At 44.8% G+C, this 274718-nt stretch overlaps 10 protein-coding genes, 1 non-coding gene and 1 pseudogene across 22 annotated transcripts; 5 read left to right on the top strand and 7 right to left on the bottom strand.

Annotated features, from left to right (window-relative positions):
* Positions 1-432: 432 nt before the first annotated feature.
* NSD1 (nuclear receptor binding SET domain protein 1) lies at positions 433-149633 on the top strand. Of its 10 annotated transcripts, XM_037499090.2 has the most exons (24): positions 2754-2771; positions 3608-3721; positions 4459-4548; positions 50988-51123; positions 76254-76426; positions 79454-82028; positions 98159-98283; positions 101289-101559; positions 103921-104030; positions 107639-107714; positions 109986-110104; positions 110967-111110; positions 113696-113819; positions 119527-119727; positions 121005-121184; positions 126673-126829; positions 129682-129887; positions 133228-133340; positions 135404-135673; positions 138266-138382; positions 139490-139631; positions 143577-143683; positions 145421-145625; positions 147719-149633. In XM_037499090.2, exons 2-24 carry the CDS (start codon positions 3692-3694, stop codon positions 149341-149343), a joined length of 7296 nt encoding a protein of 2431 aa, XP_037354987.1. In that variant the 5' UTR covers positions 2754-2771; positions 3608-3691; the 3' UTR covers positions 149344-149633. The 10 variants fall into 10 exon arrangements, with proteins under 10 accessions (XP_037354984.1, XP_037354979.1, XP_037354978.1 ...); XM_037499087.2 differs by lacking the exon at positions 2754-2771 and adding an exon at positions 433-454 and having other exon boundaries at positions 3608-4548; XM_037499082.2 differs by lacking the exon at positions 2754-2771 and adding an exon at positions 1120-1169 and having other exon boundaries at positions 3608-4548.
* On the bottom strand, positions 70249-71107 carry LOC119235619 (60S ribosomal protein L6-like; annotated as a pseudogene).
* Positions 82591-82753, top strand: LOC119237322 (U1 spliceosomal RNA). Its single transcript, XR_005123264.1, has one exon. It is a non-coding gene; the product is annotated as a U1 spliceosomal RNA (small nuclear RNA).
* LOC119235620 (cytochrome c-like) lies at positions 128089-128479 on the bottom strand. The gene has a single exon (XM_037499091.2). The coding sequence runs from the start codon at positions 128355-128357 to the stop codon at positions 128091-128093; it is 267 nt and encodes an 88-aa protein (XP_037354988.1). The 5' UTR covers positions 128358-128479; the 3' UTR covers positions 128089-128090.
* Positions 149634-152519: 2886 nt separating the features above from the next.
* RAB24 (RAB24, member RAS oncogene family) lies at positions 152520-157456 on the bottom strand. Of its 2 annotated transcripts, none has more exons than XM_037499093.2 (8): positions 157005-157456; positions 156851-156919; positions 156554-156632; positions 156389-156456; positions 156211-156310; positions 155964-156014; positions 155765-155827; positions 152520-152716 (listed from the first exon to the last, which is right to left on the bottom strand). In XM_037499093.2, exons 1-8 carry the CDS (start codon positions 157119-157121, stop codon positions 152685-152687), a joined length of 579 nt encoding a protein of 192 aa, XP_037354990.1. In that variant the 5' UTR covers positions 157122-157456; the 3' UTR covers positions 152520-152684. The 2 variants fall into 2 exon arrangements, with proteins under 2 accessions (XP_037354990.1, XP_037354989.1); XM_037499092.2 differs by lacking the exon at positions 152520-152716 and adding an exon at positions 155287-155646 and having other exon boundaries at positions 157005-157453.
* A 98-nt stretch (positions 157457-157554) lies between these two features.
* Positions 157555-159985, top strand: PRELID1 (PRELI domain containing 1). Its single transcript, XM_037499522.1, has 5 exons — positions 157555-157820; positions 158328-158553; positions 159244-159357; positions 159452-159530; positions 159735-159985. The coding sequence occupies exons 1-5, from the start codon at positions 157729-157731 to the stop codon at positions 159884-159886; spliced, it is 663 nt and encodes a 220-aa protein (XP_037355419.1). The 5' UTR covers positions 157555-157728; the 3' UTR covers positions 159887-159985.
* A 410-nt stretch (positions 159986-160395) lies between these two features.
* Positions 160396-164587, bottom strand: MXD3 (MAX dimerization protein 3). Its single transcript, XM_037499523.2, has 6 exons — positions 164454-164587; positions 164082-164187; positions 163477-163506; positions 163233-163347; positions 161099-161282; positions 160396-161028 (listed from the first exon to the last, which is right to left on the bottom strand). Exons 1-6 carry the CDS (start codon positions 164521-164523, stop codon positions 160913-160915), a joined length of 621 nt encoding a protein of 206 aa, XP_037355420.1. The 5' UTR covers positions 164524-164587; the 3' UTR covers positions 160396-160912.
* A 40375-nt stretch (positions 164588-204962) lies between these two features.
* LMAN2 (lectin, mannose binding 2) lies at positions 204963-222015 on the bottom strand. The gene is made up of 8 exons (XM_037499068.2): positions 221589-222015; positions 221293-221411; positions 210706-210823; positions 210017-210096; positions 209685-209846; positions 209487-209601; positions 206731-206850; positions 204963-205245 (listed from the first exon to the last, which is right to left on the bottom strand). The coding sequence occupies exons 1-8, from the start codon at positions 221779-221781 to the stop codon at positions 205085-205087; spliced, it is 1068 nt and encodes a 355-aa protein (XP_037354965.1). The 5' UTR covers positions 221782-222015; the 3' UTR covers positions 204963-205084.
* RGS14 (regulator of G protein signaling 14) lies at positions 221220-241188 on the top strand. The gene is made up of 16 exons (XM_037500268.2): positions 221220-221458; positions 225994-226229; positions 232849-232870; positions 233071-233249; positions 233590-233682; positions 233780-233923; positions 234284-234427; positions 234588-234699; positions 234999-235105; positions 235526-235729; positions 237822-237898; positions 238138-238264; positions 238347-238428; positions 238543-238589; positions 238669-238783; positions 239034-241188. The coding sequence occupies exons 2-16, from the start codon at positions 226185-226187 to the stop codon at positions 239234-239236; spliced, it is 1701 nt and encodes a 566-aa protein (XP_037356165.1). The 5' UTR covers positions 221220-221458; positions 225994-226184; the 3' UTR covers positions 239237-241188.
* Positions 241189-248084: 6896 nt separating this feature from the next.
* On the top strand, positions 248085-260936 carry SLC34A1 (solute carrier family 34 member 1). 2 transcript variants are annotated; one of them, XM_037500128.2, is made up of 13 exons: positions 248085-248138; positions 249304-249431; positions 249547-249696; positions 249781-249909; positions 249981-250124; positions 251329-251440; positions 251545-251740; positions 251821-251916; positions 257091-257160; positions 257426-257593; positions 258675-258791; positions 258892-259016; positions 259933-260936. In XM_037500128.2, the coding sequence occupies exons 2-13, from the start codon at positions 249323-249325 to the stop codon at positions 260434-260436; spliced, it is 1920 nt and encodes a 639-aa protein (XP_037356025.1). In that variant the 5' UTR covers positions 248085-248138; positions 249304-249322; the 3' UTR covers positions 260437-260936. The 2 variants fall into 2 exon arrangements, with proteins under 2 accessions (XP_037356025.1, XP_037356023.1); XM_037500126.2 differs by having other exon boundaries at positions 249322-249431.
* A 1164-nt stretch (positions 260937-262100) lies between these two features.
* On the bottom strand, positions 262101-262694 carry PFN3 (profilin 3). The gene has a single exon (XM_037499881.2). It carries the CDS (start codon positions 262593-262595, stop codon positions 262182-262184), a length of 414 nt encoding a protein of 137 aa, XP_037355778.1. The 5' UTR covers positions 262596-262694; the 3' UTR covers positions 262101-262181.
* Positions 262695-263557: 863 nt separating this feature from the next.
* Positions 263558-270800, bottom strand: F12 (coagulation factor XII). Its single transcript, XM_037499280.2, has 14 exons — positions 270678-270800; positions 270256-270313; positions 267408-267507; positions 267185-267255; positions 266806-266916; positions 266546-266677; positions 266235-266339; positions 265921-266086; positions 265575-265833; positions 265264-265481; positions 264911-265047; positions 264668-264817; positions 263961-264109; positions 263558-263874 (listed from the first exon to the last, which is right to left on the bottom strand). Exons 1-14 carry the CDS (start codon positions 270732-270734, stop codon positions 263707-263709), a joined length of 1881 nt encoding a protein of 626 aa, XP_037355177.1. The 5' UTR covers positions 270735-270800; the 3' UTR covers positions 263558-263706.
* Between the last annotated feature and the right edge of the window lie 3918 nt (positions 270801-274718).

Genomic DNA, 274718 nt, shown 5'->3' on the forward strand with positions numbered 1-274718 from the left:
CACTTACAGTGTGCTAAGGACCTGTTTACTCGTGTGCCTCCATGGCTGGACTGTGGGCCTTGGAGAGCAGCGGGCCGAGGGCATCTCAAACTCCAAGTCTACTGAGGCCGGTCTCTGAGGGGAGGTTGGGGAAGGTTGAAGGATGGAGCTTAGGCAGCCCAGCGCTGGCAGGGCACCGCCCAAAGTGGCCTTTCTCCCAGGTGGGCTCACGGTTAACAGATATAAGGGCCGCAGGTAAACACTCCACTGGGCCAATAATTATGCACATTTACTAAGCCCTGGGAGGAATGGTAGTCACGTGGCTCTCGAGGGCGGTGCCCTCAGCTTTGAGATGGAGTTAACTGGAATCACAGAAGGCTTTCTGGAGGAGGCGGACTTTTTATGGCGGTTGATGGTGGCTTTCTCTGAATAGTGAGGATGCGCTTAGCCCCCTAGGGATCAGCTAGCTCCCGAGGTGAGCTTTTTGCCCGGGAGCAAGCCCTGGAGGTGACGGGGTCGCTGGGGTTGGGGGAAGAACCTGGGGGCCGGAATCGTGAACTTAGGCTGGGCTCTGGTTCCTGGATCTGCTCCTGTGCTGTCTTTGATGATTGCATGCGCCGCGGCCACGGCAGGCCGGTGGTGCGGGGCCCCGGGAGCAGGCCTCGAGGTCCCAGGCGCCGGAGAGCAGGCACCCTGGCTGGGGGTTAGGCCCGCAGGCTCTGCCGGGCTAGCCAGGCGAACCCCCCGCCCGGCGCAGTTCCGCCGGGGTCGCGAGGCCGGGTCCGCAGGGGCAAGGCGTGCGCTCCCCGGGGAGCCCAGCTGCGGAGCAGGCGGCCCGCGCCGAGCGACTGTGGCACGAGAGGGCCATCTGCCTGGGTGCCGAGAACTGCAGCGTCCCCGGTGCGAGGCGCGGCCCCTCTGGGCCCCCAGCCCGCGTCCCCTGCCCAGCGCGCCCCGCACAGACAGACGCCCGCCCGCGCCCGCTGCCGGGGTCCCCGTGCCAGGCCCAGACCAGACTGGGCGCGGGAGGCGGTGCAGGGATTAGTGGACCCCTCCCCCCGCGCTCCCCTCGCTCCGCCCGAAGCTGCGAGGACCCCTGGGCCCCGGGCTAGTGAGGCAGCTTCGTCCCGGCGGTGCCCGGGCTGGGACCTCGGCCTCACTGGGCGGGGGCCGCACGGCGGCCGGCCGAGGTGCGGGCGCGCTGTCAGGCAGTTGCCGGGCTCGGGTGCCAGGGGTGGGCTCAGCGCGGGGGTCGCCGAGCCTCATCCCCCAGCCGAGGCCACGGCCGGATCGGCAGTGCCGGAACGGGTAACCCGACCCGATCCGGCCCAGCTCCGGGGAGCTGCTCACCCCGCACTGTCGGGCAGGGGGAGGGAAAGGCATGGGGGAGAGGGGGAAGGGCAGGGGTAGTGGGTGAGGGGCTGTGGGGACAGCCGGGCCGAGTCCCGGCCTGTCTGCGCAGCTCTAGGGCGGCTGCCTGCCGCACCCGGGACGAGCCAGCCCCCTGCCTCGCGGGCGTCGGGCCTGCGGCAGGAGGGAGCCCTGAGGCTGCACAGACTTGACTCGGGGAGGCCGACCCGAGCTGCTGCCTCCATTTTGTTTCCTGTTCAGCTTGGTCTGTGGTGATGGTGTGGGTTTGGGGTGCGGCCGGGCAGGGGGTTCACCTGTGGCCGCGCCGGCTTGGGGCCTGAGGCCTCGAAGACCCCAGCCCAAACCCCCAGGTGAGCCCCGCGGGCAGGAGGGGGGCGGCCTTGGCCTCGGGCCGAGCCGAGCGGGCTGAGGGCAGGTGCCCAGTGGATGGGGAGCCCGGGCTGTAACCTAAGATGGAGGCCGGGACTGACGCGGGCCCGAGCGGGGCTGGCGGGGCGGTCCGACCGGCCTCGGCCGGGCCAGGTGCCTCCGGGGTTGGGGCCGGAGACGGGTAGGGTACTTGAGCCTTGGGCAGCCCGGGGTCTGTGCAGCTCCCCGAGGGAGGTGAGGGGATCGGAGTGCCACCCACGACGCCCGCAGGCCCTGACACTCCTGGGAGGCGCGCGAGGCCTCTGGGGAGTCCGCCTTAGGCCCCGCCCGGGCTGCCGGGCCGGCCCGTAGGCCCGGGCCGCGAACGGGCGCGCAGGGGGAGGGGAGGGGGCGGTAGCGGCGGCTTTGCTGATTGGGCGGCGCGTTCGCGAGCCCGACTTCACCCGCCTTGAACCCCGAAGAGTGAGGCGAGGGAGCGCGCGCGGTGGGGGCAGGGGCGCGCGCGCACTCCGGGCCCTGCCACACGCGGGCCAGCGCGAGGCGCTCGGTCGCACGCGCAGCCGCGGGGGCGCGCGCGGTGGGGGTGTGAGGAGGTGGTGGCGGCGGCGGAATAGGCCGGGGCAGGTCGCGCTCGCTGCCTTCTCCCCTGAAGAGACGCGGGGGGAGGGGGGTGCGGCGAGCGGCTCCGCTCTCTCCCCACTGCTCCGCTCGCGCCCCAGTGTCATGAGGGTCACCCCCTCCCCCAGCCGGCCCGGGAGGGGGCGCGGGGCACGGTAACTAGTGCGCTGGGGTGGGCGGCGGGCCGGCGCGAGGAGGAGGGGAGGAGGCGGCCGGGCGGGGAAGATGGTGGTGGCAGTGAGGTGAGGGGCTCGGGGGAGGGTCTGGCGCGACGCGGGGTCGGTGGCCGGCGGCGAGGCTGCCGTGGGACCCCTCCCCCTCCATCACTACCAGCCGGGCTCTGGCCTAGCCGGCCGGGCCGCGGCGAACTTCCTCCCGGCGCGGCCCGGGCCCGCCGGCCTCCCGCGCGCACCTCGGCCTCCGCCTCCCCTCAGGTAGCGGGTTTGGGTAAGCGGGGCCGGCTGCCCTCCTGCAGCCAACTTTGCTTGCTGCTGGATATTGACGGGCGCGATCGGGTTGGTCAGGAGGTGCTGCCGCGGCTGCGGGAAGGAGCGCGGCCCGGGCAGGCGGCGGCAGCAGCCATGTTTGTCAAGCTGTAGCAGCTGCTGCTGCTGCCCTGACTCGGCTTCACCGCCTGCCTCCGTTTCTCCCCTGGCCGCGTCCGGGTTCTCGGCTGCTGCAGTCGTGAGCCAAGCAGGTCTGCAGGCAGGAAGGCGAGCTTCAGGGTGCACCCGCTTCGGCCCACTCGCCTGAGGCCTGGGCACGGCCGCTGCAAAGGCTCCAGCGCCGACTGGCCCTGGGTGCAGCGCTATTGTGACCGCTGCGCCTGAGCGAGCCTGGAAAGGGGGGGGGGCGGATAACCTTTTTGTGCGGCGTCGGGGAGCCCCCTCGAACCCCATAGCTCAATCCTTTAGGGAGATCCGGCCGATGGACCCCCCAGCGGGGAAGAGGGCGGAAGATTACTGTTTGAGATTTGGGAATTTACTGCCAAAGGGATTTTAAATTTAGTTCAGCCCAACTGTCCACCAGTCTGCAGTGCAGGAGAAAGGGACGGGCTATTTCCATGTGGCAAGATCAGCCCCGGGAAGATGGAGTTTGCGGAGGCTCACCGAGGCCATTTTTCCATCGTTGGCTCGGGAACTTTTTCCGCCCATGAAAGTGCTGTAGAAAGGCATCCAGGCCACTAGGCCTTGAGAAGTGGCTGCCATTTTGAAGATAAGCGTCAAATGGCCTATTAACTTGGATTAATTGAAGTATTTTTGGATTCCAGGTTGATGCTGGCCCAGGATGGATCAGACCTGTGAACTACCTAGAAGAAATTGTGTGCTGCCCTTTTCCAATCCAGTGAATTTAGATGCCCCTGAAGACAAGGACAGCCCTTTCGGTAATGGTCAATCCAATTTTTCTGAGCCACTTAATGGGTGTACTATGCAGTTATCGACTGCCAGTGGAACATCCCAAAATGCTTATGGACAAGATTCTCCATCTTGTTACATTCCACTGCGGAGACTACAGGATTTGGCCTCCATGATCAATGTAGAGTATTTAAATGGGTCTGCTGATGGATCAGATTCCTTTCAAGACCCTGAAAAGAGTGATTCAAGAGCTCAGTCGCCAGTTTGCACTTCCTTGAGTCCTGGTGGTCCAACAGCACTTGCTATGAAACTTGAACCCTCTTGTAATAACTCCCCTGAACTCCAGGTAAAAGTAACAAAGACTGTCAAAAATGGCTTTCTGCACTTTGAGAATTTTACTTGTGTGGACGATGCAGATGTAGATTCTGAAATGGACCCAGAACAGCCAGTCACAGAGGATGGGAGTATAGAGGAGATCTTTGAGGAAACTCAGACCAATGCCAGCTGCAATTATGAGCCTAAATCAGAAAATGGTGTAGAAGTGGCCATGGGAAATGAACAAGACAGCACACCAGAGAGTAGACCCGGTGCAGTCAAATCGCCATTCTTGCCATTAGCTTCTCAAACTGAAACACAGAAAAATAAGCAAAGAAATGAAGTGGACGGCAGCAATGAAAAAACAGCCCTTCTCCCAGCCCCCTTTTCACTAGGAGATACAAACGTTACCATAGAAGAGCAATTAAACTCAATAAATTTATCTTTTCAGGATGATCCAGACTCCAGTACCAGTACATTAGGAAACATGCTAGAATTACCTGGAACTTCATCATCATCTACTTCACAGGAATTGCCATTTGTAAGCTGTTTTTGGTACACCTTAAATGTATACATAAATGTATATATACAGACAACTTAAAGGGAAACTTGTAGTTTAGTTTTGGTTGCTTATCAGTTCACAACTGAAAGCCTATTACTAATGATAAGGTTTTGGGTGAAATTTTACTTTGATTTTAAAATTTATCTCTATTGTATGAGTTTGATTCTGTTCAGACGTTCTGAAATAACTCCTTTGAGGACTGGCTCAGAGTTAAACTTTGAAGAGTTTTTGGTTGAGTTCAGATTTAATTTTTCTCAAGATGGAGTTATACATTTGTTTCATTTTTCTTTTTTCAAAATTTTTTTGAGAAGAGGGGCCTTTGACTGGCTAGTACCATGATACAGTAAACCAGTTAATTACCTGGAGTTCTGTTTTGCATGAGGCATGACTTGTTTTCTTAGTTGACGGAGTGACTCTTGAGGCAGATTGAAATGCACTTTGGGTACAAATTGAAAGTTGCTAAGATGAGAAGGCTTTTTGGACATTAGTCAAAATTTAAATAAATTAATTTTTCTGAACTACCTGTTGTGAAAGTGCAGCATCCTATGCTTTTGATAGCAGCCAACATCAAAGTATGCGCCGGAACCTTTTGTAGTTTTTAATTTTGAAGTATATGTATGTGGTGTGTGTATATATAAATGGAGATAATCTAATTTGAGTTGTTTTCAGTAGTGATGTGTATTCTTGTTAAAGGAAGGCAAATGATCAAGTTCTTTTTTATTTGATCTCGGGACTGCCTGTAGGTAGGTAAGTGATCAGTTGACTTCTCTTAGTTCAGTTGTGAGACCTTTACAATTTCTAGCTACTTAGTTGTTAAACGGTTTGTTTCAGCTTAAATATTTGCTTCTGATAAGTTTCTGCTCAGACATATTGTCATGGTCACCTGTATTGTCACCCCCTCCACCAGCAGGTGCTTCTGAAATACTATGTAAAGTTTTAACCAGAAATAATTTTATAGTGTGTAGTGATTGTTTTGAGTGCGTTCATTTTACTAAATAGCCCTGCTCTTTAAAGTTACAGAGGGAGAATGTGGGTGTGTCGCTTTTGTTTCTGTTGATTCATATCTTAAATATGCTTTAGTATCCCTTGTTTGTTAGCTTAGCAATTGCAGTTTGAAAAATTTGTTTTGCTTATTATCTTTAGTCTGTATTGTCCTAGGTATTTTTTTTTTTTTTTGGTGGTGATTTGTCTATGCTGACAACCTATTGGCAGCATAGACAAAATTCTTTCTCCTGTGCTTGCATTGAAATTTATTTTACATATGTATAGTTTTTCCTTTATATTTACATAAAAACTAGGTCTGACAGTGGAAACAGATGTTTCTGTACGAGCATACAAATGGAAATATAAATTTGTCTGATTCAAGAGATGTCAGTGGAATATTGGCTCTATTAGAAACAATTGAAAATATTGGAGCCTATAGAAACCACGTATTATGCATTGAAAATGAGGTAGAAAATCTAAATTGCCTGAAGACTATGGGATTGAAGAAGCAAGTATTTAATTTATTCTTTCAGGCCTTTGATTGAAGGTTATGGTTGGTTTGTTGGTTTGATTTTCATTATTGATATTTTTTAACTGAGGATTTAAAGAAGTGAAGTCTGTCTCAAAATGCAAATTTAACTATACAGTGTAACTTGGGAAAGGTAAAAGTAATTCTAGTTAACACATCATTGATTGTCCTTACTATTCTCAATTGATTCATTGGTGTAGCAGATATTGAACATACTATATGTTATGCTTAGGGCTGGAAATTTTAGAAAATCCCTAGCAAATGCTATTTGTCGTTTATTTTGTCTGTAATATTGTGATAGAATAAGATTCTCTAGGTAAGAATAAGCAGCCTCTTCAGTTTACCCTCATCTACTCTTTGTAATTTTTTTTTATAACTGTAGTGATTTGTCATCATAGTTAATCCTGATATCTGGTGCTTTATATTTAATTGGGTTGATACCATCTGATTCCTACAAGTGTACTTATGCATCGTATAGTGCTTTGTTCATTGCATGTTTTTGGTAAAATATTGAAGGTTGGTTTCCAGAGCTTCTAATTTAAGCAGGCAATCACTTAGTTTATTAACTACTTTGGTTTATATTCTTCCCTTGGGTTTTCATGCCTTATAGTAAAAAGAGATGTCATAGAAAACATAGATTAGCCTTTAAGCCACTGAGACTGAAAGCTTTGGAGATGAGACTGAAACCCTTCAGATCAAAATTATCTGAAGTACTCTTTTTTTTATTAAGATTTATTCATTTATGCATACAAGAACTGGGGTACAGGCCAGAGGTGCTTGTTTTATTTATTTATGCATACAAGAACTGGGGTGTAGGCCAGAGGTGCGGGGGTCAGAGGATTCACCAGAGTGGGGAACACAACAGGCAGATTGATGGAAATACACTGCTGAGTGAAGCAGCGGGCGAGAGTCAGGAGTTGTCTGCTGTGCTATGTGGTTATCTCCCTGGCTGGGGATCGAACTCATGCTACAGTGGCTGCTGATAGCTTCATAGGTTGCATCTTAACCCCTTGCGCCACAAGGGAGGCCCACTCTTGGTTTTCTTTAGTGACTTCTGAAGGTCTCTGACACTTGCCTGGACCTAAAGTAAAGTAACTCCTGGGGTTCGTATGAGGCTGATTTTACAGCAGTTGTTTTCTTTTGTTCAAGCAAGTAGATTTTTTTTGAGAACTCATACTTGGGCAGTATTCATGAATTTGGGTATCCTCAAAGTTCTTAGGAGGGTACCAGCTCTGGGATGGTCTGAAATACATAATATAATAGTGATTCTCTTTATGTGAAGAAGACCACTGACAATCCAGTTAAAGTGGAGACTGAAATTTTCTAGTTGTAAAAGAGAGAAAAAGGTTATTTAGGGTTTTCTACTGAAAAGCAAATTTAAGTTATGAAAGTAAGTTCTTTAAATCTTTATCAAAATTTTGAATATGATGGCAACTAATTGTTAGACTGCGTCAAATAACTGTTACGGTAAGACAAGAACCAAATATAGTCTTTAATATTTGGTCCAGCAAAATTGTACAATGGAGATGACATACCTTATTATTTTTTTAAAGATTTATTTATTTATGCATACAAGATCTAGGGTCCAGGCCAGAGGTGCGGGGGGCGGGGGGGTTTAGATTATTCACCAGAGACAGAGTGGGGAACAGAGCAGATGAAATGACTGAAAGACACTACTGAGGGGAGCAGCGGGCGAGACAGGAGAGGTCTGCTGTGCCATGTGGGTAGCTCCCTGACCAGCCGAAGATCGAACTGGTGCTGCAGAGGCTGTGGATAGGTTCATAGTGCTGTGTTTAACTCCTTGCCCCACCAGGGAGGCCCTACATATCTTATTTTGCTTTACTTTTTCATGATCATAAGGAGGATGAATTTTTGTAAAAATATTTAACCACGTAATCAGTTTTAGTAATGTTCTCTTTGTTAAAATAACCACTGTAGAAAATTTCAGGCACACGCATACCAAAGAATAGAAATCTCCATGTGCTTCTCTTAGCTTCCAGAATTATTGATATTTTGCCAGTATTGTTTTATCTTTTATTATGTCATTTTCTTAACATTTTTTTTAAAGATTTATTTATTTACTTATACAAGCACTGGGTACAGTCAGAAGCGCAGTAGGGTGAGAAAATTCACCAGAGCCAGAGCAGGGAGCAGAACAGGCAGAATGACGAAATACACTGCTGAGGGGAGCAGCGGATGTGGCAGGAGAGGTCTGCGCGCCATGTGGGACCCTCACTGGCGGCCAGGGATCGAACCAGCGCTGCAGAGGCTGCGGGCAGCTTCGCAGCCCAGGCTCAACCGCTGTGCCACCAGGGGCGGCCCTCTCTTAACATTTCTTAATCCTTGATATACAGATCGCATCACTCTTTGAAGCTCCTATCACTTGTTTAATAATTTGACAATTGTGTAATGGTTGACCTAGATCATCCTTTCCTTGCCTGTAATTGAAGTGTTTCTTCTTTATCATTTATGTTGACTTTAAGAAACATAGCATCTTTTTGCTGATTTTTTTTGCAGTTTTATCTTGTATGATTTGCACTGTAATACTTAATAGGTGGAGATAGACCTGTATTGTATATGGGATGGTTGTTGGAATAGAGGTTTTTTACCCCATTTAAAAAATGGATATTTTACAAAAAGTAAATTTAAAAATGGATATTTTGCTGTTGAATTATTTGCAACACTCTCACCCTGTTACACACCCTGTACTAAGTTCTGTGCTATAGAAGTCATTAGAGTTGAATGGAGAGATGAATGAAACAAGACTTAAGGGAAAAAGTGGGACATGAATTAGCTTCATCTGGGTTGGGTTTGACTAGAGTTAGAAGGGTAATTTGAATAAGAGTTAAATGAACATGGTATATTCATAAGGTATATGTGGTGGATAGATTAGGCAAGGGGGTAGGGTAAGATACTAGGGCCTAGAAACCAAGCTAAAGCATTTTTTAAAAAAATTTATTTTATTTATTTATGCATACAAAAACTGGGATGTTGGCCAGAGATGCTGGGTGGGGAGGTGGTGGTGAGAGGATTCACCAGAGACAGACTGGGGAGCAAAACAGGGAGATCTAAAATATACTGCTGAGGGGAGCAGTGGATGAGACAGGACAGGTCTGTTGCACCAAGTGGGTTAGTTCCATGGTCAGTGATTGAACTGATGCTGCAGTGGTTGGCAATAGCTTGATAGTGCTGAGACTTAACCCCTTGCACCACTGGGAAGGCCCTAAGGCACTGCTTTTGATGTGATAGGAACTAGGGGACAGAGAGGGATTTTGGCTGACATATGATATTAAAATCTGTATTTGGAAAACTTTGGGGGAGAGTAGGAGGCAGGGTTAGGATGTAGGACTCTGCTGTGAAGGTTATTAAAATTTAGACTTGAGCAGAATCAATCAGTAATAGTAGAAAGATAAGGGGTAAATCGAAAAGATTTTTTCAAAGGGGGTAAATTAGCCCTCTTTGGGGTTGCTATATTGGAGGCAAAATTTGAGCCTTGGTTTTGAGCAGTGAAGGACATAAATGAGGGAAGTCTAAGACTTGTGTTGGTGCCTGAGATGACTGATTCCTCAGGGGTTCTCTCCTTTCCTTTTCCTCTGAGATATTTCTGTTTCCATCTTTCCTTTCTGAAAAGAAGATCTATTCTGTTTTCACACCTCTCAGGTTCTACTTTTGGACTCCTCTCTCGCACCTCTGGAGAACAGTGTTTTATTCATTACTCTTTTCCTTTGGGATTTTTATTCTTTACCTCGCCACTGAATCACTTTTTCTGCCTAAAAACAATGATGTTTTTCTTTTTAAAGGGATCTTCCTCTCTCTTGTACCCTCTCTAATTATCTTTCCCATTTACTGATAAATTTCTTGAAAGAATTACCTGCTTTGTTTACTCCTCATTGAAGCTCTGGGGGCTGACTTTTATATATATCTTCCACTTTGCTGAAGTTGTTCTTTCATAATTCACAATGACACTTCATACTTACACTGTTAGATTTGCAGCATTTTGACCACTACTACTTTGAAAGATTTATTTGTTTATGCATACAAGAACCTGAGGTACAGGCCAGAGGTGCCGAGGTTGGGGGTGGTGGTGTGGGAGGATTCATCAGAGACACAGCGGGGAGCAGAATGGGCAGACTAACTGAACAGGTATGCTGGTGAGGGGAGCAATGGGGGAGACAGGAAGGGTCACTGTGCCATGTGGGTAGGTCGCTGCGCCATGTGGGTAGCTCCCTGGCCGGCTGGGGATCAAACTTGTGCTGCAGCACAGCTTCACAGTGCTGGGCTTAACCCCTTGGGCCACCAGGGAGGCCCCTAATCCTTTTGTTCTTGATTGCTCTTTTCTTCCTTTTTTTCTTCTTTCTTTAGTTCTTACCCATTTTGTTTGATTCATTTCACTGCTGTTCTGCTATGTGAACACTTCCTTTTTTCAAGATTTATTTTTATTTACTTATGCGTACAAGAACTGGTGTATAGGACAGAGGGCAGCCGGGAGAAGGTGAGAGGATTCACCAGAGACAGAGTGGGGAGCTGAACAAGCAGATCCTTTGAAATACACTGCTGAGGGGAGCAGTGGGAGAGTCAGGAGAGGTCTGGTGTGCCATGTGGGTAGCTTCCTGGCCAGGGATAGAACTCATGCTTCAGAGACTGTAGATAGCTTCATAGTGCTGAGACTTAATGATGAATTCTTTATTATTGGTCTTTATATAGTTTTTTCCTCTTCAGTCTAATACAAATTTACCTCCAAAAGCTTTACCATCAGTGTCTCACTCCTTTCTCCATTTGTTTAACAAATAAAGGCTAAATTCAGTGTTATCTTTCATAGGATCCTGTACTTACCTTCCCCCAACTTATACCAAATCTAGGGCACCCTGGGATCAGCCTGGGTTCAAGTGTTAGTTGTGTCTTGCTTCATTTCTTCCCCTGGCTCATGCCTTTATTCTGGTCTGATTCATCTTTGCATGGTAACACAGTGTAGCATGGTGTCTCATTTGTAATAGCAATATTTATTGATTGAAAGAATGAATAATGTGCTAATATAGAGATACAAGTTGGGAAGGGAGTAAACTTTAGGTAGGAGGTGATAAGTGAACTGTCAGCTGTCATCTTCACAGTATTAGGTTTAAAAACAGCTTCTTTTAAAGCTTGATCTCTTCATACTTTCATTTTCTATGGCCTTTGAATTTGAACTCCCTAATATCTCAGACATTCGTTTTTCTCTTATTCTCTCTGTCAATCTTCTACTTAAGGAGATTAACCATAATGGTTTTATGTTGTACAGATCCGAGTGTGTACTGTGCTACTAGTTTAATTGGAGAGATCCCTTTGATTTCTCTGAGGCCGTTTCTCGTCTCTAAATTGGAGCTGGTAACTTCCTTGTCCAGTTGTTTAATAGGTTGCAAGGAGGTAATTTATATGAAACAAGCCAGCACTAATTCTGAAGCTAAGTAAATCTGAAGTAGGTGCTCAGTACATGATGCCTTTTATATACTGGGCCAAATGCACATTTTTTTTTTTAAAGATTTATTTATGCATACAAGAAATGGGGTACAGGACAGAGGTGCTGGGGCTGAGAGGATTCAAAAGAGACAGAGTGGGGAGCAGAACAGGTTGATTGCCTGAAATACACTGCTGAGGGGAGCAGCAGGCGAGACAGGAGAGGTCTGCTGAACCATGTGGGTCCGTTCCCTGGCTGGGGATGGAACTTGTGCGGCAGTGGTTGTGGATTGCTTCATTGTGCTGAGATTTAACACCTTGCGCCACCTGGGAGGCCCCAAATGCACATTTGGAAGGTAATTCTTGTGACTTTTGAGAAACATCGCTGTTATTTTTGCTTTTTTCTCTGTTCTTCCAAACATTCTTCTTCCTTAATTAGTAAGTAAAGGTCATTAACTACTGTTGGCAGATTTGGTTTTTTTTTGGTTAACTAATAGGAGAATTTGATCCAGTTATGTTTGGTGATTAGAACCTAATTTGTACAGTAGTATTAGTCTTTCCAAACCCCAGCTGTTAAGTGGTGTAACTTTTTTTTGTTGCTTTTTGCTGGTATCCTTCCTCATGGATATTAATGTGGCCCCCCCCCCCCACCTCCCGCAGTTTTCAAGGGAGCCCATTAAAAGGAGACCCTGCCCCTTTTCTGGTGTGTTGGGATGATTTTCATTGAACAGCATTTCTGAAACTTTTTTTTTATAAGATTAATTTTATTTATACAAGAACCAGGGTACAGGACAGATGCGCCGAAGGTGAGAGGATTCACCAGAGACAGAGCAAGGGAATAGAACAGGCTGAATGATGAAATACACTGCTGAGGGGAGCAGCAGTCGAGACAGGGGAGGTCTGCTCCCCATGTGGGTTGCTCCGAGGCTGGTGGGGATCGAACTAGCACTGCAGAGGCTGCGGACAGCTTCACAGTGCTGCGCTCAACAGCCTGTGCCGCCAGGGAGGCCCTCTGAAACTTTTTTAATCTCAAGTGTAGCCTTTTTTTTTTTTTTTTTAAAGATTTATTTAATTTTGCATTAAGAGCTGGGGTGTAGGCCAGAGATGCTGGGGGTGAGAGGATTCACAGAGACAGAGTGGGAAACAGAACAGGCAGACTAACTGAAATACACTGCTGAGGGGAGCCAGTGGACAAGTCAGGAGAGGTCTGCGCCATGGGGGTTGCTCCCTGGCCAGCGTGGGGATCGAACTTGTGTTGCAGAGGCTGCGGATTGCTTCATAGTGTGGTGCTTAACCCTTGGGCCACCAGGGAGGCCCTCAAATGTAGCCTTTTGAAGAAACAGCTGTGAATCATTTTAGTTACACAAGTAATACATATTTGAGGTAAAAAAAAAAAAAAGTCAAACTCCAAAGTGGAATATAAAAGTCAGTATGCCTATCATCATTCATATATGCCTTCATTTTCCTTCTTTTTGATTAGAAATTGCTTTTTTTTTTTTAATTTTATAGAGGCATGTTTATTTATTTGTTTTTTTTTGTTTATACAAGCACTGGGTACAGTCAGAAGTGTGGGAGGGTGAGAGAATTCACCAGAGCCAGATCGGGGAGCAGAGCAGGCAGAAGGACCGAAGTACACTGCTGAGGGGAGCAGCGGGCGGCAAGAGAGGTCTGCGCGCCGTGTGGGACCCTCCTCCGGTGGCTGGGGAGTAGCCGGGGATTGAACCAGCGCCGCGGAGCCCTCGGGCAGGTTCGCAACCCAGTGCTCAACTGCTGCGCCACCGGGGAGGCCCTGATTAGAAATTTCTTTGTTTGTATAAGTATATACTTTTTTTTAATCTTTTGGTAACAGAGGTGGCCTGGTATAAATGAATATCATTTAATACCTTGGTTGATGACTTTTATTAGTCATGTCCTTGTGTGAAAGAATATGTTTTATTATTGAAAATTTTGGTAAACATACATTTACGAACAGTTGTTAGAAATAATAAGAGAACCCTTGTATATTTTCTCTAGTTTAGCAATGATAATATTTTATAAGAATATCTAAGATTACAATCAGAATATTGACAATATAATTACTAATTTTACTGTTTCACCATTTTGGTTTCTTGCTTTTTATTTTATTTTAAAGATTTATTTATTTATGCATACAAGGGGTATAGACCAAAGATGTGGGGTGAGAGGAATCACCAGAGACAGAGTGGGGAGCAGAACAGGCAGATTGACTGAAACACACTGCTGAGGGGAGCAGCTGGTGAGACAGAAGAGGTCTGCTGTGCCATGTGGGTGGGCTCCCTGGCTGGGGATCAAACTCATGCTGCAGTGGCTACTGATAGCTTCATAGTACTGAGACTTAACCCCTTGTACCACCAGGGAGGCCCTCTTATTTTGCTTTTAAAGAAAACTGCTTTATTAAATATATTTCAGATTACCGCCTTTTACTTGTATTCATTTGTATGTATGTATTATATTCTTTACATTTTTATTACCAAGGTAGGTTTCTTACATTTACCACTCCACTCAAGATACTGAACTGTTGTTTTTTTTTTTTTTTTAAAGATTTATTTGTTTATGCATGCAAGAACTGGGGTACAGGCCAGAGATGGGGGTGGGGTGAGAGGATTCACCAGAGACAGAGTGGAGAGCAGAACAGGCAGATCTACTGTAATACACTGCTGAGGGGAGCAGCGGGCGAGATAGGAGAGGTCTGTTGAGCCATGTAGGTTGCTCCCTGGCTGTTGAGGGATGGACTAGTGCTCTAGAGGCTGCGGATTACTTCATAGTTGTGGTGCTTAACCCTTGCGCCACAATGAGGCCTGATACTGAACTGTTTTAACAGCGCAAAATGTCTCCTGTAGCTCTTTTACTCCACAACCATCTCCTTTCTTTTCTATCCCACTTCCTAAACCTTTGCCAACTACTTATCTGTCCTTTGATTCTAAAATTTTGTCATTTTTTTAAAAAAAAGATTTATTTATTTATGCATACAAGAACTAGGATACAGGCCAGAGGTGTGGGAGGTGAGAGGATTCACCAGAGACAGAGTGGGGAACAGAACAGGCAGATAGACTGAAGTACACTGCTGAGGGGAGCAGCGGGTGAGTCAGGAGTAGTGTGCTGTGCCATGTGGGTAGCTCCCTGGCTGGCCGGGGATCAAACTGCCCTGCTGAGGCTGCAGACAGCTTCATAGCCCTGTGCTTAACCCCTTGCACCACCAGAGAGGCCCTAAAATTTTGTCATTTAAAAAATGTTATATTGGAATTGGGTTTTTCACTTCCTAGAGATTCATCCAAGTTACTGACTATATCAGCATGTTACTCCTTTTATGACTGAGTAGTGTTCCATAGCATGGAAGGCAAACACCATACTTGTTAAATTATCCACTGGTTGAAGGATATCTGGACTTATTCTAGCTTTTAGCTATTAGAAGCAAAGTAGATGTTTTTGTGTACACAATTTTGCGTGAATGTAAGCTTTTTTGGGGGACAAATGCCCATAGATACAGTTGCTATATCCGAAAGGTGGTAATGGCATGTTTTCTAGGGCAACTGTCATTTATTTCTTAGCAGCAGCATGTGAGTGATCCAGTTTCTCTGCATCCTCACCAGCATTTGTGTTGTCGCTGTTTTTATTTTAGCCATTTTGATATTTATGTAATATCTTACTATGGTTTTAATTTGCATATTCCAGATAGCTAATGATGTTGAACATTTTTTTTGTGTGTGTGCTTATTTGCCATCTTTATATCCTCTTTGGTGAAATATTTGTGCCTTTTGCCCATTTTCTAATTGGATTGAGTTTTTTTTTTTTCCATTTTTTTACTGTTGAGTTTTGAGAGTTCTTAACATATTTTAGATGATATACATTCTTGATAATGGCTATAAACAATCCATAATCTTAAAATATTGTTTCCACTTTTAGATAATTAGAGAACCAATAAAATCATATACACTTGTGGTTCCCCTTAAAAAAATTGGAACAGATTTTAGTGTGTGTTGCTGTTAAGTAAAATTACTTTATTAAGGTTACTAAAGTTCTTTTCATATCTTCAATGACCCTATATAAAATACCACAATACTCAGTTAAAGATCACTAGAAGGATAAAATCCATTTTGGTGGATGAACAATTATATTTACACATTAAATTAAATTAAAAATAATTAGTGGTTATATGATACCCCCTTATATGCCAGGAAGAGTCTGAAGGTAGTCTCTCTTTGTAAATTATAAGGGTATATTCCCCTTGTCATCTCTAATTTCTCTTGATGCTGTAATTGGAGCTGTTGAGGATCCCTGGTGAAAGTAACAATGTGCAAGTTATATCTGTGCCTAGTAAAAATAACAGCCATTAATGCCATGCTAATTGTCATTGGAATTTTATATCCAAAGGCATTTCTTTAAACATTGCAGTTGGTTCAGTTGACAGTACGTTGAATCTATTTTTATAATTAGTGTATCCAGGAGCAGTACTTCCACTATGCCATTAAATATAAAGAATTATGGAGCAGTTGTTGAGAGTTAACAACATCCTAATTTAACGTGCTTTACTTTAACATATTAGAGCTTTGGGAAAGAAATTTATAGTTTAGTTAATTAAACCACTGAAATTAGTTCTTTGGTGGAGTAGATACTGGAGTTATAAGTAGAGTCTTGATAGGCATCAATTTCATAGTAATGTTTGTGGAGTTTATTTCCTAGGGAAAAAATTGCTGATAGTTGTATTATCAGGACAATGGGTTAAAAATTCTGATGTAGGGCTCCTGGTGGCGCAAGGGGTTAAGCGCCACACTATGAAGCAATCCGCAGCCTCTGCAGCACAAGTTTGATCCCGGCCAGCCAGGGAGAAACCCACCTGGCAAGGCAGACCTCTCCTGTCTTGCCTGCTGCTCCCCTCAGCAGTGTATTGCAGCCAGTCTGCCTATTCTGCTCCCCGCTCTGTCTCTGGTGAATCCTCTCACCCCCTACATTTCTGGCCTGTACACTAGCTCTTGTATGCATAAATAAATAAATCGTTAACCAAAAATTTTTGATATACATACTTTGGTATGATTTTTCAAAAGGATACACCATTTTACACAGTTCTAAATATTGTATGAGTTTAGCATTTGCACCTCAACTTTTATAGGCAGAGATGTTTTAAGTTCTTTATTAAGAGGGTGCATATGGGCCTCCCTGGTGGCGCAGCGGTAGAGCGCTGGGTTGCGAAGCTGCCCGCAGGCTCTGCGGCGCCGGTTCAATCCCCGGCTGCTCCCCGGCCACCGGAGGAGGGTCCCACATGGCGCGCAGACCTCTCCTGCCGCCCGCTGCTCCCCTCAGCAGTGTACTTGGGTCCTTCTGCCTGCTCTGCTCCCTGCTCTGGTGAATTCTCTCACCCTCCCGCATTTCTGACTGTACCCAGTGCTTGTATAAATAAATAAATAAATCTTTAAAAAAAAAAAAAAAAAAAAGAGGGTGCATAATGCTACTACAAGATTGATTTAATTAATATAGATTTATTGGAAATTATTTGCTTACTGTTTACATTTTTCCTGTGACCTTGGTGTTTATATCCATTGCTGACTTATCCATTTGGACTTTTTTTTAAAGATTCATTCATTTATGTATACAAGAACTGGGATATAGGCCAGAGGTATGGGGGGAGAGGGTGAGAGGATTCAGTAGAGACAGATTTGGCAAGCCGAACAGGTGGATTGACTGAAACACACTGCTGAGGGGAGCAGCGGGTGAGACTGGAGAGGTCTGCTGCGCTTTGTGGCTAGCTCCCTGGCTAGGGATTGAATTCATGCTACATCGGCTGCCAATAAATAGCTTCATAGTGCTGAGAGTTAACCTCTTGCGCCACCAGGGAGGCCCTAGATTTCAGTGTTTTATAGCTATTATTCTTTTTCTCACTGACTAGAAGTTTCTTTCTGTTTTTCATTTTGTTTAATTTTATGTAGTTTTACCATTGTAGCTTTATTTTTCATATAGCCAGATCTATGTTTTGGAGTGATTTCTTTTACGGGTTTTTTAGTATCCTTTTTGAAAACATTTATTAGACAGCTCTTACCCCAAGATTGCCTGCCTGTATCTATGCAGGTATTCTTTTTACAAACCTTTTCCTTGCAAAAGCAGCAGCAGCTCTCTGACTGCCTTTCTCCTTTTCCGAATAAACCTATTCTTTTTAAAATGTGAAAAAACCCAGAAAACATACATCCTTGGAGCTGTAGAGGAAATGTTTCCCCATTGTATTAGCTATCTGTTCTGTCTAACAAATTACCCTTAAATTTAGCAGTCTAGAACAAAAAACTTACTCACATAGGGTTAGGAATTGGGGAGTAGCCTAGCTGGCTAGTTCTGGCTCATTGTCTCATGAGATTGCAAGCAAGATGTCTGCCAGGACTGCAGTCGTCCAAATGCTGTAGGATCTCTGTCCAAGACTGCTCATGCATATGGCTGCTGGCTGTTTGTAGGAGGTCTCCGTTCATTATCACTTGACCATTTACATAGGGTTGCTTAGAGTATGTAACTGGCTTCCCCTAAAGTGAGTTATCCAAGAGAGAAGGGGACACCAGGCAGGAAGAGAGAGTGGGATATATCATGTGGGAGGGAAATAATACCAGTGCATGAATACCATGAGGCAGAGATGATTGGGGGAGATCTCGAAGGCTGGTTACCACAGCTATTCAACAAGAATTGAATAGTTTTTTTTAAAGATTTATTTATTTATACTTTCAAGAACTTTAGGTTGTAGGCCAGAGGTGCGGGGGGAGACGGGGAAAGGATTCCCAGAGACATAGAGTGGGGAGCAGAACAGGTGGATTGACTGAAATACACTAATGAGGGGGAGCAGTAGGCCAGACAGGGGAGGTCTGCTGTGCCATGTGGGTCAGCTTCTTGCCTGGGGATCTGCTGCTGATAGCTTCATAGTGCTGAGTCTTAACAACCCCTTGCACCACCAGAATTGAAGTTGTAATTAAAGAAGAAAACTTAAGTAGAAATAAGCAGAGATTAACCACTAACCACTTTTTTTTTTTTAAGATTTATTTATGCATACAAGAAATGGGGTGTAAGCCAGAGGTGTGGGGGGCAGGGCATGAGAGGATTCACCTGAGACAGAGTGGGGAGCAGAACCGGCAGATCTACTGAAGTACACTGCTGAGGGGAGTAGCTGGCAAGTCAGGGGAGGTTTGCTGCGCCAAGTGGGTTAGCTCCCTGGCCAGGGATCAAACTTATGCTGCAGTGGCTGGCTACAGCTTGATAGTGCCACCAGGGAGGCCCTAATCACTTCTTTTAAGCTGACCTTGTTTTGTCAAATTGAATGTTTCAATAGGTATGCAATTAAAAATACAATTAAAAAAGAGTTAAAAAAAAGGGGCATTAGTGAGACACCCTTGTACCTTGGCTGCTCAGTTACTCTTTTTTTTTCTTTTTTTTCCCTTTTTTTTCTTTTAAAAGATTTATTTACTTATGCATACTAGAGCTGGTGTACAGGGCAGAGATGCGGGGGGCGGGGGAGGGGGTGAGAGGATTCACCGGAGACAGACTGGGGAACAGAACAGGCAGATTGACTGAGGGACACTGCTGAGGGGAGCAGCGGGCGAGTCAGGAGAGGTCTGCTGTGCTATGTGTGTTGCTCCCTGGCCAAGCTGGGGATCGAACTCATGCTTCAGTGGCAGCAGACAACTTCATAGGTTGCATCTTAACTCCTTGAGTCACCAGGGAGGCCCTGTTCAGTTATTCTTAATGAAAAAGAAGATTGTGTACACTTTCCATTTTATAGCATAGTTTTTTCATCTTTCACTTCTATATTTTAAGATTAATTTATATAAAGCTGGGCTATAGGCCAGAGGTGCAGGGTGTGCCGGTGAGAGGATTCATCAGAGACAGAGTGGGGAGCAGAAAAGGTGGATTGACTGAAATACACTGCTTGAGGGAAAAAGCAGGTGAGACAGGAGAGGTCTGCGGTGACATGTGGGTAGCTCCCTGACCAGGGAACCAAACTCCTGCTGCAGTGGCTGTGGATAGCTTGATAGTGCTGAGGCTTAAAATCACTTGCTCCACCAGGGGAGACCCTCTTTTTTTTTTTCCCCCCAAATACCTGCATAGTATTCTGTAATATGAATGTTACAATTTCTTTTTTTTTTTTTTTTAAAGATTTTATTTATTTATACAAGAACTGGGGTACAGGCCAGAGGTGTGGGAGGGTGAGAGAATTCACCAGAGACAGAGCAGGGAGCAGAATAAACAAACCGATGGAAAACAATGCTGAGGGGAGCAGCAGGCAAGATGAGAGGTCTGCCACGCCATGTGGGTATCTCCCTGGCTGGCCGGAAATCAAACTGGCCGCAGAGGCTGCAGACAGCTTCACAGAGCTGCTCTCAGCTGGGTGGCGGGGGAGGCCCTGAATGTTACAATTTCAATTCAAGTATTCTTTGGCTGAAAGTTAGCAACCATACACATAGCAGTTTTGTTCCAGGAAGGCTGCTCTCTTTGACTATGGCAATTTTGGGAGGGGTTCACATTGAGCAGAGAGGAAGGAAGGGGACACCTGCTATGCCAGCCAGATAACCTAATCAACCCATGTTATCCATGGGTTGACACATGTCTCAGCCAGATTGACTTCACATCTGATATGGTAATTTTGAATGTATGCAAATACATTTGTAGGATAAATCTTGAGAACTGGAATTGTTGGTCAAAGTTATATTTAATTTTGAATTAAATTCAAAATCTTGCCAAATTCCCCACTAAAGGAGTATGTAGTATATATATTTACATCCCCAACCAGTAAGTGTGCCTATTTTAATGATTTTTAAGTTTTAATTATGGTAAATTACGTATAGCATAAATTAACTAATTTAACAATTTTCAAGTGTGTTCAGAAGTGTTAAACTATACTGCCTATACTCAGATTTTTGTGCAGCCAGTCTCTAGAATTCCTTCTGTCTTGCAAAACTGTATATACCCATTAAACAATTTACCACTTCCTGCTGGCAATTACCATTCTAGTTTTTGCTTCTGAATTTGACTACTCTAGATATCTTACCTAAGTGGAATCATATAATACTTACCTTTTTGTGACTGATTTATTCCGGTCCGGTTAGTGTAATGTCCTGAAAGTTTATCCATGTTGTAGCATGTGCCAAACTTTTTTTTCTTTTTAAAGATAATCTGTTGCATGTATATATCACATTTTGGTTATTGTGAATAATGCTAATATGAACAAAGATAACTCTTTGCGATCCAATAGGGATTCTCAATGAAGAAACTATAGCTGGGGGGCACAGAAAGAAAATTTATTTGCTATCTAAATTACCTAGAATTTGGATAATCTGTACTATTTTCTGTTTTTTGTTTTCTGAGTATTTTTTAAAGTATGGACTTAAAAAAATCAAGCTAGCTTTTTACATTTCTATCATGTGCTTAAAAATTAAAATTCATTTTTAAGATTTATTTATTCATTCATTCATTCATTCATTCATTCATTCATTTATTTATACAAGAACTGGGGTACAGGCCAGATGTGCGGGAGGGTGAGAGGATTCACCAGAGACAGAGCGGGAACACAACAGGTAGACTGACAAAATACACTGCTGAGGGGAGCAGTGGGTGTGACAGGAGAGGTCTGCTGTGCCATGTGGGACCCTCGCCCGCCAGTCGGGATTGAACCGGTGCTGCAGAGGCTACGGACATCTTCATAGCACAGCGCTCAACTGCCTGCACCACCAGGGGAGGCCCAAGAATTAAAATTTAAAATGAGGCACTTCTCCTGCCCTTTTGTGCCAATGCAGGTGTTTGGGGTGATCTGGGGTGTAGGCCAGAGGTGTGGGGGGTGCGAGGATTCACCATAGACAGAGTGGGAAACAGACAGGCAGAATGACTGAAGTACACTGCTGAGGGAACCAGCGGGCAAGACAGGAGAGGTCTGCTGTGCCATGTGGGTAGCTCCCTGGCCAGGGTTTGAACTTGTGATGCAGTTGCTTCGGAGAGCTTCATAGGTTGCGCCTTAAACCCTTGCACCACCAGGAAGGCCCAGTGCAGGTGTTTCTTTTCACAAATCTTTTCCCTTTGGAAAACAGCAGCAGCGGCTCTTCTGACCACTTGTGTCTGTGCAAGCATCATCTTTTTTTATATAATAAATGTGTGCTTTTGGATATATATTCAAAAATTTTTAAAAATATTTTGATTTTTATTTATATAATTACAAATTTTAAAAGCATAGTAATTGCATTTAAAGGGTCAAGATATGTCACATATTATAAAGGGTACAACTCAGTGACTTTTGTAGGCTACCAGGGAGACATCTGTACTTTTTTTTTTCTAATCCTAATGTTTTATTTCTGTTTTCTTGCCTAATTATTCTGGTTGGAACCAGATGATGTGGAATAGAAATGGTGAGAGTGGACATCCTTCTCCTGTTACTGATTTTACTAATTCTAGGGTTTAAACACATTCATTTCACCTTTAAGAATGATTTTGTCTGAGGGCCTCCCTGGAGGCGCAAGAGGTTAAGTTGCAACCTATGAAGCTGTCCGCAGCCTTTGCAGCACAAGTTCGATCCCTGGCCAGGGAGCTACCCACATGGCACAGCAGACCTCTCCTGTCTCATCTGCTGCTCCCCTCAGCAGTGTATTTCAGTGGATCTGTCTGCTCTGCTCCCCACTCTGTCTCTGGTGAATCCTGTCACCCCCCACACCTCTGGCCTACACCCCAGTTCTTGTATGCATAAATAAATAAAAATACATCTTAAAAAAAAACCTTTTCCACCTTTATTTTTTTATTGCAGTGTAATTGACATGCAAAAAAGCTGTGTGTTTAATTTATGTATCTTGATGAACTTGAGGATGAGCATACACCTTTGAAACTGTCCCATGTAATGTCATTCATTTAATCATAGCATCTAAAAGTTTCCTCCTCCCCACCCCCCCTTTTTTTAATTGTAAGCATTTGCTTGTTTGTTCTAAACTTTGGTAGTTTCTCCAGTTGATAATTGCTTCTGGTAGTTTTCTCCATTTATTCCCTATTTTTTTAAAAAAAGATTTATTTATTTATACAAGAAATGGGGTACAGGTCAGAGGCACGGGAGGGTGAGAGAATTCATCAGAGACAGAGTGGGGAGCAGAACAGGTGGACAGACCAAAGACACTGCTGAGGGGAACAGCGGGTGAGACAGGAGAGGTCCGCTGCTCCATGTGGTCTTTCCCTGGCCGGCTGGGAATTGAACCCACGCCACAGAGGCTGCAGACAGCTTTACAGCGCAGTGTTCAACCTGCTGCGCCACTGGGAAGGCCCCATTTACTCGCTGTTTTTGTGGAAACTGCCCTTGGAGTTTCCCCATTCCCTTATTTCCTCTCATGTTATTCTGGATACTTGACTTGGTAACATGTCCTCACAATATTTTCAGTTTATTTTTTGTTAATTGTTTTTAGATCTGTCTGTTTTTATCAGGTAAAATAAAGGATGGGAGAATAAGTACTGAATAAGTAACCAAGTGAAGAAGTTAAACTTAGATAACAGTTGATGTTCTACATGAGGTTTGGACTTAACATGGATGTTTTTGTCATGTGATCTGTAGGGCTGACTGCTTGGTAGAGTTTCACCACCATCTATGTTTGTAACAGGCTCTGAGCTAAGAACAGTCTGCATTTGGACCTCCCCTGGTGGCATAGCGGTTGAGCACTGGGCTGCAAAGCTGCCCACAGCCTCTGCAGCGCCGGTTCGATCCCCGGCTGCCAGCAAGGGTCCCACATGGCACGCAGACCTCTCCTGCTGCGTCCGCTGCTCCCCTCAGCAGTATATTTCGTCAGTCTGCCTGTTCTGTTCCCTGCTCTGGCTCTGGTGAATTCTCTCACCCTCCCGCGTTTCTGACTGTACCCAGGGCTTGTATGTATGTATAAACAAACAAACATTTCCTAAGCAGTGAAGAACATTAAAAAAAAAAAGAAGTCTGCATATTTTCCAACATTTTTTTTTAATTTGAATTTTATTTTTATATTCCTCATACAATTACAACCCCCTTATTTTGACCCCAACCCTCCTTTCCCCGCCTCCCACACCCTAGAGTGTCTCTGGTTCATAGTTGTTTGTTGATTTTGATATTTTCTTTTTTATAGTTATTCTTTTTCCTGGTCCCTTATTTAAGTTTTCTAGATTCCTGCTATGAGTGAGACCATCTGGTATTTTTCTTTTTCTTTCTGGCTTATTTCGCTGAGCATGATCCCTTCCAGCTCCATCCATGTTGCTGCAAGTTGCATGTGTTTATCTTTTTTGAATGCTGAGTAATATTCCATGGTGTATATGTACCACATCTTCTTGATCCAGTCATCTATTTGTGGGCATTTGGGTTGTTTCCAAAGCTTAGCTATTGTAAATAGTGCTGCTATAAACATAGGGGTGCAGGTGCTCTTTGGAATTGATGTTTCTGTGTCCTTTGGGTAAATACCTAGGAGTGGAATTGCTGGATCCTGTGGAAGCTCTATGTTTAGTAGGTCCAGAAATCTCCACACAGCTCTCCATAGTGGTTGGACCAGTTTGCACTCCCACCAACAGTGCAGGAGAGTTCCTTTTTCTCCACAACCTCACCAAAATTTGGTGTTGCTAGTTTTTTTAACATGTGCCATTCTCACTGGTGTAAATGGTATCTCATGGTAGTTTTGATTTGCATTTTCCTGATTACAAGTGATGTTGAACATTTTTTCATATGCCTGTTGGCCATTTGCATTTCCTCTTCAGAGAAGTTTCGTTTTAGCTCTTCTGCCCATTTTTTGACTGGATTATTTTCTTTGTTTCTGTTGAGTCTCATCAGCTCTTTGTAGATTTTTGTGATCAGTCCTTTATCATTAGTGTTGTATGCAAAAATGTTCTCCCAGTCAGTGGGATTTCTTTTTTTGTTTTTGTCTCTTTTGCTGTTCAGAAGCTCTTTAATTTGATATAATCCCAGCTGTTTATCTTTGCCTTCACTATCACTGCTTTGGGTGATGTGTCTGTAAAGATGTCTTTGAGGTGCATGTCATGTAATGTTTCGCCTATATTTCCTTCTATGTATTTTATGGTTTCAGGTCTTATGTCTAGTTCTTTAATCCATTTTGAGTTGGTTTTTGTGCATGGTGTTAGGTAGTGGTCAAGCTTCATTCTTTTGCATGTAGCAACCCAGTTTTCCCAGCACCATTTATTGAACAAACTTTCTTTGCTCCAGTGCATATTCTTTGCTCCTTTGTCAAAGATTAGTTGACCATAAATCTGTGGGTTTATTTCTGGATTTTCGATTTGATTCCATTGGTCTGTGTGTCTGTTCTTGTTCCAATACCATGCAGTTTTGATGATTATGGCTTTGTAGTATAGTTTGAAGTCTAGGAGTGTGATGCCTTCATTCCCTTCTTTTTTTTTCAGGAGAGCTTTGGCTATTCGGGGTTTTTGGTGATTCCATATGAATTTCATCAATAGTTCTATTTCTTTGAAGAATGACATTGAAATTTTTATTGGAATAGCATTGAATCTGTCCATTGCTTTTGGCAGGATGGCCATTTTAATAATGTTTATTCTTCCAATCCATGAGCTGGGGATGTCTTTCCATTTCTTTGTGTTCTTCTATTTCTTTTGACAGTGTTTTATAATTTTCTTTGTATAGGTTTTTTACCTTTTTCTTTAGATTTATTCCAAAGTATTTGATTTTTTTTGTTTCGACAATATAAGGGATGGGTTTTTTGATTTCTTCTTCTTCAGATTTATTGTTTGTGTATAGGAAGGCTACTGACTTTTGTGTGTTGATTTTGTATCCTTCCACTTTACTGAACTGATTGATGAGTTGAATTAGTTTTTCTGTGGAGTTTTTGGGGTTCTCTATGTATATTATCATATCATCTGCAAATAGTGATAGTTTGACTTCTTCTTTTCCTATTTGGATTCCTTGTATGTCTTTCTCTTGTCTTACTGCTCTGCCTAGGACTTCCAGTATTATATTGAAAAGCAGTGGTGAGAGTGGGCATCCTTGTCTTGTTCCAGATCTTAATGGAAATGCTTTCAGCTTTTCACCATTGAGAATGATACTGGCTGTTGGCTTGTCATATATGGCCTTTATGATGTTGAGGTATGTTCCTTGTATCCCAAGAATTTCAAGGGCTTTTATCATGAATGGGTGTTGTACTTTGTTGAAAGCTTTCTTGGCATCTATTGATATTATCATATGGTTTTTATATTTCTTTTTGTTGATGTGTTGGATAACATTGATTGATTTAAGAAGTCTGCATTTTTGAATGGATGAGATGAAATCAAACGGAAGATGTTTTGTAATGTGTTAAAATGATATGTAATTCAAATTTTAGTAACAGTATGTAAAGTTATAGGGATTATGGCTTTTTTTTTTCTTAAAGATTTATTTATTTATGCATACCAGAGCAGGCCAGAGGTGTGGAGGGGGAGTGTGAGAGAGAATTCACTAGAGACAGAGTGGGGAGCAGAGCAGGTAGGTCCACTGAAATCCCCTGCTGAGGGGAGCAGACGGCAAGACGGGATGGGTCTTCTGTGTCATGTGGGTTAGCTCCCTGAAGATTGCTTGATTGCACTGAGACTTTAACCCCGCACTACCAAGGAGACCCCTGGAATATGGCTCTTTCACTTGTTGCTTGTGGCTATTTTTGTGTGCTATGATGGGAGGGCTTGAGTATTAGAGGGAAAAAGTATGCCTTTTAAGCCTAATAACTTAACAGAAACAGTTTATCAGTCTCTTGTGTATCTTATCCCAAGAGTTATGAGATGGTCTTGTAAGCACAAATACTTGTTTGTGCAGGTTTATGCAACAATATTGTTTTGTTCATAAGCACATCTAATGTTTTAAGTTTCAATGAATGGAAACAGTAATTTGGTAGGTAAATTATCTACAAGTATAACTTCTCTGGTTAATGGAAAGGATGTTTATAGATAGACTGGTATGCCTTCTTTTTTAGGATTTATTTATGCATACAAGAGCTGGCGTACAGACCAGAGGTGTGGAGGGTGAGAGGATTCACCAGAGACAGAGTGGGGAGCAGAACAGGCAGTTTGACTGAAATACACTGCTGAGGGGAGCAGCGGATGAGTCAGGAGAGGTCTGCTGCCTCCATGTGGGTATCTCCCTGGCCAGGGATCGAACTCGTGCTTCAGTGTCTGTAGATAGCTTCATAGGTTGTGTCTTAACCCCTAGTGCCACCAGGGAGGCCCTGTAGGTCTAAATCTTGAAGTGTGAGAAGCTAAAAGCCAGAAGGTGATAGGAAGCATGTCTTAGTAGAAAAGCAGCATCAAAAGCCTGGAGATTAACAGCATGAAATTTATGTGTAACTGCACAGTATGAATTGTGTGATTCAGGTGGTGGTAAGCCTAAATTTGGGTGCATAAGTAGGGTTTAGGTCAGGAAGAGTTTCATTTCTGAGCATAAGAACTTAGTTTATGCTTTTTAGCTTCCAAATGAAATCTCATACAGAATACCAGTAGAAGACAGAAAAAAGATGAAGCTGCTTTGATTTGGGGGCAGAGAATAGATGGGTTTTTCCCTTACTTTCCTGGGCAGACCCTTAGGGACTCTCCAGAACACTATCTCTGAGGAACACAATTGGATCTACCTCTGGGATGGAGTGTTAGCAGAAGGATTTTGAGAAATCCAGAGGGAGAGATTACCTAATCGAATGCAATGTAAAATACATTGTTAGAGAGGAAATAACTTTGTGACCTGTGGAGTAGATCAAGGTAGAACGAAGCCAATTCTTTGTTTGAGCTGCTGTGAAAGTATTTGTTCTTCAGAATAGTCTGTTAAAAGATAATTAACATTCATTTTGAAACATAATTCTTTTAGAGATACATACTGAAATACTGTGAATGAAATAATATGATACCTGAGGTTTTGCTTCAAAATAATCCAGGTGTGGGGGCTGTGGGATTGAAGTAGTAGGAAGGAAGTAGGTGGAATTATAAATGAACTAAGTGGGCAATGATTTAATATTTGTTACAGCTGAGAAATGGTGGCATAGAAATTTATTTTACTATTTTGCTGTTGTCTTTATTTGACATTTTCCATAAAAATGTAAATAAAAAAGGAAAGTTCTGTGAATGCTTTTTTTTCAAAGTGGAAAATTGGTTCTATGTATTGATAATTATGATCAGAGATTGAATATGTATTTTTAAATGTGTTTAAGAGCTAATGTCAAAGTATATGTGAAATGCCCCATCATTTTTGTAGTGCTTTTCTTGGAAGGAAACTTATTTAGTTATACAAATATCTAGGTATAGTACCTAATTATGCTTTTAAAAGTAAGTCATTGGGCCTCCTTGGTGGCGCATGGGTTAAGACGCAATCTATGAAGCTGTCAGCAGCCTCTACAGCACCAGTTCAGTCCCCCTCCAGGGAGCAATCCACATGGCGCAGCAGACCTCTCCTGACTCTCCCACTGCTCCCCTCAGCAGTGTACTCTGGTCAATCTGCCTGTTCTGTTCCCCACTCTGTCTCTTGTAAATCCTCTCACCCCCCACACCTCTGGCCTGTACCCCAGCTCTTGTATGCATAAATAAATAAATCTTTAAAAAAAAGTAAGTCTTTATTTGTGACTTATTGTTTATGAGTAATTATGAGAGAAGGAAAGTATAAAGTAATTACGATTTTTTTTAAAGATTTATTTATGCGTACAAGAGCTGGGGTACAGGGCAAAGATTCGGAGGGTGAGAGGATTCACTAGAGACAGAGTGGGGAACAGAACAGGCAGATTGACTGAAGTACACTGCTGAGGGGAGTAGCGGGCCAGTCAGGAGAGGTCTGCTGCGCCATGTGGGTTTCTCCCTGGCTAGCCGGGGATCGAACTCGTGCTGCAGAGGCTGTGGATTGCTTCATAGTGAGGTGCTTAACCCCTTGCGCCACTGGGAGGCCCCAGTTATGATTTTTTTATGTCTTTAGATCATTGACAAATTAATTTCTGTTGTCATCTACAGGCTGTATTAGTAAGCAAGAGTAAACAAGTTAAGTTTGGTTTGCTTTTTTTTTTTTTAAGATTTATTTATGCATACAAGAACTGGGGTACAGGCCAGATGTGTGGGATGGTTTGAGGATTCACCAGAGACAGTGGGGCACAGACAGGCAGAATGACTGAAATACACTGCTGAGGGGAGCAGCAGGAGAGTCAGGAGAAGTCTGCTGTGCCATGTGGTTTGCTTCCTGCTGGGGGATCAGACTCATGCTGCAGTGGCTCTGGATAGCTTCATAGATTGCGTCTTAACCCCTTGCACCACCAGGGAGGGTCCTACTTTGGAATCGGTTTTAACTCACTAGGAAGCTTTGTTCTGATACTGACTTAATGGGACTGGAATTTTGACTAAAACACTACAACATGTATATTTAGGTACTTCTGAGTACTTAACCAGGAGCTAATATCAACTAATATCTTTTTAAAAAAATACTTATTTAGGGCCTCCCTGGTGGCGCAGCAGTTGAGCCCTGGGTTGCGAAGCTGCCCGCAGCCTCTGCAGTGCCGGTTCGATCCCCGGCTGCTCCCCGGCCACCGGGTGAGGGTCCCACATGGCGCGCAGACCTCTCCTGCTGCTCGCTGCGCCCCTCAGCAGTGTACTTCGATCCTCTGCCTGCTCTGCTCCCCGCTCTGGCTCTGGTGAATTCTCTCACCCTCCCGTGCTTCTGACTGTAACCAGAGCTTATATAAATAAATAAATAAATAAATAAATAAATAAATCTTAAAAAAATTTATTTATACAAGAACTGGGGTACAGGCCAGATGTGCGGGAGGGTGAGAGGATTCACCAGAGACAGAGCGGGGAACAGAGTAGGCAGACTGACCGAAATACAGTGCTGAGGGAAGCAGCAGGCTGGACAGGAGAGGTCTGGCATGCCATGTGGATATCTCCCTGGCCGGCCGGGAATCGAACCTGCACTGCAGAGGCTGCGGACAGCTTCACAGTGCAGCAGTCAACCACCTGCACCACCAGGGAGGCCTCAACTAATATCTTATAGATGAACCCAAAAGAAATTAACTGCATAAGATATCTCACCTCTGGTTTTAGGGAGTGAACACTGTTGTTAGCCTTTAGAAGACCTTGACAGTCTTAACTGTTTATTTGAGGCTTAGGTCCATAACTGAATAGCCCACTCGAATTAAAGCTGGTCTGTTATTTATTGTGTAGTTGAAAACAGTTTCAAACCTTGAGCTAGACCTAGTTTTTTGAGGGAGAAAAGATTACTTAATCATTTCTGTAGTATCAGGGTCTGGCCTAACTTGATGGCCAGTAAATATTTGTTGAGTGAATAAATGAATGAATGAAAATAATATCTTGCAGGTTTGTTATAGTTTAGTTTGATAAAAGTTCTTCTTCAGAGAACAACAGTACAAAAAAACAAAACTCCTTGTGAGTCATCTCCTTTTTATTCCTCTTGCTGTGACAAGAACTGATTTGAAGCAGCCCTGGAGTGAATTCAGAGGCCTGGCAGAGTTGAATCACAGAAAGTAGAGTCTCAATAAACAAAGTTATCTTTGACATAAGATTATCAGTTATTTGAGTCATGAGCTCTGGGTGAATTTCAAAAGTAATACATACTTTTTAAGGAACTCTCCTATTGCTGGTGGGAATGCAAACTGGTTCAACCACTATGGAAAGCCGTGTGTGGGTGTTCCTCAAATTACTGAAAATGGAGATACCCTGATCCAGCAATTACACTCCTAGGAATCTGCCCAAAGGACACAAAAACTTTAATTCAAAAGGATACCTGCACCCCTATGTTTATTGTAGCACTATTTACAGTAGGTAAGATATGGAAACAACCTAAATGCCCAAAAATAGCTGACATGGATCAAGAAGATGTGGTATATATGCACAATGGAATACTGTTCAGCAATCAAAAAAGATAAATTATTTTGGATGTAGCAACATGGATGTAGCTAGAAGGAATTATGCTCAGTGAAATAAGCCAAAAGGGGGGAAAAAAAAATAACAGATGGTTTCACGTACAGGAGGAATATAGGGGAACCAAGTAAGGGACCAGGAAAAAAAATAAAAATAATAATAAAAAAAAATTAACAGGCTGCTATAAATCAGAGACATTCTGCCTGGGAGGGGAAGGTAGAAGAGTCAAAATAGGGGAGAGAAAAGCACAAGGGGCTCTGGTGACGACAGTTCAAGGGTGGATTGGTGGGAATTTTGCGGTGAATACACTTGAAGGAGAAAGCATACAAGCATATATTGTACATAAATGAACAGTGGTGTAAAGTATAAAATATGTATATATAATTATAATTTTTAGGCATTTATGGAGTGTGTATTTTGTACTAGAATCATGCCACACTTGCTGTATGTATATGTTTATTTGTGATTATATTATCTCCACTTTACAAATTAAGTACTTGAGGTTCAGAGTAGTTAAGTAACTTGTTTGAATTTATAGTCAACAAATGTTAAAGTTAGGACCTATTCATGTCTAGCTTTGTAGACCAGCAACAACCTGTGCCCAAATTCTTGCTTCTTGGGTCTCTCTGTCATATGAGGGGGTGGGAAATGTAGGACTGTATGGAAGGATGTATGACTGTAATTAAGTATGTATGGAAGACTGTATGGAAGGATGGCTTTACGATAAAGGCACTTAGAATAGAGAGCCAAATGTTCTAGTCTTGTTGTCTTAAGGAAATTACTTAGGTGTGTAAGAGAGTATCATTTTCTTTTTTTAAAGGTGCATGTAAAATTTAGGATGATTAAAAAGTGCTTTTTTTAATAAAACAAAGCCATCTTTGTTTTAAATACCAACTCTAGACTCAAGTTTAGTATAACCCATTGGTGACTTCTTTTTTAACAACATTGATAAATTTTAAGTATGGTGTGTCTGTTTTGAAGAGATCTGGGCCATCTATTGTTAAATTATAGTGTAACGGTGTTGTGAGGAACATTTGCCATCTGCCTTGAGCAGAATTTCCTCATTGAATGAGAGTAAAATTCACTGTGTTAAGGTTAAGTGTAATTACAGGTACTGAAGGCTGAAACAGACTGATGTTTTTGTTTTCTTGTATTGTGACCTAGTGGAGAAAGAACACAGGTGTTAGAACAGAGACTAGACATGTCTGTTTGGCATTTGGCCTACTCAGTACTCATTTCTGAGCCTCAGATTCTGTACCTGTAACAAGGAGGTAGTAATTAATTATAATTTATCCTCACTATGAAATTTAAAAATATATGAATATATATTCTTACCAGTTTCCAGTACTTGGGTATCTAATAAATGCTTCCTTGTGTGAGTTAAACAATTGTATAGACAGTTACTGTATAGATTGTATAGACAGTTACTGCCTGCTTGTCAGAATCGTGCATCTTTTGAGATTGTCCTTTCTTACTCCTCTCACTCTTGCTTCATCCCCGATTTATTGAATCAGACTCTCCAGGCTCAGTGTTGGTGTTAGTAGGGGTTATGTTATTTCATAAAACTGAGATGATTATGGGCCTTCCTGATGGCACAAGGGGTTAAGTCTCAGCACTGTGACACTATCCGCAGCCACTGCAGCAAGAGTTCAATCCCTGACCAGGGTGTTAGCCCACATGGTACAGTAGACTTCTCCTGACTCACTTGCTGCTCCCCTCAGCAGTGTGTTTCAGTAGATCCGCTTGTTCTGCTCCCTGCTCTGTCTCTGGTGAATCCTCTCACCGTATCCCCCCCCCCACACCTCTGGCCTGTACCCCAGCTCTTGTATGCATAAGTAAATAAATCTTTAAAAAAAAAAAACCTCAGAGGGCCTCCCCGGTGGCGCAGCGGTTGAGCGCTGGGTTGCGAAGCTGCCCGCAGCCTCTGCAGCGCCAGTTCGATCCCCGGCTGCTCCCCGGCCACCGGAGGAGGGTCCCACATGGCGCGCAGACCTCTCCTGCCGCCCGCTGCTCCCCTCAGCAGTGTACTTCGGTCCTTCTGCCTGCTCTGCTCCCTGCTCTGGCTCTGGTGAATTCTCTCACCTTCCCGTGCTTCTGACTGTACCCAGTGCATGTATAAACAAAACAAGCAAATAAATAAATAAAAATATGCCTCTATTAAAAAAAAAAAAAAAAACCTCAGATAATTCTCATTTGGAACTAGGGTTGAGGATCATTAATCTGACTTCCTCTAGCTCTTGGGGAAAAGAAAATCCCTGAAAGTCACAGACTAAAGAAGTTAAAGGAAAAATAAGCCCTAAGTCATACCCCACAATTGCTTTTTTTCCCCTTAAAGATTTATTTATTTAAAAAGATTTATTTACTTATACAAGAACCGGGGTACAGGCCAGATGTGTGGGAGGGTGACAGGATTCACCAGAGACAGAGCAGGGAACAGACCAGACAGATTGACTGAAATACACTGCTGAGGGGAGCAGTGGGCCAGTCAGGAGAGGTCTGCTGTGCCATGTGGGTAGCTCCCTGGCTGGGGATTAAATTCATGCTGCAGTGGCTGGGGATAGCTTCATAGGTTGCATCTTAACCCCTTGCACCACCAGGGAGGCCCCAAGAATTGCATCTTGATGTAACGATGGATGAGCGTTGCTGGGTGCATAGTATGTTCTCAAATAGTGAAAGAAAAATTTGTGGGCAGAAAGACTACAGAGAATAAAATTAATTAATTTTTTTTTAAAGATTTATTTATGCATACAAGAACTGGGGTACAGGCCAGATGTGTGAGGGGTGAGAGGATTCACCAGAGACAGAGTGGGGAACAGAACAGGCAGATTGACTGAAATACATTGCTGATGGGAGCAGCAGGCAAGTTAGGAGAGGTCTCGCCATGTGGGTAGCTCCGTGGCTGGGGATCAAACTCGTGTTGCAGTGGCTGAAAACAGCTTCATAGGTTGCATCTTAACCCCTTGTGCCACCAGGGAGGCCCTAAATATTAATTTTTAAAAAAGATTTTATATATTCATACAAGAGCTGGGGTTGCAGGCCAGAGGTGTGGCGGAGTGAGAAGATTCACCAGAGACAGTGGGGAGCAGAACAGGCAGATCTACTGAACTACATTGCTGAAGGGAGCTGTGGGTGAGATAGGAGAGGTCTGCTGCACCATGTGGGTCACTTCCCTGGCTGGGGATCGAACTCATGCTGCAGTGGCTGTGGATAGCTTGCACCACCAGGGAGGCCCCAGAATAAAATTAATTTATGTCAAGAATGGGCTGGCATTAGATTTTCTGCTGTTGGGAAAGTGCCTATAATCAATGTTAGGAAAGTCCCCAGATTAAGCGCCCAAGAAAAGCCTTGAACTAAATGTTTTTTAATTTTTTTATGCATACAAGAACTGGGTGTAGGCCAGAGGTGCAGTGGGTTGGTGAGAGGATTCACCAGAGACCGTGTGGGGAGCAGAACAGGCAGATCCACTGAAACACACAGCTAAGCGGAGCAGCAGACAAGACAGGAGAGGTCTGCTGTGCCATGTGGGCTAGCTCCCCTTGGCCAGGGATTGAACTCTTGTTGCAGTGGCTGGGGATAGCTTGATAGAGCTGATACTTTAACCCCCATGCCAGCAGGGAGGTCCTGAATTAAATGTTTGAATCATTCATTTCCAGTATAACATATAGGCACAATTACATACAAGTTTCTTTTGTTGCTTCAGGCGAGAATATAGGTCTTCCCTTTTAATCTTCTGAGTATAGAGAGGGCTGCATATTTTCAGGTCTGTTTTCTGCACTATCACCAAACCCATGCTATGTGGTTCTGAAGTTTTATAAGGCATAAGCCAAAGACCTGTGCTAGGAAAAATGCCTGGGCTTGCCTATTTCTGTTCTAATTCTTTAACAGGTTGCCCTCTTTGAGCTGCTTCATGCTCCAGGCTGGGCTGGGCCTTGGCTGATAGTCTGGCACCATACCACATGGTACTTAATCTGTCAGTTTCCACGACTAACCTAGCAACTGCTTTGCTTTCCAGCTTTCATTGGACTATTTCCCTGATTTTCCTCTGTCCTTAGTCATTTTGTTTGATCTATTGTCCAGATATTCTCTTTGATCTATTGTTGTTGGGATCTAGCCAATAAGCAGGGATCTTTTCTTCTTACTCAGAAACAATTAGCTTTTACACAGTAATCTTTAATCTCTACTATAGATTGCTACAGGCTGAAATTGTAATGCTGCCAGAGATCTTCTGTCTAATAGTTCAGGTCCACTTTTCTTCTTAGTAAAAGTTAATATACTGAGCTCTGTCTACGAGGTAGAGAATTGGTGGGAGAAGACTAAAAGTACTCTAGCCCACTACTGTGTTTTGTGGTTGGTATGTTGTAGTTAGAAGATTCTGGCCTCTAATCCTTCCTTTTTGCTAAAGAACTATATACCTGGCAAGGTCACTCTGAGGCAGTTTGTAAATATGGGATGAAATCTGTGTTGCCTACTTCACCTGGTTGTTTGGAGATTCTGATGATATACTAGACATTAAAAGAGCTTTGACAACTAGAAATACACACATGCATTTACTAGATGCAACTCTGAGATGGGAGGTAAAGTATATGTTTATAGTAGTATGGTACCTCCATTCTGGAGGTGAACATTTACTTTGCAATTTTGACTTACGGCTGGGAAAGGAAATCACAGTTCTTGTAAAGTAAAAGATTTGTAATACCAGCTAAAAATAGCTACTTTTATTATGGATGCTCTATGAGGTTAGGAATAATATTAGAATGGATCTAGTGTTTGTTACAGTTTATACAATTTCTTACAAAATAGGAGGCAGTGTTTACCCATTTTTACCCATAAAGAGAGGTAAAGTAACTTTCCAAAATTTCATAGATGGTTGAGGGCAGAGCAGAAGTTAAACTTGGGCATTTCTAGTGTAACACAGAGTTTCTCTATTATGCTGGCATAGGAAGTGTGTCCCAGACTGTAATTTCTCATTTAACTACAGGCAAATGTTTGTAAGGGATTATGACTTTAAAGGCTTAGATGGTTTACAAATGGACAGAATAGCAGGATTATTAATCTTTTTATCCTGCTTATCTCCTATTCTTTGACAAGTCATTTGGTCTTCTGCCTTTCACTTTGTGTGTCTGAGAATAGTTTATCCCTTAGAGAGGAAATTCATTTATAATAAGTTATCGTGTAAATCTTGTTATTAGATTTAAGATGGCCTAAAAGAAAAGCAAATGATTGGTAAGCATATTTTGGGTTTGATTATATTGTTTTGACTTTGTGTATCTATATAGTCTTATGTAGGTTCCTTAATAATATTGATCTAAGATACTTTCTCAGTAGCAGAGGCAGCAACTGCATCTCTAAATTGATTACTGTGCAAAGATAGCAAATCAGTACTGACCAAAAGGGCAAGATGCTGTGGAGTCGGTTATATGAGGAGGAAAAGTTTTGTTGAATATGGGTCTTGAAGGAAGTAGGGAACAAATTTGGACATGGCATGATGCAGGCGTAGGGCACCCTGATGCAGGATGAATGCAGTATAAGGAACCTATGTAGTGCAAATTTATGACGGTTAGATCTAAGGCATAGAAAAGAGATATAGGGAATATGGTGGAGTGGGCAGATTGAACTAGTTTATTAAAGCCTTTTTAATACTGTTTGGAAAATGGGATATATTTGATTTTACTATTAGGAAGGCATCAAAGGTTTTTAAGAAAGAATAACAGTATTGGAATTGTCCTTAATTTAGGATAGGTTGAGAGACTTTATAGTGGGGGGTATATGTTTAGGGGACAGGACTGTTTGTTTATTTCAGGGTGAAAGTAAGTGAATTATTCTTAGAGAATCTTTACTGTTACATGTAGATGTTTGATGGTTAGTCCTGCATTAATCACAAGGTCTCGTTTTATAAAGTGTATGCTTAAAGGACCTCTCTGATGGTGCAAAGGGTTAAGTCTCAACTATCTAGCTAACACCAGCCACTGCAGCATGAGTTCTATCCCCAGGCAGGGAGCTACCCCACATGGTGCAGCAGACCTCTCCTATCCTGCCCACTGTTCTCCTCTGCAGTATATTTCAGTAGATCTGCCTGTTCTGCTCCCCACTCTGTCTCTGGTGAATCCTCTCACAACCCCCACCCCCACTGCTGGCTTACACCCCAGTTCTTGTATGCATAAATAAATAAAAATCTTTTTTTTAAATATTTATTTATTTAAATAAAAATAAATCTTTTTTAAAAGATTTATTTATTTTTGATACAAGAGCTGGGGTGTAGGCCAGAGATGGGGGTGGTGAGAGGATCCACCAGAGACAGAGTGGGGAGCAGAACAGGTGGATTGACTGAAATATATTGCTGAGGGGAGCAGCGGGCAAGACAGAAGAGGTCTGCCTTGCCATGTGGGTTGCTCCTTGGCCGGCCGGGGATAGAACTTGTGCTGCAGAGGCTGAGGATCACCTCATAGTTTGGTGCTTAACCCATTGCACCACCAGGGAACCCCCCAAAATAAATCTTAAAAAAAATAAAGTGTATGTTTAAGGAAGCATTTGAGTTGTTTCTATTAAACATTATTTTATTTTATTTATTTTTTTTAATAGAGGCATGTTTTTTATTTATTTGTTTTTTGTTTGTTTGTTTATACATGCACTGGGTACAGTCAGAAGCACGGGAGGGTGAGAGAATTCACCAGAGCCAGAGCGGGGAGCAGAGCAGGCAGAAGGATTGAAGTACACTGCTGAGGGGAGCAGCGGGCGGCAGGAGAGGTCTGCGCGCCACGTGGGACCCTCCTCCGGTGGCCGGGGAGCAGCTGGGGATCGAACCGGCGCCGCAGAGGCCGCGGGCAGCTTTGCAACCCAGCGCTCAACCGCTGCGCCACCGGGGAGGCCTAAACATTATTTTAGGTCAGTTATTTGGAATTGGAAATATTTTTCTGTTAACATAGTGCTCAATGGAGTTTAAGTGTTTATATTGTCAAATTAATTTTTTTAAAGATTTATTTATGCAGGGCCTCCCTGGTGGCACAAGGGTTGAGCATAGCACTGTGAAGCAATCCGCAGCCTCTGCAGCACAACGTCTATCCCCAGCCTCGATCCCTAGCCAGCTAGGGAGCAGCCCACATGGGGCAGCAGACCTCTTCTGTCTCGCCTGTTCTTCCCCTCAGCAGTGTATTTTAGTCAGTCTGCCTGTTCTGTTCCCCACTGCGTGTCTGGGGAATCCTCTCACCCTCCGCACTTTTGGCCTGTACCCCAACTCTTGTATGCATAAATAAATCTTTAAAAAAAAGAATTTAAAACAAAAAAAGATTTATTTATGCATGCAAGAACTGTGGTGTAAGCCAGAGGTGTGGGGTGAGGGGTGAGTATTCACTAGTGAGTGGGGAGCAGAACAGGCAGATACCCTGAAATACACTGTTGAGAAGAGCAGCAGGTGAGATAGAGAGGTCTGCTGTGCCATGTGGGTCAGCTTCCTGACTGGCTGGATATCGAACTCGTGCTGCAGTGGCTGGCGATAGCTTGATAGCACTGTGTCTCCTGGGTCACCACGGAGGCCCCATAATTTTTTTTAAAAATTTATTTATTTATGCATACAAGAACTGGGGTACAGGCCAGAGGTGTGGGGGGTGAGAGGATTCACCAGAGACAGAGTGGGGAACAGAACAGACAGGTTGACTGAAATGCACTGCTGAGGGGAGGAGCGGATGATACAGGAGGGGTCTGCTGTGCCATGTGGGTTAGCTCCCTGATTGGAGATAGAACTCATGCTGTGGTGGCTGCTGATAGCTTCATAGTGCTACGACTTAACTCCTTGTGCCACCAGGGAGGGGACACTCCATAATTCTTTCTTTTTTCTTTTTTTTTTTAAAGATTTATTTTTTTATTCATACAAGCACTGGGTACAGTCAGAAGCACAGGAGGGTGAGAGAATTCACCAGAGCCAGAGCAGGGAGAAGAGCAGGCAGAAGGACCGAAGTACACTGCTGAGGGGAGCAGCGGGTGGCAGGGGAGGTCTGCGCGCCATGTGGGACCCTCCTCCGGTGGCCGGGGAGCAGCCGGGGATTGAACCAGCGCTGCAGAGGCTGCAGGCAGCCTTGCAACCTAGCACTCAACCACTGCGCCACCAGGGGAGGCCCATCCATAATTCTTAAGCTAATTGAAATAATGTAAAATACAGTCAATAATAATATCACCTTTTTTGAGTTGGTACTGTGTGCCATGCACTTTATAACAACCTTATGAAAGTGACTTAGCCTGTTTTCACCATAATACTGTATTTTTTTTAAAAAAAATAATGATTTATACTAGTAAGGATAGGAAATAAACCCTTGAATATTGCTATTTAGGGTAGACTCATGCTCTAATAGAAGAGGAAGAATAGGCTTCTAATTTCAAGCTTTTGAAATAATATAAACTGACATAGTGCTTACACATTACCAGTTACTGGCACTTTATACATTAATGGATTTACATATTAGTTTATTCAGTACTTGTGGTAGCTCTCTGAAGTAAGATGATGATGCAAATAAGGTACCTAGACAAGACACTTTCACATTCTTCAAGACATTATATAGGATGACAGTGCTGAATTCCTTTGCTATACTTTTCTTACCATTTTTAGGAAATTCTGTGCTGCGGCATCTCTCTGTTTCATTTTGTCCTGCAAAGAAAATATGTGTTAAATTTACTTAGAAAATATTACTCAAGATACTCTAAAAGTCACCAAATTAGAGTTCTTAAAATGGCTAAAATTGTGACTTATGTGAATTTTATCTCAATAAAAAACTAATGCATGTTCATTGTACAAAAGTTAGAAAATATAGATAAATCAGAAAATCACTTGACAACCTCAGATCCAGTTATAATAATCATTCTGATCTTTATCTTTCCAGAATTTTCCCTATCTATATTTTTATTTTAAAATATATATTTTTATAAAACTTGAGGTTATTGTACATAAGCCCTTTTGCAACTTTTTTTCTACTTAGTATACGTGAAGTTTCTGAGTAACATTCCAAAATATAGATGTTCTATTTTATTTAGCCAAATCCCCGCCCCAATATCTATATTATTTCTCTCTCTTTTTTTTTTTTAATTTCAAAAGTGATGAGACTAAGGCACATGTAAAGTATTGCTTTTCTAAGCTATACCATCTTCTTAGATTGCTTCTCAGAGTTTGGTCAATATCTTTCTTGTCTCAAGAAAAGGCTGCTGCAAATCAGAAATATGTTGACAGCTGTAGAACAGTGGCTTCAGTGGTTTTGCTTGTGTGAATGGACTTTAAAAAAAAGTTAATTCTTCATTAGGGAATATTTTGATTTTGAAAATATTTGGGAAATGTGAATTTAAACATTTTGGAAAAGTCTTTTGTGAAGTGTAGTTACCCTATGTACAGAAAATCCTGGTTTATCTTCTGGAAATTAGTTAGGTGCAGTGTAAAAAGTATTTCTAACTGAAATTATGTTTGAATCCCAGCATTGCTGGCATTTTGTGAACCTAGGCAAGTTGTTTCCTGCCTCAGTTTTCTCATCCATAACATGGAGAAAAATGCTCTCCTCACTTATTCTGAGAACTTACTGTGAGATCATGAGTTAATAAAGTGTTTATATTTAGCACAGTGCCTCGCTGTCATTGTGCCTAATATAGCTGGCTAGATAGCTACATTGAGTACATTTATTTTGCTTAGCAGTTGCTCAGTGTGTGATATAGTGGAGATGCACTTTTCAAAAAAAAAGATTAATTTTTTATATATGCATACAAGAACTGGGGTATAGGCCAGAGGTGCAGCGGGGTGAAAGGATTTACCAGAGCAGAGTGGGGAGCAGAACAGGCAGATCTACTGAAATACACTGCTGAGGGGAGCAGCGGGGAGACAGGAGAGGTCTGTTGCACCATGTGTGTCAGCTCCCTGGCTGGGGATTGAACTCATGTTGCAGTGGCTGGTGATAGCTTGATAATGCTGAGACTTTAACCCTTGTGCCACCAGGGAGGTTCCTGGTGATGTACTTTAAAAAAAAATTTTTTTTAAGTTTATGGTGGTGCAGCGGTTGAGCGCTGGGCTGCGAAGTTCTGCAGCGCCAGTTGGATCCCCGGCCGCTGGGCGAGGGTCCCACATGGTGCGCAGACCTCTCCTGCTGCCCGCTGCTACCCTCAGCAGTGTACTTCGTCACTCTGCCTGCTCTGCTCTCCCCTCTGGCTCTGGTGAATTCTCTCACCCTCCCAACCCACGCTTCTGACTGTACCCAGTGCTTGTATAAATAAATAAATAAATCTTAAAAAAAAAAAAAAAGACATAACCTATGAAGCTATCTGCAGCCACTGCAACATGAGTTTGATCCCCGGCCAGGGAGCTGACACACATGGTGCAGCAGACCTCTCTTGACTCACCTACCGCTTCCCTCAGCAGTGTATTTCAGTTCTTTTGCCTATTCTGTTCCCCACTCTATCTCTGGTGAATCCTCTCACTCCTCCACGCCTCTGGCCTGTACCCCAGTTCTTGGATGCGTAAATAAATAAATCTTAAAAATTTTTTTAAAGGTTTATTTTATTTATACAAGAGCTGGGGTACAGGCCAGAAGTGCGGGAGTCCAGAGGATTCATCAGAGACAGAACTGGGAGCAGAACAGGCAGATGGACTGAAAGCACTGCTGAGGGGAGCAGCGCATGAGGCAGGAGAGGTCTGCTGCGCCATGTGGGTATCTCCCTGGCCTGCTGGGATGGAACTCGGGCTGCAGAGGCTGTGGACAGCTTCACAGCGCTGCTCTCAACCCCCTGGGAGGCCCCCGGTGATGTAATTTTAACTCAGCTTTAATTTTGACTTGGATGAATTGTGATACTGAGATGGAGGGTTTGTTTTGTTATTTTTTTGTCAGTCTTTGAAGAGGGATGGGGACCCTAGAGTGCTTTTGAGTTCTCAACACATGATTAATGAATGCTTAGATTGAAAATAGCTGTGGGTGTGTCTAAAATACAGTAATAAAACACTAGGAGTGGGTTTCCATTTCATTTTTGCTCAGAAAGATTGAAGGTAGAGCTGAGAAAGGCTTCAGAGAGAAAAGGCTCATCTATGACCCTTCCTCTAATCTGGAGTCACTCCAGTAGTTTTGCAGAAAACCCAATTTGTTAGGTATCCAGTGTCTGACTATACTAATAATATATATCCACATGATAAATAAAGATTGGGGAAAGAGACACATTGTACTGGAATGTTTGTTTTGAAAAGCCAAAATCTGGATCATACTGGGGACTAGTAGGTAGCGTGAATGTTGCTAAGAGAACTTAGTTTCAAAATTTAATAGTTGAATTAAATTCTGAAGTGCCATCACTGTCTCAAATTTGGTGGTATTGACTATTTCCAGACCAGGGAGTTTTGGGGCTAGACACTGTTTGGTGGACATCTTTGAAGTAAAGACCTTTAGTGTAGATGGGCTTTAATACCATTTATCTTTTTAATACGAATGAGTGTTTTGTGGATTGAAGGATCCTTAAGTTTTAACAGATACTGAAGTGAATAGAATATGGTACCTAATTTTGCTGCTTAGGAAATGGCTCACTGTACTTTACTTTGGTTCAATTAAAAATTGTTTTCTTAATTAAAAAATGTATTTCATTCTAGATAGAGGAGATACAGAGTATATTACACCTTGTCCTTATGAAGTCTGGAGACCTCTAGGATAAAACATAAAGTGGGGATTCAATATAAGGATGAGCTGAGAATGAATAGGCATAGGATAATTATGGAGAGGCACTTGGTCCACTGAAGGAACAAGGAATGCTTCTTGAAGGGACCTGGGAGAAAGAAGAGTTCCAGGCAGAGAGGAGAATTAAAGATTAAGTTTTTATTTACTTGTGCGTACAAAAACTGAGTATATGGGCCTCCCCTGGTGACGCAGTGGTTGAGTGCTGGATTGTGAAGCTGCCCGCAGCCTCTGCAGCGCCGGTTCAATCCCCGGCCACAGGTGAGGGTCCCAAATGGCACGCAGACCTCTCCTGTCGCGCGCCCCCGCTGCTCCCCTCAGCAGTGTATTTTGTCATTCTGCCTGTTCTATTCCCTGCTCTGGCTCTGGTGAATTCTCTCACCCTCCTGTGTTCTGACTGTACCCAGTGCTTGTATAAATAAATAAATAAATCTAAAAAAAAAAAAAAAAACCAAAACAAGACTGAGATATAGGCTAGAGGTTGGGGGGTGGTAAGAGGATTCACCAGAGACAGAGTTGGTAGCAGAACAGGCAGATCTGCTGAAACACACTGCTGAGGGGAGCAGAGGTCTGCCGGGCCATGTGGGTCACCTCCCTGGCTGGGGATCGAACTTAAGCTGCAGTGGCTGTGGATAGCTTCATAAAGCTGATGCTTAACCCCTTGTGCCGCCAGGGAGGCTCTGTAGCCTTCTCTATTTTAATATATGGCAACTCCATCTTTCATCATTGTGGCATAAGATCATGACAACATAGTTGGAAATTTAGTTTCCTCTTTCAGAAAATGAATCTCATAATTACTGTTACAACAATTATTATACTGTGATACCAATCTGTTTTCAGGCTTATTATTTGCCTGTTCTGAATATTTCATATGAATGGAACCATATAGCATATGATACTTTGTGACTGAAATCTTTCACATAGCATAATTTTTAATAGTCATCCTTGTAACTTGCAAAGTACCATATTTCTACCAGTTTTTGTGTGGAATTGTTTTGATTTCTCTTGGGTAAAATTTGTCTTTGGAGTGGATTTTCTGGATCATATGGTAACTCTGTGTTCACTCCTTTGAGTAATTGCCAAACTGTTCCAAAGTGGCTATATTACTTTCCCAACAGAAGTATTGAGAATTCTAATTTTCCACAACCTCTTCAGTGTTTATTTTGTCTTTCTGAGTGTATCCATCCTACTGAATGTGAAGTGTTATTTTCATTTCCATGATTGCTAATGTTGCTGAGCATCCTTTCATGTGTGTATTAGTCATTTGTTTATCTTTGAAATAACTTATTTAAATCTTTTTACCATTTAAAAAATTGAGATACTTTCTTTTTTACTGTTGTAGCAGTTCCTTATTAGATACAGATCTGAATATAAGTTTCGTATTAGATATATGGTAAATATTTTCTCCCATTTTATGGATTATCTTATTGTTAGTTTTCCTCATGGTATTCTTTGCAGTGCAGAATTTTGATGGAGTCACATTTGTCCTTTTATTTTGTTGCTTGTTCTTTTATTATTTTTATCTAAGGAACTTGTTCCACTTCAAGATCACAAAAATTTATGCTTTTGTTTTCTTATAAAGGTTGCATAGTTTTAGCTCTTACATTTAGATTTTTGATCCATTTTGAGTTAATTTTTGTATATGGTGTTATGTAAGGGTCTGACTTCATTCTTTTTCATGTTGATAACCAGTTTTTCCTTTTACCACTTGTTAAAAAGATACTTAGGGAAAATAGATCTCTTCCATTTTGAATGGATTTGGTACCCTTGTCAAAATTATTAGACTGTTTATCTTGGGATTTTTTTCTGGGCCCCTGATTCTGTCCTATTGATCACTATAACTGGTTTTGTGCCAGTACCATGCTGTTTTGTAGTAAGTTTTGAAATAAAGTGAGTCCTCTAGCTTTTTTCTTCTTTTTATAATATGCTTTGGCTATTTGAAGTTCCTTAGGCTATTTGGGGTCCCCTTAGGTTCCATGTGAATTTTATTTTCTAGTTCTCCAGAAAATAATAGATTGTGACATGATAGGATTATATTAAATCTGTAGATCTCTTTGGGCAGCAGTGACATCTTAACAATATTAAGTCTTCCAGGCCATAAACATAGATTTGTTTCCATGTATGTTTTCTTTTTCTTTTCTTTTTTTTTTTTTTTTAAGATATATTTATTTATTCAAGCACTGGATACAGTCAGAAGCGTGGGAGGGTGAGAGAATTCACCAGAGCCAGAGCAGGGAACAGAACAGGCAGACTGATGAAATACACTGCTGTGGGGAGCAGCGGGTGGCAGGAGAGGTCGAGCACCATGTGGGACCCTCGCCTTCGGCTGGGGATCGAACCGGCGCTGCAGGCTGCGGGCAGCCTCTCAGCCCAGCGCTCAACTGCTGCGCCACCAGGGGAGGCCCTCCATGTATGTTTTCTTTCAACAATGTTTTGTAGTATGAGTCTTTCATCTCCTTGGTTAAGTATTTTAATTCTTTTTGATGCTATTGTCAGTAGAATTGTTTTCATTTTCTTTTTTGATTTATTCTTTTTGATGCTTTCGTAAATAGGTTTTCATCCTCTTTTTAATGATTGTTAATATATAGAAATGCAACTGATTCTTATGTGTTGCAATTGTAGCGTCCCATGTTGCTGAATCAATTAATTAAAACATTTTTTGTTGAATATTTAGGGTTTTTTACATGTAAGATCTGCAAATAGAGATAATTTTACATATTGCTTCCCAGTTTGGTTGCCTTTTATTTATTTTTTTCTTGTCTAGCAGTCTTGACAAGAAAATCCAGTTGTTTGTTGAATAGAGGTAACAAAAGGAAGCATCCTAGCTGTGTTCATCATCCTAGTGGGAAACCTTTTTGTCTTTTACCATTAAGTATGCTTGTGCTCTCTCTCGCATGCTCACGTTCTATTTCTCTCTCTCTCTCTCTCTCTCTCTCTCTCTCTCTCTCTCTTTCTCTCTGTGTGTGTGTGTGTGTGTGTGAGAGAGAGAGAGAGAGAGAGAGAGAGAGAGAGACATTTGTTATGTTGAGGCAGTTTTCTTCTATTCCTAGTTTATTAAGTTCTCATGAATGAGTTGCATGTTGTCAGACTATTTTTTCTGCATAAATGTTGATGTCTTTTTGCCTTTATTTTGTTAATATGGTTTATTATACACTTACTGATTTTTTTTTAAGATTTATATATGCATACAAGAACTGGGGAACAGTCCAGAGGTATGGGGGTTGAGAGGACTCAGCAGAGACAGAGCCGGAAACAGAATAGGCAGATTGACTGAAATACACCTCTGAGGGGAGCAATGGGCAAGTCAGGAGAGGTCTGCCGCGCCATGTGGGCAGCTCCCTGGCTGGGGAACAAACTCGTGCTGCAGCAGCTGCAGATAGCTTCATAGGCTGCGTCTTAACCCCTTGCACCACCATGGAGGCCCCTATACTTACTGTTTTTCATATGTGTTACATTTATTACATTTTTCATATATTGAATAGTTTTTAAAAAGATTTTTTGTTAAAGATTTATTTATTTATGCATACAAGAGCTGAGGTACAGGCCAGAGGCGTGGGGGGTGAGAGGATTTACCAGAGACAGAGTGGGGAACAGAACAGGCAGACTCACTGACTGAAATACACTGCTGAGGGGAGCAGCGGATAAGACAAGAGAGGTCTGCTGCACCATGTGAGTTTCTTCCTGGCTGGTTGGGTATGGAACTCGTGTTGCAGAAGATGTGGATTGCTTCATAGTGTGGTGCTTATCCCCTTGCGCCACAAGGGAGGCCCCATATTGCAAAATATTTGTTAAACAGCTTATAAAACTGGCAAGGTTATCTGTTTTAATTTTATTCACTCAAAATTCTCTGATATTAAAGGATCAACAATGTGCTAGTGAACTCTCACCTTAGATGTGTGTTGTTTATAATGAATTGGAACTACCTATTTTTGCCCTAAGAATAATGGAGTCTGGCCTCCCTGGTGGCGCACGTGGTTGAGCGTCGCACTGTCAAGCTGTCCGCAGTCTGTGCAGCACGGGGTTCGATCCCAGCCGGCTGGCGAGAATCCCACATGGCACGGCAGACCTTTCCTGTTGCGCCCGCTGCTCCCCTCAGCAGTGTATTTCAGTCGGTCTGCCTGTTCTGTTTCCCGCTCTGTCTCTGGTGATTCCTCTTACCCTCCCACGCATCTAGCCTATACCCCAGTTCTTGTATAAATAAATAAATCTTAAAAAAAAAAATGGAGTTAGCTTTGCTTTGATTCAGAAGAAAAGCTGAAATAGCTCAGTACAATATAGTATTTTTTTAAAAAAAATTATTTATTTATGCATACAAGAACTGGGGTACAGGCCAGAGTGTGTGGGTGGTGAGAGGATTCACCAGAGACAGAATGGGGAACAGAACAGGCGGACTGACTGAAGTACACTGCTGAGGGGAGCAGCAGGGGTGTCAGGAAAGGTCTGCTGCGCCATGTGGGTTGCTCCCTGGCTGACTGTGGCTCGAACTTGTGCTGCAGTGGCTGCAGATAGCTTCATACGTTGTGTCTTAACCCCTTGCCTCACCAGGGAGGCCCATTATAGTTCTTTTAAAAAAATTTGAATTTATTGGACCTCCCTTTTAGCATAGGGGTTAAGTCTCAGTACCTTCACTGCTGCAGTCTGAGTTTGATCCCTGGCCAGGGAGCTAACCCACATATATGGCACAGCAGACCTCTCCTGTCTCGCTCACTGCTCCCCACTCTGTCTCTGGTGAATCTGCCTCCCCCCACCTCTGGCCTACATCCCAGTTCTTCTACACACACGCACGCAAAAAAAAAAAAAAAAAAAAAAAAAATTACAGATTTGTTATTTTAAATCATTATTTTAAAAAAAGATTTATGAATACTAGAGCTGGGGTACAGGCTATAGGTGTTGGGGATGAGAGGATCACCAGAGACAGAGTGGGGAACAGAACAGACAGATTGACCAAAGTACGCTGCTGGAGGGGAGCAGCGGGCGAGTCAGGAGAGGGCTGCTGCTCCATGTGGGTAGCTCCCTGCCCTGCTGGGGATTGAACTCATGCTGCAGAGGCTGTAGATAGCTTCATAGGTTGTGTCTTAACCCCTTGTGCCACCAGAGAGGCCCTTAAATTATTGTTATTAAAAATTTTTTTTCTATCTGGAATTGCTAGAAGCAGCAGAATGTTAACAGATGTTCAGAATATGATTTTCTACTAAGTTTATGTGTTTATACTCTGCCTGAATTAATAACCGCACCCTAACAAATGAGTTTCACCTGTTGAAAGTGATAGATTTTAGGTATCATAAATCAAGCATCTAAAGGGATATGTTTTACCTTGTGAATTGCCATTGTTGTTGTCTGTGAGTTTAATTTTTATAGGAAATATTTTGTAGACCCTTTTTATTATTTATTTTTTTGACATAACATTGGTTTATATATAGCTGCTTGTTTTAGAAACACAGGTTCTTCCCCCTCACTGTACCTACCACACTGTACCTACCACACTGTACCTACCACTTTATGGGAATGGAATCTTAGTATTGTAATAAGTTCTGTGGAAATTGTCATACAAAATGCTATTTCCCTCCTTTTTCCTCAAGCTCTTAAACTAAAGTTCTACATCTGGGTCTCCCTGGTGGTGCAAGAACCTCTGAAGCAAGCCACTGCAGTACGAGTTTGATTCCCCGGCCAGCCAGGGAGCAACCCACATGGTGCAGCAGACCTCTCCTGACTCTCTCGCTGCTTCCCTCAGCAGTGTACTTCAGTCAATTTGCCTTTTTTGTTCCCAACTCTGTTTCTGATGAATCCTCTCACTCCCCATACCTCTGGCCTGTACCCCAGCTCGTGTATGCATAAATAAATAATTAATTAATTTAAAAAGTTCTATATCATTGTATATATTTTTAAAAATTATTAAGATATTTTTGTACTAGTACAGAACAGTAATTCTAGTACACTTAAGATTTGTTAACAGGATAGATTGGAATTAAGTATATTTACCATAAAAATTTTTAAGAAATAAAGGAAAACAGCTGTACTGTTATTTAGCTGATTTTGAATAGTTAGCTTAACTATAGGTTTGGGATAACTCTGACAGGTTATCAGTTTAGCAATGATTGACAAATAAATGATCATAGTCAAATTTGTGGAAATCTAATGATTGTATTTTCTGTATAGGTAAACATTTCAGTTTTCAGTATAGGTATACAAAGGATTTGTTTTCCGATCCTATCTTGGTATTTTTTTAAAATGTGAAAGCCGGGCTTCCCTGGTGGCACAGCAGTTGAGCACTGGGCAGCAAAGCTGCCTGCGGCCTCTGCAGCACTGATTCGATCCCCTGCTGGCCGGGGAGGGTCCCACATAGCGCGCAGACCTCTCCTGCCGTGCCCGCTGCTCCCCTCAGCAGTGTATTTCGTTAGTCTGTCTGTTCTGCTCCCCTCTCTGGCTCTGGTGAATTCTCTCACCCTCCTGCGCTTCTGACTGTACCCAGTGCTTGTATAAATCAATCAATCAGTCAATAAATCAATAAATCTTTTTAAAAAAGTGAAAGCCAACTGGTTATGATTTTTTTTTTTTTTGGGTGATAACTTACAATTTGATAGCAAGCAAACATGTCTCTTTGGAACTTTTTCTTTTTTAAGTAGTATGCAATTTCTGTTTTATTTCTCATTATCTTTAATATGTGAAAAACTAATCATAGTTTTTTCAATAAGGACAGTCTTTGAGATTTAACTTAATTTCTGTTTGAAAGCTGAGTCTTAAATTTGAATATAACTCACAAATCACCGAATTGAGCCCAACTTTTTTTTTTTAAATAAAGTGTTTCTCTTTTTTAAATTTTATTTATTTATTTTAGATTTATTTATTTATACAAGCACTGGGTACAGTCAGAAGTGCGGGTCGGTGAGAGAATTCAGAGCGGGGAGCAGAGCAGGCAGAAGGACCGAAGTACACTGCTGAGGGGAGCAGCGGGCGGCAGGAGAGGTCTGCGCACCATGTGGGACCCTCCTCTGGTGGCCGGGGAGCAGCTGGGGATCGAACTGGTGCTGCAGAGGCTGCGGGCAGCTTCGCATCCCAGCGCTCAACCGCTGCGCCACCGGGGAGGCCCGAGCCCAACTTTTTATATCCTTGAGCTGAGGGGTTATTTATTCATTTGAATGATTTCATTCATTCAGCATAATCTTTATTGAACTCTTAAAACTGTGCCAGGTGGATACTTTTTTTAAGGCTGATATTAAGGAATGAAGATTGTCTGAGGGTGGGGCTTACCAGGTGTTTTTTTCAAACACCTGGTCTCACCAGAGACAGAGTAGGGAACAGAACAGGTGGGATGACTGAAGTACATTGCCTAGCAGAGCAGTGGGCGAGACAGGAAATGTCTGCTGCGCCATGTGGGGTCACCTCCCCGTCTGGGGATCACTTTATAGGCTGCGTCTTAACCCCTTGCACCACCAGGGAGGCCCCTTACCAAGTCTTTTTCAAGACATGGCACTCAAAGAAAATCATAATGTTTGCATATTCCTTAGGAGTAATAAATAGATGTTTTTTCTAGCAACTTGGCAACTTCTTTATATAGTGTACCAGGTGTGAAGCTCAGTCTTTAACACAAAGCTGTCTACCTCTCAAGTTGGGAGATATGTAAAGACATGGATTTAGAGCTGAGATGCAGATATTTAGATTGCAGAATATTGTTTATTACTTTTGGAGTAAAGACACAGCCAGGACAAGTTCAAGTAACTCAGTTAGTAATACATTCTACACGAAGATCTTCCTTGAGGTTATGCAGTGCTCTTTTCTGGATGCAGCCTGTCTTGCATGTCCTGGGAAGAATTTAGATCTGTTGCAATGTTATTACCTGTAGTTTTTAGGATTTTTTTTTTAACAACCATTATTGTTAATTCATAAGAATATCTGTTTGTTTGAGAGGATTATAGAATATTATCTGCAGAGCACCCACACCATGTTTTATTGAGATATTACAGGCTTATATCACTATATTGGAGCCCCAGTCTCTCCTCTCTTTTGAAGTACAAAGCTACTTTTAATATGTAGGGTTGTGCCCCACAGGAATAAAAAACGCTGGGAAGGGGTAACCCTCACCACCACATTCTTTCAGAAGCTGCCAAGGGGGCAGAGAAACTGCTTGAGCGGGCGCACAAAAGGGATCCACTGCAGATTCAGGGCATAGGGAATGTCATTGGTGCTGGGACCTGTAAGCACTACAAGAGAACACTTGAGCAAGATGGGACTGGTTCTAGGTACACAGGGGAAGGGCAAGAGGGTTGGACACAATGTTACTTGGATTCCTCCCTCTTGGATTGCCTTTTTCTGCTTTTACTGCATGACTGAGTCCCTCTGCTTGCAGGTAAGCAGAAAGGTAATACTAGCAGGCTAATGCAGAAAGACTGTCATCTGAGCACCATTCCTTTAATGGGGTCGCTCTGCTTTTTTTTCATCATCTTCTGGTGAGCTTGTGCTGTGGTCATGGCCATGGCAGTGGCTCCAACCTGCCTCCTTTGTTTCTCCCTATTTCAGGCTGATGTTGCAGATCTCCCAGGACCAAACATCTTGACAGTTAGAAGTTGTTTTTACAATTTTCTCTCTTTATGCCTCTGATGTTGTGTTGTGATCGAAGGGCAAGGCAAAAATATAATTTCCTTGCAATGATTCTGTGTATTATTTCAGTTTTTATCTCTTTAGAAATTAAAATAACTTACTTCTCTACACCCTGAATATAGATTGCTTATAAAAAACAAATATAAATATAATTGAGAACTACTACTCAGTAAAGGACTATGTTATGAACAAATAAGACAAAGTTAATCAGTTGTATTTATTTTGTAATTGTTAAACTCTTTAGTGTTTTTAACCCAAAATTCTTTAGGCATTGCTTTTTCAGAAGGCATTAGGTAGATGATACATCGTTTTATAAAAGTTTGATTCTTACTGATGCTCCATGTTTTATCTGTCTAAAGTGTCAACCCAAGAAAAAGTCTACTCCACTGAAGTATGAAGTTGGAGATCTCATCTGGGCAAAATTCAAGAGACGCCCGTGGTGGCCCTGCAGGATTTGTTCTGACCCGTTGATTAACACACACTCAAAAATGAAAGGTAATACTTGCATTTGATTATACATGATAAAATACTGTATGAAATTATAACTTATAGTTGCCTTTAGTAATAATAGTTTTACCTTTCAACATTTGTGAATGAGTTGTTAATTCTGTTGTTTACTTTTTTTTTTTTGCTTTGTTTTAAAGTTTTGCTTATATTTTGCTCTATGATCTAAGTACTCTCAGTTACTCTTTCTGTAGATGCCAGGAAAATATTAGTCTTATTACCTGAAGTTTGCATTGTCCAGAATCACTTTTAGTATATTAATATTTTCCTACTTCAGTCTACAGGTTTGTATTGCTTTTATTAGCTTTAAAGTTGAAACAGTAATAAGGATAATAAGGACTATTAATAAGTTACTTTTAAGATTTTAAAAATCTTGATGTAGAGTTTTCCTTTAATTATTGTAGCTTGTTTCTAATTTTATTTGAATCTCAGGTATCTTTTTATTTTATTTATTTTTTTTAAAGATCTATCTGTCTGTCTATCTATCTATCTATCTATCTATCTATCTATCTATCTATCTATCTATCTATCTATCTATTTATACATACAAGCACTGGGTACAATCAGAAGTGCGGGAGGGTGAGAGAATTTACCAGAGCCAGAGTCGGGAACAGAGCAGGCAGACTGATGAAATAAACTGCTGAGGGGCGCTTCGGGCGTGGCAGGAGAGGTCTGTGCGTCATGTGGGACCCTCACCTGTGGCTGGGGATCAAACCGGCGCTGCAGAGGCTGTGGGCAGCTTTGCAGCCCAGCGCTCAGCGCCACCAGGGGAGGCCCTCTTTTTTTTTTTTTTTTTTTAAGATTTCTTTCTTTATGCATACAAGTACTGGGGTACAGGCCAGAGATGCGGGGGTTGGGGGTGAGAGGATTCACCAGAGACAGAGTTGGGAGCAGAACAGGCAGATCTACTGAAATACACTGTTGAGAGGAGCACTGTGTGAGACAGGAGAGGTCTGCTCCACCATGTGGGTCAGCTCCCTGGCCGAGGATCGATCTTGTGCTGTAGTGGCTGCCAATAGCTTCATAGTGCTGAGACTTAGCCCCTTGTGCCACCAGGGAGGCCTGATATATATATTTTAGTTTTTGAGTAGGTGATATGTTCATAAAATTTAAAAAGTCAACTCATTCCTTTGCTCTGTCCCATTCTGTTTTCCGCCTTTTAACAATTAACCACCTGTTATTAATGTTCCTTCTAGAATTTATGTAAATTCAAATATGTTCTCATGTTCCTCCTCCTTATAATATAAAAATACCGTATGTATGTTTTATGACTTACTTTTTCACTTGTAGGGGGTGCTTTTCCATATTAGTGCATTAAAAGCCTCACCTTTTTTTTTTTTTAAGCCATGTAGCTTCTCACTCTTCTAATATGCTCTACTTTATATAACCATTCTCCTGTTGATGGATGTTCACGTTGTTTCTAATCATGTATTTTAAAGACTGTACATACATACATACCTGTGCTTTTGTGCACACAAACATTGTTGTAAAGAATAAATGTGTAGGGCCTCCCTAGTGGCGCAGCGGTTGAGCGCTGGGTTGTGAGGTTGCCCGCAGCCTCTGCAGCGCCGGTTTGATCCCCGGCTGCTCCCCGGCTGCTCCCCGGCCACCGGAGGAGGGTCCCACATGGTGCGCAGACCTCTCCTGCCGCCCGCTGCTCCCCTCAGCAGTGTATTTCATCAGTCTGCCTGTTCTGTTCCCCGCTCTGGCTCTGGTGAATTCTCTCACCCTCCCGCGCTTCTGACTGTACCCAGTGCTTGTATAAATAAATAAAACAAATAAATAAAAATTAAAAAAAAAAGAATAAATATGTATTTCCCAGTGAGACTGGCGCATATTAAAAAAAACTAGCAACAGCAAATGTTGGCAAGGATGTGGAGAAAAAGGAACTCTCCTGCACTGTTGGTGGGAGTGCATACTGGTCCAACCACTATGGAAAGCTTTGTGGAGATTCTTCAACCTGCTAAAGATGGAGCTTCCATATGATCCAGCAATTCCACTCCTAGGTATTTACCCAAAGGACACAGAATCATTAATTCAAAAGGGCACCTGCACCCCTATGTTTATAGCAGCATTATTTACAATAGCTGAGCTATGGAAACAACCCAAATGACCAAAAATAGATGACTGGATCAAGAAGATGTGGTACATATATACACATTGGAATATTACTCAGCAATCAAAAATATTAAACTCATGCAATTTGCAGCAACATGGATGGAGCTGGAAGGGATCATGCTCAGCGAAATAAGCCAGAAAGAAAAAGAAAAATACCAGATGGCCTCATTCATAGCAGGAATTTAGAAAACCTAAATAAGGGGGGCAGGAAAAAACCTAATTGTAATAAAATAAAAATCAAACTCAACAAGCAACTATAAACCAGAGACACACTATGGAGGGCGGGATGGGGTGGAGAGGGAGTAGGATCAAAACAAGGGAGGTGGGAATTGTATGGGGACTATAACCAAGATGAAAATGCATATTTGTGCAAAAATGAAAAACGATGTAAAAAAATGTATTAAAAAAAAAACCTGCATATTACCTCTTGAGCCAGTGGCAACTTTTGAATCTATATTTAAATTCAATGCATAACAATAAAAATGAAAAAAAAAAGAATAACTATTTCATATATACATTTCTATTTATCTGTAGGATGATTTATCTAAAGTAAGATTGCTGGCTTTAATTTTGCAGTTTGAATATTGAGGTCCCAAAGACTTGGTAGCTTTCTGCTTTAAAAAAATGTTATCTGTAGGGGCCTCCCTCATGATGCAAGGAGTTATGTCATAGTACTATGAAGCTGTCGGCAGCCACCACAGCACGAGTTCGACCCCAGCCAAGGAACTGACCCACATGGTGCAGCAGACCTCTCCTGTCTTGCCCACTGCTCCCCTCAGCAGTGTTTTTCAGTCAACCTGCCTGTTCTGTTCCCCACTCAGTCTCTTGTGAATCCTCACAACCTGTACCTCTGGCCTACACCCCAGTTCTTGTATACATAAATAAAAATAAATCTTAAAAAAAAAGGAAATAAATAGGGCCTCCCCTTGTGGCGCAGTGGTTGAGCGCTGGGCTGTGAAGCTGTCTGCAGCCTCTGCAGTGCCGGTTCGATCCCCAGCCACCAGCGAGGGTCCCACATGGCATGCAGACCTCTCCTCCAGTGCCTGCTGCTCCCCTCAGCAGTGTACTTAGTCTGCCTGTTCTGCTCCCCACTCTGGCTCTGGTGAATTCTCTCACCCTCCCGTGGTTCTGACTGTACGCAGTGCTTGTGTAAATGAATAAATAAATCTTAAAAAAAGAAAAAAAGTAGAAGAAAAGAAAAATGGAAATAAATAAAGTTATCTAGCTCTTTGGTAGCTTATTTGGACATTTAAATTCTACCAGTAAAAAATTCTCATAGAGCCTCCCTGGTGGCTCAAGGGGTTAAGATGCAACCTGTGGGGCCTCCCCCGTGGCGCAGCAGTTCAGCGCTGGGCTGTGAAGCTGCCCGCAGCCTGTGCAACACTGGTTTGATCCCCGGCCACTGGTGAGGGTCCCACATGGCACGCAGACCTCTCCTGCCTCGCCCGCTGCTCCCCTTAGTAGTGTACTTCATCAGTCTGCCTGTTCTGCTTCTGGCTCTGGTGGATTCTCTCATCCTCCTGCGCTTCTGATTGTACCCAGTGCTTGTATAAATAAATAAATAAATAAATCTTTAAAAAAAAAAAAAAAGATGCAACCTGTGAAGCTATCTGCAGCTACTGCAGCACAAGTTTGATCCCTGGCGAGGGAGCTACCCACATGGTGTAGCGGACCTCTCCTGACTCCCCCGCTGCTCCCCTCAGCAGTGTATTTCACTCAGTCTGCCTGTTCTGTTCCCCACTCTGTCTCTGGTGAATCCTTTTGCCCCCCTCACCTCTGGCCTGTACCCCAGTTCTTGTCTATATAAATAAATCTTTTAAAAAAAATTCTCGTAATCAGCCCCTTCTCTCCTTGTATCCCTATGGCACTGCTGTTTTCTTACTAATTGTGTTCTTTTGCACTCTAGTTGGGTGCTTCACATTTATTTGCCAAGTCCTGAGTACATTGCATAAATGCTGTAGTTGGTGTTTCGATTCAGTAATGAGCAAAACTTTAGCTTAGTTTGGTCTCTTGTATAATTAGTATCCAGTGAAAGAGACAAAGATACCAACAAATAATCACTAAATAGATGATTTCTTAAATGAGAAGTGTATGTCTATGGGAAAATACTGATATTAGTGATATAGTAGGAATACCCTGAACTTTGTATGCAGAGTTGGTTCAGGGCCATTTTTTAAAAAAAGATTTATTTATTTATGCATACAAGAACTTGGGTACAGGCCAGAGGTGTGGAGGGCAGTGAGAGGATTCACCAGAGACAGAGTGGGTAGCAGAACAGGCAGAGCCACTGAAACACTGCTGAGGGGAGCAGCAGGCAAGACAGGAGAGGTCTGATGCGCCATGTGGGTCAACTCCCTGGCCAGGCCAGGGATTGAACTCATGCTGCAGTGGCTGGCAATAACTTGATAGAGCTGTGTCTTTAACCCTTGCACCACCAGGGAGGCCCAGGCCCCTTATGTTTGATATGAGATTTGAGTGAATTCAGTTAGATCAACTGGGAAGAAGTAGATGATCGTTCAAGGTATGGGAAATCATTTATGCTCCATCCTTGAGAGGAAATGAAGCCCATAGACTGATGGAAGGTAGTACAATGTGAGGCTGGGAATTAGTTAGGGGGTCAAGTCATAAAGCATCTTGTAGTTTTAATTTAAACTTTTATATTGTCATAAGAACAGGGATAGCATGAAAGGATTATAAATAGGTGATGTGATCTTGACCTTTGTTCTTTGAAGTACTCTTTGACGAGTGTGGAAAATGGATTGTAGGGGAGCACAAATAAATTGGAAATAGTTAAAAGGGTCATTGCAGTGATTATGGTAAAAAGAGATTATGTAATTACTTAGATAAAATTTTTATGGGTTGTTAAAAGATGGGTAATGGGGAATGAGTGAGAATTAAATCCTAAGGTTTCTCTCTCCCAAGTTTCTGTATCTTAGATAACTTCCAAGTTGTTAACTTTAGTGCATAAATAACGCTGCTGTTTACAGAGAGCATTAGAACATCTGTAACTGTGACATCTGCTTTTTGGTATTAAAGCCATGGACATAGCATGGGATAAAATGTACAGTGAGAAAAAGGTATACTTACAGGAAGCCAATATTTGAGGTCTGTGTAGAAGAAACTGGACTTATAAAAGAGAATGGAAAAATCTGTAGGAATTAGAGATGGAAAAAGAAAACCAGAAGATTATGATATTGGTTACTTGAATCTTTTGAGAAAGAAGGTTCCATTTTGGGTGAACATTGCCTAAACATCAAATGAAATGTCCATTAATATAGAAGGTGTACATCACTGGTGATGGTTTTTGGTGGTATGATTATGGCTGAAGTTGAATTAGACTGCTTTTAGCAAATGGAGTCAGGCAGAGAAGAGGGATTGCCACAGCTGGAGAGGTGTATTGGGTCCATAAGGATTTTTTTAAATGGGAATGATCATGCAGATAATGTTGATAAGAGTTCTGAAGATACAGAGAAGCAAGACAGGCATGATAAGGAATCAAAGATAGAATCTTAACAGGATTTCTGAGATGGAAAGAGGTTAGATGAGGTTTATATCACAATGAGAAATTACCCTTGATGGGAGGTGGAGCAGCACTGTTCTAGTGTTGACTTTAGGAGTGGGTGAGTGTGTTGTGGTGGTAGGTTTGGTGTGTTATATTTGTGGATTCCTATCTTGCCTGTTGATCTGAGTCAGTGTGATTACATGAGAGAAAGTACCATTACTACTAGAAAGATACCTTTTCTTTTTTTTTTTTAATTAATAAATTTTATTTTTATATTCCCCATACAATTGCAATCCCCCCATTCTGACCCCAATCCCTCCCCTCCCGCCCCCCACCCCCCAAAAAGTGTCTCTGGTTCATAGTTTTTGTTGATTTTGATTTTCACTTTCTTATAGTTATTCATTTTCCTGGTCCCTTATTTAAGTATTCTAGATTCCTGCTATGAGTGAGACCATCCGGTATTTTTCTTTTTCTTTTTGGCTTATTTCACTGAGCATGATCCCTTCCAGCGCCATCCATGTTGCTGCAAATTGCATGTGTTTATCTTTTTTGAATGCTGAGTAATATTCCATGGTATATATGTACCACATCTTCTTGATCCAGTCATCTATTTTTGGGCATTTGGGCTGTTTCCAAAGCTTAGCTATTGTAAACAGTGCTGCTATAAACATAGGGGTGCAGGTGTTCTTTGGAATTGATGTTTCTGTGTTCTTTGGGTAAATACCTAGGAGTGGAATTGCTGGATCCTGTGGAAGCTCTATGTTTAGTAGGTCAAGAAATCTCCACACAGCTCTCCATAGTGCTTGGACCAGTTTGCACTCCCACCAACAGTGCAGGAGAGTTCCTTTTTCTCCACACCCTCGCCAACATTTGTTGTTGCTAGTTTTTTTAATATGTGCCATTCTCACTGGTGTAAGATGGTATCTCATGGTAGTTTTGATTTGCATTTCCCTGATAACAAGTGATGTTGAACATTTTTTCATATGCCTGTTGGCCATTTGCATTTCCTCTTCAGGGAAGTTTCTTTTTAGCTCTTCTGCCCATTTTTTGACAGGATTATTTTCTTTGTTGTTGTTGAGTCTCATCAGCTCTTTGCAGATTTTTGTGATCAGTCCTTTATCATTAGTGTTGTGTACAAAAATGTTCTCCCAGTTGGTGGGGTTTCTCTTTGTTTTTGTTATTGTCTCTTTTGCTGTGCAGAAGCTCTTTAATTTGATGTAGTCCCAGCTGTTGATCTTTGCCTTCACTATCACTGCTTTGGGTGAAGTGTCTGTAAAGATGTCTTTGATATGCAAATCACGTAGTGTTTCGCCTATATTTCCTTCTATGTATTTTATGGTTTCAGGTCTTATGTCTAGTTCTTTAATCCATTTTGAGTTGATTTTTGTATATGGTGTGAGGTAGTGGTCAAGCTTCATTCTTTTGCATGTAGCGACCCAGTTTTCCCAGCACCATAGATACCTTTTCTTTTTCAGGCGATCAAACAGTATAACTTAATTTCAAGAGAACTTCCTGGAGAGGGTAAATTTGTGTAGCTCCCTACTGGAGAGATGATAAAACAAGTTAAATAGATCTCTTTAATGTCAGCTAGTTATTTCATCTTACTTTTCTCGTTTTCTTTGTATTTTTCCCTTTATCTTTTTTTTTCTTTCTTTTCCCTGTGCTTCATAACAAATGTTAGTCAGCCAGTTTCTGGAAAACTTAATTAATGCTCTTAGAAGATAACCCTCCTTTTTTCTTATGTTCCTTTCTCTGTTCATCTTCATAGCACATATCTGATAGAATAACCAGTCTTACCATTGAGAATAACCAGTCTTACCATTGACACTACTCGGTAGTAGGAAATTTTGCATATAACTATTGTCAAAATAATTATTATTATTATTCTTTAATTTAAATTTTTTTGATGTCACATTTTTGTTCTTCCATATGTGGACATATTCCACTCATTTTCCATCAAGCTACCTGTGTCAGTACTCCACCTTTCTCCCTTTCCTCCCTTCACTACCTCCCCGCCTCCACCCTCCATTGTCCACTTCGGTAACCATTACATTCTTTCACTATTTTGCTTGTGTATGTTTTTTGTTACTTATATTTCACAAACCATCTCATACCTGTCTTTCACTTTAAAAAAAAAAGATTTATTTATTTATGCATACAAGAACTGGGGTACAGGCCAGAGGTGCTGGGGGTGAGGGGATTCAACAGAGACAGAGTATGGAACAGAACAGGCAGACTGACTGAAATACACAGCTGAGGGGAGCAGTGGACAAGACAGGAGAGGTCTGCTGTACCATATGGGTAGCTTCTGGCCAGCCAGGGATCGAATTCCTGCTGCAGAGGCTGTGGATAGCTTCATAGTGCTGTGCTTAACCCTTTGTGCCACCAGGGAGGCCCTTTCACTTTTTGACTTATTTCAGTTAACATAATCACCTTGCGGTCTATCCATTTTGTACCAAATGCTACTATTTTGTCATTTTTACTAAGAAATTTCCATACCATTTTCCGCAGGGGCTGTACCAGCTTGCATTCCCACCAAGAGTGGATGAGAATTACTTTTTCAACACAACCTTACCAACATTTGTTGGTTCTTTTTTATATATGGGCCATTCTCACAGGGCTTAAATGGTATCTCATTGTGGTTTTGATTTGCCATTTTCCTTATAGTAAGTGATGTTGAAAAAATTTTCTTATTTCTGAAGGCCATCTGAATGTCTTCTTTAGTAAAGTGTCTGTTTAGGTCCTTTGCCCATTTTGGGGGAGGGGGGGATTGTGTGGTTTTTTTTGTTGTTGGATTGTGTAAGAACCTTATCAGTTTTGGAGTTTAACCCCTTGTCAGATATGCAAATACTTTTTCTAATTCTGTAGGTGGCCTTGTTTTTTGTGGTTTCTTTTGAGGTTCAAAAGCTTTTTAGTTTTAGTCCCACTTGTTTATTTTTGCTTTTGTTTCCTTTGCTGTTGGTGTTTTGTCCCCAAATACAACTTTGTGGTAGATGTTCTGTAGTGTGTCCCCTATATTTTCTTTTTTTTCCCCCAAAGATTGATTTATTTATGCATACAAGAGCTGGGGTACAGGCCAGAGATGCAGGGGGGTTAGAGGATTCACCAGAGACAGAGTGGGGAACAGAATAGGCAGACTGACTGAAATACACTGCTGAAGGGAGCAGTGGGCGAGACAGGAGAGGTCTGCTGTGCCATGTGGGTTGCTCTCTGTCAGGCCGGGATCAAAGTCGTGCTGCAGAGGCTGCGGATTGCTTCATAGTGCTGTGCTTAACCCCTTGCGCTACCAGGGAGGCCCTCCCCTATATTTTCTTTAGGTTCTTACATCCAGATCTTTAGTTCATTTTGCATTAATTTTTGTGTATGGAATTAAGTATGGATCTTGTTTCGTGCCCTTTTTTTTAGATTTTTTAAATTTATGTATGCATGCAAGGGCTGGGGTGTAGACCAAAGGTGTGTGGGGGAGTAAGAGGGTTCACCAGAGACAGATTGGGAAGCAGAACAGGTGAATCTACTGAAATACACTGCTGAGAGGAGCAGTGGGTGAGTCAGGAAAGGTCTGCTGTGCCATGTGGCTTGCTCCCTGGCAACTTCAAAGTGCTGAGACTTAACCCCTTGTGCCACCAGGGAGGCCTCTTGTTTTATTTTTTTGTATGTGTCTATCCATGTTCCCAACACCATTTACTTATTTATTTTTTTTAAAGATTTGTTTATTCATCTATACAAGAACCGAGGTACAGGCCAGATACGTCGGAGGGTGAGAGGATTCACCAGAGACAGAGCGGGGAACAGAACAGGCAGACTGATGAAATACACTGCTGAAGGGAGCAGTGGGCGCGACAGAAAAAGTCTGCCACGCCACGTGGGGCCCTCGCTGGCCAGGCGGCTGGAATCAAACTGGCGCTGCAGAAGCTGCGGATAGCTTCACAGCGCTGCTCTCAACCACCTGTGCCACCAGGGGAGGCCCAACACCATTTATTGAAGAGTCTGTTCTCCATAGGCTGTAGCTCCTTTGTCAAAGATTAAATGTCCATATTTGTGTGGGTTTATCTCTGGGTCTTCTCTTCTGTTCCATTGATGTGAGTCTGTTTCTTTCCTGTACCGTACTGTTTTGATTACTATTACTGTGTAATACAGTTAAAGTTGGGACATATGAGACCCCCATTTTCCTTTTTCATTCTCTCAGGATTACTTCATGTATTTGGGGCCTTCTGTGGTTCCATATAATCTTTTTATGGTGAAAAAATTGTATTTAGAATTAGCCAGCTGGACTCAGTTTGGATGATGCCGATTTTATTGGCAGCATCCAAAGCATCTTAGTCAGGAGCCAGTTGAACATAAGTCTTGTGTCCATCAGGTCTGATCAGGGTGTTGATCTTTGCCACATCGATGTCATAGAGCTTTTTTGTAGTCTGTTTTATCTGGCACTTGTTGGCCTTGACATCTACAATGAATACAGTTGTGTTGATGTCTTTTATTTTCTTCATGGCTGACTATGTCATCAGAGGGAACTTGATGATGACAGTGGTCAAGCTTGTTTCTCCTGGGAGTGCTTTTAGGATATTCGGGTTGCCTTTGGAGTCACAGTGTCTCAGACCCCTGAGAGGTGGGTGAAGTGTGGATCTTCTTTTTCTTTGATTGTGGGTGCCTGTCAGTACTGCTTTCTTGGCCTTCAAAACTTATGCTTTTGCTTCAGCTTTACTTTTGTGTCATCTTCGTGGAAAAGGGTCAATTTTATAATTGTTTTATTCCTTTGCTAAAAGTCATTGGTATTTTTATATGTACTGAGTTAAATCTGTAAGTTGCTTTGGTAATATGGCCATTTTAATATGGCCATTTTCATTCTTTTAGTCCATGACTACCTTGTATCTTTCCATTTCTTTATATCTTACTTCCTTTAACAGAGTGAGTTTTACAGTTTTCAACATATAGATCCTTCAACTCCTTTGTTAAGTTTACTCCTAGGTATTTCATTCTTACTATGATTGTGAATCGGGTTCTAGTCCTTATTTCCCTTTGTTCTGATATAGTGTTTGCATTTAGAAATACCACTGATTTTTGTGTATTAATTTTGTATTCTGCCACTTTACTGTATTTCTAGAAACTTTTTGGGAGTGTCTTTTGGATTATGTAAGTATTAACATGTCATCTGTGAATAGAGACAGTTCCACTTCTTCCCAGTTTGAATTCCTTTTTTTAAAAAAAAAGATTTATTTATTTATGCATACAAGAGCTGGGGTACAGGCCAGAGGTGTGAGGGGTGAGAGGATTCACCAGAGACAGAGTGGGGAACAGAACAGGCAGTCTGACTGAAGTACACTGCTGAGGGGAGCAGCGGGCGAGGCAGGAGAGGTCTGCTACGCCGTGTGGGTTTCTCCCTGCCTGGCCAGGGATCGAACTCGTGTTGCAGAGGCTGTGTATTGCTTCATAGTGCGGTGCTTAACCCCTTGTACCACAAGGGAGGCCCTGAATTCCTTTTATGTCTTTTTCTTGCCTAATTGGTTTGGCTAGGGCTTCAAATACCATGTTGAGTAGGTGTGGTATTTTTGTCTTGTTCCTAATGTAAGTGGGAATGCTTTCAGCATTTTAACATTGAGTATGATCTTGGTATGAGGGTTTGCCATATGAAGGCTTTTATAGTGTTTAGGTAAGTTCCATTTGTTCCCATTTTATTGAGTCTTTTGATCATAAATGGATATTGAATCTTGTTGAATGCTTTTTTGGCATCTATTGCAATGATCAAGAGATTTTTTTTTAAAGATTTATTTATTTATGCATACAAGACCTGAGATGTAGGTAAGAGAGGATTCACAAGAGACAGAGTGGGGAGCAGAACGGGTGGATCCATTGAAATATGCTGCTGAGGGGAGCAGCGGTTGAGACAGGAGAGGTCTGCTGCACCATGTGGGTTATCTCCCTGGCTGGGGACTGAACTTAATGTTGCAGTGGCTGGCGATTGCTTGGTAGTGTTGTGTTTTTAACCACTGCATCACTGGGGAGGCCTGATCAAGTGGTTTTTATCTTCCTTTTTTGTTGATGTGGTGAATGACTTCGGTTTGTATATGTTGAATCAGCCTTGCATCCCTGGTATGAAGCCTACTTGATCATGGTGGACGATTCTCTTGACATGTTGCTGTATTTGGTTTGCTAGGATTTTGTTGAAGATTTTTCTGTATCTGTGTCCATCAGACATACTCATTTATAATTTTTTGTATTGTCTTTGTTTGGTTTTGGGATCATCGTAATGTTGACTGTATAGGATGTATTGATGGTGTTTTCCTCTGCTTTGATTTATTTTGAAGAGTTTGAGTAGAATAGGTATTAGATTTTTCAAGGTTTGGTGGAATTCATTGGAGAGCTGTCTGGTTCTAGATTTTAATTTTTAGGGAGTCTTTATTACCCTTTCAATTTTAGCACTTGTGATTGGACTGTTGAAGCTGTTTCATCTTGATTCAATCTATCTGGAGAGGTTACCCGTTTCTTCTGGGTTGTCCAGTTTGAATGGAAACTTTTGTAATAGGGACTATGATCTTGTGTATTTCTGCAATGTATTTTGTAAAATTACCCCTTTCTCTCTCTCTTTCTTTTTTTTTGAGTCTAGCTTATTGATTATATTTATTTTTTGAAAGAGCCAATTCTTGGTTTCACTAATCTTTTGGACTGTCTTTGTTTTCCATTTCATTTATTTCTGCTTTAATTATTATATATCTGTCAAAGTAATTCTGCTCACCACTTTGAAATATGACTTCTATTCGTGTCTTACTCTTTTATAGCAGTGTGATTTCCCCTTCCAACTTTTCATTTTGAATGTTTCAAACTTAAAAGACAGAAGAGAGGTACAATGAACACCAATATATACTTTATTTAGATTCAACAATTATTACTTTGTGCCAATTATTAGTTGATATTTGTGTAAAAATTAATTTATCATTGTTCATATTGTGAGCATTAATTTTTATTATTTAGCAAAGTTTCTATAAACAGATTTTTATAGTACATATTTATTAATTTTTACTTTCATATACAATGAGTATTAATGTAAAATTCCTTGTTAGGAAAATAGTCTGCTGTTGTTATACCTCTCCCTCTAATAACCTTTAGCTAAATGTTGATATCTTGTATCTCAGAATTCTATCCTGGATTGTTTTTAACTTCTCACTGCAGAAGTTGTAGATTAGTGATTTTTCAGCTGTGTCAGGTCCCCTCTCCTACACTGTGGCATCCTCCTGTCTTCCTTATTAAATTGTAAATTTTAGTTAGGCACTCAGTGTGTACATTGTTTTTTAGTTGTCTGCACATTTTAGCCATATAGTGTCCTATGCTTTTTTTTTTTTTAAATGCATTTGCATGTGGGAGCAGGGGACGGGTTGGTTTTTAGTATTTTTTTCTATTCATTGCTGTCTCAAATCTGCTAGTTTTTATATTTACTGCATAGTCTGGTACGTAATTTGTTGTTTTCATCATCTTGTGGAAATCTCACCTAGAGTCTAATGTATTCCTTGAGTTTTTTATATATATATATATATATATCACACTGCTATATATATATATATATATATATATATATATATATAAATATATTCCTTAAGTCTGTAGTAGTTACCTTCTATGCCAAGTGACCAGATAGCTGTCATCTTGGCAATTCCCTTCAACTCTCTTTCATTGAATTCCATTGTTTGGTTTGAATGTATAGTATGTATGTATGTATAGTAAATTCTTCAGTAGTTTCCTGAAAAAGAAACTACAAGAGGTAATTTTTAAATATCTTGCATTATCTAAACATATTCTTTTCTTACACTTGCTTGATAATTTAGTATAAAGCACTAGACAGGAGTCTTTTTTTTTTTTTTGCCCCACTTTTAAAGGTATTGCTCCATTGTCTCTAACTTTGAATTACTATTAAATATGGGTTATTTATTTTTTTTAAAGATTTATTTATGCATGTAAGAACTGGGATACAGGCCAGAGGTGTGGGGGTTGAGAGGATTCACCAGAGACATAGTGGGGAACAGAACAGGTAGACTGAGGGAAATACATTGCTGAGGGGAGCAGCGGACAAGGCAGGAGATGTCTGCTGCGCCATGTGGGTAGCTCCCTGGCCGTAGATTGAACTCGTGCTACGGTAGCTGCTGATAGTCATAGGTTGCGTCTTAACCCCTTGCGCCACCAGTGAGGCCCAAATATGGGTTATTTTGATCTCTGGTCCTTTGTATGTGACTTTTGTCCCTCTCTGTCTGACATATTGTAGACACTTTGTTTCTATAATTCACAAGATCATCTCTTGACTGAGAGTCTGTTTTCATCCATTGTACTAAGGACTTTTGGGCCCTTTTGATCTACAAATTTTAGTTTCTTTTATTCTAGACATTTTGTTGAATTATTCCATTGACTATTTCCTTTATTTTGTTTCTACTTTCCATACCACTTACTCAAATGTTGTGTTTTCTTCATTAGGTATAGTTTTCAACACTGCATACTTTTATATATACAGTTTTTCATCTCAGCAACAGAATAAATATTACATCATGCCTACCACCAAATGTCCAGTCACCATACACTACTAACAAGTTAGCCTCCTCTACTTATTCCACCCTCAGGATCCTTTCCCTCTGTTAACTGCTATTCTGTTGTCAGAGCCTAAGGGCTGTTGTCATTTTGTTTATTCTTTTGAATTTGTAGTTAAGTCCTTTTCCCCTTTATATTCTACAAATGAGTGAAATTATGCAGTATTTATCTTTCTCCTTCTGACTGTTATCATTTGACATAATATTGCAAATGGTAACACTTCTTTTACTTTTAATGACTGGGTAGTGTTTCATTGTGTATATATATCACATATTTGTCCATTTATCTGACTTTGGTTCTTGGATTGTTTCCATATATTGACGATTGTAAATAGTGTTGTATTGAACGTATGGGTGCATATATCAACTTTGTATTTAAAATGCTTTTTGAGTTTTACATTATGCCATTATGTTTTTGGTTTTCAAGAATTCCTTTTTGTTTCCTGCATCTCATTTAATGAGTATAATACCCATTTTATTTCTAAAGATACTAGTAGTAGTTGGGCCTCCCCGGTGGCGCAGCGGTTGAGCGCTGGGTTGCGAAGCTGCCCGCGGCTGCAGTGCCGGTTCGATCCCCGGCTGCTCCCCGGCCACCGGAGGAGGGTCCCACATGGCGCGCAGACCTCTCCTGCTGCCCGCTGCTCCCCTCAGCAGTGTACTTCGGTCCTTCTGCCTGCTCTGCTCCCTGCTCTGGCTCTGGTGAATTCTCTCACCCTCCTGCGTTTCTGACTGTACCCAGTGCTTGTATAAATAAATAAATAAATAAATCTTTAGGGGGGAAAAAAAAAAAAAGGGCCTCCCCGGTGGCGCAGCGGTTGAGCGCTGGGTTGCGAAGCTGCCCGCGGCCTCTGCAGCACCGGTTCGATCCCTGGGTGAGGGTTCCACATGGCATGCAGACCTCTCCTGCTGCCCACTCTCCCCTGAGCAATGTACTTCATCACTCTGCCTGTTCTGCTCTCCGCTCTGGCTCTGGTGAATTCTCTCACCCTCCCGCACCTCTGACTGTACCCAGTGCTTGTATAAATAAATAAATCTAAAAAAAAGAAAAAAAAAAAAAAAAGGAAAATACCGGAAAAAAAAAAAAAAAGGTACTAGCGGTAGTGTTTGTTAAAATTTCTTCTTTCATATATAGTCTGTTTCAGGTTCCTTTATTTATTTATTTGTTTATTTATTTATTTATTTATTTAGGTTGTTTATACTTTGTTCTCTAGTTTTTATGTTTAAGGCTTTCCTCAGATCTGTGTTCAAGAGTGAGGGCTGGGCCTCCCTGGTGGCACAAGGGGTTAAGACACAACCTATGAAGCTATCCGCAGCCTCTGCAGCATGAATTCGATCTCTGGCCAGGGAGCAACCCACATGGTGCGCAGCAGACCTCTCCTGACTACCCCGCTGCTCCCCTCAGCTGTGTTTTTCCGTCGATCTGCCTGTTCCATTCCCCACTCTGTCTCTGGTGAATCCTCTCACCCACCACATCTCTGGCCTGTACCCCAGTTCTTGTATGCATAAATAAATACATCTTTAAAAAAAAAAGAGTGAGGACCAAAGAGCATATGGGCACTTAATGAATGTGGAGCTTTATCAACCTTTAATTTCCTTGTAGGGTTACCTCCTGCTGCCTTTTCTCAGTACTGTTTCCATTTTTCCCTTAGCTTGTGAGACTCATGGGAAGTCTTTTAGTCTTCTACCTAGAGAATAAATCTGACTTCCTATCTCCCTGAAACGCTGTGGGCATTACTGCCCTATCTTTTTAGTATTCCATTCACTCAGTCTCTATTTTTGGTAGCGTTATACTTCTGTACTTTGCCTGGTGTTGCTGAGTCTATAGAGACTTTCTCTTTTACTCCATTTTTTTAAAATAGAGATTTATTTATTTATGCAAACAAGAGCTGGGGTACAGGCCAGAGGTGTTGGGGGGCGGGGAGAAGATTCACCAGAGACAGAGCAGAGAACAGAACAGGCAGATCGATGGAAGTACACTGCTAAGGGGAGCAGTGGGTGAGCCAGGAGAGGTCTGGTGCGCCATGTGGGCTGCTCCCTGGCCAGGGATAGAACTTGTGCTGCAGAGGCTGTGGATAGCTTCATAGGTTGCATCTTAACCCCTTGTGCCACCAGGGAGGCCCCGGAAATGGGTCTTTCCAGGCGATTTAGGTGGCTCAGAGGCTTCCTGTCTCTTGACCGAAATTTTCTTTTATACCTGCTACGAGATCGTTCTCTCCTCCTATCTCTGTCTCTGTTTCTAGACCGTCTGTCATCTCCACGTTTACTTCTTTTGTCTTAGGGTGAGCAACTTCTAGATCGACTTCCAGAATGCTTTCGTGATGCTGATCGCTTCCGGTAGTGTTGAGACTCCCGGCCCATGCTGTGGCCGCGGGAAGGAGAGCACTTAGTTATGACACGCAGGAAAACTGGACAAAGGAGGCCATTGTGCCGCCTTTGGTCTCTGGGCGAGGAGTGGAGAAATAAGAGGTGGCGGCCGCGCCAGTGGCGGCGGCCATCCGAGAGTGGCCAGCGAAAACAGTCTTTCACTCCATCTTGTAGGAAATCTTCTAGTCTTATACTGGGTGAGGGGAGAGAATGATCTGGTGGTTTGCGATGGAGGAGGAAATTTAGATATCCCAGGTTATTTGAGAGCTTTCAACCAGTCCTCAGTATTTATCCTCCAGACACCTGAGGTGTGAGGTATTGCCAATTCCTGGGTGCTTTGTGGATGCAGTGGTATAGGTAAAGTTCTTGTTTCTTGGATTTGGTCATTGGTGACTGAGGATTTGTCATCTTGGATCTGTTAAGTTAGTCACTGTAATACTTACCTTTGTGCTACATAGCTGTGTAATTATACTCAGCTGTCCTGTCTTGTTTTTCCTGTCCTTATTGGGCTTATATCTTAAAAAAATATCTTTACTATAGCTTTAGTGGAGATTAAGAGTTGAAATGAAATTATAAGTGTTCAGTACTTCATCTTGACCTGGAAATACTCTTCATTTTGTTTTTTTATTAAAGATTTATTTATTTATGCTCCCTGGCCGGCCGGGGATCGAACTTGTGCTGCAGAGGCTGCAGATTGCTTCATAGGTTGCCTCTTACCCCTTGCACCACCAGGGAGGCCCCCTCTTAACTTCATTTTGAATAAACTTTAAGCCAATCTTATTTTTAGACTATTCTGTATTTCTATTTCTAGGGTACCGTTCACAAAGCAATCTGGTAGAAATCAGATTACTTCTTAACGTTTTCTCAAGACTGGCTTATTCAACTCTGTGGCTTAATTCTTTTCTTTTCTTTTTTTTTTTAAAGATTTATATATTTATGCATACAAGAACTGGGGAATAAGCCGGAAGTGCAGGGGGCTGTGAGAGAATTCACCAGAGACAGACTGCTAAGTGGAGCAGTGGGCGAGACAGGAGAGATCTGCTGCACCATGTGGGTAGCTCCCTGGCCGGCCAGGGATCGAACTCATGCTGCGGAGGCTATGGATAGCTTCACATTGCTGTGCTTCATCCCTTGTGCCACCAGGGAGGCCCTCTATGGCTTAATTCTTACCACCATCTGATGTTCAACTCTGTCACATTTTTATTGTTTGTTTCCTCCTGAACTTTTTTTTTTTTAAGATTTATTTATTTATTTATTTATACAAGCACTGGGTACAGTCAGAAGCGCGGGAGGGTGAGAGAATTCACCAGAGCCAGAGTGGGGAGCAGAAAAGGCAGAAGGACAGAAGTACACTGCTGAGGGGAGCAGCGGGCGGCAGGGGAGGTCTGCATGCCATGTGGGACCCTCGCCGGTGGCCAGGGACCGAACCGGCACTGCAGAGGCTGCGGGCAGCTTCGTAGCCCAGCACTCAACCGTTGCGCCACCAGGGGAGGCCCTCCTCCTGAACTTTGTTCTTTGTATTTAATCCTTTTAAAAACCATTTTTAATTTTCCTGTTTCAGTTTTATGACTTTATTTGATAATCAGTGGTTAGTACTCATCCACATTGTAAATTTTGAAAGCTGTGACAGGTATATAGGTAACCATTGTATACAGCTTGTTTGTTGAATATTCATCCTCAATATGGTTTCTGCATAGTCACACATGGATATGTTATGGGACATTCCTTTTTCCTTTGGCCCAGACAGCTTTGTTGAGTCTGGTGTCAGTGCGCACATCTGCAGTGCCCATTTCTTTTATTACAAATTTCCAAATCTCTCTTAGTGCTTATGGGGGCATGCTTCTTTAAGTCAACTCTGTAGATGCTTTTGTGAATGTTGATAGTGTGTTGTCTGGTAACTGCCTGGTTGATGGCAGAATGAATGACCCTTCTTCTTGTCACCTTTTATGGGAGCTGTCTAAATCCAGGCAACAAGGAAACTGATTCAGAAGTGAGTGGCACAAGTACAAGCCAAGTATTCCCTGAAAAGAGTGTTGTCCTACTAGAGCAAAGAATTAGTATGGCTCTTTAGAGTACTAAAGAGAACTAATATTTGAAAAAAGCTATTGTCCTAAAACCCCTGTCCATGACCGTATCTTCCTGTGGCAGCTTTAAACTTTTCTTCATAATTATTGCAGGAATACCATCTTAACACTTCCAGATGTGCCACTCATTTTTTAATACACTGATGTCCCCATTATCTCTTTTATTAAAAACTAACCTTGCTCTAAACAGACTGTGGATATTAGTTATTAATAGATATTAGATATTAGATATAATATTAGATATCAATACTGTGGATATTAGTTTTAGGTTTTAGTTTTAAGGTATCTGGTGTAGGAAAACACTCTTACTTGTAGTAACTATCTTGTTCTTGATATTTATGTTTTCTTAGTACAGTAATCAATATTTTCAACTAGTCTCCTTTGCCGAATTAGGGTCCATCTTGCTATAAAATGTCAGTAATTTGCCATTATTCTTATTAACTCCCCCCCCCACCATTATTTAATTAGATTCTTTGTAAGAAATTTAGAACACCAATTTGTGAGTGTAGATTCCATTTGTGAGAGCAGACACACAATGGAGGTAACCCCAAAGCTGAAGGACAGCTTTGATTATGCAGAAATTGTGAGCTCACAGCTTTCTGATCAAACTTGTGCTGTTATGTATCTTATATTTCTTCTCTGTGTGGAAGATCTCATCAGCTTCCTGATGTCAGGCCTAACTCAGCTTCTTCTGAAAGTAAGCATCAGTGGGATGTATTGGTATTTTCACACCATTGATACCAATTTAGGTGGAGGTAGTGTTCACAGATTACTGGTGCCCTATGCAGAGGAACTTGATTGAGGGGCCAGAGTGCCAGAGTTCCAGGTACAAGTAGCAGGCCGCTGCTTAGTTGCTTCAGGAAAATCACCCTCTTCCCTCTGATGCCCAGTGAGGATGACCAAAATGGTCCCAGGAATGATGCTAGCTGAAAGTTTCCTCACATGCTGACAGGACTTTTTTGCTGTGGCTCAATAGCTTTCCAAGCACATCTTCAGTAGGTTAGTATCTATAGGCATTTTGTGAAGTTTAACCATTCAGGTACTGCCATTCTGGTCACCACCAATTGGTTTTGTGACAATCGCAAGAACCTTCTTTTTCTTTTCAATTCTGGATTTAGCTGCTGAATAAGTCCTCTTTTCCTGTGATCTTTCTGGAATACATAGCAGACCAGGAATATCTGCCAACTTCTCTGACTAACTGAGGGTTTCGGCTGCAGTGGGGCTTCTACTTCTTAGATGTTTTGGCTTTGACCTTGGTCTTAACCTTGCCACCAGCATCAGCTTTCTTGGCTTCAGGTAAGAAACTCATTAATAGCCAGCTTCTCAGCTTTTTTACCTGCCATCTTGTAAGATGGGAAAGAATTAATTCTGAGTTTTAACTGTCATCAGCGAATTAAATTCATACCCCTGCTGTTATTTCCTCAGGCTTCAAATATGTACATCCAACCTCATACTTGAAGCCTTCACCAGGATGTCAAATAGGTACTGAACTCTGCTTGTTTAAGACGGACCAGATTACTTCCCTCCTTAAACCAGTACTTCTTGCCTTAGTGATCAGCTCACTGCTATTTATTTAGTCAATGAAAATATCTAGAAATACCATCAAAGTCTTTTTGTTGAACGGCTTTTGTGAGATATAATTCATACAATATACAGTGCAGCCCTTTATAATATACAATTAAGTGGTTTTGGCATAGTCTCAAGGTTGTATAATCATTCCCATAGTCCATTTAGTAGTTTCATCATCTCCCAAAGAAAACCCCATTCCCTTTAGCTGCTACCCTCTTCCCGAGGCAACCAATAATCTACTTTCTGTTTCTATATGTTTGCTTATTCTGGACATTTCATGTAAATGGAATTTTATGTGATCCTTTGTGGTTATTTCTTTCACTTAGGTTTCAAGATTTATCCATGTATCAGTATTTCATCCTTTTTTATTTTTAAAGATTTATTTATATATGCATACATGAACTGGGTTACAGGCCAGAGGTGGGTGGGTGGGGGGGTTGAGAGGATTCACCAGAGACAGAATGGGGAACAGAACAGGCAGACCTACTGAAATACACTGCTGAGGGGAGCAGCGGGCAAGTCAGGAATGGTCTGCTGTGCCATGTGGCAGCTGCGCCAATGGTCTGTAGCTCCCTGGCTGGGGATCAAACTTGAGCTGCATTGGCTGCGGATAGCTTCATAGGTTGATTCTTAACCCCTTGCGCCACCAGGCAGGCCCAGTATTTCATTCTTTTTTATGGTAAATAGTGATAGTCTGTTGTATATATGTACCACATTTTGTTTGTCCATCCTTCAGTGGACATTCGAGTTATTTCCATCTTTTGGCTATCATGAATTATATTGCTATGACATTGTTCTCACCTTTTATTATATCTCAAGGTCTTTTGCTTTCTATTGTTAAAAATACCTTTCAATTTTTTTTTTTAAATTTTTCACTTGCTATTGCCTTAGTTTAGGTTTGAGTCATCTCATGCCTACACTATTTTGGTAATCTCTGGGTCTGAATCGCCTGTTTCCTCTTAAATGTGTTATTTAGTGGTAAAGGACAGTTACCTTTCTAAGGTGAAGAACAGCCTGTGGTTCTGTAGTTTAAATGAGACTCCTCATTGCCAACAGGAAAATGCCCACATTTTTGATATGGCATCCAAGCTCTTTGAGGTTTGGTCTCTACTTACCCTGCTTAGTCAGTTACCTTTCCTTCAGTTTTATGATTTAATGTTTTAAATCGCTAGTAGTTCCCAGCTGTTTCATTTGTTTTATCATTCATGCCTTTGAGAGTTCTGAGCTCTCAGGGTGGAATTCTCCTCTTTAATGGGTTACCTTTAAAATATTGCTCAGGTGTTTCATTTGTCCTCCAGTTATGATGTCCAATTACAATGTTTTATTTGTAAAAATTGAATCTGTGTTACTGCAGCTATATTCTTTTAGTATTATCTATTTACAGATCTCTTATCTACCAGGTTTCTATATTCTATTTAGTGCTGGCACATTCAGAAGCCTGTGTTTAGTTTTTTTATGGCAAATGATTTACTTTCCAAGTTGACTTTAAGAACCTTTAAGTAGGTACATACGTGTATCTTACCAGTGTTAATCCTCTTTTAAAAAAATTTTTTTTCTGCCTTTAAAAATTTTTTTATATATTGGGCCTCCCCGGTGGCGCAGTGGTTGAGTGTTGAGTTGCGAACGGCGGCGCCGGTTCGATCCCCGGCTGCTCCCCGGCCACTGGAGGAGGGTCCCACATGGCGCGCAGACCCCTCCTGCCACCTGCTGCTACCCTCAGCAGTGTACTTCGGTCCTTCTGCCTGCTCTGCTCCCCGCTCTGGCTCTGGTGAATTCTCTCACCCTCCCGCGCTTCTGACTGTACCCAGTGCTTGTATAAATAACAAATAAATGAATAAAAAAATTTTTTTATATATTTTTTATTTCTTTTTTAAATGTTTTACCTCATTGTTCATTTTTAAGCAATATTTGCTTTTCCCCTCCCCCTCAGGTGTAGTCCCCATAGAGTTTCCTTCACCAGTGCACCATCACCTCAGTCCCCTGTGTTCCTCCCTCCCTTTGATCCCTCTCCCTCCTCCTCCCCTGCAGTATGTGTCTGATTTACAATTGTCGGTTTTTGCTTTGTTGTGTTTTGCACTGTTGTTATTTTTTTGCAGTGATGTCTTAATTGACTTCCCTGTATTCCTGCTATAAGTGAAACCATCCAATACTTTTCTTTTTCCTTCTGGCTTATTTCACTGAGCATAATTTCTTCTAGTTTACACTCCAACTGATAAGGGACTGATCACAAAGATACACAAAGAACTCACACTACTCAACAAAAACAAAATACACAATCCAGTCAAGAAATGGGCAGAAGAACTTAAAAGACATTTCTCCAAAGAGGAAATGCAAATGGCCAACAGGCATATGAAAGAATGTTCAAAGTCCTTTATAATAAGGGAAATGCAAATTAAAACCACCTTGAGACACTACCTTATACCAGTAAGAAATGCACATATCAAAAAAACAAGCAATAACAAATGTTGGCAAGGATGCTGTGAAAAAGGAACTTTCCTACATTGCTGGTGGGAGTGCAAACTGGTCCAGACATTATGGAAAGCTGTCTGGAGGTTCCTTAGTCTACTAAAAATGGAGCTACCATACAACCTGGCAATTCCACTACTAGGGATCTACCCAGAGGACACAAAAACATTAATTCAAAAGAATATCTGTACATGGGCCTCCCCTGGTGGCGCATTGTTTGAGCGCTGGGCTGTGAAGCTGCCCGCAGCCTCTGTAGTGCTGGTTCAATCCCCGGCCGCCAGCGAGGGTCCCACTGGAGTGACAGACCTCTCCTGCCGTGCCCGCTGCTCCCCTCAGCAGTGTATTTCAGTCAGTCTGCCTGTTCTGCTCCCCGCTCTGACTCTGGTGAATTCTCTCACCCTCCGGTGCTTCTGATGGTACCCAATGCTTATAGAAATAAATAAATAAATCTTTAAAAAAAAAAAAAAAAAAAGAACATCTGTACACCTATGTTTATTGCAGCACTATTTACAATAGGTAAAACCTGGAAAAACCTGGAAACAACCCAAATGCCCAAAAACAGATGACTGGATCAAGAAGATGTGGCATATATACACAATGGAACATTATTCAGCAATCAAAAAAAGATAGACTCATGCCATTCGCAACAATGTGGATGAAACTAATCCTCTTTTTTTTTTTTTTTGAAGATTTATTTATTCATACACGAGCTGTGGTGTAGGCCAGAGGTGGGGTGGGGGTGGGGTGGGGGAGGATTCACCAGAGACAGCTTGGGGAGCAGAACAGGTGGCTCTATTGAAATACACTGCTGAGGGGAGTAGCGGGTGAGACAGGAGAGGTCTGCTATGCCATGTGGATTAGCTCCCTGGCCAGGGATCGAACTAGTGCTGCAGTGGCTGGTGATAGCTTCTTATTGCTGAGACTTATCCCCTAAGTGACATGGAGTAAGTTAGCTGAAATCATTTTCCAAAATATTCAGTATAGGGCCTACCTGGTGGCCTTTCTGAATAAGAACCACAGGCTGTTCTGCACTACTAAATACAGGCGATTCAGACCCAGAGATTACCAAATTACCAGATTACACCACCAGGGAGGCCCTTTAAATCCTCTTTCACATCTGGTTTCTATTGAAGGATTTAAATTAGTAGATAGAGACATAAGGAATTCATTGTTTTTAAGATGGACTGAAAAACAAAAATTTAGCTGGATTGTAATTTCATTATCAAGCCACATTTTTATGGAGAAAGAGCCATTTCAATCATCTTAAAGTTTATGAGTGCTTATAGGTACTTTTCATTCTTTGGTGGTTTAGTTTTGAAATTAGCGTTTATATAGATGCTACCATTGAAATTTATTCCACAACTTGGCTGCTCTTTCAGTTACTGTGGAGATTGGAGTTTTGAGAATAGTCACAGTTCTTTCTTTATGCTTTTTTTAAAATTCACTTTAGATCTCTCTTCAGCTTCTCTCTCCTCCCCCCCCCCCCATTTGAAGGAAGTAGATTTTTCCTATTTTTTCTTAGAGATGTTTGGGTTCTTTTGTGTTTTGAAAAAGAATGTACTTGTTATAAGAGAATGAAATGTGAGTTAACCTGAATTTTTATATAAAATGATCTTTTCTTAAAAGAGACAAATTTATTACATTGTATACACCTCCTCCTATATTTCTTTTGTGATATTTTTTACTAGTATGAAAAATGCTAAATGTATGGAAGATATACAGACACACACTAGATAATTTTGATTATGATATTGTCTGAACAAGATTTATGTTGTTTCTGTTTTTGGTTATTATATACCTACAACATTGGATGACAAGAAACTGTAGAATAACTGAATTTCTTTCTGTTTTTATTGTTGGTGGGATTTCCCTTTTCTTTTTTAATTTTCATATTTTGAAATGTCAAGTTCCACATTCTCTACAAAGCCAGTTGTTTTGCTCCGAATCTCCCCTCTCTGAAATCATTGGATTTATTATTGTGTCTGGGGGATCATACTACTTATTTCTTAGGGTTGTTGTGAGGAATCCATGCAACATAATGTAGCAACTTCATTAGTACATCAGGCATAGCATGTTGGAGAAATGCTTTTCTTCCTCTTACATTTGTGTCATAGTGTTCAGTGATTAGTTCTTATTATTATATTTGTGGTACTGCAAGATATTATATGTTCTTTGTATTTTTTGGTAATAAGGATTTAAAGATTTTATGGGCTGATAATAAAAGGAACTTAAGTTGACTGGTACATTATAGCATATTACCACGTCAAGCTGTTGAGTTTTTTTGTAAACTCTTAAACATTTTCATGCAAAATTAAATATTTAAAAACCTTGTATTTGACCTACATCAGAGTTTGTTCTGTAGGTATTTTTATTATTTTTTTGTAAACATGGGCTTCTCTGAATGAGGAACAGTCATTTTTAAAAATAATGAGACTTGATCCTTCCTTTATCTAGTTTCCAACCGGAGGCCCTATCGACAATATTATGTGGAAGCTTTTGGAGACCCTTCTGAGAGAGCCTGGGTGGCTGGAAAAGCAATCGTTATGTTCGAAGGCAGACATCAATTTGAAGAGTTACCTGTCCTGAGGAGAAGAGGGAAGCAGAAAGAAAAAGGATATAGGCATAAGGTAAAAAAAAAAAAAAGCCTCTTAAATTATCTGCATAGGTGTGGGCAAGAAGTAGGCTAGGGAGAAATATCACACTTCTACTTCTTTTGTGAGAATGAGATAAGGTAGACTTCAAAATATTTATACTGAAATTTTTTTTAAATTCAACTTTTTCTTGATTTTTTTTTTCTCTCTCTGCTTTTTTTTTTTTTTGTGTGTGTGTAGAAGAACTGAGGAGAGGTATGGGGGTGGTTGGAGGATTCACCAGAGACAGAGTGGGAAGCAGGACAGGTGGATTTACTGAAATACACTGCTGAAGAGAGCAGACGGTGAGACAGAAGAGGTCTGCAGCACTGTATGTGGGTTAGCTCCCTGGCTTGGGATCAAACTCAGGCCGTAGCAGTGATAGTGTTGAGAAGTAACCCCTAGGCCACCAGGGAGGCCATATACTAAATATTTTGAAAAATGATTTCAGCTAACTTACTCCATGTCACCTAGATGTAAGTAACTATATCATATGGCACGACTAATCTTACTTGGTTATATCTTACATAAGAAGAAACTGATCATCAAAACAAAACATTCTACTTCTCATCCTTAGTATTATTTCTCTTAAAAAAGAGATATCTAAAGCTTTAAACATTTTTATTTGTTTTGGTTTTTGTATGTGGTTGTTAACACTTAAGGTTGCAATTTTTTTTTTAATTTTTAAAAAGATTTATTTATTTATGTGTACAAGAACTAGGGTATAGGCCAGAGGTGCGTGGGTGGGAGTGTGAGAGAATTCACCAGAGACAGAGTGGGGAGCAGAACAGGCTGATCTATTGAAATACACAGCTGAGGGAGCAGTGGGTGAGACAGGAGAGGTCTGCTACACCATGTGGGTTTGCTCCCTGGCCAGCTGGGGATCTCTTTGTCTTTAACCCCTGTGTCACCAGGGAGGCCCTGCAGTTTGTTTTTGTATGTGGTTAATACTTAAGGTTGCAGTTTCATATCTTGTTATATTTTAATAAAGAACATCATGATTTTATTTTGATTAATGTTTTGGATTGAAGTTTATTGAGTAAAATTTGGTCTATTTTCTTTGTAGTCAATTCTAGAAGAGGAAGGGGTTCATCTTAGAGACTGGTATTGCATACTTCTCTATGTGCTAATATTTTTAGACTATTTTAGAAAAATCATGATTAAGATAATCTAGAGTCAGTATGTAGACCTACTCCTTTTTTTTAATGCCACCCATTTATATTTATTTTTATTTTTTTAATATTTTATTTTATATAATTCTTATATCATTTTTCATCTTTGCACAATGTATGCATTTTCATTATGGTTATATTCCCCATACAATTGCACCCCCCCACTTATTTTGACTCTAGTCCTTCCTCTCCCCGTCCCAACCTACATTCCCCCCCCTCCCCTTGGTAGTGTGTCTCTGGTTTATAGTTGCTTGTTGATTTTCATTTTTACTTTGTATTGATTAATCTTTTTCCTGGTCTCTTACTTAAGTTTTCTAAATTCCTGCTATGAGTGAGACCATCTGGTATTTTTCTTTTTCTTTCTGACTTATTTCGCTGAGCATGATCCCTTCTAGCTCCATCCATGTTGCTGCAAACTGCATGTGTTTATCTTTTTTGATTGCTGAGTAATAGTCCACTGTGTATATGTACCACATCTTCTTGATCCAGTGATCTATTTTGGGGCATTTGGGTTGTTTCCATAGCTTACCTATTGTAAATAGTGCTGCTATAAATATAGGCGTGCAGGTGCCCTTTGGAATTAATGTTTCTGTGTCCTTTGGGTAAATACCTAGGAGTGGAATTGCTGGATCATATGGAAGCTCTATGTTTAGTAGGTCAAGAAATCTCCACACAGCTCTCCATAGTGGTTGGACCAGTTTGCACACCTACCAGCAGTGCATAGACCTACTCCTTTTAACTTGAGTTCTCTGAGGATTTACTGTCATCATCTCTAAAACTAAGTTGATGGCATATACCTTATAGAAATATTGGGAGAATTAAAAATAAGTAGAAGTTATTAACATTTCATAAGATTGATGCTCTAAAACTAGTATGTGCTATTGTTAGAATGATAGACACTAACTGCATCCTTTCTACTTTGGGTCGTTGGTGAAGGTGTAAGTCTTTGTGTCAAGCCTTAGCTATATAGATGAACTAACTCACATCTTCCCCCTTTTCAGAGGATTTCACTAGGGCTTTTTGGTTCTAGGAAATTGATTTACTTTGGTCCTTCTTATGAGAATTAATGAGGTGTGTTGTGAAAATAAGCCCAGCTTGCCAATTTATTGCTTTATAAAAAGAGGCCACCTATCTAGTGGCCTGAATTTTTATTTAACACATTCAACAGAACATCAGCTTTACAAATATTAAAGTATTTGTGAACACTAAGTGATAGAAATTTGGTGTTAGATATTATCAAAGGTGAGGAAAAAAGTCTGAAGAGTTAGGTCTATATAACAAGAGTTTCAATGTCTTCATGCTGGGAGGAATCAAGAAAAGAACTTATGTAAATTGCTATACCCAAAGTGTCTTAATGTCTTTGGATTACATGACTAAACCCAGGAGACACCTTGGTTATAATCCAGATTGTAAGTAATACGTGTAGAAGAATCACAATTAGCCAGAGGCCTAAGGATAATCAGAGGTAAAAATTTCAGTCTTGTAGGACATATCTGACTGTCCCAATTTTCCCAAATTTATCTTCTTTATCCTTTTGCTTTCTCTTATGCAACTGAGTAAGTGCCTAGCCTTCATAAATCCGAAAGAAATTATTCTTGGGTATAAAGGGATAAGTTGGAAGGGTCTGGCTATTTTTGGATTTAGTAATGTAATGTTTGTAATATTAAGTAATGTATTGTTTGGAAATGCCCATTAGTTCAGTTTGGGTGAGGTGGCCATTCCCATGAGCAGGCCTTGAAGAAGTGCGGTAAGCTTGGAAAAAACTTCTGATTAAGAAGTGTTCACTGATTATCTTTCTGTTCCCCATCCATTTTTTTGAAAAGTGATGATCTTTTTCTCCTTTAAATTTAAGGTTCCTCAGAAAATTTTGAGTAAGTGGGAAGCCAGTGTTGGTCTTGCTGAACAGTATGATGTTCCCAAAGGGTCAAAGAACCGAAAATGTGTGACCAGTTCAATCAAGTTGGACAGTGAGGAGGATATGCCATTTGAGGACTGTACAAATGATCCTGAGTCAGAACATGACCTATTGCTTAATGGCTGCTTGAACTCTCTGGCTTTTGATTCTGAACATTCTGCAGATGAGAAGGAAAAGCCTTATGCTAAGTCTCGAGTGAGAAAGAACTCTGATAATCCAAAAAGGACTAGTGTGAAAAAGGGCCACATGCAATTTGAAGCACATAAGGAAGAATGGAGAGGAAAGATTCCAGAAAATCTTGGCCTAAACTTTATTTCTGGGGATGTATCTGATAAGCAGGCCTCTAATGAACTTTCCAGGATAGCAAACAGCCTCACAGGGTCCAGCACTGCCCCAGGAAGTTTCCTGTTTTCTTCTTGTGGCAAAAACACTGCAAAGAAAGAATTTGAGACTTCGAATTGTGACTCCTTACTGGGTTTGCCTGAGGGTGCCTTGATCTCTAAACGTCCTGGGGAGAAGAAGAAACTCCAACGAAGTCTGATGTGTGGTTCAAAAGTGCAACTCTGCTATATTGGAGCAGGTGATGAAGAAAAGCGAAGTGATTCCATTAGTATCTGTTCCACTTCTGATGATGGAAGCAGTGATTTGGACCCCATAGATCACAGCTCAGAATCTGATAACAGTGTCCTTGAAATTACAGATGCTTTTGATAGGACAGAGAACATGTTATCCATGAAGAAAAATGAAAAGGTAAAGTATCCTAGGTATTCTGCCACAAACACTAAGGTAAAAGCAAAGCAGAAGTCACTCATTACTAACTCACATACAGATCACCTAATGGATTGTACTAAAACAGCACAGCCTGGAACTGAGACATCTCAGGTTAATATCTCTGATCTTAAGGTGTCCACTCTTGTTCGCAAACCCCAGTCAGATTTTAGAAATGATGGCCTCTCTGCAAAATTCAGTGCACCGCCAAGCATTTCCAGTGAGAACTCACTAATAAAGGGTGGGGCTTCAAATCAAGCTTTATTACATTCAAAAAATAAACAGCCCAAGATCCGTAGTATAAAGTGCAAGCATAAAGAAAGTCCAGTTATGGTAGAATCTACAGTTACAAATGAGGACTGCAGTTTGAAATGCTGCTCTTCTGATACCAAAGGCTCTCCTTTGGCCAGCATTTCCAGAAGTGGGAAAGTAGATGGGCTAAAACTACTGAGCAACATGCATGAGAAAACCAGGGATTCAAGTGACATAGAAACAGCTGTGGTGAAACACGTTCTGTCAGAGTTGAAGGAACTCTCTTATAGATCTTTAGGTGAAGATGTCAATGACTCTGGAACATCAAAGCCATCAAAACCATTACTTTTTTCTTCTTCCTCTGGTCAGAATCATATACCTATTGAACCAGACTACAAATTTAGTACATTGCTAATGATGTTGAAAGATATGCACGATAGTAAGACTAAGGAGCAACGGTTAATGACAGCTCAAAATTTGGTCTCTTATCGGAGTCCTGGTCTTGGGGACTGTTCTACTAGTAGCCCTCTAGGGGCTTCTAAGGCCTTGGTTTCAGGAGGCACCCCTCAAAATTCAGAAAAAAATGGAGATGGTCTTCAGGTCCCAACCCATCCTAGCCCCGTTGGTGGCAACTCTGTGCTCTCTGGGGAGTTGCCCTCCTCCCTCCCTGGCTTAGCATCTGAAAGAAGAGACCTCCCTGTTTCTGGCAAAAGTCGTTCAAACTGTGTTACTAGGCGCAACTGCGGGCGATCAAAGCCATCATCCAAATTGCAGGATGGATTTTCAGCCCAGATGGGAAAGAACACAATGAACCGCAAAGCCTTAAAGACAGAGCGCAAAAGAAAACTGAACCGGCATCCTGCTGTGACTCTTGAGGCTGCACTGCAGGGAGACAGAGAGAAGGTTCTTTCAGGAAATGGTTCCTCTAGAGGTGGGGCAGAGGACCCTGGTCAAGAAGAAGAAGAGCCCCTTCAATTAATGGGCCATTTAACAAGTGAAGATGGTGCCCATTTTTCTGATGTACATTTTGATAACAAAGTCAACCAGTCCGGCCCTGATAAAATTCCTGAAAAGGATGCCTCTTATGAAAACAGAAAAGGCCCAGAGCTGGACTCTGAAATGAACAGTGAGAATGACGACCTCAGTGGTGTAAATCAGACGGTGCCTAAAAAGCGGTGGCAGCGTTTAAACCAAAGGCGCACTAAACCTCGTAAGCGCACTAACAGATTGAGGGAGAAAGAAAACTCTGAGGATGCCTTTGGGGTCTTGCTTCCTGCTGACCCTGTGAAGAAGGAAGATGAATTCTCAGAGCATAGACCTCCTTCGACGAACATATTAGAGGATGCACTGACAGATCCAAATCCTGCTGGCCACTTAGATTCAGTTGGGCCAAGGTTGAATGTTTGTGATAAGTCCATTGCCAGCATTGAGGAGATACAAAAGGAGCCAGGAATTCCCAATTTGACTCCCCAGTCTGAGCTCCCTGAACCAGGTAAGGACTTCTGGATAGAAAGGGATTGGAGAAAGTTATGATTAATGATGCTCTTCTGAAGTTGGTCTGTTTTAATAGAGGGACTGAGTGTAAATGGGGAGGGAATGCTTATCACTTGAAGTAAAGAAACTTGGGCTTTATGTAGAAGGGTTTGAATTTTGAGGGCCAAGTTTACATATACTTTCAGAAATTGTTTTAGCAAGAGCTTTTTTCTTTTATTAGCAAGTCTCATTTTGTTTCCACTTCTCATTTCCTACCTTTTTTTTTTTTTAAAGATTTATTTATGTGTACAAGAGCTGGGGCACAGGCCTGAGATGTGGGGGGTGAGAGGATTCACCAGAGACAGAGTGGGGAACAAAACAGGCAGACTGACTGAAATACACTGCTGAGGGGAGCAGCAGGTGAGTCAGGAGAGGTCTGCTGTGCCATGTAGGTTGCTCCCTGGCTGGCCGGGGGATCGAACTCTTGCTGCAAAGGCTGCGGACAGTTTCATAGTTTGTGTCTTAATCCCTTGTGCCACAAGGGAGGCCCTCATTTCCTACCTTTTTAAATCTATGCACTCATACCTACCTGGCAGGGGAGATACATGATCACAAAAGTGGTTTTTCCACATTGAATCTCACCCATTGCATTCCAGGTGTGCTGATACCTGTGATTTCCCAAAATGTGGCAAACTTGATTGCAGAATTTGTGGTAGTGGGTGACTTCATTCATGCTCTCCCCAGGGCAGGGGGAAAAAAAAAAAACCCTGGGGCCTCCCTGGTGGCGCAGTGGTTGAGCACTGGGTTGCGAAGCTGCCCATAGCCTCTGCAGCGCTGGTTCAATCCCACATGGTGCACAGACCTCTCCTGCCGCCCGCTGCTCCCCTCAGCAGTGTATTTCAGTCAGTCTGCCTGTTCTGTTCCCCGCTCTGTCTCTGGTGAATCCTCTTACCCCCACCCCTCTGGCCTGTACCCCAGTTCTTATATGCATAAATAAATAAATCTTTAAAAACAACAACAACAAAAAAAAACCCTGTAAGTTTTTTGTGACACCATTTGGTAGCACAGCTAATAGGCTCTAAATGTAAGATTTAAATCCAGTTGTAGTTTACAGAAAGCAGATAAATTTTATTGTGTATTACACTCCCGTTGACCACAATTTAAGGAAGGTGCATTATTTGATAGACAAAAGGGAACATGTGCTTCTGAAAAAATGAGTGTTTTATAGTACTTATTTGAAGGCCTTAGGTATCTTAACATCCCTTCTAGAATGAGGTTCGAGAATAAAGTCTTAAAACCTCAGATGTAAGGGTATTTACCTTAGCAGCAGAAGTCTTTCAAAGTATTAATATTATACAAGGTAGTTAAAGGTAAAGTTTAATGTCCTAAAAACAAGATTTCTTAGATATTTCCTATAGTAGATTCTGTTTTCTGATAGCTTTTTTGAGATATAATTCACATACCACAAAACTCAGCCTTTTGAAAATTTGCATTCATTTAGTGGTTTTTATTATATTCAGTTTTGCACAGCAGTCAACATGATCAATTTTGCATTACTCCAGAAAGAAAACTTTGACCATTATCAATCTTTTATTTCTTCCCTATCTGTAGATTCACATATTCTGTATGTTTCATTAAGTGGGTTCATAAAATAGATGTTGCTTTTATGTTTGATTTATTTAGTTTGATTTACACTCTTAAAGTGTATTTTATAGTATTAACCGTATGCACATTGTTGTACAGCAGATCTCTAAAACTTTCTCATCTTATGACTCTGGATTCTGTTCTCATTGATCTTCCTTTCCTACATCCTCTAGCCCCTGGCAATCACGAGTCTCTTTTTCTGAGTTTGATTACTTTAGATACATCATCTAAACAAATCATACAATATTTGTTTTATTGTGATTACATTATTTTGCTTAGCATAATGTTCTCAGACTCCTTCATGTAGCATATGACGGGATTCCTTTTTATGAGACTAAATAGTTAATTTTATGTACATATCTCATTTGAAAAATTCATTTATCTGTCAGTGGACATTAGGTTGCTAGTAGGTCTGGACTGTTGTGAATAATGCTGCAGTGAACATAGGTATACAAATATCTCTTTTAGACCCTGCTTTCAGTTCTTTTAGCTATATACCCAGAAGTATGTATGGGTCACGTAATTCTTTTTTTTTTTAAAGATTTATTTATGCATACAAGAATTAGGGTACAGGCCAGAGGTGTTGGGGGTGAGGGGATTCACCAGGGACAGAGGGGGAGCAGAACAGGCGGATTGACTGAAATACACTGCTGAGGGGAGCAGTGAGTAAGTCAGGAGAGGTCTGCTGTGCCATGTGGATGGCTCCCTGGGCAGGGATCAAACTCTTCCTGCAGTGGCTGGAGATAGCTTCATAGGTTGCATCTTAACCCCTTGTGCCACCGGGAGACCCTGGGTCACATAATCCTATTTTTAATTTTTCAGTGCTCCTAGTACCTTTTTCCATGTGACTGTACAATCTTAAAATCCTACCAGCAGTGCACAGGATTTCAATTGATCCCTATCTTTACCAATACTTTTTTTTTTTTTGAAAGATTTATTTATGTATACAAGAGCTGGGGTACAGGCCAGAGACATGGGGGGTGAGAAGATTCACCAGAGACAGAGTGCGGAACAGAACAGGCCGACTGACTGAAATACACTGCTGAGGGGAGCAGCAGGAGAGTCAGGAGACACCTGCTGCGCCATGTGGGTAGCTCCCTGGTTGGGGATCGAACTCATGCTACAGAGGCTTAAGACAGCTTCATAGGTTGCCTCTTACTTAACCCCTTGCGCCCCCAGGGAGGCCCAACACTGTTTTTTTTGGTTGAGGAATTTAGTCCATTAACATTTAAAGTAATTATTGATAGGGAAGGACTTACTATATGTAGCCTTTTGTTGTTTTCTTTTAGCTAATTTGTCTCTTTTCTTCTTCCAGGCTTCCTTTGTGTTTCTTTGTGGGTTTTTATTTGTGAGAAGGAGACTTTTGATTCCTTTTTCATTGTGTATATTTTGTATAGGCAATCTGTTTTTGTGGTTATCATGAGAATTAATATAAAACATTTTATAGCAATCTATTTTAAACTAATAACAATGTAACTTTAATCATGTACAAAAACTATATACTTTCCAATTTCTACTTTGTTATTGATGTCATAAGTTAAATGTTTATATATTGTGTGTACATTAACAATGTTTTATACTTATTTTTGTCCCTGTCTTTTACATTCTAGAGCAGACTTAAAAATGCTTTAAGCACCGCCTTTGCAGCATTACAATATTATATGTTTACCTTTCAGTTACTTTTATACATTTTTAATGTGCTTTGGTGTTGATATCTTGTGTTCTTTTGTTTCAAATTGCAAGATTCTTTAGCATTTCTTGTCAGGGAGGTCTAGTGGTTATAACTCAGCTTTTGTTTATTTTGGAAAATCACCTTCATTTTTGAAGGACAGTTTTATTGAATATAGTATTGGTTGGCAGTTTTTAAATTTCTGTACTTTTAGTATGTCATTTCACTCTCTTTGGCTCTACAAGATTTTGCTGAGAAGTCTACTGATAACCTAATGGGAACGCCTTGTGACTAGTTGCTTTTCTTGGTGCTATAAAGATTTTTTTCTTTGTATTTTGACTATTTGACTCTAATATGTCTTGGTGTGGGCCTCTTTGTGTTCATCCTGGTTGGAGGCCTTGAGTTTCCGAACTTTGCCCTTTTCTTTTCTCAGATTTGGAAGATTATTATTATTTTTATTTTTTTTTTTAATTTTTTTTTTTTTTAATAGAGGCATGCTTTTATTTATTTATTTGTTTGTTTGTTTTGTTTATACATTCACTGGGTACAGTCAGAAGCACGGGAGGGTGGGAGAATTCACCAAAGCCAGAGCGGGGAGCAGAGCAGGCAGAAGGACCTAGGTACACTGCTGAGGGGAGCAGCGGGCGGCAGGAGAGGTCTGCGCGCCATGTGGGACCCTCCTCCGGTGGCCGGGGAGCAGCTGGGGATCGAACCGGCGCTGCAGAGGCCGCGGGCAGCTTCGCAACCCAGCGCTCAACCGCTGCGCCACCGGGGAGGCCCTATTATTATTTTTTAAAAGATTTATTTATGCATACAAGCGCTGGGGTACAGGCCAGAGTTGCAGGGGATGAGAGGATTCACCAGAGACAGAGCAGGGGAACAGAACAGGCAGACTGAATGAAATACACTGCTGAGGGGAGCAGCAAGCGAGACAGGAGAGGCCTGCCTCGCCATGTGGCTTGCTCCCTGGCCAGCTCGTGCTGCAGAGGCTGCGGATTGCTTCATAGTGCAGTGCCTAACCCCTTGCGCCACCAGGGAGGTCCTGGAAGATTATTTTTGGTCATTATTTATTCAGATAAGTTCTCTGTCCTGTCCCTTGTTGGCCCACCTCCTTTTGGAACTCATGATGTGTGTATTGATCTACTTGATAATAGTGTCTATAATGGCAGGGAGGCCACAGAGCAGGATATCTAGGATCGGAGCAGACAATACCAGTAAAGGAGGAGTCCTGGAGCCCTCGATGTTTTTCTCAGGCTTTTGTTGAGCTTTTGTAGAACAGCAACCAGGTATATGGCCGGTAAGGGTGGGGGTGGGGGTTTGATGGGAGCAGGAGGCCGCAAGTCCTCCAAGCCCCTGTCAACTCTTCACTCTGGGCTTCTCTGGCTTTCTTTGTCCTCTTCTCTCTCTCTCCTTCCTTTTCTGCCTCTGCCTCTCTGGGCGAATATCTCAATACTGCTGCCATGGCCCACAGAAGTAAACAATATAACTTATAACAATGTAGCCAAATGCAGGTGCCCCATCAGTCTGGGCCATCCTAATGGTGGGAGGGCAGAAAAGCCTGAAAACCATTTCCTCTACATATCTTATGTAAGTGTCTTATGCGTTTCTTTTTTTTTTTTTGCTCTTCTGACTTAATGTCAAATGACTTTATTTGAGGTTGCTGATTCTATCTTAGGTTTGATTAAGTTTACTGTTGAGTCCCTCTAGTGAATTTCTCAATTAAGTTGTATTTTTTAGCTTCAGAATTTGTTTGGTTCATACTTACAGTTGCTCTTTGGTGATATTTTCATTTGTTCATGTTACTGTTTTCCTGATTTCTCTTTAGTTAATATATGTACTGTTTTAGAAATCATTCAGTTTATTCTTAAGATAATAATTTTCACTTTGATAATTTGTAGATCTCCATTACTTTGCAATTAATTTTTGAAGGTTTATTTTTGATCAGTTGATTGGGCCATGTTTCCCTGTTTCTTCATCTACCTTGTCATTTTTTTTTCTTGAGTTTTGTGTTTGAATAAACAACCACGTCTCTCAGTTCTTTATTGTCTGAATTCATATGGGAGAATACTTTTTCACCAATAAATGCAGCTAGAGATTCTGGGGACCTCTGAAACCTTTTTTTGGGGAGAATGAGTTTCTCTGGGTTTGTGTGTGTGTGTGTGTGTGTGTGTGTGTGTGTAATTTCCTAATTGTAAAGGCTTGTCCATTTCTTTTGCAGGAGCTTCTAATCTCTTGCTTCATCCAGGTTCACTGTACTATTGCAAAAAGCCTCTTTACTTTCATTCTAATGACTCCTGGGTATTCAGAGTATGCCAGCTCTCTGTCAGTTGCCAGAAATAGGCAAGCCAAATACCAGTCTCTTGGGCAGTTCTCCAGAAGTCCAGATTGCTAGATGCTTGTTCCACTCTTACCCTCCCTTTCTACCAAGAAGCCAGTATTTTGTAATTTCTCTAGATCTGCACTGAGCTTTGTTTCCTGCTATTTGCCTCTTTTTAGGCCCTCTGTTACTGAAGCATGCTCTCTACTCTTTCCCTTGTTTTCATTGGCCCTCAGGCATCCAAATTATGTGGGTTATGTTAGTGTTTCAAGTCAAGTCAGTCATCCCTCAGGCAATCCTACAAAGAGCTAAAATGTTGGACACATGCTTAACCCCAGCTGCCCCACACCTCATGTCCCTATCCCCCACCCATACCATGAGGGGGACCTCAGTTATGCTGACTTGGAAGTAGGAATAGCAAATTAATTGAATTGGCTCTTTTAACCCATTCTGGTGCAACTTTTAACCCATAGCAGTTACACGTGGTACTGAAACTTCTTAACTGGTTTCTGCATTACTCATAAAGGTATTTTGATGTGTATTTGCTCTCTCTATGAGGGAAATCATCTGGGAACTTCCTATTCTGCTATCTTGCTGATGTTACTCTTGCTTCATGTCCTTTTAATGCCAAAAAAGTCCCATAAAATAAGTGATATTTTATTCATTCTTAAGTAAGACATTTGAGTTGTTACTACTTTTTGGTTTTTATAAACAATGCTCTTACGAATATTCATCTGCAGTGTTTTTTTTTTTTTTTTTGAGATTTATTTATTTATGCATACAAGAACTGGGGTACAGGCCAGAGGTGCAGGGGTAAGAATATTCACCAGAAACAGACTGGGGAACAGAACAGGCAGACTGACTGAAATACACTGCCGAGGGAAGCAGCGTGCGACCGGAGAGGTCTCCTGTGCTATGTGGGTAGCTCCCTGGCTAAGGATCAAATTCGTGCTGCAGAGGCTGTGGATAGCTTCACAGTGCTGTGCTCAATCCCTTGCACCACCAGGGAGGCCTTTTGTGCAATGTTTCTTGTGTCTGTTTTTTCATTTATACTACTGGGTATATATCTAAGAAGGGAATTGCTAAGTCATTTGGTAATTATATAACTTAAAAAAAAAAAGATTTATTTATGTATACAAGAACTGGGGTGTAGGCTAGAGGCACCGGGGAATGGTGAGGATTCACCAGAGACAGTGGGGAGCATAACAGGTGGATCTACTGAAATACTACTGCTGAGGGGAGCAGTGGGTGAGACAGGAGAGGTCTGTTGTGCCATGTGGATTATCTCCCTGGCCAGGGATTGAACTCCCGCTGCAGTTGGCTGGTGATTGCTTGATAGCACTGTCTTTAACCCCAGCACCACCAGGAAGTCTCTATCTATCTAACTTTTGAGAAACTGCTGGAATGTTTTATAGAGGAGTTTTACCATATGTTATTTCCATTAGCAGTATATTGGGGTTCCAGTTTCCCTATCTGCTCATTGACAGTTATTTGATTATAGCTGCTGTAGTTGATGTCAAGTAGTAATCTCATTATTGTGACTTTGATTTGCATTTCCTTGATGGCTAATGATGCTGAGCATCTTTTCTTATATTTATTGGTCACATGTAATTCTTTGGAGAAAAATAAATGTCTGGATCCTTTGCTTTTTGAATCAGGCTGTTTGTCTTACATTATTGTAAGAATTCCTTATATGGTCTCAGTTAGCTGTGATTTTCAAATACTTTATCCTATTTTGTGGTTTTACCTATCATATTGTTGATGATTATATATATATATTTAAAATTGATTTATCTATACAAAAACTGGGGTGTAGACTAGTGATGTGGGGGGTGAGAGGACTAACCAGAGACAGAGTGGGGAGCAGAAGAGGCAGATCTACTGAAATGCACTGCTGAAGGGAGCAGCAGGCGAGACAGGAGAGGCCTGCCATACCATGTACCTTATCTCCTTGGCCAGTGATCGAAATCATGTTGCAGTGGCTGGCGATAGCTTGATAGTGCTGTGTCTTTAACCTCTGGTCCACCAGGGAGACCCTGATTATCTGTTTTGAAGTGCAGACCTTTTAAATTTTGATGAAGACTGGTTTCTCACCTGTTTTTTTCTTTGATTGCTGTTTTTTTTTTTTTTTAAAGATTTATTGATTTATGCATACAAGAACTGGGGTACAGGCCAGAGATGTGGGGGTGGGGAGAGGATTCACCAGAGACACAGTGGGGAACAGAACAGGTAGATCGACTGAGGTACACTGCTGAGGGGAGCAGTGGGCAAGTCAGGAGAGGTCTGCTGCGCCATGTGGGTAGCTCCCTGGCCAGCCGGGGATCGAATTCATGCTGCAGAGTCTGTGGATTGCTTCATAGTGCGGTGCTTAACCCCTTGTGCCACCAGGGAGGCCTGATTGTGTTTTTGATGTCTATCTAGGAAATAGACATCAAAAATTTTGATGCCTAATCAAGTTGTCTCAGCACCATTGCAGTCTTGGCACCCTAGTTGAAAATCATTTGACCATCTGTAATCCCCCCCCACCCCGCCCCATCTCAGTTCTTTTCTGTTGATGCATATTATCTTTCTTTATGCCAGTACCACAAAGTCTTGATTACTCACCTTTGCAGTAATTATTATAGCTTTGAAATTAGAAAGTGTGAGTCCCCCAGCTTTGTCCTTTCTCAAGATCATTTTGATTCTTCTATATATTTTGCATTTCCATATTAATTTTACTACCAACTTGTCTGTAACAAGAAAGCCTAGCTGGTATTTTTGATATGGATTGTGCAAAATCTGTGACGCTGTAGTTCAGTTTGAATAGTGTTGCATTTAACAATACTGTATTAAGTTTTCCAAACTCTGTATTTGTATTAGTGTTTTTCTCTTAATCTAGATTGTCTTTCATCTCTTCAACAGTGTTCTGTAGTTTTCAGTCTTGCGCTTCTTTTTTTTTTAAGATTTATTTATTTACACAAGTTCTGGGGTACAGGCTAGAGGCGCTGGAGGTTGAGAGGATTCACCCGAGATAGAGCGGGGAGCACAACAGGCAGATGGACTGAAAGCACTGCTGAGGGGAGCAACTGGAGAGACAGGAGAGGTCTACTGTGCCGTGTGGGCATCTCCCTGTTCTGCCGGAATCGAACCATTGCTGCAGAGGCTGTGGACATCTTCATAGCACTGCGCTCTACCCGCTGTGCCATCAGGGAGGCTCCTCTTGTGCTTCTTTTTATCCAGTGTATTCCTAAGTATTTCATTGTGTTGGGGTGAAAGGATGTCCTGAACAAACTCCACAAATAGGTTTTATGTACCCCACCCCCACCCCAGACCAAAGAGATCCATGAGATCAAGGACTACAAATCCCATAATGTCATCACCACCAAAGGGAGGATTGCTTAAAACTGAGGGTGGAGATAAGCAACCAGGTTTGGTATACAGCCAGACATGTGGGCCTTAGGGGTCCATTTTTTTGGCCGGCTTTCACTGTGCTATTGGGGTTCCAGCTCAGTGGAACTGGTTGCACACATTCACCAATTTCTCTCTTTCTCCCTGAGTTATTCATTTCTTCATTTCTCCTTTTTGTAAATAAGCACTTAATTAACCTTTTTGTGTATTCCTGCAGTTGAGTCTCAGTGTAAGTCCCTTTTAAATGTGTGGGTGAGGATCCATTGACATTGGGGTTGTCCTGTAAGAATTGTTGGGGTGGTTTTTTTTTTGATGCTATTATAAATGAAATTATTTTCTTAACTTTGTTCTTGTACTGCTCATCACAAGTATATATGTTTGATTTTTGTTTGTTGATCTTTTATCTTACAACTTTGCTGAATTTGCCTTTTTTTCCTTTTAGCTCTAATTTACATAAATTTCTTAGGATTTTCTGTATATGTGATAATATTAGCTAATAGAGATATAGTTTTGATTCATCTTTTTTAATCTTGATGCTTCTCCCTCCCCCCTCCCCAGTTAACCCAGCTAGCTAGTGCAGTATTGAGGATAAGTGGAATAAACAGACAACCATGTCTTGTTACTGATCTTAGGAGAAAGCCTGTGATCGTTCACAGTTAACTGATTTAGTTGTGATTTTGATAGATGGTCTTTTCAGATCAAGAAAATTCCCTTTTAGGGCCTCCCCCGGTGGCGCAGCGGTTGAGCGCTGGGCTGCGAAGCTGCCTGCAGCCTCTGCAGCACCGGTTTGATACCTGGCCCTGGTGGGCAAGGGTCCCACATGGCTCACAGACCTCTCCTGCCGTGCCCGCTGCTCCCCTCAGTGGTGTACTTCGGTCCTTCTGCCTGTTCTGCTCCCTGCTGTAGCTCAGGTGAATTCTCTCACCCTCCCGGGCTTCTGACTGTACCCAGTCCTTGTATAAATAAATAAATAAATCTTTAAAAAAAAAAAAAAGAAAGAAAATTCCCTTTTATACCTAGTTTGTTTACTTGAGATATTATTTCTGTCTATTGAGGTGACCATGCTTTCTTATTTCCTTTTTCTTTTAGCATGATATATTAATTACATTGGTTGATTTTCTTTTGAATTTTTCTGTTTTCCTGACCCACCAGGGTGGCAAATCCATAGGAAGGCCAACCACAACTTCTCAAAGATTTACTCTTCCTCCTTTTTCCCTTCCATTCTTTGTTAAGGCGCCTTTCCTTGTAGTGTCCTGGACGTTAAGATAATGTGTATTTCTGCTTCACCATAATTCTGAGGACAGAGCTATTTGGGGCCCTAATTTAGTCTTGTTTAAACTTCTGCCCTCTTCACTATAATAGTATGGCCAAATGCCACTCAGGACAAAAAGAGTTTCAGTGCGCTATTTCTCTGGGTTAGTACTTCCTGTTAATTTTGGGGGTATAGTTTTTTGTAATCTTGTCAGTGCTTTGATTTTCTTTTTTAAAGATTTATCTATTTATGCACAAGAGCTGAGGTACAGGCCAGAAGTATAGGGGTGAGAGCATTCACCAGACAGAGTGGGGAACAGAACAGGCTGACTGACTGAAATACACTGCTGAGGGAAGCCGCTGGTGAGACAGGAGAGGTCTGCTGTGCCATGTGGGTTGTTCCCTGCCTGGTTGAGGATCGAACTTGTGCTGCAGAGGCTGCAAAGGCTGCAGATAGCTTCACAGTGCTGTGCTTAACCCCCTGTACCACCAGGGAGGCCCAGTGCTTTGATTCTTAAAAAATAGTTTTTTAAATTTTTTATGTAGCATTTTTACTTGTTTTCAACAGGAGGTGGTTTGGACTGAACATTAGAAGAGTTGTTTGGGTTTTGCTTTAAAAAAACAAAAACAAAAAAACTGCCTCTTGAGATTCTAGAATTCAGGAACCCAGAGGTATGTTTGGAGGAGTGATGTTGCTATTAGTAGTACTCTAGTTCTCTGGGAAAATCCACCATTTTGATAATGGAGAGAAAACAGCAGTGCATCCTTAAAGGGACTTGGATTTTCGTTAAACAAATTTATTCAGTGTGTAATTTACGTACTATAAAATTCACAGTTTTAAGTGTACAAGTGAATGGCTTTTAGTAAATTTACTGAATGGTGCCACCATCCTCATAAACCAGTTTTAGACTATTTTTACTAATCCAGTAAGATCCCTTTATCCTAATCCAGTTAGCCCCTTTTGTACCTTTTAGCAACTAATCTCTCTGCCTCTGTAGATTTGCCTTTTCTGGTTATTTCACGTGAATGGAATCATATAATATGTTAATCTCTCTGGTCTTGTTCTTTTCTCTCTCTAAATGAATATAGCACATTTTATTTCATCAACTGGTGAACATTTGGGGTTGTTTCAACTTTTTGACATTTCATAATTTTTTAACTGGTATGTATATACCAGTTAAACCACTGCTAGACTTGTATTTATCTCCATTCTCCATAATAGGTCCTGTATCTGCTAGGAATATATGTGTATTTGCCAGGAAATATAGTGGCTTGTGCTCCTGCTTTGTTTTATCTTTGCTTCGCACAATGTATTGAGGTTTGCATGATTTATGCTTCTCTCCACTGTCTCATAATTTTCTAGCTTTTAGTATCCTTGGCTTGAAGGATTTCTCTCTAGTATCCTTTACTTTAGCTTGGCAAATGGCATCAGCTTGGCCATTTTTAGAATACTTGGTTTAGGTGATTTCTTGGGCTCTTTCAACTCAAAGGTGGTTTGACTGGGTACCCAGTCTAATTTACATAATTAACATAGGCATGTGGCAGTGGCAGCTTCAGCAGGTATAATTGAGGAAGGGAAGAAATAGGAGCCTAGGAACAGATAGGAAGTTATCTGTTTACCAATTATTTACTAATCTGTTTTTGTTTATTATGTGTTACTCCATTGTTCATCTTAAGGATGGACTTAATCTTTTTCTTAATGGGCCAGGTAGTAAATATATTAGACTTTGTGATCCCTACTGTCTGTCTCTTCCACTCTCATCTCTGTCTTGTAGTACTTAAACAGACATGGACTATATACAAATAAAGGTGCGTTATGACTATATTCCAATAAAGCTTTTATTTATACCAGGTGTAAACAAACTACCCATTGCTAGTTTGCCAAATTTTAAAACTAAAGAATTATTTTATATTACTTTGGTCAGGAGCAACATATGTGCTTGTGCAGAAACCTAATAGGTGTCAGGTGGAGTTTCTGTATCTGTATACATTAATTTCCAATCTTTTGTTTGCTTGTTTTGCTGTGGATCTCAAGGATGTAGAGAATTGGAGGACTAAAGCTTAGTCTGAAAGGTTACATAAGAGAGGTGAATATAAAGATAGGATGGAGGACAATGGCTTCAAGAGGAAAGTGAAAGAAAATGAACTCATGGAAGCTAGCTTGCTAGGAAGGCAAAAGGAGAGAGCATAATTTTACTAGGACTGAAATCCAGTTAGTGACTGGTGGCAGAGGAGATTGAAGTGTGTGATTATGTGATAGGACAGGGGTCTACTTAGTAAAAAGAACCCAGTGGAGTTGGAGTTTTAACAGATATTGATTTGAGTCATGGCCTTTCCCACTTAAATAATATCATGACTCAAATTGGGTTTTGGCAAGGCGCACCTCCTTTTTGAACCTCAGTTACATTATTTATGGGGATATCATCACCTGCCTTGGGTTGAAGTGAGGAGTGATGCATGAATGTTACATGTCTGAAGAGTGACTTGTACATAGTAAATAACCCCTGTCATTTCTTTGATCTTATCTGAGTTAGAAATGTTGCTGGTGTTTGGAAAATTTGGATGACATGTCTAATGGGAATATAATAAAGGCTTTCCATTTGTCTCAAAGTATGAAGTAATTGTCATCAGCTTTCATAGGTACAGATGCATACATTTATTCCAAGATGTGTTAAGATTTTTTTCCCCCTTCCAAGATGAATTTTTCACACATTATTTATAGGGAAAGAGTTTAAAGATTTATATTCATTTATTTATGCATACAAGAACTGGGGTATAGGCCAGAGGTGTGGGGGTGTGGTGGTGGTGGTGAGAGGATTCACCAGAGACATAGTGAGGAGCAGAACAGGTAGATCTGTGAGACAGGAGAGGTCTGCTGCACCGTGTGGGTTAGCTCCCAGGCCTGATTGAACTCATGCTGTAGTGGCTGGTAATAGCTTGATAGCCCTGAGACTTTAATACCTGCATCTGCAGGGAGGCCTTTTTTAGGGAAAGCTTTTAAATAAATACTTGCCTTGTGGTCTTAACTTGTTTTGCAGTGCTTGTTGGGAAAACCTCTTCAGTTTGGGTCACTTACAGTTTTATTGTATAACACTAAGAAGTTAGGAAAATTCTAGTGGTTACAAGGTTTAACAAGTCCCTTGATTATATTGGGAGGCTAATAGGTATACAAGTTTGACAGCTGTTTTCAGCCTTTACCGTACTTTTCTTTTTTAAATTAAGACCTCTTTTTCTTTTTAAGCAGCTTTAGCTTCACAGGAAAATTGAGGTATACAGAGATTTCCCATATACTCACTCTCCAGATACATATATAACCCACCCACACCCCCAACCAGAGTGCTGTTTGTTAGAATTCATGAGCTTGCCTTGACCTGCAATAATCACCCAATGTCCACGCTTTACCTTAGGGATTTGCTTTTGATGTACATTTTATGGGTTTGGACAAGTGATGTATAATTATGGTATTATACATAGTATTTTTCACTGCCCTAAAAATGCTCTATGTTCTGCCTATTTCTTAAAAATTTATTTATTTATTTATATACACACTGGGTACAGTCAGAAGCGCGGGAGGGTGAGAGAATTCACTAGAGCCAGAGCAGGGAGCAGAACAGGCAGACCGATGAAATACACTGCTGAGGGGATCAGCGGTTACGGCAGAAGAGGTCTGCGTGCCGTGTGGGACCCTCGCTGGCAGCCGGGGATCGAACCGGCGCTGCAGAGGCTGTGGGCAGCTTCGCAGTCCAGCGCTCAACCGCTGTGCCAGCAGGGGAGGCCCTATGTTCTGTCTGTTAATCCCTCCACTCCCACCCCTTGACAATCACATATACAGTATGTGGTCTTTTCAGGTTGATTTTTTTCATTTGGTGATAATACATTTAAGCTTCTTCCCTGTCTTTTCACAGTGTAATAGCTTTTTTTTTTAACTTTTATGGTTTTTATCTTTTTTTTTGACTTGATTTATTTATTTATACAAGCACTGGGTACAGTCAGAAGCGCGGGAGGGTGAGAGAATTCACCAGAGCCAGAGCGGGGAGCAGAGCAGGCAGAAGGACCGAAGTACACTGCTGAGGGGAGCAACGGGCGGCAGGAGAGGTCTGCACGCCATGGGGGACCCTCCTCCAGTGGCCGGGGAGCAGCCGGGGATTGAACCGGCGCCGCAGAGGCTGCAGGTAGCTTTGCAACCCAGCGCTCAACCGCTGCACCACAGGGGAGGCCCTAGCTCTTTTTTTTTTTTTTAAAGTACTGCTTTACTGGATATAACACTGTTTATCCATTTACTGGATATAACACTATTTATCCATTAATCTATATTATATCCATTAATCTATATTATATCATGGTTCCCTTCCTCATTTTGACAGTTAACAAATTTTGCAGAAATCCATGTGTAGAACATTGTTTCAACTTCTTTTAAATTAAATGTAAATAAATGAATTGTGTTTTACTGCTATGACATTGCAACAGTTAAAATTAGTGAAAACAAGGTAATCTCTATTTGTTATCCTAATAAATGTTTTATGACTCCTTTCCATATGTGCCACCACTTCAGCGTCTGTGCCAAATTAGCTATGCCTGTGACCTTTATCTTTTTGGTCTCAACTTTCGTGTTTTTTTTGTTTGTTTTTAATTGAGATAGCATCACTATTGTCATAGTCACCTAAGGCAGGAAAACCATGAATAGCTTATGCCTTTGGAAGACTGTGTCCTGCATTCTGTACGCACTAGCCTTTGCTTCCAAGGACCTTACAGTATAGTAACCTGTCATATCTTAAATGTATTACAACTAGGATAATATTTTACAGGGAAATAATATGTTTCATCACTAATTAAAAGAAAAATGGTATGATTCTTTGGTTTTTGACCATAAAATAAGATGGATTTTTTTTTTTAAAAGCCAGTAACCAAAGTTTTTTTTTTTTTTTAAAGGAGAGCCTCGTGTTGCCTAGACTTTATTTTTTTTTATAAGGATTTATTTATTTATACAAGAATTGGGATACAGGTCAGAGGCACGGGAGGGTGAGAGAATTAACCAGAGATAGAGCAGGGAGCAGAACAGGCAGATGGACCGAAGACACTGCTGAGGGGAGCAGTGGGTGAGACAGGAGAGGTATGCTATGCCACGTGGGTTTTTCCCTGACCGGCGGGGAATCGAACCTGTGCTCTAGAGGCTGCAGACAGCTTCACAGCGCGGCGCTCAACCCGCTGCGCCACCAGGGAGGTCCCCAAAGTTATATTTTTATCCTATTTTTTTTTCTATCTTTGACATACGAAGTATACAGTTTTTAAGTCATTGAGATAATGGCATACAGATAACTAACTATATATTTATACATATAATTTTTCTATTTAGAAATACTCATTTTTCTAATGTGAAAATCACTACAATCATGAGATGAAAGTGCGTGTGAAGTGCTTTTGAAATTCATGTGATAGTGCTGATTAGGTTAATATACTATGTAAATATCTGCACACTGTTCTAATAACATTTTATTTCAAGTAATTCATTGTATATTGAACTTTACCTGATTTGTTATCTATATTTTACTATTTGCATTGTTTGTAGTGGCATTAGTCACTATAGAATATTAGTTTTAAATCAGCCTTTTCCTTAAGATCAGTTTGACTATATGCATACATACGTACACACACACACATATATATATAAAACAACCATCCCCCCCACTCCTCCCCACTCCTCAACTTTTGCATATGAAAAGCGATGGCAAGTCATTTATAGCCTCTTGTAGTTTAAGGGAGAGTATTTCTGTTGTATGACTCCCCATCTTTGTACCTTTTTGAGTGTGAGGATGGTTGTATGAAAACAATGAGTTTTTCTCCAAAATTTTGGTAAATGCTGAGTTTGTTTCTCCAATTTTAGGTGTACGATCAGAGAAGAAACGCCTTAGGAAGCCAAGCAAGTGGCTTCTGGAATACACAGAAGAATATGATCAGATATTTGCTCCTAAGAAAAAACAAAAGAAGGCACAGGAACAGGTGCACAAGGTATATCCCATTATTTCAGCAACCTTTCATTGGTCCTTTTAGGATACTGCAGTGTTGACTTTATTATCATATTTTCTTTGTGGGACAATGATTTCTTTAACTGGAATGTTGCTTTTTTCGTTTTTTTTTTTTTTTTTTTTTTTTCGTTTTTTTGTTTTTTAATCTCCAGCTTCTAGTGTAGTGCCTATTGTATATCAGTTATACAGAAAATGAGTCTATGGTGGTGTGTGTATGTTGCTCCCCTTGCTTTCAGAGAGTTTTTAATCATTTAGGAATATTATTAGGTTAAATGTTTGGTAAAAAATCTAGAATATTAAAATTACATAATACTAGTTTTTCAAATCATTGTTAAAATATGTTACTAGCTTTATTTTTTAATTTTAATATCCTGAAGCTGAAGCTTTAATGTAAACTAGGGATATTTTATCCTTCTCCTTCCAAATAATATGCATATCTAAAATTTGATACATTCTCTTTCATAACTAATTTAACAGCATATCTAACAAGATTGATTTATCTAATAGCAAATCCATATTCGGATTTTTCCAGTTGCTCCCTAACCTTTACCTTGTTTATCCAAACCAAGATTCAGTATAGGACTACACATTATATCTGGTTCTTACAATTTCTTTCTTTCTTCTTCTTTTTGGGGGCATAGAAGAACTGGGGGACATAGAAGAACTAGGGTGCAGGCTAGAGGTGCAGGGGAGTGAGAGGATTCACCAGGGACAGAGAGGATTCACAGCAGAACAGGCAGATCTACTGAAATACACTGCTGAGGGGAGCAGCGGGTGAGACAGGAGAGGTCTGCTGTGCCATGTGGATTAACTCCTTGGCCAGGGATTGCGGTGATAGCACTGAGACGTAACCCTAGACCACCAGGAAGGCCCTTGGTTCTTACATTTCTTAAGTTTCTTTAAATCCAGAACTTTTTTTGCATGACTATGTAAGCTTTAAGATTGGCACATCATCATCTAGATTAGTGTTATTGCTTTCTCATAGATGTCAGTCATTAAGCATTTTTCTTTTTACTTTATTTTCCTTGTTAAGTGAAATTTCTAACTGATAATATGATAGATTCAGGTTAAACATTTTTAGCTAGGTTACATTGTAGATGATATTCTGTCTTATATTGCATGACATTAGAGTGGTGACTGATTATTCTTTTTTAACTTATGTTTTAAACTTTCTGATAAGAAGGGTGTGTGTGTGTGTGTGTGAGAGAGTGTGTGTGTGTGTGTGTGAGAGAGAGAGAGAGAGAGATTACTTTGTCTCCAAAAGATTGTGCTGGATGATGTTTCCCATCATCCATTTCCTTGTTGGGTTTTTTTTTTTTTTTTTAAAGATTTATTTATTTATTTATACAACCACTGGGTACAGTCAGAAGTGTGGGAGGGTGAGAGAATTCACCAGAGCGAGAGCAGGGAGCAGAGCAGGCAGAAGGACAGAAGTACACTGCTGAGGGGAGCAGCGGGCAGCAGGAGAGGTCTGCGCACCATGTGGTACCCTCCTCCGGTGGCTGGGGAGCAGCCGGGGATCGAACTGGCGCTGCAGAGGCTGTGAGCAGCTTCGCAACCCAGCGCTCAACCGCTGCGCCACCCAGGAGGCCCCCCCCCTTTTTTTTTAAGATATATTTTTATTATTTTTTATACAAGCACTGGGCACAGTCAAGCGTGGGAGGGTGAGAGAACTCACCAGAGCTAGAGCAGGGAGCAGAGCAGGCAGAAGGACTGAAGTGTGCTGCTGAGGGGAGCAGTGGGCGGCAGGGGAGGTCTGCGCGTCATGTGGGACCCTCCTCCAGTGGCAAGGGAGCAGCCGGGGATCGAACCGGCGCTGCAGAGGCTGCGGGCAGCTTCATAACCCAGCACTCAACCGCTGCTCCACCGGGGAGGCCCTCCTTGTTGGTTTTTAATAATAATCAAAAAAATCTTTCTTATATCAATAGTTGCTTTAAGAGTATAAAAATGAAGACTTTGAGATTTTTTTGTTCTGATTGTATTAATTAGCAATTTCTCTCATTAACTGAATCCTTTAATGGTCCTGAAGTACATGAAAAGCAGAGTAAATGCTTATTTCTTTGCTATTATTTTACCAATTTAACATCAAGGAGTTCATTATTATTTGTTTTAATTGGTGAAATATTAGGGAATCTTTTTTACTTTTTTTTCCCTGCATTATCACTGACCTTAATGAATTTTTATAGTTTTGGTGTATCTACAATTAAAAATTTTTTTTTTAATTTTTAAATTAATTTTTCAAAAGAATAATCATTCACCACTGCGGGAAACTAGATATAGATATTTTCTAATGTCATGCAAAAAACCTTTTTTTTAAATTGTGGTAAAATATACATAACTTAAAAATTTAACCATTTAAAAATAAGTAGTTCTGTGACATTAAGTAAAGTCACTTTGTAATATGACAAACATCACCATTATCTACCATCTCCAGAACCTTTTCGTGTTTCCAAAGTGAAATTCTGTACCTATTAAAAAAACTACTTTGGGGGCCTCCCTAGTGGTTCAGGGGTTAAGTCTCAGCACTATCAGGTTATCGTCAACCACTGTAGCATGAGTTCGATACCCAGCCACATAGCAGACCTCTCCTTTCTTGTTCACTGCTCCCCTTAACAGTGTATTTCAATAGATCCACCTTTTCTGCTCTCCACTCTGTCTCTTGTGAATCCTCTCACCCCTGCACCTCTGCCCTACACCCCAGTTCTTCTATGCATAAATAAATAAAAAAAAAAAACTTTAAAAAAAGGAAGTACTTTGCATTTACCCTGGCAATTCCCATTCTATATTCTGCCCCTATGAATTTGACTACAATATGTACCTCATGTAGGTGGCATCTTTGTCTTGAATCTGGCTTACTTAGTGTAATGTCTTGAAGATTTATTCATGTTATAGTGTGTATGTCAGAATTTCATTCCTTATTAAGTGTATTAGTCACTTTGACATTCAAATTTGTAACTTTGTCCCATGGCTTCTATTTTTTGCTCCTAGGTAAGTTCCCGCTGTGAAGAAGAAAGCCTTTTAGCCCGATGTCGATCTAGTGCTCAGAACAAGCAGGTGGATGAGAATTCTTTGATTTCAACCAAAGAAGAGCCTCCAGTTCTTGAAAGGGAGGCTCCATTTTTGGAAGGGCCCTTGGCTCAGTCAGAACTTGGAGGTGGACATGCTGAGTTGCCACAGCTGACCTTGTCTGTTCCTGTGGCTCCGGAAGTCTCTCCACAGCCTGCCCTTGAGTCTGAGGAATTGCTAGTTAAAACACCAGGTAAGATGGTGATGGAATCTCAGTATGTAAGTGGGTATGATTAGAGGAAGCTGGAGATTTTAGTATATTTTGACAGAAAGCCAGTAATGTATCTGTGTACAACAAAATGCCACTTATGTCCTAGTAAATTCCTGAAAAATTAGCTAATCTGATATAGTTTCTTACCATGAATTGGAGGCACATTGTCAAAAAGGCATATTTTTAAAGTTACTCTTTTCTCTGTTGTTATACTTCATGATTTTTGATCAGGAGTTGTGTCAGTCAACACCTAGAATGACAGGGTCTTTTGGAGAGGTAGAACATATTAATAGTGTAAGCAAATTAAACATGTGCTTCAGATCCTGACTCCATCAATTCTTGTGTTACTTGGGAAGTTGTTCAGCCTCTGAACTTGCTTCCTCATCTGTGAAATAGAGATCAAAATATATAACATTAATGTCATTAATCTCATATACAGTAAGCAGCTTAAGGTAAATTGTCCCTTTAAATTAGTTACCAATTGCTTTTCACTTTATCATTTTTTATATACATGTCTCTTGGTGAGAGTTGGATATAACATACTGTCCTACTTCACCTTTTGACTATTGAATTTTGTAATCAGCCAGGGAAATTTTTGATGTAATTTTTTTGCATTCCCAGTAATAACTTATGAGGTTATTCTTTTAAAATATCCTAATCAGACTTAGTCAAATAAGGAAAAATCTAAAAGATTTAAGAGAATCTAAAGATTTTTAAAGAATATTAAAGGTGTTTGCCATAGCATTACTTATTATGTGTCAAAGTCTGTCTTAGGTGCTTTTATATAACTTAAAAAAAATTTATGTATTTATGCATGGAAGAACTAGGATGTAAGCCAGAGGTGGGGGGATGAGAGGATTCACCAGAGAGAGTGGGGAGCAGAACAGGCAGATCTATTGAAATATACTGCTGAGGGGAGCAGTGGGTGAGACAGGAGAGGTCTGCTGTGCCATGTGGGTTAGCTCCCTGCCTGCCTGGGGATCAAACTCGTGCTATAGTGGCTGGCGCTAGCTTGATAGCACTGTCTTTAACCCCTGTGCCAGCAGGGAGTTATATATAATTTTTTTTTAAGATTTATTTTATTTATACAAGCTGTGGGTACAGTCAGAAGCGCTGGAGGGTGAGAGAATTCACCAGAGCCAGAGCGGGGAACAGAACAGGCAGACTCATGAAATACACTGCTGAGGGGAGCAGCGGGCGCAGCAGGAGAGTTCTGTTCGCCATGTGGGACCCTTGCCCGGAGACCGGGGATCGAACCGACCCTGCAGAGGCTGCGAGCAGCTTTGCAGCCCAGCGTTCAACCCCTGCGCCACTAGGGGAGCCCCTGTAATTCTTTTTTTTTTTTTTTTTTTTTTTTTAAGGTTTATTTATTTATTTATTTATACAAGCACTGGGTACAGTCAGAAGCATGGGAGGGTGAGAGAGTTCACCAGAGTCAGAGCGGAGAGCAGAGCAGGTAGACTGACAAAGTACACTGCTGAGGGGAGCAGTGAGCACGGCAGGAGAGGTCTGTGCGCCATGCGGGACCCTCACCTGGTGGCCGGGGATCGAACTGGCGCTGCAGAGGCTGCGAGCAGCTTCACAACCCAGCGCTCAACCACTGCGCCACTGGGGAGGCTATAATTCTTTTTTTTTTAAAAAAGATTTATTTATGTGTACAAGAACTGGGTTACAGGCCAGAGTTGTTGGGGATGAGAGGATTCACCAGAGACAGAGTGGGGAACAGAACAGGTGGATTGATGGAAATACACTGCTGAGGGGAGCAGTGGGCAAGTCAGGAGAGGTCTTCTGTGCCATGTGGGTAGCTTCCTGACCAGGGATTGAACGGTTCTAGATAGCTTCATAGGTTGTGTCTTAACCCCTTGCACCACCAGGGAGGCCCCCTATTATATAATTCTTAAGAGTAATCCTAGAAAGTAAATTTAAGTGTCACTTATTTAGAAACAACGAAAGTTCTAATCCTAATCCATTTATGTCCAGAATCGAGGTTCTACTTTACCTCACTTCTCACTTTTTTGCCCTTACCAGCTAGGATTTGTTAAAAAGGCAGTCTTCCCTTTTTACTTTCTCCTTTAGTTCTTTTGTGATTAAAAAAAAAAATACACACACTGACATAAGAACATCCTCACATTAGTTTGTGTCTATAATGGGAACTATTTTCTTGTTTCATGTTAATTAACATTTTACAGTAGACAAACTCCTATGCTGTCATTCCCCACAATATGAGATAAATATCAAAAACATGTTGATTTATTTTTTCATTGTATGTAGATTTTTAAAAAATATATAATTAGCTTGTGCCTATTTTCAAAATTATCTGATGAAAAGATGCGTGCATTTCAGGAAATTATGAAAGTAAGCGTCAAAGGAAACCAACTAAGAAGCTTCTTGAATCCAATGATTTAGATCCTGGATTTATGCCCAAAAAAGGGGATCTTGGCATTTCTAAAAAGGTATGTTCATTTGGTCAGTTCTAAAATATAGTTAAACTCAGCAAATAATGGGATTTAAAAACCTTTTAGTTCTACTTATAATATTGCTGTACGTATACATAGAAATTGCAGAATGTCAGTGTATACTTAGTCTTAGTAACTTATGTTAAGAGGCTATTTTGCTTTTGTGCTTATCAGTTGATTTTAGATTTTCTTTTAAAATGAAAAATGCAGAAAACTTAATGTGTTTAATTTCTTTTCTGCATGCAAAACCTCTTACCTTTTTTCTACTGCATTTTTCTTTTCTCTGTAAGTCAATAACCTACTCTAATCCCATTGCTCTGTCTGCATCACATCTCAGAAAAGACCCAGCTCAGTTATTTATCCAGGCTGAAACACTTGAACTGAAGTTTATAAACTCAAAAACTTTTTGTTAGATAACAAGTCATCCTCAAGCTACAGATTTATTTATTTATTTATTTTTATTTTTGCATAGAAGAACTGGAGCGGGTGGAGGTGTGTGAGAGGATTCCCCAGAGACAGAGTGGGGAGTAGAACAGGCCCATTTACTGAAATACACTGTTAAGGGGAGCAGTGGGCGAGACAGGAGCGGTCTGCTGCACCATATGTGGGTTAGCTTCTTGGTCGGGGATCAAACTCAGCCTGCCGAGGCGGGCTGCCCCAGTGATAGTGCTGAGATTTAACCCGTAGGCCACCAGGGACACCCTAAACTATAGATTTAAATAGAAAATTATTTTCTAATTCTATAATGAATAATATCTGGATATGGAGTCCTTAGAAAACATTTGACTTCCCTTATTTGTGAGGAATAACTTAGGAAAATACTAGACGTTCAGTTGTAGGATATATATATTTCATAAATAATTTGAGTCTTTAGCTATAGCTAAACCTTTATATTAAGGTCCCTAAGTTTTGTTTTGTTAGATATTTACCCATGTGGATTTGAATGAAAATGTAAAATTTAATTAATGTTCTTTTGCCTTCTTAGAAAGCCAAATTATATCCTTCATTTAGTTTATTCTTCTTAAAGCAGTCTTATGAAATTAACTTTTCATTTATTCTTAAGCTCATCTCCTTCCCTGAAAACTTTCTTTGCAGTTTTTCCAAGTTTCGGGGATGTCTTGTCTCCAAACCAATCTCTAATTCTGCAGTGCTTGCTTTCTCTCTTTGCTTTGTTCAAATCGTAGGCACTTGGCAAGAGAGAGAGTTAATAGTATTGCTAAAGGTGAAATACGCACAAATTTCTAAGTAAAGAAAGAATTCTGATTAGTTAAGTGAATTTTATTTTCCTGCAGTTCATTGAGATATAATTGACATATGTGATGATTTGAAGGAATAAGATGAATCTCAATGTTTTTGATACTTCATTATTTAAAAATAGTGTTAATTTAAACACTGCTCTGTCAGTCAAACTCAGTTTTATAATATAAAATATGACTTGTCGTGTTTATTAGTTAATTTTTTTCCTGGGGGATAAAAAGCATGATTTAGTTTATATACTTAATTTTAATTTTTATAAGCAAAGGTATCCCAGAACTCCTTTCTTTTTTTCGTTTGAGATGTAATTTATACCTATAAAATGCATAGATCTTAATTTTTCTGTTTGGTGGCTGTGGGAATTAAATATACCATGTAAGTACCACCCAAACTAGATATATTTTTTATCTACCACCCCTAGACTCCTTTTGTGCTCACTGTTTCACAAGAGTCAGTTGCTCATCAGTGTCTCTTCCTGAGGGAAAGCTTTTTTAATTCTCTTGCTATTGATTCATTTTGCTTGTTCTTTAAGGTGATATACTATATTGCTTTGCTTTTTGTTTTTTGTTAATCTGGTTCTTCTATTCAACATGTTTCTGAGATATACCCACAGAGATTTATCTGTAAGTTCATTGCCTGTCATTGCTCAGTTATATCCAAGTACAGTTTTACCCTCTTCTGGAGATGCACATTTGAGTATTTTCATTTGGGAACTAATTAGTCCTAAGTCTGGCATGAATATTTTCTGTCTTTTTTTGGACACAGTTTTCATTTCTCTTGGTGTAAATACTTAGGAGTGGATTGCTGGCTCAGGTATGTTTGCCTTTTAAAGAAACTCCTAAACAATTTTCCCACTAGCAGTATGTGAGAGTTCCAGTTGCTTCACATCTTTACCAGTGTTCAGTTTGTCAGTCATTTTAAATTTAGCCATTTTGTGTTTCCCTAATGATGGATACTGAGCCTCTTAGTTTGTGGTTATTGGTCATTCATGTATCTTTGTAAAGTGACTATTCAAACATAGATATTTTTTTTGTTGGTCTATTATTCTTTTTTATGGTTGCTTTTTAGGAGTGTGTTTATATTGGACATATGAATCCTTTGTCAGTAAACTTTTTTCTTCAGTCTGAAACTTGTGCCCATTCATTTTTGTAGTTGTGTCTTTCATGAGAATAAAGAAAAAACAAAACAGATGGATTTTTATTCCTGTGTTATTTTAACTTAGAAAATTGATGAGGTTGAAAATGAGAATATTTTCTGACTAGTTTTGGAAACATTTTAATTGTTTACGCTTTACAGATTAGGGTTAGTGTTAAGCAATGAACTATAAATAAGTCATCTATATAATATAGATGATATTTTTCTTTAAATTATAAATTATAAATTTTAATAAACCCACAAATCTCTTGTGGGTTTGTCTACTGATCTTTTTGTTGCATTTAACTGGATATCTTGGTATTTACCTCTTTGTTTTATTTGATTTTGTAAGACTGAGCTACATTTTATGTGAGGAAAGTTGTATTCTTATGATTAATGTATATTGTGAGCATTCAGAAATTCACAGCTGTATTTTATCTCGTTTTGACCTCAAACTTTTGGGACTTTATGGCAAAAATAATACCTGTGTGTGTGTCCACCAAATTTTGTTTATATATGTCATTGTGAAGAATATTATTCCTTTAGGAGGTATTTTCTTGGATGGAATTAATTTCTACAGGAATTTAAAAGTAGGGACAGTAAAATGTGTATGAATTACTCTTAACGTATTTAAGTGTTTTATGACTTTAATGTTGCTTTATTTTCTATTAACTACAGTTATTTAAATTAGACAGACATTTGATGACTCAAAAATTTTCAGTATTTAGAAATAATCAAGTAAATAAGTCAGTGTAAAATGTAATGGCTGTAAATTTAGTTAAGGAACTAGTAAATTTAGGTGATGTGGACATGGAACTGAGATGGCGAATTTTTTTGAGTGTATATATACTCAAAAAAATTCACCATCTCAGTGAATTTATATACATATATATATATATATATATATATATACACACTCCTTTCTCTCCCACTTCAATCAAAATAGCATCCTTATACTTTTTTACTTTGTGAGTATTGCCTTTAATTTTTTTTTTTTTTTTATTTCTCTGCGTATGTGGCAGTCATACATTTGGAACTTTTTTAAAAAATTTTTTTAATCTGTTGAATCCTTTTTTGTAAGCATGCTGTTCTTTTAATTGTCAAAAACATCCAGGATGCTATATCTTTGGCTATAGACAGTTTAGTTTGAGGCATGTAATGTAAAGGGTTTATTTTCCATTCCTTTGTAAACCGCATTGTATTTTATTTATTTGTAGTGTTACGAGTCTGGTCGCTTGGAGAATGACATTACTGAATCATGTGCTGTGTCTCATACTAAAGAGTTTGGTGGAGGTGAGTATTTTTGTGTTTTAAAAAGTGAAATGCGGGCCTCCCCTGGTGGCGCAGCGGTTGAGCGCTGGGCTGCAAAGCTGCCTGCAGCCTCTGCAGTGCCTGTTTGATATCCAGCCGCCCGGCGAGGGTCCCACATGGCGCACAGACCTCTCCTGCCACGCCCGCTGCTCCCCTCAGCAGTGTATTTCGGTCCATCTGCCTGTTCTGTTCCCCACTCTGGCTCTGCTGAATTCTCTTACTCTCCCGCGCTTCTGACTCTACCCAGTGCTTGTATAAATAAGTAAATAAATCTTTAAAAAAAAAATAAAGATGAAATGCAAAAATAAGTGTGAAACAACTTGTCAGTTAACTAAAAAAAGTTCTAAGTACATAAGCAAGACCAGTAAGGTTCTAAGTTCTAAAGAAGGCTTAGAACTTGGAATATGCTTCCTAAAACTGCATGTTACACTAACAAATGATACTGTCACTTTCACTGTTATGATGAATTTAGTTAAGCGGAATTAGAATTATATATGAGTAAGGAAATGTTGGGCATACTAGAAGATCAGCGCCTTGATTTTCTTATTAGATAATTCTCCAGACTGCATTATCTCCAGACTGCACTTTGTTGGCTTTAATTCAATTTTTATTTCTAGGAGAGAAAACAAGCAATCTGTATTGAGAAAGAAATTATAAATCATTTAATTACATATAGTCTTAGTTTCTTTAATCACATTTATAACCTTTGGTCAATGGGTGTATTCTTCAAAAAGAGTTTACACTTGAGCTTATTCCATTGTGATTGCTTCTTAAAGGCTTGGGAATCTTCTATATTAAGATGGAATTTGTCTCCTGAACTTCTGCTGGGTGGTCTGGTTGTTCTGCCATGAGGGATGGGCCTTTACTCAGTAACAGATTTAATAATCCTGATTTGAGCATCTACTCTGTCGGTTTCTTTCTTTAAGGACTATTATCTCTGATCTGTCTAAAGCATTATAGAGTGTTAGGATATTATCCAAATTATTCTTTTCTATAGATAAAACCTGAAGATGAAAGAGGTAGCAGAGTTGAGAAACTGAATCCAGATCTGACCAAATTCATGACCACAATAATGTCCTGTTATCCATCCCAGATTTTTTTCATGCCAGTTCTTTCTACCCTTTGATCATTTGTTTGCCATGGTGTTTATTGATTTGCGTCATTATGGAAATATTAATCCAGATTTGAGCACTCTGCATTAGATGTACTGCAAGAGTTCTCATGAGGAGATTGTATTTTATATCTTACACACTTCTTTTAATGTGACCCATGATTAAGTTTTCCAGCAAGTAAACCTAGCAACATGGTAGCTTATTTTAACTTTTTGCACAATTTTAATTCCATTATATTTGCTTGCTTTGCTTAATTAAAAAAATACTTAAATAAAAATGCAAAATATTTTTGTATATTCATTTTTTGTAAAACCTGAAGCCTGCCCTTTATCCCTTGTAAATTTCACCTAAATGTTTTAGTTTGGGAGAATTTTGAAACTTTATTCTGCCATGCTATTAACTCTATCTTTAGTCATAGATTGTCAGCAGCTTTGATAGCAGAGCATTTCTATCTTGATCAGGCAGTCCTGGAAGCGACCATTACGACAGTCTTTTAATGTCCAGTCTCCATGTTAATACATTGACTAAATATTCTGGAACATTAAGTTGAAATATTTATCATAGAAAAAGAGACTGGAATTTCAGTAACTAAATATGCCATATTAAGCCACTTAATTTATTTTATATTGTTGGATGTTCAAGGTTATACTACCACTACATGAATATCCTTTAAGCCACTAAATATATTGGGGAGTTCTTTCTCCCCACTTCCCCGTTAAACCAAATCATACATATTTCGACTTTCACCTTAATCCTTAAATGAGGTAGTTATTATAGTTTACTGTTAATATTGGAGGCCAAGTTTTAGTGTCTTTTCCTGACTACTAAGTGCATTCCTTCCCCACCTATAGTCTGTCATTTCAGTTATATAAAATGAAATGAAATAACCTGTACATTTAGTAGTATCTGTGTGAGGCAGAATTTATAATTATTTAGCTATTTCTCCAACTAGTCACATAGTCATGGGTAAGTCTCTTTTTTCCCTGTACCCGTTTTCCCCGTATGCAAAGTTAGAGAATTACATAGGTTTTAAAGTTGTTTTTTTACTCTAACACCCCACGACTCTATTTAATTGAAGGCAAGAATTCCTAGTCATATGTGTGTGATTAGGCAGCAGATAACACCTATTTTCCTGTCATAGGCACTACCAAGATGTTTGATAAACCGAGGAAGCGAAAACGACAGAGGCACGGTACAGCCAAGGTGCACTGTAAGAAAGTGAAAAATGACAGCTCCTCAAAAGAAACGCCAAGTTCAGAGGTATTACTCAGTTCCTCATCTTTTGACCTTCCAAAGCAAAGCTATTTTTCACAATAGAGACTGCATCCCTCTTCCCCTTGAGTTTACTTAAGGAAAGTCTTCTATGTAAATGGCTAATAGCTAGAGGAAAAGGAGATCCTGATCCTAGTAAAAATTAGGTACATATGACAACTGTACAGTATGACCTTTTAAAAGATCATACCCTATGCTGTAGATGTCAGATGAGTACAATATCAAGTTAATCATAGGACCTGAATGAATTTGGATATTGCCCTTTAAAAGTTGAGACTGCTGCAATAAGGGGTAAAACTCATTTGCTTTTTTCTTAATATCAATTTCTTAGAATAATGTTTGTAAACATTGACTTGTAGGATAGATAGATATAAAACGATTTCCTTGCAGAGCATCAGTATAGTCATTGGTGCTATGTTTAACTTTCCAACTCAGATTAAAAGAGAATTAGAACAGGTTAGATCATCATACATTATAATATAGAGTGTTCTTTCCAGGACAATAGAATGCCCAAGGTGGGCATTATTTAGGAAACACTGATCTTGGAAGGATAAATAAGTAATCAAATAAACTTAAGAATGTTTTCTCTCCCTTAGTGAAACCTTAAAATGGAACAGCTCAAAAAGTTCCAGTGGAACAGCCTCAGAGCAGTTAGTGGCAGGGCATGAGGCGCCCACTACCCGCCCAATCACAGCAGGGTTAGAACTAACATTGCATGCAGTCCGCCCGCGTGATTGGCTGAACATCTGTAAGTGCTTAATGACTAGACAAATAGCAGCCCAGAGGGAGGGGGTCAGATGAAGGAGACATGAATAATACAGATATGGGATATTATTTTTTTCTCTGCAAGGGAGAACTGATGCCACACAGGACTGCTGCAAGCCCCAAGGATACGATTGAGGAGGGTGTGGAGCACGACCCTGGGATGCCAGCATCTAAAAAACTGCAGGGAGAAAGAGGTGGAGGAGCTGCACTCAAGGAGAATGTTTGTCAGGTAGATACTGTTTGTCCACTTTTATTTTGATTGCATGCTTATCTTATAAGAGGATCCCTCTCATATTCTTCATGACTTAATCATGATTAGGATAAAAATTCTCTTGGATGATTCTAGTGGAGTTATTTCCCTTTAAGCTCTTAACTCTTCTCCCTCTTTACAAAAAGAGAAAGAGAATGAAATATTTAGCGTTGGTAAACCACCTGTCCTTATTGCTGGTCTGAAATTGAAATTTGTGGTTTTGCAGAGATCTTTTTTCCTCTGCCTTTCATGGTATCAAAATCTTTGAATTTCTAAGTTGTTAGAAGGTAACTTTTGCTTTGAGATTTTTTTATTGCTTTGAACTAGTGGCTTTAGAGAATCATTACTTTTGTTTTTCTGTTCACTTAATAAAGGTCCAGTATTTACTGTGTCTCAGGCAATTCTCAATTACTTTATAAATATGACATCATTTATTCTTTATAGCTATTTCATAAAGTGGGTTACCATTATCTTTATTTTATGGATGAAGAAACTAAGGCGCAGAGAGGTAAAATAGCTTGGTAGTAGTCACACAACAAATCCAGGGTTCAAGCCCTGGTAATTTGGGTTTGGAGTCTTAATCACTATGTTGTGTTGCTTCTCTGTGAGAAGTGACTCCACTTATTGTTAAAGAGCCTTTATGTGACTTTGGAGTAGAATCAATTAAATGGATGCTTTGGACATGTTTTCCTTTACATTCTTAATTTACATTTGCAAATTCTTTAAAAATGCCATATAAAAAGATGAAGATATTATTAATTTCTTTTAAATAAGGCAGCTAATAAAATTAACCCCAGCATAGATTGTTATTATGACCAAAATAATTTTAACTCAGTTTTTTAATGTAATCATATTCAGCCAGCTCAAGGATTAAAAAAAGTGTGGTGACCTTGTGTTCCTGATTTATTTGGGCCTGTCTTTGTTTAGATCTGTTTTCTTTGCAGAACTTACCAGTAACAGCTCCTTTCATTTTCAAGTGTCCCAGTTTGAAAAATGAATTACATGGTGATCCCAGTTAAAGGGTTTAGTCCATAACATTTGGTTAATTTGAAAATTTCATTCTTTGATATATACTATAATTGAAGTTTTCCTAGTTAAGTGATATCAAAGCTGTATTGTATGTCAAAGCTGATGTCACTGGCAATCTGATTCCACAAAACAATACATAACATTTGTGGTATTTATTAATATTTTGTGTGAACAGTGGATAAAAGGAGAGCCAAACATGAGACTTGCTCAGACCATGGGCTAATGATTCAAGACTTTGCTGCCTCTGACCTTTTACCCCTAGTTTTCCTATTTATTTGTTATTTTAGCTTTGATATTAAGTGGCCAAGATAAGGATCTTTAGGCTCCTGAAGACAGTAGTATTGTCTCATCACCTTTTTCCTTTTTTGTCTTACAGAAAAGACTTTCATTTTTAATACTTTTCTGGTAATCACTATGGAGAAACAAGTTAGGATATTTGGTAATAAATGTTAGGAATTTACAGAGTTTTGGAAAATCTTGTAGCATTTTCACAGTGACAGTCATTTACTTCCTAAGGTCCTATCTTAAGTGACACTGTATTATATAAGATCATTTCAGAAAGGTGTTGTCTGATATGGTTTTAGACATCTCAAGGATTGTTCAAACCTAGATTTGAGCTCTTTCAGGACTTACTATGACTTAAGTGCAGGTGGCCAGTATCTCTTGCTTGAACCATTGACTATCTCTCTTGGCTACTGTTTCATGTAGCAGTCAGAGGGATCTGTTTTTAAATGAACACTTGATTTCAGTCTTCCTTTCATAAAGCTATCTAATGGTGGTATTCCTTTGCAACTAGAATAAAACTGGGAATTCCATACCATCATCTATTAGGCCATACAATCAGACCCTTGCCTCAACTTCCGATTGCTAAGTTTTTGTCCACTTTAGTCCAGTAACATTGACTTATGATTTTCAAATGTGCTGTGGTTTTTCTTATCTGTGGACTTTCTGTATTTGCTGCCTTTCTGGTCCTTCTTTCAGGTTACATGTCATTTAGAGAACAGTCTGAGAGGCTTTTTTTTTTTTTTTTTTTTTTTTTTTTTTTTTTTTTTTTTAGTTTAATTTTATATATATTTTACATCATTCTTCCTTTTTGTGTAATGCATGCTTTCTCCTCTCAGGTGTAGTCCCCGCAAAATTCCCACCACCAATTAACCTGTGCACCATCACTGTAGTCCCTTGTGTAAGAACTGAGAGGCCATTCTTAGTCACCCAATCCAAAGTAGCTATTTGAATTCTCTACCCAATGCTTATCATCATCTGGTATCTATTCTGTTTGTTAAATCATTTACTTGTATGACAATACAAGTATTCTTAGTATTCTAAGTATTCTTAGACTGTAAGACTATGAGAATCAGGAACCTTGTGGAATCTGCCATAGAGGAAGCACTCATTTAAGTATTATTGGCTGAATGGATGGTGGGATTACTTGGTTCTGGCAAAGCTGCTTTTAATCATTGTCTTCATGAAGACCTTCTGCTCCAGATCTGAAAAACCCTTTTCTGTAGATAGATCTCTTTTCTTTCTCTTAACAGAACTGTGAGAAATTGGGTGAACTGCTGTTATGTGAGGCTCAGTGCTGTGGGGCTTTCCACCTGGAGTGCCTTGGATTAACTGAGATGCCCAGAGGAAAATTTATCTGCAATGAATGTCGCACAGGTAATGTGAGAGAGAGTGTGTGTGTGTGTGTGTGTGTAAAAGACTCTTCAAAGAAGGTTTGAGTTTTAAGTTTGTCAGGAAAAAGACATTGGAGAGAGAGTCTTGTGTAGTACAGTCACAGAGATAAATGTTCTGTAGTCTTTGTCCTCAGAAAAGTGTATCTTGTGAAAAATGAGTATGTAGCATAATGTAGTGCAAAAAGTGTTGTAGTGATACATTTAAAGTACCATGTGAGGGCCTCCCTGGTGGCACAAGGAGTTCAGTCTCAGCACTATCAAGCTATTGCCAGCAAATGCAGCATGGGTTTGATCTCCACTCAGGGAGCTACCCTGCATGGCACAAGCAGACCTCTCCTGTCTTTCACCTGCTGCTTCCCACAGCAGTGTATTTCAGTAGATTTGCCTGTTCTGCTCTTCACTCTGTCTCTGGTGAATCCTCTCACCCCCCCTCCCCCCATACCTCTGGCCTACTCCAGTTCTTGTATGCATAAGTTAATAAACTTGATCTTAAACAAAAAAAAAAAAAAACATGAATAAAGATGAGCCACTGCCACAGAGAAAGATATCTGAGTTTCACTTCAAGAGAAAAATAGAAATTGGTGTGAGGAGGGAAAGGACATAAGTTCCAGTAATGGAAGTATCAAATAATTTGGAGAATAGGAAGCATAGGTCATTGTGTTTAGAATTCAAGATATTTTCAGGAGAAGGGGCATTGGTAGTGACAATGTGAATGTTGGTCATGAACTTTACTTGGGGTGTGTGCACTTTTCTGTGTGTATGTCATACATCAATAAAACTGTTTACTAAAAGAAGAAAGATATTTTGGGCAGAATTATATTGTACAAATTGGGTCAGAAACTGGAAGTGATCGAATGAGCTCAGCCTGTAAAGTAACTCACCAGCGGTGCTAAAGGAGATTATTATTATTTTGACATTAAATGTGGATGTTAGGACATTTAAGTAGTGCAGGAATGCTGGCTGAAGGTATGTTTTGTGCTCATTAAACCATGGGTTTGGATGATGCTGCCCAAAGAAGCAGCATCTGTAGAGTGAGATTAGAGCCTTCTGTTGTACCTGGAGATATCCACTTAAAGGGGAACATGCAAGGTAAGGAGTCAGTCAAGGGATGTCTGAAGCCCATAGGAATGGAATGCCATCAGCAGGGGCAGATGTAATAAAGAGACCAAGGAATTTCTGAAATAAAGCAGCAGTGAGAAAATGCTTGACTTTTTACCAGAGTGTGCCACACTTAACCAGGTTTAAGAGTGAATAGGTAGAAATATACATAATTTCTTCCAATAACTAGACTTCAACAGAAAAGAGGTCAGTAGCTGAAGGGAGGATTTTACAGAGTCAAGAGGAAAACATCTTCAACGTAGAATGAAGAGTAACAGTTGTGTAGGGAAATGAAGTGCTGAAGGAGAAAATGCATAACTAATGAACTACAGTTAGAGAGACAGTTACAGTTAGAGAGACAATAAGGTCAGATGGGAATTAACCATTGAATTATAAAACAGAACAAGGAAGCTGAAGTTTTTTTCTTGGTTAGGTGAAAATAAGAGGAAAGCAGTTTCTAACTTTGAGGGAAGGATATAGATTTAGAGTAGTCTCTGTGGGAGATGAGAGAATTCACTGGTGTCTATGATGACCATGTCAGATTGAGTCATTTACTCCTCCTGCTGTCACTTTTAGGGGCATGGGAAGCAAGAGCTGGAAGATATTTGTGGGGTTACTTCACCTCCTTCATAATTGACTTTTGATAGTTATGGGAAATTGTGGCATCTCCAGCACTGTAAATGAAATTTAGGGGAAAAATTTTAGGTTTATATTTCTCTTAATCTTAGAAAAATCTTGCCTTTTGTGCCAGTGATCTGGTTTTGCTGTTCTTTATTATGAATTAATATTCTCTAAATATGTTAATTTAAGATAAAATCTATTTTTAAAGAAATCAACTTTATTGAAATATAGTTAGTTACTATAAAGTGGACCCATTTAAATGTATGTTTTGGTAAAATTTTTCTATTCATGTATCAGCAACCATAGTAAAAATTTAGAACTTTTCCTTAGCTCCAGAAAGTTCGCTAAGAACTTTTAGAAGTGTTCACTCCTTCAGTACTTACACACCTCAGCCCCATCGTCAGTTTCAAGTTGTGACTGCTTTCTGTTACAACATATTAGATTTATCTTGTTTAAAATTTTATAAAATAGAATCAGAGCATATGAACGTTTTTGTATCTAGGTCAGCATAAGATTTTTGAGGCTCATAATCTTGTTTAAAGCAGCTTTGTTTGAAGTGTAAATGATAGACAGTAAACTGCTCAAAGTATAAAATTTTATCAGTTTTGATGTGTGCATATATGTATACACCTGTGAAAACAATCACTTAGCATAGCTTTTTGAATTCAACAGTGTTGCAGATGTCTATATTTGATTTCTGGGTTTTGTTCCATGATGTGGATATATAATTCACTTTGCTTATTTGTTCATCTACTGACAAACATTTGGGTTGTTCTGAAGTTGGACCATTATAAATAAAACTGCTGTGAATATTCAAGTCTTTGCAAGGGCCCATTTTCTTTTCTCGTGTAAATACCTAAGGGTAGAATGACTACATCCTATGGTAGGTGTATGTTTAACTTCAAAGAAACCTCCAAATTGTTTTTCAAAGTGTTTTTACCATTTTGCAGTCCCATTAGTACTATACCTATTGCACATCGCTCATGTGTTTATTTGCCATCTTCTTTAATGAAGTATCTCCAGATTTTTCAAAATTTTTGATTAGATTGTTTATATATTGTTGAGTTTCAAAAAAGAGTTCTTTATATATCATCTGGAGGGCCTCCATGGTGGTTCAGGTGGCTGAGCAGTGCTGTGAAGCTGTCCACAGCCTCTGCAGTGCCGGTTCAATCCCTGCCAGCCGCAGAGCAACCCACATGGCGTGGCAGAGCTCTCCTGTCTTGCCCACTGCTCCCCTCAGCAGTGTATTTCAGTCAGCTTGCCTGTTCTGTTTGCCACTCTGTCTCTGGTGAATCCTCTCACCCTCCCACACATCTGACCTGTACCCCGGTTCTTGCGTAAATAAATAAAACATATATATATATATATATATATATATATATATATATATATATCTCATCTGGATACAAATACAAGTCATTTATTATACATATGCTTTTCAAATTATTGTTCCATTTTGTGTGACTTTTTTTTCATTTTCTTTTAAGGAGCAGAAGTTTTTAATTTTCATGAAGTTTGTTACATCAGTTTGATCTTTTTTCATGGACTTTGTTTTGGTGTCATATCTAAGAAGCCTTTGTTAAGCCAGTATCACAAAGAATTTGTTGTGAAAAATTACTGGTTTGGGCTTCACATTAGGCCTATGCTTATTTTGAATGACGGATGTGAGGTAAAGAGGTTACTCATTCTTAGGATAGGAAATTTTATCCTAGCTTTAGTAAAAATGAATAGAGTAAGGAGAATAAAGGAGTCATTTCTTAAAAATGTGACTAACCATATTTTCCTACCATAATCTAGGTTACTCTAGTTTAATGTTGGGTTCCAATTATTCAGAATTAGGCAGTAGTTTACTTCTTCCCATATATGTATTTTAAAGTTTTTCTTAAAATTGTTATCAGCTTGATACAGGGCAGCCAGGGGCATTAAAACTTGCCAAGGACACTGCCTAAATAGTTTACCAGCCACTGGTTATAAGCTGGGTGATTTCACAGTTTGTAGATGAGGTAGGTTATTTTCATGAGCTCCTATTTTCAGCACATGCCAGAGTGTCTGTCTCTTCAGGTCTGTCTATCTTTGAAGTTTGGATTCTTTCCCTTACATTGTATTGCGTCTCAGAGAAGGGAAGATTTTATTTTCCCAAATTAAACTTTTTTATTACAGAAATCCCCAGACATGCAAAAGAAGAAAGAACGGTGTAGAGTGTCCGTATATTCGTCATTTAGCCTCAGTATTAGCTTTGCTTCATTTTGCTTGTGTATTTCAAAATGTTTTTGTTCCAAAAGATGCAGCTTCTAAAAATATATATTCAAAGAGTAGCAAAATTAGTGTCATCTACTTCTCCAGGCCATTTTCTCATTTTCCTGTTTGTTTTAAAAAATGTTTTATAATATTTTAAATCAAGATTAAAATAAGCTTTCTGAATTGTAGTTCTTGGTAAGTCTTTCAAGATGATTTTAATCTACACTACCACCTTCCTCAACCTATTTTTATTTTTTTTTTAAGATTTATTTATTTATACAAGAACCAGGGTACAGGCCAGATGTGCAGGAGGGTGAGAGGATTCACCAGAGACAGAGCGGGGACCAGAACAGGCAGACTGACAAAATACATTGCTGAGGGGAGCAGTGGGCGAGATGGAAGAGGTCTGCTGCGCCATGTGGGACCCTCGCTGGCTGGCCAGCCGGGATCGAACTGGTGCTGCAGAGGCTGCGAACAGCTTCACAGCTCTGTGCTCAACCACCTGCGCCACCAGGGGAGGCCCCCTATTTTTTTTTTAATGTCATTTATTTTGTTGAGACAATGGTTATTTGTCCTGCTAAATTGTCCTCATTGTAAATTTGCTTGATTGCATCCTTTAACTTGTTTTTCTATCCTCCATGATTCCTGGAAATTTGTTATATCTAGAGACTGGATTAATGTCGGGTTATTTTCTTTTGACAAGAATACTTTGTAGGTTTGTGTACTTCTCAATGCATCAGCAAACTTGTGTTATCATAGTTTCCCACTTAATAGTGATATTATAATTGTTTAATGGGTTCATGTCGTCAGCCTGATCAACCTATTAAGCAGTTCCTTTCTGTGATACTGTGACTTATAAGAAATATATATTTGGTCTTTGTTCATTTCTGACAAAGAACTCTTAAACCCTTAAAATTTACTGAGTGATGAGAGTAATAGAGATGTCCTTTGTTTGTGTTTTGTTATGTTAATGAAGCAACTTTTGGATCTGCCACAACCCCTGAGAATGGGGCCTAGTTGCCTGGAAAATCAAACCTTTGATTAGGGGGTTGTAACTTTCAGTACCTCATTGCCCCACCTCAACTTCCCAGGAGGGAAAAGAGCTTTGTGGTTGAACTAACTACTTGTGGTCTATAATTTAATCAGCCATGTGAGGAGGCTTCCATAAAAACTCAAAAGGGTGGGGTTCAGAGAGCTTCTTAGTAATTGAATACATGGATGGATATTCAGGGAAAACGGCATGCTCAGAGGGCATGGACACCTCATGCTCTTCTCTCATATCTTGTCTTGTGTACTTCTTCCATCTGGCTCTTACATAGTTACATGCTTTTACAATAAACTGGTGATCTACTGAGTAAAATGGTTCTCTTGAGTTCTGTGAGATATTCTAGCCTATCAGTCAAACTCAGGGAGGGGATTATGGGAATCTCTGATGTGTAGTCAGTGGGTTAGAACACCTGGAATTTTGACTGGTGTCTGAGGTGGGGTGGGTGAGGGGGAAGCAGTTGTGTAGGACAGGGCCCCTAACCTGTGGATCCGATGCTTTCTCCAGGGTAGATAGTGTCAGAATTGTAGAACACCCAGCTGGTGTTGAAAGAGTTGATTTATGGTTTGGGAAAAATAGCACCACCTCCAAGTTGGTTCCAGAATTGTGTACTCTCCTTTTACTTAATGGTGAACATTTGTGAGTTCTTAAATTGGTATAAATTTGTAACCTTCTCTCTGTTTCCCAGGAATCCATACCTGTTTTGTATGTAAGCAGAGTGGGGAAAATGTAAAAAGGTGCCTTTTGCCCTTGTGTGGAAAGTTTTACCATGAAGAATGTGTCCAGAAGTACCCACCTACTGTCATGCAGAACAAGGGTTTCCGGTGTTCCCTCCACATTTGTATAACCTGTCATGCTGCTAATCCAGCCAGCGTTTCTGCATCTAAAGGTATGGTTTTTTCTTGGGGACCAGTCTCATTGTAGAATTTCAATTTCACTGGCAATGGGTGTTTACAGATGCGATATAATTGTGTGTCTCCTCAAGGTCTCTCTGACTGTTATCAGCATGTATGTGAGAGAGGAGAGTAGTTGACAAGTTCAGCAGTCATCATTGTTTTTATGGAGTATAGAATTGTGTGACAAGTTTTAAAATTCTTCTGTCTTCTGCTATACGTTTTCCTTGCCTTACTCTATTAGAGGAACAAAGTTTATTCTTGTCTTGTGGGCTCTTAACATCTGTGGTTGTCAGATGTGATATCATTTGGACATGCTCATAGGGAAGAATTTAGTTTTTTGTCTTAGAGTTGGTTTTTTAAAACTCCTATCCTGAAAACTTCTGATTCATGACTAGGTTGAAAGTTCGAGTTTCTAAACTTTCTATGTACGTAAGTAAACTCAAAATTTAAAATCTGTTCTCATTGGGAAAATAGTTTCTTTCTGTTCAATAATAGTGTATCTCTCACTGATTTACTTAAAAGCCAAATATTATGTCTGTATTGTTAAATGCTTGTGTGGGAAAGAACCTCCAGTTCTACCCACAGGTATTGAGAAAGAAAAAATTAGTAGTACTGACTTTTCTTTTATGACTTTTCTGTTAATCAGACTTTTGTAAAATGATTTTTGGGCCCTATATATCTCATTAATCTAAGTACAGTAATTTAATTTCCTTATTCAAAATTACAGTTTAACCATCAGCTACTTTCCCCTTTTCAGTTATTGTTTGGCTGTTTTGGTAATGATTTTAAGTTGTCAGAGTATGTATAAGGATGTTTTGCTCTGTACGAGGTTCATTTACCTGAAAGGCTTTTAGCATCATGGAGGAACAGGAAGCCAAAGGTACCTGTATGCATTAGCGTTCCTCCCAGTTGGCCCTTTTTTCTGATAGTACATGCACATGCACATGCCATTCTGCAATTGTGTCTGACTTTGCTAGGGGTCAGGGTTATGATTTTTAAATAGGACATTTCTTTGTAAGGCTTACAGTTGTGCCTTCCTACAGTGGTGACATACCACACAGCTCTTATCTCTGCTTTTCATAGCTTGGATGGGAGAATTATGTGATAAGTACCATAAGTGAATTGGGGGTTTAAGATCCCTGGTCCTAGTAGTGCTGCCTTCTATTTGTGACATTTTCTCAGTATGAGAAAATGAATAACTCCCTTTTTTTTTTTAACATTTAATGTTTTTCTTTTGTTCCTTCCCGGTTTTCTTGCCTCATATGTTTAGGTCGTCTGATGCGCTGTGTCCGCTGCCCTGTGGCGTACCATGCCAATGACTTTTGCTTGGCTGCTGGGTCGAAGATCCTTGCGTCTAATAGTATCATCTGCCCTAATCACTTTACCCCTAGGAGGGGCTGCCGAAACCATGAACATGTTAATGTTAGCTGGTGTTTTGTATGCTCCGAAGGTAAGACATGACTTCTTGGTATATGAATAGTCAAAAAAGAGATTAAATGCAGTAAAAGGAGTTTTTTTCAGATTGCTGGTAGAAGTAATTTTAGGAAATGATGTAATTTTAGGAAATTAATACATAAGAGTAGAACTTCCCCTCAATAGGGAGGGCTTTTATTTTTGTCGGTTTAAATAACGATTTGATTTTTATTAAAAAAAATAAATGAAGCATTAAGAAAAAGAGAAAAAAAGCAAAATCATGCTTGGGAAATGGGCAAATGTAGTCAAAGTCAAAAAATAAATGTATATTCCAGTCATGTAGATGAAAAAGTTTTGGGGGATGTAATGTGTAGTATTGCAATTAGTTCACAATACTGTATTGTATATTTTAAAGTTGCTAAGATACTAGATCTTTCAAAAAGTTCTCATCACACAAAAAAATTTATGACTGTGAGATGTTGGATGTGTTACTTAAACCTTATATATCAAGTCATTTTATCACACAGCTTTAAACTGACACAATATTGTATGTCACTTGTATCTCAATAAAGATGGGGGGAGAAACTGGAGGTTAAGAAATAAATAACAAACTCAAAATTGCCCCATCAAATTAGAACATTGCTTAATATTAAAGTGAGGGGCCTCCTTGGTGGCGCAGTGGTTAAGTCTCAGTGCTATCAGGCTATCCTGCCAGCCACTGCGGCATGAGTTTGATCCCTGGCCAGGGAACTAACCCTCATGGTGTAGCTGACCTCTTCTGTCTCACCCACTGCTCCCTTCAGCAGTATATTTCAGTAGATCTACCTGTTCTGCTCCCCACTGTGTCTCTGGTGAATCCTCTCACCCCCCACGCCTCTGGTCTGCACCCCAGTTCTCGTATGCATGAATAGACGTAAAACAATATTGAAGTGATATTATTGTAGACATCTATGCATATAAATAGGAAAGATAGATACCAGGATAGAAACTATTCTGTAAGATGGTATTCTTGTATAATTGTGGTACTTTATAACCCATTTTATTTGAATTTAAGGGGGAAAAGCACAAGGAAAGTGAAAGGACTTATGAACTTCTGTTAAATATTTCTGAATTGTAAAGAATATTAGTTCCTAAAAAGTCTTCTAAACTGGGGCCTCCTCTGGTGAGCTGGGCTGCGAGGCTGTCCGCAGCCTCTGTAGCACCGGTTCAATCCCCGGCCACCGGCGAGGGTCCAAAAAAAAAAAAAAAAAAAAAAGGTCTTCTAAACTGGAAGAAAAATAGATTTATATTTTTTTTTCTTTGAACTTAAAACATACTTCTTTTGAGCAGAGACTCTTGCACATTTTCTTTCTTCTTTCCTCCCATTTCTCATAGCCTGATTTTTGCTGTTAAGTGGAGGATATAGTACTCATTAATTGCCAGTCCATTTACTGTGGGAAATTAGTTCTGAATTCCTTATTTCAATTTTTGTCATTTGACTGAACTTCTGAGAAGTACCAATATGTGCTATAATTCTCCGCTTTAGGTTATTTGTCATTCACCTCTGCTCGAGGTACATGTTGGCTTCCTACAAATGTTTAGGCTACATGTTCTTATTCTAATGCTAATACCCTTATGGATATTGCTCCACTATATTCAGGACTATGCTGTTTTTGGTTTTAGATATATTAGTGTTGTGATCATCCTATATGAAATTTTATGTTACTGTACATTCTTTTCGTTCTAATAATATTTGCTCATTATAAAACTGTCTTGCAGTAAACACTGTTGCCTATTTATTGTACCACCTATCTGTTACAAAGAAAATAAAGTGTGGTATTTATAGCATTTAAATCTAACAGTCTCTCATTCTACTTTTAGAATGAAAATAGGTATCTGAGATGCTGAACTTCAGGCTCCAATAACTTTCTGTTTCTTGAACATGGGAAGGTGAAACAGTTTCAACATTAGACTGTTTTTGATTCTAGGTTGGGATAAAATGAGATAGTTTGAAGAGAGATGCCTGAATGATGGCAGTCCTTACTTGTGGGATCGGTTGGATGCTGAAAAACTGTCTATTAGTAAATCCTCATTAATAGCTCATTCCCAAGGAAACATAGTAGCTATAGCATCAACTCTCAATGTCTAGTCCATGAAACCCTGGGAAGGGAGCAGGACAATGGGAGACCCTTTTAGGGTCTTTACCGAGACTGTTTTTCTTTTCATAATAATACCAATAATGTCACTTCCATTTTTATTTTGTTGACACATGCACTAATGCCACAAAACCAATTGTTAGAAAAACTGATGGCACCTCAGCACAAATCACTGTGAGGGCTCCACTGTATCACCTAATACTTGAAATTTCACATAAGAATACCCTTTTTTAAAGATTAAACACATGCAGTTTGCAGCAACATGGATGGAGCTAGACGGGATCGTGCTCAGCGAAATAAGTCAGAAAAAAAAAGAAAAATACTGGATGGTCTCACTCATAGCAGGAATTCAGAAAACCTAAATAAGGGACCACGAAAAAGACTAATTAATACAAAGTAAAAATCAAAATCAACAAGCAACTATAAACCAGAGACATACTACGGGGGCGGGGGGGTGCGGGGAGAGGAAGGATTAGGGTCAAAATACGGGGGGGTGCAATTGTATGGGGAACATAACCGAAATGAAAATGCATATATGGTGCAAAAATGAAAAATGATGTAAGAATTATATGAAATAAAATATTAAAAAATGAATAAATAAAAATGGGAAAAATCCAAAGGGGAGGGGAAAAAAGGAATACCCTTTTATAAAAAAGGTCCTTAATAAACTATTAATTTTATTTTTAATTTAAAATCTTTTTTTTTATTTATGCATACAAGAGCTGGGGTGCAAGCCGGAGGTGTGGGGTGGGGGTGAGAGGATTAACCAGAGACAGAGTGGGGAGCAGAACAGGCAGATCTACTGAAATACACTGCTGATGGGAGCAGCGGGCGAGTCAGGAGAGGTCTGCTGTGCCATGTGGGTAGCTCCCTGGCCAGGGATTGAACTCGTGCTGCAGTGGCTGTGGATAGCTTCATAGGTTGTGTCTTAACACATTGCGCCACCAGGGAGGCCCTAAATTAAAATCTTGATCTTCAAGTGAACGTTGCTTTAATATTATGTGTAATGCAATGGGAAGTAACACATAAGGGGGTTCTGCTGCATACTGATGGTTATCTTAAGTTAATGTGCTTATGAAATTGCAATCTGAACAGGAATTACCTTGTTCATGGAACACCATTTATAGTTGTAAGAATTGCTGACAAACTATGACTCTTCATACTTGGATATTTGGCAGACATTTTCTTGAAAATGGACAAAAGTGAGAATGTAAATTCAAAGAAAACACCTGACAAATTGTTGCCAATGATAAAATTTGGAACACCTTAGTGAAAATGAGAATTTTGGAAAATTGTTACCTACTACACTGAGCTTAGCACCTTCCTAGTATTTACTGATAAAATCATGGTGGTTTAATAAATGTGACATTTAAATATTGTAAAATGAAATAGGTCAGTGATTGAAAGATCCACATGACTTAACACATTTTTCATGTGACCAGTGCATATGTATGTGTTAACTTTCAAACTTCAAGGTAGATTAATGAATTTTAATGTGATCCTACAGGGTTATTGATTTAGTTTCATATTTGACCTTGCAATTAAAGTCTACCCTGTGGAGTTTCAGTGTATAGTATTAAAGAGAGAAAATACATAGTTATTGAACAAGGTACTAAAATACTCCTTTTCCCACTATTTGTGAGAAATCATGGATTCTTTCATGTATATCAACTAAGCAACATACTGCAACAAGTTAAAAATATCTGCAAAAATATAAACCACTGTGCTTACTAAAAATATTTTATTTTGGAAAAGTTGTTCATGAAAGTGTTATATTAAAATGATAGCTGTATTACTGCCATTTAAACACAGATTAATATTTTTTCAATTTCTTAGTTTGATTTGTTTGGCAAATTTGTATATTTTTAACCTATTACATACAGAAGCTGGTGGGGGGAGGGGTGTCCCTCTGCTGCAGTCTGAGTTTGATCCCCATCCAGGGAGGTGACCCATATGGCACAGCAGACCTCTTCTGTCTTAACCGCTACTCCTGTCTCACCTGCTGTTCCACTTAGCAGTGTATTTCAGCGTATCTGCCTGTTCTGCTCCACACTCTCTGGTGAATCCTCTCTCACCCCGCCCCCACCCCTCTGGAGTATACCCCAGTTTTTCTATGCATAAATACATAAAAGTAAATTTTTTTAAAAAAAAATCTCTTTGGGACTTTACCATATTTTTCAAAAGTATAAAGTGATCCTGAAGCTCAAAAACCTGAGAAGATCTAATCCTACTATTTTAAGATTACCTTACTGTGAGAGGATATGGAAAGAGTAGAGTCTTATATTTTCACCTATGTACTTATTTATTATTTTATTTATTTATTTAATATAAGCGCTGGGTACAGTCAGAAGCGCGGGAGGGTGAGAGAATTCACCAGAGCCAGAGCGGGGAGCAGAGCAGGCAGACTGACGAAGTACACTGCTGAGGGGAGCAGCGGACAGCAGGAGAGGTCTGCGCTCCATGTGGGACCCTCCTCCAGTGGCCGGGGAGCAGCCGGGGATCGAACTGGTGCTGCAGAGGCTGCGGGCAGCTTTGCAACCCAGCGCTCAACCGCTGCACCACCGGGGAGGCCCCTTATTTATTAATAATATGGTAAATTTCTAATTTGAAAGCAATCAGTTCAGAGGATTCAACTATATGTTAAAATTTTTTTGTTCTTCCTAATGTCAGGAAGACATTATTATTTATTTTGTTTATTATTGTGTTTTCTTTTGATGGTTCAGATAGTTTTCCCTCATGTGTCTTCCTCCCTCTTGCCTATACATTACTGCCACCAGACAGGCCCTTCTGTTTCCCTCCCTTTTATATATCCAGTCTAATCCTGTTGGTTTTTCTCCCTCTCAGATTCTCCCTTAGCTCATAGCCTGTTATGTCCTTCCCTGTAAGACTGAGGTACTTGCCACTATTTTCTCTTAACTCTGTTTGGCCTGTCTTCATTGGGAATTTTTTTACCCCAATTATTTTTTCAGGCTAAAATCCTTTGAGAGGATTTCTGTCATTAGTTAAAATATGTGCTATTTTTACTCTGGTCATTGTATGTCTTTGATGGTCTATTCAGTGTATTGTTTTTATGTGAAGAGGAAGAAATGTATACGTGTGTACATATAGATGACTTTCAGAGGTTTACTTGTGCCTGCATTGCCCTAATTTTGCCAGTAAGATCTCATGTTTGCTTGCTGTAACTGTAACCCTCAGGCACTGATGTGGTTCAGAATATTGGAGAGGGAAAGGAATACTATTGTAGAAAAGTCTTCCCAAGTAACTGATTAAATTACTAAACCCTTGACTGGGAGATAAATAATTGGTTAGCAGTGCATCAAAAGCTGCTTCAGCTGTGTTCTTCTGTGAAGCTTTGTGATTCTGAGTGCCAGATTTTTTTGATTCCCATAGGAGGCAGCCTTCTGTGCTGTGATTCTTGCCCTGCTGCTTTTCATCGTGAATGCCTGAACATTGATATCCCTGAAGGAAACTGGTATTGCAATGACTGTAAGGCAGGCAAAAAGCCACATTACAGGGAAATTGTGTGGGTAAAAGTTGGACGATACAGGTAAGTGATCATGAAGGAATTTGGTACTCATTTTCTTTACAGTCTCTGTTTCTTAAACAGTGCTTACTAGCTTTTTAAAAAATTGTATTCCTGATGAGGCAAGGTTCTCCTGTATCTCCATTTAATTTTCTATTATAGAAGAAAAAAACTTCTGTTTTATGATATATGAATAATACATGTTTTCTATAGAAAATTCATTAATGAAAATAAGCCCATAATCTCACAAACAAGGAAAATAACAACATTTTGGCATATTTACTTGCAAATACACCAGTACATATACCCTCAAAATAATTGGCCTTTTAAGTTTGTACCCAGGTTTGTGTCTTGCATTTTCTTTTTTTTTCTTTTTTTTTTTTCCATGATCTGTGATTGTTTTAATTATCTTAAGCCTTATGGTCACATGACTTACACATTTGTGCTGATGGTACATCTATGTTAATGAGCTGGCAAAAGCACCATTACCAATCACACATATATGGTAGTGCTGTAAGTGTATCTACCTTTGAATAGCTGTTTAAGAGACAATCCTGAACTGTATCTTAGTAAAGAATTCTACAAGTCTACTATCTCTTGTCAAGCATGAGTTTTAAAAGTATTTGAACATATAGATTACCTATGTGAGAAGCATTTTCTTTTTTTTTTAATATTATTAAACTAAAATGCCTTTCATTAAATAAAAGGCAACATTTTAGGTACAGGAAATTTTAATCAAACAGGCATCTTAAGACCAAAAAGATAAAATGGGCACTGCCAGCTTATCTTCTGCCCTTGTCTTTACTAGGCTAATAACACAACTTGAAACACAAATGAGTCTTGGTCTGTATGTGAGAAGCAAAGGGAATTTCTCAGTATTTAAATATATTAATATAACCAGTTATATAAAATCTAAATATAAAACCAATTTCCTACAGATTTGGAGATGGCATTCACCATCTCAGTTAAAAGTCACTAATCAAGTACAATTAGATCTTAGAAAGGGAAACAGTCACTGTACTTGACGAACCGTAACTGCTATCAAAATTCAAAACACCACATCTTATTCATTTAACCACAAGTCAATCTTATTTAAATCAGGACTGTCAAACAAAAAAAATTCTATCAGCCATTCATGATCTGAATTCTGGTGTATGAACTCAATTTAAATATGGTACACACAAAAAAGTCATGAGACATTTTTCCTTTATAATAAATAAGGCATTGCCAACTATTACTCAGTAGTAGCTTTCTTGAGATAAGCTATCAACTCTGCCCTTTCTGACTACTTCTTAATGCCAGTGAAGATCATTTTTGTTCCAGGGATGTACTTCTTGGGATTCTCCAAATACTCCATCAGTGTGTCCTCTTTCCAGGTGATGCCTTTGTTCTTGTTGGCATCTGTGTAAGAAAATCCAGGGGCCTGACCTGTCTTTCGCCCAAAGAGACCATAGAGATTTGGCCCAGTTTTGTGCTTGCCTCCCTTTTCCACAGGATGGCACTGGGCACACTTTTGAACAAAAATCTTCTTGCCCTTCTCAATGTCACTCATTTTTAAATCGCTTTTGTCGCGGGCGACACGAAGGTTAGAGCTCCCAAGCCGGACATCCTGCTCCTTAAGTCCAAGGACACGCCGGTCCGCGACTATGTACCGGTGTTGGTGCAACCGAACTCGCTCCGCTTGCATTTTCTTTTAAAAATTATTTTTATTGAACTTGGAGCGTACAAAAGAATATCACAACATGTGTGGTTTTATTTTGAAAAATAGCAAAAAGAACACGTGGTATATATACCTCCTAATAAAAAAATAGAGCATTACTCATACATTTGAGGCTTCCTTCATGCCCATATCTGAACTCACCCCATAGGTCACTGTTGTATTATATTGTTTTCTTACCCCTTTGTCATGTGTGTTTTAGATCTTTATCTTAAGGAATTTCTGTTGCTGTATTTTCCTGCAAGTTACTTTTTTATTCACTCTCATATTCCTGAGATTGACTATGGTTAGCTAAATGATGAAGTGCATTCACATTCTGCTTTAATAGCCAAGGCCAAACTGTATTCCTTTCTGTGCCTTTTTTTTTTTTTTTTTTTTTTTTTTTTTTTGGCAGGGGGTTAAGGGTAGTGGTTTCTTGGTGTCATTATTCTGTATGTCTAACAGTTACTAAAATTGACTTTTTTAAAGGCCAAATAGTATTTCATTGTACAGGCATACTTCAGAGATATTGAAGGTTAGATTCCAGGCCACTACAATAAAGCAAATATTGTGATAAATCAACTCACACCAATTTTTTTGGTTTCCCAATACAAACAAAAGTTATGTTTATGCTGTGTTATGGTCTATTTAAAGTATGCAATTGCATTATTTCTAATAAAGCATTATACAGATGTTAATTAAATGTGACACAGAGACACAAAGTGAGCACATGCTGTTGGGAAGATGACACTGGTAGACCTCCTCATTGGAGAGTTGCTACAAGCACAACAAAGCAAAACATGCAAAATGAGGTATGCCTGTGTAGTGTACCAGTTATTTATATAATTTCCCTTAATGTTGGGCTTTTAGATTGTTTCCAAGGTTTCATTCTTGTAGATGACACTGCAGTGAACATTATAGTCACAAATCATAGTCCTCTTAATAGATTTTTTCCTAGTAGTATAGCTAAGTTGAAAGCAGTGTGTATGTGTATAAAAACGAGGGTGGGTGGGTGGGTGGGAGTTTTCAAGCTTGTAGCATATACTACTTGTTCGTTCTGTAGTTAAATAAATGGTAGGAATTTAATATGGACAGTCATTGTTCCTTTTTCCCCTTCTAAAAGTATTTTCCTAGTGCTTTTACAGCTTTCTTGAGGTTACCTTATTTTCACTTTTTCCAGGTGGTGGCCTGCTGAGATCTGCCATCCTCGAGCTGTACCTTCCAATATTGATAAAATGAGACATGATGTGGGCGAGTTCCCTGTGCTCTTCTTTGGATCTAATGACTACCTATGGACTCACCAGGCCCGAGTCTTTCCCTACATGGAGGGGGATGTGAGCAGTAAGGATAAGATGGGCAAAGGAGTAGATGGGACATATAAAAAAGGTAACAGTATTTTTTTTGTTTTTAAGGAAACCTTTTTTGCCTGAATATCTGTTGTGTTATGTGTTAGAATTACATGTGTTAGAATTCATACATGCTCAGGCAGCTGTGTTCTGCTCTCTGGAGGCAGTATAGGACAGCATGTGGCTACAGCTATAGGATTTTGCAGGGAGGGTGACCCAGAGTAAACACTAGTTGCTCAAAAGGGCTAGAGTGTCTAGCAGAGCCATGTTTGTAACGAGAAGGTTTCTTTCCTTTTCTTTACTTTTTTTCTTAAAGCTCACTGAGAAGAAATAAAATTACCCCCAAATTATAGAGAAAATGAGATAGTAAAAGTCAAAGCATACATGTTTGGAATCAATTTTTTTAATAAACTGTCCTCTCAATGAAGGAGTAGGGTCAGCTAGAAGCCAGGAAGGGTGGTGTCAATCTTGAGCCTCAGTTTTTTCTTACTATGTAGAGAATGAAAGTTGCTCTGAGAATTCAGTGCAATTAAAAAAAAAAAAAAAAATCAACCTGAAGGGCACATAGTTATCCATCAGTGAAAATTACTTTCTTCCTTTAGCAATCAATCTGGGTATTTTTTGCTATTTAAATATATTCACATTCTGAAGTGTAAGATTTTTGTCTGCATGATAAGGTTAAGAGGAATTCTTACCAAGTGAAACTTCTTGGTGAGGTACAAGAACATTCTCAGTAAGTGAGACTTCCCTAGGGAACCAGGTATAGGACTTACTAACAGTTCTGTATAAGCACTTATGGAATGTATAAGCACTTATACTGTGGGATCTTTGGTTTTGAATTTTTGTAGTCTCAGATGGTCAGGGACCAAATGATCAACATCTGTGCTTACACAGAGCTGACCACTGCTGAGACTAAGGAAGAAGTTGACTTGTTGGGATTATCACAGGTCTGAGTCTGCTGAAGCTTTGGGATTCTGTTCTTTTTTATGCCTCTAACCGGGCTGGTTGGGTGCCTCTGCCTTCAGGGGACAGATGTTTCTGTGGGGTATTTGGTCACAGATACCAGCTGTCAAAATACTATTTGGTGAGTTTTGTGGCAGAACAAAAGGAAGTATAACTGAGCTGGGGGTGGCAGTTTGGAAATTATGAATGACTTTTTTCCTAATGTACTTTGAAGAATGAACCATAATAACAGTTAACCCCTTATGGGCCCTAGTTAAATATTGTTTTCTGATTTAAGTCGTTGTGGCAAACTAAGTTAGATGCCATTATTCCTTATCTCATAGATGAGGAAACTGAGGCACATAAAATTTCTTGTGTAAGGTCCCATTGCTGGTAAGAGAATGAGGAAGGTTTCAAGCTTTAGTAGTTGGGCTGCAGAATCCAAACTCTTAACCCATATACTGACTGTGAAGAAGTTAGCAATTTAAAGTGTTGTAACATGAAGACAGCACATGTTGACTTTGACAAGCTGATTTAGTAATCTCCAAGTATTCAATTTAGAGGAGCACTGGGCTGAGCAGTTTTAGAAATCTTAATCTGGGTAGAATGTTGAAACCATAGACGGTGAGAGGCTGCACCCAGGACTATCCATGAGATGACTGTATCAGTAGTTTCTAGTAGAGACAACAAGACTGCTACAAGGGGAGTGGAGGAGATGGTGGGCGCTGCATCAATGTTAATAGATAGATTAGGCAAGACATGCTAAATAAAATAATAGGATGAAGGAAAGAAGGATCTTAGAACAATTTATAGGACTCCAGGCAACACATACTCTGCTAGATGACAGGGAAATGGTGGCGGGGGGAAAGATGGATTGGAGGGAAAATTTTTAGAACTGACAGCAAGGGGAAAGCCACAGAGAGAGGAAAAACTTGAAATTCTTTTCACTGATTTTAACCTAGTTAAGGAATAATGATTAAAGTTTAATTTACTTTTTTTTTTTTTTTTTTAAAGATTTATTTATTTATTATTTATACAAGCACTGGGTACAGTCAGAAGCGCGGGAGGGTGAGAGAATTCACCAGAGCCAGAGCGGGGAGCAGAGCAGGCAGAAGGACCGAAGTGCACTGCTGAGGGGAGCAGCGGGCGCGTCAGGAGAGGTCTGCGCGCCATGTGGGACCCTCCTCCAGTGGCCCGGGAGCAGCTGGGGATTGAACCGGCGCCGCAGAGGCCGCGGGCAGCTTCGCAACCCAGCGCTCAACCGCTGCGCCACCGGGGAGGCCCAAAGTTTAATTTACTTTTAAAATTTTATTTATGCATATAAGAACTGGGATCTAGGCCAGAAGTGTAGAGGGTGAGAGGACTCACCAGAGACAGTGGGAGCAGAACAGGAGGATCTACTTAAATACACTGCTGAGGGGAGCAGCGGGCAAGACAGAACGGTCTGCTGTGCCATGTCGCTTAACTCCCTGGCCGTGGATGGAACTCATGCTGCAATGGCTGGCAATAGCTTGATAGCTATAGCTATCCAGGGTTACCTCCCTGCCCTACCATGGAGGCCCAGAACTACAATCATATAAAAGTATAGGACTTTGGGGCTTCCCCGGTGGTGTAGCGGTTGAGCGCTGGCTTACAAAGCTGCCTGCAGCCTCTGCAGCGCTGGTTCGATCCCTGGCCTGCCGACGAGGGTCCCACATGGCACGCAGACCCCTCCTGCCACACCCTCTGCTCCTCTCAGCAGTGTACTTCGGTCCTTCTGCCTGTTCTGCTCCCCGCTCTGGCTCTGGTGAATTCTCTCACCCTCCCGCGCTTCTGACTGTACCCAGTGCTTGTGTAAATAAATAAATATATCTTCAAAAAAAAAAGTATAGGACTTTGATGCAGATTAGTTACTGTAGTAAAGATCTGTTCTTCATTAAAATGAAAGGTTGGTATTTATAAGTTGACTCTTACAAGAGTAGGAGAGGTGCTTTAATGAATAAACAAGAAGGAGAAGGACATTTCAACTTGGAATTTTTTTTCCAGGGGACCATGGGTGTGTTACCTGGGCACCTTGGAGGCAGGATGTTTTTGGAAATGAGGTTCAGGACTGAGGAAAGAATTAAACTTTAAGGCAGTGATTTTACTGAGACGATGTAATCTAGTTGTCCTTAGGAGATGTTCTGTGTGGGTTTTTCAAATCATTTGGCTGTTTGGTTTTTGTTTTATGTTTTCCTCTGAGGTTGGTTTAGTAATGGAGTATGCTTTTTGTCTTAGTGCTATCTATACCTGATTACTCTGGGGACTGTAATTTACTTGAAAATAAGTTATATTTTATTCTTTCATGTAGGGTTGGTTGATTTTTGTTTGAAACATGGAATTTCCCCAGTTTAAAAGGGGAAAGAATGCAAAATAACACCCAGAAATTTTTGAGTGACTTGTGCTATGTGTTTTCTTAGCTCTTCAGGAAGCTGCAGCAAGGTTTGAGGAGTTAAAGGCCCAAAAAGAGCTAAGACAGCTTCAGGAAGACCGGAAGAATGACAAGAAGCCACCACCTTATAAGCATATAAAGGTGAAAAAACCCCTCAGGAGACTCCCATCTCTATGACAGATCCTGTAGCTTGTCCTCTTCCCATTCTGTTCATCATGAAAATTTGAAACACAATCATAGTTACTTTTAAGTAGCAGTATTAGCTTGAAAAAAGTGTGAGAACTCCATTGTGTGCACTTTATAAATGCTAGCAGCCCTTTAAAACAGAGTACAAAATATGTTAACTCTAGCTGACTTTCATTTTCTGTTGTCTTTTCATACCAGTGGGTAGATTATGTTGACAGTAAACATCTTTCTGTTTGAAAGGGACCAAAGACTCATGATCAAAAATAATAAACGGTACCAAAATATGAATGACATGTATGATGAGTCTTCTTGGTAATGGCTGATAATATACTTTAGGTAATCAGTATGACTAGGATTGCCAAGGGGAATTCATAGGTGACCAGTTTAATCTTCATCTACCTGGTAAGATAGTCCTTTCTATTTATCTTCTGGTCCAGTAGACACTTTGTATATTTTTACATTTTTAATTCATTTTATTAATGAATAATTTACAGAAGTAAAAATGTAGAAGTACTCAAGAACAAATTAATTAGATACTTTACAGTAAGGCATTTACAAATCTTACTGTCAAGTTAGCTTGGGTGCTTAAACATGAAAGAATACTATTTGCTTTGTTTGCAAAATGAGATTGCCCAGGTTTTTGTTGCAGAAAGTTTATAATGTCATTCCTGGATGGCAGTACCACATATATTCATACATATTTGTCTTTAGAAATGGATTGTTGGTATACTCATTGATTTTTTTGAATTTCTGAAGTCTTGCAGCCCGGGATTTCATTAAGCAATCAAAAAAAAAAATTTTTTTAAAGATATATCTATTTATGCATACAAGAGCTTGAGTAGTACAGGCCTGAGGAGTGGGGCGAGGCTGAGAGGATTCACCAGAAACAGAGTGGGGAACAGAACAGGCAGATTGACCGAAGCACACTGCTGAGGGGAGCAGCGGGCAAGCCAGGAGAGGTCTGCTGCGCCATGTGGGTTGCTCCCTGCCTGGGCAGGAATTGAACTCATGCAGATTGAACTCAGTCCTTTGCAGTGGCTGCGGATTGCTTCATAGGTTGCGTCTTAACCCTTGCGCCACCAGGGAGGCCCCTAAGAAATCAATTTTACCACCATCTTTAGTCTTTTGTATTTAATTATGTCCCAGATAGTCCATGGGCCATCCTTCAACTAAAAATCTATTTGTTGTTTATCTGGAAAACAGACTTAACTGGGTAGCTTGGACTTTAATTTACTAAATCTAGCAGTCCTACTAAAAGCAGAATATAAAAGATGTTATGTTTAGTGGCTTTTTGGAAAGATGATGTAGTACCTTGGACAAAGTAATACATACATGAAGGTGTGATTTTTTTCATTAGTGCATTATAATGCAGTGATTATATTATTGTTATATTTTTAATGTAATAATAGACTGATTTTATTATTGTTCTGTGTTCTGATTAACTTAGTTTTTTTGGGCATAATTGTGAACTATTGATGTGTAATGATGAAAGAGAAAATGATAAAAGATACAGAAAAGTAAAAACACTAAAATTCCATAATTACAGTAAGCTTACGAAAGGGTCTAGTTGACCTGTATACCTGGTAGTAACAAGATAGAATGAGTTTTGTTCTTTTTTTTTCTTTTCTCTTTTTTTTTATTATAAATTTCATTTTTATATTCCCCATACTCTTTTTTTTTTAATAAATAAATTTTCCCTTTTATCTTTGGAAGACCTCTGATAGACTAGAAATCATAAAATACCAATCCTTACAAATAGTTATAACTGCTGGAAAAACAAATTCAAAAATTAATCTGTCAATGGTCATGTGGGTTGCTTGCACATATTAGCTATTTTGCTAATATGCTACTGCTAAATTTTGGTAGTTCAAAATCATATAAAATGTGTCATGAAACTTTTTTTTTTAAAGATTTATTTATTTATACAAGCACTGGGTACAGTCAGAAGATCTTTTATAAAGATCCTGAATCTTCTTGTTGAGTTGCCTGATGTACTGTGATATATTTTACTTCTCTAGGTGAACCGTCCTATTGGCAGAGTACAGATCTTCACTGCAGACTTGTCTGAAATTCCCCGTTGCAACTGTAAAGCTACTGATGAGAATCCTTGTGGAATAGACTCGGAATGCATCAATCGCATGCTGCTTTATGAGTGCCACCCCACTGTGTGTCCAGCTGGAGGGCGCTGCCAAAACCAGTGCTTCTCTAAACGCCAGTATCCAGAGGTTGAGATTTTTCGCACATTACAGAGGGGTTGGGGTCTCCGGACAAAAACAGATATTAAAAAGGTGATGAAAACTTTTTTTTTTTTTTAAATATTTATTTATTTTTGCTGGGGCACAGGCCAGAGGTGTGGTGGGTGAAAGGATTCACCAGAGACAGAGTGGAGAGCAGAACAGGCAGATTGACCAAAGTACACTGCTGAGGGGAGCAGTGGGCGAATCAGGAGAGGTCTGCTGCACCATGTGGGTAGCTCCCTAGCTGGGGATCAAACTTGTGCCGCAGAGGCTGCAGACAGCTTCATAGGTTGTGTCTTAACTGGTTGTGCCCCCAGGGAGGCCCAAAAACTTTTCTTGATTCCCAGACTTTTTTTCTTCTTTGCTGCTGCTTAGTGAGTAATTCTTCTTGATAAATACAAGGAAATTGATCATGGAAGAAAATAACATAGGAGTTAAAATTGTTATTATATCTTGCCATATCCTTCTAGCACTTAGAGGCTTGAGAGTAGATGGTCATTATTTCTAACGTGCTTGGTATTGAACATGTTCACTATGTGTAAAGATGAGGGAAGTCCATAGAGAAAATACAGTGGCCTTTTCTGGCCTCATTTGCTCTTTGTGAAAATCTTGGAAAATGTAGTTAAATTGGCAAGGATAGTGAGTGAATGATAAAGAGATGTTAATCACCTATAATACAATAAAATCAATTTTTCTGAAGGAAAAATAGGTTTGGATTCATAGAACATGAAGAAGAAAAAGATCTTTAGTGTAAATGAAATAATATCTTGGGCTTCAAATGTGAAAAACCTTTAAGTTTCTAACAAATAGGTAATGTCTGTCTAGAATGATTTTATTTTCTCCATTTTTATTATTTTTAAAATTTCATTTATATATTTTTTACACTGTTGTTGATTTTTGTACAATGTTTGATTTCTCCTCTCAGGTGTAATCTCCATAACATTACCACCACCAGGAAACCGTGAACCATAACCATAGTCTCTTGTGCTCTTCCCTCTCCTGTTTTTATCCCTCTCCCTCCCTTTCTCTGCCGAATGTCTCTGATTTATAGGTTGCCTGCTAGTTTTGTCTTTTTCCCCCTGTCCCTGTGTTCCTCCTATAAGTGAAACCATCCAATATTTTTCTTTTTCCTTCTGACTTATTTCACTGAGCATAATCCATATTGCTGCAAATGGCATGCATTTATCTTTTTTGATTGCTGAATAGTATTCCATTGTGTATATATACCACATTTTAAAAAATTTTATTTATTATGCATACAGGAACTGGGTATAGGTCAGAGGTGCGGGGGGTGAGAGGATTCACCAGAGACAGAGTGGGGAGCAGAGCAGGCAGACTGAGTGAAATACACTGCTGAGGGGAGCAGCCGGTGAGACAGGAGAGGTCTGCTCTGCCACATGGGTAGCTCCTTTAACAGCTGGGGATCGAACTCTTGCTGCAGTGGCGATGGATAGCTTCACAGTGCTGTGCTTAACCCCCTGTGCCTCCAGGGAGGCCCAGTTGTTGCCAGTTTTTTTTTAATATGGGCCAGTCTCATTGGTATGAGGTGGTATTTCATTGTAGTTTTGATTTGCATTTCCCTGATTATAAGTGATGTTGAACATTTTTTCATATACCTGTTGGTCATTTGCACTTCCTCTTTGGAGAAGTGTTTTTTTGTAACTCTTCTGCCCATTTTTTGACTCGTTTGTTTTTGTTGAGTCGTGTGAGGTCTGTGCAGATCTTTGAAATCAGTGCCTTGTCAGCTGTGTCGCGTGGAAATATTTTCTCCCAATCAATAGGGTGTCTCTAGAGTGCTTCTTATTTGACACTTTAAATAAATCTTACTTCAGCTAAACTTTATGATGAATTTTACTGAAGTTCATTTCTAGGAAATAAAGTGAATATAGAGGTGTCTGTTTAGTCATTTGCTAAGAAGCTGTTCAATATTGTGTGCCAGGCATCATACTTCAGACACAGTGATGGAAAAGTGAGAGACAATCCCTGTTTTCATGAAGTTAACAGTCTAGTGAGGAAGAGGATGAAAGCAGGGAATGACCCAAGGTAGAATCACAAAGGTTTCTGGAGGCACGTGGCAAAGAGCCTGAAAATAGCTTGTCTGTGAGACTATTTTTGAGAACGAAAGAGAAATATGAGCTGTATGAGGCCAGTTAAGTGTTACAGAACATTGCAGGTAGAGAGGACAGCATGAGTGAAAACCATTATATGGTGTAGTCAGTCAAGAGGATGGTGATATGAAATGTAGAAGGGCAGTAGGTAGGCATGTTCCAAGGAAAAAGAACATAGTTAAGGGATAATCACTTTTGAGGATTTTGTCAGATAAAGGAATTCACTATCCATATCATTGTTATAAAGGAGGCTTAATTTAGTTATCTTCCATTTTAGTTGATCTTTAGTATCCAGAATATCCCAGTCTATCTACAGGTGGCTGTGGTAGGAGTGAGGAGTTGGTTCTCATTGTCAAATGTTGAAAGCATCATATTTTTGTTATGTTTCTTGAATAAATCTTGGTTAAAGTGACTAGTTATATGCACATGACCTACTTTGGAAAACCTGTTATTTTCATTTTTTAGGAATAAGGTATACCTGTCAACACAATTGTACTTTTTTGCCATTGAGTCAAGACCTGTTTTATTATTCTAGGGTGAATTTGTGAATGAGTACGTGGGTGAGCTAATAGATGAAGAAGAGTGCAGAGCTCGAATCCGTTATGCCCAAGAACATGATATCACTAATTTCTATATGCTCACCCTAGACAAAGTAAGTAATGAGAAATAATACTTTCACTGTTAAAAGACTATGAGATTATAGTTGTCATAGCTATTGTGTATGTAGGCATGTTGTGCCTACGCATTGCACAAAGCATCACTGCCATGCTTATAGGGCTTGCTTGATCAGGTTTTTAGAGTAGGTAAGATAGCTCATTTCTGGCTGTATACTTCCATAGCCAAAGGCAAAAAAGCTACTTTTCCTTTGGAACCATCTAGTATAAATTGGGGATTATATCTTTTAGTATTTTTACAGTATGATTAAAATTTGAAGCCAGAAAAGTAAATAATCATTCTTTTACCCTTTTATATATTGAGAAACTGACTTGTTAATATTTAATTGATACATTGGGAAGGTCATATAAATTGATGAAAAAACTGAGCCTACAAACCCAAGTCAGCATTCCAGCTACTGGAATTTTCTGATGAGTTTCATTTCATGGTGACTAGCATTATATCAGAATTTACTCCTAATTCTAGTTTCCAAATGTGGCTATTTTTCATGTATCTGAATTCTTCTTTGCACCTGAATGCTAGGTTCTGTTGACTTCTTTTATTCACTAGCTTTTATAACAATTTTTTCCTGTTGTGAAATTTTGTGAACATTTATCAGGTTGTATCATTATGGTTTGTTAGATTTTTACTTCCAGATATTATGATCTTTTGTTGGGATGGGGGTGGTCTCCTGGCCTTAATTAGTATTAAGATCTCCTTTGGCTATTTCTTAAATGTGTGACCAGGGTTCAGGGCTACCTGAGGAAGAAAAATATAGGAAAAGCTGCTTTTTCTAGGGCAGTGGTCCTCAGTCTTCAGTATTTATCAGAATCACCAAACATGTTTGTTATAACACACATTGCTGGTGCCTACCGTGGGGTTTGTGCTTTAGTACATCTGAAGTATAACCCAAGAATGCGCATTTCTAACAAGTTCCCATAGGGTGATAGTCCCAGTGCAGGTTCAGGGACTATGCTTTGAGAGCTACTCCCCTTGGAGATTCAAACTTTATAAATAGGAACTTATTAGTGAGAATACTCTAATTGTATTCTATAATAGTAGAAGTCTTAGGTTGTCTGTTGAGTTGCATCTCTTTTAATTCTAGGACCGTATCATTGATGCTGGTCCCAAGGGAAATTATGCTCGATTCATGAATCATTGCTGCCAGCCCAACTGTGAAACACAAAAGTGGTCTGTAAATGGAGATACCCGTGTTGGTCTTTTTGCCCTAAGTGACATTAAAGCAGGTAAGGATTCTGTAGCTAACAACAGAATTGCAAATTTTATCATCTAAAAATCCTCTGTGTTATGATAAAAAATGAGGTTTGCAAACTCTTCAGTATTCAGTATTCATGTACTTGGCATGGAATATTTTGTTGGTGACAGTGCTTTGGTAAAATACACATAACAAAATTTAATCATCTTAACCATTTTTAAGTGTACAATTCTTTAACATTCAGCACATTTATATCGTTGTACAGTGATCCCCACATTCATCTCTAGAACTCTTTAATCTCCTCATCTGAAATTCTTTACCTACTAAACAATAACTCCCCATTTCCTCTCTCCCCAGATCCTGGCAACCACCATTCTGTTTTCTCTTTCAGTGATTTTGACTACTCATATATACTTCATATAAATGGAATCCTACTATGTTTGTCCTTTTGTGACTCTTCTTAATCACCTAGAATAATGTCTTCAAGGTTTGGGTACGGATGATTTTCAGGGAATAAATTGCTAGACTTTTAACTTTTATGTGTACTCCCTGGAAATTAGTCTGCGTTAGACAGCCCCAGCAATCCAGGTCTTTTTTCTCATCATCGAAACCAAAGATGCACCTCTCACACATCTGAATTTTATGGTGTATGAGCCCAGAGCCATTAAGATAAACCAAAAACCCCTCACCTCTGGGGTGCTAGTGAATTGGGCAGTCAGTGGCCTGCTTGGGTGCCTGTGTATCTGAAGATTTAAGAATACATATATTAGGTGGTTGTAACTAGGAAAATCTGACATGTTTATTTGAAAGGAAAGTAAATCTGATATGGCTAAGAGGCTTAACAGTAAAATTGTGTGATGGATATTTTCTGTAAATATTACTATAGCCAAAATTCCATATGAAGAACAGAGTTATCCTTTTTCCAATCAGGGTTTTCTACCGCAGGAAACATTAATTTTGGTAAAATAATTAAAAAAAGGAATTTGGCCAGCTTCAGATATGTTCTTCTAAATTTTTTATTATTATCATTATAATCTGTGAATTTCTCCACCCTCATTCTGTATATCAGAGTTTTCAGAATTTAAAGGTTGTGACAATTTTCATATTTTAAAAATTGAGTTTTAAAAATTGACAAGTTCCGCTCTCCTGTTTTGCATTGTTTCAGTTTTAAATGGCCATTACTGTGCTCTGTTCACCAAAGTGATAGTATTGAATGTTTGGAATCTATGATCGCAGATTAAATTGGGTAGATTTCTGCTTTGTAGCAGAAATTATCAAGTGAATGCTATAAGGGCTATCATTTACTGGATGCCAGACACTGTTCAAAGCATATTATCTCATTTAACCCTTGGCAAAACTACCGTTAAAAAGTACATCTGTTATGTCTATGTTACTGGATTTTTGGATCTGACACCTTCCTTTCTCATTCTGTTCTCCATCTCTACCCATTCCAGGGCTGTTACAGTGGGTAGTAGTTTCTGTGTATAAATTTCTCAGTGTTAGTCATATTACTGCACTTCTCTCTCTGATGACTGTTTTTGGTACCACACCTCTACTAGGATCTTCCCCCCCCCCCAAAGATTTATTTATTTATACAAGAACTGAGGTACAGAAGCGGGGGAGGGTGAGAGAATTCACCAGAGCCAGAGCGGGGAACAGAACAGGCAGACTGATGAAGTGCACTGCTGAGGGGAGCAGTGGGTGCGGCAGGAGGAGTCTGCGTGCCATGTGGGACCCTCGCCGGTGACCAGGGATTGAGCCGGCGCTGTGGAGGCTGCGGGCAGCTTCGCAGCCCATTGTTCAACTGCTGCGCCACTGGGGAGGCCCTAGAATTAGAACTTTAAACTTGCTTGCTTTCCTTATCCAGCTCTAGGACTCTTCTCATATATATTATTTTCTGTACCCCATATGTTCATAGTCCTTGTTTATCTCTTCTCCAGTGCCCTTTGCCATCCCTAATAAGTGCAGGATTATTGTACGTTATACTTGTTGCTAGAATGTTACCAAGTCTTCTTTATGAACACTGATACCTTCTGATTTATTGCATTGTTTATATTTACATAGTTGATACTGAGGGAGCAGCAAGGTCTGACAAGTATCCTGCTATCTTATACTTGTATACGTGGTTGAGTTGGATATATAAAAATTAAATTTATGAATATTCAGTTATATATTCATGGGTTTTTGGGTTTTTTTTTTCTTTTTTTCATTAGAAGAGAGTAGTGTGAGTAGAATTCCCTATCATTCAATCCAGTAAGTTCATAGTGAATATGGGAGGGGTGATAACATAACCCAGCTTTTATGTTCAATCTCAGTTCCTACAAGTTCCTCACTGTGTGAGCCTCTCACGAGATTATGACTGATGATTCTAGTATTGGTACTATAGCCAGCTGCATTATAATCTTTTCAACCAAATAAACAAATAATCATCTATTTCCAATATTAGATGAAAACTGTCATTTAATGTCACTGGTAAAAGATATGTGAGTCTACAGTGAGAAATCTTGCTGAGATTTGACAGTTTTGACTGTTAGATAACACCCCCACTGAGAGACAACCTCTTCGTATACATCTATAAAATCCTTGTATTTGTTAGCCCTTATCTAACTAACTTATTGTTTGAAAAAGTTCTGTGTGTTTTATTCTTAGTTTTAATGAAATGCACTTTTGACCAATAGGTGACATTTTGTCCCTTAAATCTGGACATTCCGTTTTAAAAGTTTACGGATTACTGATAAGTACATTATGTCATATTCTCTCTATAAGCTTCTGAGGTTGGGCCTCCCCGGTGGCGCAGCGGTTGAGCGCTGGGTTGCGAAGCTGCCCGCGCCCGAGGAGCCGGTTCGATCCCCGGCTGCTCCCCGGCCACCGGAGGAGGGTCCCACATGGCGCGCAGACCTCTCCTGCCGCCCGCTGCTCCCCTCAGCAGTGTACTTCGGTCTTTCTGCCTGCTCTGCTCCCCGCTCTGGCTCTGGTGAATTCTCTCACCCTCCCGTGCTTCTGACTGTACCCAGTGCATGTATAAAACAAACAAACAAACAAATAAATAAATAAAGCATGCCTCTATTAAAAAAAAAAAAAAAAAAAAGAATATTACTTATTTAAAAAAAAAAGCTTCTGGGCCTCCCCAGTGGCGCAGCGGTTGAGCGCTGGGTTGCGAAGCTGCCCGCAGCCTCTGCGGCGCCGGTTCGATCCCCGGCTGCTCCCCGGCCACCAGAGGAGGGTCCCACATGGCGCGCAGACCTCTCCTGCCGCCCGCTGCTCCCCTCAGCAGTGTACTTCGGTCCTTCTGCCTGCTCTGCTCCCCGCTCTGGCTCTGGTGAATTCTCTCACCCTCCCGCGCTTCTGACTGTACCTAGTGCATGTATAAACAAAACAAACAAACAAATAAATAAATAAATAAAGCATGCCTCTATTTAAAAAAAAAAAAAAAGTATGAAAAAAATAAATAAATAAAAAAGCTTCTGAGGTTGTTATTTCTCCATTTAACAAATGGGTTCAGGGCTCAAAACATGCAGTTAGATTGTGGTGTTAACTGTGATGTAAAGGCACATAGTTTTCTAGTGTAATTCTGCACTGAATTTCTTTCTTTTGGGTGGTGCCAGGTAAGATATGCTCGTGGTGGCACAAACCGAGTTTCTCTTCATGCTTGCATATGCATTGCCTGGGCACATCACAGTGCAATAAACTGTTTCTTTGGTTTTGGTACTGAATGAATGTATTTTGAATTTGAGTAGTTAGAAAATAAGTAAAAAACAACTTGGGATTAACACCTCTATAGTAAAAGTTATTTCAAATATTGTTGTTAGGCTATTTACATGTTTCTGTAACTTTGTTGCATTAGCTGATTAATAATGTTACAGGATTAGAATGTATTAGAATTTGGTTATGTAGTGAGATGAGAGTTAATAAATTTTTCTCTGAAGTAATGTAAGTAAAGCAATAGATATTAATATTTTTATGATCTGTTATGCAGGCACTGAACTTACCTTCAACTACAACCTAGAGTGTCTTGGGAATGGAAAGACTGTTTGCAAATGTGGAGCCCCGAACTGCAGTGGCTTTTTGGGTGTAAGGCCAAAGGTACCTTACAAACGTTTGCATCGGGAATAATGCTGTGGTCCTCCCTACCCCATGGCAGGGCTGTCTTTAAGATGTTTGAAATAATGACTTCAAATAGATGTTATGGGGTCACCAATTTACTAAGCATTCTTATGGTCAATTTATTACACAACAGAGGATCTTTGGGTGGTGTTGAACTGTTTTGATGAATCTGATTTGTAATTGGTGATACCTTTCTAGCTAAAAAATTATAAAATGGGAATCCATAAAGTGGGTTACATCCATGTCTTTGTTGGTCTTAGCTGATCTCACATTTCTTAAAAAGTGACTTTAATTCTGTCTCTACCTATTGTGGTCCCTCTTCCCCCACCCCATCTTTTAAAAAATATCAAGGAATCTGCTACTGAATTTAAGATTCTAAATGAAGTATAACACTAGAGATAAACCTAGGATGACCCTTAATCTTAACTATTGTAATCAAGTATAAATATTGTTGTGTCTTCCTGGTTTTTTATGTGCACTTTAAATGAAGTGTAATTCTGTAATTGTTAAGAATTGTTTACAAATCTGTGTCTTGCTTTTCTTAAATATTATAAAAATAATTTTCTTGCTGTTACAGTTCTTCTTAACTATCATTTTTAGTGACTGTTAAATTTTTTATGTAATGAATGGACCATAATAGATTAATATCTGGATACTTCCAGATTTCTTTATCATAAGTAACAGCACACTGAAAACTGAAGTTTAATTTTGATGCCAGGTAGATCCACAGTGATTCCAGTTATTCCCCAATAATCCTTTTTTTTTTTTTTTTTTTATGAAGTCACCATTAAGAACTAAGATGCAAAATAGCATAGAAGGCTATGCTATGTGAAGATGAAGAGTACTCAGTAATTATTTTATAAAAAAGAAAAATTATATTTACATTGGGTTTTGATTTTTTTGTTTAGTTGGTTGTAGCATCCTGTTCCTTAAGATATCCAGTTGGTTTATTGCCTATGAATTAAAACAGCATTTGAGTTTAACTCAAGTTAATGGTGTTACATCCACTAGGGGTGTAAGGCTTTGCATCTTTAAGGTCTGATATAGTATTCCACATATGAATCAGTAGAAGTTTAGAGATTGGAAAAGATGGCTGTGGGCTAGAAGTAATAAACATGCTTCTTATATTGGTCCTGGATGCTTCTAGGTCAAAATAGTAATGTGATGAAAACCACACAGTCTGATCAAATATGGGCTGCAGAGGGAGCCCAGACAAGACCTACTGAGTGTACCAGGGGAAAGATGGGCATGAACCTCAAGATGCCTGACTAGTTGCCGGAAAGCCATGATTAGTTGTCTGTGTCTTGCTAGCATATGGCTCATAGTAAGTGTTCAGTGAAAGTTTGTTGACTACATTGAGAAATGTGTGTGCATGCACAGACATACACGCCCAGAGAAGTCTTTCTTAGTTTTGAAATTAGACAAACGTAAAAATAAAACTTAAAAAGGGTGACCTTTAATACCAGCATGGTGTATCAAAATAAAGTACATTTATTTCATTCAGGTGGCAGAGTAGTTATCATTAATGCTACCATTTATTGGGTACCTATGATGTGCCAGGTGCCTCTCCTGTATTTTCTCTTATTTTCACAACAGTCTTTGAGGACTGTCTCTTCCCAGAGGAGAGACTGAGGCTCAGAGAGGATAGTTAACCGGGTCAAGATCATACAGCTAATGTGTCGACAGAATGCTGACTGCTCAATATCTGACCTCTAGAATCAACCCATTGCCACGGAAGAAAAGTCAAAGAAATTTAAGAAGAAGCAACAAGGGAAGCGCAGGACCCAGGGTGAAATCACAAAGGAGCGAGAGGATGAGTGTTTCAGCTGTGGGGATGCTGGCCAGCTTGTCTCCTGTAAGAAACCCGGTTGCCCAAAAGTTTATCATGCGGACTGTCTCAATTTGACCAAGCGACCAGCAGGTTGGTACCAGAATCTACTTAGAGCACTCCTTGTTCTCAGCCAGAATCCTCAAGGCCCTTTGGTATTCACATGCACACTTTTGAAGGGGATGTGGTCCCTGTGCTCATTCTGAAAATAACAAGATTAGACTCTCAGGCAATAGAGAAAGGGAATTAGAAGCTCATTTGTTATGTGCCAAGCACTTTATATACAATTACGTTATTTTTACGTTATTCCCACCAACCCATAAAGAGGAGACCATTTTCTTTCTTTCTTTTTTTAAAGATTTATTTATTTATTTATACAAGAACTGGGGTACAGGCCAGATGCACGGGAGGGTGAGAGGATTCACCAGAGACAGAGCGGGAAGCAGAACGGGCAGAATGACAAAATACATTGCCGAGGAGAGCAGTGGGCGTGACAGGAGAGGTCTGCTGCACCATGTGGGACCCTTGCCGGCCGGTGGGGATTGAACCGGCGCTGCAGAGGCTGCAGACAGCTTCACAGCACGGCGTTCAACCACCTGTGCCGCCAGGGTCGGCCCAAGAGGAGACCATTTTCATCTTTCCATGATGGAGACGAGGAAATGGTCAGTTAGCTGAGATGACTTGTCATATCAGAGCATAGATGGAGGAGGTGGAATGAAAACCAGATTTTCTGGGGCTTAGCCCTGGTGGCCTAGGCATTAAGTCTCAGTGCTATCAACGCTATGGCCTGAGTTCAATCCCTGGCCAGGGAGCTAACCCACATGACGCAGCAGACCTCTCCTTTCTTACCCGCTGCTTCCCTAAGCAGTGTGTTTCAGTAAATTTGCCTGCTGTTCCCCACTCTGTCTCTGGTTAATCCTTTTACCCACCACATCTCTGTCCTGTACCCCAGTTCTTCTATGCAAAAATAAATAAAACCTTTAAAAAAGAAAACCAGATTTTCTGACTTCAAAGCACTAAGCTTTTCTAAAGAAAGAGAGGTTAAGACAGAGTGGAACTTTTAAATCATTCTAGTTAGTGCGATATGGTTGGCACCACTTTTACTCTCTTCTAGACTATCCCCCTCTGAAGGAAACGCAGTTGTATCAGTTAACACATGATCAAGCTGCATAGGCAGATATGGTACCCAGGAAATTTGTGACTTGGGGATGGAGGATTTTAGAAATTTGGATATGCCACCTATTTTAAACAACATGGGTGAGAAACCAGTAAGGGGCCCAGGTTGAGGCGTTTATATATCACTGGTGACCTGCTTCTAGGAGTTGCAGAAAGAAAATAACTTTGGGATGGGAGTAAGAAGAGTTTGTCTCTGAACTGGCTTTTCTTTAACATGTCAGTGCTGGGGTAATGAAATAATAGAAACTGAGGTACTGTGAGTGCAAGCCTATAACACTGACCTGTTAGTGCCAGGAAGTGGAAATGGGAGTTGTTTTGGAATCAAGGTTGTAGCTGGCACAGGCTGTGATAGCACTGATCTGGCCTATGAGCCAAGAGTGAGGTGTAGCATGTTTTTATTTGGAAGGAGCTGGGTGGAAATATGGTCCATGCCAGAAACTTTCAGGTGTAATTAAATGACAAGGAGAAAGCAACTCAGGTTATCCTTGAGGCCAGCTTTTCCACTGATTCTGTGTAGAAAAAAAAGGTAAAATTAATATTAGCTTCAGAACTTAAATTTGAAAAAAGCTAAATTTGTTTCCATTTTTCAGATTTGTGTGTCCCTTCCTGTTCTTAATAATAACCCAAGGAGTTTAAGTAGCTGAGATTTTCCCTTTAGAGTTGAATACTTACAGATTGTGTATAGCACAAATGCAGTATGCAGAAATATGAAGTAGAATCTTAACATTCCACAATGGGGAACTTGGGGTTTTCTTTCCTTGCTGGAAATAGTCATAGAAATAAGGATTTACTCCTTCTGTACATTTAGTTGATACTTGTTACGTAATGGTTGGCTGGTTGTTTTTTCATGTGTTGTACAAAGGGGAAAGCTATGGACTCTGGGGCAGGGTCATGGTCTCAGCAGAGAGTAGTAGTTTGAAATTATTCTTTTGACCCTGCCCCAAAACAGGACCCATCTTATTTGCATCTCTTTGTTTCCCTAAGCTTTTTTTTCACATTTGTATTTTCAGGGAAATGGGAGTGTCCTTGGCATCAATGTGACATCTGTGGGAAGGAAGCAGCCTCTTTCTGTGAGATGTGTCCCAGCTCCTTTTGCAAGCAGCATCGGGAAGGGATGCTCTTCATCTCCAAATTGGATGGGCGTCTGTCTTGTACAGAGCATGACCCCTGTGGGCCCAACCCTCTGGAACCCGGGGAGATCCGTGAGTATGTGCCTCCCCCAGTTCCACTGCCTCCAGGCCCAAGCTCTCATCTGGCAGAGCAATCGTCAGGAACGACTGCTCAGGAGCCCAAGATGTCAGATAAGCCGCCTGCTAACACCAACCAAACACTATCCAAAAAAACTCTGGCAGGGACTTGTCAGAGACCACTGCTGCCTGAAAGACCTCCTGACAGAACTGACTCCAGACCGCAGCCTGTTGATAGGGTCAGGGACCTTGCTGGGTCAGGGACCAAATCCCAATCCTTGGTATGCAGCCAGAAGCCATTGGACAGGCCACCTGCAGTGGCAGCAGGACCAAGACCCCAGCTATCTGACAAACCTCCAGTGACCGGCCCAAGCTCCTCACCCTCAGTCAGGTGCCAACCACTGGAAAGACCTCTGGGGACAGCTGACTCAAGGCTGGATAAATCCATAGGTGCTGCCAGTCCAAGGCCCCAGCCACTGGAGAAAACCCCAGTTGCTACTGGCCTGAGATTGCCACCACCAGACAGACTGTTAGTCACCAGCGGTCCCAAGCCCCAGACTTCAGATAGGCCCCCAGACAAATCCCATGCCTCTCTGTCTCAGAGACTCCCACCTCCTGACAAAGTACTATCAGCTGTGGTTCAGACTCTGGTAGCTAAAGAGAAAGCACTGAGGCCTGTGGACCAGAATACTCAGTCAAAAAATAGAGCTGCTTTGGTCATGGATCTCATAGACCTAACTCCTCGCCAGAAGGAGCGGGCAACTTCTCCTCATGAGGTCACACCACAGGCGGATGAGAAGATGCCAGTGTTGGAGTCAAGCTCATGGCCTACCAGCAAAGGTCTGGGGCAGATGCCACGAGCTGTTGAAAGAGGCAGTGTGTCAGATTCTGTCCTTCAGCCACCTGGGAAAGCAGTGGCCCCGTTGGAGCACCCCTGGCAAGCTGTTAAATCACTCACCCAGGCCCGACTTCTTTCTCAGCCCCCTGCCAAGACTTTTTTATATGAGCCGGCAACTCAGGCAACAGTAAGAGCATCTGCAGGGGCTGAGCAGACCACAGGACCTCCCAGCCAAGCCGTGGGCCTGGTGAAGCAGGTGAAGCAGATGGCTGGAGGCCAGCAGCTCTCTGCACTAGCTGCCAAGAGTGGGCAGTCCTACAGGCCTCTTGGGAAGACCCCAGTCTCCCTCCCCACAGAAGAGAAGAAATTGGCAACTACAGAGCAAAGTCCCTGGGCCCTGGGAAAGGTCTCACCAGGGCCAGGACTCTGGCCCTTGGTGGCTGGACAAACATTGGCGCAGTCTTGCTGGTCCCCTGGGAGCACACAGACATTGGCACAGACTTGCTGGTCTTTTGGAAGAGGGCAAGACCCTAAACCAGAGCAAAATACACTTCCAGCTCTTAACCAGGTTCCTTCCAGTCACAAGTGTGCAGAATCAGAACAGAAATAATACCAGTAAATGTCACATGACCAGACCAGCTGCCCCCAGGGCTCTTGGGGAAGGGAAATTTTCCTTTCTTTTCCTCCCTTAAAAAACAGACCCCCAGTTTTTCCACTGTTATTCTTTCCTTATGTCCCAACACTCAGAACTCTTGTGACATTAGCCAGTGGGGGCTTGTGGTTATGTGAGCCATGTATGGAAATCCGAGTGGGCCCCAGCCAAGGAGACAGACAGACTTGGATCTCTTTCCCCAATCTTTACATGGTCAATTTAAAATAAAAAGTCCACTCTGGAGTCAAGCATGGGATTCAATTCCACTGGTCAGGTTGGAAGGTAGAGGGGCTTTCAACGCTATTTGTCTAGCCCTACAGCCCCACTGAGGACACCTGATGAACCCTTGGGAGGAACTAATAATCCATTCAAATCGCTGGTGATTTTTTGAGCATTCACATGTGCTAGGCCAGGTGCTAGTCACTGACAGGAGATGCAGAGATAAATAAGACCTGATCCCTGTGAGCCTAACATGCCTGCCTGGCTTCCCAGGCTGTTTTTAGAACTTTGACCAGGAGATAACAGGAAGTCCTGAGGGCCCTGGGGCTCCAGACTCACTTTGTAATGTCCTTTTTGGCCCCAGCAGTGGTTGTATTGAGTAAGTGTCTCCTGGTCAGGTGTGTGTGCAGGCTTGCACACATATGGTCATGTAGAGGTCTCCTCTGTAAATAGGAGGGGGCTGCATCTAGGCCAAGTGGGACTGCTGGCTAGGCAGCAATAGCTGCTTCCGTCTGGGCTGTGCACAGTCCAAAGATCTGTCCTTGGCAGTCCAGCTGGTTGGGGGGGGGGGTTAAGGTGGGGGGTGGGGAGCTGGGCTCTCAAGATAGCTTTCCCACAGTATAAGAAGGCAATTGGCAAGCTTACCTTTCTTTTCCACAAAATTTCCTCCTTTCATGTGATCACCTCCCACCCAGCCCATGCTTGTCCCCCAACACTCAGGTGCTTTCAGATTTCAGAGTTCCGGGCAGTGGACATAGGGAATCTCTGGCAAGCTTTGGGCTAGATATACCACCAGCTCAGGGAGAGTGCTAGATCCTGATGAAAATTATTTCTCTTCTGGTCCTTTGCTCTCCTACTGCATGTAGGGAGCCTTCTTCTCTAGTGAATTCTACTACCCTCTCCCTGAGAATCGCTGTGCTCTGTATTGAGAGCACCTGCCTGCTGACTTAGCTCAAAGGCAAGCCAGATCCTTCCCTATGACTGGCAAGATGTAATGTTTATTTAGAGCAATGTCCAGTCTAAGAGATTATTCCTCATTACTGCTGATTATCTGTTACTGCTGCCCTGAGCTGGGGCACAAGGGCTGGGAAATCTGTTGGTGCTACCCTGCCCTACCATTCACTCAGCTCACTGACTGCCAACAGGATGTGCTGTTTGGCCAGTTCCTTTCCATTCACCCCTCTATCCTCTGTCCCTCTACCAGTTGTGTTTACCTCTCTGCTTTGCCAACATAGCCAGCAGCTTTAGCCAACAGGCCTCTCCTGGCCCAAACGTCTCCTGGCCATTCTGTCTCAGTTATGGCTTTTACGCCCTCAACAGGATTCTGTATTTTATCCCAATTTCCTCCTCCTAATTTACTATTGAGGTTACTTCCATCACCTCCAAGGAGGGAACAATAGTTGTTATAAAGGAATTTGCGCTTTATATAAAGGTTTAAAAAAGAATTTGTTTTTATTTCCCAAAGTGTGTCTCTGGAGTTGAGACACTTGAACTCAGGCAGAGGCACGGGGTTAGGCAGGGCTGCCCTGAATTTTAAGGCCTGTCCCTACATCTCACTTAGACCTCGGAATCTCCTCTGTAAATTCTGCCTGCCTAGTTCTCCCCTTTCATCTCTCTTTCTCCGCATCACCAGAGAGGAAAAACTCTGTTCAAAAGGAAGAGAAAACAAAGCATCTTATTTTCTTTTAAAAGAATTTTAAACCATGGAAAAGATATTTTTAAAGAAGTCCACCCAGAACATTAAAGTTCATTATATTAAGTATTTATCATGTGTGAGAATAAGTATATAACTGCAGCTAGTAGGTCCCTTTCCCTAATCTCTTAGGTTGTATGAGTAGGATTTGCTTGGTGCCAGTCCTGTGCCCTATTTTCTCCTGTCATCGTAGTTGTGATCAGAAAAAGATACCTGCACTGCACTGTCAGAATCTCCTTTCACTATGTTGTGTGTTAAATTACCGTAGCTCTTTGTTTCATGAAATAAACTGTGAATTTTTTTTGGGGGGGGGGGTTGTTCAGACTGTGTAAAAAATTTTAAGTGGAGAAGTTAGATCATGAAGTAGCTTCTCTGAAGTAGGCTTTGATAGATAATTGACTTGGCACCCACTCTAGATATGTCTCACAGGACAGGAAGGAGTGAGGGAGAGGTGGGCCATGATTGGCCACTTTGTGGTTTGTTTTGGTTCTTTCCATTCTCCACCATTCGCTGGAAACGTCACTCCAGAACTGCCTGGGAAAACAACTTCTGAGCTGTGCTTGGTTTGGGGTGGGTTGGGGTGGGGGCAATCTTTTATCTAAATACATAATCAACCAGGCTTTCGTGAGGGCCATTTCAAGACCCTCAGGTTAAAATGGAAATAAATTGAAATGTCAGGCTGACTGATCACAGCATCTGATGATAGATTTAGTTAACATCATGAAAGGGTCAAAAAGAGTCTTCCCAACAGACTCTTGCATGGCATCAGGGAGGGAGTGATCTTGCCAGCCCTTGGAGACTCTCCTGGAACCTTTACTGAGACTTTTTCTCCAGGGGGTATGAGGCAGTTTAGAGGAAATCTTCCCCGAAACTCCTGATGTTTATGGAAAATATTCTGGTATTCAGCCAAGTGCCCGGATATCAGGAACATGAGTCTGCCTGTAAGCTGGTCCCAAAGAAGCCTTTCTGAGGGGGAAGCCATAATAGCTTCCATAGGTAGCCAGAGAACCATTACCTCTCCTAATCTTCCTAAAGTCAGAATTTTTTTTTTTTTTAAATCTGAATTCAAAGCCTCATTTTCTTCTTGTCGGATTGACCATACTCTTAATAGCAAAATAGCTGTTGTTACTACAAAAGCATCCAAGGTTTTAAATGTCTGCTTCCCCCTAAAATTACTGATTTTGGGGTGATTGAAATCACCATGTTGACCCTCTTCTGAACAACTACCAAACCTACATCTTTAGCATTGATGAAAATAATTATTTTATTGACTTCCTCCACCCCACACTACGGTCAGGGCATGAAGTGCAGCAGTGATTCTTTCTCGGGCTTGGCAGTACCTACTCACTGGAGCTGGACTCCCAGGTGGCCTTGTGAGAACAGAGCGTCAGAAAGGTACTCTGGTCCTGGCAGCTTCCCCTGTGGAGAAGAATCAGGAGAGCACTAATTGTGGATGGATTTTTGCCCTCTGCGCCTGTAAAGTGGGTTTCTCCTAAGGCTTTTTGGGGGTTATTGTTTCCTTCTTGGGACTTGTCAGTCAGGAGATCAGAGTGGCCCAGTGTCCTAACCTCTCTGATATTGTGGCAAGAAAGGAGCTGCCACTAGCCCCTTTCGTTTCCTGCCGAATGATGTTTGGGCTGTTCCCTGTGTTAGACATTCCAGATCATTTAGAGCTAGGTAGCTGCTGCATGAGGCTTCTCATTGGCTGTGGCCAGTTAGCTCTCAGCTGAGCTTCCTAGGGCCAGTGCAGCAGGGACAGAGGTTGCTGTAGAATAAATTGAAGTAAGAATAGATAATTGCTTTGTACACACACACAAAATGTAATGATGGTGCTAATTTCCTGGTATAAATAAGCACTGCCAATGGTTGAGGGCCTGGTGACTTAAGAAACCCAGGTTCCTGATTGAGAAAAGATTTTATGTAGAATGGTTTCTTGAGGCTATATTGGGGGGTGGGGCGGGGGGAGAAGGCAGAGCTCTGATGAAGCCTGCACCCAATCCTGGAGTGGTCCGGTGAGATGCAGAGGTGGAAAAGATGCTGTATCCAGAGGGTGGCCATTGAGTTTCTCAGGGCTAGTGTCACCTTGTCCATAGCTTCTGTCCACATTGTTTGATACAGGTTGGTAGAGAGCTCCAGGTGTGGGGGCCCCCTCAGTTATCTTCTGCCCCTCTCTACCTCTTCTACTCTCATGAGAGCTTCTCTATTGCTTATGAAGGTTAAGGGGAATGTTTCTTAAGGATGTGGAAAGAGTTTATTTTAATTAGAAATCCACAACCTTGGAAGAAGTGTTTCCTACCAACATAAGCAAAATCAGCATGTTAAAGTCTCCTACATGTTCCCTTCTCTAGAGCTGCTCTCCTGTGACTTTCAAAACATCAGGCCATTGAGAGCCTTTAGGTCTAACACCCTGGGAGTCAACCAAAGTCTTGTGGACAGGAGGTGAGCCCAGGGAGTAGAAGAAATGGTTCTGGTACTTGTATTTCCAGGGAAGGGGCAGAGAATAGGGGGTCTCCAGGTGTGAGGTTGGGCGCTGCCTGTGTGTGCATGTAGGTGAGAGTGTTGAAATGGGTGAGTGCAGTACACAGGAGCTCATGGAAGAGCAGCTTTCTAAATCTTGGCAAAGAAACAAGCTGACGAGATCTATCTATATTTTTAGGAAAGGGGGGCGGTCAGCTGAGGTCCATCTGTTTTTTTGCCCCAACCCCATAGATTGTCAGCTGTAAGTGAAACTCCTAGTGAAAAAGAGGGGAGCCCTGTGCTAGGAGTCCCCATAAACATGTACTGTAATTCTTTGTATATAGAAAAAAATTACTGTAAAGTAAAGTTTAACTTTACTCTTATGGCCCTTGCCCTGTGTTTTGTTTTATTGTCCGTGGGGAGATGTAGACTCTCAGGAGGGAGGATGGGTTTGGGTGAGAGCAGAAGGTAGCCCCTGAGAGTTCCCAGGTGGGGACTGAGCCCTTCTTCAAGCACCTCACAGAAGTGGTATGGGTTTCCTTCCAGTAACCACCAGCTGCCAGAACGGTATCTGTCTTTTGGTGGGGGGTGGAGCGGGGGTGGGGTGAGGCTGGTGTCAGTTTCAGTCCCTACACAGGAAATCTCCATCACCCATGGAGGAAGGATATTTTGAGGAATTGGTTTTAAAAAAGGAAGTGGAACCAGGCACTTTCTGAGTGTGAGTCAGACCATCTTAACCAAGATTTTAGTTCTTCAGAGGCAGGTGCTAGGGCACTGCAGAGTACCCAGCGTAAGCCAAAGGCACTTCTTGCATGCTAGAAAGGGCTGCCATATTTCCTTCAGTCTTGTCTACAGTAATACCTGATACTTCAGATTCTTGGACCTCACGAAAATATACTTTGAGGGAACCTTGGGAGTTTGTTTGCCTTCCCTTCTGACCAAATCCTGAACTTCATGCACCGTCAACACTTTTCTGGGGAAAAGTGTGGGACAACATTTAGTACTACAATTACTTTTCACTCATGACCGTCACAGTCCGAACTGATCACCGTATTTTACAGATGAACAAGACCAAGTCCTTATAAGTGAGTAGGAGAATTGGATCTGAATCTGTATCCATTAAGATCTGTCTTGGGGAACCTGTGATTTTTCTACCATTAAACCAAACTGTAGGTGGCTGGGATGCTTAGGGTCTAAGCCATAGGCATGACTAATTGACCTATACAAGAGATGTAGCAGAGCCAGCCAGTCTGAGAGGTGATGGCCCTTTGATCTCTGGAAGACACTTTAGGGCCTTCCTTTTCTCAGCACTTAGAAAGTTGTGAACTTTGCAATGCCCCAACCCCAGCCTCACTTGGATCTTTGCCCCCACTAAATAGGGAAGGGCAGCAATCCTGGGGTGGTTATTTCGCTTTCAAAGGAAAATTAAGAGACGGGAGGAGCCTTTATACAGAAAGTGAGGTCAGGCAGGTGCCCCCAGAAAGAACTAGGTGTCTTGACACCCAATCCATACAGCAGGGAAAGGGGCGGAGTGTGATTCACAGTGCATTGATTTTTATTTACAGATCAGAAGCCACTTAAATCATCTGCAGACACAAGTGTTATCCATGGCAGAACCCTGGGGTGCAAATTAGCCCTTCCCCTCTTTATGCCCGTCAGTCAGCCCAATGCTGCCTCTGTTCCATGGGCCAGCACAGGCAGGTGCCACCTCTGCTGCCACAGAGACCTGGGGTAGCTCAGACATTTGACCACCCGAGCCCAGACAAGAGCTGGGTCTGACCTCTTTGGGGAATTCCTTTAATTCCCCCAGGCCAGTTAAGCGGTGATTCAGTGATGACAACAGCTGTAGAAATAGGGGTTTGCTTTCTGGCCCAGGTCCACGCCCTTGTCCTCTGTCAAAGAAAAAGATGGCAGCTCAGCACCACTGAGTTGGGGCATCAGTAACTTGTGAAGGGGGTCCAATGCTGTGGGCCTAGAGGAAGTCTCCAGAGAGGCTGGGGCAGCACACACCTGTCATGACCTGGAAGGCAGCCACGCTGACGTAATCCTCTGCCACTTTCTGGAAGAGCTCGTCTGGCAGGAAAAGGGATGATCAGTAAGGGCCTAATACCAGTAGCCCTGTGATCACCCAGTGACCCAGCACTCTAGGTTCTTCTCTGCTGCCTCTGCTGCCTCTGCCTATCCTCTGATAATCCAGGACAGCACTCACCCACACTCTGTCCTGTCTTGCTGGATGTTTCAAAGAGCTGAGCTTTGATATCTGTAAAGAGAAGTGACTAAAGCCTTATAGCTGAAAATCAGGTAGACACAAACAGGAGCTTAACAATCTTTTGGACCCCACCGGTTCAAGGAGGCCAGAAAGGAATCTTGCCATGGCAGTTAATGCAGTCCTACATTCTGCCACCCACCCAAGCAGTCACTTCCCAACCCCACCCCAGGGACTGAGGAGCAGCTACTTTCTGCATAGTCCTGGACATCGTGGAAGTCCACTCGTCGCCGCCGCCTGTCCTCTTCCAGCAGGTCACTCTTAGTGCCACACAGGTAGATCTGGCAGCCCTGTAACAGAAGACAATGTGAGGGTCACCTCACAGGACACCAGTGCCCCTGGTCCTCTGGTGAGACCTAGCCACCTACCTCCTCTAGATTGCGGAGCTCCTTCACCCAGAACTTTGCTCTCTCAAAGCTACTGCTGTCCGTGAGATCTTGGTATGGGAAACGCAGAAAATACAAGAGTTACAGGCTGGTCTTTAAGGCCAGTATGGCACCTTGTTTGAGGAGCAGGCCTTAACTCTCCCTTACCATAGCACACAATGGCAGCCTTGGCGCCCCGGTAGTAGATACGGCTCATGGCCTCGTAGCGTTCTGAGCCTGCGGTGTCCTGAAGGGTAAAGAAAGGCGCAGTCCATGTCAGTTACAGATTGCTCCTCAGTACTCCAACTAAGTTAAAGCCAAGTCCTTCAGACCCCCCCATTTTTAAACTGGGGTCTAGATTTGAGAAATGGCCTCTATGAGGCCACAAGTCAGCCAGTAATAAAGGTAGGTCCTAAACCTCCTCCGGAAAGGGTTTTCCCCGGATTACTTGCCCAGGGCACTTACCCAAATACCCAAAGTCACCGTCCGGTCTCCGACTGACATCACCTTGGCCACGAAGGCGGCCCCAATGGTCTGTATGAGGCAGGGATGAACCATCAGGGCCGCGGGTGGGGGCTAGCCCCCTCCCCGCGTGCCCGCTCCTGTGGGTCACACTCACGTTCTGATAGGGCCCCACCAGGAAGCGGTCATGCACATAACGCTCCACCAGGCTCGTCTTGCCCACATACTCCTTGCCCAGCATCACCACCTTGACGTCCACGCGCTGCCCGCTCATACTCCCAGGGCCGCCTCACCCGTGTCAGGGTCCTGAGTGGGGACGCGAAGCACACCCGATCTCTGGTCTGGCAGCGCCCAAACCTCAATCCCTGAGCTCAGGTGCCAAGCTACGACTCCAGACGCGCCGGGCTCGAGGTTCCACAGCACCCAGGTCTGCCCTGCTCTTCGGCCCCTGGCGCCGATCCCCGTCCAAGAACCGGTGGCCGGGGCGGCCCGGGGGCGCACGCCACCGCCCAGCTAGCTCGCTCGCCGAGCCAAGCGCCGCCCAGGTTGGGGTTCCCCCACCAATCTAGGGTCCCCTCCGAGCGCCTGCGGCCCGCAGCGCCGCGACTCTCACAGGGAGAGGGGGTAGGGTGATGAGGGGGCGGGGCCTGAGTCACGTGAACCGGCACCGGAAGTGCCGGGCTTTGCCCTGCTGCGCCGGAAGTGGCGCGCAGCCCGACCGCTCCTCATGGCGGCGGCGGTGGCGGCGGGTTGGGCGCAGCCGGGTGGTCACTGATCTGCGAGCCTGGCGGGTGAGCGTCGAACCGTCCCGGCTTCCCCGTGCCTGCCGGGCTCCATACTCCTGATGCTGCAAGGGTGCTGAGCCCGCCCCGGCCGGGACGATGGTGAAGTATTTTCTGGGCCAGAGCGTGCTCCGGAGTTCCTGGGACCAAGTGTTCGCTGCCTTTTGGCAGCGGTACCCTAATCCCTATAGGTACGTGACCCTGTAAGGAGCAGCCCTCGTCCGTCGCTCTTTGGAAATAGAAGTGCGGGGCTGGGAAGGTCTCGACATTGAGCCCAAGGGAGGGGCATTGTCGGAACCGTGGCCACCTTTAGGGCAGGAGAACCCTGTAGGAGAAGTGGCCTAACCTGCAAGGTACTGGAAGGAAGCTGGCCCCGGGCGGTGATCTGTTTGAGGCCCTAGTCCAAGGTTCTCCTGTTTCAGGGTAGTGAGGCAGGGAAAGGCGGTGGCGTAGGAGTTGGGAGGGATGTTGAATACGTGCGCTGGAAGTCAAGGAATCCAGGTCACCCAAGGGGCGGGAGTTGGAATTTGCCCTGGGGTAGACTCAAGCGAGTCTCTGTCTGAGCCACAACAGAGATTACGCTGCAAGAGTGGTGGAAGGTATGTATGGCTGTTCTGGTCCTGGAGGTACCAGATGGCAACTCCGCAACAGTCTCAGGGCCAGACTCCCCAGCGTCACCTTTACTCTGACACCTGCAGCAAGCATGTCTTGACCGAAGACATAGTACACCGGGAGGTGACCCCTGACCAGAAGCTCCTGTCCCGGAGACTCCTGACCAAGACCAACAGGATGCCCCGCTGGGCAGAGCGACTGTTTCCTGCCAATGTTGCTCACTCGGTGTACATCCTGGAGGATTCTATCGTGGACCCACAGAACCAGACCATGACCACCTTCACCTGGAACATCAACCATGCGCGGCTGATGGTGAGGCCCTCTCCAGCCCCCACCCCAAGTAGAAAGTGCCTGTGTTGGCAGGCAGATCTTGGTTGCTGAGGAGTGATCATGAAGTTCAAATTCCAATGATCTTTTCTTTTGATCAGCCTGTCTGGACTTGTCCTTTGCTTCTCATACCAAGAGGAAAGGGTACCTTGTTTTAGTTACGAAAAAAAAGTACTACATGCAGAGCACTGGTGATGTGCCTAGCCCACGTGTGTGTTGGGCCTATGGGAATTGTACAGAGAGAGGAAGGGCCGCAGTGGTCTTCAGACAGGAAGCATTTTTTAAGTGTTTCTGTTGACCACTTTCTCTCAAATGAGAGCTGTGGTGATTGCTAGGTCTCCATTTCTATTTGAATTGCCAAGGAGCTTGAGCTGCATTGGGTGGATGGCAGGCTACAAACACTGCACATGTCTAGACAGAAAGCTTCAAAACAAAGTCCAGGCCTAAGGCCCTCTGCTGATACCAGGAGTCCATAGGCCTTCTTGCCAGAAGGGAGCCTAGTCACCTATTACCTTCGCTATCTTCCTGAAATGCAGCTTAGGATTGCAATAAGGGAAAGGGATGGATTTTTGTCTATTGCATTCCCTCATGAACAGGGGCAGGATGTAAAAGTTATGTGCAGGTTGGCAAAATGACACTCCCACACAATTGTGGTTGGCCTGGCCCCCTGCACAGGTGGTGGAGGAACGATGTGTTTACTGTGTGAACTCTGATAACAGCGGCTGGACCGAAATCCGCCGGGAAGCCTGGGTCTCTTCGAACTTATTTGGTGTCTCCAGAGCTGTCCAGGTGAGCAGCCTGGTGGGAATGCATAGGGGCTGGGCTGGGGGTGGAGGGTGTCAGTGGGCAGCTCAGAATCCTTTCCCTTCTTTCATCTTGCCAGGAATTTGGTCTTGCCCGGTTCAAAAGCAATGTGACCAAAACTATGAAGGGTTTTGAGTACATCTTGGCTAAGCTGCAAGGTGAGGCCTCTGGGCAAGGGTGTGGGGCTTGGGGGACACTCCCAGGCAGAGGCTGGGGTCAGGTCCTGGCTGCCCTGACAAGTGTGGAGCCTAGGACTCCTCATCTCTCCCCTCAGGTAAATACCATCTTTTCAGTGGGGTGACTGTTGTGGGGACGGGTGGCTCTTGGCATCCTCTGCAGCCAGCCCCTGTCCTTTGCTGCAGGTGAGGCCCCTTCCAGAACCCTTGTTGAGTCAGCCAAGGAGGCCAAGGAGAAGGCAAAGGAGACGGCACTAGCAGCTACAGAGAAAGCCAAGGACCTTGCCAGCAAGGCAGCCACCAAGCAGCAGCAGCAGCAGCAGCAGCAATTTGTGTAGGCAGCCCAGACCTTGGTGCAAAAGCACGCCAGACCACCCGCTCAGATCCCTCTGCCTTTCTTCCTTGTACTTTATTATTAAAAGTCAACTTCCAGCCCTATCTACTGTCTGGATGCCGCCCAGGGGGTGGTATCCTGTTTGGCATCCACAGTGTACCGGCCATGGTATCCCGTGTCTGAGCCCAGCCTGCTTATTTCCCGGAACTGGGCAGCTGTGGACAGAGCCCCCTGGGTGGAGTGACTTGCCCAGTGTCAAAGGCAGCATGCAGGTGAAGTGGTGAGATGCTAGACTGTAAGCTCCATGAGGGCAGGAACCTTTGTTTTGTTCTCTGATGTGTCCCAAGTACTTGGAACAATATCTGGCACGAAACAGGCACTCAATAAATACTTGTTGAATTCAGTCAGCCCCAGCTCAGGGGTGAGAAAGCTTTGGTTTGCATCTTGACTCTACTGTTTCCTGGCTTTGGGTCACAGGCCAGTCACATCACTCAGCTTCAGCCCTGCCTGTGAAGTAGGGTCAGAGGAACTCTGAGCTGGGAGGATGAACTGGGCACTGCCTGGGCCGTCAGCAGCAGTGGTGTTGGTGGCTGCTGATCACATTTCCTTTTTTCCAGTTGTCTGTGAGTTCCCCCATTTCATCAGGCAAGAACATAGACCAGAAGTTAAAAAAGAGGTTTTTAATGAAAATACTGTACAGGATCTGTGGGGCAAACGCCGGAGACCTTGTCTAGGAAGGAACTCCAGGCGGCTTCCTGCTCCCATGGGGACAGCAGAGCCAAGTGCTACCAAAAAAAAAAAAAATTCCTGGAAGAGTGGCCCAGGCCCAAGCTGCCTGCCCTGCAGTGCTCAGGGGAACCCAGACCACTCCCTCTCCCCACCAACAACCCCAAGATGGACTGCAGGCAGTAGGGTAGGGGGAGCACCAGTTCCCACGCCAGGGTCCTTTTAGTCCTTTCCCAGGTGACTCCTAGCAGCCCCAGGAGCTTGGGGAAGGCTTCTGCCTGGCAGAGCCCAGGCAAGTTGAGGGTCATAGCCAGGTGATGCCACTGTGTGAATAACTGTGCTCCTGGCCTGCACTGAAGCCCCGCAGCAGCTCGGCCTCGCTTCCGAAAACCAGGCTCTCCACGTCCACTTCCAGCTCCTCTGCACAGGGAGGGGACAGTTAGATGAGCTGGTTCCCAAGGCCCACACCCCATGGCTTCAGGGCACTCACCTTGGTCTGAGTCCCAGCGCTCAGAGGAGAGGCCTGAAGAGTCCAGGCTGTCTGCCCGCAGCCGCTCCCACTCACCAGCCCCTGCCAGGCCCTGGAGTTGTTCTAGCTGCTGCCGTAGGCTCTGCTGCCTGCTGCGCAGCTTTTCCTTGAGCCTCCGGGCCCGCTGTTCCTGTTCCTCTAACTTCTGCAGATCCCAAAGGAACACAGAGTCAAAAGGTCAGCTGTCTGGGGGTCAGGCCTCACCCCAACACCACTCCGTAGCTTGTCAGGGCCACTTAGAGACTGCCTGTTCAGACCAGGGGTTCACTAAGTGCCGGCCCAGAGGGTGGCTCCCATATCCTCCAGGAAGCCAGGCCTCCCGCCCACAGAAATAGCCTGTGAGTGTCCTGGGATGCAGGGAGAGGGCACCACTAGCTTAAAGGCCTTGGAACATGCTGGTGTCTGTCACTAGGAAGAGGCAACTGTGGCATAGTACATCTGGCAGGTGTTCTCTGGCTCAGGGAGGCAGCCACCACCAGGTCCAGCAAATAACTACCCCATGGAAATAGACACAGTGCTGCTGGATTTCCCAAATCCTTAAAGAGAAGCTGCAAAGTAATGTTTTCCACATCAAAAGTCCTTTGAAGTGCTGCCAACTCAAAATTTTAGAAAACTACAGGCTGAACAAAGGCTACCAGTTTGTAACCCCTCGTCAACATTCTCCCCGGAGCTTGAATACTCAGCACCAAGCCTTGCCCAGCTCTGCTGACCCTGATTTCCAGGAAATGGCAGGAGAGCCAAAAGTTCTGCCATCAGACCCCACAGGACAGAAGCCTGCAGTCAGCACGAAGGGGAGAATTGGGTTGGGGTGACATTTGGACTGGCTGTGGAAAACCGCCTAGCCAAAGATGGGCGCGGAAGCATGCGGGAGAGGGAACTTGGGAAAAGCGAGGCAAATTTAGCTTTTTGGGTGGATAATGGAGAGAGGGGAAACCAAAAGCAGGCCAATGGCAAGGCCTGATCTGTGAAGGCTTTGAGTGCATCACAGGAGCAAACTGGGATTGTCCTGTCAAGAACTAAGGAAGGTTTTCAGCAGGAGACCGACCTGATTTTTCTGAATTGCAAAGAACATTCTAGTTATAGGTGGAGGACAGCATGATGGAGGTAAAACAGGAAGCAGGGAGGCCAGGAAAGGGGTGATGAGGCTTTGAGGAAGGAGGTTCCATAGGTCCTGCCCATAAGTCTCACCTACCTGAGAACCAGGCCAGGCAAACCCTGTGTGAGAAAGTGGGGCCTGAAACCTGGTCAGCATGTTATCCAGCCACAATGAGAGGAATGCAGGCACCATGGGAGAGTGTGAACAGTTTCTACACTGATTGATTTGCAGCATGGCACAGGCATCTGTCTCTGCCATGGCCCCCTATACTTAGAACAGGCAGAGCAGGCCCTAAGCAAATAAAAAAATGCAAGTCAGGAGCCTGAGCCTGGGTTTTGCATCTGCCTCCTATGTAGCCTGGTCCTTAGCCTGGCTGTGCTTTCATTTCTTCCTCTGTCAAAAGGGCCTGGAGACAGTAAAAGGCCTCTATTGTTTTTAGAGCTGCTGCTAATCCCACATCTGGGACTGCCTGGGGTTTTCACACAGGCAAACCCCATTCCTCTCCATCAGGGGGCACAGCAGTTTGGAACAGCAGCAAGGACTCTGGTGAGAAAAGTGACTAGTCCCTTTGGGATCCTTTTCCCTCCCCTAGACTCTGGAAAGGGGCGATTTGAAACAGGAGGACTTGATGGATGCGGAAGAGGGAGAGCTGGGATCAGCTCCCCAAAGTCCTGGGCAACCTATCAGAATCTTTTCAATAGCCATACGGAGGAGCTAAGTGACTTGCCCAGGGTCTCTTGTTGGAATCAAGTAATAGGTGTAATAACAACAATGAATATGTACTGGGCAAAATCAGGTACGCCTCAGAACAATTTTGAGTTATTTTCTGCCTTTTTCCCATTTAACTAAATTGGAAACTAAAGCACAAAAAACCGTCTAGTGACACGCAGATCGGTTGTGACCTCAGTTCTCTCGCCAGTTCCACCCAGTCCCTTCACACTACACTTCACCCATCCTGACAAGCTGGCCCAGAGCAGAGGGATAGGCCCTTACCCTTACCTGGATGTGCATCCTAGCCCGGCGCAGAAGGCTCAGTGTGGTGTATCGGGCACAGTCGGCTCCCAGGGGCATCTGCTGCTTCAACTGCTCCAGGCACCGTTTTAGCTGGGCCCTCCTGTGGGGGAAGGGATCTGGAGGGCAGTGCTGGCCCAGCCTTGCTGGCCAGAGGGATGGCAAGGGGAGGTAAGGCTAGAGGGAGGCCATTCCCAGGGCCTGATACAGTTGGGTCAAGGCTGGGACTCACCTGCGCTTTTCCAGCTCATTGTGCACAGACCTGCCAATGCCAGAAGATGAGATGAAGGAGTGGAGCCACTGCCCACACCCACAGTCCCAGGGTTCCTAGAGGTCTCAAAATCCACTTCAGATGTCTGAAACTAGCCCAATGTGGGGAGCTTGTGCTGACCTGGGGCACCTGAGACCCCAGACACACAGGGAGCAGAGGGGGGCTGCCGTGTCCCTACCAGGCTGTCAGGGTTGAGGCTGAGCCCAGAAACACAAGTTATCCAAAGCAGGTAGAGGCATTTAAAGTGAGAAGAACAGAATGCAAAGAGTTGAGAAGAGTGAAAGGGAGGAAGCCTGTGCGGGGAGAGCTAGTTGTTTCATATGTGGAGTGGGAGTGTGAGGGGAGCCAGAGCCCAGAACTGTCCTGCTCACCGTTCCTGGCACGAGAGTGTGTGTGTGTGGGGGGGGGGGGGTCCTGGATGATATGGCAGGAGGGGCCTGAATGCCACCAAAGCAGGGTACCTGGGTCAGAAGATGCAAGCAACAGGGAGGAAGTGGGCAGAGGAGGGGCCCTTACAGGGATGGTGCCCATCCCCCCCATTCCTCGTCGCCCCCTACCCTCCTCACCGCCCACCGTCCAGCGCGCCAGGAGCTTGAGGGCATCGCTTCCTCCTCCTGTGGACCGGGCCCGGACTGCGGTGCGGACACAGGGATGCGTAGCCATGCTCGGCCTCTGTCAGAGAGAGCCCCGGCCCCAGTCAGACGCGGCTGGTCCAGCGAACACCCCTGGCACAGCGCGGTCAGGTGGGGGCTTTGGGCGCCAGGGCCAAACGCCCAGCCGTTCCCAGCCCGCCTCCTCGCCAGCCTCCCTGGAGTTGCGGACACAGGCGCCGGAGCTACTCCCGAAGGCCACGCGTCCTTCAAGTTGGGAGCCAAGTCCGAGCCAGGCCGGTGTCAGCGGGAGAGCCGCCCGGGGTCTGGCCAGACGCGCCTCCTCACCTCTCTCGCGGCGCTCCAGGAACTCGGCCGCCTGCAGCAGGACCTGGATGTTGCTGGCCACGGCTTCCATGTCGGCGACAGCCGCGGCGGGGCGCGGGGCGCTGGCCGGAGGCGCGGCGGCTCCACTTTTGTTACAATGTAACTGACAACGGCGCAACAAACACCGGCGCCGGGCCCGCCCCCGGGACGCCCCGCCCCGCCCCCGGGACGCCCAGCGCCGGGCCGCGCCCTCCGCGGCCCGCCGGGGAGCAGCAGCGCATCCCCGCCCGCGCGCCCCTCGGACCCCGCGGAGCCAGTGCCCGCGCCCGCCCGCCCGGCCGCCCGCCCCGCCCGCCCCGCCCGCCCCGCCGCGCCGCTAGTGGGTTCTGCGCTTTGCTCGCTCTGCTCAGCGCCCGCGCCGCGGCGCCTCTGGCTCTCAATTCCTAGCCCGGCGCTGGCGGCTGGGGCCCCGCACGTGGAACGGTGATTTGGGGCTGTGGCCCCCGGAGGCCGCGCGCCCGGCCCCTGCACGCGGGCGCCCTCGCCCCTCCGCCGCCTCCTCCCGCGCGGGCGGCGCCTCGGGGCGGGGCGGGGCCGGGCCGGGCCGCGGAGGCGCCATTGGTTGCGGCGGGCCCCGCCCCCCCGCGGCTGGGCCTCCCGTTCGGGCGGGAAAAGGAGCAGGTTTCAAATTTGAAAACCGGGGCAATTGGGGCGGGGTTGAGCGGGGAGCGGACCCACAACGCGCAGGCGCCGGGGGGCGCAGCGTCTCCTCCTGCCTTAGCTGGTCCGTGCGAGCGTCGTCAGGCCCCAGAGGCCGCTCGGGGCCGGCGCTCACCGTTGTGTCGAGCAGGGGGTGGCCTCCCGGGTCCTCCTCCTCATCTACGGGGAATCTGTGGTTGCTGGGGAGACGTCAGAGGGTGCCAACTTCCCGAGACCCACTGGAGAACTGGCTTTCTAAAGAGCCAGGAGTTCTGCAGCTGAAGGAACTGGGTTCCTCCCCTGACACCGCTCCTGTTCAGCTGTGTGACTTGTGAAGTGACCTCCCTCCTGTAAGCTCGGGAAGCCCCTTGCCAGTGTTGTAGAAGGGTCTTCGCCCAGGATCTGTGTGCCCTGTGTGTAGGAGTGCTCGTGCAAACAAGCTTCTTCCTCCCATTGAGCCCCTGGCTGCTCTGGCCATGAACCCTTCTTACATGACTTGCTAACCTTCCAGAGAGTAACTGCAGTGACTTCTAGGGGCAACATCCGGCATGTGAGGCCACACCGGCTGGAACAGTCTGTCAAAGGGTGGTGACAGGAAGATGAAAGCAGCTGTTACGGGTGGAGCAGTGCTGTTGGGCTGGGCCTGAGTTTGTGACCGCAAATGGAACAGAGAGAGCAGAGTAGATGCTTTGAGATACTGTCCTGGGTAAACACAGGACACATGGTAGTCAGTCCTCAGTTCTTTGGGGGGGGTTGGGGAACTTAAGAGTTTCTGTAAGAGTCACTCGCAGGGAAATCTCTGACATGCTGCGCCTGAACATGATGCCTGGGACCCATTCACTCAGGAAACATTTGCTGAGCAAGTACTGGACCCCAGACACTGTGCTGGGGGCCGGAGAATACAAAGATGGACAAAACCAGACTGGGTTTCAGCCTTTGCAGAACGCACCCTAGGGCAGAATGACCTATACAGTAATCTCATAAAGGTAGAGAGCTTTGACAGGTCCCACAGGAAAAGACCCAATGTGAAGGCACACCCTAAGAAGCCCTGAAACTTATCAGGGAGCTCAGCTAAGGCTGGGGAGTTGAGGGGAGGAGTAGATGAATAGGTGTTGTTGTGTATAGGAGGGAAGTGGGGGAATTCCAGACAATGGAACAGTATATGGAAAAGTCTTGAGGTTGAAAGTAATGTATGCATCCTAAAAGACGGTTAATGTAGCTAGCATAGAGAAAGCGAAGAGTGTGGTATAGGTTGACCGTAGCGAGGCTTGCAGGACCTAGAACAGGCTGGCAAGACCCAAACCCTCTCGGGCAACCCTTATATCTGAAGAAAGGTGTCATAAGTCTAGTGAATGAATTATGCATTTTATTTCACTAAGTCAACACCCATGTGGAGTGAGACAATGGGACCCAGGTATCCTGGCCTTGGAGTGGGGGTAGACCAGCAGTGACTGCTTTTAGAAACTGTCCAAACCCCCAGCTTTCTAACCAAAACATTGGCGTCCCATGGACCTCCTGCCAGTTCCCCATCCCTGAGCCTGGCCTGCCCAAGTAATAAAAGATATGCTGGCTGAACATGTTGTGTCAGGGACTCGTATTGTCTGTACTCCAAGGGACAGAGGCTGCATCTGTGCCCTGCCTGATTAAGGTGGACCCTTAAAGAGGGCAACTTGTAGGAAGGAGTTCCTTCCCCAAGCTCACCTCTCCCACCATGTAGATAGGATACTCTAGAAGTTGGGTTCCTCTATACCCCAAAGACCTATTCACTTTCTTCCTTGCAAATGGGAGATGCAGAGGTGAAGGAAGGGGGAGTAGGGGGATATTGCAGAAGCAGGACTCAGACCCCGGCTCTCTGGCCCCAGCTTCCCTACTTTACTCACCTCCCCTCATCCGAGAGAGGAGCATTCCTTAACCAGGCGCTAACCTGGGCCACACCCCTACTGAGCCCCACCAGCCCTGCATGAGGTCCCCATGGCCTTCAGGACAAAGTGCAAGCTGGGCTATGCCCCTCCTCCTGCCCTATCAGGGGACAAGCCTCTGTCAGCTTGACTCAAATCTTACCTCCTCCAGGAAGTTCCCTGGCCTTCCTGCTTCAGGGTATCCTTCCCCAGTCAGCAGTCCTGTGTTCCTCAGGGTCAGCCTTCTCCCCCTGGACTGGGACTGCAAAGATAGAGGAAGCCAGTGCTGGGGAAGGCGTGGGAGCCTTGGTAGACCTGGGTGTCCATGCTCACAGGAGCTGGTGTAGCAGTTAGAGGACGCTGGACTTGGAGGCACTGCTGGAAGGCACCCCAGGGCTGTCAGGGGCAGTGCTGCACCATGATGAAAGGAGCCAGCTGATCCCTCCCTTGAAATTGCAGGGGAATAAGCCATGAGGCCAGACCTAGCTAGACTAAATCTCAGAAGTGGCTGAAAGTTCCAATTATCCTGGGGTGGGATCACAGGTGAGGCTGCTGTAGGATCTGTGTTGTCTCCACTTTTATAATTCCTGCGTTCTCTGGTCTGTCCACTTGCCATCCATCCCCAGAGGCCCGGCCTCCTGGGTCCTCCTCATCATCATCTATAGGGAATCTGTTGTTGCTGGAAAGACATCACTTTCTTCCCCCAGCCCCTGCCTAGATAAGTTTTGCTAGGAATTTATCAATTTCATTAATTTTTAAATTAATTTTATTCTTTTCAAAGAATCAACTTTAGATTTAATTTGTTGCTTTGTTCATAACTTAAGATAGAAATGTAGAAAATTCATTTTATTCCTTTTCTTCCCCTGCAAATTGCTTTAACTGCATCCTACAAACTTCGATGTGTTGTGGGGGTTTTTTTTGTTTTGTTTTTCATTGAGATGGAAACATTTTCAAATTCCTCTTCAAAATAGTGCTTTGACCTGAAACCTGTGGGTAATTTGAAACTTGTTCCTTAATTTCCACATATCTGTGCATTTTCTAGAATTTTTTTGTTATGTGTTTATAATTTAATTCAATTGTGGTTAGAGAATTTGCAGTTATGATTTTGCTCATTTGAAATTTATCAAGGCTTGTATATGATCTGTCTTGATGAGTGTCCTGTATGCACGTGAAAATAACGCGTTTGCTAGTTGTTGTGTATTGTTCCAAAAACGACAGTTAGATTAAATTTGCTGAATGTATTTTGGAAAAAAAATTATATCCTTACTGGTTTTATCTGTTTGTTTCATTAATTACGGGAAGGGCCTACCTGGTGGCGCAAGGGATTGAGTCTGAGCAACATGAAACTATCCACAGCAGCTGCAGCTCGAGTTTGATCCCCGGCCAGGGAGCTACCCACATGGCGCAGCAGACCTTTCCTGACTCGCCCGCTGCTCCCCTCAGCAGTGTATTTCAGTCAATCCACCTGTTCTGCTCCCCACTCTGTCTCTGGTGAATCCTTTCACACCCTGTACCTCTGTCCTGTACCCCAGTTCTTGTATGCATAGGTAAATAAATCTTTAAAAAAAAAAATTACAAGAGCCAAGATGAAAATGCACACATTGTACAAAAATGAAAAATGATGTGAAAAATATATAAAATTAAAAAAATTACAGGGAGACAAGAATTAAAGTAACCATCTGTGCTCATAGAGATGTCCATTTTTCTCTTTAGTTCTGTCACATTTTATTTACATATTGTGAAATTCTACTATTAGGTACATATATATTTATGATTGTTATATCTTCTTGATGATTTCTTTTAATATTATGAAATATCCCACTTTATCTTTGGTACTCTCCTTTCCTTTAATACTGCTTTGATATTAATAATCACAACAGCTTTCTTTTGATTGGTGCTTTCATGGTATGTTTTTCTTTTTCTTTTATTTTTTTTAAAGATTTATTTATTTATACATACAAGAACTGGGGTACAGGTCAGAGTTGTGGGGGAGGGTGAGAGGATTCACCAGAGACAGAGTGGGGAACAGAACAGGCAAATGGACTGAAATACGCTGTTGAGGGGAGCAGCGGGTGAGTCAGAAGAGGTCTGCTGTGCCATGTGGGTAGCTCCCTGGCCGGGGATAGAACTTATGCTTCAGTGGCTGTGGCGAACTTCATAGGTTCATCTTAACCTCTTGCGCCACCAGGGAGGCCCCTCATGGTATGTTTTTCCCCCATCGTTTTGCTCTTAACCTCTCAGTATCTTAATAGTTAACATACTTTTCTTGCAAACAACATATGGTTGGGATTTTCCCCACTGTTGCCTGATAGTCTATACTTTTTAATTACACTTAATAAAATTCTTTTGATATGGTTGGGTTTACGGTATATCATTTTGATTTTATTTTATATTTGTCTCATCTATCCATTTCCCCTTCTTCCTCCTTTTTAGACTTCTTTGGGACTATTTGCAATTTTATTAGATTCCACTGATATCCACAATTGACTTCTTATCTCTAACTCCGCTAAGTGGTCTTTTAAGTGATTACTCTAAGAATTATAATAACATATCTTTAACTTATTACAGCCTACTTTAATATTATACCATTGAAATATAATTTAAGAAACATAAACCGGGCCTCCCCTGGTGGCACAGGCGGTTGAGTGCAGCGCCGTGAGGCTGTCCGCAGCCTCTGTAGCGCCGGTTCGATCCCAGCTGGCCGGTGAGGGTCCCACATGGAGTGGCAGACCTCTCCTGTCTTGCCCGCTGCTCCCCTCAGCAGTGTATTTTGTCAGTCTGCCTGTTCTGTTCGCCGCTCTTGTCTCTGATGGATCCTCTCACCCTCCCGCACCCACCCTAATCAATATGATCTGAATTTAACATAATCATTTGGTTCATATTCTAAGTTCCTGGGTGGACATTATCTTCTAAGGACTCCATTCAACTCATTACACCCCTTCTCTATTTCAATTCTTATCATTTACCTAGTAGTTATTTATACATTTATAAGTTTTATGTACTCATATGCTAATTCCAATAACTGGACTATTTTTTTTTATTTTTGATAAAATTTCTAGTGACTTTTTTTTTAAGATTTATTTATTTATGCAAAGAAGAACTGGGGTACAGGCCAGAGGTGCAGGTGGTGAGAGGATTCAACAGAGACAGAGTGGGGAGCAGAACAGGCAGACTGACTGAAATACACTGCTGAGGGGAGCAGCGGGTGATATAGGAGAGGTCTGCTGTGCCATGTGGGTTGCTCCCCGGCCAGGGATCGAACTCATGCTGCATAGGCTGCGATATTGCCATAGGTTGCATCCTAACCCCTTGCACTACCAGGGAGGCCCCTTCTAGTGACTTTTTATAAAACACAAAACTTCTAGTGACTTGTTATAAAACATATTTTCTTCTTATTATGTCATACTTTTTACTGATTCTAGACTGTGAAAGTAAGAAATAATATAACAGAGTACAATTACATCAAATTATATATATATTTGGTTTTGTTTCATTTACTTTCCTAAAGTGCAAGTCTTCACCAGCCTGGCAGTTAGAGAGAGGGACTTACGTTTCAGATTCCTCTAGAGTTGAGCTTTGTGAGGAGTTTAGCCAACAGGGACAGGGGATACAGTCTATACAAGACCATCATCACTTCCGACGGCCTCAGTCTAAGAAGACAGAGGGTGCCCAAAAGCACTCTCAGGATGCTCATTTGCTAGGACGCACAGAACTTATTGAAAGCTGTTATACTCACCGTGCATGCTGATTTGTACAATCCACTACAAGGAAAGGATACAGTTGAAGAGCAGCCAAGGGAAGAAGCTCATGAGTCCGGGGGAAGTCTGAAATGCAGGACTTCTGTTCCCTCTTCATGTGCTGACAGGACACATTACCTTCCCATTGTCAACATGTGACAATAAACTCAGAGTATTGTCAACCAGGGAGGCCAACCTGAGCCTCAGTATTCAGTTTTGGGGGATCCATTAAGTAAGAGGCTCCAAAATTATGACTGATTGATTGACAGCCTACATGGCTGATCTCAGTCTACAGGTCTACTGATACCACGTGACACAAAGCACACCCCTATGTCACTTTATTGGTCTTTCTGGTTGTGGTCAGCTCTCACTGTAAATCACATTGCTACTCCCCGGCTAGACCAAGGCCCCTTGGCAAACAAAAATAATTCTTTATGACACAGACTATCCCCTGGCCTTTGACTAAGACTTTTACTGCAGAAATCATATGCTTAAGATCTGGAGGGGACCAGTGTGGGGCTAGAGATAGAGTTAAAGATATGACCAATCCATCCAATAAAGCCAGTAGATATGCTTCCATATTTTTATACTAATTTAGCTGTTTAGCTATTCCCTCTTGTATTCTTTTTGTTTCCCATGTGTCTCCCTTCTTCTATCTTGTATCTATTTAGCACAGAATTAGCTGATGTTTAGGCAAATAAATTTCTTCCTCAGACCAGTCATTTCCCACCTGTTTTACTTCTTGAGTAAACTAACTAGATTTCCCAATACATCTGACCATCAACATAGTATTCTAAGAAGAGCAGTGTTACACCCCATTGCAGTGAGGCAGATGTAGCCTGAAAATCACTAGCATGATACCAGCGGGCCACTGAGTTGTAAACAAGTCAGTCCAGCCCATCATCGCACTGAGTGACTGAAATGTCTCCCAGGATGATGCCATGCAGGTGTGCAGACTTCCATCCCATTCCACTTATTCTTTTTAGGTTCCCCAAGCAGGAGTGGTAATAGGCCCATATATCAGTATCTTCCCCCTTTTAGGCATCTGGTGAAATTGAGTTGAGAGGAATCTCCCTCTGAGCCTCTCTTAAGGCACCAATGTAATACTGGCCTTCTCTCTCTGCATACATGGTTTGTTCGTCCCTTGACCCTCTACCATTGCTCCTACTCTCCATTTCGACCCTGACTCCTGCTCTCCATTTAGAGCCTGACTTGGAAGAGAGGCCAGGTTCAGTCACCATGCTGTTCTCATCGCCAGCATCAATACTAAGCCATTAGCGCCCCCCCCCCCCATCGGGTCTTCTCTTGCTCCTCTGGGACAGGGTCACAGATGCAGGACCAATGGGGCTGTCCTGACCCCTAAGCAACACAGCTGCATTCAGGATCAGCCCAATTTTACCAGATGGAGCAAAGACAAAATTGCTCTCAGGTCCTAAGGAATTCTGACATAACATCTCAATGGCATGGTTAGTTTCTGTCTTAGGGATCGTCCCTGCTTCCAGCATCTGGTCCCAGGACCATTGCATCAGGCAGGACAAAAGAAGTTGAAGTGATGCAGGAATAAAAGAAAAAAAGCATATTATACCCCACTCCTGTTCCCCCAAATACTGTCTACAAAAGCAGATTAATCTGTCTAGTGGGAACCTTGCCATGGCCCTCTCATATTAAATGTGAGGACACAGTCGTGAGGGGTGTAAGCCAGCCCTTCATGCCCTTTATTTTCCCTGTTGACAAAACTGTTTCAAAGGCCTGTTCCAATTCTCCATCAAACTGTTACTCTGAGGATGGTGTCTCTCTGCCCATTCTGTAAAATGTGGTCCTGGGTCTGAAGATATGTGATTTAGCTGTCCAAATTGTTCTGGAATCTTCTGTTACAATTATGAGTATTTTCATCCACATCATAGTAAACTAAGCCTAATCCAGAGTTACTGTTGGTGTCAGGATGCAGGCCCCTCCTTGCGTTTACTGCCAACTGCGTGCAGGCCCCCAGGGGCCTGTCCACGGCCATCTGTGTCTCTGTCTCTCTTGTTGGCAGGCAGAACAGTTCTTGTTGGCAACTTTCACTGCAGAGAGTGTGAGGGGAACATGTCTAGACTTAGCCCATCTCTGCACTGCTGCAACCCCAGGGTCCATGCATTCCTGGAGGTGGCTGAATCAAGTGAGCACACTAGAATATCCACTTGTCAGTTCCAGGCTTCTTCTGATGGCATCAACAGGTCCTACTTTAATGTACTCCTCAGACTTCCCTACTGATGTCCATAGGGCAGTGCCCCACAGCTTCCTGTTAATGGACCAGGCCACTGGCCACTGCCCAGGAGCTGGAAAAACCCACATCGAGCAGACAGCATGCAGTACACCCACTTAGCTGATCTGTTTATACCTTAATCAGAAAGGTGGCCTTCCAAACAGGAGCTGTCTGCTTACCACAGAGCTGCCATCCACAAGCCAAGCAGCTGTTTGGCCAATTTTATCAATGGTTCATAGGGTCCTGCCTCATGGCCTAGGCCCCAGCAACGCCTCAGGAGGTTCCACAGTGGACCTGGGGAAAGAGGCTCCCTGCTCCTGACTAGCTCTGCCTGCACATCCATTTTACAATGGAACACTCTGGGCACTGTCCTCCCCAGTAGAGCATTTCTCCAACATCACCCAAGGCATCATGGGTTTTTCATGGTGCAAAGTGATTTTATTTATTTATTTATTTTTATTTTATTTATTTATTTTTTAATACAAGCACTGGGTACAATCAGAAGCGCGGGAGGGTGAGAGAATCCACCAGAGCCAGGGCGGGGAGCAGAGCAGGCAGAAGGACCAGAGTACACTGCTGAGGGGAGCAGTGGGCGGCAGGAGAGGTCTGCGCGCCATGTGGGACCCTCCTCCGGTGGCCGGGGAGCAGCCGGGGATAGAACGAGGCTGCGGGCAACTTCGCAACCCAGCACTCAACCACTGCACCACCGGGAAGACCCGGTGCAAAGTGATTTTATCCTTCAGCCATAAGGGTAGTCTCCATTAAATTCCAGTTACAAGCAAGCTAGCTAAATGGGAATTTTTTTAGTCCCAAGTCCAGGCAGTTGCCACTAGGTGGCACTCACAGGCCTTGCCCTCAGCTCCAAGATGGGCTCCACGCCAGGCAGTATTCAACAGAGGTACTGTCTCTTGTGGGCTCGCGTAGAATCAAGGGTTCCCTTTTAGAATGTCTCATCAATATTGGAAGATGGGTCCATTGACATACCTTCTTTAATATTTTTTATTTTATTTATTTTTATTTTTTATTTTTGCGTGGAAGAACTGGGATGTAGGCCAGAGGTGTGGGGGATGACAAGAGTCCGCAGAGACAGAGGAACATGACAGTTAGCTCCCTGGCTGGGAATGGAGCTCAGGCCATAGGTAGTGGTGGAAGTGCTAAGACTTAACCCCTAGGCCACCAGGGAGGCCCCAACATGCCTTCTATTTTACGGCGCACAGTGCTAGGGCAGGACGCTTTCCACACTCAGACACAGTGTCTACCCCGCCGTCCACTGAGGTGAAGGAGCCACAGCCTTCTTCACACACAGTCTGTTCAAATCTTCCAATTCTCATCTAAACTTTTGCCTCTATGTCAACCACTGCATTCCCTTATCTTCCCAGTCTTCCCGGCTGCAGTGCCCACTGGGACTTCCCAAACCAGTTTTGGAATGACAGTGCTAGGGGATCCCATATCAAGGAATCCCAGATTCTTCTGATCAATACCCACCCAGGTTCGTAAGGCCTCAGTCCTTATCTTCTTTGCAGATCATTGCCCAGCGATTGGAGGTCCCATTTCATGCAGCCAGCTTTAAAATTCCTCCCTGTGAGGGTGTCTAAAGCAGACCTGCTTAGGGCCCTTCAATATTGGAGGGCCAGCTGGGGTCCCCAGTGGTCCACCAAACTTCCAAGAGTGCTGGATTATGCCTTTGGCTTTGACCTCATAAGGGTCCACCTTATTCACCCCTGTTCTTAATCATCATTCACAGATTTCCACGTTTCTGGGACAAGTCCCAGGACCCTCACCTTTTTTCTCCCCTTCCCTTGTGACTCATTCTAGCTACCTTCACTCTCTGCTGTTTCCGCATCACTTTTCCTACAGGAGGCACTGACACCAGAGACTGTCGCTCAAGCCAGCTGTGAGCCAAGTCTGACCCATCTTAGTATCTGTCCCTACACACTAGGGCTTCTGTTTTAGCTATTACAGTCAGCGTGGGATGGTGCACTTTGCTTGTCTCTAGCTACCTTGCCTTTCCTTATGCATCCATGAACAGACTTCATTGGAGTTGGATTCATTTCTAAAACCCAGTACTAACTTTGCCTCCAATAACTGACTGCATAGCTGTGGTCCCAAACCACATGGGGGTCAGAGGTTCATCATACCCAACACTCTCGTTCAATTCCTAGAGATACTCAAACCAACCTGTCCAAGAACCTGCACTCCCATTACCTCATTTATGGCGCACATACTCCACCACTCTCCTTGTCCTGACCACCCAGGGCCAGCCACCAGACACCTCGGTCCTTGCAGCCCAGAGCCCATTGCAGCTTGTCAAATTAGCCACTTCTAAACCTGCTTATTCTGCCTGGCCTGTTCCTTCCAACAGAATAAAGGCTCTTGCCCACATGTTCATCTGTCATATCTCCCACACACACACACCCCCAGCCTCCTGACAGACCCTGGTGCTTCCCCTTGTAGCCCTGCAAGGCGTTGGTGCCTCTTGTTTCTAGGACCTTCCTTTATACATAGTCATTTCCATGTCTGTGTGTCTTACCATATCTAATTAAAATGAATCCAGGGCATAGCAGGGTATAGCAAGCTGTGGTTTGACACTGATGGAGATGCTGTGACCTTAAACTGCTCCTGGATCCATCAGGCAGCAGCCATGGCCTAGGGAAGCTCTGCTATTGTTGGCAGACCTGGCCCTGGGTGAGCGCTGCATTACATTGCTTCTGTGGGGTGTTGCTAAGAAGTCCCAGCCTGAATTGTGGACCTGGAAAAGCTGAGACCTCCCCAAGTTGCTGTGTAGGTCAAAGTCTGAAGTGACTGGAGCTGAATGGTTAGGAGACATGTCGATGGAGCACCCAGAGTCCAGGACACAGGCCTGGGGGGCATAGAGGATATATAACTGGCTCCCTCAGTGACTCAAAAAGTTCTCCCCAAAAGAAGATGAGGAGTGATGACTCTCCTAGTCCTATGGGACAAGTCCTATCTAGTGATGGGGCCAACTGAGATTTCTAGAAAGATCCTCTTGTCTGGGGTGTTCTATGCTCCCATAGCACTTGGTAAACCACTTCCCCTTTTCTGCATGCAGTGAAAATGTGGCTGTTCTGCAGAGCGGTGGAAAGTGTTTTGCTTCGTGGGTCCTCCTGTGTCGTGGGTCACTGGTGGGGTCAGTGTGAGGGCGTCTTTCTCAAAGTACCACGGAGCCCCACAAATGTCACTGTTCAGGTCACAAACTTCTTTGCATCTAGCTGCTCACTATTGTCACAATTTGTCCTCCACCCCAGTAGGATTATCAGGGGCCTGTCCCTGGTGACTGGTGGTGGGAGGTTTTATGAAACAAAGAAAAGGAAAGCAACACTTGGGTGTGGCCGTCCCCACAGCCCTCAGGACGTGGTCCAAGCAGCAAGCCCAGCCTGAGAAAGGGAGTTCAGGTCTCTCAGGAATAAAGTTTCGGGTGACACAACCAGATAAGCTACCAAGGCCTGCTGAAGGGGTAGCTAGGTGAGGAGGATGAGGGCAGTTTGGAATTCAGTGGCCATAGGAGGAAGGTGAGGATGAAAATCAGTTGTAGCCCTAAGACCAATAGCAGCAAAGAAACCAGAGTTTTTTCCGCTAACGTTAATTTTCAAAGTTACCCTCTCGCCATAAAAGAGGTTAACTGGATACATGGAGGAGCCCCTTTCTGAACCCAAGGGGCAAGGAGATCTGCGGGGGCTCTGGGTGGAGGGGAGTGACCACCAACACACGCCCGTCACACGCGGTGCACCTGGCCCGGCTCCCTGGGCCGCACCATGGTGCTTTCACGGAGGCCACGTGTCCCTGAGCTGAAGTTCAGCACGGGGTGGGCAGAAAGGTAGGCCGGTTCGGTAAGATGTAGGGGGTAAGAGGCGGGGATCTTCCTCAGGGCCCGAGAAGGCCCCATCTGCTAAGCTGGGCCTTTCTTGGAGCTGTGCTGTGGTCTCAACCTGCCCGATCCAATTCACCAGACTTCTCCTCCCCTTGCCCAGGGGTGTGACCTGCACAGTGGGCTGAAGCCTCTCTCAGCACCCCCAACTGTCTCACCAGGAGGCCTCCTAGTGAGCCAAGAGGCATGCAGACAGGTTACCTGTTTCTTGGCCAGAAGAGCAGGGGCAAGGGTGCCTGGCATTCTGACCTCCACCTGTTTGGTTTCTATGGTCACCTTCTCACAGTTTATCCCAAGCTCAGAGGCTAAGAGGTATTATGTACTGCCCTTGTCAACTGCTATGGTATTTAAAGAAGTCTAGAGCTTTCAATACATTTTGCTATAGCCTTCTCATACATTTTCTCTGCTAGATTCTTGGTTTGTGTTGTTGGTATTGTGTTGTCTTTTCTAGTTCATTACTGCTGGTGTGGACAAATGCTTTTGGGTTTTAGCAATTCATCTTGCATCTGACAACTCTCATTCATTCTGTGCCTACTCTTTATATTGTTTATTGCTTTATATAGTGGATTAGACCATTTTCAAATGATGAAAGTTTTGTCCTTCAGCTTCCATACATCTTTACTACTTATTTCTTTTTCTTGTCTTCTTGTGTTGGCCAGAATTTCCATCACATGTTGGGATCTAGTGGTATAGCTGGTGTCCTTTTTAAAAAAAAAAAAAATTAAATTTATTTATTTTCTTACACTGTTGTCCATTTTTGTATAGTATTTGATTCCCCCCCACGTGTAGCCCCCATAGTTCTCCCAGCACAATATCATCTGTGAACCGTAACCATAGTAACTTGTGCTCTTCCCTCCCTGTTTTTGACCCCTCTCCCTCCCTCTCCTCATCCTCCTCTGGGTGCTTCAGATTTGCTGCCATGCTTCCTATTCTCAGTTGACAGAATAATTCTGATTTTGTTAAGCATGATGTTTTCTGTAAGTTTATCATATAGCTTTTGTAACATTAGGAAAATTCTCTACCATTCCCTTTTTAAAAAATTTTTTTCTACAACCAAAGAAGAAAAAGTTGTAGTTCTCCTTCGGTTCACTAGTTTTGTGAGTTATATTGATATGTGTCTGCTCAAGCTGTTTTACTATTTTTAATACACTACACAACCTAGATAACGTGTCAGATAGTGAGTTGGTCCTTTATATTGATTTTCTCTTGCTTCTGTAGGACTAAGACTCTCCAATTTTTAGCAGGATGCATGGATGCCCCAAGGGAAAACTACATGTCCCAGTCTCCCTTGCAGCTAGATAAGGCCAAGAGACAAATTCCAGCCAACTGAATGTGAGTGCAGGTGATGTGTGCAACTTTCATATCAGAGCTTTCTAAAGGGAAGTATAACTTCCCATTGCTCCCTCACCTTTTTATGTTCACTGAAGTGTGGCTGTAGTAGACAAGGGACACCCTAGGGATCCCAAAGCTGAAAGATAGAAAAAAAACCTGGGCCCTGGACTGTTATTTGAGAAATACTTTTCTTTTTTTTTAAGATTTATTTATTCATACATACAAGAACTGGGGTACAGGCCAGAGGTGCATGGGGTGAGAGGATTCACCAGAGACAGAGTGGGGAGCAGAACAGGCGGATCCACTGAAATACACTGCTGAGGGGACAGCGGGGGAGACAGGAGAGGTCTGCTGTGCCACATGCCCGCAGGGGATCAAACTTGTTCAGTGCTACAGTGGCTGCGTATAGCTTCATAGTGCTGAGACTTAATGCCTTGTGCCACCAGGGAGGCCCTGAGAAATACTTTTCTATCTTGTTTAGATAATTGGATGGGAGGAAAGGAGAATCTGTTTCAGCATCCAAACCTATATCTCAATTAAAACACAGCAAAAACAGTTGTCTAATAGTTTGCTCAGGGATTTTCATCTATAGTTTTTGGAATGTGCTTTGCATCAAACAGCTGCCTACCTGTTTGTGGCAGCCATGTGGAGACTTGTGGTTAAATTGCCAAGGCAGCAATTGGCGATATGGAAGCAACAGATGTGCTGATGTCACAATAGAACCCCTCACTGCAGCCTTCTGTCTGGAGACTCTTGTCAACCAATCAGACACAGACAAATGGACTAAAGACCCAATCTAAATGTCAATTAGTTTCAGTAAAGATGCTGTCAGTCCTCACTTTGAAATTGCAACTTTAAGTGAAGTGATGATAACAAAACCAATTTGACCATATGCTAATTAGCATAAGCAAGAGTTAAGTTCTTTTTTTTTTTAAGATTTATTTAGTTATACAAGCACTGGGGTACAGGCGAGAGGCACAGGAGGGTGACAGAATCCATCAGAGACAGAGCAGGGAGCAGAACAGGCAGAAGGACCAAAGTAAACTGCTGAGGGGAGCAGTGGGTGAGACAGGAGAGGTCTGCCGCACCTTGTGGGTATCTCCCTGGCCGACCGGGAATCAAACCGACACTGTGGAGGCTGCAGACAAGTGCATAGAGCTGTGCTCAACCTGCTGTGACACTGGGGAGGCCCTGCAAGAGTTAAGTTCTTATGGCATATTTCTGGTCACTAAAAGATCACCAAACTGCTATATAAACACACAAAATTCTTCTAAAATGAAACAATCATTTGTTTTCAATCATTTATTCATTTTCCAAGCCATATATTTGAGTCAGGGTCCCACATGGCCAGAGCCTCTTCCAGCAGCTTAGGGCACCAGGCCGATAGGATCCCACCCTGGACACTTTCGTTGAAGAGCAAATCACACTCATACTCACCCTGACCAGCACAACTGAGACACGCCAGTGAAGTTCACTTGCGTCTTTGGGATGTGGGAGGAAACCAGAGTTCCCTGAGAAAACCCATGCAGACATGGGATTTGAGGAGGACATGCAGACTCCACACAAACAGTGGCCCCTACCGGGAATTCATCTTTTTTCTCTTCAACACAATGAAACAATATTGAAGAAAACACTGTGCAAGATCCCGCTTTTCCTGATTAAGTTTGTGATGCAGACATTCTCCAAGTTCTACCTGACTTCTTACAGTCCAGACAGCTGAGTCAATGGGGTTGTCACAGACATTACCACCCCTTCTTCTGAAGGTCTCTGCATTAACCCCTCCATTCTTATGGGGACACAGCATTGTTTCTGGTCTGTTGTTTTGGAGGGTAAGTTTCTGAAGTTGGCACTTAGCTTCCTACCACCATGGGTATGGTCTGAGAGCCAATGTGAGTATTTGTCCAGCTGCCTGGCATCGCTATTCTATATTTAAGAGATAAAGAAATATCAATTAAAAAAGTAAGCCCCAAAGTAAACATTTGAAAAAAAAAAAGAAAAATCAATTGATTTTTGCCACAGGTCCAAGGCAGTTTAATGAAAAAAGAACAGTCTTTTCAACAAATGGTGTTGGACACCTGGACACCCACATGAGAAAGAATGAAGCTGGGCCTCTTAACATCATGCACAAAAATGAACTCCATATGGCTCCAGGACCTAAATGAAAGAGCTAAGACTGTAATACTTTTAGACTGAGAGACAGGAGTAGACCTTTGTGACCTTGGGTTAGGCATTGCCTCCTTTGATAGGACACCAAAGCACAAAATAAAACATAGATAAATTGAACTTCATTAACATTAAGAACTTTGAGTGCACCTAGTGCCAAGATCTTGGTTTCTAATACCATTTTCCAGCAAAACACGCAAACGATTTAAAAAAAAAAAAAAAAGTGCCCCCAGGTGAAATCGTTACAGGAACTCAGCCGTCTCAGTGGAGGGAGCCAGCAGGAGCAGTGGTTTTTAAAACCTACTGCTCCACCACACGTGGGTTGTGGCAGTTGCTCCTCAGAACTCAGAAACTGACTTTTTGTCCGTTGTGGTAGTTGCTCCTCAGAGACTTTTTATGTAACAGTGTACTTCCTGGATCGTGGACTGGACCAATCAGGTGTGAGCTATGAGCTGATTGGTGCTAAATGGTCCAATCAGACTTTTGTTACCAGGACCCAGCCTCTCACCACAAGTCAGTTGTGGCAGTAGTTCTTCAGAGCCCTTTTATGTAAAGCCCACTTCCTGGATTGTGGAATGGACCAATCAGGTGCTATGGGCTGATTGGTAAATGGCCCAATCAGCCACAGGATTGAAAAATGATCCACTCAGACTTGTGGGCGGGGCACCCTGAAAGAGGATATAAGCCAGGGTTAGAGGGAGCTGAGGGAATGAGGAGAGATGACACACAGAGGGAAGATGATGGCAGCCCTCGGAGGAGGAGAGACAACGCCAGCCCCTGAAGAAAAGAAGACGGTTCCAGCCTCCTAAGAAAGAAGAAAAGAAGCATCAGCAGCCCACCTCCAACGAGGGAAGAGAAGCCGAAGGACTCCGCCACACACTGGGCCTCGGTCCTGTCTCTGACATTGCCCTAGAGGAGCACCAAAGGCCCTGGGCCTGGAGTCTCAAAGAGACGTTTGTTGTTGGTATAACCCAACAGCTCACAAAGAGCTGTTAACACTGGGTGTTTCTGATGCTGCCTCTGAGGGACAAGTAGTGGCCATCACTACTGGCCACTGCTATCCAGCACTCCTGGTGACCGGTGGCGACCATCACTGACGCTGTCTGGGTGAGGCAATCACTACTTGTGGATACCGTGAGCTCCTTGTTTCCCCAGTTTGTAAAATAAACCCGCTGGTGATTGTTCCTGGAGTCCAAGGTCTCTTGCAATTGTGTGCATGGGTGAGAACCCACAAAAAATGACCTGTCCTCTTATTGGTCACCGTCCTTTTTTAGTCTATAGCTCTTGGTTTTGGTTTTTGGCTTTTTGGGGCTTTTTGGTGGCTCTCTTGTGTCAGAGCCTGGGCAGGTGGGTGGCAGTTCCATCCTTCCAGCCGGCCTCCTGCCCTGTGGCCTCTTTTGTGGCCCTCTCTGCCCCTGATTCAAAATGGTTCACTCAGGAAATATGTACAAGATGAGCCTGAAGCACCTAATAATGCCAGAAAGAAAGTGATCACACACACACACACACACACACACACACACACACACGAATAAATCAAAGGAACCCAGCATTGAAAGAGCTCCCAACAGCCAAAGGAGAATAATTTGCATAACAAAATAAGTAAAATTGTAAACCCAAAGTATAAAAACAAACTATGAGTCTATATTGATATAATTTACTGCAGAAATCTCTCATGCAGATGAATCCCAAATAATTTATGTAGCTAGTTTGCCCTCAAGGAGTGGGAATAACTCCCCATTCCTCACATGTAGGCTGCATGTAGAGATTTTTGTCCAGAGAGGACGGTATGGCAAGGGACTGGGAGGTTTCCAGTGGAGAAATCCAACCATTATCACCTAAGCCAGGGGTCAAGTTCAACAATGACAGTGAGAAACTGTGCTGTTGTAAAATTAAAAGTTTACTTTAAAAAATTAAAAACTTTTGTGCTTCAAAGGATGTTATGAATAGGCAGGGTTACCCGTGTCAAATGCTTTTCACAAACTTATTAACCGTGTGTATGTCTTTTTTTGTAAAATGTTTGTTCAAAACTTTTGCATGCTTGTGTCACTGGATCAGGTGTCTTATTAGTGAGTTGTATGTGGGGATTTGAGGCTTAAAACAACATAAATGTATGATTTTCATAGGTCAGAAATCCCACTGGACTTAAGTCTAGGGGTGGGCAGGGCTGGCTCCATCTCAAGACTCTGGGGGACAATCCACATCCTTGCCTTTTGCAGGTTCTAGAAGCCGCCTGTGTTCCTTGCTTATGAGACCCCTTTGTCCAGCTGCAAAACCAATAGCATAGTATCTCCAAATCTGTTTTTCTCGGACTTGCTAAGAATCCTGTGTATAAGTGGGCCCACTGAAGTGACTCGGGACAGCCCCCTTCTGAAGATCCTTAACTTAATCATGCCCACAAAGTCCCTTTGCCATCTAAAGTCATATAACCGGGCCTCCCCGGTGGCGCAGTGGTTGAGCGCTGGGCTGCCAAGCTGCCCGCAGCCTCTGCAGTGCCGGTTTGATTCCCGGCTACCGGGCGAGGGTCCCACATGGCGCGCAGACCTCTCCTGCCACCCCCTGCTCCCCTCAGCAGTGTCCTCCATCTGTCCGCCTGCTCTGCTCCCCGCTCTGGCTCTGGTGAATTCTCTCACCCTCCCGCGCTTCTGACTGTACCCAGTGCTTGTATAAATAAATAAATAAAATCTTTTTAAAAAATTTAAAAAATAGTCATATCACCACAGGTATTGGGGATTAGGATGTGGACCTCCTTGGGGGAGTCATTATTCAGTCTACACCACCCATAGTGTATTAAGCGAAAAAAGTTAGCAATAGAACAATGCATTTAGATTCATCCCATTTATGCTAGGAAAAAAGCCACTAAATATTACTTTTGAATTTTCAGAGCTCTTTATATGCTCTAGATCAAGTTCTTTGTCAGATATTGTGAACATCATCTTGTGTTCTGTGACTTATTTTTTTCATTTTCTTACTGGTGTGTTTGGAAGAGTGGAAGGGTTCATTCTGATCCTATAGATTTCTCAATTCATGCATCTTCATTTCATTAAAACACAGGTTCTTAACAAAACTGACATACACAGGGGCCTCCCCTGGTGGTGCAGCGGGTTGAGCGCCGCGCTGTGAAGCTGTCTGCAGCCTCTGCAGTGCAGGTGCGATCCTGGCTGGCTGGTGAGGGTCCCACATGGCGAGCAGACCTCTCCTGTCGCCCGCTGCTCCCTTCAGCAGTGTATATCGTCAGTCTGCCTGTTCTGTTCCCTGCTCTGTCTCTGGTGAATCCTCTCACCCTCCCGTGCATCTGGCCTGTACCCCGGTTCTTTTTTTTTTTTTTTTAAAGATTTATTTATTTATTTATACAAGCACTGGGTACAGTCAGAAGCGCAGGTGGGTGAGAGAATTCACCAGAGCCAGAGCGGGGAGCAGAGCAGGCAGAAGGACCGAAGTACACTGTTGAGGGGAGCAGCGGGCGGCAGGAGAGGTCTGCGCGCCATGTGGGACCCTCCTCCTGTGGCCAGGGAGCAGCCGGGGATCGAACCGGCGCCGCATAGGCCGCGGGCAGCTTCGCAACCCAGCGCTCAACCGCTGCGCCACCGGGGAGGCCCTGTACCCCGGTTCTTGTATAAATAAATAAATCTTTAAAAAAAAAAACCCAAAACTGACATACACAGTTCCGCACAGGGATCCTCTGCTGGGTCTTGGAGAAGCTGCTTTTGTGTCTTGGCTTCTACCCTCCTGACAGACATAGAATGAAAATACTCTGCATGAGTCTATCTGCTTGACCCAGGTTTTAAGAATAATCTGTGTCACATACGTGCATATTTTAATGCTACAACACAAAAGTGAGTTAAGATAGCTGATCAGCTGAAATTAAAATGGGGTGATTATCCTGGACTATTTATGTAGTCCAGGATATGGGCTATTGAAGCAACAGAAGAAGATAGAGAAAGCAATGAGAAAGAGGCAGTAGAGACTCAGCATGAAAGGGACTAATCCTCTGTTGCTAGAAAGAAGGGCACCAACAAAGGAATGCTGGCAGCCTCTGGAAGCTGGACATCTCTCAGCTGACAGCCAGCCAGGAAACTGGGAATTCAGTCCTGCACCTGTGAAGAAACAAATCCTGCCGACAACCTGTATGGGACACTCTCCTGAAGCACCCGGAAGGAAAGTGGCCAGGGACCACCTTGACTCCAGGCAGCTGAGGCATGCTCCGGGCTTCTGACTTACTGAGTTGTAAGAAGGGAACTTGTGCTGTTTCAGCCACGTTTGTTGTGACGTGTCACAGCAGTGATAGGAGATAGCACACAGACCAGGCTATGTCCTCAAGAATCTATTATTTTGTTACATTCTATATCTCCAAACACATCACACAGATTTCCTTTTTTTTAATATTTTATTTTATATAATTCTGACATCATCTTTCATTTTTGCACAATGTATGCATTTTCATTTTGCTTATATTCCCCATACAATTGCACCCCCCCTTATTTTGACCCTAATCTTTCCTCCCCACCCCCCACCCCGTGTGTCTCTGGTTTATAGTTGCTTGTTGATTTTGATTTTTACTTTGTATTAATTAGTCTTTTTCCTGGTCCCTTATTTAGGTTTTCTAAATTCCTGCTATGAGTGAGACCATCTGGTATTTTTCTTTTTCTTTCTGACTTATTTTGCTGAGCATGATCCCTTCCAGCTCCATCCATGTTGCTGCAAATTGCATGAGTTTAATATTTTTGATTGCTGAGTAATATTCCAATGTGTATATATGTACCACATCTTCTTGATCCAGTCATCTATTTTTGGGCATTTGGGTTGTTTCCATAGCTTAGCTATTGTAAATAGTGCTGCTATAAACATAGGGGTGCAGGTGCCCTTTGTAATAAATGTTTCTGTGTCATTTGGGTAAATACCTAGGAGTGGAATTGCTGGATCATATGGAAGCTCTGTGTTTAGTAGGTCAAGAAATCTCCACACAGCTCTCCATAGTGGTTAAACCAGTTTGCACTCCCACCAGCAATGCAGGAAAGTTCCTTTTTCTCCATAACCTCTCCAACATTTGTTGTTGCTAGTTTTTTTAATATGTGCCATTCTCACTGGTGTAAGATGGTATCTCATTGTAGTTTTGATTTGCATTTCCCTGATGACAAGTGATGTTGAACATTTTTTCATATGCCTGTTGGCCATTTGCATTCCCTCTTTAGAGAAGTTTCTTTTTAGCTCTTCTGCCCATTTTTTGACTGGATTGTTTTCTTTGTTGTTGTTGAGTCTCATCAGCTCTTTGTAGATTTTTGTGATCGGTCCTTTATTATTACTGTTGTGTGCAAAAATGTTCTCCCAGTGGGGTTTCTCTTTGTTTTGGTTATTGTCTCTTTTGCTGTGCAGAAGCTCTTTAATTTGATGTAGTCCCAGCTGTTTATCTTTGCCTTCACTATCACTGCTTTGGGTGATGTGTCTGTAAAGATGTCTTTGAGGTGCACGTCATGTAATGTTTCGCCTTTATTTCCTTCTATATATTTCATGGTTTCAGGTCTTATGTCTAGTTCTTTAATCCATTTTGAGTTGGTGTTTGTGCATGGTGTGAGGTAGTAGTCAAGCTTCATTCTTTTGCATGTAGTGACCTGGTTTTCCCAGCACCATTTATTGAACAAACTTTCTTTGCTCCAGTGCATATTCTTTGCTCCTTTGTCAAAGATTAGTTGACCATAAATCTGTGGATTTATTTCTGGATTTTCTATTCAGTTCCATTGTGTCTGTTCTTGTTCCAATACCATGCAGTTTTGATGACTATGGCTTTGTACTATAGTTTGAAGTCTGGGAGTGATATCACACATATTTCTAAGCACATCTTATCACATAAGTCTGTCTTAACACACCATAAAACCAAGCACGTTTGATATGTGTTTTTCTTCACCTGATACATTTCTTCTCCCAAGCATCCTGCCCCCAGGACACAGTGCTTCCCCCTGGGTCTTCCCAGGACCCAAACTCCAATCCCTGTGTCACTGTGCTCTGCAGTCTATCTCCTGTAGGCCTGGATCCTCCTGCCGCTATTCTCCTGGGCTGGAAGAAACCAGAAAAGTTAAAAAATAGTTCCTGGGCTGGAAGGTAAGACTGATATTTTTCATATGAGAGAAAAACACCTCTCTCAAGACTTTGTCCAGGACAAAGCACAAACACAAAGCTTACATATGCCAAAGGAGCAAACATCAACTTCCACACAGAAAATGGAATTATCTGTCTAACTAAGCCCCGGTAGACCACACGGGCTGGCTGCTGACCTGTGGATTTGTAGCTTTTCTGAGACCTGTGTCATCCAGTCCAGTGTGTCACATTCTGGGTTTTCTTTTTTTTTTTTTTTAAAGAGGCATGTATTTTCGTTTATTTATTTATTTGTTTGTTTGTTTATACAAGCACTGGGTACAGTCAGAAGCGCGGGAGGGTGAGAGAACTCACCAGAGCCAGAGCAGGGAGCAGAGCAGGCAGAGTGACGAAGTACACTGCTGAGGGGAGCAGCAGGTGGCAGGAGAGGTCTGCGTGCCATGCGGGACCCTCCTCCGGTGGCTGGGGAGCAGCCAGGGAGCGAACCGGCGCCGCAGAGGCTGTGGGCAGCTTCGCAACCCAGCGCTCAACCGCTGCGCCACCGGGGAGGCCCACATTCTGGGTTTTCTAGGAGCTGTGCCACGTGCTGTCTGTTCTGCGGATGGTGGCCATCGTAGAGCAGGGAGTCAAATAAGGGGGAGTCTAACCCTGTGGTTGTGGGCCTTCCTTAGTTTCCTTTTGGCCATATTCTGCATCTGGCAGAGATGGGAAGAGGTGTGAGATGTCAGGGTTTAGATGAATTTTATGCTGAGCCCTCCCTGAAAAGCAAGGCTGCAGCAAGGATGCGTATATGACAGAGTCATATGGCGAAATAATCTAAGGACACAAGAGTGGGGACTGAGGAGTGTGAGGGGAGAGAGGGAAGTCAATACGAGGGGGTGTCAGGGAGTTGGTCGCCTCTATAGGTCTCTGGCTCAGAATAGGAGGTGCCCAAGGCATCTGATTGTTCTGACCCATGTGTCTGTCCTGTTGAGGAAGAGGCCCAACTGAATAACATGAAACACTGTGATCCACAAGCTTTTTGAGTATCTTGGACAATGACCAACTCCACCGATGACAACACTATGCCTTGGAGAAGCTGACCCCCTCCTCCTGGGAAAAAGTCGGGAACGAAAAATTCCACCAGCAGGGGGAGAACCTTCACTGTGATTTTGAATTTGTATCATTCCCTGAATGTACTAAGAGGCATGTGTTCTCCACACATGCGAGAGTTACTTAGAGACCCCTGGGGATGGCTCACAAAACACCCTGCCACTGAGGCTGGGGCCTGTGGTTGTCCCAGGGGCACATATCATTTGCACCCTGCCAGGACTGTTTTCTAAGGTTCTTATCGGTTCCTCCACCTTGAGCCCAGGAACCCACGGCACTCACACTGGCCTCTGTCAGCTTTCCCAGGCACAACCTTTAGCCACAGTTCCCAAGTTTGCCAAAGTGCCACTTTTGCTGGGAAGTGGCTGCCTCACCGCCCATCGGCTGGGGCTTCTCGGGTCATCAAACAAGAAGCAGGATGGTCTTCAGAGCCCTGTGTGGGCACCTCTTCACAGGGATTCACAGAAAGCCAGCTCAGCATAAGGCACGGCCAGCTCAGGCACAGTGCCAGCTTGTCCAGAAACATCTTCATAGAAAGGAGAAAGACTCTGGTGGAGTCTCTGCAAACAGTTACGGGAGGTCAGGCCACTTGTTTGAATGTTCCTTAAAATGTTAAACATAGAATTACCCTGTGAACCAGCAGTGCTAGGTATGTAACCCCAAGAATAGGGCAGGGACTTAAACAGATACTTGTCCAACCAGGTCCACAGCAGCATTATTCACATGAGCCAGAGGGCAAGCAACCCAATGTCCAATGGCAAATGAATGGATAAAGAGAACAGGGTCTGGACCTCCCTGGTGGCACAAGGGGTTAAGCATCAGCACTATCAAATTATCAGCAGCCACTGCAGCATGAGTTTGATCCTGGGGCAGGGAGGTGACCCACATGGCGCGGCAGACCTCTCCTGTCTCACCTGCTGCTCCCCTCAGCAGTGGATTTCAGTAGATCTGCCTGTTCTGCTCCCCACTCTGTCTCTGGTGAATCCTCTCAACCCCCGCACCTCTGGTCTACATCCCAGTTCTTCACACACACGCAAAAATTAATAATAAAACTTAAAAAAATTAAACAAAGAGTGGGGACCAACACCTGGAACAAAGGCATTCCTGAAGACCCCCTCCCACACTAAACAATACTTGCAACTTCACCTCACTTTATCCTCTCACAGACGGGTTCCTTGAAAATGATAGTTTCACTGTCTTTTTGTTACATGGAGAGAAATACTTCTGCTTTGCATGCTCCATCTTGGCGTTGTCTTTTGTTGAGTTCTCCCCAAGAGAATGGACACACCGAGTGAGTTCAGTTCCATGTTCACGCAACCATTTCTATGCAGTGACGCCTTGATTAAAGCCCAAGAGGGCTTCAGAGAGCCTCCAGGGTGGTGAAACCCATGGCGGTCTGAGAAGAATGGTAAGCTTGATGGAAGATCTCTGATTTTTCCCCATATATCACCCTAAGCCTCTGGTTGTTCCTGAATAACATCCTTTGTAATAAATCAGTACCTAGTGAGTAATGGGTTTCCTGAGTTCTGTGTGCCATTCTAGCAAAGTGAACCCGGGGACGGGGTACTGGGAACCTCTGATTTAGAGCTGGTTGGTAAGAAGCACAGGTAATAATCTGGGCTGTGAAGTGACAGGCACCTGAAGTCTGGGGAGATGGTCATGGGCACTTCCTGCCTGTACCGGGTTGATCAAAGCTCAGAAGGTGGAGGGCAGTCTTGGGAGACTGAGCCCTTAATCTGTGGAGCCCAATGCCCTCTCCAAGGAGACAGTGTCACAACTAAGAGAAATTTCTGGACTCTCAGCTGGTGTGCAAGAAATGTTATGGAGAAGCCGCAACACATACTCTTTGGGAATTGGTCTTAGGATACCACCAACAGGAGGTGTTTAGAACAGGCAAATTCAGAGACAGACAATAGAATAAAGGTTACCGTGGGGGGAAGTGGGGGGACTGTTTGAGGAGGAAGAGTTAGATGTAGAGTTTCTGTTTGGGAAGATGAAACATTTCTGCAGGTGGATAGTGGTGTTGAGTGCACCGATATATATGTTATACATATATCACTAACATTATTTTAAAAAGTAAAGTGACTTTATACAGGCAATTTGTTTAACACATTGTTCTGCAGACCGTGCAAGTCAGTATGTTATATTTTCAAAGAATCATCATATTATTAAGATCTTCTGATAATTCAGTAGCCACAGTCTGTATGCATTAGTAATGGATATTTTCCCTTATTATTGATTCTTTTAATTCAGTTAGAATAATATGTCATTCAAAGAATGTTTGTTTGGGTTTGTACAAGTATAGCCTATAAAATAGAGATTAGAGATAGGTCAAGAAAAAAAGACCAAGGGCTTCCTCATATGCTTCTCAGAAGAAAAGAATATTAAAAAATACCAATTGTTGGTCCAATCACCATGGAAAGCTGTGTGGAGATTCCTCAACCTGGTAAAGATGGAACTTCCATATGATCCAGCAATTCCACTCAAAGGATACAGAATTTACCCAAAGGATACAGAATCATTAATTCAAAAGGGCACCTGCACCCCTATGTTTATAGCAGCACTGTTTACAATAGGTAAGCTATGGAAACAACCCAAATGCCCAAAAATAGATGACTGGATCAGGAGGATGTGGTACATATACACAAAAAAATATTAAGCAGCAATCAAAAAAAGATAGACTCAGGCAATTTGCAGCAACATGGATGGTGCTGGAAGGGATCATGCTCAATGAAATAAACCAGAAAGAAAAAGAAAAATACCAGATGGTCTCACTCATAGCAGGAATCTAGAAAACCTAAGTAAGGGACCAGGAAAAAGACTAATTATAATAGAGTAAAAATCAAAATCAACAAGCAACTATAAACCAGAGACACACTACGGGGGGCGGGAGGGGAGGAGAAGGGATTAGGGTCAAAATAAGGGGGGGTGGGAATTGTATGGGGAATATAACCAAGATGAAAATGCATACATTGCGAAATAATGAAAAATGATGTGAAAAATATATAAAATAAATAAATAAATAAAAAACCCTGATGTTTAAAAAAAATACCAGTTGTGTATATTACACACGAATAAAGAATTATTAACAGTACTTTGTAACAAACCTTAATAAGTTTTTCTCACTGTCCATCACACAAATCACAAAACAGAAAAGTATCTGTTTTGAATATTTGAATAAGGTGGATCGAATATAGACCAATTATACAAACAAAACATGAGTCTATGATAATCAACTACATTTTATACCACAAAGAAAAGCTCATAAAGACAGACCAGACCGACAGAAGGTACATCCATGTTTCCTCTCTCTAAAAAACATTAAAAACGTAACCACACACTCACAAATGATATGATTACAACTCACAATTTTGAAAGAAATTTCTAGAAATTGTCTCGTCAAAATCCGCAATTTTGAGAGATGTTTCATGTTTCTAGAAGTTGAGTACAAATTGATCAAAAAAAAAAAAAAAAAAAAAAAACTACAGCAGAGGGAAAAAAATCCCGTAAAAACCAAAAACAGACTTCTGGGGAGAATAAATGGGAAATTATTCCATTCGCTAGCACTCAAGGAGGTGAGAAGTATGATAAAACAGTGTGTTTCATCTTTGTGGTTGGGGGAGGTGGGATGTAATTCGCTCACAAAATGGGAGATGATCCTGGGGCAGACCAGAGTAAGGCAGGTCTCAAACACCCAGACGCCTAAAAGCTTCAGGAAACGTTTTCTGCAGAGTGGGGTTCCTGCCCTGCCTCTCACAGTGGAAGATAAAAAGATGCTTTTGCAAACCTCTAGTTATCACTCTGGGTAAACTGCTGTTTTATGAAGGTCTGTCCTTGATAAGTCTGTAACAAAAAACTTTCTTGACATCAAATTTCAGAAATAATAAAGTTTTTCATTAGTAAAAAGATATGAGATGTCTTAGAAGGACTCTTAAATTATCTTCCCTGTGGAAAAATGTTGAACCACATTGGCCCAATCTAGCGATATTATAACTTCATAGAGAAGGCATCGTCTTTGAGCAAAAAAGGTCACATCTTTTCAGCATATATACAAATTGGTAAAAGTGTTCTAAAGAGATGAGATTATTAAAAACTACTACATGTTCTGGTATATTATTGGTCAATTGTGTTATTCTGAAATATATTTGTGTCACAAGATTGGGGGGAAAAAAGAGGCAGCACGTAATGTGGTCGGAAATAAGAAAGGCATAGAAAAGGAGGCATAGGAGCCTCCCTGGTGGCGCAAGGGGTTAAAGTCTCAGCGCTATCAAGCTTTCGCCAGCCACTGTGCCATGAGTTCGATCCCTGGCCAGGGAAGTGACACACATGGCGCAGCAGACCTCTCCTGTCTCCCCGCTGCTCCCCTCAGCAGTGTATTTCAGTAGATCTGCCTGTTCTGCTCCCCACTCTGTCTCTGGTGAATCCTCTTACCTTCCACACCTCTGGCCTGCACCCCAGTTCTTGTATGCATAAATAAAAATAAATCTTTTTTAAAAAAAGAAAAAGAAATGGAGGCAGAACTGCAGGCAGGTTCCACCGCCTCTGGTCGCTCTGTTGATGAGGGACAAGGCGCTTGCAGTGGCCCAATACCCAGCAGGGTTTAGGTGAGAATCCAGACCCACTAGAGAGAGCAGGATTAAGAGATACTCTGTGAAAATGCAGTTATTTCTTTTCTACTTTCAAATAGGGATTTGGACCTTTTTGAGAAAAGAATTGGGTCCCAGGCATTCTTGGGTAAATGGACATTACTTCACAGTTACCTGTTTTATTTTGTTTTAATCAGTTTCTATGGGATCGTCTGAATCATTGCTTAGGGAAAGTGGTATTTCGTTAAATAACTGAAATTTCTTATGTATCCCTTAGAAATTAAGTTAGGCTGCTGGCAGCAGAGGCCAACCCTTGGCTTAACCAAGAGGAGGTTTGTTTTTTTTCCACTAGGGGAGTACTGAGAAACCGGTGGGACTGAAAGGAGGACTGTAAGCCAGCAGCAACTTCTGCTTTTCTGCTCATGATCTTTGGCAAGGAAGCCTGTCCTGAAGTTCACCTTGTAACCTGAGACACCACTGCGCTTCCAAACACCAGCTGGGCATTCAGGAAGGAATCAGGGCAAGGAGGGAATGTTGGTCTTCCAGCTGATCCAGTCTCATTCAAAGAACGTTCTGTAGAAGTGTTACAGAGCAACCCCGATATAAAACAGGTTGTCTGACTTTGGGTCTTCACCAGTGCGCTTAAAGGGGACTTGTTAATGCTAAACTGCAGACACACACAGAGGGTTGATAAAAGGTTTATTCACGCCCCACCCCCCCCACCCCGGTGGTGCAGCGGGTTGAGCGCCCAGCTGTGAAGCTGTCCACAGCCTCTGCCACACCGGTTCGATCCCGGCCGGCCAGTGAGGGCTCCACATGGTGCAGCAGACCTCTCCTGTAGCGCCCACTGCTCCCCTCAGCAGTGTATTTCAGTCAGTCTGCCTGTTCTGCTCCCCACTCTGTCTCTGGGGAATCCTCTCCCTCCCCGCATCTCTGGCCTGTACCCCAGCTCTTGTATGCAGAAATAAATCTTCTTAAAAAAAATATAGCCTGGCTCCTCATAGGGAGTGAGAAGGAGATGTTTAAATGCTGAGTCCACGGGGCGGGGAGGAGGAGGACAGCAGCAGGCTTGTTCTGGGCTGGATTCTACCCACAGATGGGCTACACTCCAACTGTGCTTGTGGACTCAGCTTTCTCCCTCCAGGAAACTGTGAGACAATCATTAGTCAGGTCCTAATGCTACCTGCCTGGTGGTCAGCATGGTGGACAAAGTTGTTTGGAAGCAGCTCTCCAGCCCATGATTCAGCTCACCTGTTCAAACAGGACAGGGGTCCCTCATCCTATTACCTTGCATTTCTTTTACCTGGACTGTCTCACAATCACTTTTACTAACTTCCTGAACACCATTGCAGTGGGCAGGAATGGGCACAGTGCAGGTTTTCTATGATTCTGTGCAGATGGGGTAAAGGAGGAGAGAGTCCTGGAGCCCTCAGTGGCTTTTGCAGGCTTTTATTGGGATTTACCAGGTACACGGCAGGCAGGGGTGCCGGGGGCCCGGGAGACTGGCAGGGCTCCCAGCCCCCAGCAAGTCTTCACTCTGTCTGGGCTCTCCGGCCTTCTCTCACATTCTCTCTGCTCTTCTCACGGCTCTGCTTCTCTCTCGGCTTCTCTGCTCCTGCTGGCATCTCTGTGACGCTGCCCTTAAAAGCCCAGTCTCAGCCCAGGTGAATCCCATCTACCTATGCCCACACCCTACTCCAGGTGCCCGCCATCAGGCATACATTCAGAACCGCAGGGATCCATCATCTATCCTGATGGCGGTACCCTACAACCATGAGCAAGGGAGGATGGAAAAGCCCACCCCAAATTCAATCAGGTTTTGGTGGAAGGGGAGACAGCAATCCTCCCATTGTAAATGTATGAAAGTTGTGGTAATAGCGTGGTCCCCAGGGAAAGGGGAAGTTCCAGGTTCCCTGCCCTGCCCGAGGGAGGATGGAGCTGAGGAGGGAGGAGAAGCTGGAGGGAAGACTGGAGAAGGAAGGAAGGAAGATGGGGAGCAATAAGACCTGGAGGAGGCACACAGAGCAGAGAAACACGTGAGGGAACTGCCCTTGCTTCTTGGTCCTGGACTGGTTGGAAACAGGTGTGGGTGAGAGACCCGTGGGGAGGTTAATGATGGCAGCTTTTATCTTGATTTTGAGTCTGCATTTTTCCTTCCAGACCTGTCTGGTCCCTCCTGCCCCATTCCTATGGGTCCCCACCAGAAGGTGCCTTAGACATGTGGCTGGCTTTTGGGCCTCAGTGGCCCTGCTTTGGACAAACCCTGTTTGGCTGGACACTTATCCACAAGAGGATGGGTAACTTTGGTGCTTCATTTGGAAACTTTATTCTTCCCCTTTTCTGTATTGGGCACCAATTATATTAAAGTTCCTTTCCATTAAAGGTCTTACACACTAGAATATGTTTTGTCTTGATGAGGCAGATGGCAGAACCTACTTAGAGGGGACAGGATGGGTAGTTCTGGGATAGCATGAAAATTTTTAAAGTCTTACAGATAACATTGCTGATGTATTTGCTCTGATTAGAAAGTAAAAAGCCTATTGGGATCAAATCAGTTCAAAAGAAAATTTTCCTGTTTTCTTTTTTAATTGAAGTAGCATTGCTTTATAACACTGTATAAGTTTCAGGCATGCATTGTTCAAATTTTCCTATTTTTAAAGAGGGATCAGAAAATATAACACAAATGATTAAACAAATAAATTGATTTAATAAAATTTACAATAATATACTTGGGATAAAAGCCAAGAGAATTATTCAGAGAATTTTAGACAGAAAACACTTTACTGAGGGATGTGGGAAATAATTGGCATAGATGAATTATCTAGGTTACTAGATGGGAAGAATTAGTTTGACAATAATTTGTAATCATGGAACAGCTAACACTATTGACTGCTTTGTTTGTGGCAGAAATAAAACTATTTCTGGGGCTCATGCAGGTATTACTCTCAGCTAGTTAGATGCTGAGGTCAAAGTGATGGTAAATTTCCAAGTTAGGGTGACACTGAAACACAGAAGCTGAGCTTGCACATTAGCTACATCTAGAAAGACATGGAGGGGGGAATCCAGTCCCGCCAAGATGTCTCCTACTCCTTCCTACCTCACTATCTCTTATCTGCACTTTCATGCAGTTCCCCCTCCCCCAGCTTACTGAGATGGGATGGACAGGTAATGCTGTGTAGCTTCAGGTCTGTGCTGGTGGGGAGCTGTTTGGGGTGTGCTTGGTCGTAGTGGATGCTTTAAATTAAAATTCCATCACGGTTATTTTAGAGCTGGGAGGAGAAACATTGCTAAGAGAAAGAGAACCCAAGGCTACATCATGTTCAGAGTTTAGATTCTAGCAAAACAAGGCAGCTGTGCCTGGGAAGAGAGAGGCATGAGCCCCTCAAGTGGCTCCACTCAGATGGACAAAGAAGTGAAGACCTGCCAGCCACCCTGAACCCCAGGAGGAGTGTTAAGGGAGGGGGTGGCCATGGGGCTTTAGAAAGAACAGAGAATCTGTGTATGGGAAGTCACCCAAGCTAGTAAAGGAAAACTTCAAAGTTGCACAATCAGGGCACTGAATTGGCTCTAAAGTAGAATACATTTGCATAATGAGAGAGATGATTTAGCTAGAAATAGGGGTATCATATTCGGAGTTTGCAAAGAAGGTGGAATGTGAAAGAGCTAAACCTCAAGTATCATAAAAAGAAGTGACTACATAGTGGTGAAAGTTTACAAATTAAGAAAAAAGCAACATAGGCTTATAATTTTTTTTAAATTTTTTAAATTTATTTATACAAGCACTGGGTACAGTCAGAAGGATGGGAGGGTGAGAGAATTCACTAGAGTCAGAGCGGAGAGCAGAGCAGAGCAGGCAGACTGACGAAGAAATACACTGCTGAGGGGAGCAGCGGGCGGCAGGAGAGGTCTGCGCACATATGGGCTTATAATTTTAAAATGTAAAACTAATGACTAGGAGAAAGGGCTAAAAGACTTGAAAATCACTGGAAAGCAGAACTGGGGATGCTGGGAGAGAGTGAATTTTTATTGTTGCTATGGGCCTTTGGCATATTTGACTTTTAAATTATCACATATGCCAGGAGCCTGGCTCTGATTAGTGCAAGGAGGCTGTGGTGTCAGCAGTGCCAGGAGATTGGCGCTCCAAACAGAAAGATTCAGGTCATCCGTACCAGCTGTCTGGGGAAGAAGGGCCACCTTCAGCGCAACATGGAGAACACCATCGGGATCCTTAAGAAGCTGATAGCAGCTCAGATGGGAATAAGTCTGTCCTGAAAAAGTGGTGCCTGATTTTCAAGGGCCACGTGTCTCTGGGTCTATGAAATCCATGATGGATGAAACTGCAGCTTAATCACCAGCAGAGCAGAATTCCTTCTCCTGCCCTGCCCATTTCTCCACCTTCTCCCACCCTCACTCCCCCTCACTGTGGTGGATGCTAGTTTTTAAAAATTCGTGTTAATAAAACTCGGAAGCTCAGAGGGCTTTTCTAGCATGGGGGTTCAGATAGGTCCCTCCAGGCCTGTGTCCCAGCCAACCGGGCCAAGTGCCTGGCATTGATGCCAGGCCTAAGGAAGTGACAGCCATCATTTCTGCCTCACTCCACGGGTGGAAGCAGCCACTAAGGTGTCAACTCAAGGAGAAGGAATGAGAACATTGGTCTTCCCTCTCGAAGGGCGAAGAATCAAAGAATTGGGGGCAGAGTTAAACTATAACAGTAGGTCATTAGAGCAGTAAGTAATAAAGGATGAAGACAGAAAGTTTCCCACAGCCAAAGAAAGACATGCATTTCAAGTCCAAAGAAGACCCCCACCTCCTGCCACCCAAAGTGCCAGGGAAGAGAGAAAAAGGAAAAAGATTCAAAATTCAAACCTGGACACATTTTGATATCTCAGACCCCTAAGGATAATTATCATTCTTAAAAACTTCCAGACTTCTAAAAACATTCCTAAAAACATCAGAATTCTAGTGGGCAACACTAAACACAAGTATAAGAGCAAAATAAATTTATTTTCTGACCGAGAGTTGACCAAGCTCACTGCCCAGAGCTATGAGGAAGTGTCTATACATTTCCTTAAGATCCGCGTGTGTGCAGGGACCGTGAGTTCACCACTCCAAGCCCTCACCATACATTTGACCCCTTTCACCCAGTTTACCCACTTTTCTCCCCTCTTCCCTTCTTATAAAGTTTCTGTTTTATTTAGTACAGCCATTTGTTTGGTTTCTCTATATACCCCACGACCAGAAACACATGGTGCTCCTTCTCTGTCTTGTCTATTTCGCAGAGGGTCTATTTCTGAGACCATCTACGTCCATCCATGTTGTTGCAAATAGTGCCCCAGGGCTTGTTTTTGTCCATTCTTCACTTCTAGGCCAATGTCCATATTAAATCCCCGTTTGAAATCCCTATCGTGGAATGTGTTTTGGGGACTGGATCCTGACTCATACTACGGACCCTGCACTCCCTGAAGGCAGAAGTACTCCTTTGCATCCTTTGCCTGCTGCCTAATTCCTGCTAGGAGTTTATTAATAAGCTTTGTTGAATTATTTAGCTAGCCTTTAGTCCTTGACGGAACTAAAACTGAAAATCAAAGCAAAGCAGCATAAAACCATGGGTAAAATAATTCTGGCACACGTAGGAGTTTGACAGTGTTATTGACAAAAATCAAGAAATGCCAACTATTGACCATGAGATTCTCACAATAAAGCTGTCCTTTCCAAATGTTTGTATTTTACGGTTAATATTTATTGAAATATTGTGTATGGAAAAGCGTGCAGTTCATTCCATTTCCTCTGGTTGTTAGTCAAATCACCAGTCTGTCTATGTTCCCATTCAACTCTTCAGATCCCCTTTAATTTTTTCCTCCTTAGCCACTGTTACAGGTTGAATTATGTTCCCCCCAAAAGCTAAGCTGAAGTCCTAAACCCCAATACTTCAGGACATGAATTTATTTGGAAATAGGGTCTATGTAGCGCTAACCAAGGTAAGATAGAGTCATGTGGCAGGGGAGATGACAGAAGAGGAATTTGCAGACACATGGGAGCTGAAGATGGTTGTGTCATGATGGAGTCAGAGAATGATGTGATAAGTCCACAAGCCAAGGAAAGCAAGGGCTGCAAACTCCCCAAAGCTAGGAGGAAGCAAGGCAGGGCTTCCCCTCGAGCCATGGACGGCAAGGCCCTGCCACAGCATCTTGATCTCAGACCTCCTGCCTCTAGAGCTGCCACACATTTGCTTGCTGGCACATTATTACGGCGGGCCTAAGAAAGGAGTAGGAGCATTTTCTAGCAGAGCATGTATTTCACTTGTGGCATCATTGTTCACAATCGCCAAGAGCTGGAGAGAACCTAAGTGCCCATCAACAGCGAGGGGACAGAGAGAATGTGGTCTGCCTACACGGCGGGTGATACGCAGCCACAGGAAAATAAAAAGATGAGGCTCTACCATTTGCAACATGGATAGACCTGAATGTATGCTAAGTGATATCAGATGGAGACCATGTGATTCCACTCATATATAGAAGGTAAGAAACAAAGCTAATGAACAAATAGAAAGAAGCTCTTACACTACAAGAACAAAACAGAAGTTCTCAGAAGGGAAGAGAGAGGGGGGTGGACAAATCAGGTAAAAGGGGTCAACCGTATGGTGATGGATGGAAACTAGACCTTTGGTGACGATCACAAAGTAGTGTACGCCATTGGTGTACTGTGAGGCTGTAACCTGACACCTGTATAATGGTGTAAACCATTATACCGTTACTTCAAAACAAATTTAAATAAAGTTTTCGAACACATCAGACTGTCCAAAAGTAAGCATTGACAGTATCAAGTGCTAAGAAGAGGGGAAGCTGAACCTCACCTCCAGGCGGGAGCAGAATGGATACACCCCAGAGCAAGCTGACATCTAGCAAGACTGAGATGGGTTTAAGTCACAAGCTGCCAGTTCTGGCCAAGTGTGAGCGTAAAGACAGCCAGTTCAGGGATGTTTAGACAGCACCGTGGCCAAGAGATCAGGGAAGCCAGTAACTGTCCAGTGGTGCCGGGAGAGAGAAGGTGGAGTCCGCTCCAACCTTGGATTGGGCTACCACGAAACCAAAGCCTCAGAACACTGCATTTTAAAAGTGGAGGAATACATCTGTGTGCCATTTATCCTGTTCATAAATGCTACAGGGCACTAAGTCCTTATTGGGGACACACCTCCTGGGTAACATTTCTAAGAAACACACTCCAGCTTCTCCCTCCCGTCGCCAATGGGCAGTTCCTCAGCCACAGTGGTGCTGCTCAAAACGTTCTTGAACTGGCCATCTTCACCCTCACACCCAGGGGCAGAACCTGTGATTGAAAACTTAATACCCACCTCAGTCTTGCTACCAAACTGCTCTCCAAGTGCAACTGGTGGCTGAAGCCAAAGACTGTTAAGGGGGCGCCCTCTGGAGGGGGGTACTGGTGAGGATAGATAGCCCCAGGGGAAATGCAAACAAAGTATCCATTGGGGTGGAGACTCTGATAAGAGATATAAGGGACAGCAGAAGCAGCCCCCAGGATTCAGTATTCAGGATTCAGCTTTTGGGATTTCAGCATTTCCGGATCTTCAGCGATTCTGGGGTCAGTGATTTCAGCCTCCACCACACCAATCTTCCAGAAAGCTGTTCCAGGCCTTGAAAGACAATGGAGAGGACTCCAGCAGCCAACTTCAGAGAGGGAAAGTTCAGAGGCTTTGCAAGTAGCCCAGCGACTGACACTGTTCCCAGTTTCGCTGTTATAGCCTGGTAGGGAAGGCCAAGACCTGGCACGAAGACCTGACCTCACCTTGTTGAGCTGTGTGAGTGTGGTTGTTTGTTGGGGTGTTCGGCCGCTGCAGCTGTTGTGAGTGCCGCTTGTCTGGTGCTGTGCTGGGGCAGCTCTGGGAGCATCTCCTGTTGTGTCTTCTGTTGTCTTCATGAGTTGGAACCCAGCCTATACTCTGGCTGCTATGTGCTTGAGGTCCACAGTGGCGAAAAGATGCCATCTTGGGAGTGGTTGTGTTTATTTATTTATTTATTTATTTATTTATTTATTTATACAAGCACTGGGTACAGTCTGAAGCGCGGGAGGGTGAGAGAATCCACCAGAGACAGAGTGGGGAGCAGAACAGGCAGACCGACGAAATACACTGCTGAGGGGAGCAGCAGGTGTGGCAGGAGAGGTCTGCACGCCATATGGGACCCTCGCCAGCAGCCCGGGATCGAATCGGCACTGCAGAGGCTGAGGGCAGCTTCATAGCCCAGTGCTCAACCGCTGCGCCACCAGGGGAGGCCCCTAGGAGTGGTTGTGTTTAGGACATTAAACACTGGACACTGCTTCAAGTGAGGTAAACAGCCATTTTTGGTCTCAGTAACTCTTTGTTTTTCCCTGGCTAAATAAATCCCATTACTGAACCAGAGAAGTCTTGCAATTGTGTGTGCAGGTGAAGGACTCAGACGGATACAGGTAAGCTATTTGGACAGTGTCCTTGGTCAGTTTCAGTGTCCCTTGCTGCCTGATATCACAAGCAGTGACCACCTCAGGGAGGAGGGGCATGAGTTTGGGGGAGGGGGTGTGTAATGGGCAGGAATGGCATGGAGCAGGATCTTTATGATTCTGCAGATGGGGTAGAGGAGATTCCTGGAGCCCTTTTGCAGGCTTTTATTGGGATTTACCAGGTACACAGCAGGCAGGGGCGCCGGGAGGCTGGCAGGCCTCCAGGCCCCCAGCAAGCCTTCACTCTATCTGGGCTCTCCGGCCTTCTCTGGTAGTCTCTGCTTCATCTGCTCCTCACTGCTGCTCTGCTTCTCTTCTCGTGGTTCTGCTTCTGCTGGCGTCCCAGTGACGCTGCCCTTAAAAGCCCAGTCTTTTTTTTTTTTTCCACATTTAAATTTTATTTTTTATATTCCCCATACAATTACAACCCCCTTATTTTGACCCCAAGCCCTCCTTTCCCCGCCCCCCACCCCCCATAGAGTATCTCTGATTCATAGTTGTTTGTTGACTTTGATTTTTTTTTTCTTATAGTTATTCTTTTTCCTGGTCCCTTATTTAAGTTTTCCAGATTCCTGCTATGAGTGAGACCAACCGGTATTTTTCTTTTTCTTTCTGGCTTATTTCGCTGAGCATGATCCCTTCCAGCGCCATCCATGTTGCTGCAAGTTGCATGTGTTTGTCTTTTTTGAATACTGAGTAATACTCCATGGTGTATATGTACCACATCTTCTTGATCCAGTCATCTATTTTTGGGCATTTGGGTTGTTTCCAAAGCTTAGCTATTGTAAATAGTGCTGCTATAAACATAGGGGTGCAGGTGCTCTTTGGAATTGATGTTTCTGTGTCCTTTGGGTAAATACCTAGGAGTGGAACTGCTGGATCCTATGGAAGCTCTATGTTTAGTAGGTCAAGAAATCTCCACACAGCTCTCCATAGTGGTTAAACCAGTTTGCACTCCCACCAACAGTGCAGGAAAGTTCCTTTTTCTCCACAACCTCGCCAACATTTGTTGTTGCTAGTTTTTTTAATATGTGCCATTCTCACTGGTGTAAGATGGTATCTCATGGTAGTTTTGATTTGCATTTCCCTGATTATAAGTGATATTGAACATTTTTTCATATGCCTGTTGGCCATTTGCATTTCCTCTTCAGAGAAGTTTCTTTTTAGCTCTTCTGCCCATTTTTTGACTGGATTATTTTCTTTGTTGTTGTTGAGTCTCATCAGCTCTTTGTAGATTTTTGTGATCAGTCCTTTATCATTAGTGTTGTGTGCAAAAATGTTCTCCCAGTTGGTGGGGTTTCTCTTTGCTATTGTTATTGTCTCTTTTGCTGTGCAGAAGCTCTTTAATCAAATACTTGTGAATAAATCTAACAAAAAAGGTAAAGGACCTATACAAAGAAAACTATAAAACACTGTTAAAAGAAATAGAAGAAGACACAAAGAAATGGAAAGACATCCCCTGCTCATGGATTGGAAGAATAAACATTATTAAAATGGCCATCCTACCAAAAGCAATATACAGATTCAATGCTATTCCAATCAAAATTTCAATGTCATTCTTCAAAGAAATAGAACAATTATTGATGAAATTCATATGGAATCACCAAAAACCCCGAATAGCCAAAGCTCTCCTGAAAAAAAAAAAGAAGGGAATGGAGGCATCACACTCCCAGACTTCAAACTATACTGCAAAGCCATAATCATCAAAACTGCATGGTATTGGAACAAGAACAGACACACAGACCAATGGAATCAAATAGAAAATCCAGAAATAAACCCACAGATTTATGGTCAACTAATCTTTGACAAAGGAGCAAAGAAAGTTTGTTCAATAAATGGTGCTGGGAAAACTGGGTCGCTACATGCAAAAGAATGAAGCTTGACTATTACCTAACACCATGCACAAAAACCAACTCAAAATGGATTAAAGAACTAGACATAAGACCTGAAACCATAAAATACATAGAAGGAAATATAGGCGAAACACTACATGATATGCATATCAAAGACATCTTTACAGACACATCACCCAAAGCAGTGATAGTGAAGGCAAAGATAAACAGCTGGGACTACATCAAATTAAAAAGCCCAGTCTTAGCCCAGGTGAATCCCATCTACATAGGCCCACTCCCTATTCCAGGTGCTGCCATCAGGCATGCATTCAAGACCTCAGGATTCCGTCATCTATCCTAATGGTGGGAGGGCAGAAAAGCCTGATACTTTTTACCTTACCCTACAGGGTGCCAAAGAGATATAAATGTGGGGGTTGATGTCTTATTTCTCACATTCACAGCAGGGACAGGGATCAGCATTTATTTTATATTTAACTTTTGCATGCAGAAACAACTCCTTCTTTAAGAAATAACTCCATTTTCAATCACACATGGCAAAAATGTGGGCGGCTGTACCCTGATCCTTTGTGTGTGAAAAGGCAGGTAGAACAAACGGCTGGCCCCCCAGAGAGGTGCCTCCAGGTGTGACCTTTGGCACAAACAAGGCCCTGACAGCCAGGAGCCATCGCTTAGGTGCCGGGCTCTCACCTGCTGGCTCCCAAGTCTGGATGCTACACTTACCCGAGATGATCCTTCTCAAACTGCCCTTGTACTCAACAGAAATGCCCCCAAAACCAACTTATAAAAAAAAAACAAACTGCCAGGTCAGTCCCCAGCAATGTTTCCAACCCAAAATGGAGAATAAGGCTGGCTTTTGTTCCCCAGGTGACTCTAACAGGCCAGCACCAGACAGAACAGAATGCAAACCTTAGTAGTAATGCAGGAATCGAGAGGCCAAGTTGGAGCCAGGTATCCAAGGACAAGTATGACAATGCTGTGGCTGTGGCAGCCACAGGGAGTTCCAGACACAAGGCCTCAGCTCTGCTGTCCCTGTGGACAAGGCACCACCTCCAGAGAGAGGTCAGGGAGGTGGAGCCGCCCACCTGGGTGGACTTCCAGTGTCTACATGGTGTTGAACTAAACATCAAATAAACTGTATTGGAGAAATAACTATTGCAGTAAAGAGGACCGTGTTAGTTACTACGGTTTCATAAACAGGTTCCCAGACCCATGTGAGGGAAACCCACTGGGACCCCTTTGGTACTGGGTGCTCGTGATGTCTCATGTGGAGCCTGTACAAAGGAGTGGGGTGAGCACACAGGCAACACCAGGCTGGGTGAGCAGGTTAATAAACTGATGAAGAGCTCGGGGAGCAAGGCTGACATGAAGGGGGATATAAACTCTCACCCCTTCCATCATCTACGTCTATATGACCTGTTCTTTACGGCAAGCATCAAACTGCTAACGTGAACTGCCAGGTTGCAGAAGGTAGAGCTGCTCTTATTTGAAGATGGAAGTGTTATTAGCTGTGAGTGGGAAGATACTGAAAAGGAGAGACCATCGACGCAGCAAGGTTCCCAAGGAGGCAGGGCCAGGATGGGAGCTAGACGGTGGCTCCTGACTAAACGGCACGCGCTGTCCCAGTGGTCCAGGCCCCGGGGGCCAGGAAGGGAGGGCTGGACAGTGGCAATAGCAGCAGGAGGCCACGGCCAGGAGGGAGAATCATGAATGGTGTCTGCTGGTGGCACTTTGTCAGCTGCTGCTTTCATCCACTCCCCAGCCCATCGATGCCCCAGGTACCCCAGAGGGAACACCACTACTAACCCTAACCTGTCCACCTGCATGTCATTTCTTCAGGTCATCCTGGAGCCCCTTAGTCAGAGTCCCTAGAGTCCCCTTGGGCTAAGGTCACACACCTTTATGGGCCCCATGTCCACCCACACAGATGCCCAGGGCACTGGGAGATGGCACAGCATCCCGCCCTGTGGTCCCCACTGCTGCCTGACACCAGACAAATTTTGCCAGACCTCTGAGAGCCATAAGTTTGGAAGAAAGAGTAGCCCCTTAGAAGAGTCACACAGCTAAGGTTGATTATTTCACTTTATTTAGCACTCACACTCTGGGCCCTAGAGAATTGCGCCTCTAGCCTCATTTTGCCTCATTTGAGGGTCTGATGGGAAGGAACTCAGAGGGTGAACGCAAAGGCCCGGGTTTCCCACTTGGCTTTCTCTTCTGCCACACACACCACAAAGCACAGAACAACATCGCCGCTCATGTCCTCAGGTGTGCACACCCCAGTGTGCATGGGGGGGCCTCCAGTGTTCAACAGCTTCCGCGGGGCCTCAGCCAACTCCAGGCACAGACTCCCTGCTCCTGGGATGCTGGCAACGGGTGAGCGCCTCTACCCCTAGCTCTGGGGACACCGAACCCTTCCTCCCCAGCCCTGCAGCCTTCCCTGCTGGGCAAGAAGCAAAATGTACGAAAATACTTTAATTATTTCTTTGAAATGGTTAAGAAATAAGGTCATCTTGTTTTATCTTTTACAATCCCAGTAAAAAAAAAAAAGTTCACATTCATCAGGCCCGAGCCGAGCACCGGCTGCTCAGTAGAAACGCTTATTCCGCTCCTGCCGTTTCTGGAACACCACGGCCCCCACCACAGCACACACGATGATGCCCAGGAGCGCGCACAGCAGCAGCAGGAACACCCGCCAGCCCGTCAGGGGTCCGCTGCGGAAATTCCCTGTCGGGTCATCCACGTTGTCTGAGGGAGAAGAAAGGGCAGAGTGAAGAAGCCCAGTAAGAGGCATGTGGGCTCCTGGGGCCAGAGTGAGTGCCGCAGGCCAGCCAGGTGGGGTTATAGCCCACAGCCACCCTTAAGGTGGAGGCCAAGGCCCACTCACACTGTCATGGTGAGGGGCTGGGGAGGGGGCAGGAGGTGGTCCCATTGGCACCCATGGCCCCCAGGATGGAGGCCAGTGCTCCTGCTACAAGAAGCCTGAGTCTACCCAGGGGAGGCCCAGGACCTGCCTTCAAAGCCTGCCCCGCCCAGCAGTGGTCCGAGGTCCCCATCTGGAGAACTGTAGCCCTGGTAAAGGCTGCCTAGACACACACCTGGATGAATTCAGTGTCTCCTGAGGGGGTCTTTCCCAGGTCTTAAGTCCCCACAAACTGCTCACTACTCTGGCCACACCACTCCTCAGCCTACTGACAACACTGGTGACTTATGTCACACATGGTACCTCCTGTAATTGCAACCTCTGTGGGCTGTGGGTCTTGTGTGCTAAGAAAGTGACTTTCTCCAGTTCACCAGGCTGTGGGTGGAGGAGCTGGGATTTGGACTCAAGTCTATTTGCCCTTCAGAGCCCAGGCCCTGATCTGCGACAGCCCTCCACTGCACTGCGGAGCACCCTCAGGCAACTCCCTCTCAGATCACCTGAACACCAGCCACAGCCCGCCGGCGTCCTCCTTTCCCGCACACTGTGACCAGGGCAGGCCTGTCTCTATCTCTGCGAAATAAGAGCAACAGCCGCCACTGAACCAGAGTCCCAAATGGAGGCGCTCCTCATGTGCTGCTGGGCCTCTGGGTCCCACAGCGCCCTCTGTCCGCTTCTCTGCCTCAACCCCTAGACTGAGCCCTGGGGCAGTATCCAGCACACCACAAACATTGCTCTATGGTGGGATGTGTTTGGTCCCCAAAATGTTGAAAAGCAACTTGGACCTTAAAAAACTGAAATGCCCTACTGAATCTTGGACCCCTGCTCACACCCCACATAGTGGCATGGGGCTAGGCTAAACCTGCACCCCAGCTCACTTCATTCACTTGTCAGGCCTGGAGGCATGACCTGCGGGTTCTTGGGGTGGTTTTCACTTCTCCAACCAGAACGCTTGCTCTGTGAGGATGAAGTAGTGGTTAATTCGTGTCAAGGGAAAAGCCCAGGCTTTGGGTTTAACAAAAAGTCAAACCATGCCTTTACTTTTTTAGAGCTGAGGAAACCCAAGGGTTTAGCTTCCCTTGACCAGGTGGCAAGACCTACTTCCCAGGCGCTAGCTGAGACCCCACATGGGCAGTATCAGTGTCACCTACATCAACAAACTATCCGCTGTCCTAGCACCGAGCACAGGAGAAGCAGTACCCGGTGCTCACACATCTGTGCCTCAGTGCTGATGATGATCAAGAGCCCAAGCCGCAGCCACAACCGCAGATGAATCAGGGCCACTTGTCAGTCACCTGGGCCCAGGCATGTACCTTTGGGAGACTTGAGGAAATTGACACTGGGCTCAATCTTGGTCCAGTCGATGTTCTCCTCATCAGGTGTGTGCTCCACCATCAGCTGGAACAGCTTCATGGAGATGATGTCATGATTGTCTGCAAGACAGAGAATTAGCTTGCTAAGGGGCGTGGAGCTCTCCCAGGCATATGGCCCATGTCCCACCCCAGAGGCGCTGCCCAGTCATGTGAGGGGAGACCAATGCTCACACCCTTCGCCAGGCCTGTTTTATTCCCAATGACCTCTAGTCACCCTAGTGGGCACTATTCCAGAATATGACCCATGAGAGGAGGCAGCATGGAGAGAATAAAGCACAGATTTTTATATCAAAAACTCCCAGGTATAAAATTACAGGTCTGCTCTCGTCTCTGAGGCTCAGCTTCCTTGTTTGTAAAACAGGGCTAATGATCTTCATCCTGCAGTTATCAAGGCAAGTAAATGAGAAAGTCCATGTCAGACGGAAGGCACGCCACCAGGCAGACAGTATTACTTGAACATGGAAGTAGATACTGCTCCACGGCTGATTAAGCTCGAGCCTCCTCTGAGTGGGCAGCTGCAGGACAGTGCTGTCACAGAGACCCAAGCACAGGACGCAGATGAAGGCTCGGCCCCATATGCGGCCACCAACCATACCAGAGGCTTGGGAGAGGCCAGGGTCCACTGAGCAAGGGAAGGAGAGAAGCTCTGCCAGACACCCATTAATGATCCCACTTTTGAGATCGGGAGCTTAGGCTCCAGATACGGGTGTCAGTGAACCTGACCCCAGCTCTTACCTCTTTAGCTGACTAGAACCTGAGGAAAGGCTTTGTTTAAGATGGGGATGCTGGAGTCTGAAAAAGGGGGAGCCTAAAGAACTGTCAGAGCCACGCAGTGCCTGACAGCCAGTGTGCACAGCCCCTGAGCAAGGACAAGGAGGGACCTGGGTCAGACTGCAGCTCCCATCTGCACCCTTCCTGGGTAAGCCTGGAGAAGCCCCTTCAACTCTCAAACTGCCAATGGTGTCAGCTGCGTGAGGGAGAAAGGGAGAAACATCATGTAACTACCCAGCGTCAGAGGCTGCTAGTCATAGCACCATGACGCAAGCTCAGACACTCCATGCATGGCCACCCCCAGCACTCTTAACCTGGCCTCTCCAGTAGCCTCAGAGACCATCCACCTGCCACTGCACCGCTCTGCTCCCAGAACCATCTCACAACACAGGCTGAAATACTCTTAGGTAAAACTCAAAAACCAAGACCATGGTGGAGCCACATGAAACAACGAGCAACGACAAGATTATCTACATTAGCCAAATTGTGGAAACAATCCAAGTGCCCAAGGACAGAGGAGTGGGTTAGAAACTTGTGGCATATGTACACAATGGAATACTACTCAGCTAGAAAAAAAGATGAACTCTTGTCATGTGATACAAGTAGGTGGAACTGAAGGGTATAATGCTAAGGGAAATAAGTTAAAAGGGGAAAGACAAACACCACATGGTCTTAATTATATGTGGAATAGAGAAAAACAAACAAAGGATCAGATAAAACCAAGCCAATAACAAACCCTAGAAATCTGACTGCAAAACTGAGGCAACCAGAAGGGGAGGGTGACAGGCGGGATCAGGGAGGAAGGGGACCCAGTGGAATATGGTAGAGGATAACTGGGGCTTCGCCGGTGGGCACAATGTGAACCTATAAACCCCAAAACAAAAACAATGATATAAACCAACTTTATCTCAATAAACACAATCAGAAAAAAGTAAAGTTAGACGTACTGTCACAGAGAAAGATTTTCCCTCCTAGAAGTCTAGTTCTACATTTAATCAATGTGCAGTGAATCAATACATTTATTAGATTCTCTGTAAACAAAAATCACAAGAAGACACAAGTAACCTTGTGTGCCATAAATTATCAATTGCCTATAATGAAAAAAACCTCAGACTGGCAACAAGCTGGTGATTACTGAAGCGGGTAACAGGAGTGAAGGTCTTATGAGACCATCTCCCCTCTTTTGGGTATACAATGGGATTTTCATATTAAATGGGCACTCTGGTCAGGGAAGGCTTCTGGACAGTGGCTGGAGGACAGGCCCTGGAAGGCTCCAGCCTGGGTAAACAAGCCCTCTGTAGGTGCCTCCACACTGCTTCCTGGCCCAGGAAACCAGGAAAGAGGCCACCTGGGAGGTGACACCTGAGTGTAACTTGGAGGAGCTGGGGTGAGACAAGCACTGAGGGCAGGGGTGTGTCTGAGAACAGCCGGAGGCAATGTAAATTGTGGGGGTGTGAGGTGGGGACACACAGGAGGGCCTGACTGACCACTGCTGGGATGCATGGTGGCCTGGACTTAGAGGGAAGGGAGGAGTGACGAGGCCTCAGTCAGCTTTGATGGGGCGCTCTGGCTGAGCCAGGAAGGCTGTAGGGTCTGGCATGGCAGGGGAGTGCCCGGGAGGTTCCAATGAGCGCAAATGAGAGAAGATGGTGACCTCAACCAGCTGGGGAGTAGAGGAGGGACAAGCGTCCGGCCTGCTGTGCTGTGAAGACAAAGTCAGCAGGACTTGCAAGTGGGTGAGAAGATAGGACAGAGGAAAAGAGAGTGCAGGAGCCCTGGGGGCACACATGCTGACAGACACAGGATGAGGGGAAGAAAGCGGGCTGAGACTGGAACCAGATAAGGAAGTTCAAGAAAGCAAGCACATGGCAAGCTCCTGCCAGAGCAGGGGCAATCAAGAGCAAGCGGCTCAGTCCAGCACTCACCAGACAGGTCACCAGTGCCAGCCGATGCGCCAAAGTAGTAGCCGGTGGGCAGGCGCACGCCGGTGATGTCGATGCAGTTCTTCCACTCGTTTTTGTCCTCGAGGTCAGTCATCACCTGCAGCCGTCCAGCAGGTCAAAGGCGCCCCAGGCACAAGGCCACCCTCCCGCTTCCCTGAGCCCCTGCAGAGCGGTGCTCACCGTCAGGCGGCCCCGGGAGTAGCGCACAGCCAGGAAGGTGTCGTGCTCGCGGTTGCGGAAGTCAGCAGTGCAGCCCGCCAGCTCGGTCCAGCGTCCATCCTTGCTGTGGTCGTAGGACAGGGAGCCATTGTTCACCATCACCGAGATGTACGGGAACACGCGCTGAGACCAAGACACCGGTTACTCCAAGACCCGATGAGTCTGTGAAGGCAGCAGGGGCCCCCACTGCCCTGATCCCTAGAGGCCCCAACTGTGCCAGGGCCTGGGGGAAGTTCTGGGGCCCAGCCCCCAGCCCACCCTGTCCTGCTCTGAGGGCAAGAGCAGGGGCCTACCTCTGTGGTATCATCATTGGGATATGTGTCCAGAAAGATGGCTAAGCCATGGAAGTTGTCTTTGCTTCCAAACACAGGACCTGGAATTAGAAGGAGATTCTCTCGTAATGGGAGAAACTGGAGTTTTCCCACAGGAGGTCAAGTAATGCCAGTGTGGGTGGGGGCAAGAGAGCTCAATCTGCGGTCAGGAAAGAGAAGAGGTCTCCAAGGTGAGTGGTCCTAGGGGTACAACAAAGAAGACTAAAGTTTGAAGCCTGAGATGAGGGGACAGCTTGTGGCCATGAGCTGAGGTGTCAGGTGACAAGGGGGAACCCAGCCTATGAAAAGCAGGTGGATACACAGGAAGGATCCCACATTCTCAACTGGGAACTGGCAACTGCCTGTCACATGCCAGAGAGGAAAGTCTGCAGACTTTGCAGATCACACAGCCTTCCTTGTTTTTGCTTTTAAAAAATAACTTTTTAAAATAGCAGAATGATACAATACATTCATACAAGACCAGGCCACACTGAGGTACAGAGTTGAGCTGTGGGATCCAACTGCTCTTCTGCCTGAAGGGACATTCCTCCCACCCGCAGACCCCGAGGTCCCAGGTTACTGGAAGAGAAGCAGCAACACCCTAATGGAAGGTGCAGGGGTTGGAAGGTCCCTGAACACAGACACTACCACCCATGGGAGCACCGTACTACCTGGCACCAGGCGGTCCCGGGTATACCACAAGGCGATGCCGTCTCCATGGAGATTCTTTTTTCCTACGCCATGGACTTTGAAGTGGACGTGCATCTCCCAGTCCTTGAGGAAGCAGGGCTGGAAGGAGAGCAAAAGGGGGCTGCTCAGAACCCCTGGGGCCTTCCCAGGAGGTGACCCAGCACAGGGCATCTTCCCCACTGAGACAGAGCACTTGGAAAGGACTAGGAGGCAGTGTCACATATGCCATCAAACCAACAGACTCCTCCAGCATTCTTGGCAGGAAGGAAGGGGGCTTCTGGGTCTCACAGGTAAGGTGGAGAGGCCATACAGGATCCCCAGGGGCCTGAGGTCCAGAATCTGCCCAAGTGACTCTAGCCTTCTCTAGTATAATTCACTTTCCTCTCCCTCCACCCTGCTCCTGTTCTGGTCCTGGGGTCTGTGGAAGGATGACTACCCTTGCTTGAACAGGGGTATTTTATAAAAAATAAAACACATTCACAGACAAAAGAACTTGTCCACAACAGTAAGTGGATGGCCCAGGTCTGTCTGACTTGGAAACTTCTGCTCAGCCTTCTCCACCTTCAAGCCTTTCACACAAATAGCACCAAATCCCCGCTGGTCTCCCAGTCCCACTGTCTGCCCTTTAAACCAACCTTCAAAACTAAGGGACTTGAATCCACATCTGGCTGACTCCAAACCCTAGGACCACCTGCCTCCCTCGCAGTCTCAGTCTGGCCTCAGAATGGTGGTGACGCTGGGGCCACAGGTGTCGGGGCCGTGCTCTGGGCCTTTGGGCCACCGTGATGTGAGAGAAGACACAGGCTTCCCAGCAGCCATGAACACATGAACACAGGATGCGGATCTGAGCACTGCCCACAGCCAGGAAAAGCCTGGTCTTAACCATCAGGAAGTTGTTCATGAAAACTAAGGTGTTGACACATACTCTGACAAGAATTCACTTAGGGGAAGTCTGTAGCTGGGTGTGTGAGCAAGTGACGAAACAAAGGCCCAGCAGAAGGGCAAACTAAAACCAGGTATTGTTGACCTACCAGCTTGGCAACTATGGAAAAGATCATTAATATCAACGTGGACAAGGATGGAGAGCCACACACACCCTCACACCACCAGAGGATGGGGAATGCATCTGTGCTCGTGGGGGCAACCTGGCCATCGCAGCTTTTTAACAGAACTGGGCAGGTCTCGTTCTGCACTTAAAGGTATCAAAAATTCTAGGAGAGGAAATGAAGTTGCAAAATAGCACCAGTGTGCCTCCTTACTTTTGAAAAAAAGTGATCAGTACATGTGTAAAGAGAGGAAAAAATGAAAGGAACATGAGTCAACATTAACGATGGGTGACTTTGGGAGGGGAACTAATTATGGAGAACGTTTACTTTCTATTTTTGATCTTCATATAATGAATATATCCCTTCTGTAATCAAAAACACACAAACTGAGAATGAAGACTTTATGTTCCATTATGGGTGATCTGGTTTGTGCATTCCTTGGTCCATCATCATTGCTCCAGCTCCTGGCACCAGGAACACAGGCCATGAGCCCCAGCCCTGGAGCACACATGGAGCTAGCAGGGACCTGCATGACAGCTTGCAAAGTATGACAGCTCAGCCTTCTCAGTTCTTGACAGTTCACTGGCTCTAGGAGAAACTGCAGATTGAGCTTCTGAGAGAGGGGTAATGGAGAGAATAAACTTTCAAGGACAGACAGATAAGGAACCCTGAGTCCAAACCCTGCTGAGGGGGTGGAAGGCCTGGTGAACCAACCATGCTTTGGGCTGAGACCCCAAGATCACAACCCAAAAGCAAGCAGGGAAAAGAAAAGTCCTTCTAGGGATTGTGGCTCAACTTTGAGTCTTCCATCACTGGAACTGGATTGAAGGACTCACCTAGACCTTAACTTTTACTACATTTTACAAATACATTATCTGGCATACAATAAAAAAACAAAAGCAAATGCAAACAAACAAAAAAATCAGGCATGTGAAAAGACAAGATATGAATAAAACCAAGGTAAGGAAGAAAGGAAAGAAGAGAGTAAAAGAGGGAATAGGTCATCAGAAACTCCAGATATTATCCAAGGAGATATGAGACAGGACTGAGAATTTTGATAGAAAACTAATTTTTTTTTTTAAATCACACTACAAAAAAAATTCTAGAACCAAAAAGTGAAATAGCTGAAAGTAACCATATTAATGGATAGGTTTAACAACAGATTAAAAATAGATGAGGACAGGTTTAGTGAAATCAAAGTCAGTCAGGAAATAAAAATACCCAGAATAAAGCAGAAAGAACAAATGAATGACAAATACAAAACTGTGGATAAAGAGACAGAGGAAAGAGTGAGAAAGTCTAAAATAGGAATAACTGGTGTTTCAGAATGTGAAATGAGAGAAAAAGGTGAAGAAATATTTAAAGAGAAGGCCAAACACTAAAATTGATTCAAAGACATTATGCGACAAATGTCAAGTCCTACAAACCAAAGGAAAAGACTGAAAAGGAAACTGATCAATACCTTTGTTCATTAAAGAGAGAGGAAGGGAAAAAGGAAGGGAAAAAGAAAAATAGACATTCAAAAAGTAAGCAGACACAGGGGTGGAAAAAGACAGATTACCTTCAAAGGAGCAACAATTAGCCTGATACCTTCCTGACAGAAACATTAAGAGCAAGAAGACAACAGATGAATATGTTGTTGAAAGAAAACAACAGCCAACATAGAATTCTATACTGTGCAAATGTATCCATCACGAATGAAGGTGAAATTAAGACAATTTCAAACAAAAAACTTCAAACTGTCTTTGAGTCTTCAAGGAGAAGAAAAATGACCCAGATCCAAATGTAAAGTCAAAGAACTCAAAAGGAATGAAGAGCAATAGACATGGTAAATATGAAGGTTTGCAAAAATCTAAATAAATAAATACTACCGCATAAAACAATAATGTTTTGTGTGACTTAAATTGGAAAAGTTAAAATAAATGACATGGGGGTAAATGGGATGAATGTGTCCTTGTGTTGTCCAGGAAGAAAAGTAGACAGTGTTAAGACTTTTTGGTAAAACATAATGCATTTTTAAACCTTCAGAGTAATCACTAAATAACTGGGAAATAGGCACATAACTTTCATGCTAATAGAAGAGGAAAGATGGAATAAAAATGAACCAACCAAAAGAAGACTGGAGAGAAAAAAGAACAGAAGACAGTACAAACAGAAATTCAACAGTAAGATGCACCAGAAATTTACTAAATGCAATGGGTAAAATGTTGGGTAACAAAAGAAAACCTAAGGGTAGAAAGGATCTCTCTGTTTTCTTTCTTACAACTGCATTCAAATCCCCAATTATCTGAAAATAAATTTAATCTAAAAAGTAAAGCATTGAAGACTTAAAACTCTTAGAATAGAAAATCTTCACAACATTAGACTTAGATTTCTTGGATATGACAGCAAAGTACACACAAAAACAAATAGATAAATCTAGACAGATTTTTTTCCTTTGCTGAGGTAAAGTTGTAGGGAGAATTAAATTAGAATTGTATGTAAAAAGTTTTCCATCCAGGAGTTTTTCTGTTTGTCGGAGGGTGTGAGTATGTTCTAAACAAACCCATGAAGTCATTCCTGCAGCACATGCTTTTAACTATTTGACTGAGGACTAAACATCCCTTTGTGAGCTTAGGGTATAAACTTGCGATGTTGAGGCCTCCCTGGTGGTGCAAGGGGTTAAGCACCACACTATGAAGCGATCCACAGCCTCTGCAGCACGAGTTCAATCCCCGGCCAGCCAGGGAGCAACCCATATGGTGAGGCAGACCTCTCCTAATTCGCCTGCTGTTCCCCTCAGCAGTGTATTTCGGTCAGTCTGCCTGTTCTGTTCCCCACTCTATCTCTGGTGGGTCCTCTCACCCCCCTACATCTCTGACCTGTGCCCCAGCTTTTGTATGTATAAATAAATAAATCTTAAAAAAAAAAACAAAAAAAAACTTCCGATGTTACTATATTTTATATCTCCCAGAGCTATTTCAGCAATAGTATTTAAAAGGCCACCAGAGAGGCCCAAAACACTGGTCTTATAAATAAAGTCTGCCCTGTGGTTAATGAGCCAAAAAAAAAAAGAAAATTTTTGCACCTCAGAGAATATCAGCATGAAAGACAACCCAAGAATATTTCCGGGCCTCCCCAGTGGTGCGGCAGTTGAGCTCTGGGTTGCAAAGCTGCCCGCAGTCTCTGCAGCGCCAGTTCAATCCCCGGCCGCCGGGTGAAGGTCCCACATGGTGCGTAGACCTCTCCAGCTGCCCGCTGCTCCCCTCAGCAGTGTACTTTGTCAGTCTACCTGCTCTGCTCTCCGCTCTGGCTCTGGTGAATTCTCTCACCCTCCCGTGCTTCTGACTGTACCCAGTGCTTGTATAAATAAATCTTAAAAAAAAAAAAGAATATTTCCAAATCACGTATATGATAAGGGACTAATATCCAGAATACAGTGAATCCTCACTTAATATCTTGATTAAGTTCTTAGAAACTTCAACTTGAGTGAAAAACAGGTCCTAGAATAACTTTGCTTCAATTTGTTGGCTGAGATTTTTTTCTCTCTCATCAATGTCATAACAAAAAAACTTTGATGGGATTTGAGGACCTGCTGAATATAGGGAGTCCCTAAAACTCAACAACATAAAACCCAACTCAAAAGTGGGCAAAGGACTTAAAAAGACATTTCTCAAAAAAAGATAAACAAATGGTCAATAACACATGGGAAGATACTCAGCATCATTAGTCATCAGGGAAATGCAAACCAAAACCACATTGAGATATCATTTGATACCACTAGGTTGGCTGTTACAAAAAACCAAAAAAAAAAAAAAAAAAAAACCCAAAACCCAAGAGAAGAGAAAAAAACAGAAAATAACAAGTATGGGTAAGGATATAGAATAATATTGGGTGTATAAAATGGTGTAGTCACTGCATAAACAGTTTAGTGGTCCTCAAAAAGTTAAAAATAAAATAATCATACCCAGAAATTCCACTTTCTAGGCACATACCCAAGAAGTAAAAGCAGGGACACAGACACGCATGTATCGCTATGTTCACAGCAGCATTACACAAGCCAAAAGATAGAGAAAACCCAAGTGTCCATCAGTAGATGAACGGATAAACAAAATGTGGTGCACGCTCAAGCGCACACACACACACAAATTACTGTTATAAAGAGATGAACCATGAAGATATTATGCTAAGTGAAATAAGTGAGACACAAATACTCTGTGATTCCATTTATATAAGGTACCTGTAATAGTCAAATTCAGAGACATAAAGTAAAATAGTTGTTTCTAGGAACAGGGAGAGGTGCGGAGGGGGAGTTCCTGTTTAATGAGTGCAGTATCAGTATGGGACGATGAGAAAGTTCTGGAGGTAAACGTGGTGGCACCATAATGTGAAAGTACTTAATGCCATCTAAATATGGTCAATTACATGTTTGTACATTTTACCATGATAAAAAAAATTTGAGGAATTTAATTTTCTTTCACATGTGTAGATATAATCAAAACTCATTTTCTGTTGGTGGTCATTACATTTTAAAAAAAATTGTCTCAATGCCAATGAGCATCCCACTGATAAGAATGAATGGTTTCGGGCCTCCCCAGTGGCGCAGCGGTTGAGCGCTGGGTTGCGAAGCTGCCTGCAGCCTCTGAAGCACCAGTTCAATCCCCGGCTGCTCCCCAGCCACTGGAGGAGGGTCCCACATGGTGCGCAGACCTCTCCTGCCACCCACTGCTCCCCTCAGCAGTGTACTTCAGTCTTCTGCCTGCTTTGCTCCTCGCTCTGGCTCTGGTGAATTCTCTCACCCTCCCGTGCTTCTGACTGTACCCAGTGCTTGTATAAATAAATAAATAAATCTTTAAAAAAAAAAAAGGAATGAATGGTTTCACAAGTTAAATGATTTAAAAGTATACAAAAAGAAAGGCTTAAAATGGTAAACTTGTTCTATGTATTTTACCACAATAAAAATAAACAAAATAACCCACAAAGCCTAAATATATGCTCTAAAGAAGAGAGAACTCTACAACAGAAACAGGAAAAGGACAGAAAAAGGTCTGGCTCACAAAGGGCGACCAAAAGCAAGCTCGTGCAGCTATACCAACCACTGTGTAGAAGGGAACTCTTCGAAATGACGAGACTCTACTTACCATGAAGATCTAATAGAGCTCAGTTTCCGTATTACCTAATTTGACCTCAAAATGCATAAAGCAGAAACTGACAGAACTACAAAGACAAGTCCAAACCCAGAAATGTTAACACACTTCTTTTAGTAACTGATGAAAACAAGACGAAAGTGTCAGGAAGGATTTGAACCCAACAAGCAACTTGATCTAAGGGCCCAGGGCACACTGCGCTCACCTGGTGGAGAATCGAGTTCTTTGCAAGGACACAGCACTCTGCAAAAGACCTGCCCAAAAGGTCTCAGCAGATCTCCAAGGACTAGAATCAGAGTTATGTTCCCTGATGCTGATGAAACTAAACTACAGTTGAAAAAAATAATTAATATCTCTCACCTACACAAAAGTCAACCCAGAAACCAGGTTTCAAAATGTCTCTCCAGAGCCCAGGGTACCTGGGAACAAGGCCTGAGGTGACAGCCCCAGCTGGGGTGAGCTGTGCCTTCCTACAGGGGGATGATTAGGAATGTGGGGTTGGGGGTAGGAAACCCTACCCTCATCCCTCAGGTGTCCCTGCATGTTCACAGGGAGATCAGTTTCAAGAAAGAGTACACCAGGAAGTTCAGAACGCCAGACTCTCCAGACCCTAGAAAGTCTCCATGGACCAGATGGAAAACTGTAGATCAGTGCACAGAAAGACCAAGATACAGACAACATAAAAAAAAGACTATAGAGTTGAAGCAGGTGAGGGACAGGCTGGAACTAATCCAAGAGTCAGCTGATACATAGAGAACACTTTGATGAATGATCACAACATGACTTAGGTTTATAAACTAAAATAAGTTCAAAATACTGAGTAACCTTGTTATAACAAAATGCCCTGCACTCTAGCTGCTATTTATTTAATGAAGCAGTTTCTCAGTGTTCACATCTATAAAAGCAGAGAGCAGCAATGGTGCTGAAGCATGCCTCATTCTGACCATACACACCCCTCCAGAGGAGGGGGAGGGGACATCTCATTGAGCTGCATTTCAATCAATTGTTTTTATAAAGATTTATTTATGCATATAACTGGGGTATAGGCCAGAGGTGTGGGGGGGGGGGTGTGTGTGTGTGAGAGGAATCACCAGAGACAGAGTGGGGAACAGAACAGGCAGACTGACGAAATACACTGCTGAGGGGAGCAGCGGGCAAAGCAGGAGAGGTCTGCTGTGCTATGTGGGTCACCACCCTGGCCGGGGATCAAACTCGTGCTGCAATAGCTGTGGATTGCTTCATAGTGCTGATGTTTAACCTCTTGCGCCACCAGGGAGGCCCCTCAGTCAATTTACTTTTGTATAATTATTCAAAATTTGTGTAAAGTGTGATGCATTTATTTTGATCAATTGTGTACTAATTATTATAATAAGCCCAAAGAAAATATTAAAACTTAGTTCAAGATCCCAAGAAAGTAAAAAAGTTTAAATTATTATACATATTTTAGTTACAGAGGCATATGACAGGCTAACCAGTAAGAGATTTGCATTTAAGACAAAACTGTATGTGGAAAATGCAAAGAAAATATAAGTTTAATTTAAAAAACCTGATGTATAACTTAGGTTTCTTCACAGTATTTAAAAAGGAAGGATGAAGGGACCTTGTGCACATCTGTGAATCCTCTGATAAATGCTTCACAATTTTCTGTGCTTAATCATCTGTGCATTTTTTGGAAAAAAGATCACTAGTATTCATGAGATACTCAAAGGGGGTGTATAATTAAAAAAAAAATTGGTAACATTAATCAACATTCTGATTAGCTTCCTAATGCATGGATAACGTGACTGAAACCCAGAGAGGTTAAATTACTTTGCTGGGGTCTTAATTCCAGCTAGAGTCAAAGGAGGAGCTGACACCTAAGCCTGACCTCCAGGCCACTCTCCTCCCAGAAGTCATTTAGTGATCAAAATCAAATTATTATCAATAGAGGCCATCACCCCTTACCACAAAAGAAACTGCACTGATAGTAAAGTAAGCCTCAAGGTACTTGTGCTTTGCTGTACATGAGCACTGGCATATGCTGTTTATAGTGTATTGCACATTCAAACAGGTGGTTCTCATATGCAAAATAAAAAGCACTTGACATTTGTTTTTAAAAAAAAAAAAAACCAGTGACTATCAAATGGCAATATTTAGATTCCACTGAATACACTTAAGAGTATTTTTGTTTTTATTTTTTAAAGGGCAACATTTGAAATGTGCTGGAAACTACGTCCTTTGCAAATATTTTCAAGTAATTTTGGATAGTATCTTATAAAAGAGAGCCACTCTTTTATAAGACTGAAAGTATACATTTTCAGTCAATACATCAGCAAAAAGAGCTTAAAGACCACTACTGCAGCCTTCACATGAGCCTCCTAGCCCCTGATCTATGGACCTTATCAGTCCCGCAAGCCTCCTCCTTGTCCTGTGCCCCAGCCAGCAGGGCCTTGGAGTTCTGGTTACAGCTTCATCACCATTTCTCCTCCCCACACCAGGACAGTCTTATCGCTGGCTGAATGACAGCAGGTGCTCAGGAGTGTTAACTAATTTGGTGCCTCTCCTAGGAGAGGGAGGGAGAGGGACAAAAAAGAGCAAAGTCCAGAAAGCATCTCTCTAGTTCACTGAAGACAGAGGCACACTTCTAGAGAAGCACTGGGTAGAAAATCCTAAGAATCCCAAGCAATTTCTCTCAGGAACTATAGGAAACACTCCAGCCATTTAGGGAGTCCCTGCCAGCCCAATAAGAAAGGTCCCTAGAACTGAATCAGGAAGTGAGGAAAAGAGGACAAGACAATCATATTCCAGGATGTGGAAATCTGATGAACACTAGTGCAGAATTGCCAGCCCTGTGACATTGTCAAGCCACTGACAATGCCAACCACCAGCTACCTACAACTATAATTAAGTTACTTGTGACTAAACCCAATTTCAAACAGTTCTAGCACTATTTGTACCTTCCTTAAAGAAAAAATACTTCACTGCTATACTGAACTCATTTCCATGAAAAATATAAGGCTACATTATCATTTTTAAAAATTAACTGAAAGACCTAAGACAGAATAATGTGACAGACTGTGGTGACTTGGGGGAGATAAGGTAGTTAACGAAGCACTGTCTGAGTGGGTGGCACTCGATCTGAGACTTAACAGATGAGAAGGAACCAAGCAAGCATGAAGAGCCAGAAGGCAGTGTCCCAGACTGCAGGAACAACAAGTGCAAAGGTCCTGAGGCAAGAAGGCAGCCAAAGAGGCTGGAACGAAACCAAAAAAGTGAATGACTGGAGATGCCAGGGGCCAGACTGCGCAGACATAATTCATGTTTACCACTTCACAGGAGACCCCAGGCTCTGAGAATCAGAGCAAAAGCTGAAGAAAGTAACTCCAGATGCCCCTCGCAGTAAGGAGAGGAGTTGCTGAGGCAGATGAGGCAACACAAGGACAGACCTAAACAGGGAAGTCAGCCAGAAGGGACTAAAGAATGGAGAAAACTAAGACACTGGCCAAGAGCGCAGGTTGTGGGAAGGGTACAGACCAGTCAGGTGGGGGCAGGTACAGGTTCTGTTCCAAGTTGCGGCCTAGACCAAAATTATTCCCCTCTCATCTCTTTCTTGACCTACACTTCCTCAATATGGAGTCTGTACAGTAGCTAGTTTGGTCACTGCTAGTTTGGTCACCTGTGGCATACCAGCTAAACCTAAGGCTCCCTGACCTTGAGAGTAAAGGTCACAGAAACTAAAACTGCCCACAAATGCAGTCCCTCCATGGTACTGATGACAAGACCCTCAACCAAGCACTGGAGAAGGGGACTGAGTCTGTAAGTATTTCTCAGGGGTTTCCTCCACTGCCCAAGTGGAGGGGGTGAAATGTAGCAAGCAGATTGCTGGGCTTGGAGATCAGAGATATGGGAGTTTAAATACTGCTCACACCATTGTCTGTGTTAGCTCTGCATAACATCACAACCATCTATTTCAAACAGCCTATTTGAAAACCAAATGCAATCATGTACGTTAAGGTCAGTGCCTAACACACAGCAAAAGAGCCAATAAAGTCCCCAATCATTCCCTGTATGCCACTATTGAGAGGGTTCAGAGAGCCCGTGGGCTCCACTGCTTACTTACCATGCGACTTTTTGTAAAGCACTTACAACTAAGTCTTAGCTTCTTGGTCAGTAAAATGAAGATGACACCACTTACTTCACATGGCTTTTGAAAGACTATAATGAGGAGGGTGCAAAATGTCAAGTACAGCTCCTGACACACAGTAACGTCCCGTCATTATTTGTTATTACGGGTGGGCGTGACCAAGATGGGGAAGGGGCGGGGGAGGGAGGGCAAGCCTTCAAACCAAAGGCTGCCGCGGCGGCCGGGAGTGATGGCTTACTTAACGGTGTGCCCAGCCACTTAGGAACCACTCACCTGGTGGTTCCAGATAGAGCCCTCTTTGCTTCGCTCGTCCGGGGTCAGACGCACATACTGGCTCGTGAGCATCGTGCTGCCTTGGAAGTCCCAGAGGGGCATGGAACTGGAACCGACCCCTGTGGGCAGAGACCGAATAAGCACGTTCTCTGTAAGGCACAGGCAGGTACGTAAGAGGCCATGCCAGGATTGGCCTTGACAAAGGCAAGAAATCCACAGAGCTGCTCTGCTCAGGAGAAAGAGCGCCCCTTTCCAACTCTGTCCAGCTTGGCGCACTCTCACGCCCCAGGCCTCACCTTGGTAAGGTTTGATGAGCGAATGCTCCCGCTTGAGGTGTTCGCTGTTGCCGTCAGTTATGTCTGAAGCCACCGGCCCCAGAAATAGAAGAAGCAGAAATGAAATGGGGCCAGGGCCGGGGCCGGGAAGCCCAGGCCTTCCCAGGCACCGCCGGCCCCAGCCCCAGCGCCAAATCAGGCCTTCCGCCGCCATTCTCCGTTCCTCTCGGCCACTTCCGTCCTAGGCTTCCGCCTTCCGGGCGTGCCATCTAATGGCCTCCGGCCGGAAACCCTCCAACCCTAGTTGCACGAGGAGTTAAAAAGCAAAACCTCTCAGCCGAGGGGGCGGCGACTTTTTTTTGCTGAGCAGCCCCCATTCTGGTCCAGGGCCTTTTCATCCCCTTGGAGACGCCGAGGCAGCTGTGGGCCAGCCTCTGCAACCGGATCTTACGATCGACAAGAACTGCAGCCAATCGTGGATTAGCACGTTACTTTTGTCAGCCAACGGAAACCGAGAGATAGCTTGAGTGGCTGCCCAGCGGGGGCGGTCTGCGGCGCGGGGCATGCCGGGACGCGTAGTTTTTATGAGCCTCTGGCACCGACTGAGCTGGCTGGGACCATCATGTCCTTGGCCGCAGATCATTAGCCCCGTCTTTCCAGTAACCTTTTTCAGTCTCGAGGAAGATGAAGCTCTGTATTGAACACGGCGGACTGAATTCCAAGTCTCGCGCTGCCTCGGACTCATTAAGTGACCCTGAGCAATCCTGTCTTTGGGGTCGCCAGCGGGCCCCCAGCCCCACCCTCGCACACACACCTTTGCAGCTGGATATTTGAGGGCGTCCACTACTCCCAGCGCCTCAGGACCAGCTGAGTTTAAGCAGGAGGAGCAGACCCGGATCCTGGCCTGGAACCCCCGTGACGGTCGTGACCCATCCGGAACATGGTGCCCGCTCAATGGAGCAAGAAGCGTCCAGAAACGGTGCAGGAAAACAGACTGTGGACCAAAGGTCGAAAACTGGTGGACCACTGTCTCGCAGAGCTCTCTTACTTGCCCATGCTATTTCAATAATGATGTAACTACCCGTATTTTTAAAGTAGGGGGCTTGGGGCCTCTCTGGTGGCGCAAGGGGTTAAGCACCGCACTATGAAGCAATCCGCTGCAGCACGAGTTCGATCCCCTGCCGGCCAGGGAGCAAGCCACATGGTGCAGCAGACCTCTCCTCTCTTGCCCACTGCTCCCCTCGGCAGTGTATTTCAGTCAATCTGCCTGTTGTGTTCTCTGCTCTGTCTCTGGTGGATCCTCTCACCACCAGCCCCGCCCACCCCACCCCCCCCCAATCTCTGGCCTGTACCTCAGCTCTTGTATGCATAAATAAATAAATCTTTAAAAAAAAAGTAGGAGGCTTAAATTCACTTTAGAAATACAAATTTCCCATTTTTCTGAAACATCAAAAGATCCAACTACACCAGGCCTGTGGCACTGCCAATGCCTTCCTCTTCTAAGCTAGACTCCACCTGGCCACTACTTTACAACCCCTGCCTGGCTTCTCTGGCTGTTAAAATTACCGACCCCTTGGGCCTCCCTGGCGGGGCAAGGGGATGAGCACTGCACTGTGAAGCAAGGTGCAGCCTCTGCAGCACGAGTTGGATCCCCGGCCTGCCACGGAGCAACCCACATGGCACAGCAGACCTCTCCTGACTCGCCTGCTGTTCCGCTCAGCAGTGTACTTTGGCCAATCTGCCTGTTCTGTTCCCCACTCTGTCTCCAGTGGATTCTCTCACCCCCGGCATCTCTGGCCTGTACCCAGCTCTTGTATGCATAAATAAATAAATCTTTAAAAAAAATAAAATTAGCGACCCCTGTTAGAGATCACGCGGGCAATCCTGGATTGGTTGCTCTTTATTTTAGGAAGCTGCCCTTTTGAATGAATGAATTTATTCAGGATTAAGTGCTATGACATCTTTTCTGGGTCATAAAAGTTTATATATATATATTTTTTTTTTTTATAGAGGCATGCTTTATTTATTTGTTTGTTTGTTTGTTTGTTTGTTTTATACATGCACTGGGTACAGTCAGAAGCACGGGAGGGTGAGAGAATTCACCAGAGCCAGAGCGGGGAGCAGAGCAGGCAGAAGGACCGAAGTACACTGCTGAGGGGAGCAGCGGGCGGCAGGAGAGGTCTGCGCGCCATGTGGGACCCTCTTCCGGTGGCCGGGGAGCAGCCGGGGATCGAACCGGCCCCTCGGGCGCGGGCAGCTTCGCAACCCAGCGCTCAACCGCTGCGCCACCAGGGAGGCCCTGGGTCATAAAAGTTTAGCAAACTTTTTTTGTTACTCGGGTAATAACATGTTTGTATATATAAAGTACAGACATCTCTACAACAAACGTCTCCTGCCATTCCCAGGAGTACACTCTTCCAGAGATTTATCTCTATTCATCCAATAGGAGCATGGACATTACACTAGACCTCCATGAGACCTGGAATTTTTGTCATATTTGGACTTCCAGCCTCTAGAAGAATGCTTAACACATCAGAGATGATTAATAAGTAATTGGAGAAAGAATGAATATTTGTTCTGGAACTGGATCATGAAGGAAGATCAGAAAGATGAAAGGCGTTCTCAGCAGAGGGAACAGGAAATGTAAGGGCAGGGAGGGAGGTCTGAAAACTTAAGGAACAAAAGCAGTTTGGGGGCCTCCCCGGTGGCGCAGCGGTTGAGCGCTGGGTTGCGAAGCTGCCCGCAGCCTCTGAGGCGCCGGTTCGATCCCCGGCTGCTCCCCGGCCACCAGAGGAGGGTCCCACATGGCGCGCAGACCTCTCCTGCGGCCCGCTGCTCCCCTCAGCAGTGTACTTCGGTCCTTCTGCCTGCCTGCTCTGCTCCCCACTCTGGCTCTGGTGAATTCTCTCACCCTCCCGCGCTTCTGACTGTACCCAGTGCATGTATGAACAAAAACAAACAAATAAATAAATAAACAAACAAACATGCCTCTATTAAAAAAAAAAAAAAAAAAGCAGTTTGGAAAGACTGGAGCCTGGGAAGACAGGGGTTGGCATATTTGGAGTCTGACTGAGTCCTGAACTCAAAGGGCCTTCAGTTCCTAGCTAAGTCGTAACATAGCCTTCTCCTAGAAGGCAGTGGGGGTGGTTTTAAGCATGGTGTGCCCAAGGTAGGTTTCTCTGGCTATGTTACCATAGCTAGGAGGGGACTAATAGGTAAGGAGACTGAAAAGGAAGTCATCATAAGCAAATGAGAGAGGACAAGACTTCAACAAGAGAGGTCTCCGCAGGGAAGGAGGATCAGAAGTCCCACAGGGAGACTAAACATCGGTACCTGATCCCCTGTAGGAAATCAGGAGAAAGAAGTTGAGAACAATGTTCTATGGGATGGAGGTACTCCACCACACCCAGGGAGGACAAGCTGGGAAGTCCCAGAGTTGATGGGGTCCCTGGGGTGAAGTGGTCAGAGCTGAAATTGGCATCTACAATGGAGATATGCAGAGCACTGCTGCAGCAGCAGGGAGGATGACCTTAAGAAGTGGTCCCAGGCAGAGCCTGTGATAGGACCTTTGGAAGGGAGGAAGGTGAGTTGTGACCCCTTGGCCTGGTCATGGCCGCGGCCCAACTCCCAGTCTCCCCACCATTCCACACACACGTTCATATCTGCTAAGCTTAACTGATCCCTAACTTGATATGTAACCTTGGGCAACTCATTTCTCTCTTAGTCTCAGTTTCCTAATGTGTAAAGTGGGAATAATGAGCAGATTTTTTATGTGACTGAATAAATTCACGTGTCTTTGGGCACAGATGCACCGCCCAGGTGGTGAGTGTGTGCACACCTGGTTGCACATGTCCCTGGGCTCTTTGAGTCCACATGTGCCTGTGTGCTGGTGTGCCTATCACTAGCACCTATCCATGGGACTATACATATGACTGGATCCCAGGCGCTCCTCACGAGGGAGAGACTGTATTTTTAATACTTATACCTGAGTGGTCTGTATGTGTCTTTATGTGTCCACCTGGGTGGGAAGTGCCCAGGGATGGAAGTAGTAACTGCACATGGCACTGTCTGGGGGAGGGGTGCCGAGTGTGCACAAGCCCTGTGTGCAGCAGGTGTGAGATAAATCTGCTGAGTAAAGAACATGTGTGGACACTCGGTGCAGGTGTGCACATGTCCACAGGTGCCCCGGCAGAGCATGCACAGTTGCAAGATGTGTGATCATTACCTTGGAGTTCCCTGGGCTGGACCAGACCAAGCTGGCTCCTTGCTGGGCACACAGAGGCCTCTGCTGAGTGCTGGTGCCTGCGTGGGGTGTTGCCAAGAGTGCGTTGGCGGCATGTGTGTGTGCGCATGAATGTGTGTGTCTATGTGTAGGAAGAGGCGTTCGCTCTCTTAGACCTTGCTTTCTGTGGTTCGGTTTCTATAGAGACACTTCCTGTGGCAGAGAAAAGAGGTAGTGAGCTGGTGTTTCAGGATGTGAGGGCCTGGAGGAGTGAAGCAGGGCTCTTTCTGTTGCCTGCCCGCCACCTGCCTGCTGCTGTGCAAGCTCTGGTCGGCGCTGCCCACAGTCCCCATGGTGGGCACCTCCTGCGGCGGGGACCCGTGAACAGCAGCGGCATGCCAGGGAAGCCCAAGCACCTGGGTGTCCCCAACGGGCGCATGGTGAGTGTGGGCTCCAGGCCAGGCCCATGGGGAGGGTATGGGCACACCCAGGGTGGAGCCCAGGAGGCGCAGCCTGTGGGGCTGGGCAAGAGCCTGCATGCTGCTAGCAGGCGGGAGAAGTCGAGAACAGACAGCAGCAGAGTGTGGGACCTGGTACGTCCACCCCAGGACCTTCTAGAAGTCCTTGCTAGAGATTTGGGTGACCCTGGAGATGAGACAAGAGCAGAGGCTTAAGTGTCTGGGTCAGCCCCCATTGCTCTCTCACCTGCTATTTTGGCACCGTCTGGGAAGGCCCATAACCTAGAGTAGCAAGGAGAAGACCGGGCATGCACACCCCCCTAGGGGCCTCAGCCCTCATGCCTCACTTAGCCTTCCTTTCCTTACAACACAGTGTGCTGCCCAAGGTTAGTTTGGGGGCAGCACTCACTGGGGCACCTCCAGCTGGACCTGCTCCCAAGGCTTCCTGCCAGAACTAGCAGTCCTAGGGCAGCCTGAATAGGCCAGCAGGGTCAGGCCAGGTTGGTGCCACTCCTCTCTGTTCTTTTTCTGGGCTACCAGGAAGGGTGGGGGTAGCTAAGCACTAGGATCCCCTCTGGATGCTGCTGCCCCACCCCCTAAAACCTTCTTCCTGACTGCTTGGCCCCTGAGACAGAGTTGCCCTCAGAGAGTCCAGCACCTTTATTCATTCAGCAGATGGGGTAACCTGTGCTGCCCTTTCCCCCTCCCCCTGCTTCTCTCCCACTTGGTCCATCCCCAGCCCATCCTTACAACCCCAGGAGGACCATTCAATGTCCAGACCATGCTCCCAGCCCGGCTGCAAACTAGTACTGTGGGACAAAGGCAAAGATTTAAATTTCAGCTCTGCTGTCCCTTACTAGGGATTCTCTCTGATCCTGTTTCCTCATCTTTAAAATGAGGAGATGGGAACACATTTCAAAGGCTTATTGAGATGATTAAGTAGAAGATCAATGTGGGGTCCCTGCTCAGCTTGCTGTGGAGGCTCCATAAATGTCATCCTGATGCCCCCCTTCATTCTCAGCCCCTCTTCAAGGATCCCTTGCCTCACCAAGAATATGAGCCACCCCTATACCCCCACTCCTGCCTTCTAATTCCCATGACCTGTCTCCACCTCTCCTTTAAGCGTCTCTTTATTGCCCAGGCGCAGGCTAGCTGGGTGGGAGAGGCAAACCCCATCAGGCTGGCCTAGTCCCCACCTTACTGTGTCTGTGTTGCAGCCCCCATGGTGGGCACTCATGGGACATGCAGCCACCCATGGACCGAGCACTTCCAACTTGGAGGCCTGATGCATGGCTGACCCACTTTGGGTACCCAGTCCGAAGAGGAGCATGCCCATGCCTGCCATAGAGGGCAATCGGGTCAGTGCTTCCTTGAAGTGCCAACACTCCAGGCCTGCTGAGGGTCCCAGTGACAGACCCATCCTCTGCCCCTCCTGCATCAACCCATGGCTCCTTTCCCCAAAACTCATTCAGAGCGAGGAAGGTGCCCTAGCTCTGCCCCTAGCTCGGGCCATCCTGGCTTCTCTCAGCAACATAGTTCATCTTTGCCCTTCCTGGGCCCCTTCTGAACTTTCTGTGACACCCCTTGGAATCAGGAGGGTCACAGATGGGCGTGTTGCTGGCCATGCTTTCTGAGGCCATGCTGGACTGAAGGAGAGGGTGGCAGGGGTGTGCACAGACCCCTGGGGGCGGGGTATCTGACTCCTTCCGTGAGTTCCTTCTTGTGGGAGGCTCAGAGGAGTACATTACACTGACTGAAGGCAGTCGGCAGGTCAAGGGACCCACCTTGGAACCTGGCTCCTCTGACTCAATACCAGGGTTCCTCCTCCTCCCCAAACTGCCTGGCTCCCTCGCCCACCTCCCCCTGCCGCCACCCTCACCTGCTGTCATTCCCCGCTGACACAGCTTCATTTGTCAGCCTGCCACTCAGCTTGTCAGGCAGTTGCAATGAAACCTGTCACTTAGAGAGACGCTCAGCCCCCTTGCCAGAGAGGTCTTCACACTGCCCCGGCTGCCACTCACTTGTTCACTCACACACTCGTTCACCCAACAGCCCCCAGGCCCGGCCCTGCCCTCAAGCAGCTCCAGGTATGGCAACATAGGTTCAAAGACCAGAATCAAATTCAGATTTAGGAAAGAGTGACAGGTCAGGAATAGAGAAAATCAAAGGGAGACCAGGAGGGAGACAGAAGTTCCCTACTCCGTGCATCATGGCATGGTACGTGTCCTGCCAGGGCCTTCCTGATGGAGGAGGGGGTGCTGGGCAAAAGAGGTGGGGAACGGGGTAGGTGGGCACAGGTGAACAGGGAGAGGCTGGGCCTAAAGTCCAGAGAGGAGTGATTATTGTGTCTTATTCCCCGGGGGGGGGGGCCAGCTAGTCCTCCCACTAACAAGGAGGCCTGTACACAGAGCCCACTGGACCTCTACCTCTTTCCTGGTGTCCAGCACGGGGCAAGGCCCTGAGGGGGCAGGTACCTTTCAGAGGGGCTAGGACTGGGCTCAGCTCCCGAGGGCTGGCTCAGGCGAAGGAGCCAGGTACTTAGGGTTCTCTGTGGGTATACAGAGGGAGGATCTCTGCACTTCACTTTCCCCAAGCTAGGATGAGATGAGTTGGAGGCCGCAGAAAATGCTCATTAAACCAACCCTCCCTTTGAGGTATGATCCTTCCAAAGGGCAGAGTTCAAGAGGAGCCCCTGATTAACCTTGCCCACCTGTGCCCCAAGGACTGAGGCCCTGGGCCTCCTGGCTCTCCTGTCCACCAAGGGAGGGAAGACCTCGGGCTCCAGAGTCAGGCATGCTTGGGGTGCAATTTTAGCTTGGCCCCTTTCCCACTGTGTGACTTCTTTAGGCCTCCATTTCCCTCATCTGTAAAATGGGAGTTGATAGGATAGGAAGGATAGGAAGCCAGCATGGAGTGAGAACACAGGTGCGTGCTGTCAGAGAGTGCCTGGCACACAATCGGCGCTCAGGCCATGCTGGGCTATTTAGTATTCTCTAATACCAGCAGCTCCCGCAAGATCCACTTCTTAAGAAAAAAAGTCTGACAAATTGAGACCTGACAAAGGTCGAGAGTCACAGGCCACCACACCCTTCCTCATCTTTTCTTCCTCTTTTCTCCCATTCCCTCACCACTTCTTAAGCAGGCCAGGGTGGAGCCAGGGCAGCCGCCATCAAACAACTTCCCTAGGTCTGGAGCCTGTGCAGGTGGCAGCAGTTTGTGTCCCCCCAAACTCCCCTCCCTCCATGCCTGGACGTGCTGCTCCGTGGGCTGCCTGCCTAAGCTTTCACATGCAGGCCTGGGGCTTCTTCCACCCGTCCCAGCAGCCTCCGCGGGTGGGGAATGCTGAGCCGCAGGCTACCCAGGGAGGCTCTAGGAAGCAGAGCCCCCATCTCTGCTCTGTTCCTTCTCTGAATCTCGGTTCACACCCTTTAGGGGCCGACAGCAAGTGGGCAAGAGGGCTCAGGAGGTTGAACTCCAAGCCCAAGATGGGGTGCTCCAAGGCAGAGCATCCCTAGTGAGGGGGGTACAGGAGTGTCCTTGGAGGGCGGAGGAGAGATGCTTGGGGCCCTGAAGTCAGCTGGGGGCAGGTTGCGAGGAGAGGGCTGTGTGAGGAGAGGATTCAGACCGGTTCCCTCCGACAAACCAGGCCATTCCCCGGGAGGAAGCTGCCAGGCTGGCCGGGGAGAGGGGCCCAGACGCCAGTGGGCAGAGGTGTGGTGAGAAAGGGGCTTCAGGCCACGGTGTTGGGGATGACTGACGTCAACAGACAGAGACTGGAGTGCTGTCGGTGGGGGCAGCAGGAGCAGGAACCCAGGCAGAGAAAACAGCAAAGCAGGAAGCAGGAGTGAGTAGGGGCATGAAGAGAATAGAAAAGTTTGATAGTGTAGGGTGGTGAGGGGGAGGAAACTGGGGGAGGCTGAAGGGGCTCATTAGTCAAGCCCAGGCAGATTTTCAGCTGTAACCTGGCAACTGCTCCCCCTTCCAGGGCAGGGAGTCAGGCCAGAGGACTTGGGGGCCAGCCCCACCTAAAGCCACAGACACTGACTATAAGGAATAAAATAAGATAGGCGTGTGGATTGGCACCTTTGTCCTCCTTGGGGCTCCTGGTCTGCCCCAGCAGCCTTGTGGGAGGAAGCTGAGCAAGGAGGAAGCCGAATCCTGGGCTAAAGGGAGGTGAGGGGACCAGGCACTACCTCGGAAGATGGGAGTCATGAAGTTCCTGAAAACCCAGTGGCAGGGCCATGACAGCGATGGGGGCACTGAGGCTGGGGAGGAAAAACACCAGGTACGCAGACATGAAGATGAATGAAGCTGCTCGGAAGGGAAAGAGCATGCTGGGAGGGACCTTAGGCTTCAGGTCTCCTGCTCACACCCCCCAGAGTTGGGATTTTCTCCAGCAGCGGTGGGGTGAAGTCATCAGCTGGACAGGTGCAGAAGCAGGATGGCAAGGGCGGGGTGCCTGGGGTAGCAGGTCTGTGTGCCACTCTTGGCATACACACCCCTCCTCTTATCCTTGTGCCCCAGGTGGGAGCCCAGGCTCAGGAGGAGACAAGTTGGAAAACCAGAAAAGGGTAGCGCTGGAATTTGAATCCGGGACTGCAGCGCCTGCTCTCTTTCCTCCACAAATCTAGAATGCCTAGCAGGTTCATACACCAGCACCAACACAAGAGCAATAGTAACAGTATTATGCCTGAACACTGACTACACACCAGGTAGTGTGTTCGCAATTCTTTATACATACTTAATCACAAATTAGGATCATTATTTGCCCCACTTTTATAAAGGAAGAAACCGAGCACAGAGAGATACAGTCCCCTGTCCAAGGTCACACAGCACAGATTTGAACCCAGGCTGTCTGCCTCCAAAAGTGATAAAAATGCATCTAACTGGCCCCAGAGACCCCTGAGAGCATGGGGCCTTTTAGAGAACGCAGTTGTTGCTCAGGGAAGTTGCTGCTTCTGGCTGGGAAGACACTCAGGAGAATGGGGCATCCTGGTCTTAAAAAGGAGACAGAAAGCAGAGCATATTATGTAAAACTCCTGATTTTTAAACATGGGAAACACATTTTAACTTTTAACTGTATTCCCTTTAAACTGAAAAAAGAAAAAAACATTCTGAGGACCAAGATAATAATGTCCAAAGAATGTGCAGAGCAGCTGGGCCTACAGAGTTGAGAGCCAGGTACTCCCGTGAGGTGGGGAGCAGAGAGTGAGGTTCCAGGCATTAGGGTAGGGAGAGGCTTCCTGGGGAGGAGATGCTTGCAGACCTGTTTCCAGTGGGGAGGATGGTACAAGGGGACAGGTGGGGAAAGCGCTAGGTGACGGAGTCTAGTGAAGATGTGGAAGGTGAGAGGGAGGAAGGACTTGGAGTGACGTAGTCCTGGTGTCAGGAAGCAGGTGAGGGGAAGAATGGCAGGCTGCGGGGAAGCCTGCTCCATGGCCTGCTTTGGTGGTGGCTTTGATGGCTTCCACTTGGAACTAGCTGGGTTTGAGGGGTTTGTGGGACATTTGGGTGGAGACGTTAGCAGAAACTGTGTGTTGCATCTGGGGATAGGTGGGATGGAGAAGGGCCCCAGAGCAGAGAGATGTGGTGTATCTCTCTGTGCTCAGTTTCTTCCTTCCTTTTTCTGCCTTGCTTGGGTAGGAGGTAATGAGGAAGCTGGGGGGCTGCTAGAAAAGTAGGCAGAAGACCAAGGGAAACTACAGCAAGAGTCATTTTGAAAGGAGGTTTTTTTTGGTTTGTTTCACTAGTGGTTGGGATTCCCAGAGAAGTCAGAGCTGTGCTTTAGAGAGGCTGGAGCCTAGGGCGGAGGGTGAGGATGGAATTGGCCTCTATAGCATTGCTGCTCAAAGTGTGGTCCATGCACCAGGTGCTGAAATGTGGTGTCTCAGACCCCAACCTGCACCTTCTTGAACTTGAAATTGGAGGTGGGCTTCTTCCAGTCATTCTGCTGCATACTAAAGTTGAAGAACACCTTCTTGATACTATAAAATGTCCTATGCCTGCTCAAGGTGAGAGTGGCACCCAGGGAAGACCCTGGGTCCCATGAGGGAACAGTTGCAATGAGGAAGGTCAGGCTGCAGAGAGACCTCTCCTTCCTCAACGACAACAGCAAGTACTGATATAGCCCCTGCCACGTGCTGATGACCATTCTAGATGCTGAAAATACATTCCACTGATTTTATCTTCACAACAGCCCCCAGAAGAAACTTACCATCATCCCCTAGTCACAGATGGAGACAAGTTACTTGCCCAAAGGCACACAGCTAGCAAGTGGCAGAAGCAGGGTTCTAAGTCTGTGCTTCTACCCACCAGCTTTGTACCTGGGCTCTTCCAGCATGTGCTGGTGGAGGAGGGAGCCAAGGGTAACTGGAAGGTACCTGGCATAAGACCCAACGCATAGTGTTTGGCATGTGGTAGTTGGGGAGCTAGGGACAGATTGAACAAATACTGACCAGCAGGGACCTGGCCAGGGATGCCTAGTATGGCTTTCTGGGCAGAGGAGAACACAGCTCCAGTCCAGGTGACTGGGCCTGGAGCTGACCCTTACGTGTGCCCTGCGTGGGCACTGCCCTGACTTTCCACCTCGGGTCTCTTGCAGGTTCTGGCTGTCTCAGATGGAGGTAAGTGACAGGGTATGTGTGGGAAGTCTGCCTGGTGGTGGTGGAGCAGGGGAGGGGGATATGAAAATGGGGTGGAGACACCCCTGTCACTTGCTATCTTTCCAGAAAAAGGACCTGTGGAGTGGCTCTACCTGGGGTCGGGTGGGGCGGGAGACTGGGGAGGCTGCAAAGCTCACCTCTACTTATCTATCCCTCCGCAGAGCTGAGTAGCACAGCAGGCTCGCAGGGCCAGAGTGAAGGCCGTGGCAGCTCCCTCAGCATCCACAGCCTCCCCAGTGGTCCCAGCAGCCCCTTCCCCACTGAGGACCAGCCTGTGGCCAGCTGGGCCCTGTCCTTCGAGCGGTTGCTACAGGACCCCCTGGGTCTGGCTTACTTCACTGTAAGCCCTGGAGTGGGATAGGGAGGGAGGGTGGCAGTGGTGGGGGTGGTGGGAGAGTTGCTGTGGGGAATGAGAGAGGCTGTGAATGAACCTTTGGTCTGGTCAGGGTGGGACTCTTCTGTTGTTTGCCTCATCCAGCCTTTCTTTGTCACCCTCTTCTCCCAGCTATGAACTTTGCTTCTTTCTGTCCTGACTCTGCCTTTCATTTTCTCTCTGTTCCTCCTGATCTGGCCCTGTCTAACTGGCTTGGCCTCTTAGCCCTGGGTCTACCCAATCTCCTTGACTGCCTCCCCTGACGGGGTCTCTGTGTGTCTGACTGCCTCCTCCTTCCACCCCCAAGGAGTTCCTGAAGAAGGAGTTCAGTGCTGAGAATGTGACTTTCTGGAAGGCCTGCGAGCGCTTCCAGCAGATCCCGGCCAGTGACACCAAGCAGGTTGGGGGAAGAGGGAATTGGAGCAGAGAGCAGAGCAGAGTGGGGATCAAGGCATGGGCTGTGCCCTGACCTTCTATCCCTCCTGCCCCTGTCCCAGCTAGCTCAGGAGGCCCGCAACATCTACCAAGAATTCTTGTCCAGTCAGGCGCTGAGCCCCGTGAACATCGACAGGCAAGCCTGGCTCGGGGAGGAGGTGCTGGCTGAGCCCAGGCCAGACATGTTCCGGGCACAGCAGCTTCAGGTGAGCAGTCGGGGGCCGCTGGCGCCAGAGCACCATGGAGCAAAAAAGCAGGTCCAGATCTGAGAACGAAGTCTCAGAGTGAGGATTGGGGGTGGAGACGTCGGGAAGTAGATTTGGATGCGGGGACCCCGCTGAAAGCAGGGCCAGGACACAGGTGGGAGAGCGCACCGCACGTTGCGCGAAAGGAGGGGCCGGCGCGGTCCAGGTGAGGGATGCGGCCTGCGGCCCCAGGTGTTTAGCGGGGGAGGCGAGGGACTTGCTCAGTTGGCTGCGGACCCCGCCAACACCAAGGCCCCGACGGGACGCGGGCGGCCCTCGGAGCGCCGGTCCCCGCCTCATTGCCCGGCGTCGGCTCCACAGATCTTCAACTTAATGAAGTTCGACAGCTACGCGCGCTTCGTCAAGTCTCCGTTGTACCGGGAGTGCCTACTGGCGGAGGCCGAAGGGCGCCCCCTGCGGGAACCCGGCTCTTCGCGCCTGGGCAGCCCCGAAGCCAGCAGGAAGGTGCGGAGCCCGGGCCGCGGGGGCGGGGCCGGGGCCGCGGGGGCGGGGCCGGGGGCGGGGCCGGGGGCGGGGCGGGGGCGGGGCCGTCCGCAGGCTTGTGCCCGCGGTCGGCGCGGAGGCTGGCGCCCGGCCGGTCCCAGTGCCTTTCCTGCGCCAGCAGAAGCCGAAGCTGAAGCCCGGGAAGTCGCTGCCGCTGGGCGTGGAGGAGTTGGGGCAGCTGCCTTCGACTGAGGTTCCTGGAGGGCGCCAGCTCCGCAAGTCCTTCCGCAGGGGTGAGGGCAGGAGCGGGCCACAGAGATGAGAGGGGAAGGAATTTGGGCGAGTTTTCCCTATTCGACCGGTGTGAGTCTGAAAACCGAAATGCAGGTCCCTGTGACCACCACGTTCCCGGGGTGGTTCTGTTCCCAAGCAAAACGCCGGAAGTTTGGGAAGCCCCATCAATAGCGAAACTGCCAGGGACCCAGACCTGCAGGAGGGTGCCCACAGGATCCACCCCTTGGGGCAGATGCCTCAGCAGGTGTGTGGGTGTGGGGAGGAGGGTTTACTCTGCCCAATGCGCCCTCTCCCCTAGAACTAGCGGTTGGAGCTCCCAACTTGCGCAGAGAGTCTCAGGGCTCCCTCAACTCCTCTGCCAGTCTGGACCTCGGCTTCCTTGCCTTCGTCAGCAGCAAATCTGAGGTGAGCCAACTGTTTGGGGGAGATGAGGTTGGGACTAGGGCCAGTCCCCTTTGTGAGGCCGCGTCATCATTCCCAGCCACTGTCCCCACTTCCATCTTGGGACTTGCTCCCCAGCATCAGCCCCTCTGCCTCCTTACTTTCTACCTGACTACCTTACCTGTCTACCTTACTTTTCTACTTTCTCCCTGCATGGCATGGATGCCTCAGGCAATGTGTGTGCATGTATGTGCATGTGTGCTGCCCAGTTGGGTGGGTGGACCTGTCTCCAGGTGCCCATAGACCTAGGTGAGCTATAAAGGAGGCCCTACCTTACCAGGTATGCTCTTGGACGTGAGTGTGTGCACACCCCATGAGCGTTCCTGTCCATGTACCTACCTTGTCTGTGTATCTTTGACCTCTCCCGACTCCTGCCCAAATCAGAGCCACCGGAAGAGCCTTGGGAGCTCAGAAGGTGAGAGCGAAAACCGGTTAGGAAAGTATTGCTGCGTGTACCTGCCTGATGGCACAGCCTCCTTGGCCCTGGCCCGACCTGGCCTCACCATCCGTGCAATGCTGGCAGGCATCTGTGAGAAACGAGGCCTCTCTCTACCTGATATCAAAGTCTACCTGGTGGGCAACGAGCAGGTATGAAGCTGGTCTGGTCCCCAGCTCTAATTCCTTTTCTGTTCCTGACCCCCAACTCCTTTCTTGTCTGACTCTTTCCTGACCACACTCCCAAGGCCAATCCTAATCTCCTGGACCAACCCTAATTCCAGCCCCATTCCCTATTACTCCCCTTCCTAACTCCAGCCTCCACTATAACCCTGCCCCTACTCTCAATGCCCACTCTAAATCAGCCCAGCACCAACTCCTCCCTCAAACTCAGACACCCATTCTTGTCCTACAAAATCCTATCCCTACTTTCTCCCCATCCTAGTTTCTGTCTTCACCTATCATCCTCACTGTGGTAGTCCCAGACACTCTGGGAGTTGGTGAGAGGGTTAGGAGGAACCATTGATGAAGCCGGGATTTCCCCCATGACCCCCAGAGTTTATACTGCTCATCCATGAAATAGTCATTTAGGGAGTCCTCACCTTCTCTGCTCTGATAGCAGGGGCACCCATGAAAAACTTTAGATGCAAACTAGCATAAACTTCAAAGAGGAGTCTAGAAAAATCTTACTTTAAACTATCCAGTAAGGCAGAGATAAAGAATGCTTCAGGATGGTCTCACTCATAGCAGGAATCTAGAAAACTTAAATAAGGGACCAGGAAAATGAATAACTATAAGAAAGTGAAAATCAAAATCAACAAAAAACTATGAACCAGAGACACTTTTTGGGGGGTGGGGGGCGGGAGGGGAGGGATTGGGGTCAGATGGGGGGTTGCAATTGTATGGGGAATATAAAAATAAAATTTATTATTTAAAAATAAATAAATAAATAAATAAATAAATAAATAAATAAATAAATAAAAAGAATGCTCCAGGGGACCCAGCTGGGTTCCATTCACCCCGTAGATAAGCCTATAAGGTCCTGCCAGGTGGGTCAGCGTGGGACCTGGGCCTGAGCACTGTCCTCCAGGTCCACAGGCTAGAGGTGAGCCATGCAAGATGTGATCAGGGAGAAGGAGTCAATTCCCTCCCCAATGAGAGTTTCTGGGGAGGAAGGGAGGTTTTCTGACCGATGCCAGGAAAGCTTCATGGAAGAGGTCACAATTGATGAAGATGGGAGGAGTTTACCTGACACAGGGGAAGACATTACAAGCCAAGAGAATAGCTGAAGCAGAGGCCTGGAGGTGGCTAAGAAGTGCAGGACAAGTTCAGGGGCCTGGTTGATGGGAGAGTGCGGGCAGCAATAGGAGGCGCTCTGCCCACTCTCTCTGGCCCTCTGGCAGCCTCCACAGCCCAGATGGGCTTTCACAATGCCTAAATATAACTTCACCACCCACATCCCACCTGTTCCTGCAGAATAGCACAGGCCTATCCCCTGGAAGAGGGTGTCTCCCCAGCCCCCTGGGGCACGTTCAAGCAGTAGGGTCGCTGGAGGTGGTAGTCACTACAGTTACTGTTTATGTACCTACTGTGTGCCAGGTCCCATGCCAGCTACTTCACATCCTAATAGGGAATGGGGCTGGAATTAGGGTAGGTCCGGGAGATTAGGAATGGCCTTGGAACTTCACATCCTAATTGGGGATCTTGGGGGAGGGACCCTTTTTGCAGTGAGGAGACAAGAAGTGTCCTCAGCAGGTGGGAAAGGGAGAAGTAGACAAATGTCAGAAAAGGGACAAGGCCTGGATAGCTGTCCCAGTATGGGTGGCAAGGGAGGAAATGGGATCTGACTGACTTGGTTGGGCTTCTCATGCCTGAAGAAGTATAGGATGGCTATCCAGGAGGCAGGTGCTGGCCTGGCCCAGGAAGAGGACACCTCAAAACCCAGGACCTAAACCTGTCTCTTACCCAAGCAATCCCATTACCACTTGGTGCCCAATCCCATCTCCATGTTTCCTATGACACCTGCCTTTTCAAAGTCTTCCCGGCATTCTTGCCATCCCAGGGGTGGTCATGCCAGGCTCTTGTCCCCATCCCCATAGCTATGAATCACCAGCACACTGGGAGTCCCTCTGACCTTAGGGATCCCCAGTGGCAGCCACTGGAGGAAGTGAAGGTGGCTCCCTCCCATCAGCAGACTGCTTGGAGTGGGTGGGAGGGTGGCTGAAACCCTGTCTGCTGTCTGCAGAAGGCTCTGGTTCTGGATCAGGACTGCACGGTGCTGGCCGACCAGGAAGTGCGGCTGGAGAACTGGATCACCTTTGAGTGAGTGCTTCTCCCTCCAGGCTTGAGTTTGGATCCCAACTGGGACCCTAGTTGGGGCTCATGTTCTCCCTAAGTCCCATCTCTTGTGCTACCCACCCTACCCCACCCCAGTCTGAGCCCCCACCCCCAGCCAGTTTCGTCCCCCCAGTTCTTGCCCAGTCAGCGTGGGATTTGTCACAAGTGGGTTGGGGGAGATCCGGGTGGGGTCCTGCCCTTCTGCAGCTCCAGGCTCTCTGCAGGCTGGAGGTGGCAGCGCTGGACCGTGTGGTGCGGATCTCTGCTAAGCCCACCAAGCGGCTGCAGGAGGCACTGCAGCCCATCCTGGCGAAGCACTGCCTGAGTCCACAACAGGTGTCACTCCACCGGGTGAGTGGCAGGTCCTTGGGGCCGGGGCGCAGTGGTGGGGAGCAAGCTGCCTGTCCCGCGGGCTGCTGACCTGTCCCCACAGCCAGGGGAGAAGCAGCCGGTGGATCTGGAGAAGCTAGTGAGCTCCGTGGCCACCCAGAGACTGGTTTTGGACACTCTCCCAGGTAGGGAACGTTGCCCCTTCCTCCCCTCTCCTTGGTCCCCAGGAGGGTTCTGGCCCAGGAGGAAGGGGGTCCAGACTGGTAAATGCTTGTGGATGGTGGTCTTCTCTACCTCAGGTGTGAAGATCCCCGAAGCCAGCCACACATCCCCCTGCCGCAGCCAGGTGAGTGGAGAGGTGGGCACTCTCAGGCGCCCATAATGCCTCCTCTCTCAGCTATGACTCTGACCACACCTTCTCGCAGGGTGACCCACCTAGAACCCAGAACAAGGCAGCCCAGCCTTCTCCACCGCCCCTCAACTCGCTGGCCGAGGCGTCCAGTAGTGTCGCTGGGAAGCGGCAGACGTGTGACATTGAAGGTATAGTGGAGATGGTGGGGGGTTGTGACCAAAAGAGTTGGACACCATTGAGGGTGGGTGGCAGCAGAAGGCTTGAGCTAAAGCAGGGGACTGGATGCCATTGGGGCTGGAACAAGAGAACTAAGGTCCACTGGAGTTGGATGACCAGGGGCGAACTAAGGGGTCAGGGAGGCAGTGAGGATAGTGGGACTATGGTGGGCTAGCCTAGGCAGGTCTGCTAGGCAACCCCTGATTCTATGGCCATCCCCAGGCTTGGTGGAGCTGCTGAACCGGGTACAGAGCAGTGGGGCCCATGACCAGAGGGGCCTTCTGCGCAAAGAGGACCTGGTGCTTCCAGAATTTTTGCAGCTGCCTGCTCAAGGGTCCAGTTCCCAGGAAGCCTCACCACAGACTGAATCAGCGGTCCAGACCAAAGGGGGCTCCTCGGACTCCACTGCCCACTCGGCCCTCTGACTATTGCCCAACAGTCCAGGCCCACTGCATGGCACCTTGTGGGCCAAGCATGCCATGGGCCCGCTCTGCATGCCCTGTATGTGCCATGAGTGTCCCTGGCCCCTTCCTGCCACGGGCAGGCCCGAGGGCAGGGCTGGGAGGGGTGAGGAGCTGCTTCAGAGGAGCCATACCTAACAGCTGCCACCACTTGGTCCTGCACAGGCTCCCCCACCCATACCTTACAGCCAGGCCACTGCAGGGAGGTGGACCTAGTCCCCAGGGCAGGCTTGCTCAACAGGGAGGGATGGCGTTGGCAGTGCCAGCCTCCCCACCTGGTGCCAAGCCTCAGTGGGGAGCAGGAGGAGGGGCCGGCCCTTCCTCAGGGAGCTGGTATGAGTAAGACCTGGGGGTGCAGGCAGGTGGGCAGCCCCTCCCTCTACCTACATAAATTCTACTGTACATATGGATTTTGCAGTTGGCTTGGGGCAGCTGGGTTTGTCCTGGATGTATGATATTATTATTATAATAATTATTATTATTCTGCCATGAGGCGTGTTTCTTACATACCAGTCTACGCTGTGCCCCTCCACCCCAAACCGCACTGCCTGTCACCAGGGTCAGTGCCAGGAAGCTATCAAGGACTTCAGGATGTGCCCCCTGACTTCCTGTTGTCAGAACCTCTCTTCCTGACTGCACAGAGTATGGGGGTGTAAGAGACAGAGACAGCAAGAAGGAAGGTGTTGGAGGGTGGGGTAAGGGGAGAGTTTCCTTTGGGGAACCCTGCCTTTGCCAGGTGTCTCCAAGCAATCTCATGGTCTCTGGATCTGTATGCACCCTCCGGTTGCTGTCCTCTGCTTCTGCTGGGGACTGAGTGTGTCTGCAGAGCTGCTGCAGGCTCCCTTGGATGCATTGAAGCCGTGGTAGACACGTGGTTGTGGTGGGGCAGGCTCCACCTCTCGCCTGCTTTGGCTGAGTGGGGACAGCCAGGGAAGCCTGGAACGATGCAAGGAAGGGGCTCCCAGCCTACAGGCAGAGAAGTCAGACTCAGCTTGATGCTGACACATAGCTACACGGGAGCCTTGGGAAGGCACCCCGGGAATAAGGGCCCTCTTCCCCACTGCACTTGCCTCTTACTGCCCCCAGTCCCATGACTGACTCCTCAACCCTGAAATTCCTGCCTGAGGTCAGAGGGGATCGCTGGCTCACAGTAACTTTCTAGGGAAGTTGGAAATCAAACTCAAGCCTTCCTGGGGTTGGGGGGTGCTAGCCCACTGTCTCCTCAGCCCCTTTTGTGGGATGGGATGACCACATCCCCTGGCTGCTGGGGTATCTCAAAATCTAGACCTGGCTAATCAGAGTTTTGTTCAGGGATGACCTCTAATCCCAGTCAGAATCCCAACTCTCGTCATTTTTTACCATCTCCTGGGGATGTGCAGAAAGGACATTCTGGGAGAGAAGCTCAATGTAATAAAGCCCCCAGCGAGAGCAGGACAGAGAGTGGAAGAGGATTCCTGACAAAATTGACCCAAATGCCTAAATTCAGCCATGCATGCCTGAAGTCAGCTGGCCCAGACTTTTTGGTTAGGCGAGCCAACACATTCTTTTGATATGTGTGTGCTTGCAACTCTGGGTGGGGTTGCTGAGACCCACAACCACAAAATTCCTGCTTCCCAGACAAGCTCAGCCTGAACACTTCAGAGGAGCCTCCCCTGGTCATGGGATGCTCTAGTCTTAGTGTTTGTGCCCGCCCCCCCAACTCATATGTTGATAGTAACCCCCAGTATTAGGAGGTGGGGCCTTTGGGGTGTCATTACACCTAATGAGGATTGAGCCCTCATGAATGGGATTAAAGATCCTTATAATAGGGACCCCAGAGATCTCCTTTACCCCTTCTGCCTGGTGGGGACACAGGGAGAAGTTGACCAGCTACAACCCAGAAAAGAGCCCTGATCTTTGGATTTCCAACCTCTAGAACTGTGAGAAATAAATGTCTGCTGTTTATCGGCTACCCAGTCTCTGATATTCTGGAATTCTATTGCTGCAGCCTGAATGAACTAAGACATCCTATATGAAGTGCTCCCCAGCTCTGTTCTCTCCAGTTTTCTTCTTTCACGGTACTCAACCCACCTTAAGAATGACCCTGTGACTTATTCATGCTTGTTTGCTTACATGATGTGAGCACCCTGTTGACAGGAACTTTGTCCATCTTATCACTGCTCTGTCCCCTTGGACTGACAAATGATGCCGCAACTTCAGATAGTTCCAGCAAAGCACAGCAGGCTTTTGGGGTTCTGGATAGGGGACTACACAGCATCAGGGTTACAGCCTGTGGTCAGAAATGGGGGTATGGAGACCAGACATGCCCCTCCCTTGGTCAGCTACAGAACCTCCCTGGGGCTTCTCCCTTGTGGGAGGAGACACACTTCCATTTCCATAGGACAGAGAGGTGGGGACACCAGGTGAGAAAAGGGGTATCTTCCCAAAGCCAGTAGATCCTGTAGGCCAAGCCCCCCACCCTGGTACAGACTCCCTTTCCTAAGGAGACTGGCCCATGCCATGGTCACAAGTCAGATGGAAGTGTCTCTACAGCGATGGGCCCCTGCAGGGGGAAGGTTCACATCAACCAAAGCCCCCAAGTTAGAGCCGCTCCATCCTTTATCTCATTTTTGACTTCATAACAAAACAGCCTGGCTGGGGTGGGGGTGGGGAGAGGCACTTCAGGAGGGAAAATTCCTAGACTGGGATCCCACAGGGAATCGTCACTAGAGTGTCACCAGCACACAGGTTATCTGACCCAGGACACATGCCTAAGAAGGCCCAGATGCTACAGAGACCACCCCAAATGGGGAGCTTGGGCCCTCTTTGGAGAGAGTACATTGACGTGGCTATGTAGGGCCACAGTTTGGGAGTTTCTGCTAAAAATTAAAAACACAACCCACCCCCAGGGTTGTCTGTGGCCCATAAACTGGCAAACAGCCAAATGTGAACAGGAGTGGTGTGTGAGGTCACCGAGCACATGGTGGTGTGTCCATCCTCTGCCACATCACATAACAGATGGAAAATCATGTACAATGTTTTCTGTTGGAAAGTTCTCCAACAGAGATGTGCTATTATTCAGTAAAGATGTGCTATTATTCAGTAAAAGAAAGAAGAGAAGTACATATGGCATGATGCCTATATATAAACCACAAACACGCAGGCACTTATAAGTGTACAGACAGGAGAAAGAATGTTCTAGAAGGATATGTTGAACTGATAGGAAGGACCTGGATTGGATAGTGGTCAAAAGAGATTCCCTTAACTTTAATAATTTGTAAGGATGCAATTAAATATAATTATCACACAAAGAACTCCTCAAGGCCACTTCTCACCACCCCTTTCTACAGAAATAGAACCCAGTTCTTTGGGGGCTTCAATCCACCCCCACTTCTGGACCCATTTTGCTTGGCTGGATGTGTGTCCTGCCACAATCCCCGCTCCCAGCACCCCCCTGAAGCCACCTTGGGCTGAGAGAGACCTGGTTTTCATAATTCCTACAGGCCCTGAGTTCTTATTGTCCCAGCCAGGCCGGCCTCATCTGCAGCAAAGGGGGCTCAGGCCCCAGAAAGGGGTACCCCCCAATCATCACACTGCATGGAGCTCGACTCCTAGGTGGCCAGAAAAGTAGCAGAGCTGCGTCCTCTCAACCCCTGTAGGTGGGAGGGTAGTTGGCCTGTCCACCCAGTGCCCAGCGTGACGGAAGAGAGAGAATGTACATTTGTGGACCACTCTGCAACCTCCAGTATCTCATGTCACAGAGGACAGTGGGGCTGAGAGAACAGGTGGGATGCATACTCCTCTGACACCAAGCTCCCGAAAGAGAATCTTGTTATTTGTCTCTTGCCCCCCACCCCCCCCCAACCTCAGGGCCTTGGGGCCAGGGAAGAGGATGACATAGAAGGGGCCCAGGGTGAGCGAGCGCAGGGCACACACTGACCTTGGCCCTGGGCCAGGTGGGGCAGGTAGAAGCACTGGCTACTTACCTGGAGTTCAGCTGAAGTGCTGATGCAGCTGTAGGTCTGTGCTCTCTGGGGCAGTCACCCTTACCATGGGTGAGCACAAGGTGCACCTGGCAGGGGACCCTGACTTGCAGGTCAGGTGACTCCAGCTTCTGGGCAATTAGGGACTGGAATTCACCTCCACAGGGAAACGAAAGCTTACATGGGGAAGAATACACACACTGGGTCACATTGAATCAGAGTTCTGGCTGGGCACTCGCCTACACGGTTGCACAACTGCAGGGGGCGCCATTCACGTATGTGGTGGCCCTGGGGAACCCAAGAAGAGCTGAGAACATGAATGTGTGTATGGGTCTTGTGATATCTCAAGGTCAGAGCAGGGGTCCTCTGTGTCTCCAGAATACAGGCCTGAGGGGAGGGCAGAAGTAGAAAACCACATGGACGTATTCCATGTGCATGTCTATGGACAAGCACCATAGAACCAGCATCCCACCTCCAGTGCAGCCCGCAGTGCTAATGGCCAGGCTGAAGCCCTGGCCAGCTAAGATGGGTGGGCAGGGAGGATCCTATTGGCCTAGGAGGTGATGGCTGAGGGGCTGAAGGAACCCAGAAGTGACCCAAATACTCCCAGAGTGTGGATTGTGGAACTGGAGCTTGGAGCTAGCGCACAAAGCCTGGAACTAGAGCTTGGAGCCCAGACCCAGGACAAGAAGCCAAGAGCTCAAGTTCAGAATCTGGAGTCTGGAATCTGCAATCAGAGATTGGAGCCAGACCTTCAGGGTTGGAATGTTGAAGCCAGACCCCCTACACTGCCACGGGGAACCTGCTATTCAAAGCCTCAGTGAGAGTTGGTCCCTGGGCCAGCATGAAGGGCTGAGGGCTAGAGCTACCCGAGGAAGGGAACCACAGGGGAGAGGTGATTGCTAAGAAAAGCCTGGAGCAGTCTCAGCTCTTTTGATCACAGACTTTGGCCTCGTGAGTCAATGAGTGGCCAGTGCCTGGGCCACAGGATTAATAATTACACAGGGCAATTCTCCCCCACACAGGGACAGGGCATCATCAGGTCAGCTGCTCCTGCCCTGGCCCCATAGGATCTTGTGGCCCTGGGTCCCCCATCTGGAAAATGGGGCTCAGGTGGGACAGGGTGGGCAGCTCAGATTGAGGTCCAGGCCCTCTGAGAGAGGACAGTAAAGAGGCCAGAGGAGGGATTGCTATGTTCCCCTGAGGGAGCCAGTGGGCGGCCCCTCCTTTGGTTCCCAGCCCACAGGTGAAGTGGCTTCCTTGACCACAGGTATAGCCATGTGTGTGCAGTGGTGCTGACCGAATGCTGGGACAGAACGTTCACTCCATATTCCCAATGTACAGCACCATGACGACTCCCAAGGGGTGGACATATTGGTTGAATAAATAACCATGTTGGGGAAAAGAGGCAGGGGTCTCAGACGGTGCTGCCAGGGACCCCTGTCCTGGGATTGCATGGGTCATTAGCCAGCCTCCCTGCCACAAAAACACACAAAAATCCAGTCTAGGGACAGATGGTCTGGAAAGTTAGTTCTTGATTGTCCTCAAGCTTAGGTCCCGTGGAAACCTCACATAGCAAACCATGTGTCTTTAAGGAGCAAGTTGATCTTGAGGGAGAATTGCAGAAAGGGTTGACGTGCCAACTGCCACAGCTCGCTCAGTTCCTGGACACGACACTTGTTCTTGGGCTTTCTCTGCTCCCCTGGCAGTCCTGCTGTTCCTGGGGAAATGGTTTTCCATGTGATGATAGTCACTGTTTGTCAGCCTGTCATGTTGGTGTTGGCCTCTCTCAGCTCCACTTCCTGCCTCCTGCTTCGTCCCAGCCCCAGGCAGACTGCCCTTCCCAGCTCTCCCCCAGGCCACACTCCCTAGTCACTGAGTCCCTGGGTTCTCACATTACCCAACACCTCAGCAGCTGACCCTGGTGTCTCAAAATATGGGTGACCCTAGTTCTAAGGCCTCCACTTTCTGCTCTTGTACTACCTGCCTCTCCATCTCCTTTGCTGCTCTCAGCCTCTGTCTTCGCTTAAAGGGAGGGGCTGCTCTGGGCCTCCTCTCTCCTGACCTCCTCTATCTTCTCTCAGGGGCAGCCTTGGGGTGAGGAGGGAAGCTGTGACTCCCAAACTGTGACAAGGGGCAGGTTTTAAAGGAAGGAGGGAGACGTGATGAGAATTGTGTTTTGAAAAGCTGGCTGGCTGCTTTTTCTTTTATGAGGGTGCTAGGAGGGGGCAGGAGCAGGGAGGAGAATGGGGAGGCTGTTGCAATAACACTGGTGGGAGGCGGTGGCCCAGACGGGGGGCTAAAGGCCAAAGGAGCCCCCAGGAAAGGAGCACCAGAAGAACTGAGTGAGGGACTAGAGAGGAGGAGATGGTGGATGGGTGCGTTGGGCACCCACTCTGGGCCTGGCTCATGATGGATCACACGCTGCTCCCCGAGGTCCAGAACACCAGGAGGCCTGGCTGGGGTGAGCAGCACAGCGCGTGCTCAGACCCGCAGATCCAACTGCTCACGCCAGAGGCGCCTCACGCACGTTCTGTACAGAAGGATCTTGGCGGTTCCCCTGCAAAACTGCTCCTCTCTCCCTCTTGAAAAAATTTTTTTCCTGTTCTTTTTTTTTTAATTTTTCTTCTGTTTATCTTAACTTAGTTTCCATTTTGTTCTTTTTCTCCTTTAAAAAAAATGAATTCTTTTTCAGGTGCCTTTTTCTCCCTTTTTATTAATATATTTTTATATATTTATTATTTATTTTTACATTGTTGTTCATTTTTGTACAATGTTCGATTTCTCCTCTAGGTGTAGTCCCTGTACCATTCCCACCACCAAGTCACCGTGAACTGTCACCATAGTCTCTGTGCTCGCCCCTCCCCAGTAGGGTGCCTCTTCTCAATGTGAGTCAGCACCAACAGCCCAGGCTCCCGGCCCAGAGCAGGCCTGGAGGAGGTAGAGGTGCACAGATGGGCAGAGTCAAAAGGGACCCACAGTCTGTCTCTGGGAGGAGGGGAGCCAAAGGTTAGTGGGGAGGGGGCTGGGATGAGCAGAGGGGCTAAGACACCTGGGGGCTGGATGCTGGCCACCTTCTCTGTCCTCTCAGGAATCCCGAAAGCAGCTCTGGTAGCTCCCATGTGTCGGCACTTTTGCTAGGATGGCAGCAGTTTCATCCCACACCTCAAATTTTGGGGACTATTTTAAGTGTATAAATAGACGATAATTTGTAATTATATCTCTTATAATTACATAGAGGTGGCAGGGCTGAACCTAGAGGTGGCAGGGCTCTTCCCTGCCTGGGACGCTTCATCTCAAGACACTGAAAAGGGCATGAGAGCATGAAGAGGACAAAGAAGGCAGGGACTCTGTTCCAGGCACTGAGATAGGTCACATATCTTATTAAATTCTACACAACTCACTGGAAAAACTGTGTTCATTGCCATTTAATTGGCTAAGGGGTTAGTGCTCAAGGAGATGGAGAGGCTTGTCTCAGAACTCCAGGCTGACTCAGGGATTGCGTGCATTAGAAAAGAAGCTGGCCATACCCATCTTGCGTGCATTAGAAAAGAAGCTGGCCATACCCAGCATAGTGTAGGAATTCAGCTAATGTGCTTAGGAATGGATGGACAGACACATAGTTGACTGGCTAGGTGGACAGATGATGGATGGATGGATGGATGGATGGATGGATGGATGGATGGATGGATGGATGGATAGATGGATATGGGTGGGTGATGAGCGGGTGAATGATGGGTGGATGTGTGGATAGAGGATGAATGGGTGAGTTGGTGGCTGTGTGCATTGGTGAATGGATAAATGGGTAATTTGCAATGTTAGGCTGGTTTCTTAGACAGTTGCCTGAGTCAGATCTTGAATGGAACCTACCACTACCGGATCTGATAAAATCTTAATCCCTTGTAAGGGAAACTCCTTTCTCATCTCTCTGTGAATCTGGGACACAACTCAGGCTCCACAGACCTGGGAAAGGAAAATAAGTTTCTCAAAGTTTCCTTAAGCCCCTCTCTGCGTTTCAGAAATTCTGCAACAGACCTGTGTTATCATCAGCTTCCTGATCCAGAAACCCTACTGTCACATATTTCCTCCCCTTCCCACCTCCCAGTCTCCAGTTCTACTGCCCAGTTGTCCCTAGGATGCACACTCTTCTCTCCATCCCTCCTGTTTCTACCATGGTCCAGACCTTATTCTCTCACCTAGATAATTGCAGCAGTCTCTTAACTGGTTTCTCTGCTTCTAGACTGTCTCCCTTTGACATTCCCAAGTCCTGTTCCTTCACCAAGAGGGACCGTTCTAACATGCAGAGGGGGCTCCCCTGGACTGGCCAAGGGCTGCGCATTCTCTCAGCCTGGGACAGCAGGAGGGTATTGGAGACCCTCCTCTATTCTACACTACACAGTGTCTCTGGGTTTGTCTCCACCTGATTCCTCCATCACATATTCCCTTTCCTCCAAACACTCCCAGGACACATATACTCACAGACACCGAGACATAGAGAGAGGCCACAGAATATTTGGGACTCTCCCTGGATCACTCCCTTCAGGTTGGGAAGGGAGTAGGGCCAAGAATTTCTCAGGGAACCCTGGGAGCAAGGGGCCTGAGGGACAGCAGGGGATGCGTCTGTGCCCTCACTGGGTCTGGTGGGTTTGGGTTGCAGTTCAGGCCAGTGTCTATGTGGAGGAGGGGAGAGAATGAACACTGACTCCCCAAGTAACACACACGATTAGCAATTAACTGGGAGGAATCTCAGGAGTAAGGTTAATTGGGGAATGGAGGTAGGGCAGCAAGGTTTCTAGGGACTTTGCCCTTGGCCTGAGGATATAAAGAGGAGGGTCCCAGCTCCTCCTCAGGCCCCTGGGGCTTCCCTGAGCAGCTGAGCAGGAACTGAAACACAGAACCCCAAGGTGAGCCCAGGGCCCCATGACCCAACCTCAACCTCAACTCTTAGTAGAAAACAACCTCTCACCTCTGTCCTAACTGTGCCTACAGCATCTCAGTCCCAGGCCAGCCTGGCTTGCTCTCCCAGAGAAAAAACAGTCATGCTCTCCCAGGGCTTGAACTCAGCTTGTAATTCCCACTTTAACAGCTAAGGACCTTTGGAATGACACTGGGGGTGGGGATTAAGAGGTGCTGATGCAGACTGGGGTACCCACATCCCAACAGCCAAGAACTCAGAAGATTCAGAGGAGACTAAAGCAAGCCCAGTCCTCCAGACTTCGGGGTAAGGTGGGGGACAATCCTCACCAAACCAGTGCCAGTCTGAGACTCCTTCTGGGGAAAAAGGTAGTCAGTGCTTATGTATTGTTGGGGAACAGGGGTGGAGGCAGAAAGAGGTTCATTTGTTATGGGAACCCAAGAACTTGGAATCCAGGCCATTGGACCCTTCCCTGAGTGTGCACCTGTGCTTCCACAAGCAAGCAGATGCCTGTGGCTCCTCACTGCTCTCGGGATGGACAAAATCCCTGCATGGCCCAACCCAGACCACAGTTGCAGCCTCTGCCAACACCATACAGTCCCTAACCCTCTCTGACTACAGGGCATTGTCAGCTCCTACCGGCCCCCACCCCCGACCCAGGGCCTCTGCCCACACATCCCCCCTCTCCATCCAGTTAACTCTTACTCACCACTCAATCCTCTCCCAATGGCCTCTTCTCTGTCCTAAGAGCCTACCCCGTGCCCCAGCACTCAGGTGACTCCCATATCTGTCATTTCCCACCCATTTAAGGGATTATTTCATTACCTCTTTCTCTCCACTAAACATTGAACTTCCTGGGAGCTGTATCTGTATTTAGCCACCCCTCTCTCCCAGCATCTAATTCAGTGCCTGGGATAAAGCATGCCCAGTAAATTCTTGCTGAATGAATGATTTCCCGAATCTACGCTGAGCACCTGAGCGTGCATCTCTGGGGATTGCGGGAGAGGGGTGGGAGGATATGTGTTTTGCTGGGTTTATGCTGGGGCCACACACCATGGGTGTGTGTGCATGTGAACGTGCAGGTATAGATGGGGGTGCATGAGTGTGCGTGAGTTTCCAGGACACAGCGGCTGTCATTCAGTGTTGACATGCAGTCCCACACGTGTACCCAGGATGATGTCCTACGGCGAGAGGCTGGGGGGCCCTGCTGTTTCCCCACTCCCAGTCCGCGGGGGGCACATGATGCATGGGGCAGCCTTTGCCTATGTACCCAGCCCAAAGGGTGAGTGCAATTCCCACCCCCAGCCCCTGCTTGCCCATGATTGCCCATATCATGGGTGAGGCCCCTCCCCAGGACCTAGGACTTCTGGGAACTCCTGACCCACCTTCTTCCCCAGTCCTGCACAGGATCCCAGGGACCTCCGCCTATGCCTTCCCCAGCCTGGGCCCTGTGGCCCTCACTGAGCACGGCTGCCCCTATGGGGAGGTTCTGGAGCACCATGACCCACTGCCTGCCAAGCTGGCCCTGGAGGAGGAGCAGAAGCCAGGTGAGCCTGGGTGGGGGCAGCAGAGGCATCAGTAGCCACTATCCGGGTCCCTTAGCACTGTGCTCATGGCTGGTCCATCTCCAGAGCCCAGGTTGGCCCAGAAGCTGCACCGGGCTGGCATGACGATCCTCAAGGTGCCACTGATGCTCACCTTCCTCTACCTCTTTGTCTGCTCCCTGGATGTGCTCAGCTCAGCCTTCCAGCTGGCTGGAGGTAGGGCTAGAGGAGAGGAGTGGGGGAAGGCTCCTGTCTGGCCTGAGACAACACTGGTTCATGCTCCCTAGGGAAGGTGGCTGGTGACATCTTCAAAGACAACGCCATCCTGTCCAATCCTGTGGCCGGGCTGGTGGTGGGGATCCTGGTCACTGTGCTGGTACAGAGCTCCAGTACCTCTACCTCCATCATTGTCAGCATGGTCTCCTCTGGCTGTGAGTTGGCTCACCAGGGAATAAGCCTGGAGCCTGGGGGTGGGGGTGGGGAAAGGGGCTGGACAAGGGGCTGAGGTGGCCTATCAGGGCAAGGGCAGGAGTAGGGATGGGGGTCTGAGGGCCAAGGGCAGGGCTCTAGCTTCTCCCACTCTGTCCTCCCAACATGGCTGGGAGTCGGCGGGGACCGGGGTGCCGCATGAGTTAGAAAGATGTCAAAAGGGGAGTAAAGCCCTAGGAACATGCACCTCCATATTGCCACATCATCATTACTCCTTCTGCAGGGAAACAGAACAGAACAAGAGCTGTGCAGTTGACCCTTGAACAGCACAAGTTAAACGGCATGAGTCCATTTACACAGGGATTTTTTTTTTCTGCCCACAAGTTCTGCGTTCAAGGACTCAAGCAACTGAGTATGTTGGCTAGTTGAATCCTAGATGTAGAAACCCATGGATCCAGAGGGCAGACTGCCAGGGACTTGAGTATCTACAGATTTTGGTATCTGGGGATCCTGAAACCAATCCCCCATGGATACCAAGGGATTTAGTTTTGGGGGAGTCAAAAGTGCATTTGTGCATTTTTGACAGTACAGGGGTTGGTTCTCATAGCTCCCATATTGTTCCAGGGCCAACTGTATAGACATATGACTCATTGCAGGGAATTAGCACCTCTGATTTTGAAATAGACCAGGCAAGTTGGAAACCTGTCAGGCAGGCCATCGCAAAGGACAGGTTGCAACTGTAGGGCAAAAGCACAGTCCAAGAGTAGAATTCTGTCTTACTCTTAAGGTTTTTATCTCATTGAATGAGGGCCACCCAGGTTATGGAAAATAACTTTCTTTATTTGAATCAACTGATCGTAGAAGTGAATCACATCTGTAACATCTAGATTAGCATTGGATTGAAGGACTGAGGACTAGAGCCTAGCTAAGCTGACACATGAAATTAACCATCACACTAATGCACACACAAGCACAGATATGCATTTGCATAGAGGACACTAGCCCTCACATGTACATGTGTCCACACACGTCTGCACCTATGAGCACATGCAGTGTGCCCACTTGTACCATGACACTGAACCAAGTCTGGGTAGAACCAGAAGCATGGAAAGAATGCCCACTGGGGTGAGACATGGGGAGTGAATCTGGCAGGACTGTTGTAGGGGCCGGAGCTGTGTGACCCAACTCAGTGCACTCTTCTACCAGTGCTAGAAGTGAGCTCTGCCATCCCCATCATCATGGGCTCCAACATTGGCACCTCTGTCACCAACACCATCGTGGCCCTGATGCAGGCCGGGGACAGGACTGACTTCCGGCGGTGAGGGGGTAGAGTGGTGAGGGCCTGTGTTTGCCGGGGGAGGGTGGTCCCTGATAGCAGGAACCCCCAGCATGAGCGGCCTGCAACATGGCCTCCCTGCCCAGGGCCTTTGCAGGTGCCACCGTGCATGATTGCTTCAACTGGCTGTCTGTCCTGGTCCTGCTGCCCCTTGAGGCTGCTACTGGGTACCTGCACCACGTCACTCAACTAGTGGTTGCCTCCTTCAACATCCGTGGTGGCCGGGACGCCCCTGACCTGCTGAAGATCATCACAGAGCCTTTCACTAAACTCATTATCCAGGTGGGGGCGGGGCCTGATACTGGGGGCTAGGGGGAACAAAGGCCCCACCTTTCCTCTCATCACCCACATCTTGCCCACAGCTGGACAAGTCGGTGATCACCAGCATTGCCACAGGTGACGAGTCCCTGAGGAACCACAGTCTCATCCGGATCTGGTGCCACCCAGACACCATGGAGGTAGGTTCCAGGTTTGGCCCTAGAAATGAGGACTCCCTCTTCAGATATCTGACTGTTAGTGCCATCATCTGTTTTAAATACTCCAGAGAGACCTTGCATATCATTTAGCCTGGGGAGGGCAAATATGTGGCCCCGTTACTATGATACCGTGTCTATGGCAGACATTACTAATCCCTCCCAGACTCACTCTGGCTTTAAGCAACCATTATCAATCAGAGTTAGCATGTAATCCATCTAGCCCAGCAGTTCTCAAGCAGCACCCAAAATACCTGGGAACCTTGTAGAGATGCCAAATACTGTGCCTTTCCTAGACCTCCTAAATCAGAAAAGAAAATCTTGGGGTGGCACACAGCAGCCTTTAATAAGCCTTCTGGGTTTGAACCCTCTTGGTTTTGCAGGTAGAGAAATAGGCTCCAAGAAGCTGAGAAACTTGCTGGGAGCTTGTTCTTCCATTTCAGGGTCCCCAAGCACAAGTCTCATTGTCTAGAACTCTCCTCTCCCACTGGAGTGTCAGGGGGATTAGTGACTCTGCTCTGCCATGTTTGAAGACTCAGGCAATGTGGGGAGGGAATGGGGGGAAAGTTATTAGGGTGCCCAGGAAAGTAGGACAAACAGGAAACTGGCCCAGAAGCAGGACAAGAAGGCCCCGTGGAGACCTCAGAGTCACAACAACCACTTGCTGACATGGGGCTCTGTCCCCTACAGACTGCCACACGCGTGTCCCCTCATCCTCCTGCATGTTTCTGTATCTTTCTGGCTTCTGCTGCTGGGAATGAAGCTGTTTAGACCAACTGGGTCTGTTAGACAAGCCATTACATCCAGAGAACAAGGAAACAATTAGCATGCTCTCTCAGTCATGAAAAGGAAAGCGTTGCGTCAAAACCATAACCTGCGGTATTTGCTTCCTCTTAATTATTACACACAAGAAGTCGCTCCATTTAGAACATGATACAAGGAAACCTGCACAGCACGGTTTATCCCTCTCACGCTCTGCACTTGCTACTGCATGCAATTGGACCTCTATCCTGGCACGAACAGAGAACGTCCTTTCCACCAGCCCAGAGAGGGCCTCTGTGTCTGAGTCACGCAGCTCCAGTGCAGCCTTTCTGAGCATTCAAAGCAACTTGACATCAAAAAGCCCATGCAGACAGGCTCTATGCTGGCTCTCCGACACAGCCCCACTTTCTCGTGAGCTCTCCAAATTACCCGTCCACTTTACTTCATAGCAAAACCTGAGAGAGAGAAATTACGCACTTGGCTTTTTCCGAAAAACAAACCATGGAAGAAGTGAGCTTGGCCTTGGTGTTCCTTTGAAATCCCTGCTCCCCACTGCAGCTGCCTTGGGCAGGGTCCTCCCCCTCATCGGGTGGAATGTGCACACAATGGTGGACATGAGCAACCAATTTCCTGCAAGAGGAACCCACCCAAGTTCCCTGCTCTGGCTGCCTTTTGCGGGACCACTAGATTTTCTTCACTTGATCTTAGCCAAAAGGCCGAGAAGCGATTGAAGCCCTTTCTTTAAAAGCAATGTGAATGTCAGATTTCCTTGGGGCTTGGAGAGTAGCTGGGGGCTTGCCCCTCAGGACCTCGGCTCACCCAGCTGTGTGCTCTCTCTTCCATGTGGGCCAGCAGTTTTTCCTGTATTGAAGATGAGTTTTCCTTTGGCCACTTTGTGTTCCCTCCCAGCATGTTCCTGTTGTTCCAGTTTCTACCAAGTTGGATCTGAATTGTCTAAACCAGTCTCCAGGGAACCTACATCACCAAGAAGAGCACTGAGAGTCTGAGATTTTCCAGATGGTGAAATAAAAACCAGAGACAGTTACAGTTTCCAACACTTTTCAACACCCCAGGTCCTGACACTGCTGGGGAAATACCTTCTTAGGCGGATTGTCAGCTACACCTACCTGGACTGCCAACCTTACCTGCATGGTTTAAACAAACACCTTTTGAGGACTTTCAATGTGGGAAGCAGGAATTATCACATCTCCACTTCACAGATAAGGGAACCATCTCCATCTCACAGATAAAACTCAGACAGGCTTGCCCAAGTCCATGTGATTGAAGCAGGTTGAAAATCCCATGGAATCCAGTGTCCACATTCTCGACTCCCCATCTTGCAGCCTCTTCCATACTCTGGCATTCCACCATTTCCCACTCCATCCATCAGGCCTGAATGCCACCAGGTGACCCCAGCCAGAAGACCCCTCCAGGAGTGCTAGATGCAGCGCTAAAAAGGAGTTCTCTTCACCACCAGATGGCGCCGCTGGCCCAGTGATCGCCCCTTGCTCCAGAAAAATGAGTATCCTAGCCCTTCCCTTCCTTTGGAGGGAAAAACTACAACTTAGGCCCATTTCCTGAGCTTTTCTCCCCAGGGGAAGCATTCCTGAAGCCAGACATTCCTCTGTGAGCTTGATTATCTTCAGCTTCTAGAGGTGCCTCCTCAATTTGGAATGTCTCTGCAAGCACTTAAATCCCAACTCTCTTCCAAGATTCCTCACAACTCGCCCATGGGGAGAGGTGGACAGCATTACAGATCTCAGAGCTGCAGAGGAGAAAGTTGAGGCCCAGAAAGGTTACGGTTTAGTCCAGTGTCACACTGCTGGGAGTGGTTCAGCTCGGGTTTGAGCCCAGCGCTTTCTGTTCTGTTCTTGCTACAGAGCTCAACACCCCACAAAACCCCAAGGCCCAGAAAAGATGGGCACATTTTGGGGGTATGTTCCAGACCCTGAGCCTCCCATCTCTTTTTTATTTAAGATTTATTTTTATTTATTTATGCATACAAGAACCAGAGTGTAGGCCAGAGGTGCAGGGGGTGAAAGGATTCACCAGAGACAGAGTGGGGAGCAGAATAGGCAGATATACTGAAATACACTGTTGGGGGAGAAGCGGGTGAGATAGGAGAGGTCTGCTGTGCCCTGTGGGTCAGCTCCCAGTCTGGGGATGGAACTCAAGCCTCAGTGGCTGGTGATAACTTCATAGTGCTGAGACTTTAACCCCTGCGCCACCGGGGAGTTCCAAACCAGCTTTTTATCTAGGTTGGAGCTTCAACCTTCTTCTACTCAGCAAGAAAACCCCCGGGCGTGCTCCTTTTTCTCTGTCATCCCCCTGACACACACACACACACACACACACACACACACACACACACACACACACACACACTCTGAGTCTGGCTCTGAGGTCTACCCTCTCTGCCCCTGCCTTTACACTCCTCTCTTGCACTTTGAGGTCTCTGAATTCCCTTTGTGAGTTCAATCAGGACCACACAACTTCAGGCAGGAAGGTTTAGAAACCCAAGAGGTCTCAGCCCTCAGCCTCTCCCTGCCCCTAAACTGCCATCACTGAGCGGGGCCTTAAGAAAGTCCCTATCCTCCTCCAACCTCTCCAGGGGCTCAGAGGCCACAGGTCCAGCTCAGGGTACGTCGTTGACACACTCACTAGTAAGGCGCCCACTCATCTCAGAGGGGTCATCTGCCTCCCAGGGCTCCAAGCTGGGAAACCCTAAGAAGAGTCACCAAGTTCCTTTCCAACTGGGCCAGGATCCTCAGGCATGTCTGTAGGCATTTTTGATCCTGAAACCAGAAAGTCAATTATACACATACACATATGCCCCTGCATTCTGGATGGACTTGTGTGAGGGGGGAGTCTAAACCTTATGCCTTCGAAGTCTCAGTTTACTGAAGGCTTGTCATGAGCTAAATCTTGCTGGGAACACTTTACACCCATTTTCTCCTGTGACCTTTCCTAACAGGTCATTGACTGTCCGGCCTTAGGGAAGACAGTCTCAGGGGACAGTATCTTGTTGTGGGGTGCTCAAGGTAGTGGGTATTAGCAGCAGGATTTGAACTCAGATTGCCAGCTGCAAAGAGCTGGCTTTCCCCCTCCCCTGCGCCACGGTTACCGATCTACTGCCCCAGGCTAGCCCACCAGGGACTATTTTCTCCTGGTTCCTCAACCTGTGATTCTGGCTGGGGTTTGAGGGTGCCCCTAAAGCCCTGGTATGTCCAGTTGGTAACACAGATCTTGCCCCAATCAAGGGAGCATCTACCACCAGACAAACTTCAACTGAAAGCCAGTTGCCGCTGGGAGGCCCGATCTCTAGCATACATGTTTTTCATGACACGTAGTTTAGAATAAAACTGCAAGAGTTGTGATATCGAAGGCCAGTACTCTGGAAGTCAGAGGATGTGGGGTGCGGAGTGCCCCAGGGAATGGGACCAGGGTCCAAATCAGTTCTCAGAAGAAGCAGAAAGCCTGTTCCCTCGCAGGAGCTGCCCCTGGCTAGGGCTCCATTCCTCCTCTGTGAGGTGCCTTCCTCCCCGTGAAGCCTAACCCCCTTCTCCTTTCCCTGCCGGGTGGCTTCTGGGGTCCTAAGGGAAAGATAAGTCACCCCACATAGCATTGCAAAAGAAAACTGAACCTAAAGAGGCCCCATGTGAGCAGTGCCATGGCCCACTGGCCTGCAGGGAATTGCAGAGTGTGGTTTTAAGGGGTGGCTGACCTTTACAGCTTGGAACTCCAGAGCTGTGGCTTCTCTTGTAGAATTGGGCTATTTGGCCATACTGGGTCATGTCCCTGGGTGGTGATGGTGGCCAGGAGTGGAATAGCTGTTACCCTGTAGACCCAGCACACACCCCACTCACTCCAAGCCTTTCATTTAGGTTACTGGCCTGGCCACTGGGCCTCTGTATTGGGGGGGGTTTCCCCAAGGAGCCCCCCTCACTTCACTGACCTCTTCCACTGAGGATATGTGGGGCTTGGATCCCCTGCCCCACTGGTGCTCCCCCTCCTCAGGGAAGAGGATGGAGCAAGGATGCCAGGGAAGTAGGGGCCACCAGAGTAGGATTGGCCATGGTGGAGGGAGAGTGCTCAGATAAAGAGGTCATGATCAATGGCATCCAGGCTGATGGGGTTGAAGAAAGTCAGGACAAGAAGCCACTTTTGCTTCAGGAACAGCCAGGGCAAGGGAGCCATGAGCAGACTATCAGGTTCTGAGTGACGGGTATTTTACCCCTGTGTCTTTAGTTGAGGAGATAGGCTTTAAAGGGCATCCAAGGGCATAAAGTCAGGAGGCACAGCTTCCTCTCCCCCACTCCCATCTCACTCTCACCCCAACTAGCCCCAATTCCAGGCTGAATTTCCTAAATTCTCTAAGTTACCTCCTCTTCATCTAGGCTCCCACCCCCATGCCCAGGGCGGAGGTCAATACCAGCCAGATCCTCAGAAATGCCACCATGGAAAAATGTGAGTGCCTGCAGCATGGGTGTTGTCTAGCATGGCAGGGGCAGAGCCTGGCAAGGGCAGGCCTATGCCCTTAACTCCTCACCCCCACCCAGGCCATGGCTGCTTCTAACCCCAGGAGGGGTAGCAGCCAACTAGCCCAGCCCCTGGGCCTGGGTGAGGCCTACTGTGGAGGATGAAGGAGTTTGAGGTGAAGCTTGAGGTTCTGAGCCCAAGGAGGTGTCCAAGTCAGGGGCTAGGAGTTCAACCCCCCATTTTCCTTCCACAGGCAACCACATCTTCGTGGACACAGGGCTGCCTGACCTGGCTGTGGGGCTTATCCTACTGGCGGGCTCTCTGGTGCTGTTATGCACCTGTCTCATCCTCCTGGTCAAGATGCTCAACTCTCTGCTCAAGGGCCAGGTGGCCAAGGTCATCCAGAAGGTTATCAACACAGGTGAGCTTAGAGCAGAGTGGGGCTCCCTCCAATTCCGCAGTCTTGTCTTGCTATGTGATCTGGGTAAAGCCCAGACAGCTTTGAGTCTCAGTGTCCCCCATGCTGGACAGCTGTGGCTGCCTCTGGCCGTAGCTCCATTCTAGCAGGTGGCTGAAGAAATTCTCAGAAGCCACACTTGATTCAATCAGCATCTAGACCTTAAGCCCCTACTGTGTGCCAGGTTCCATGTAGTGCCAGGGAGACAGGTTGGCTGCTGAGAGATGCATCCTGCCCTCGGGGGGCTCACAGCCTGGGGGTAGGTTGGGGGGTGGGACAGGCATTGCCCAATAAACAGGCTGGGGATAAATTCAGAGAGGCAGCTCCCGAGGAGAAAGCAAAACTGGCAATGCCGTAGTTAGGAAGCAGCTGCCTGTGATGGATGGGCAGAGGCTTCTGGGATATTCAAGCTGAGGCCTAAATGAGGAGTTATCAAGATGTGGCTGAGAGTATTCCAAGAGGGAACAGCAAAAGCAAAGGCTCAGAGGCAGGAACCTGCTAGGCAGGTTTGTGGCACAGGAGGTGGCAGCAGTGTGTGGGAATTCAATGGGTGAGGTGGGTGGGGGGACAGGGAGAGGTCAGCCCACAGGGATGGAGGCAGATCCTGGGGCCCCAGAGGCAGTGTGGGTAATGGGACATTTGGAGGGTTGGGGCAGTGGAATGACACACTCTGATTTTCAGTTTAAGCTTCATTTTGTGCTTTGGGGCACTACCTTGCACCAGCCCTACGACAGATGCTAGGATAAGGGGCATTCACGCATCTACTAGAACTGCAAGAGGGAGCAGCAATGTGCCTGAGAAGCAGTATGCCTGAGGCCAGAGCGTGGGTGGGTTTTCAGGCAACAGTGATGTGTGCTCTGATGCTGAGGGGGAACATTTGGGAGAAAGAAGGATCTTCCTGGCAGAGAAAACAGAAAGTGTGATGGAGCCAGGCTAAGAAGGGCCTAAAGGTGAGGCAGCAGAAGCTGGCACCCCATCTCTCCTCCCGAGGAAGGCCCTGCTCCTCTCCCTGCACTGACCCAGCCTGGTTGGGCTTTTCTTACAGACTTCCCTGCTCCCTTCACCTGGGCCACAGGCTATTTTGCCATGGTGGTGGGCGCCGGCATGACCTTTGTCGTCCAGAGCAGTTCTGTGTTCACCTCAGCCATCACCCCACTCATTGGTGAGAGCCCCGGCAGAGGCTGGGTGGGTGGGGTCAGGCTGGCAGGGAAAAGACTGAAACAGTCAGGGGGGAGACCATATCCACCCATTCTGCCCCCCAGGCCTGGGTGTGATCAGCATCGAGCGAGCTTACCCCCTCACACTGGGCTCCAACATCGGCACGACCACCACGGCCATCCTGGCAGCACTGGCCAGCCCCCGAGAGAAGCTGTCCAGCGCCTTCCAGGTGAGCCTAGCAGCAGCCCTGACAGGGGGAGGACAGGGCTGGGGCTGGGACATGGGACCAGATCAGGGGAGATAATGTATAATAAAAACAGTTGATCCCCAAACAATGCAAGGTTTAGGGGCACCGGACCTCTGCACAGTGAAAATCCACATAACTTTGGACTCCACCAAATTTGAGTACAGTGCTCTGTTGGTATCGGTGGGGTTACTATCAGGAGCCTCCGCTACCAAAATCCGTGGATATGGCAGCCTCTGTGTCTGCAAATTCTGTGTCTGTGGATTCAACCAGCCAACATCAGGGGTTGGCTGACTCTTCAAATGCAGACCCCACAGAGAAAAAATATCCAAGTGTTAACTGCACCTGTGCGTTCAAACCTGTGTTGTCCAAGGGTCAGTTGTCACTGCCCACCAGGGGCCACCCATTCACCACCCTCAAGACCTTAGCATCTAACAGAAGTGACTCAGTAGTCACACCAATAAACAGCAAGTGGGTTTGCATTCTGAGGAAGGTGTGCTGTAAGAGGGGATCTGGCCCAGTCTGGGGACCATGAGGGCACAGATGGCTGTTGGAGAAGCAAGAGAGTAACTGGCAATCCAGGAGCAGGACCAAGGCACTGACTGATCAAGAGGCCAGGGTTGCCAAGCCAGGCGCTAAGAGGAAACGTTTAGCTCTTAGATTTGGGGTGGATCTGTTGGGGAATTTCTGAGAGAGGAGTGGGTGGGGGAAACCTGGAGAGTTCAGTTATTTCCCAACTGGTCCAGAGAAATGTTACAATATCTTTCTGGAGGTATGTCAGCCCCAGGAGGCGACTTTCCTGGTACCCGGGTCAGGCCAGGCCCCTAGTATCTACCCCCACTGGCCTGACAAAAGTTCTGGGGCACATGCCCACCCCAATCCTCCACCCTCTCCCCTGCAGATTGCCCTTTGCCACTTCTTCTTCAACATCTCAGGCATTCTGCTGTGGTACCCAGTGCCCTGCATGCGCCTGCCCATCCGCATGGCCAAGGCGCTGGGTAAATGCACGGCTAAGTACCGCTGGTTCGCCGTCCTCTATCTCCTCCTATGCTTCCTGCTGCTGCCATCACTGGTGTTTGGCATCTCCATGGCAGGCTGGCAGGCCATGGTAGGTGTGGGCACACCCTTCGGAGCCCTGTTGGCCTTTGTGGCTCTTGTAAGCATCCTGCAGAGTCGCAGCCCCAGGCACCTGCCCAAGTGGCTGCAGACATGGGACTTCCTTCCCCACTGGATGCATTCTCTGAAACCCCTGGATGATCTCATCACCCGGGCCACCCTGTGCTGTGCCCGGCCTGAGCCCCGCTCACCCTCACTGCCTGCCAGGGTCTTCCTGGAGGAGCTGCCCCCTGCCACACCCTCCCCCCGCCTGGCACTGCCTGCTCGCCACAATGCTACCCGCCTTTAGGTTGCAGCCCAGACTGCCACCTGGGTCCCAGTGCCCAGGGTGGAAAGGCAGAGATGTGTTGTGCACTCTGCCCTTGTACAGGTCCTCAGAGGTCTCCTGTGACTGAGGGTCCACATGTGCACATGTGTGGCATGTTTGGGTGAGTCTGTGTCAGACTGCACGGGTGGGTTGATGCACCTGTGGGGGCCAAGTACAGGACTTAGGGTACCTGGGTATGATCTCTAGTCCTCTGCATGTGTGTTTGAAGAACTGGGCTGTGCCCTTGTGTACATACACCTCCAACTGGGCTGAGCAGGAGTAAGGGTAGGTCTGAGCACGTGACTTACAATTGTTTGCTGGTGCATAGATGTGGGTACTTGAGTCACTAGCTGAATTCTCATCCCTCCCCTCTACCTTCCACCATTCTCCGTCCCCTCACTCAGGTTTTCTGTACCACCACAACGCCCCCCCAACACTGCCTTATGGAAGAAAATTAAAATGTCATTATGCATTTGCTTGTCTGTTTGCTCTCTACCTGGGGGAAGGAGAGACCAAGTCTTGGAGTTCAACATCACTACCCCGCCAAATTCACAGCAACAGCACAGCATGATCTGCCCTGAAGGAGTTAGCCTGCACGCTCACCCCCACAATCTCCATGGCCTTAATGAGTCCAACCCAAGATTCAAACTCCCTGGAAGACAAACCCCAGCCCGGCCCTGGGCTACAGTCACCCCTAAGGCAAGTAGAAGACGGGCTTGCTGCAGTTTCACTCCCAGTCCCACCCGGCTGACCTCTGGTCTCTATCTGCCTTTGGACTCACCCACCAGACTCCCACCTTCACTCATGATTTCTGGAACAAGATCAGTTCCAGGCCATGGGGGAGGGAGCCAAGAGGGTGGAGACGGGCAAACAGGCCATGCCCTGGGCCCCACTGCTTGGGAACGGGAGCCCAGTCACCCTTCTTCCTGTCTTTGTTTTCTACCTTTGGGCAATAAATCAAACATCATTTAATACACACACACATACACACCCTGCCCCAATCCCAGAATTCAACTGCTCTTTTGCATAGGGCTTCTGGAGCTGAGCAAGGTCAAGGGATAGAAGATGACAAAGTTCCTCCTTCTAGTCCAGGTACACTGTTGCCTTTGGACCCTTTGGGCACAGGAAGGCTATAGGGCCTCAGACCACTGTGGTGCTCCTGGACATGACCCCCATTTTGAGGTATATGAGGAGGAGGTGCAAGGGCCTAAGAGTCCAGGAGTTGCTCTCCAAGTACCAACCTCACCCTGTCACCCACTTGCCACCCTTGTTAATGCTGACTGGTGCCAAGGGGAGGAGGAGAAAAGTACACTGACTTCCAGCCAGGAGGGGGTGTGGGAGGATTGTGGGAGGGAAGCAGTTTGTTCTGTACAGAGGTAGAGAAAGGATGCTAAGGCCTGAGCTAGAGGGTTTAAGGTTACTCTCTGGGCCTCTTCCTCAGCCGTAAGATGTGGGGAATGGGCCACGGCACCCTGACTCTGGCTTGGAGAATCAGACCAGAGGCTTCTACAGGGAACCCATAGACAGGAGGCCAGGTCTAGGGCACAGGAGTGTGGAAATCTCTACTCAAAATATCAGATTCACTAGTTACCCCTTCCACAGGAATCTTCAAGGGAAACTGGTTTCCTCATCTGCAACTCCCACTGTGCAAACGGAGGACGAATTGGCCAAGCCCACGTCAGAGTTTATTCCAGCACCACTGCCCTGTGGGCGATTTGGGGGTCCCACTAGCTACCCTGAGCGCGGAGCGCGTTGATTAGCTCATGCACTGTTTTGTTGAGGATGCCCCCGTGCACGCCGCGTCGGCCCAGGAGCACAAGGAGCATGCGCGGCGTGTGGCCCACGCAGAGGGCGCGCCCATCCAGCCCTTTGGTGCGCGCATCCAGCACTCTGTCCCCCTCCGCCAGCAGATGGTCGCGGATGACGCAGCAGCGGCGGCCGGACACGCTTAGACCCGCCTGCAGGAAGGTGCGGCGGTCTGGCCCTGTGAGGACACCCACCTCCTGCGGGGATATGGCCGCTAGCAGGCCCCCGGGCCGCGAAGCCCACACGCAGCGATTGTCTGAGTGGCCCACGATGGCCACGTCGTCGATGCGCTGGTCCCGCAGCACTGCACTGATGTAACCTTTCCAGTCGCCCATTCTGGCTCCGAGTGCGCCCCTCACTTTGCACTTAAGAGGGATGTCCCACAGAGCTTGCGCGCTTAGAGCACAAAGCCTCAAGCGGGTGGGGTTGTGACGTTGAGGTATGGTGACGTCACAGAGCTGCTACCTGCGCTGAACAGTGTATGTGTGGGGCGTGGTGTCGGGAATTGGTTCTCATCTTAAGCCTGGTGATATTCTAGTTAGTAGGAGCGAGGGGATCGCATAGGTCAGAATAAACCTTGAAAAACCAACTTAAATGGCCCAGCAAGCGCAGTACACATGGGCTTAAAAATGAAAAGAAAGATGCCAAAGGTGGCCAACAGGACCTCTCGACTTGGTAACCATTCCACCCCCAGACCACGGTTCTCAAATGTTAGGAGCATGAGACTCTCAGGCACGCTTTTACACTTCTGGCCCCCAATTCAGTTTATGATTAGGTACTATAGGATGTAACCCGAGAACCTGCATTTCTGACATACTCCCTGGAAAGGCTGCTTCTGACCACACTTTGAGATGCAATGGAGTTGGGGGGGAAGGTTAAGTTAAGCATTTCTAATTGTGGTTCTCAACTTCAGCTGCACATGGGATCACCTGGGGAGTTTTAAAAACATACCTCTACCTACACCTCATCCATAGAGATATTGATTTAATTGGTCTGAGGTTGGATCTTGGGCATAGTCTCAAAAGGCGCTCTTGGTGATTCCATTGTACAGTCAAAATTGAGAACTGTTGCTCTAGAAACTTTAAATGTTAGTATATTTCTTAGGCATAACACATAAACTCACCTTGTACACAGTAGGGTTCAGTAAATGTCAGCTGGGCATGAATCTGAGTCTTGCAAAAGATCTTAATAGAGTCTGTTCTCTGAGAGGTGTGGAGCTGTTCAGCTTACTATCTTCACATTGGTGAGCAGAGGGCACCCCAGAAGAGCTGTGCTTCCCAAGCATTTTCAAAGCACTTTATTGAGTACATACATGGTGCCTGGCACTGGGCTGGCAGTACTGGAGAGTGGAGGAAGAGGGAACACCATCCTTGCCTTCTGCGATCATGCCCCAGTCACCCTCCCATTCCAGAGTTGCACAGGAGGAAAAGAGAAGTCCCTGGGCAGTCAGGAGGTGGTATGCTGCTGGATCCAGTCCAGGTAGTTGGACACATCAGTGTAGACACCTGGTTTATGGTGATCACCACACCCCGAACCCCAGCTGACAACGCCTCGCAGGATAAGCTGGTGCCCTGTGGCCTCCTCTTCACACACCAGCGGACCCCCGGAATCACCCTGGGTTGGAAACATGTGGCTCAGTGCCCTTGGCCTGGGATCTGCACTTGATACAGGGAGTACAACAAGCAGGCCCATGGGCTCACCTGGCATGCATCAGTGCCGCCCTCCAGGAAGCCAGCGCAGAGCATGCCAGGGATAAAGGCAGAGCCATGCACGTAGGGGGCAGAGCAGATCTCCTGAGAGAGGATAGGCACCTGCGCCTCCTGCAGGAAGGTGGAATATTCCTTTGCCCCTGTGAATGGAAAGTGGTTTCTTGGCACCCCTGCAGACCTGGCTTGCCACCCAGGTGATGTACCTGGTTGCACCAGGTTCTTCCAAAACCACCTAAGCTCCTGCCTCCCTTGTCGCAAGCTGGAGAGGGAGGGATTTGTGGTTAGCACCATTTCATGGATAAGGAAACTGAAGCCAGAGAGGAGCCAGAATTTGAGTGCACCTGGTGGAAGCAGGACTGCTTTGGGATCCCATGCTCACTTAGCATCCAGTGTCTCACAACCTTACTCCCCAACTAACTCACCAGCTTCTCACCCTGGGGCCAGTGTCTTAGGTAGCCCTTGCAACCTAGCCTCCCAAGAGAACCAAGAGAAAGTGTGATTCTCCCTGTACCCTTCAGGAAATTTCAGGACCCTCCAGCTCCTGGGAAAAGCAGACTGCAGAGACAAGGACCCTGTGCGTTTTCACAACCTACCAAAATCCACACCACCTGTCTATGGTGACATCAAAGCTGTGGGCTTCTTGAATGAATACCTTGGTAACCAGAGGTTCCCAACCCACCTCTGGTTGTTCTGCCTACCCTCAAACTGGTGACCCCAGCCGGCGACCTCGCAGAGCGTATCCCGGGCTTCAGTGGGGCGGGTGGCACCACTTGGCAGGCACACGGGTTGAACGTAGGGCGACAGGAGCGCGCAGCTGCCGTCAGCTCTCTCCTGCAGGCGCAGCAGTGCTAACCCAGGTGAGGAGTAGTGAGACCCGGGCTCTGGGATTCGAGCGCTCTCCCCACCCTTTCCCCTGATCCTCGCGGGGGCGCCTCACGCACCCAGGTCATGCTGGTAGGTAGTGGCCAAGAAACCCTCGTGCAGGTAGTAGGTGCGCACGGCCAGTGTCTGGCACTGCTCACAGCTCTGGTTATGGCGGTCCTGGCCCAGCACTACTGTCAGCTCCTCGGGCTCTGGCCTGCGGGGGTCGAAGAGGAAGCCGTTCCGATGGAAGGAGCTCTCCGTTCCCGAGCTCCTTCCCGGGTATCAGCTTCCTGCTGAGGAGCGCTGGAGAGAAGGGGGAAGGGAGGGAGAGTCGGGGGTCGGGCACGGGGTTCGGCTATAGAGCGAAAGCTGGGCACCAAAGAGAGAGCATCTAGGGTCCCAGGCAGGCGCTGGGCGGGCAGATACTCGCCGATTCTGCAAGCAATGAGCCGCGGTCAGCACCCAGCAGGGGGCGATGAGGCTGCCCGCGCAGAAATTTTCTCCCCAGTACAGCGCCGCGATGTAGGGGTGCGCCCCGGGGAGCGCCACCAGGCCCCCGACGATGCGGCTCCGCGAGGACAGCCGTTTCCGGAGCCGCTGTCCGCAGCCGACCTGGTCCTCCTTGCCGGTCTTGGTCAGGCTAATCGGCTGCTTGTGTGTCACTTGAAAGGATGTGAGAGGATCCCAGGCTGAGCACAGGGAGACCCACGATCGGCCAAAATTTAGCTCGCCTCGGCGTGCTCTCTCCTTTCGGATTCCCACCGCCTCCCAGCTACCTGGGGTCGGGGACCGCGGCGGGCTCTGGCTCGTGGGCTGAGGCTCCTGCAGGACCAAAGGCGGAGGCAAGGGGAAGTCCTGAGGTCCCGAGTCCTGCGCCTGAATCCAAACCTGAGGCGTCCTCTGGGCTGGGGCCTGGCACGGTGCCAAACGGCAGTATTCCCAACTTAACCGGTCGCCGCTGAACACGAAGCACCAAGGGCGGGTGTCATTTCCTGGGTTCCTGCACGCACCGGCAGGGGCGCCGTTAGAGCGCGGGACCCCCGGAGCACCCAGTGCCGGAGGGGTCGCCCGGCCCCACCCCGTGCACCGGCAAAAGGCGTGGTCGCCCAGGCCCCAGTCCAGCGCTTGCTCTGCAGTCACGTTCCAGTAGGTGGCCTCCGAGGCCCACGGCTGGCACTGCGCGCCCGAGAGCGTAGTTCCGGCCGTGCCGCGGTAGCTGAGCCCTCGGCCGTCGTAGCATTTCGCCTCAAGGTCTAGGGAGAGACGAGGCGCCATGCAGCCAGGGGGTGAGGAGGTCTCCCGCCAGCCTCTCAGCCACTTCCCCCATTCTCCCTCGTTCCTCTCCACGAGCCTTGCCCACGTGGGGTCTGGGCACCTGCTTCCCCCAGGACCACCACTCACCCACTTCGCAGAAGGGTCCGGCATAGCCTGAAGGGCAGTGACACAGGCGGTGCCCCTCTGCCTCTAGGCAGCGCGCCCCGTTGAGGCACGGGTTGGTCTGGCAGACTGGGAGAAGGAGCACTTTGAGCCTCCCCCACCCCTCTGAAGAGGGCTGCTCCTACCAGGCCTCTAGGCCTGCTCCTCCTCCTCCTCCTCCCCCCCCCTCTCCATCCCCTCCCCTTCCCCTCCCCTCCCCCTCCCCTCCCCTCCCGTTCCCTCCTTTCCCCCACCTTAGGCTCTCCTCCTGGGTCAGCACCACCCCATTCACTCACCCTGGCTGAGCAGTGGCTTGCACTGGGCACCCCGGCCCTTGCACTGACATTTGACCACACCTGCTGCCGCCGCTCTGTGCCATACTTCATTCTCGTGGAAGAACTGGAGAAGCTGAGGCTCAAAACATTTCTCTGGGGACAAGGTTGGGGACTAGTCAAGGGAAGCTGGGGTATCAGGAGAGACTGGGACTGTGCCAAGGGACCTCTTCTGTAGGCCCAGGGCTGCCTCTGTTCCCTAGAGCCCCTCCCCGGGCCCTCACCTCTCTGGCAGTGCCTGCCGGTGAAGTGCTCAGGACAGATGCAGTGTGGGCCGCCTGGCATGTTCACACAGGTCCCTTCGTTTTGGCAGGGGCTGTGTTTGCTGCAATGGTCTGAGAGATGAACACAGAGGGAAGAAGATTGGGGGACCTGAATCAGACAGATGGCACCAGGCCCCTACTTGAACCTTGGTACCCAAGTTTCCTAGTTTACCCACCTACAAAATGGAGCTAACCCTCCCAAAACTCCTCCCCCTGCAGGGAAGGGGTCAGATGGGTCCAGAATCCTGGGTATGTAGTCTCATAATACTCATAGATTAATGGGGCATGGGAGGGCTTGGGCGGAGAGCCCTGGGTCACCCCAGAGGGCAGTGTGTGGCACCTTTCACTTGCTTGGGCTCCAGGCAGTATGCCCATCGCTGATCCTGCTCAAAGTTGGGGGTGATCGCACACCTGTAGAAAGATAAGGCTTCCCTTTTCTGCTCAGGGGATTAGCCACCCTCCCTTATCTCCCCCACCCCCTCCAAGCAGGGTTCCTTGGGCAGAAGGATGGAGAGAGGCCATGTCCAAAGGGTTCCTCCTCCAACCCTTCTGGGTAGTCTTACCAGGGCCGGGGGCCACGCCGGCCCCTGTGGATGCATTTGTGGTACAGCTGCCGGTGATACTGGAAGGGGAAGTGGCAGGGTTCCCCAGTGACAGTGAGAACTGCAGGGATAATACACTCTCTGATGACTTTCCCTGTACCCACTGCCCAGACACCACCCCTCACGATCTGGGTGGGAGGAGGATGAACCCTCAAAAAGATCATTATGCTTTCAAATCAGTGTTTGTTTAAGAACTTGGGTTCTGGGGTGGGACAGCAGGAGTGGATTCCTTACTCCACCACCCACCAGCTGTGCGAGCATGGGCAAGTCTGTAGCTCTAGAGGACTGACTAGAGCACCTTATACTTATTGATTGTTGAAGTCACTTGGCCGCTCTGAGCCTTAGTTTCCTCATCTGTGACATGGCAATAGTAATAGTATAGTAGGGCTTTCTTGGTGGCGCAAGGGTTAAAGAGAGTGCTGTCAAGCTATCGCCAGCCACTGCAGCATGAGTTCGATTCCCGGCTGGCCAGGGAGCAATCCACATGGCCCAGCAGACCTCTCCTGTCTCACCCACTGCTCCCCTCAGCAGTGTATTTCAGTAGATCTGCCCGTTCTGCTCCCTACTCTCTCTGGTGAATCCTCTCACTCCCAGCAACTCTGGCCTGTGCCCCCGGTCTTGTATGCATAAATAAATAGATCTTTTTTAAAAATAATATTATAGTAAAAGAGTTTCAGTTTTGCAGAATGCAAAGAGTTCTAGAGATGGGCAATGGTGATGGTTGCACAGCAATAAAATATACTTAATATCACTGAGTTGTACACTTAAGAATGGTTAACATAGTAAACTTTACATTATGTGTAGTTCGCAAAAAAATTTGTTTTAATAATGATATAAATATATATTAAATAAGGTTATAAACATATTAGCAGAGAAAGTTGTTGATTTTAAGTGAAGAAAAGCAAGTTAAAAATAGCATGTCAGTCTGGTCCTATCACATCAACAAAAATGGTCTAGAAGGGGCAGTGTTCAAAATTTGTAAGTGGTTTTTGGAAGATAGTGGACTGTAGGACTTCTTTCTTCATTTGCATTTCTGTAATTTCTAAAGTTCTTACCATAAAAATGTGTTGCTCTCACTATTTTTTAAAATAAGACAATTGACCATCACTCACAGATTCTGTATTTGCAAATGTGCCTTCTTGCTAACATTTATTTGTAACCCCCAAACCAATACTCAAGGTGCTGTCATGGTCATTCACACACATTCGCAGAGCAGTGAAAAATTCAAGTTGTCCTTAGCATATGTCCCCTGCTGAGGGGAAGGGAATGGGAGGAGGGATGTGCTGCTTCTAGCTTCAGCTCTCTCCCTGTGAGCAAGCGCCCTTTTCACTGTCTGTTTAGTGTTGCCTTTTTCAGGTGTTGTGCTTTCGGTAGATGTTTTCGCTGTCATATGTGACCCCCAACATGGGGAGGGCTGTGACATGCCTTATGGGGAATGTAGTTTTGTTAGATGAGTTCTAGAGCCATGGACCATGAGTTCAACGTTAATGAATGAACAAGATATATTATGTAAGGTGCCTTTGAACAGAATCACACATAAAGCAAGGTTATCTATTGACAGTTCATGAAAATGAGCTCATAGGAACCTCCCCCTATATTTCCTCTAGGAGCATGGGTCAGTATTTGCTACTTCAGTCTTCAAGCTGACTATAGAACAGGACTACCATGAATCATGGGAACTGGCTTTATCTACTTTGGAAGGATGTTGTGAAGCTTAAATGAGATAATGCCTACAAACACAGCCCAGAATCTTGCGCACTGTACTTATCAATGAGCATTAGCTATTATTTTGTTGTTAAAGGCGTGCTGGCACCTGGTGCAGGGCAAACCAGGGGAAGAGCAATTAAGGAAGAGAGGGGGCCATGAGATTGAGATGGACAGAGAGGAGGAGGGACCCTAAATAGGTGATTAGGCCAGAGTGGGACACATATGTTGGTTCAGGCAACAGGGAGGAGAGCAGGTGGGCTGGTGAGATGAGGCTGAGGCCAGCAGGACTGGATATGCTGGGCCTCCGGACCTCAAGACCATCCTCAGAGGCTGGGTCCAAACCCACCAGACCAGCTCTCCGGGGCAGGCTCCATCTAGGTCACAACTCTGGGTCAATGTTTAGTGCCTGAAAGAATGAAGGCAATGGGGAGCTATGGTAGGATTTGAGAAGGGTGACGGCAGGCATCCCTCATCTAAAGGGAACTTGATAAGAGACACAAATATATGTTAAGCATTTACCATGCATTTACTAGACTGGGGGGCTACATATCTCTCATGGATTAAAGAGTCATTTCTCCTTTTCCACCACCCTACAGGGTTTATAACTAGCAGCCCCATTTTCCGGATGGGGGGATTGAAGCTTGGGGAGGCCTAGTCACTTGCCCAGAGTCACCTAGCTCATAAGTGACAAAACCAGTATTTAGAGGCATCTAGATTCCAGATCCTGGCTCTTGGTCCTTCCTTGTCTATCGAGGGCCCTGGCTTCTGTGCAGCCTGACTGATGCCTGTGAGATGAAAAGGAGGGGGGAGCCTGGGAAACTCAGGAAGCCTGGAGGAGCTGAACTGAACAGTCACAGCCCAAGGTCTGCCTTCAAGAACCACATAGCTCACTATCGCACTGGGTCCTTTGAGCCCGTAGGCTCAAAGATCTGGTATACAGTGGGCACTCAGATCTTTACACCAGCCAGAAAAGCCTGGGGATGAGAGTAAAGAGTGCTTCAGGGTCCCTTCCCTCGCACCAAGGGTCCAAGATCAGCGATCTGTGCACCCCAGCCAGACATATTGCCAAGGGTATCTTAGGAGGCAGAATCAGGCTACTTACCCACTGTGGGCTCACCCGCTACCTGCTTATGCTCCTTGTGGGCTCGCCAGTGTGGAGTCTACATGGGGGAGGAGGGGAGAGAACAGGGAATTTGTCCAGAAAGTCATAACCAGCCTCTGATCCCATGGTTGTTCCTAGTTCTTCTCACAGGCCAGAAGTGCAGAAATTTCCTCATAAGATCAGAACACAATCTTCCTCCTCCCATTGTCTCTCCAAGATCCCTCTTCCCCACAATCGCAGGCTGTGCCTTCATATCCACCAGTGCTCACGATCTCAACCTGCTGCCTGGGCCTTGTGGGCTGGCCTCACCTTTGCAAATAAACCTAGTTCCCTGGACCCACAGGTCATGGCCAGAGGCCAAGGCTGTGGTAAGGCCCCCCAGGGCCATCCAGCACAATCCTCCTGGTTCCCACCATCCTCACCAGCAGCGCTGAATCCAGGTTCACCAGCAGGGACCCCAGGAATAGCAGATCTCTCATGGCGTCTGTCCGATGGTCCAAGTGCCTGCTCAGGAGTCCAGATCAATTGAGTTGGTCAAAGGTCCCTGAGGCCTGGGGAGCGGAGATTGGTCGGGCTGCCTGCCTGGGCCTGGTGGGGCACAAGCTAGTTATAGAATGCCAAGCAGCGTGGCTTCCTTGGTAAGCCCTCTAGGGCAGGAGAGCTGGGAGTTGGAAGGCAGGGGTTGAATGATGAAGAGCAGGGGTCTCCCCACCCCATCTCATTCCCAGATAAAGGGACTGGAAGCAGGAAGAGGAACCCTCTTGTCTTAAGTGTTCTTTGGGAATGAGGAGGGTAAGTGATCCTGGAGAAGCTCCCTACTTTGGGATCTTAGAATCCTGGGGGTAGTGTACTCATTTTTTATTACTGCCTAAAAATTACTACAAAATTTTCAGCTTAAAGCAATACCCAGTAATTAGTTCATAAATCTGTATGTTGATAGTGTCGTCCTGCGTGACTGGGTTTTCTGTGCTCAGGATATCACAAAACTGAGATCAAAGCTGAGTTCTCTGGAGGCCCTGTGGGTAAAATCCACTCACAAGTTCAAGTCATTGGCAGAATTCAGTTCTTGGCATTTGTAGGACTGAGGTCCCTGTCTTTGTTGGATATCAAATAGGGCCATTCTCCCCCACATTGAGTACTCCTCTCCTTTGCCAGGAAGAACCCCATCCTTTTTAAGAGCTCACCTGATTAGGTAAGGCCCACCAAGGATAATCTCCCTATTACAAGGTCAGCTGATTTGGGACCTTAATTACATCGTAGCATTCTTTCATGGAAGCATAGGTTAGAGTTTGGTTGAACAGCTAGGAGCAAGTATGCATACACCAGTGGGCGGGACTATTTAGGCCACTTAGTGGCCATCTTAGATTTTTATCCACCACATAAAGCAAGAAAAGAAAGCAAATGATCCCATGGGGCAATACAATATGCAGTTGGCGTACTAGTGAGGGAGATGGGATGGACTTGTTTTGTTTTTCCTGCCCAATACCTTGGTTAGCAACAACACCTGATTTTACCTTTGGGGATCAATCCCCCTTCCTTCCTTACATGGGTACCTCCAGTGATGGCAAATCTACACTCAATTCTAGAACTGGGGGAGTGTGGCCTGGGTCTGGCCAATCAGAACCCAGTATCTCTAGACCTGCGGGGATTAATTCAGGGATAAACATATACCTTTTGGCCAATCAGTGTCAGGCTTGGGACTTTTGCCAACACTTTGGGGGAAGGGGTGCCTTCTTCCCATTGAGTTACTAAGAATGATGGCCATCTCTGCCACTGCTTGGGCATGACCTGCCTGAGAATGAAGCCTACACAGTGGGAAAGGAAAGATGGAGGGGTGCCGTGGGAGTCTCACCTCCTAGGATTCGTGCGTTTTATTATCTCTTCCCATGTTGAATCACAGAAGTTCTGTGTGTCTAATAGAATATGGCAGAAGTGATAGTGCTTGACTTCCAAGTTCAGGTCACAAAAGGCATTGCATATCTTGCCTTGGTTTCTTAGATCACCTGCCCTGGGCGAAGCCAGCTGCCATGCTGTGAGGACACTCAAGTAGACCTGCACACAGACCCGTGGGGGAAAAGTAAAGCTTCTTGCCAGCAACAGCCACGTGAATGAATCACCTCAGAAATGGTGGCTGCCATTTGGTGCCTCAAGTCAATGCCACCCTAAGTTGCTCTGAAATTCTTGAACCTCAGAAACTGTGAGAAATGGTCATTGATTAGGGGTGTCTTAAGCCATAAGTTTTAGGGTAAGTTCTTACCCAGCATTTGCTAACAAATACAGGAGGATTGATCCTGATTAGTCTGGAAATGAGAAATTTCCTCAAGAGTTTTCAATTACATGAATCAATAACAGCAATTTGAGAGGACTTTGGTCATTTTCAAACAAAGAAGTCTTAACTGACAGTCATCTGTGGGAGAGGAAGACAGAAGAGAGCAGTGTGCATCTTGGAGACAGGAATACAGGCAGGCTGGGGATGACTTCCCAGAACAGAAACACAGCAAGAGGAGGATTGTAGGAGGTCAGGTGCCTTTTCAATGATTGTTTGCAAAGGTAACATATTGATGTGCCAGTTATTAAGACCATGTTGAGTCATCTATGGTGGGTAAATTCTCCCAGAAAGAACTTAGCCATGTATTCAGAATTCTATGATTCCTTATATGGGTTTCTATACTTTGATGTTTCAGTTCTGAGTTGAGCCATAATGGTGATAGCCTATTTCTGAAATAATTTAAATGTGATTCCCCTGTTTTATTTGAGATTATTTATCTTGCCTTCATAGTGTTTTCGGGAATTATTTTGCTACGATGTATTAGTGAGTTAAGCCCATTTTATTATCTAGAAAAATTATATGATTTGTAATGACTTATTTGATGGAAGTATATTTTGGTGTGAGAAATAAAGAAGATATGATGGGGGGGGGACCACGATGAAAGCAAAACTATGAGACATGTAGAGGAGAGCATTCCATAGTAAGCACCTTTGCCAGTTCTTGGCTGCACCTGAGACAGACCGTGGCCCAGGGCCAGTCCCACATTGGCTCCTTCCTCTTGGTGAGAAGCCAGCTCTCCATCTGACTGGAAAGGGCCTTTGACAGCTTTTCACAATGAGAGGGGTTGACAGGTGCGAAAGGGAGGACAGTCCTTCCAGGTAGAGTAAATGGCATAGCTTCAGAGACAGATGAGGAGTCAGATGAGGAACGGGGCAAGCACAGGATGCTTTGTAAGGAAAGTGACATGAGTCATGAATTTCATTGGGACCAAAAGTGGACATTGGATGCTCAACATTTATTTCCCCTTCTTCTGGTCTCCCAGTTTCTATTTGGGTGCACCCCTACTCCATTGTGTGTTCAACTGATAAATTTTAGTGACTGTCACCCACTATTGAAGGCTAGTGGACCAGATTACCACCTCCCTACTATATTACCACAGGAAACTAAATTTGGCCAGTGAGTACTCTCTCCCAGGACTCTGAATCCCTAGGAGGCCACACAAGAATGGGGAGAAGAGTTGTAGTCTGGCATTGTACCACTTGTGCCCTGAGCCTGCTACATATAGTTAGTTTGGATGCCTTTGCACAACCAAGCTTAAGTAATTAAGCAATAAGGAAATTCAAATTAATCGTTTCACATCACAAGAGATCTAGAGTTCAGGGACAGTACTTTCAGTTGTTTAACAATGTCATCAAGAATCCAAGTTCTGGGCCTCCCCGGTGGCGCAGCGGTTGAGCGCTGGGTTGCGAAGCTGCCCGCGGCCTCTGCGGCCCGGGGTTCGATCCCTGGCTGTTCCCCGGCCACTGGAGGAGGGTCCCACATGGCGCGCAGACCTCTCCTGCCGCCCGCTGCTCCTCTCAGCAGTGTACTTCGGTCCTTCAGCCTGCTCTGCTCCTGCTCTGGCTCTGGTGAATTCTCTCACCCTCCCGCGCTTCTGACTGTACCCAGTGCATGTATAAACAAAACAAACAAACAAACAAACAAATAAATAAATAACATGCCTTTGGGTGAGGATCCTTACTCATTCCATCAAGTGGATAAAATAAAGTTAACCCCAACCTTTAGCTGAGGGTGTGGGCATGTGATCTAGACCTGAGGAATCAGGTCTTTCTCTGACCTCAGTAACTGGTTCAAAGTGAACACCTGGCCCAAATCAAACCACTGAAAGGTAGCCCCAGGTTTTTTGCTGGAATTATCATAATAGAGGGAATAGAGGGTTTTGTCTTTCCCTAGAAGTTGCCGTATTGTTAGACGTGAGCTTGGGGCTTCTGGCTCCATCTCAGAGGAATAACCTGCTTGGGAATAAAGACAACACAGGTCAGAATGTGGGAAAGACAAATTTTGAGATCTGGGATCTAAAGATACTGTCTTGTCACTTGAACCAATAAATTCCCCCTTTTTGCCTAAGCCAGTTTTAGTGGAACCAAAAGTTCTAACTAGTGCAAGAGTTCACATGTTACCAGAAAGTTCCTAG

The sequence above is a fragment of the Talpa occidentalis genome, unplaced genomic scaffold (genome assembly GCF_014898055.3).
Source record: "Talpa occidentalis isolate TD23 unplaced genomic scaffold, MPIMG_talOcc4v2.1 talOcc4.9, whole genome shotgun sequence".
In the NCBI taxonomy this organism is placed as follows: domain Eukaryota; kingdom Metazoa; phylum Chordata; class Mammalia; order Eulipotyphla; family Talpidae; genus Talpa; species Talpa occidentalis.

What these genes read in the sequence shown, in the direction of transcription:
- PFN3 (XM_037499881.2), bottom strand. Translation starts at nt 262,595, where the DNA reads ATGGGCGACTGGAAAGGTTACATCAGTGCAGTGCTGCGGGACCAGCGC.
- LMAN2 (XM_037499068.2), bottom strand. Translation starts at nt 221,781, where the DNA reads ATGGCGGCGGAAGGCCTGATTTGGCGCTGGGGCTGGGGCCGGCGGTGC. An exon ending in CCGGGACCGCCTGGTGCCAG is followed by an intron (nt 210,097 to 210,705) that starts GTAGTACGGTGC and finishes TTCTAATTCCAG; the next exon opens with GTCCTGTGTTTGGAAGCAAA. An exon ending in ACTCCCGGGGCCGCCTGACG is followed by an intron (nt 209,602 to 209,684) that starts GTGAGCACCGCT and finishes GGACGGCTGCAG; the next exon opens with GTGATGACTGACCTCGAGGA.
- SLC34A1 (XM_037500128.2), top strand. Translation starts at nt 249,323, where the DNA reads ATGATGTCCTACGGCGAGAGGCTGGGGGGCCCTGCTGTTTCCCCACTC. An exon ending in GACAGGACTGACTTCCGGCG is followed by an intron (nt 251,441 to 251,544) that starts GTGAGGGGGTAG and finishes CTCCCTGCCCAG; the next exon opens with GGCCTTTGCAGGTGCCACCG. An exon ending in GCCACCCAGACACCATGGAG is followed by an intron (nt 251,917 to 257,090) that starts GTAGGTTCCAGG and finishes CTCTTCATCTAG; the next exon opens with GCTCCCACCCCCATGCCCAG.
- RAB24 (XM_037499092.2), bottom strand. Translation starts at nt 157,121, where the DNA reads ATGAGCGGGCAGCGCGTGGACGTCAAGGTGGTGATGCTGGGCAAGGAG. An exon ending in AGCTCCGCAATCTAGAGGAG is followed by an intron (nt 156,311 to 156,388) that starts GTAGGTGGCTAG and finishes CTTCTGTTACAG; the next exon opens with GGCTGCCAGATCTACCTGTG. An exon ending in TGCCTTCCAGGTCATGACAG is followed by an intron (nt 155,647 to 155,764) that starts GTGTGTGCTGCC and finishes TTTCTTTGACAG; the next exon opens with AGGACAAGGGCGTGGACCTG.
- LOC119235620 (XM_037499091.2), bottom strand. Translation starts at nt 128,357, where the DNA reads ATGAGTGACATTGAGAAGGGCAAGAAGATTTTTGTTCAAAAGTGTGCC.
- F12 (XM_037499280.2), bottom strand. Translation starts at nt 270,734, where the DNA reads ATGAGAGATCTGCTATTCCTGGGGTCCCTGCTGGTGAACCTGGATTCA. An exon ending in ACCTGGATTCAGCGCTGCTG is followed by an intron (nt 270,314 to 270,677) that starts GTGAGGATGGTG and finishes TCCCCCATGTAG; the next exon opens with ACTCCACACTGGCGAGCCCA. An exon ending in CGGCAGGCACTGCCAGAGAG is followed by an intron (nt 266,678 to 266,805) that starts GTGAGGGCCCGG and finishes CCTTGTCCCCAG; the next exon opens with AGAAATGTTTTGAGCCTCAG.
- NSD1 (XM_037499087.2), top strand. Translation starts at nt 3,625, where the DNA reads ATGGATCAGACCTGTGAACTACCTAGAAGAAATTGTGTGCTGCCCTTT. An exon ending in TCAAGGAGAATGTTTGTCAG is followed by an intron (nt 111,111 to 113,695) that starts GTAGATACTGTT and finishes TTCTCTTAACAG; the next exon opens with AACTGTGAGAAATTGGGTGA. An exon ending in TTTGACCAAGCGACCAGCAG is followed by an intron (nt 145,626 to 147,718) that starts GTTGGTACCAGA and finishes TTGTATTTTCAG; the next exon opens with GGAAATGGGAGTGTCCTTGG.
- MXD3 (XM_037499523.2), bottom strand. Translation starts at nt 164,523, where the DNA reads ATGGAAGCCGTGGCCAGCAACATCCAGGTCCTGCTGCAGGCGGCCGAG. An exon ending in AATGAGCTGGAAAAGCGCAG is followed by an intron (nt 163,348 to 163,476) that starts GTGAGTCCCAGC and finishes CTTCCCCCACAG; the next exon opens with GAGGGCCCAGCTAAAACGGT. An exon ending in GGGCTAGGATGCACATCCAG is followed by an intron (nt 161,283 to 163,232) that starts GTAAGGGTAAGG and finishes TGGGATCTGCAG; the next exon opens with AAGTTAGAGGAACAGGAACA.
- PRELID1 (XM_037499522.1), top strand. Translation starts at nt 157,729, where the DNA reads ATGGTGAAGTATTTTCTGGGCCAGAGCGTGCTCCGGAGTTCCTGGGAC. An exon ending in CGGTACCCTAATCCCTATAG is followed by an intron (nt 157,821 to 158,327) that starts GTACGTGACCCT and finishes TGACACCTGCAG; the next exon opens with CAAGCATGTCTTGACCGAAG. An exon ending in GTGTCTCCAGAGCTGTCCAG is followed by an intron (nt 159,358 to 159,451) that starts GTGAGCAGCCTG and finishes TCATCTTGCCAG; the next exon opens with GAATTTGGTCTTGCCCGGTT.
- RGS14 (XM_037500268.2), top strand. Translation starts at nt 226,185, where the DNA reads ATGCCAGGGAAGCCCAAGCACCTGGGTGTCCCCAACGGGCGCATG. An exon ending in AACAGGTGTCACTCCACCGG is followed by an intron (nt 238,265 to 238,346) that starts GTGAGTGGCAGG and finishes CTGTCCCCACAG; the next exon opens with CCAGGGGAGAAGCAGCCGGT. An exon ending in GGTTTTGGACACTCTCCCAG is followed by an intron (nt 238,429 to 238,542) that starts GTAGGGAACGTT and finishes TCTCTACCTCAG; the next exon opens with GTGTGAAGATCCCCGAAGCC.